The 266132-nt window shown below is 39.6% G+C and overlaps 1 protein-coding gene across 6 annotated transcripts; it reads left to right on the forward strand.

Annotated features, from left to right (window-relative positions):
• The first annotated feature begins 30920 nt into the window (after window positions 1-30920).
• Window positions 30921-229712, forward strand: SIPA1L1 (signal induced proliferation associated 1 like 1). 6 transcript variants are annotated; one of them, XM_065754732.1, is made up of 23 exons: window positions 30922-31038; window positions 71251-71342; window positions 112331-112407; window positions 155133-156953; window positions 161141-161271; window positions 161922-162110; window positions 167194-167368; window positions 182082-182185; window positions 183225-183382; window positions 186244-186820; window positions 187932-188206; window positions 191269-191547; window positions 199581-199730; window positions 204593-204717; window positions 207443-207561; window positions 209954-210393; window positions 215764-216000; window positions 217016-217181; window positions 220547-220790; window positions 223775-223921; window positions 226210-226324; window positions 226788-226895; window positions 227642-227722. In XM_065754732.1, exons 4-22 carry the CDS (start codon window positions 155456-155458, stop codon window positions 226879-226881), a joined length of 5223 nt encoding a protein of 1740 aa, XP_065610804.1. In that variant the 5' UTR covers window positions 30922-31038; window positions 71251-71342; window positions 112331-112407; window positions 155133-155455; the 3' UTR covers window positions 226882-226895; window positions 227642-227722. The 6 variants fall into 6 exon arrangements, with proteins under 6 accessions (XP_065610805.1, XP_065610804.1, XP_065610800.1 ...); XM_065754728.1 differs by having other exon boundaries at window positions 30926-31038; window positions 226788-226869; window positions 227642-229712; XM_065754731.1 differs by having other exon boundaries at window positions 30926-31038; window positions 220568-220790; window positions 226788-226869; window positions 227642-229712.
• Window positions 229713-266132: the final 36420 nt, after the last annotated feature.

Raw genomic sequence — 266132 nt, forward strand, 5'->3', positions numbered from 1 at the left:
GATTTTACAGAAGTATCTGAAACAACAAAACATACAGAAATGTCACTATAAAATTGCAGCAATTGTGTGGTGCTTTATTAGCTGGAAAGGAGGAGGCAGCAATTAAGACATGACCACAGTTCGTGTATTTTTTAAATATTGCTTGTTTGTGAAATACAGAATATATTGATTCTTCTTTCTGATTTAGATACAAAAGTTTACATTTTCCTCTTTTTCAGATAAATCTGCCCGAGATCACCATTTGATAACAATACATTTCATGACTGCCATTTATTTATTTATTTTTATTTATCTGATCTCGTTGGTATCATCGAAGGATTGATGTGACTTACAGCGTAGATCTCATATTAGGAATAAAATCTGAAGTTGTCTAACTTTCCCTTTACTCTTTTGAAATACTTCCAACAAATAATACTTTCAGAACTTCTCACATAGTTTGGATGCCAAAGTCATTCTGAAAGTCAGTGAGGTTCGAGATTTTAACTCACGCTGTAGATATGCTGTAAAGGCTTTAAGGTTGAAGCCTCTGTCCCTGCAGAGAATCTGGACAAGGTTCCTTTACCCTCCAGGTTCTGGGCTGATTTGAAGGACCAAGAGGTGGGAGAGAGGTCGCAGAGGGCTCCTGCCATCTTCAAATATGCTGATTGTTAAGTAAGTTTGGGAGGAGATGCCTGGATCCATTCTTACAGAGATGGCTTCTCTTGTTTAGATATGTCTGAAGATGCACAGTGCTTGGAGGTTTTCCTTAATGCCATGGCTCTGCAGGGGACTGCCTTGATGAGCCCCTTACCTTGTGTGCGCATTGCCAGGTTTGTCTGAATGTGGAGAAGAGTGAAGATAAAGCACAGTGGCTCAGAAAGCAAAGAACACAATGCTTCTCATTTTAAGAATCTGATAATTAAGCCATTAAAGATTGCCGGGGCTAGCAATACCATGTCTGCAGGGAGCTAATTACTAGTACAACTGGTGAAACACCATGACAACAATAACAGACATTTTATAGACAAGGAGCACTGACAAGCTCCTGCCCTGAAGCATGCAGCTGGAGGGCCCAGCCTGTACCCTCCCAAGTCAGTGGAATGTCTCCAGTGAACAACAGCAACTTGGGACCCACATTTCTGAACTCAAGGTGATTACTAAGGATTCATTAAACAATAATAAAATATACAGAGTAGAGAGGTGTGAGCTGGTGAGGATACAGTGCAGCCATACAGCCTATAAGGATGGCTGCTGTCTCACCAGCAGAGCACTGGGCCAGGGGCTTGCTCATTCACTCTTCCCTGTTTTTCATTTTGCTCTTTCATGGAGATCGTGGTGTTGTCTCTGAGTGTCTCCAAGGGAATCTGCTTTGGTGTTCTTTTTTTTTTCTTTCTCACCAATATCCCCAAAGGACTTCCACTTATTTCTACTCCTGTGCAGCAACAGCAGCAAAGAGGCTCTAATTTGTTTGCTGGAAGGATATTTTTGTGTCGAGAATGGCATGTCTCCCCCTGAGACCTTTCTAAGAGCCCCACCTTGCATAATTGCAGGATTTCAGCTGAGGTCCAGCTGCTGGCAGATCCCTTTCTATGCAGTAACTTAATAAAAACTGCATCTTCTCCTAACTATAAAGGCCTTGATTTTTAATTCATGTAATTTTCCCACTGAGAACAGAGACCAGTTAAAGCATCTTAAAAATCTATAACTGTGGTTATTTGTTGGGAAATAATTCAAAATTAATTTCTGCAAGGCAGAAGCTTAAAAGACATAAGGAAACCAGCAGTAAATCATCCAACTTCCTGACATCTGTCCCTTCTGGTGACAGTATCAATGGGCTCAGATAGCTGGGAGCTGCTGTGGTACCAGTCTCTGGTCCTGGCTGGAGATGTTATTTGAGGGCAGCATGTGAACCTGGCTGCTTTTAACATCCTGCTCCCCTTTGAACCTTCCCAGCAGTCCCAGTTATTACAGTCAGAGCGCTCTAACAAATAGCATTATTGTGTTCTTTGTATCTGTTGTAGTTTCCATGGAAATAAATAGGAGGCATTACTTTCAGACTGATCTATGTATTCCTCTTCCTGGTGGGACAGAAGCATCTGCATGGTATATGGTATATACTGGACCCTGTTTGAAATGAGGAATTTTCTGAGTCCTGGACCTCAGCCACCCTCTGCAGCTCCCTCCTTCTCCATGCCCCTCAGGGCACCACAAGAGATCCAGAGAAAGAAAGACACTGCAGTGCCTGGGACCTCAGCTGTGAGCTCCTGTTTATGGATGCCAGCTGGGAATCTGCTTCAAATCAATACCAACTTATTTTTTCCTCTAAAAATGATCCCCCAAAAAGGTAACAGCCAGAAGCAGAACTTGTGGCAGTCTCACTCTGCTGAAAACCTGTCCTGTAGGTCTCAGGAGGGAGGCTTAAAACTGCCAGACAGAAAGTTATTGCAAAAACCACACCTGGCCCACTCCAGTGGATTTTTCCACCAAAGAAAGGGATGTGTTGGCCTCGCAGCAGTAACTCAAGGCTCTGTGTCTGGCAGAGAGCTCTACGTTCAGCCTGCCCTGCCTTCCCTCTGCAATGAAGGCTGAGCTCCTCACAGGGTTTCCACAGCTGAAGTACGATGGGCATGGCCTGGCAACACTGCGAGGTGCTGGTGTGCTTGTGGTGTCACATAAGATGTGATACCCAGGTTTTACATATCAAGTGAATATAATGCCTCTGTTTTGCTTGCTGCATGCAAAGGATGGTTGGAGTTCCTCCTGGATGGGACTCTGCTTGGCAGCCTGTTAGGGACTGGTGAACACGGCAAACATGTAAGTGGTTGTTCACAGAGCGAATGTGCACTAGCATCATGAAACTCCTTTGGCTTTGGAGCATGGCATTTTTGCCTCATAAGGAAAGCAGGAATTATGTATTATTTGTTTCATTCTACAGTTGCATGTGTCTTGAAGCTACTATTTCACATTGCTGATAGACATCCATAAAAGATTGGTTGCAATCATTGCAGCAGGGCTATTTTTTGTAGAGCTCTTTGTTTTCCCATTGGCCAGGAAGGTTCAGTACTAACTATTTAACCTGTGTTTAATTGTCGAATCATTAAGGTTGAAAAAGACCTTCAAAGTCACATAGTTCAGCTGTCAGCCCATCACCATGCCCACTAACCACATCCCTTAGCAACACATCTGCAGGTTCCTTCAACACCTCCAGAAACAGTGACTCCACCATCCCCCTGGGCAGCCTGTTCCAGTGCCCAACCACTCTTTTGGAGAAGAATTTTTTCCTCATATCCAACCTGAACCTCCCCTGGTGCAGTCCAAGGCCATTCCCTCTTGTCCTATCACTGTTACCTGGGAGAAGGGGCTGACCCCAGCCTCCCTACAACTTCCTTTCAGGCAGTTGAAGAGAGCTCTTCTGAGCCTCCTCCAAGCTAAATGCTCCCAGTTCCCAATGCCTGTACTGTTTAATGTTTATACTCTTTCCATATGTAGATCTGTTTCTTTGTGTTTTTCACCCTCCTGTTTGTTAGCTGGCCAAATGCATTCCCATGCTTCTCTTAGACATTTATTAATATGTGTAAATATACTTCACACCTCTCCATCGTGCTCTTTTCTTGTCTTCTTTCTATAGTCGTCCAAAGTGACTGATGAAAGCTTGCATTATCACCTTATGAGATGTATGCAAGTCTTCTACTATCCACAGGGCTGTGAGAAACAGAGTGAACAGCTTCAGAAAATCACAGGCAGCTGAAGGAAGACAACCATACGAAAAAGAAATCACATGAAAGAGCATATAATTCAGGAAAAGACCATCAGTCATGTTGGAGCTTAAGACTGGAAATTAGCTTTCCAGTAAAAACAGTGGAGAGAATTAAATAGAAGTTGAAACTCAAAACCTCTGTTTTTTATAATTAAAATCAACTCTTCCTAGTTTCGAGCTTTTCAACCAGCACTTAATCAAAGGAAGAACCTTCTTGCATTCTCTCTTTTCTCATTCGAGTAGAGCACTACATGTTGACCACAAACTATTACTGTCACAGTGATTTACCTTTCTGGCATTAGTTATGGCCTTTGCATCCATTTCCAGCTCGCTGGGTGGTGAGTTTAGCCTTCCGGCATTGAGGGAACAGTCCAGTGAACATGAGCCTCGGTGGCAAATACAAACATTAAAGGCAAAAGAATTAGAGGCTTTGAAAAGGGAGAGGGATTCTCTACATTTAGTTTCTGGGTATGAGCATTTAGAATTCAAATAATCTAGTCTATCCATTCAACTCGGAGAGCAAGAACTACAGGTCTTATGCTCTACCCAAATAAAATGATGTTATTCTAGTGCTCACTAGTGCTTAAAAATGTTGTTGGTTAGCAAATCTGAAACAAAAGACCATTGCCTGTTTCTCTCTGATCCTCTACTTCCTTCCCAGGGCATGTAACCTTTATTTAGTAGATGCCCACAACTATTTTATTACCATCCCACAGTTGAGCAACAGCGATGTGGAAATGGTGTGGGCACCTCGATGCGCAGTGTAGGAGGGAAGCTGCAGAGCTAGCAGCCAGGATCAGCCCACCCCAGAGCCCCCTGTGCTGCCTGCAGCTGGCAGGCACTGCACAGCCGGATCTCCCATCCTGGCACCATTGTTGTGCTCCTGAGCCTGACCTTAATGTGAGCCCATTGATCCCTGCACTGTGCCAGCAGAGAGTTGTGCTCCAGTGGCTTGTGGGTGGCAGCACAGCCAAGAGCCTGCAGATTTGATTACAAATATCATCCACGTGGACAATTTCAGTTACTCGTGAACTCTACCATGACTGTATATTATTGAATCCATATTTCAAGAGCACTTTAATCTAGAGTTCTGTTCTGCTGGAGTGTGGGCAGTGCTCCTGTGTCCCATGTCCTCTGCTGGACTTTGCAATCCATCTACCCCTAGCTCATTCCTTTTCATTGCAGCCTCATCTTATTTGCCCCTAGCTTTTACTGTGTCATCACCTTTCTTTACCTTATCTCCATTTTGTTATCTGTTTTCAAAACCTTCAGATTCCTGATGACAGAGAATCTCCCAACTCATTCTCATACTGTAGCATAAAAATCCACATGGGGACTAAAAAATAAGGAACTTGTTGGATGAGAGCATTGTGTATGCTGCAGTATTTAGGTGTTGTCTTTGACCTTGAAAGATGCACTATATGTAATGTACAAGAAACAAGCAATTTGAAGGAAGGATATAGGTTTTTTAGTATGTTTAGTCAAAAATACTCTGCAGAATTAACTACTTCAGATGGTTAGAAAAGCTGACACAATTTAACATCTGTGGATTTTTTCCCCTGCATATTAACAGAGATAGCAGTGATTGGCCAGGCTAAGCCCAGCCATGTGCGTGTCAACTAAATGCAGAACAGTTGTTATCTCTTGATATTTGCTGAGGAGAGGCTTTCTGAATTACAACAAAAAGATGCTGACACAAATGTAGCATGCATGATAGCAAGTTCAAAGGATACGACATCATGTCCGTGTCCCATATGCAGGGACTTGCCACTGACTTGTTTTCTAATTTGGCAATTTGAATAACTAGTCTTTTCCTCCTTTTGGTAAAGAGCTCTGGGATCTCTGCTTCCTACCCATAAAGTGCATTATTGCAAAACAGTTCCCTTGATTGCCCTTTCCACAGGCAGATGTTGGCCTTTTACCAAAGGCATATTGTATTTGCATTGATCACACTGCTGCCTATATGACCTTGTCATTAGGAAAACATGAAACATAAAATATGAGTTACTTGGACTCCTTCTTCTAGCACTATTCATTATTTTATTTTCTGATCTCTGAGAGATATTGCAGAGCCAGCAGGAGGTCTGTTTGAGACCTGCTGACACTATGGAATTCGTGGTGCTTTAATTATCCAAATGATCTAAACAAAAGAAGTTAACAACTGAGTAGTGTGTGATTGATTTTTAGCTGCAAACTGCAAAACTAAATTTGGCAGCTGGAGCAGTGACATGAAACTCTGGTGGATGCTCATGCAGCCTCCTACCACCATCATCCTGGGCAGAATGTGAGGTTGGGCATGTTGGATATAAATGAGGCTGGAAGCATTCACAGAAGGTTGTTGCTGTATGCATGAACAACTTTTTTTTTTTTCCCTGTGGCTTTGTTGTAATGAACAATTCGGTCATTATGGTGGGCATCCTCATTTGTCCTCACACCAGCATTCTGCCAGTAATTGGGTTGCCTCTGGGACCAGGAAAGGAAGACCAATATATGATTATGGGAAGATCAGGATGGAGGGTAACCTGGAGAATGCATAGAGCCATAGACTAGGAGTAGCGATCAGAGTAGTCTATGAATAACATAACTCTGTGTCTGCCCTTCCCCAGGCACCCTCAGCATCCCTTTCTGGCCCTGAGATACTGGATTTTACCTACCTGACCACTTCTTCCATCTCCATCCTTTCCCCCTTCATTCTACTACCAGGACTGCTCTGGGAGCCAGGTCAGGGATGTTAGTTTATGTTTATAAGGGAACATAAGAACAAACATATTGATGCAGTTTAATAAAGCATTCTTTTCTTTGTGGAAAGCGTGTCGAAGGGAGCCAAACTGAGCTATGACTTGAGTGCCTGCAGTGATTTTCCTCAGACCTGGGATATGCAAAACATCCTCCCCAAAACCACAAGAAAGTGCCATAATACAGCACTTGCAACAGCACCAAGTGACAGGGGTTGATCGCAGGGCTTATTTGTGTATCTTTAGAACATAAAGAACACAATTGTCAAAGTCTGCTATGTTGCCAATACATGTGACTTTCAGCTCATCTTGCAGTATTGAGTATTTTCATTAGCCAGTATTGCTACAATTGACTTCTTAGGAGAAGCTCCACTTCCTGAAAATAGAAACTAATGGGCAGTCATGAAAACTGAATTAAAGGAGGAGATGGGAAAGAGGAGTCTAAAGTTGACTTGGCAAAGACAGTAAGTACTAGGAGCTAGGAAGACAGAGCCAATAAGAAGCCAAGATGTGGAGGTGGAGGTCACATTGCTTAGGGGAGGCAGCTAAGGGGTTGGCTGAGATGAGTAATGAAATTATACAAGGTACCCTGGGTGGGAAACTGGAAATTAGCCAGATTGTGGGGAGAAAGTGACCACAGGAGCACATGTAAGGTCAGTGGGGATTCTGGTTGAGGAGGTGAGGAGGAGGAACACAGAAAGTAAGGATAATCAGGAAAGAAGGGGTGGAGGGTGGAAGCAGGGCAGGGAACCAATTTTGTAAGGCATCACCTTCCTCAGAACCTGCATGGGAAAGTCAAGATTTCTGAGCATCTTCATTTCTCCGTACTTCAAGGATGATACTGCAGTCAGATTCTTCTTGGTCCAAGTGACAGAGATCGGCAAAGGGGAGTTTAATCTCCCAGATGATGTGTGTTCATTTGGTGCCACAACATGGAATTTCTGTTTTTATGATCTGGAAAATTATGCTACAATGCTGCAATCTCTCCATCCTCTCCCAGAAGATTTCAGTCAAGCCTTCCAATGCTGACAGTGCCAGGGTTAAGGCTGCTTGTACACACATGTTAAAAGACCACTGTTAATTTGATGATCGCACACCACTCCATGGGACCTTGCCTCACCCAGAGCACTGGATGGATGGTGTGCACTTAATGAGCAGCTGCTTGCTATTTTTTGCTTCGTTGTTCAGAGTGTGTCTCCGTGCTTTATTGACTGCATAGTATCCGCATTGAAGGCAATTACTTTCCTCATGAGTTTTTCTGTGCTGCTTATCACTATAGTAACTGCCTGCTTTACAAATACTAACTAATCTGTTCTCACTTCCCCTCCAAGAGAGCAGGCTCCTACCTGTGTTGGTGACTGAGCAGCTGAGGAATGAAGAGCGGGAATGAAGAGAAGTCACTGAGTTCAAGTGACCAGATGCAGCAGTACTACCCATCTCACAGCACCCGGGGATGTGCAACACCTGGCAAGCCCCAGCTCCAGCTCCTCCTGCCCTCACTTCTGCCCCGCCTCTTGTGAGTACAGAGCCCCAGGTCAGGCGCCTGCCAGACAGTGTGCACAGAACACCGACTGTCTCTGCAAAGCCTCACATCACCCACAGCATCTGTGCCCTGCCCTTGCATCCTGACACGCACCTGCCCCCAGCCATGCCACCAGCTGCTCCTGTGCCTCACAACCACAGAACAAGACAGTTAGGTATGCTTTAACATGTGATTACTCTACCTGCTTGCAGATCCATCTCTTTCCTCTTCTCAATTATGTGTTTTTTAACTATTATGTGTTAAGGCCTGGGACTGTCATTTTCTGTATGCTTGCAAAACACTCTACATATGCTCCAAAGGATTCAAAGAGACTGTAAGACAGGGAAATACCACCATGGGGGAAAAATAAAGTACAGGGCCTAACTTAAGTAAACAAAAAAGGAGAAAAATGTTACAGGGATTGCACAAGCAAACGGGCTACCCATGAGCAGGCAGCCCTGCTCCTGTGGCAGGATGGGCGTAGGAATGGGCTTCTTGGGTGCTGATGTGCACAAAGTGGAAATGATTTTGCACATACTTGTTGTGGAGGATGTAGATATATGTGATTCAATCGAAGCAATGTAGGAAGTCAATCAATCTTCTCACCTAATCAGTATAACAAAGGAAAAAATGTTTCCCTAAAATAGCAAGCAAATAATTCATGTGAGAGACAATGCCTCAAATTTTGCTGAGAGCCAGTAAGTTCCAATAAGCACCGATGTTTTCTCACTTAATTAGTCTCCTTAGGGAGCTACATTGCAGGTGTTTTTCATTATTTTCAGCAGAAGTTTAGCAATTTCTCTTCACGTTGCCTCCTCTCAGGACAAATCTCTGCTTTCCAGCTGGGGGATCGTTTTGTTTCTAAATCATTTCTCCCTTTATCTCTTCCACATCATTGAAGTGAAAGGCCCTTCCTCCTGTCTGATCCTCCGCACGCATCTTCCTGGAGTAGAAAAGGCAATTGTAGGCTGAGGAAGCGGTGCCGCTGCCTGAAACCTCATCTATTTGGATGCTTTCCACAAGGACAAAACAGCAAAGGATTTTTTTATTTTTTGATCAACAGTAATAGCACAGTCCTGGCCAGATGCAAGGCGAAATAGGAGTGTCCCGCCAGAAGGCTTGATGGAACTCCTGAAAGATTAGATTAAGCTGTTTTCAAGGGCTTATGTTTTAATTTAGAAAGTCAGACATTCACATGCCCAGCTGCCCCCTACTCATGCAATGTAAGGTGGGTTGGGTTACTTTATGTGTGCCAAAATGGGAGTGACCTATTTGCTACAGAAAATATTTGGGGATGTAGTTACGCAGAGCACAGTTGCAATTTTTCCATGGGGTGTGTGGAGCACGTTCAGCTTTGACTGCTGCTGTTACAGCCCTGCCCTCAGGGTAGGCCTCAGACACCCATTTTGTGCTACCGCTGTGCTACTTCCAGGATACCTGTGATTCAAATGCTTACAGCGAGAATCAGTGTAGAAAATGAATGGAAAGGAAGAGTTACAGAGTAAGGTATAAGAAATGAATGCCTTCTGTTGACATGGCTGAAGGTTAGGTGTCCCTGAGGATGCTACTCTGTACCATGTGTTTCCAGGCACTCAAGCACTCTCAAATAAGGGACCTCATGAAACTGTAGAGAGCTGCAAGAAGTCTCATGGTGAATGCAGTGCATGAGCATAACTGTGGCTCTTTTCCAGGCTGGGAAATTCTCTGAGATCTTTCCCAAGGCAGATGAAGATACTGCAAGGCTGTAGGCAGGTGCACGTGACACCAATACAATAGCTGCAGGCTCAGTGCTTGCAGTGTTAGCTTTCCTTCTCGGCAAGGACAAAGGAAGCAGCTCTGCTCAGTGAATTCCTCTGTGGCAGGAGGAAATAGCTACACTGCAAGGGCACTTTGCTTACATCCATGCTTTTGCAATCATGGCATGCATCCCTGTTGCAAAGAAAAAAATGGTAGGAAAGCTTAGAACGAGCCCTTCTTTGCCTACTGGGGAAGGTACTGGGCAGCCTCGGCCCCAAGGATAAAGGTACACCATTTATCACACCTACAGATAGAGACACAGATTGAAAGATATACACGAAACTGGTAAATACTTGATAGCTGATTTGTCCACGCTGTTACAATACATTTTCTAGGTTGTCTTATGTTATGGTAAAGGCAGTAGGAAAACCTGGGGTCTTTCTGTGGCATTGCTTGTGTATTACATGGGCAATTTGAAGGCTGAATACAATATAGGCAGTGTATGTATGATCACATGTGTATAGATTAAGGTTCATGGGTTCATGTATGCAGTAAATATATTAACTTAATTAGTAACAGAACAGCAAGATTCACTTTATTTAGTTATTTATTTATTTGAGATCTATTTTATGGGATTTATTCAGGACTGCAGCAACAGCCAGTCTACAGCAGCTAGCTTCCAGTGCAGCCAAATGAGTCATTTCCACCTACACTAACACATGTCAAAATGGCTCCTACTGTGTGTCTACCTAATGGAAATAAACAGAAAATAGTTATGTCTCAACTTCTGCAGCTTCTTCTACCTGAACATCTTACAGAATAGCACTGTAGGTGCACATCCCAGCTCTGGTGATAAGGTGTGTTATATACAGGAAGATATACCATTTCAGGTGGGGAAAGCAAGGCACAGTGTAGTTCATTTGCCTCATGTCTCATAGCAATCCTGCAAAGAGTAAAACCAGACACCCCTTGCTCCCATAGCAGTGTTGTCTGCCCACAGGACAGTAGTGCCAGGAAAACACAGAAATATATGTTTTTTTGCTTTATTTCCAGCTGGAAGTAGCACAGTGGAGGATTTTTCCCTTCTGTTGCTTAGCTACCCCATGACCTTTGGATAGTCTCCTCATGCTGGGAGCATGCGTTTCCCTGCAGCCGCAGGATGTGGATGTGCCTCAGACCTCCCCCTCAGGCAGGATTCCACCAGCTGCCCTGCCCACACCGTTTGTTTCTCTTCCATCCCACTGAAAGAAATCTTGTTATTTTGCCTCTGGCATGTATCAAACAGAGCTAGAAAGAACGTGGAAAAAGCCTTCAAGACCAACATATACTTTATTGATTCATTGTTTTACTTTACAACTTGTAGATGATGAAAGCTAGCCCACCAATTACTGTGAGTCTTCTCCAGACTTCCCCACAACTTGCAGATCAGTGGAGTTTCCTGATAAAAAACATCTTAAACTTGAATGGTTGAAACTAGGAACAAATAGGGACCTGAATGTGGCCATTTGAACAGGCTCAATTCATATCTCACTGCCACTAAAAACTGGCAAGAGGAGGATACTGGATGAACAGGAATAAAAGCTTTAATTGAGGCATTTGGCAGTGTAACTTTCAGTGGTATTGTGTAACTTTTGATGGTATTGTGGCATTTCACGCCACGACACCTACGGTTTGAGCCCTAAACCTACCCTTAGCATTGACTTATGAAACACAGGCAGTCAGAATAATCAGAGATGACTTTTCTTTAACCTATCAGCCTGGTCACTTTAGTTGGAATAAAAGCGTCCCTTTGTGTTCGCTTCTCTAAATATTTTGCCAATTACCCCTTTTGACAGAGGTGAAACTGACTGGAAGAGAAGATACGAAGGAAAAAGGAGAAACACTCCTTACTAGGCCACTCTGTAGCTTTTATTGAATTAGTTAATCATGGGGAATGAAATCAAATGGACTGCATAAAATCTGGTGTCTTGTGTTAGGGTTGTTACAGACAGTGTGAGGACAGTTTGCTCCCCTCCTCACAAGACCTAAAGCACCTGAGCATGGAGGTTCCTGCATTTGTCCTACAGTGAGCCAGCAGGGAAGCACTGAGAATAAGTCTTAAATTTAGCTCCCTGGGACTCTTCCAGGAAATGAATTCTCCTGACTGGGACCCTACATCTGTGGCCTTCTCTCAAGCAGCTGAGAAGAGGTCACTCATTTTCCCCATCTGCCACAGTGGGAGGATCCCTTCTTTTACATTAGTGCATGCCACTGAAGAGAGGGCTTTCCTGGAACAGTGGGCACCTGGAGGCAATTCTCATCCCAATTGTAAATCCTTACAACTCTGTCCTTGCTTCCAGGCTGCCAGTAGTTGTCACAAATAGCTCACTTGTGAGTGTCTGAGCTTTATTCACAGGAATTGGTACAAACAGCTGAGATCTTCAGATGGAAAGCACTGCAGAGCTGCAAGTTATTATATTTAATTTGCGGTGCTCTCAAGTCTCTGTTCTTTGAAGCCTAGAGGCATTCATTAACAATGTCCTCGAGTAATGCTGAGCTCTCAGTCAATCATAATAAAAATATCCTCAGGATGAAGGGAAAGAGTACTGTATTTTCTCTTTTGGGAGAATACACAAGAACTAGATGTGCACTCCTAGCACACACTTCTCTTCAGAAGAGGTCAGGTTGTTTATTTCTTCTGTTGTCAAAGTGACTTTACCAGAAATGTTAAAAGAACCTTGTGCTCCTGCTGATTGGGCTCTCAGGACATTTTCCTTCTTGTGAACGTGTGCACCCTGCCTCCTAGCAGGCAAGCCCACAGTCCAATGCGTAGGCATCCCTCCCTTCTTTAAAAGTTCAGCTCATGCTTAAATTCAGGATCCCATGCTAGCATCCTGCCTGCTGTTGGAAGAACCTCTGTTGAGGAAAGAACTGTCATAGCATGTTTGCAAATTCTCTTGTTATCACTCTTCTTTGCTTCTGTAAATGTTTCCAGCGCATTATTTCAACTACTGTAAACACAGAAAATCATAACTGAAACGTTCTGCTCAGGGAACAGTCCCAAGGACGCGTCAATGCTGCTGATCCTTTGAAGCTGCAGGGTCAGCGGGACCAGAACTCGGTGAGACGGGTGTGGGCACACTCCTGGGAAATGCAGCAGGCAGTGGGAGGCTCTGCGGGGCCGACCTCGGGCTCTGGCAGGCAGGGTTTGGCTGAAGTTATGCAGGGGGCCCAGTAAAGAGAGCAGCCAGTTTCTCATTGCTGTCTGATGATGGCTGCTGTTGTGTGCTCTCCCTGTAGCAGTCTCGAAAGGAAGGGCCTGTCTGTCTGTGGGGTTGGAAGAGGGTGTAAGATGGAGGCTCTGCTCCTTCTGCTCCATGTTTGCATTCTAATTTTCTCTTCCTTGTTTCATTTTTCTTAGTCTGCAATAAATCACACGGCCTGGAAGTACGTGTTTTTCCTTCAGCATTTGGAAGCTGTTTCTCTGGAGCCTTACCTTAGCATGGAACTGTGCAGAGCAGTATGAGTGTGAGTGTTATGGGCTATTAAATGTTCAGGGAATTATTCCTGGGGTTACAGGACACCTGCAGGCACGCTGTCCAAACAGACACTGAACTGGCAGCGTGTGTAACTGACCTTCCCAGGCAGCGGGGTGTTGAGCTTGGTGGGGGCCATTCTCCAGGGTAAGGGGAAGCCTGCAGCCCCACTCCCCTCACTGCCCCAGCACTGTGGACACCCTGCTTTAAATCTCAAGGTAGTTATTTCCATGGCATTACAGCTCCAGACTGACTGGGGCTCCGATTCCAGTGGCATTTTGTTGCATGCCTCTCTCAGTGCCCTGTGATGCCTGTGTCACGGGGTGGTTCACCGCAGCTGTGCAGGGATTAGCGAGAGGGTGGGTGCTTGGGACAGCTTTGGGGTGACCCACCAGGCTTTGTACCCAGTGCTCAGATGCCCGAGTAGGGAGTGATGTTCCTGAACAGTGCACACAGAGCCGATTCCTTCCCTGGTCTGTACCTTGCCTCAGAATGAGTAGTGAGGCTGGGGCATCTGAAACTTTCCGTGTTCTACAGCCAGTTCACACCAAGGCACCTGAGGCTGCAGTGGTGCTCGACCACAGCCCTGCTCTCCTTAGTGTTTCAGTTAGCCAGAGTGGGATTAGTGAGAATTAGGGGAAATAATCATCTGGGAGCAAGAGTCAGATCTTGGTCTGGCCACACTAGAAGATGGTTTCTGGATAACAAAATAATTGTTAAAATGGGAACAAGAAGAAATGTGATAAAAATAACATTAACATGATGCATATCCTCCTGCAAGGCAAGAAAAATGAGTGGGGGTGGGGGAACACACCCACAGGAGGAAGAACATACAGCTTGGAGATGAGAAGAAGGGAGATTGGAGTATAAAAGCGAAGCAAGTGCTAATAATCAAGAATAAAGAGCAAGAGAGCAAGGATTAATCCCTTAACAGTATGGAACTGAAGGCTGATACTTAGAGGGAAAGAGAAGCTAAGCAGAATTCAGCTTTTTAACCTCTGCAGGTAGGTAACTGGAGTCAGAGTTACAGTTGTATTTTCTGATATTTTTTTTCCTGAGGGTTCATAAATTTAAATAATAATAATTAAAAAAAAAAAAAACTACTCTGAAATCTTATGAAATGTTTTGTAAAGGCAATGATGCTTTTTACAGCCATCATAAAGCTTCCTCTATCTCTCTGATCCCAGCTGTTTTTTTAGAGGAATGGGCGGCCTCTGCCATCACACCAAGGTCACAGACACCACCAAAGCCTGCTTGCAAGGAGCACTGGTGACAGCCCAGCCCTGGAGGATCTAGGCATCTCCTCACCCTGTTCTCAGACTGGAGTTCTGCTCTCCCTGCTCATTTTGCTCAGGAGTCGTGGTTGAGTCAAACCCACCAGGAAGATCTGTATGAGTCACCACATCTCCAGTGAGTTACAGTCACAAGTGTTATATCCAATTTACAAATGAAAGAGCAAGAATTGCTTCTATTACTCTTCATTCTCTAAGGCCTGCAGCATTTCATTGCAGAGTGTTTGGGAAGAAAGGAGATAGGAACAGGTTGCCCAGAGAAGTCGTGGATGCCCTGTCCTTGGAGACAGTCAAGGTCAGGCTGGATGGGGCTCTGAGCAACACGATCTACCTGTAGGTGTTCATGCTCATTGGAGAGGAGTTGGGCTCGACAGCTTTTAAGGGTCTCTTCCAAATGAAACGATTCTCTTATTCTGTGAAAAGCAGCTTAATGATCATAGCAACTACTGGAGGGTCTGATCTTCCATGCTCATTATGGGCACAGTGCTTTGTGCTGTAAGGCTGGCCCCTTGCAATGGCAACAAATGCCCGATGAGACAGGCGTTTCCCATGGCTTTTCTAAAAAGTTGCATCTGTATCTATTGAATCTTTGGAGTGTTTGAAAATTGATGCTAAGCCAGCTTCCACAGCCTTTCCCAGCAACAACAAATTAAAGGAAGGCATGGTGCCATAATTTCCCATAGCTATGTATACTGTGTCACAAATAGAAAGCTGCCTTGTTATTCATACTCAACCAAATTATAAAATGTCTGAATCTCACACATTTTTTTACACGTAGGTTACCTTTTATGGCTACTCCTTTAAATAGCTATTTAAAGCAAGGCCATACTTTAAGATGAATGATGATCCCTCCACACTGTACTGGCAATTACTTCACCAATTCCTCTCCAAATGTGTAATATACCAACAAGTGAAGATTATATTCAGCCGTGAGATGAACTGAATGCGGCAAGGGAAGTAATTACTTTAGAATATCATTTTGCAGATATTGTGAAGTCTCTTTAAAATGAACATTATCAGGGCTGATGTAAGCACATCTGTTACCAACTTTGTCTAACTGCACAAAACCTGCTCAGTGACACCATTCACATTACACTGACATCTCTGCAATTTTGCCATTTGGTCATGAAGAGGTATCAGCGTGGCAATAAACATTTCCATTAAAAGGCAAAACTTAAAACTGTTTTTTGGGGGGCCCTGATAATTACTGTGGAAGAGAACAGAATAAAGAGAGTTAATATGCCTTAATAGAAAATGTCTGGATAGAAGAGACATCATTATAATTTGCTTGACTGGAAATCCAGTTTTAATAAGGGACTTGGTTTTGGCTATATTTCTTAGGAAAGATGGTATGCTAAGTTAATTGTTTCCACTAAATTAAAAGCTGACCAAGAGACTGTTTTTCTGTGAGAACAAAAGAACTTACACAAGAGATTCATGGAAAAATGTAATAAGGTAAGAGATCCTTTGTTGGCACATAGCTAGATGCAGTCATATAGAAATACTGATGTTAACAACTCGATTCTTAGTTTTCATTATTTCTATGGCATACATAGTAACAATGAATGGAATTTTGAGCCACATGAACGCATGATGTCACCATCTTATGCTTTAACAAATTGTGTAGTCTCTGCCATGGCTAGGACTCTACCCGACACAGAGATCCTTTGAGGAGTTTGGAGTTGCTGAGTGAGTTGCTCATGTGAGAATCTGAGGGAAGAACAGGTGCAACAGTTCTTCACCTGATTGCTACAGGAAGGGGCTTGAGTTATGAGGTATGTGTACCTGAAACCAGAGTGCTGGGCTTTTCCAGCCTCATATTCCTGTCTCGTTCTGTGCCTGCTGGTGAGAAGCTTGCCCTTCCTTTGTCTTTGTGGAGGAATGAGGCCATTACAGTCATGATGTTCTTCTGAGTACTTTCTTCTTGCTCCCCTGAGGGCTACCCATGGCTCACTTTGGTAGAGGAGGCTGCATGCCAAGGCTGCTGGTAAGCTTTATCTATGCTAGTCTGCAAAAATGAGTGCGTATTATAACTGGTAGCTATGGCACCTTGACCAAAACTGTAGAAACTCATACTTTTATTTCTGGAGAGGTCTAGATCAGCTGTTTTCTGTGTTGGTTCAACTGCCCTTACGTGTCTTCACTGTTCTATAAGAAAAGAAAACAAGTCTGGCCTGTAAGGTTGTTACCTGGGCTCTCCAGATTTCTGCAGTAAGTTCATTTTTAGATGATGCTACTTGCTGTCCTTCCTCTGTTTAAATGAATGTCACTGAAAAGTGTAACATTGGGACTCCTGATATTCTTAGAGAAAGTGTTTTTTTTTATTTTTTTTTAACAAAGAGACTATACAGTTACAGTTACACTCAAGTAACTGTTTAGGTGGTAGTATTTGTGCTGTAGTCCAAAGAACCTGAGCTCAGATTCCATGAGTCATCCATAATTTGCTGCATATTGAGGTATATCTTGCTTTTGGGCTTTGGGTTGAAATGTGAGCTTTCTAATATAAATAAGCTTGCAGAGATTAGCTTTATAACTCACAGGTCTTAGACTGTCACTGGCTTTGGATTACATCCAAGTGTGACATACTGTCGGGAAACAAATGCCTTTGAGACGGTATACCACCACCATAATGCTGACAGCCTTCTAAATGCCTACAGTAGTAGATTTGCTACCAAAACTAGGATTATATCCTGTCAAAATATGCACACCAGTAATTCACATTGCCTGCAGTGACACCACTCGGCTTTGCTTTGTTCTCCCAGTTCTTCCCCTTTGCTCTTTTCTTCAGCTCTGGTGCATGGAGCACCCATGGCACAGTCATTCCAGCAATGGGGAGAGGATAGGGCGGACCAGGGTCTATAAAAGCCTGCAGGTCCTTGGGTGGGCTGTTTTGAGGAAGTAAATCCCATAGTATAGAGCAGAATCTAGGAGGAGAGACCCATCCTGCTGCAGCCTCCTCCAAGTTATGAAGTTCTCCCCAGTTTCTGATCAGCTGCAAAGCAATAGCAATGGAGAGGTAAGGGAGAAATGGCCTGCCAACTTTCACCACCTGTGGAAAGTAAATGGATTCTGTCTGAAGGAGTTAATAGTGCTGAGGCAGAGCTAGTGGTATTGTGATGCCGTGCCTTGGCGTTGTTGCTGAGAAAGAATAAAATATTATTGCCTGCCATTACTTCTCAGTCCCTGGCAGACAACACTTAACATGTGACAGGAAAAAGACCAGTGATTCCAGCATGGAAAATCTCCAGGACCAATCTTTCCCATACAAGAAATAGAAATCCTAGTTTGAATGCCTGAGAGTATAGCTCCTGAAAAATATCTCTAGACATTACAAAGTCAAGAGACTGACAGAAAACATTCTTCTGTGTGTGAGACATGCTGTTTTCCACGTGGCAATGAGGCTCTCTGCTAACCAAGCACTGGGACATTTTGAGGTATAGCCACTGACACTGATCACAGAAATAAAATGGTGCTAAAGGAATAGATTCTCGTGCGTACATTCAGCCCTGGATTTTTTGGTTATTGCAGCTGCTATGGTTACCAGTCACGCGGCTGGCCACCTTCTGTAGTAGAAGCACAGAGATTGTGCTGTACATTGTGTGAAGAAGTCAGATAGACCGTGGGGGCGTGCAGTGGGTGTGAGCTTCCTACCCACTGCAGAAGAAGCTGGAATTAAAGTTCTTTGAAAGAAATAATTCTCAATGCCAATACTGCGTAAGTACTTGTAAAGCAACTATCTCTGACTTTTCTATTACTTCTTCTAAGAAAAAGAAGTAGCAAAACAGCTATCCACAACAACCAGTTACTCTTGAAACTAATAGGATGAGAGGTAATGGCCTCCAGTTGTGTTCAAGTTCAGGTTACGCATTAGGAAAAACTCCTAATGTTTTTAGAGTGGTTGGGTACTGGAGTGGGCTGCCCAGGGAGGTGGTGGAGTCACCGTCCCTGGAGGTGTTCAAGAAACTTGTGGATGTAGTACATAGGGACGTGGTTTATTGGGGAATATTGGTGACAGGTGGGTAGCTGGACAAGATGATCTTGGAGAACTTGAGCAACCTTAATGATTCCATGATTCTAATGCAAATTCATGTTGATGTTTTTGTCTTAGAGAAAGGATGGAGTGAATTTTTTCACAACTGTTGCACTCAGGGTGAAATTTGTAAATCTGTGCACTCCTGGCGTCTCTTAGGGCTCTTGCAAAGAGCTCAGGACCTCAGTTCCCCAATAACCCTGACTGTGATACTACACTGCAACTTCATCAGAGACAGAAGCTAGCACAAGTGTCTCTCTACCAGACAAGCAACAATTTCTTTCCTTCTCTTTCTCTCAGCCTCGTGGTTCCAAGGCTGCTGGAATATGTTCTTAACTCTTTATTGGCTTCTGTAATGAATAAACTGTGGACTCTGATCTGCTAACAAAGGTTTGCTGCTTCTCTGGGCAAGGATGCTGCAGTCTTCTAACTGACTGCAAACAGACAGGAAAGCCCATTTGGGATGAGATGGCATGGCCCACCAGCCCTGCAGAGGCAGGAGGTGCTCCCAGAGATATTTTTCCTGGCTCTTAGCTGGCAGCATAAAGTTGCTGATAGAAACTTGAATTTCTTCTTCTCGATGACATTGCAGCTATTTACAACATAGGCAATTTCCAGAGAGCTCAACATCCTGGCCTTTGTTGCCATGAACAAAAGGTGCTGACACTTGTGCAGCTTTGATTGAACTTCCACAAAAGCTGTCGCTTTGGATGAGGCCCGGCCTCTGACTTTGTTCTTTGTTTGTCAGGGATGCCTCTGCTTGTGGCTTTGCCTCTGGCTCATAGTATTTCTTTGGGCTTCTGTGGCCTCCATCCAAGTTTTACACCTGCCCTGACTTAAGTTCAACTGCTGGTGATGGCTTCTGTGAGCTCACTGCCGCCAGGAACTCCACAAGCCTTTCCAATTCCTTCTTGCATTTCCAATTCCTTTATTAGGGCATTAGCCGGGTTAAAATGTCTGTAGTTATTAGACTGCGTGACATTTAAGATGGCTAGCAGTACGGGCTTGAAATCTTCTGAAAGATTCTTTGCTTTCTTACCCTACAAAGGATTTTCGCTACGCATGTACACCCACAAAGGCATGATTATATTAGCACTTCTGCAGCTCCCTGATAATTAAGTTGGACCATGGAATCCTAAGCTATCCTTGCTAGCTTACAGAGACAGTGAGAGCCCTATATTCTAAAGAGGATAAAGGCGAAAGTGTAAAGTTACATCAATACAAATTTGCCAGAAAAATTACCTCAAATGTGGAGAGGGAAATGGTAATAAACCCAGAAGAATTTTTTTTTTTCATTTGTGGAATATTCTCATGCATTCATCTTGTCAGGTCCTTCCTTCCATGATGATGAGGAAAAATCCTTCTTAAAAATTTCATTCTTCAAGTTTATTTTCAAAAAGGCTGCTGGCAGGTTGTCACAGAAAGGGAAGATTATGATTAACTGAAATGTCATCAGCCTGTTCTTCTTCACAGAGGCGATATGAATGGGAATTAAGCAATGAACTTCTGCAAACAGATGATAGGAGAAGGAGCTGTAAGTAACAGGCTGATTTCTCAGTTAATGCAGGGCTTGGTTGAAGGTACAGGAGCACTGAGGTTCTCCTTTTCTCTACTTACACCTCATCAGCTCCTGTTATCAAAAAAGATAAATGTCTTGCTTGTCAAAAAGAAATCTCCAAGATCATATGGAAAGGGAAAGGTGAACTCCTTATTTAATCTAACATCTAGCATTTCTAAGCTTTGGGATTTAAGCTGATATTGCTGTGGTATATGTCCTGCTGATCCTTTTCCAGAGGTTGTGTGATTAAAGCATTGCAGTGGTACCTAAATGCTTCTTCCTTGTGGCACCAACAGAAAGCTGTTTAATTTTATCCTATTGGAAGCTGTACCTGATTGAATCAGGCATTATTTAATTTTCCTGTTGTTCTGTCAAGGGAAAGACAGCGCATGATGTGTTAGACTATTATGTTACACATTATAACTAGAGATGAGTTCAGGCCATGGAATTTGAATACAAATTTCAAATTCTCAGAACAGTGCAGAAGTCCATTTCCATTATGCTGATCTGGCTGTATGCCTGGTGTTTGAACTGCTGGGGTGCTCTAGGTGTGAAGTTCCAAGAGCGGGATGCCCTTCCTTGTTGGAGAAGATTCTAAATTTGTAGATGCTGCAGCAGAGGCAGTTGCCCCAGGGGCGTGATATGTGATAGGGAAACTCAGTCTCAATGTATGGCTCTGTAGATGGCATTCAGGGGAAGGAGGCAGTGGTGGATTTCTGTGAGGGCTGCCCATGGCCATCCTGCTGCTGCAGGGACAGAGCTGCTCACACAGCTCTCTTGATGGCTCTGTGCCCAAGGACACGCTGCACTTCTGTGTCAAGAATGTAATATTTCTTCCCTCCAGCTGCTAGTGCAGATTTTTTTCAAGACCACGAGTGGCACTGTAGGTGAGATGCAGGTCAGTGGTGACACGCAAAGGCAGATGAGAGAATTCTGCTCTAATTATTTGATATGAAACGTTACTAAGAGTATTCTATAATCAACTCTTATAATAATATTTTCAACCCTCACTGGATCGAAGTGCCAAGCTTCCATAAAAGGTCATTTTTTTCTCTGTTACTTGGGTTTTTTTCTTCTATGCTGCAGTAATTAGAATCTAAAGAAACACCAGGCTGAATAGGGGAATTGAAATCTTACAGTTTCTCACAATCACATATCTTAGTGCTTTGAATAAGCCAAATCAATTTGTGACAATGTTGTCTTTGTGATCTCCCCTAAATGCCTTCCCATCCTGCCACCAACCCTAGCGTAACTCTCTTCAAATATTTTCCTTTTTTTTTTGTCTGATAAGTAATTTTACATTCATCAGTGTTGCTTGCTAGTAATCAGAGCTGTTCCAGCAGCCAGCAGATGTTTAGAGACAGCGTCTGTCATCCCTAGTTAAACTGGGGAGGGTTTGATCCCAGGAGCTGTCCTAGCAAAATCAATGAGTCTGTCTGCTGTAAAAGCAGTGCTCCATGCTAGGATAGGTAGAATAGAACTGCGGAGGTTTCAGGGGAATTGTGAAGGTATAGAAAAAGAATTGGCACAAACTGGATTCACAACAGTAATTCACTCACTGGTACCAATGTGGGAAAGCATTTCAGATGTATCTTGGAATAAACTGAGATATTGGTAGCATTCATTCCTGCCTTCTTCCTTCAATGAGAGTAAAATTGGTTCTGGGAGAAGAGCTCTGGCGTCCTACTTCTGTTTTAGTTCTTGCAAAATGACAAAAGAGGGTATGCTGTAAAACAGCCTGCAGCAAGTCCGGGTGGGGAAGCTGTGGTAAACAGGGCTGTACCTTTGTAGAAGAATGCCAGGCTCGGACACTGCACTTCTATATCCCAGCTGATGGTGGGTTCTGTAACTGCATTCCCAGCAAGCTGGCAGCCAAACAACTTCATGCCTGTGGCTGAAGTCTGTAGCGTGCACCACATTGCAGAGTGCTGCTTGTGTGTGCTTCGGTTGTTGCTGAAATGTGCGATGCGGTGGGAGCTTTGAAAGTTGGCCTGCATAAATATGTGACGAGGGATTTTCACCCATCCTGATCATGCAGATTCAGCCAGCAGAGGAAATGAAATACTATCTCCTCCAGAGAACCTGCTGAGATCTATTCAGTGCTTTTAATATGTATAATACACTACACAGATGCCTGTTTCTACGGTTTTTAATAGCCTCCTGTGACCACCTTGCAGGAATGTGACGCCCACAGGAGGTTTTCTTTAGCTGAACAGGATTTCTGTTAATCCAACTTTATGTTGAAGTCTATCTCATTTGCTGAGGGCCTAATGTGACAAATATGCCAAGTGAATGCTCACTAAGTACACTTTACTGTCGCCAGGTTGTAATATACAGTTCCAAAAGTGTGTTTATTCAAGTTTACCATGTCTTTATTTGCTTGTTGACACCTATTGTAGTAGTAACCAGTCACCTGCAGGACCTGCTGCTCCCTTCTATAGATTTATTTTTCTGATTAGCTCATATAAAATTTCCCAATTCCACTGCTCCCTTTCCTACTTTCAAATAGTTTCTAGACCAGGCATCAGATGTACGTTATGAACATGACTCCCATAAAGACTGAGCTGTCCTTCCGCAGTGTTCTGGTAATGCCATTTATTCCCACTTTGCAGGCAGTCGAGACCACACAGGCATCTTTGTGTAACTGACAATCAGGGCCTGTAAACCATAGCATGAGATCCTCCTGGCTATGGCTGTGCTTTTAGGAGTATTGTAGCAGAAATAACATGAAACAAAACCAGCAGCTCTTGGCTCATCCTGTGTCACATAGCAGCTCCAGGCAGGAAAGCAGGATGCTGGGGAGACTGGATGTCGGCGCAATGGAAAAAGTGAGCTCAGTGGAGAGGAGGGGTGATCAGCATGAGGCTTCCTGGCAAGTGCCTGTAGTTGGCCATAGCTATGTTAAGGCCATCTCAGGAGGAGATTACAACAGTGCCAGTTTGCAGCAGTGGCAACAACTGCAGAAGTTTCATTTGGAAAAGAGGTTAACTCCTGCAAGTATGCCCCTCACCTAGGGTAAGCACTACGTGCCTTACCTTGTTCATAAGCTTGTCTAAAGAAAGCAGATTGCATGGGTGGCTGTTGCTTTATGTTTCTCTGCAGCAGCCCTCAAGATGAGCCTTTGCATTTTATCACCATGCCTTGACTTAACCCTGAGCACATGAGTTGCAGTGCTAAGATTAAAGCCTGGTGACTAATCACGATTGAAGTGAAGCATGTATATGTTCTCTAGAGAAAGAGATGCAAGAGAATACCTGGTAGAAAGCCATGAGACCTGATACTTGATTAGCCAACAGAGGCAGCTGCAGAGCAGTGGCTCTTCAGATAGCATTCCTGAAATCAAACAAGCAAAACCAAATGTCATGGTAGCTGCACGGCATGTTATCAGCAGACCATGAGGCCAATCCATACATGCACAACGATACTCCATATTTTTCAGATATGATTTTTCAAACTGCTAGACATAAAAGATGGTAACAGTCTCAAAAGGCAGTGATATTGGAGTGACTGGCAAGCAGTGCTGTAGGGTTGCTTATAATTTTTAACAGTACCCTGGTAGAATCAAGATTGGTTTCTTGCTAGGGTCAATAGCAAGGTTACTTCTATCATAAAGCCCTACCGTTTTACCTAGAAACCCTTTTACTGCCAAAAAGAAATTACTGTAAATGGTAAAGGTGTGCCAAGAGCCACAGAGCACTTTACAGACCTGAGGCTATTCCTGTCAGGTCTCAGATGAGTAGTGACTCCCTTTGAATTGAGCTGTGATGTGCATTAAGCTGTGACAGTGTGTGCATTTTGACACACACACACACACACAAAAAAAGGCCTAGATCAGTGTAGCCCCTTGCAAAACGAAGGGTTTAGCTGATAAAGAACTAGTATTATACAGTGTGAGGGAGGAAATTTGAGCCAAAGGCATTAGCGCAAATATTAAAGACAGCCTGAAGAGTTATGGGAAGATTAATAACCCCACAGAATACAGCACTACAGTTCTAAAGGTCTCACCTGAAAGATAACAGAAGGAACATTTCACTGTATGTGCCTCCATTAATTGTGTGTTTACGCTTTTAAAAGGGCAGCAGGGACCTATCTAAAGGCAGACAGAAGAGAATCCTCCGCTGGCGAACATCTTACTTCTAACCAAACGTGTTTCTCTGATGTTAGAACAGGAATCTGATTTCTATTAAACCAGCATAAGTCACAAAACCCTGTCAGTCAAATCTTATTCTGATGATGGATTTCAGTGAACAACTTTTGTCCCCCGTTTCTTAGAAGTAATGAAGAGAGATGAAAGTAACTACTGGAGGATTTGCCACAGGAAAAACCTGCAAAATTTTTGCACGTGCCTTTTCAGATACCATCCACCAACATGTTTTAGCGCTTGCAAAAATCTGTGCAGCATTATTTGTTCCTTACATAATTGTCATGTTTCATCAAGGTTTAAACCTATTAATAAAAGTGAATTTTCAAACAGTGAAGTCTACTCCCAGCAGAAAAATCAAATATTTTTTAGGCTGTGTCAGTGAGTAATGAAGAAGTCATGAAGACGTGAGATAAAGGGAAAGCAAACTAGAAAAGAAGGAAAGAAATGTTTGTACACGAAACTATTTTGGAAGTCCAGCCCCAGTAAAGGCCATTTCAGTATTTAGGCAAGAAATATCAGTTAGGAAAAATGCACTACTATTGTTACAACTATCCCATTCAGTTTGAAGGGCATTGCCAGTGACACCACCTACAAGAAACTTTAATCTGCTTAACTATTTTCTAATGACTACTGCAGGGCACCAACCAACCCAGAGAGTGGCCGCATATGGGATGTCTAGACATCTAACGCTTACCTCATTTTTACATGATGCTTACATTTCTATTGAGTCTAGAGATCGTAGGAGGCCAAAACATAGAAGTTACTAATCCTTTAGTGTTCCCTGTTTGTTTTGTGCAGGGGTTATGAATTGCTGCAGTGTTGAAGTAGTGACTTCAGGGGTTATCACCAGATGTCTCCTATTAATGAGTCATAGTTACTGCGATTCAACTAAGTTACATTTTGTTACAGAAAGTACATTAGCTCGACCACAAAATATCACAGAAAAACAATTAGTTCACTGCAAATTTAACTGAAATATCTGCCTACCAGGGCAAGAATGGAAGCCCTGCATGTATTCTGAGTACAGAAATCATCCATAAAAAGTAAAATTATGAAGAAAATAAAAAAACATTAAACTTCTAAGGAAAATGTCAAGACAGGAAGTCCCGCAATCCATGTGCATCATAAATAGATCAGCAGATCTATCTGTGTCATTAGATGACTGGAGGAACAGAGAAACTGGGAGAACTTACATTATTCTGCTATGTGACATTTGAAATTTTTGGTGGTTTTTTTTTTTTTTTAAACGAAAGCTAAACATCTGGAAAAGGAGGATGAGATTTTGTTAAACGTGAAACACTCGTGGAATTAGTGCTGGTAACATTGGGTACTTGAAGCCTTTCAACATGGAGGAAAACATCAAGCAAGCCTGGAGGAAGGGAGGAGCAGTGATGTCATTAGGGTGTCTCATTAAGACAGGCCGAGATTTTAATCCCAGGAGAAGTTTCAGAAAACTGAGAAAGAAACCTAAGGATTTATTCATCAGAAACTGGGACAGGGAATTCTACAGCTACAACAACCTGAAATACAAGTATGTTGGTTGTTCTAGACCAGAACTGCCAAGAATATCACAAACTCTCCCTCTCAGTTTTGACTGAAGGAAATATATACCTACATGTAAAGTAGCCTCATTAATTTCTGAATCGGTTCTGTAGGGCATTAGGTAGGATTTAAAACTTTTCTTGAATAAAAATTGTAGATAACTTTTTCTTCAGAGTCAAATGTTATTTAAACTAAAAATCAACTGTTTACCATTAAATTATATATATATATATATATATATATACACTGAAATACATAACTTCTCTGCTTTCACTGAAATGAAATGTGCATTTTGGCAGTTGGACTTAGGCTGGCAGGCTGGCATTCCGAGATGTAGTTCATTAGTCCCCTAGCAATTACGGAAGATTTTTTTCTTAATAATGTCTCCAGGCAATTTTTTTTTCTCAGCTTCCTCCCCCAGGTAATTACCAGAGGCCCCATTTCAGAAGCCTTTGTGTGTTTTTTCTGAGGTTCTAACATTGCTGGGATTTGATGGTCCTGAAATGATGTCAGTGCCTCCAACTCCCTAAGTCCCAGCATGGCCACATGCTGTGGCCACATCCAACTAAGGTTTACACAAATACTCTTGGGCTTCCATCTGTAAATAATTTCTATATGATTTTATAAGCTAATTTAAAAGACATTCAGCATTCAGTGAGCACTTGTACCAGCAAACCAGGCTGCCATACTTTAAAACCACACTGTATGATAGAAATTATTTTATTGATTCTGCTTGTGAAACTTCTGTGAGACTTGAATTTGCAAGACAGAAAACTCGACCTTTGAGAAGAATAGGTTTATTAAGCAGCAAGAGGATATCTCCAGAGAATATAGTTTTCAGGCCACAGGATACTTTCAGAGCCTCCATGATTCAGCAGACCTGGTGGAGCGCTGTGCTAGGCCAGCCCCTTCTGTTTTCCTTGCAGCAGCAAAAATCTATACTGGTGCACTTGTGTTACTGAAAATAATACATCGTACATATATGCTCATTGATTTATTTGAAATAATTCCTTAGTTTCTGCAGTTACTCTGGCTGTCGGTTAGTCGGAGGTAAGTGTTACTACAACGTAACGAGTTAATAAAAGCCTTGCAACATTCAGTTGTAACATTACAGCGTATTGGAGAGTTTTATGGTGAAGAAGTTCTGTGAAACAAGACGAAGGTACAATTCTCCCACTTTCATGTTTTTCATATGAAAGATAAACTGCAAAGGAGAAAAAAAATCCATCTTTCTTACAGAAAGACAGGCACTTATCCTTCAAGGTTTATTTCAGTTTCCTACTTGTTCTTAAAATCTAACTGCAGTTATAGGTTGAACTTCAGTTCAACTGAAGTTCTAATCTGCTCCTTTAACAGTGGAGATTTCTTTGGCAAAAATATCTGGAAGATGACTTCAAAACAACTGAAGCCTGTGGAGGCTCCTTGTTGCCTTGTTGCTTCAACGCCCTTGCAAGTGGGGCGTTCCAAATTGTGAAAAGATTTAGAAATCTCTTCCAGGAAAACATCTAAATCCTGCAATAAGATTTTCAGACCTTGTGAGGGCAGAGAGGCTGACTGGACCGTGATGATGCGAGGGTGGTGGCTGGAGGCAAAGTCACTCCTTTTATAGAGACTCTATGGCACAGATAGTAAGGGAGAAGAGATCCTGATTTTTTTCCCTATATCGTGTTGACAGAGTTGACATGAGATGGGAAGCCCTTTTCCCAACAGATAAGGTGGCATTCAAGCCTGAGTTGTACAGAACAATCTGGTGACTCATGGTAATGTAGGATGAACCATGTGTAGCTCCTATAATAACTGAAGCAGTTATACTAAAATAGAAGTATAACTACTTAGCATAACTGGCCTTATTGACTTCATGAACATGTTGACTTTTACAATATGCATAGTAACAATAGGAGAGGAAACTCTTTAGAAAAAAAAAAAAAAAAGAAAAAGGGAAAATAATTTCACATTTTAACCACATTCCAGAATCCTTGTGTCAGTTTTTGGATGTCAAGAATCACAACTTGTTTTTCCCTCTTCCTCCTGCTATATGAAAAACTCAGACAAACGACAGAATGACTAACACCCTTTGCTATGGAAAGAATGAAATTGAGCATTCAGAGTTGCCAAATGCAGAATAAGCAAACTGATATAACAATTTCCCTCTCTCTATCTATTATGGTGATCTCAGTTTGAGTTTCAACATCGGTAGAGAAATCCTCTGAGAGAACAGACTCCTAAACAGATAACATTTCTTTAAATGTCATATTAGAAGAAGCAACTTATTGTGCTGAAAAGCTGAAGCCACTGACACCACAATATTACCCTCCCTTGGAAACAGTACCATCTCCTTCTCTTAAGTAATAGGTTCTTCCACAACAGCTTTAGCCACGGAAGCCTGTGACTGCAATTTGTGATTCTAAGTGAGTTCTCGGAATACATCCCAGAACTCGATGATTGGCAGCTCTGTAAAAAAGTGAGAGCTAGCCCAACTATCCATCAAACAAATGAATGGCAAGTCATTTGGAATTTCTCCCAATGCTATTCAGTTTTCTGTGGAATTTAATTCTGTTGTGTGTAGGAGAGATGTCCCAAAGGTTAATAACTATGTCATTTTATATTTTGTTCAGAAAACTGGGAGCTAGAAAACCATATTTCAGACTAATTGCATATAAAGTAGTTTAGAAAATAGTCAACTTGAATTATGAAAATACAAAAATGAAATGTGTCTGAAAGCTTTCTGTTTTATATTTTCATCAGAATTAATCATTTGAGTTTGAGTGTTCTGCTTAAACTTCCTAGACATCGCTAGAGGTACTGTTTATTTGTTTTCCTCTGTTTTTAAATAAGTCAACTATTAAAATCCAAGATAAGACTACGAGATATTTCGTTCTTTAATTTTCAGACCTTGGAATCCTTTGCTAAAGGTAAATGCTTACTGCAAATACAAGGGAGAGGTCACTTTCATTTTGAGTTGTTGTCAGCAGAAAGGGAGCCGTTCTTTTCTGCCACAGTGGGCAGAAGTTGTGTGGGATAAAGGACTCTTGGGTTACATTTCTCTTGGGACCAGATGAATCTCCAGTGACGCCTCCCGCTTCCCAGGCACCTGCCTTCAGCATGCTGTTCTGAGCTGTTGTTGTTGGGAGTGTACTCCATCAGTTTTGCTGAAATTCTGCCATTTCCTAGAAAGAAAGAAAGGATTTGTGTGTGTGTGTGTTTGGGTGTGCCAGTGAAAGAGCATATCAGTCCTGAGATGCTGTTTGGACTGTTTCTGAGTATCTTCCAGAATGTGTTCTTCCAAATAGAGAAGAACAACCCTTGTAGCAAGAATCAAAGCACACTTCCTCATTTCAGCTGACGTCTTAAATAATGCAATCATTTTCGTAATAGAATGTCACATCCTTCTCTGGATATAAGCTGCTCTGGACATCTGTGAAGAGGAATGCCAACTTAGATATTGGATTTAAATGCAGTGTGCAAGTTTCAGCAGTGAAGAAGAATCCCACAGAAGCACAGAGAGATTGGTAGTCCCAAGGCAAAAGGGCAGCTGAGGCAGAAATGAGACATCATCTACTACCACTACTGTTCTCTGTTCCACCTTCTGTGCCTTTTTTTGAGTCTAACCTTAAATGAAACTTCTTAACTAGTGAGTTTGTGCTCCTTATGCTGAAGTTCAACAAACACTTTTATCCAGTGAAAAAATGGCACCACCAGTGAGAAAGGCAATCCAGCCTGCCTGCCCTTGTGGCCGCCTGTTCCTGTGTCTTGTCCTCTCTTGTACAAAGATAATTGTGAGGCCACACTGAAAACGGATCAGGAAGCTCATCTGGCTGAAAGCTGATGGTGTTTTTCCTGCTATGTTAGTTTCTAGCTGGATCAGTCCTCTGAGTCACTTCGCTGTAGAGTCATACAGACAGCTGTGAAGGACAAAGGTTGAGGCAGGAATATGCAAGCAGGGAGAAGAAGCAGGGTGTGAAGTGGACAGATCTGCTTCTTCCATTAGCAGTGCCTGTGTTTGCTGTCCTACAGTGTCTCTTAAGAAGCAGCCTTTCTGCAGGGCTAGGGGTTTGATTTGCAGAGGCGTTCACAGTTACAGGTGAATTCCTGGGGAGCTGTGCTTCCTTGAAATGAAGATGGCTAGCTATTTAATCTGGAAAATGAGGATAATAATATAATGTTACAGGAAAGGGGTAACGATGCATTCATTACTGGTAGTGAAATATTCAGTTCTGATGAATACTCTAGATTGACTTTGTTGGCAGTACATTCTCCACTCTTGTTAGTGGACAAGAGTATGCAAGAAAGGAAGGTGTGGAGCTGCATTCCGACTCCCCATGCTTCAGAGGATCTGTGGAGAAAGTTGTGTAGTCCTACAATTACAATTTATATTATAAAGTGTGTGTGTGTGTTCAAGGAATCTGAAATAATGGTATAAGCAGATGGCATTTGGCTTTTATTACTTCTGAGTGTTTGACTTTTCATCATTAATCTTTTAATGTATGGGAGGGGAGTTTTATGTTAAATACACTTTCCAAAAGCCCTTTGGAGTTCTTCTGGATTGTGTTTGCTGCTTCTGTTACTTTAAAATATTTGAATAGCATAATTTGATGACTGATGCTGCATCACATCAACAGAATACTGGAAACAGAAGAACACTCTCTTCACCAAAGTTCCTTTTGCATTACCTTCTTTTCAGGCAAAGAGAATCTCTAATTTTCCTGCTCTTTTCTTCCACTTTCTCCTAAGCCTGTAATATTATGGCTGTTTGAAACATAATGCTGAACTAGTGGGCTGTGGTCTAATGAGGTATGTCACTTTTTTCCAGGTAATGAATTAAAAGCAAAATGATATTTTATGTCCATCCAATTATATTTATTTATTTAATATTAGTTAAGGATATTAACTGCATTTTTACTCTTGAAAAGACTTCTTGATTCATATAGTTGACATCTGTGTGCAGTGGTGCCTCTATAAATGTAGTCTTGCTCTGTGTGTATGCATTTTGCAATTTCTTTTCTGAGGATTACATACGTACCTGCCTATGAACTAAGTGGTTCCCATTGATACTGTTTCTGGGCCTCTTTTTCCCTATTCCAGTGGCTTGGCAGTGTGAAATGTCAGAGAATGATGCAGATCAGTGCAAACTATGAGAAAGAGCCTACTGGCCGTGGAGGAGGACAGACAGGCTTAGCAGAAGGAAAATGAAATGGCATGTGTGCCCCCATGATCCCACAGACAGCTGGTAGGTCACAATTCCGGCCTGTCAGACTTGACACTGATCAATTAATTTTGTACTTCCGACTTACTGATCCCTTTGCACTGGCCTCTGTGCCCACTTTCACCCTCTTCCGTGCTGCTGCTTTGTTGCAAATGCTCATGCATCTTTTCCTTCTTTTCAAATCCTTTTTGCAGTAAACTCTTCAATATTTCTACTAAATAAAATGCACCACATTCAGAAACATTTCTTTAAAGTTGCATTTTTTTTTTCATGTTCTAACTGTTGTGTATTTCTCACCCCAAGTTTTAATGACATCAAATATTTTATGCCCAGACAGTATTTACTCATGCCAATTAAGTGGAACAGATTTAATTCAGGGTGAATTTTTGTAGGCTGCAGAAAGGGTTGCTTTAAAACCTTGGTCTCCTTCCTTTATAGTTCAGAGTTGACGGTACATGTTGCATGGAGCTGCAACTGGTGAAGTCAGTGAATGCTAATATCTACTTCTTGTCAGGAAAGGCCTGTTAATGAGTGAAAAAAAGAACACAGAAGTTACAGTTCACAAGATGCTGCAGTTGTGCCAAAGCTGGCCTCTTGTTCCTGCCCCCAGTGCCCCAAAGCAAAACTGTCCAATGCTATGACAGTGTAGTGGCTTATGTGCTCTGGATCAAAGAGATCATTCATATTAAAGAGAATTCTCTAAAAGCCCTAAGCCAGTAGTGCTAGAAAATACTCCAAAACCTTCCCTTTATACCCTGATTTCCTGAGATGAAGGATGAGAGTATGGACTTTTTCCGTATCCTGAAACTCACTGACCGGTCTCGGGCTCCTGTGAACAATCTACATGTGAATTACTTCATCTGTTTTTCTGGTGCATTGTATATCCAAGTTGTAATGCTTTCCTTCTTGGAAGAGTGTGCTGTATAAAATTTTCACATGTTCATTGTTCATCAATGAATAAATAATGCATTCTGTTTCAGGGTGGTTCGGATTCTTAGTCAAATTTTCCCCGTGCTTCCAGGAGCTCTGGCCAGCCCTAATCAGAAACAGTCCTAGTACTTACCCTTTCATAACACTAAGTCTTCAGAGAGCAACATAAATGTTAATTAATTTACTCTCACCTCACTCCTCTGAGGTAAATAACTGTATCATTTTCCCTTTCTGTTTAAATGAGAATATTAAAATAGAAACGTAGTGACTTGCCCAAGGTTACACAGCACATTAGTGGCAGAAAAAGGATTAGCATTCAGGAACTCTTAGGGCTTGTCTACACAGAGAAACTGAAACGACGACTGTGCATCATTCATTCAGCAATAGCCACTCAAGGAGAGGCTTATGTGTGTGTGCTCTATCAAAGGGGAAAGAGTTCTTTTATTCTAGAATTAGTTATGCACTATTGAAGTATGGGACTTATTTTGGAATAAAACTCTTCTTATTCCATAATAAATGCCCACCCACTGAACTGTTCTAGACTTGCCATTCTGACCATGTCCTTACGTAGGCAAGGACTAAACCGTAAATTCTTCATCCCTCTCTCCCCACAAAACCAACTTAGTTATTACTTAATTGCAAAGGCATAAAAATGTTTATGCTTCCTTGAAAAGAAAGAAAACAAGCTGTGGCTATCCTGAGGCCTGTGTGAGCATGCAGTGCTCCTGAGCATTGCTGCTCCCCTCGGTGCAGTGTCAGCACCGTGTGTGGGCAGAGCACAGTAAGGGGAGAATCTCAGCCAGGTCCCATTGCCTGCATCCCCATTGCGATGCCTGGCCCTGCTCAGTGCTGACCTCAGGCATGGGAATTGGGGAGAGCCTGTGGTGCCCAGGAACCAGCCCCAGCCTGTGCTGCAGCCAAGGGTGTGGGCCTCTGCCCGGGACGAAGCTCAAATGGCATTTGCTAGGCTGAGCCGTGGTGTCAGAGCCTCGCTCCCTGCCTGACCCCACTGAGTACCTCTTGCATCTTGGGACTGGGCACATCAGAAGCGTGTGCAGAGGGATCACAGAAAAGGATCTGGGAATGCACTAGCCCCACTAAGCAGCTTGGCAGACATTGCTTTGCTATCTGAATTATTCTAGTCGGGACAAATTCAGGAATCACACGAACTCCACGCTTCCTGATGCTGTAGTCACATCCAGCACTGCTGTATTTCTATACTTCAAGACTGAAAGCCAGTTTGTGCTTCCCTTGGGTTACCAGTAAGAAACATTTCTCTTAATTTCTGTAAAACGCACTTAGCCTTTCAGCTAGGCGACATACAAAAAATATATACTTAAATGCCTGAAGTGTTCCTGTTTGTCATTTTAGATTGCTAACGCTGAAATGTTCCTATCCATCATTCTAGACTGCTAACTCATTTTTTTTTTCTGTGCCAGAGCAGCACTGAGATCATTTCTTTCATCTAGAACATTCCTTCTACTTGGCAAGATGAGATAGGAAATGTTTTGGTGACCCTGTAACACCTGCTGGAGTCAAGACCTCAGGATGGAGAACCCATAAGAGAGTGATTGCTCTTTGGAAATTCACCCAGGTGTTTTTAGAGTAGCTCTCACTGGGGTATTTAAACATCAGTACTAAAGATCCATCAGGAACATCTTACGGTGCTCCTAAGTCATTTAGGTCGGTGCATAAATATCCATTGTCACTGTCCAAATCTTCCAGGAAAGTGGGTGTATGGTGGAAGTGGAGCAGCAGCGGGGCAGCTGCTCACTGCAGCTCCCTTGCTCCGGCAGCTATCACCGTGTTGCATGCTGCTGGAACTTCGCCAGCCCCAGTCTGAGATATTTTCTGGAGTGCCCTAATTTCAGAGGCAGCTCAGGGAAAGCTTCGGTTACATTAGTTAACTGAGATTGCTAATGTTGTCTCAAGACGAGGACAGCAATGACAGTCAGCATTGTCCAGGGAGAGTTTCCACAGCTCAATTTGTTAAGCATTTTGGCCATTTACAAACAGTTTCTGCAGAAGAGGAAAAGGGGTGATGTTGATGTAAGCTCCTTTTGTCACATCTATCCTCATCATTAACTTGTTCTCTACGGCTGATATCTAGAGAGAGAATTCAATTTAATTTGGCAGTAAAAGAGGTTGATGTAATGCTGTCTGCATAGCGCTGTGAGGTTCTGCCTTTGTGCCAGTCACCCTTCTCTCTATGTGTTTTCAAGAGGCTGGAATTTGACATAAGGACAAAAGTGATTAAAATTATATGAATAAATATAAGTGCGGGGGGTTCTGAGTGGAGATACGCTGAGGTGCACAGGGTATGCCCTGAGGGGCTCCTTCACCAAGCCTTACATGTATGGGTAACCGCGTGCAGACGGAGAGGGGAGACTCCGTGTCCCTCACCCCCCAGCCCGCTCCGGGCCACGAGGCAGGTGGCAGCCTCGGACAAAGCAAGGGCTTTCCCCTCCGGGGCCGACCCGCGGCACCTCCTCCCCCTGGCTCCCCGGGCTTCCAAGCAAGCGCCGGGGCCGGCAGATGGGCCCAGGGGAGCGGACCGTGCCCGGGGAGCGGCGGGGACGACGCGCGGCCGCCCGCTAGGCCCGGCGCTTGGCCGTTGCTATGGGAACGCGCGCGGGCCGCTCGCCCCCGCCCCGCCTCTCCGAAGCGCGGGCGGCGGGGCAGGCCCTCTCGCGAGAGCTGCGGCGGGCGGAGCGGAGAGGAGCGGGGAGGAGAGGAGAGGAGCGGAGCGGGCGGCGGGGTGAGCTCATCCCGGGCGCGGAGCGCAGCCTTGCAGCGCGGTGGGGCAGAGCCGCCGGCAGCCTCCGCGGCAACTTTCTTGGGTGAGTTGCGGGCGAGAGCGAGCGGCGGGCTCGGCGCCGACCCCCGCCCGCTGGAGCCGGGCGCGGAGCGAGGGGGCGGGCAGGGGGAGCAGCGCCCAGCCCCGGGGTCGGCTCGCGGCTGTGCTCCAGGGGAGGGCTCGCAGCCCGGCGGGAGACGAGGGGCGGCCGCGCTCCTCGGGGAGCCGTCCCTGGGCAGCACTCCCCCTGCGCGGGGTCTGCGCTCGGGAGCCGGCCGGTAACTAGTCCGCTCGGCGCTGCGAGTTCTACTTCTTTTTCTTTCTTTCTTTCTTTCTTTTTTCCCCCTCCTTCTTGTTCCCAATAGCCGGCCGGGCGCGGTGCGGCGTCGGCGCTGCTCGGTGCATGCAGCCCGGCGCTGGGAGGCGCGGCGGTGCGGGGCGCGTGGGAGCAGCCCGGGCCGCGCCGCGGGCAGAGGTGCGGGGGGTGGGAGCAGGGCTGCCCGCCTTGGCCGAGTTTCTCCGCTCTTCCCCCACGTTATCCTTCGTGCGGTCTCGTCCTGATGTTCCCGTGCTGTATTTAGAAATAACTGCCTTAAGCACGGCGGGGTCGCCGCGGTGCCGCCTCGGCTCGCTTAATGAACGCAGCCGCTCGCGTGTACGAAGCGGCGACGCGGAATGGGAACCGCTCAACTTAAGCGAAGATCTCCTTGTGTAACCTTGGCTACACCTCCGGCGCGTTTCGGCTGCGGGAGGCACGGCTTCGCCTGGAGAGGAATACTGACGTGGCCGTGAGGATAACGCCGCTGAGAGATTCGCTGTTTAAACCTTGCCGGTGTGTAATCCGTCAGCGGAGCCGTGCTCCGGAGCTGCACTCCGAGCGTGGGGCACCTGCACGCTGCAGCCCCGGCTGCTGCAGGGCCGCGGCTGCGGGGCCTCTCTGGCGGCTCCTCCAGACAGCAAACCTTCGCGGTGGGATTCTCATCTTCTTAAATGTATCAGTCCTCGCTAACTGTAGGAATTAAGCGTCAGCTTCCCTGAATCTAAGGCGTAAATCAGTGTTGTGGAAAGAAAAATAGGAAGAACGGCTTTATTTTTTTAATTTTTTTTTAACGCTCCCCATCCGTAATGTTGCTCAGTGGAAGCACTCACTGAGTAATACGCACCTGTATGTGCTCCAGTGCGGAGTTTGGCCTCTGTTTGCTCCCCAGAGTGGGAGAGCGGGAGGTGAAAGGAGTGAGGTGGGAGCTTTTGTGATGGCTGCAGTCACCGTGAGAGATCTGCGAGCTGTGCTTCGCTGCCACAGCCCTCGTGCCTCAGGCTGTAGGGTGTCACATTGGTTATTAATCCAGAAACATTGCGGGAACTGAGCAGTCATTCTTGTGAAAACACGCGTGTTCAGTTCAGGTGAAGCTGAAGTTTCATGCTTTATGTAAATGTGATGTCTCCCTTAGCAAAAATCAGTCTTATAGGTATCTGGAAACAGGAGGTTTTTTTTTTTCTCCTCCCCAATTTCAATAGGGTTTATTTATGTTCCGTTGATTAAAAACTGTGCACTTCGTTACTCTACGGTGTATGAAGAAAGTGTTAGTGATGCTAATAAAACGTTGGTACTTGTGGTAGGTGCCTTCTGCTCTCAATTGTGGTTCATTGAGCCTCTTGTGCCGTGGGGTCAGGGACAAGGTGGGACATCATCCACGGCTGCATGTGAGACTGCAAAGTGCCAGCTGGAGGGCCACAGGTGTAGGGGTAAGCAGTGGCACTGAACTGGGAAGATACAGCTGGGAATGTGTAATCCACCACCTATTTTTTCTGTGATCAAATGTGTTACTGTTGTTTCGCTCCTGTGTTCTAGGTTTGAAGAGTTTTTTTTTTTCCTTTGGTCAGAATTTCTATTTTTTTTTTTTTTGAGATGTGGATTAACTTCTGGATTGCTGTTGCTTTAAGTGTGTCTTCTGAGTGTTTTTTTTTCCTCCCTTCCAGCTTTCAAGGAGTTGTTTTATCATGCTTACAGCATTCTATTGCTGCCTCAGGAGCTTCTCGTTCTTTTGTGGCTCTTCTTGTCCTCTCAGTTTTGTAAATGTATCCCAAATGTATCCCTTAGATTTTCTATTTGAACTTCTTTTCCTCTGTCTGTTTTGTCCTACTGCACTTGTGTTGTTTCTCCCTTATCTGTAGTTTAACCCATTGCTGAGGAGGCTACTGCGGGCTGTGTGGTTTGTGCTGCTGGTTGGAAATTCTGGCTGCCTACAGAGCTGAGCAGGGGAGCTGCTGCTCTCGTCTGAATTTCAGCCACAACTTTGTTTCCCTAATGCTGACACTTTCAGAGTTCTACACTTCTTAATCCTGTGTGTTGGGAAATTGTTGGGATTTTTTTTATTCCTTGGCTTACTTAGCTTCATTCATTCCTCAGCAGCTCCTTTAATTAGGTCCATAAGGTGTGATTTCATTATCTAGTAGTAACTTTTTGCATCTTTGCTCGGTGAATTATTCATCTTCTAGGCTTTTGTTTTCTTCACTCTTGTAGGTTTTGTTGTTGTGATACAGGCTGAAGTTCCACCTCGGCTGATGTAAGGTTGCTTTCTGCCTTGCTCCTTGGTGGTGGGGTGGAATCAGTTTTACATCATCTCTAAAAAATTTTAATGCTTTTTTTTTTTTTTTGAGAGAGAGAATTCTGAAACCCTTTGGTTGAACTTCTCGTTAATAAGTTACATCAGAAATGTGGCACTGGTGAGTGCAGTCACTGATTTACACAGTGATCGGTGTATACAAATATATTGTAAAATGTGCTAGGTCAGGCCTTTAACCTGTGTGGCATGTAGAATTAATTGTGTTGAGTATCTTGCTGTGAGTTAGGGTGAAAAATGTTGTACTTTTCTGTGTTTTCTTTCCAGGAAAATGTGACTTCAACGCATCCCTCTAAACAGTAACTTCTGAGCAGCTTGAGCTTTGTGTTTCACTGAGTTTAGTGTTGGAAAGAGGTTGATGGAGTTGGGTGGCACTCTCAGTGGGATATTCTGGCTCTGTGACAGTTGAGGCTCTTTCTCTTTAGTGGAAAGCAATTGGTGCTGTCTGAGATGGGAGTTCTTACCAGCAGTGGAGGGAATGAATGCAAAACTGCAGAGAATGAGTGACAATAATGTTGTGGTTTTGACGAGTTCTGATTCTTGATCCTTAAGCAGCTGGAACTGTAGGATGAATGCTATCTGTAGCATTTTCAGTGTTGCTTAGAGAGTAGTGGTGCGCTCTGAACTTCAGGAAGCCCTCTAGGAGCTGCAGAGATGGTAAACTATTTCACTGTCTTTTGAATGTGAATCTGCAAATGAAATGGTCTTAGATGTCCATCTTCTAAGATGTAAAGTTAAGTTATGTCATTGTCTCAGTCTGTTTTAAGTCCCATGGCACTGCTTTGCTGCGTGGGTTGTTTGATTTAGGTTTGACCACATGCCTTTTATGTTAAGTGTGAAGCAAGAGGCTTTGTTTTCTTTATGGAAGCATGCTTTAAAAAACACGTCATTTGAATGTGGCAACATAACACTTTCCATTGTCCTGATAGCTGGTGAATTGTGCCCTCACAGGGTATTCTTCAGTGCTGTCTGTAAGCTCCTGGTATGGAAGTGGGTCCTGTCTTGCAATCCCATGTTTGATTAATGGGATCAGCATCGGTCAGCGTTATGGAAAAGTACAGTATTGAAGGAAGTGCTGCTACAGAGAATGATGGTTAATGCTTCGTCCTGAGAGACGCCTGGAGGTTCTTGTTGGTGTTTATACTTTTCTTTGCTCTCAGACTCCACTCTGTGGGAAGGCAGGAGCGCTTCCTTCGCAGGGATGTTTGTAACAGTGAAGTGTTTCTGAAAAGTGAATTTAGTTTAGAAGTTGTAAAAGTTTAAACAAACACTGGCAAACAGGATGCAGTTGTTCATAGAGTTGGATTGTTCATGGTTCCTCATGGTTTTCCCTCTGCTGCTCAAAAGCCTCCTGGTGGTGTTTATTCCTGTATTGTTGTTTACCTTTTGGGGTAACGCCTTTTTACCTTGACATACAGGTATTTCTAGCTGGTTGTTACTGCTGCTAGGAGACAGGTGTGTTGATGTTGAACTTGTACCGTTATCATAGCGAAATCATTTCATGTTAATCTGTAAACTGATGATGTTACAGCGGATTAAAAACCTCAGCTAGTCAGAATCAGCAGAGCACAATCTTATTCTGGGCTGCTGTACAGCACAGATCAGAAATTGAGCATAATTGAGAGAGAAACTACCTGTTGCCTGCTTGATAGACTCTGGCCACGTGTAGCATGCCTGGTCAGTGTGACTGGGCTGGCTTTGTTGCTTGCTTGCCTCTCTCCAGTGTATCTCTGTGGCTGGGGATGGTCCTGTGCTGCTGGTGCTGTGGGGTCCCCAAACTAAAACTTCCCTATGGCAGTGATCACAGCACCATTGGCTGCATCTGTCATCCTTCAACCTTTGAGTTCAAGTGGCAGGCTTATTGTGTGCTGAAGGGAATTGGGATTAACACAGAACTTTTTGAAATAGTGTCAGATAGTATTTGTGAAACGACTGCCGTGCTTGCAGAACTTTCTGCACAGCAGTTGTCTGTGCCAGCAGCTCTGATGTTTGCCTCGGGTATTGGTGGTGGCAATGCAAGTAGCTCTCTGTAAGGAGTTAAATGTTTTTAAACACCTGCTGTTGTTGGTTTGCCTAAGCATTCCATGGTCTCACGAACATTTGTGTTATTTCAGATTGTCCCAGGAGAAAAAAAAATAATGGAAATAACATTTTCATATTGCCTTTATTTGTCCTATTACAGCATACTAGTCTTAGTGCTTAAAATCATCTTGGCACTTTCCACAGTTGTATGAAGTGCAGGCCCAAAATGAGTGGACTTTTACAAGAGATCATAGTTTAGTTTTACAACTTATCTCCACATTTTAGTTCAAAGAATGGCTTTTTTTTTAGTTGTTTCTCCCACTTATTTCAGAAGTGGCACATTGATTGCTCAGTCTTATTAAAGTAACCACTGATTTGACATGGTGGAAGAGGCTCTTGATGAACGTGGTGGTGATAAGTCCCCAGCTCTAAACCATTAGTACGTCAGTAATTATAGCTAAGGCACAACTTGCCCAGTCTGCTAAACTGGGCAAATCAGATGGGATTTGTTGGTTTGGACCCTTACGGTTCTTAAAGGTTGGACCATATTTGGTGAACTTTGAGATGGAGTGTGTATTTTCTAGTTTAGCATCCTTCAGGAGAAATCTAGTTTATGCAGACCAAAACAACCATTAAAAAGCATGTATGTTCTGTAGGGACAGAGCCACGGATGCTGTGGGGCAGCCTGGCATGGCGCTGCACCCTGCTGGGGTCCCAAAGGCTGCTGGGTATTGCTGGCTGCAGCTGTGCTCGTGTGCACACAATTTAAACTGTCCTTAAAAATTAAGAACATCCTTTCAACTTTTTTTTTACTAATGTGAAGCAGTTTTATGTTGGTGTAGCTGGCCTATCTTGTTGAGCAACAGAGCTGCATTGGTGTGAGTTTATCTCAGTTTCCTCGTACTGGCTATCATGTTGCAAACTTGCACCTGGAAACCCAATTTCTTTTATCTGTGAGCACTCAAGAAAGGCAGCTTATTTATTTATTTTCCTGGCAGAAGGCAATGTAAGTGGAAACTTCTGCGTCTTCTACACTTGTCTTTTGGCAAGACTGTAGCACAGCTTTGCTCTAGCTGAAGAAATTTTGTGGCAAAAATGAGCCTTTCTTTGGTCACAGTATTCAAATGTCACGTAGCTTTGTCTATGCTTTGAGGGGTGATGGTGGAGGAAAAACTACAAACTTGAGTTGCAAGCTTAAACCTGTTGCTTTTTGCTGTTACACATAAGTCGTAAACAGTTCAGAGATAAGAACTGTAAAAGATCTTCTTGTAGACAGTGCTCTTCTTGTCACATCCTGAATTACTAATCTTATTATTTAGTACTATCAGAACTAAAATATTCCCAGCATAGTGCTGAATAATCTTATCTTTATGAATTATGTGTGATGCTGGCAATGAACTCCTAGCTTGCAAATGTGTTTAATGGCTTGTTGCATGAATCATCATAAAACCGTTCAGTCAACTCTGTGGTATTGATCCTACACCCTGAATGAAGAGTGCGACCTGATGCTTTCCCTCAGCTTTAGTTAAATCAAACCTTTAGAAGTGAGAAAAGAAAGGCTATACTTGTGTAAGAGCTACTTACTCAGTCTGTGCTTTCCTTGGATGTGTTTTTCTTTGCTCTTTCCCTTCCTTTGCAGTGGTTGAAGAAGGCTATGCTGACAGGAAGCCCATTGTCTCAACCTTCCACCTCCCGTGATGATTTCTGCAGCACCTTGCGTGGCAGTCATTGGCTTGTACTTGACTTAACTCAGAAAATTCCCATGGTGTCCCCAGTTTTGTATCACTTATGCTTTGCCATGCAGAAAGACTGTAAAGATGATTCTAGTTATGATACCTTTGGTAAATACAGACAAAAGGGGAATATGAGTATAATCTCAAAACATCCCATTTATGCTGAATTGAAGAGGCCTTTCTGGGATTTTGAGTTCTGTGGGTTCTTAGGGAATGTCTATGCAGTGAAATAAATGCCCCTTGATCCTCTGGAGATTTCTCCAGAGACACTTTCACTCTGCAATTACAACTGTATGAGAAGCTCCATGGAATAATTTTGGAGCATTGTGTTAATTCTTGACTTGCTGTACAGTTGTTGCTCTATGTAGGCACAGCTGGAAGATCTGCAGAACTCCCTCTGTTATGATGTATTAAGATTGTCAGGACTTCTGCTTAAAAGCTGTGTTGTAGTTAACCTTTACATTTAGCAAAAAATAACATTAAAAAAAAAATCAAGGTTAATTAATATTCTGAATAAAATTAGAAAATTGAGAAGTTGTTATTCTGACTCCAGACAACAGAATAGGGCAAGAATGTGCAAGAGTGTGCTCTGTGTTCCAGATTTAATCACTTGTATATATACTGTTGATGTAGTAAAGACTTTCAAATTTGTTGGTAATTTAAAGTACATCTCCAGTAAGACAAAGGTATGATAATAACCAGTAATTAAATCCTGCAAAGGGTGCTCATCACTGTTACTTTAACAGAAGTTAGTCATTATCTGCTGATTGCTGGCATCATTAAATCTCAGTTTCTTGCATGCAAGCATGCAAGTCAGAGCTTAAATATCTGAGGAGCTGAACTGTCATTTTTCTTTCCTGCTCAGTTGGTACTTGGGTTTTAAGTGTAATGACTTACCTCAAACTGCCTGCCAAGGGCAAGTGTGCTAATGTTGTAAACGTACTTTTTAGCAAGGAGATGAAATACATTTCTTCTGAAAATTTAGTGGTGATGGGGAAAAGTCAATTTTACTGAGAATGACTTACCAGTTGTGCAGAACTGGCCCAAGGAAAGAGTCATGTTCAAGGTAGATGTCAAAGTACCAGATGCCTAGAGATAAATGTCTGAAGTGCTAGGGGTGGAGACTTATGCTGTTCTTCATTTTGCTTGAAAACTTGTGCTTTATTTGTAAACTAACAGACAAACAAAACCAATCAAGCTATATATAGCATTTGCCAAATAGAATCATAGAATCATTTGGGTTGGAAGGGTCTCAAAGCTGGTCTAATTTCTAACCTCCCTGCTGCAGGTGCAGTTGCCACCTGCTGGATCAGGCTGCTCAGGGCCTTATCCAACCTTTTTGGCAGAATGATGAGCTTCCTTTAGGCTGGCATCAAAGCATCCAGAATAAGCACGGTAGATATCAGTGCCGAAAAAGAAAATTTTGGGATTGAGTTTGAATATTGAAGCTGAAACGGTGCAAACAGCGAAACATACCATTTTGTACTTTTTTTTCCCCATTCTCCTCTTTTGCCTGAGTGCTGTAATTTAGACAGGAAGGGCTCGAAGATTTTATGATTCTAACTTGAAATGAGAAAATAACTGAAGATCTATTCAGTGTAGCTCAGTATAGATGAAGCTAACTGCCTAAAATAGACTGTTTTCTTAAACGTGAGTGGTGCTTTCCTCCTGAATGACTAGCTTCCTTTACAGCATCTTTGGAAACCATGGCTAGGAGCTGCCTGGCAGCGCAGCAGCCAGGTGAAGTTTCCTGTGGGAGCCATTAGTAAACGCGTAAGCATATTGATCTAAGCACAGCTTAAGAGTTTTGATTCTTATTTAAAATATAGCCATGAATTAAATCCTTGCTGCTAGTGTCTCTAAGTACCTTAAGATAGCATAGGCAATGTACGTGATTGTGTGGTCTTTCACAGGCATTTTCTTTACTGAGGGAAAGAATGGGGCTTGTGGAATGGTGCTCCAGTATTTCAGTAGCACTTTACAGGTGGCAGTAAAAGCTTTTGGCTCTGCTGTAGTATGTGGGTGTTATGTGCTTGCAGCTGAAGTCATTTAATCCTAGCTTTTAATATTACTTTTGAAAGTGAAGTAATTTTGTGTGCAGTATAATGCAAAGTATCCTTTAATAGTGGTTGGTTTCTGTATTACAGTGTTCTCTAGCTGCCGATAAAGGAAGTTCAAAAACCTTTCAGTGGCGGAAGCCCAAAGCTATTTTGTCAGGTAGAAAAATCAGCTTTCTGAAGGTGGTGGGTTTGTTTCTTTTCAAATCTTGTGTTAGTGCTGAGTAACTGTTCTGTGTGCACTGCAAGCATTTCTCATTTTCAAGTGGTAACAGCAGTATCTAGTGTTTGCCATAAGCATTCTTGTAATACTTAGCCAGGATGCCAAAACCTCTTGAGATGTCTGGAAATGTCTGTTAGGTTCTTTGTTTGGGAACTGGTACCGTGGGTCAGCGAGGTGTTGTGCTCTGATATCTTTGTGCTCAAAGCTAGGAAGCAAAGGCGTGGGATACTACTGAAGTGCCACTGCTGTTCCTTTTATAACCACGGTAATTAGCACTGAATGTCATTAAGTGTGTGCTGTATTCATAAAGCTTCTTGTGTATAGTGCTCTCGCCATTGTCTTAATGAAGAGCTGTACTGAAAAGCTGTTCTACTCTTCCCTTGGAGTGAAGTTAGAAGGGCTTACAGGGTGACCCATGAGCTGTGGCTGTCCCTGGGGGCTGCAGCCAACTCTTGTGCACCTGGGGCCACGTGCCTGCCATCACACACACACAAAAGGGAGAGGCTGTTGTGACAGCAGTACATGACGTAAGTGTGCTCTCTCCTTGGGTCTTTTTGCTATCTTGTGAACGGTGAAAGTTGACCCAATCTGAAGATGGTGCACGGAGAAGGCAGAGGTGTGAAACAGGTGGTCTGATGCTTCCAGTTGAGCCAATATGGTCTGATCTTTTCTGTGTCTTCCTTCCTGCAAAGGAAGATGTGTGGGGGAAGGCTGCGTGAATTGCTCCTAGTAGTGGCAGAACTGATGAGTACTTCTGGGGTGGACCTTGATTTTCCTTTTCTTGTTCTGCCAGCACATGATGCGGTGTGGTTGCATGATAATTAAACTGCTCTGCATTAAGTGCACTCAACTTCAACTGTTTGTGGTAACTAATGAGATTGTGTTTTGATGTGACATTACTGCAGTCTCAGTGCCTCACGTTCATTCATTAGTTTACCTCAGTGACTTTGTGAAATAAGGAAATGCCCTTGAGCAAGTCATTTTAACATTGTGCATGAGAAAGCTGTACTAGTGTTCAGAACAGCAGTCGTCCTGAGCTTTACATTCCATCTCCCTGTGGAGGGATTTATCACAACTAGAGCTGTGCTGCATGTTTGTGAGCTATGTCTGAGCAGTCTGGTGGCTGTATCTGCACCCACCTGCAGCCCTGTTCCTGAGCCCCAAGGTCACTCAGCAAAAAACCCAGTTCTCTGTGTAGCAGTACCCAAGGCACCAGGTGTGTGCTTGAGCAAAGCTGTGCTGGGGAATGTGTTGACAGCATATTGATGTGGAGGGTTATAGATTAGTGCTCAAACCTGTGTCCTGTCCTTCTTTTATTTGTCATTTTAGTTTTAGCTCAGTGTGTCTGCATGGCATGATGCAGTGGTGCACTGAGCTTGTAGCTTGTGCCTGGCCAACATCTGCCCATATAGCAAAGCAATGTGCGTGAGCTCCCCAGCCTTTCTGCTCAGCAGTGCTTGCGGTGTGCTGATATGGCTGTGCTGGTGGTACTGTGGGCTCAAATGTCAGCGTAAGAGCTGCCATGCTGCAAGATAAAGCAGTACTTGGGTGAACTGGATTCTTATTCTCTGCTAGGTATCCCTGTCTCAGCAAGCCCTTAGACATCTTGGTCTGTATCAGTAGAATAAGAGAGAGATCATCTGTAAAATTGCAAGGAGAATAAAACAGATCGCATAACAAATAAGTGAAACAAAATGTGCAGAAACTGTCAAATCTAGTGCTGTTAGAAGTTGTATATAAAGCTACTTGCCCAAGGGCTTTCTGCTGCTGTGTCCGGCATCTGGAGTACCTCGTGTTGTTACTCCTTTGCTTTTCCATTCCAGCGGGTACATGGATAATGTCCTTCAGCTCTGAGCCAGCTGAAATATATCTGCACTTAGTGGCAGCACTGCTGAGGCTGCAGTGACTGTATCCTATGTATCTGTTAATGGATTTGTGGCATGGTTGCCCTCAAAGTTCCTGGTTTCCTATGGAAACCAGCTTGTGTGATCACACTGTGTGTGCCTGCCTGTTTGCTGCTCTCTAACTCCTCTTCCTTCTCCCCAGCCTCATCTGCTTTTAACTAATGTGATGGCTGTTGTTCTGACCCCTTCCTGCAGACATCACTGAAATTGCAGATACACCTGGAGCACAGCTGGCCCTGTAAGGCCATGCTGTTGAGGGGGAAAGGAGTCTCAGTGCTGGAGAAATTTATGCAATTTCGTGGGAGAAATGTGAACTGGGGCATCTGTGTTCTTAAATATCAGCTTCGGTTAAGTGTGGGAGAGATCTGAAGGTGCTACCAGGCAGGTGGTAGGGGACCCTGTCAGAAGAGGACATCCTGACATCGGGGAGAGGTTTGATCTTCTCTCATGGTACTTTTAAACACTGGACCGTAAGGCTGCAGGTAAAGCAGCATTTGTAATTATTTACTTTTACACTTTGAATCACTTGCAAGATAGGTCTGTGATATGAGGTCTATCCCTTTGTAGTGAAGGAAAGTAAATAAAATGAATTTTATGCCCATGTGAGAGAGAAATGTCTCTAATAAGCTTTGTGTTGGTTGACCTCAGAGCCTAGTGATAGAGACCTCATGTGAAGCAGTAATGTGGCCAGGCTCCTCCAACCCATCTCCCAGTTCTCAACTTCTTCCTCTGCATCTCAGCAGCTGCTCTGTGATGTACAGTCTGGGCTCAGTAGGTCCTGTCTCCCTCCCTGTCCCTACTCAGAACAGAGATCTTTGATTTCTGTTCCCTTAAAACACTGAGGAGGTACAGGTCGCATCACCTGTGGTGGATATTTGCAAGGCCTGATACTAGACCGTAAGGAGTCGTGAATCCCCTATGTGAGTAACCTGTTTTTTGTTTGCCCTGGTAACTTGGTTTTGTGGCTCAAGTGGCGGTAGTCTGACATAAAGTCTGAATCTTTGTCAGCTGGTCAGCACTGATAAGCACTACTGGGCCTGCTGTAACACGTAGCCCTTTCCTCTGGGTGGGAGAGGGGAGAAAAAGAGCAGAGACAGCTGTCTTATTTGGTTGGAACAGCATACCCAAGCTTATGGGGAGGTTGCAGAATTAACACTGGTTCGATGGTACTATGAGCAGGGCTTCGGGATTCCCAGTATTGGGTCAGAAATGCCATGGTCGTATCATGGAAAATATTGATCTTGTAAATTATTGTTTGCTTTAATTAAAGGGGAAAAAAAAAACCTATGAGGTACCAGCATGCCTTTTTTGTATTAGACATTATCTATTCAGATCATTACTATTTTGTACTGGATTAGCTATTAGGCATGTTCTTGCCACTTATATCAGTTTGGTATCGTATTCTGGAGCATCTGATATAATTTAATTGCATGCCTAAGTCTCATTTGATTTAAACTTGCCCTGGTCTGTGATGTGGTAGCGCAGATATTTGCTGTTGGGGGTGATGAAACAATCATTTCAGCATCTTCTGTGACTTTGAAATGAGTTTACAGCTGTTTGAAAAAGCTTACTTTACAATTTTGTTTTCAACTTTTTAGTAATTTAAAAATACAGTTTGTTTTATTCAGCATTTGAATGATGAAGGGATGTGTGCACTGTACAATCATTGCTGTCTAACATTGTGGAAGGATGCTTTCAGATGCAGCAAACACGAGTCTTCATCACATTTATCTTCATGTTGTTCATCATTTATTCTTAAAGTTATGCTAAAACCTATTCTAATTTTTTAAGAGGAAAAAATAATTTAGCCCCAGTGAAGCAGACTTTTTCTTGCATTCTCTTCAAACTTTTTGATAGATTTGTGCGTTGCCTTTTTTTTTTTCTAAGTCTGGAGAATGTTTAAAAATAATGGCTCCATTAGAGGAAAAGGTTTTAATGGGATCATAAATGTTCTGTTGGCTCTTTCTTATTAAATGTGGTTTAGAAATCTCCTTCTGAAGCCATTTACATATTCTTCAAAGTTCTCAGGAATTGACCTGATTCTACCACAAGCTGCTGTTTGTCTTTCAGGATGTGAATCGGCCTTATCTTCTAAAGTCTTCTGACCTTTCTTTAAATCACTTGGAAAAGGGAGAAATGTAATCTTCTAGGGTTGTGACTACGTGGAAGCTTTGTGGTGGTGCTTTGTTCTACTCAAAAATGTCACTCGACATCTGAAGATCATTTCTGACAGAAGGAGTTCACGAGCAGTGTTGTGGGTGCTGAATCCTGGGTCTGAAAGTGCTGGGAAGCGTTATAGCTGTTGTTGCAGTGGTGGGAAACAGCTGACAAAGCAGTTTGTGAAGTACTCAGTTTCAGATCAATTTGTATTTTTTTTTTTAGATTTCCAACTGTTAGGCCTTCCATTTAGATTTTCTATCGTGATATTATCAGCAAACTTTGGAAAAAAAAGGGATTTTTCACTCTGCTAGTATTTCCACAAGCTGAAGAGCCTTTCTTTGGTGAGATTGTGGGATTTTAATGGCTTCACTCCTATTTATGGTAGGACTGACTGGAGGTATCATGCACATGAGCTCAGTGCTGTACAAGAAGAGCTCAGTTCTGCAGGTGGATGAGTGTGCAGATCTGTGTGTTTATGGAGGTGGCTTCCCTGGCAGATACAATTACCCCTTGACTTTCAGGGGACCTAGTCACAGCATGCTGCTCTGGGCAGACTAATGGTGCCTGGGACATTGTCCAGCTGGGCTTTGAACATCTCCAAAGGTGGAAACTCTGTAGCATTTCAGCCTGACCTGTTTCAGCCTTCAGTTACCCTTGATGACGTTTTATTTTTGATGTTGGCAAGATGTTTCCGTTGTTCAGTGTGCTGCAGCTGTATTTCTGAATGCTGTTTGAGTGCAGCACCTGCCAGGAACCAAGGGAAAAGGTTCTCCAGGACGCTATTCAGAAATTGCCTTTCATTGTTTGATTTCACTTCAGTTTGTGAGTCATATCTCAGCAGCAAGCTGGAGCTATTCAATGAATTTCTCCATTAGTTCAAATTCACTTTTTAACCTGCTAGTCTGATGTGTTACGCCTTCTGGAAGCTTTCAAAGAATGCCATTTATGTTGGCAGTGTTCTGCTGGCCTGTGGGAACAGGTGGCATTATCCTTCTGCAGGTGTGCACAGAAATGTCCTGTCTGTGGAGGGTTGGCACACCTGTGCCTTCCACCCGAAACTTGCCACTGAGGGATTAGTTTTCATGCATGTCAGTCTGCTTTTTTTTTTTTTTTTTTCTTATAGAAATTGAGGAAAAAATTTTTTAAAATGCATGAGGAAAAATGTGTAGTGCAGCCTCTGTTAAGGCTCCTATCGTAGGCTGAACTGGGCTTCACCTGGGGACACTGATGTTGTGTGCCTTCTCGTTTTCTCTTCTCTTTACCATACTTCTAACGATAGCTAAAGCACAGCGCAGATTTACAGTGGAATTTTTGTGTGGTGGTCATTTTGTATCAAATTTGATTACATAGACACAGGTGGTTTGGGAAACCTTGCTCATTGCACATAAGCTGAGTATTCTGTAGATCTAATGTGGTAATTTTGGTGTCAGTGTTAGTTTCAATGTCTTGAGTAACTAGAAAGCAGTATTAAATATGGAGGTGAAAATTTTGTTGGATAAAGTGGAGCTGTAGGCTGCAGGGAGTCCCTGGAGACCAGCCAGTCCAACCCCACCTCTCAGAGCACAGCCTGTGTGAATCAGAGCCATACAGTGGGAGTACAGCCACAGTGAGTTTGGTGCAGTCCTTACTGTAACCTTCATGGAGGTTGGTATAAAAGCAAGGTGACCCACCCAAACCTTCTGCAGAGTATGAAACCCATGTGTCCCAGCTCCACCACGTTCATCATGTGCTTCATCCCCAGCCACTTCACATGCCCTTTGCTGAACTTGCTTTGCTGTGCACTCTGAGCCACCATTTTTGGAGTGCTGAATAAAAGTGAAAGTCACTTGTTGGGTTTAGGCAGCCCTGATGAGCACTGCGGGGCAAGTGCTGTTACTTAATCTTTCCTGTGGTTTGAGATGATGTGCTTTTCAAAAATTTCTATTTTCATCCCTAGGCGCATGAGAAACTTTTGATTGAATCATTTTTACCATATCACTGTTTCCAGAAAGCGTTATTTACCTTGTCTAGCTTGAAGGAGACTTTCTAATTTGTAGCCAAACTTGTTTCATGCAACTGCAGATTTAATCAATATATTTCACTGCTCTTTGAAGTTTTTTTTTCCTTCTAAATTGAACTGGGTGGTTGCAAATCATTTTAGTTATTCTACTGATGTATTTTACTCTGGTGTTGCATGTTATGTTGGTTTGTATTGTATTTCTTCAGCCCAGCCATCAAACAAACCATTGTGGTTGTCTGACTTTCAGTGGAAAAAGTAATTTTCTGCCCACTTTATTCTTAGCATCCTTGTATCAGCTTTCAATTTATAAATTAGCAGTTGCTCGATCTGTGTGCAAGGATGCACTTTGCACCATGTTTTAATGTGTCGCCATTACGATCAGTAAGACCCGTTCTAGAGTAAATGCTTATGGCAGAAACGTGAAAGCAGGCATTCTCAGAAATAGTGAATAAGGGCTGCTGTGGTGGTGGTGGGGAGCAGAGAAGAGACAGTGAGTGTATTTTTATCGAGGATGGGTCAGTCTTCCATGTGAAGCTGTGAGAAAAGGCGCTTTGTCCTTGCAGTAAGAGATGGTAAGAGATTACTAAGACACGTGTGACATCTTGCAGGCTGCTCCCAGTGTCTGCAGAGCAGAGCGTGGTGTGGTCGGAGCCATCGCAGTGTAGGGTCAAGCTCAGACCCTTAGTCCTGGGCTTGCTTCAGACCACTTGTGGTAAGGCTTTCAGTAATGTGACTTCGTTTTTTGCCAGTGACTAATGTCTCTTGTTAAACCTGCTGGGCCCCAGAACCCACTGCTTTTTGGCAGCTGCACTGCTTGTGCTTTGGGCTGGCTGGCTCCATTGCTGGCTTCATTTGTAAGGTTCTGCGCGGCGTTTTCAGGGCATGAGCACAAACCAGCTTGCAGCCTGTGCTTGTCACAGCAGTCTTGCCTTTCACCTCCTGGGAGAAGTTTTATCTGGGGTAATTATGTATAATTGAACTGCTCTTGCTATCTCGCTAATGTTACCTTTTTCTGTTAAATATTTCGGTCGACGCTGATGAGATAAAAGTGTAAACTGCCTCTATTTGATTAGTTTCATGCTTCTTAGATTATTTGGATGATTCTTTTCATCTGCGTTGAAGTTAAGTGTCTTATCATTTGAAATTTCAACTAGCTGTTGTTTCCTACCTCTGACCGTTTATTTTCTCTCCATGAAGGGCTTTTTTTTTTAATGAGCTTTTTCGGTACAGATTGCTTTTTGTGCATACTTATAACTTACTCTCTGTAATTACAAATGTGGACTTTTAAGTGATGATTTGTTCTTCTAGAGTGACTTGTATAAGTGTGCACTGTTGATGAGACCTCTGTTAAAGCTTTCTTCAGGCTTTTTTGAAAAATGCAGTGTGTCATCTTTATTTCCTTCGTTCATTTTCCTTCCAGTTTTACATGCAGAGTTTTTTTTTTTCCTTTGCTTTTTTAAATTCAGCTGAGGAAAAAGTTCATTCTGTGTGTTCCTTATTACAAACTTTTTCAAGTTTGGAAGTATTAAATGTTTCTTATAGAAGCTTTAGTGCTCAGGAGCTTCTAAACATTACTGGGTAGGCAAAGATTATCAGCTAGGATAAAAGTATGGCAGATGATGGTATCTTTTGCTTTTTTTAACGGGTTTTATTCCTGTTGTTCCAATTCCTAAGCTTACTGTTGAAACAGTAATAACAGTATTTGTAGTAGATATGGATCTACTAAAACTCACTAGACCTGCAGCAAGCAACTTGTTGATTTATATACCTGGTTCATTAACACCCCAGGAGAAAGCAATGCTGCATTTTTAGGATGGGGAGTCTTTGGGTTAATTTATATAGAACACATGACTCTTGCATGGGATTGCTTCTTGGTGAAAATCGGATGTCCTAGATCTTTAAATACCGAATGGTATTTGTATTTTCAGGGCTGAAGGATTGGAAATATGAACATTTTTATTTCCTTTCCTAATATTTTAATTTCTGCCTCGAGTTTCCTCTGTGTGAGCTACTTTATGTATGGCATTGCTAGTTAACACAGATAAGAGGCTGTTGGAAACTGCAATGTGGTAAACTTGAATCAGTTTTTCTTTCCTCACAATTCAGTGCAGTATTAAATAGTTTATTCAAACTGGATAATGTTAGTGAAAAAATATTTTATTGGATAGAAATGCGTGGTTTGTGTCCTTAGCCAGTCCTTGGACTGAGGAAGATTTGCAAGTGGGAATTGCTGTGAATGTGCTTCCTGCCGCTCTCCTCTAGGACAGCAGCCTGTGCTAGGTAAATATTGGCATGCTGTGGGACTGGAATATCCCAGGTAGTAACAGGGCTCATTTTGACTTTTGCTGAGAAGGCTGAATTTGGAACTCTCTTTGGCTGTTCTCGCATTTCAGTATGTATTCAATTCAGGTTTTTATGTGGAAACTAAATGTGCTGGAAAGCAACTGCAGGCAAGGAAAGTGCAGCTGTTTCTATAAAATTTCTAGAAAATTCTAAGAATTAATCTAGGAAATGTGAATTCATTTTAATTTTGAAATTCTACAATATCAAACAGCTAAAACTACCACCTGTACCGAAAAACCAAACTCTCCATAAATTAATAAATAAATAAACCATACATGCCCTATCCTCCTTCTCAAGAAAAGAGAAGTTTAATTCCATTTTGGAGAATTAAGACAGAATTAATGAAGCCATTGGCTGATGACCTCTGAAAGAGGGGAAGCATGGAATGGGCAGTAGGGATGTGCTGCTGCTGAGCCCCAGACCTGTACCAAGTTGTCTTTTGGTTGAGAGCCATTACTTAGGAAAAATGCTACCGAGAGCCATGCTGCTTTATAGGCTGACTTCATTGCTTGCTGCATCTCCTGAGGGGTAAACATTAACTCCAGCCCGCAAGAAGTTGAAGCAAGAACTGATGAGAATGTGTTCCACCTATAATCAATCACTCTTGCTTATTGTTACGCTGAGATGAGTGTTGTGGTGTTTTTGTTTTTGTGTGCTACGTTATGATAATGGTGTTCAGTTAAGTTATATGTAAGATGGATTTGTCTGTACACATTTGCTTGGACGTAAGCATTTCGCTTCAGGAATCCTACTGAATCACAGTCTGGTCATTTGAAAATTGAGAGGGAAGCTGTCTTAAAAAACACGTGAAGTAGCTCTGTGCATCTAGGTACATGAAAACTATTCCTGTACCACTACTGAGAGACTGTGGTAAAGGTTATCTTAAAAATAAGAGGAAAGTTGTTTAGGGAGCGAAGAAAAACGGAAGACCCATTGATGCTTTCTGTTAATAAACATCTGGATCCAGTAAATTCTTCAAGTGCCATTTAAGATACCATGAATCAGGTACATAGGTTGCTCTGAAATTAATGCCTCTGATTTATTTCCACCGAAACTACAATACACACAAAGAGCACAGTAACACCACTTAAGAGGGCAAATTCTCTACTGTAAAATACTGTTTTCCAGCATACTCACCATCATTACTTTGCATTTCTGTCAGCAATAGATGAGAGCCTGTATGCCTCACTCTTAAAAATTGGCACCAATGTAGATGACCCACTGCTTCACAGCTGCTGTGTTAGCGCTATTGCCAGGAAGACATTGACTATGCTATCCATCTTTCTTCAGTCCGGACAGATGGAAGTCAAAAGGCACCAAGTATGGACTATGCAGCCGCTGGGTGTGGTAGGAAAGTCCAGAAAAGATTGACAATACATTCTGCAATCTTCAGACTAGTATGGGTCCTGGTGTTCTTGTGTTGCAAGGGAAAGATTGTCTTTTTCTCTGACCTGATTCTGGAAGTTCCAGTCATGAGCTTTGTCAGCATCATGATGCATCAGTCTGAGTTGATGGTTTGTTGGGTTCCAGGAAATGCAGAAGGATCACCCCTTTTCTCTCCTAAAGGACATCACTTTGCATGCAAAAGGCTGGCTCCTGAACTTTTTAAGTGGGGAATTCACTTGTCACCACTCCATGGACTTTTGTTTTAACTCTGACTCCTAATGTTGACACCACGTCCTGTCACCAGTAATGATGTGCTCATCTTCGGCCTTGTATTGGTTCAGTAGACCCTGTTAAACTTGTATATGGTATACTTTTTGTTCCTGTGTAATCGTGGGGCCCACTTGTTGCAAACTGTGTGATATTGCCACCATTATTTCCAATGCACTGAAGCTGATGTTCATCTCTGTAGGCAGTTCTCTGGCTGTAATCTGCCAATTTGTGTGGATGAGCTGGTTGAAGGCACTCTTCATTTCATGGTGTGACAGCTGTGAATGCCTAGCTGGAGTGTTGCTTGTCTTTCAATTTGCTGTTGCCACTACTGAAACACACCAATCCCTGCCTGTGTTCTCACCCACTGTTTGGTCTCCATGAATGTTCAGCAAGTGTCAGTGAATGTCAGTAGGTGCAGTTTTTTTCTGTGTGCAGGAATTCAGTTGCGCATCTTTGCTTCGTATGCACTTCCACATCAGACACCCTTTTGTCAGAATGCCCCTCTGCTGCCATCTGTCACATGGCATCGAAACATAACGGAATAGTGGGGGGAAGGTTCAACCTCTACTGCCATCCCACCATCATCTGTCTTTGATGTCATGGGCCAATAGAATAGGAAGTATTGCTTTTGAAGCAGACACTGTAGTTCAGAACTGCTTTACTCTGCTTGTTCAACTGGCTGTTCCCGCTGTGGGATGCGAATGGGGGATGTGTTCAGCAGGCAAGTGTTCAAACTGATTGTTCAGCTAAAGGATGATCTTGCCAAAAGGGCTTTTTGTGTTCAGAACAAATTGCACAAATTGATTCCTTTTGTATACCTAAAGGAATATTGAAGCATACGGCGCATCCGTAATTGAACTTGCCGTGTAGTTATATTGACTTTCACAGTTCACTCTGTGATATGCAGACTGAATTGGTTATAACAGGCACGTCCAGCCTGCGGGCTGCACGCGGCCTGGCACAGCTCACAATGCCACTAAGAGTGGCAACCGCTTCCATTGAATCGGACTGCTGCATTACTTTCACAAAAGCGAGGTCACATATCCCACTAGTTTTATGTTTTTATCGTTTTCCTTCCTATGTATTTTAATAAAAAACAATAAGAATTAGAGTTGGTTTTGTTCTTAAATACACTAACTACAGTATATATTTTATGAGAGCAGCTCTGAAAGTAATGCCTCCTATTTTATGATGTGGGCCCACTATGTCAGAGACAGATGTTGGTGGAATGGTAGTTGAGACTGAACCTTTCTGGCAAAATGCCATTACATTTTGTTGATGTGTGAGAGATGGCAGCAGAGGGGCAGTCTTAGAACATGATATCTGACATGGAAGTGTGGATAAAGCAAAAGTGTCATTGAATTCCTCCATGTGGCACCCACTGGCATTAATTGATGCTTCCTGAATGATTGCGGAGACCAAGCACAGTGAGGGAGGGTGGTGTATTTCAGCAGTGGTGACAGCAGCTCATCTCTGCTCGTGCAGATTTCTGTGAGCGAAGCACACAGACTCTTGTTCATTGCTAGTGAAAACACATAGCTAAAGATAGTGACTGTTGAAAAAGCATGTTTTGTGGCTGAGAGTTTGCTTAAGCAAATAGCGCTATTGTGCTCTTTGTATCTATTATCATTTCTGTGGAAATAAATAGGAGACATTACTTTCAGAGCAGCCTTCATAGATGCAGCCCTGGCCAATTCATCTTCACTCAGTGCAGCCCAGGTGAGCCAACGATTTAGGTGAAAAACTGTCTTTGTGCTTTGCACCAGATTATAATCTCATCCCTGTCATAGTTAATAAGATTTTTCTAAACCTACAGTTGTATTGAGGAATTGATGAGCAGGGTAAGAGTTCATTGAACTTGCATAAACCTGGCTTGCATAAACGTTTTGGTACTGCAATAGAGAATGTATTGCTTCTGGTGTGCAAGTGGGAAGAACAGATGAAATTATGAAGGGTAAAAGCCAGCAAGCAAGTCTATCTGTTTCAACATTGGGTGAAATGTCATTGTTCTGAATGCTTCGGTCTATGTAGTGGTAGTGGGCAGACATGAAGAGCTTCCACAATACAGGCCTTTGGTGGCAGAATACTAAGTTTGTGGAGGGATTGTAGATTTATTTTCTGGCATCTGTTTGTTCTGAAATCTAAAAATATGAAGTGCCATACTGACTATGAAATCTGAAGCAGGGCATTTTTTAAAATTGGTTTTAGTCATGGCTATTAGCATAAAGTAGCTATGGGGAGTTGGTTTGGTTTCAAAATATCCTCAAAGGATTTTTATTTACACTTAAAAAGCTTTTTATCTTGTCAGGTATTGAAGTATTGGCTGATAAGTTTTGTGGCACTCAGGAAGAAGCTCACATTGGAAAAAAAAACTTGAAGAGAAGTCGGTTGAGAATGAAACCTCCTGTTTCTTTTGAAGATCAATTCCATGCAGTGCAGTTAGACCATGTCTGGATATTCTGTGCTTTTTCTCAGGATTTCTTTTGCTTTGTAGCTGTGGCTATTTCGCTGTAATAGTTTCTGACCTCCTATTGTGGAGGAGTATGTTGTTTATGGAACAGAAAGTAAAATGACTTCAAAAGACAAACAAACAAAACCAACCAACCAACCACAGAAAAACACCAAAAAAATTCATGGGGATTTGGAAGGGCCGTGATGGACAGGAATGATCATCTTATGGCAAAATTGATTCAGTACGGTAACTTTATTTAGACTTCAAAGCTCTTTCATTTCTATATAAAGAGACAGAACTTTTTCCATGCGATTCCAGACTGGATTTGGCTTAAATTTCATGGGTTCAGCTTAATACTTTTTGAACGGAAAGTTTTTCTATGCTTGACACAATGGCAAAAGTGTGCAGGTGCATTTCAGCACATTTCCTAGAAAGAGGATAGCTGGAGGAAGAAAGGGTTTTACATTTACAGTGGAATTCCAGATAGTCAACCATAGCTTAGGTCCTCTTTTCTTCCTAGTTCTTCAGAAGGCCCTGGTGTATTGAGTTCAGTCATTCTTCTCTAAAATGGCTTGCATTTTTTTAGTTAGAATTTATGTTGGCTTTGATAGAAGATTTTTTGGGGGGAATTTTTTGAGGTAGCTGTCGCCTAACCTAAACTACTCAGAACCTGCATGAATGTATTGCGTGAAGGAGGATCATTTTTCTGAATGGTAGTGAGCACATTTTGAATGCCCAAAGTAACAGAATGTGGCTTAGACAGAAATGTTTTTTTTATTTCTCTTGCTCTCCTTTGCAGTTTTGATTCAAAGCGATGTCTCCTGAAAGAATTTGTTTGAGAGCTGAGGAAAAGGACGGACGACTTGCACAGTGCTCTTCATGGTGCACTAGAGTCCCCTGTTTGTCAGACCTACACCTGTGTTATGACTGGTATTTGTCAGTGAAGGTGCCTGCTCCAGTAGCTTTGACTTTTCCCCCCTCTGCATTGAACCTGCCCCTCAGGTACATTGCTGCACCATGCAGCACTCAGCCTTCTGCCCTTACACATGCTTGCTCAACTGAGAAAGCAGCAGAGAGGAGAGGCTGCAAGATGGTTGCTCATCAAACCACATCCTAAAGGTGGTGTAGCAATTTGAGCTGTATGTTGCTGCCTCTTAGTTACCAGCTTTGCTGGTCTTTGCTTTGGAGAAGGGTGAATCAAGCTGAAAATGAGAAGTCACTTGCCTGAAAGCTGGTGTAGTCTTTATTTGTAAAACAAGCAGGATATAGGTTGTAACAAATACAACATTGCAAGTATAGTGAAGAAGCTGTCTCATATCCTGAGAGAATTTGCAACTACAATAGTCCTTCTGTAGTTTCTCTGTTGTGTTTTTTTTTTTTTTTTTTTTTTAATACTTGTCTGTGTACAAATGAGGGTGGTGGCTGAGGCTACTGTGGGTTGTTCTGGACTGAGATGAGAGAAACAAAGCCTTTCTTTACACAGTGTGCAGCTGTTGGATGGGAGTAATTATTTATGTTTTGAAATATATGTGAAATATTTGAAATCTATATGTGACCAATTCTTTGGTGCTTATTTTTCTTATTGTATATTTTATTTTTTTCCTCTGCTGGGGTACATCGCTCCTTTCATTTCTGAGTGCAGTTCTGAGAATAAAAAAGCCTCAAGAGCATCAGTGGTTTGATGTATTTGTTTTTTCTGTGTGTTCCTGTAACGAAGCCTACTGTTCTGCTTTTTGCTCTCATCTTTCAAAACTATATTACAATAGCACGGCCATCACTGCCAATCTGTGCAGAGCAGATTGTTTCTGTGAATGCATTCCAACAGGTGTGTTGTTTTTGTTTTTCTGCCATTTATTTTGCAATTCAGTACAAACGTAGTACTTTACATCTGTATGTCAGTCCAGTTTGAACAAGTTCTGCTCAAGTAGTGGTTGAGTTGTGGTTTTGATGGCATGACTGTTTGGCAGCTACGTCTGTAAATGCTTTGGTGCTTTCAGCACATAATATTTTAGGGGCAGTCACAGTGCAATTGCATAATCTTAAATTATGTGCTTTACAAATAAGAGATGATTATAAGGATTGAATGCAAGCATGGAGCAGCTGAAAATTTGATGCGTGAAAGAGAATCTAAGTTCTTGTCAGTGCATCATGCTTTTTTTTTTTAAGAAACAATTTATTGATGAGGGCATGTCTAGTTCAACCTAATGTGAATCTTATGATGCCAGAGGAGTGTGAGAGATTCATTTTTTTGTAGAATTTCCTTAATGGCAGTACATTGTTCAACACTGTGACACTTCACAGTTCCCCTGTCCCAAATAGTGGGATGGCTAGAAACTTTGATTTATTATAAGAAAGAATATTGAGGGGAAGTTCTAGTAGTGTTCAGTACATGTTTTACCATAAAAATGAATGAAACTTTTTTTAGAATCTGAGAGTTGTTTCGTTTCTGATTAATGAAAGCTGCTCTCTCTGTATCAGTTTTGGAAACTGTTCGGTTTAAGTCTTAGGTGCTGCTAAAGTGGAGGCTAACAGTTCTCCTTTTTCTCCTTTTGAGAAGAAAATGTAAGAATGAGTGTATTATCAGCAGTTCTTTTTAAAGTATTTTATTAGCTTTAGGACTGCTGGAGTTGGAGTTGACAGATTTGAAATTGTTGTATTAAAAACTGCCCATCTTCTGTGTATTTGTGCTATCACTGCTTGAATCTAAGTATAATTTTGGCCTCTATGTTGTCCAGTGGTTGCATTCATTATGTACGGGATGGGGGGGGGGAAGCTCTTAAATTTGTTTTTCAACACTGCTTATCTGTCTGGGATTTTTCCAATCCTTTTATGATGTAATATCATGGATAATTTTTTTCCCCACTTGTGCTCTTCACATTGTTTGTGCTTTTAGCTCTCTCTCTTTCTTATCCCTCCAGGGCCATGAGCTTCCAGTAACCTTTCAGTGCAGGAGAACTGCACTGCATCTCTGATCATTGGTCATGTTTTCTGTAGTTTTTCTGCCCGAGCAATCTGCGTAGAGTTACAAGGAGTAATCAATAAGAAATGTATAGGTCGTATGTGGTGGTTATTTCCATTTTGTTTTTCTTTCTAAAATACCTCAGTTTCTTCCCATGCCTTTTGATGGCGTGAAGCAGATCTATTTCAAGTCTTTTCTGGAAGGCTAAAGAATGTGAAGCCTATTATTATGACAATACGCTTCAGGTTTTCCAGTATGGATCCAAGCATGGACCCCGGAGTATTTGGTGTATCTTCCTTTTTTTTTTCTCTCCCCTGCTTACCATTTGAGAAAACTTATTGCTTCTGCTCATACCTCGCTTCATATTTGTTGTTTGGTTATAATTTGCAAGTAGTTTTTTCTCTCTCATTCTGTGGTTATTTGGTTTCTTTAAGACCATTTGATGAAGGATCCTGTGGAAAGCTTCTCCTGAAGCTCCCTGTGTGTTGCTGGGTATGGTGTATTGAATAGCTTACGTATGTTCATCATTTCCTTTTGCAAATCATAAGTGGTTGGACTTCTCTGTGAAAGTCTGAGTGCTTTGCTGTATATCTTCTTCCAAAGAAGTGATGTTCAGCTTTGAACAGGCAAGTAAAACAAGGTGAATAAATAAGGGTATCTTTAAGCAGAGCCAAAAGGCACACCTTGAAGTTGTGGCAATGGCATGAGATAACTCTGAATGCGTTTTAACCTGTTTGCATTATGCTGCCTTCAACCTGAGCTGCAGCACAGTAGAACTGGAAATATTTGAAAGACACACGTTCCCTGCCAGTTGCAAGGCAACCACACCCTGCCTTGGGTTTGCTACACCTATAAAGGTGCATTCTTAATATAGTGTAAACAGTTCCTCATGGTTACTGCGTAATAAGCTGGTTTAATGAAGCCTTTTAAAGGAATAAATACTGTAAAACTCAGCTTTACCTAACAGGTTCCTTTGTTTGAATGCTTCCAGCTGCTGAATAAAATCTGCAAATGCAGAGAAGCTGAAGCGTGCAAGGGGAGGAATGCTCAAAATACCTCTAGACTGTTTGCCTGTGGAAGTATTTCTCTGAGACTTCTAGAATACATTAAAAAGCCATCTCTGCTGGCTGAGCTCTGGGGTTTTAAATGCCAACTAGAATACTTGTGAAGCAGTGCATGAATGAAGTTGTTTCTGATAGCGTCTCCTGCATTGTCTGCTAATTCTTGAATGATATTCTGAAAAATTGCCTCATAATTCTAATGTAATTAGTGTTTCAAAGATGATAATGTTCTTTGTAAGTTCATTTTGCCTTTGTAACAGTAACTGCAAATACAGTATGAAGCACTGCAGTCCTTACTTCTAAGATAAGTCTGTTCTTCAATATTGCAGGAAAAAAATGAGTGCGAGAGTGAGTCGTGAGTACAAGATAAACCAAGCAAATCCACCAAACTTTCACAGTGGTACCCGTAAAGAGGAAAATCCTCTTTTTCTGACCTGTTCTTGGGCTTAAACTGTGGGAATATCAAGGACATTTATTGCTTTTTAATATGAAAGGTAATGGTATTTTTTTTTGTCAGTGACTGTTACATTGCTTCCTATCAGAGCATCTAGCCTTTTATTTCTGGGTGCTTATAGAGTTAGAACAATTCTTGATGGTGAAAATACACAAATGTTCTCTCAAGATATTCTCCTAAATAGCTATGGACCAGGAAACAACATAAGAACAGATCTGTAATATAGTAACAATAAACTGTGGACTGACAGTAAGGGACTGAAAATAATCTGTGAGTTAACTACTTTAACATGGAAGTTGCTTAGAGGCTGAACGGATTTGAAATCAAGGCCTACTTGTTGTATTTCAGTCTGCCACCTGCCCCTTCTGTAAAGAGCAGCACTATGTTCTACTGTTTCTTTCCTGGTGAAGTTGGGGAGGAGGTCCAAAGAGTTTGGTATGACTGATCTAGATTAAAAGTAATTAAATCTTTAGTTGCATAGTGGCTCTTTCCTGATCTTAAAACAAAACAAAACCAACAAAAAACACCCAAGCAAGAAACCAAAACAACCTACATGTAGTGCTTTGTTGTAATTAGGTTAATGTAAGTAGCTAATTACACTTCCATTACATTTCTACAGAGTTTTAAAACCAGAGAGGCAGGATTATCTTGGTACACTATGTTACTGTGTGTAATGAGGTGTAATAATAAAACAGTTCTGATTTTGAAACTGTGTTCAGGGTGATTTTTTTTTTCATGCATATGAAACTGAGCTAGTAAGGAAACTTTAGTAAGATTTTTGCAGATGAGGAAGGTGTTAATTGGATTTGGTGATAACAATGATTTGAAATTGGAGATGTCTCAGATTAGCAGACTTAAATCAGGAAAATAAACACAATGTGCATACAGTATTATAATACTGAATGAGATTGATCCTCACAAGGTTTATGATAGTGGCAAATGAAACTCTAGTTTTAACTTAAGTAAAATGTGCCCTTTTGGGGCTTTCTTCTACAAGTTGTGGTTGGTTCACGAGGTTGAAATATCGAGTACTGTACATTTAGAGGTTGTCAGAAGGTTTTTATTCTCTAGAAGAACATATTACATTCTAGGGATAGCTTGTAGAGTTCTGAAATTGATAGTTTGGTAAAGCAAAATGCCGTTTCTTTGTAAATTTTTGAAGTGGTTTTGTTATATAAAAAGCAGAAACATCTAAAAATCATAGAAATCAAAGCCTGCTAAATAGTATTCGAGAGGTAATCAGGAAGTGCTCTTTTAAATATTTGTAAGTCTTATCTATATTCTAAAGACTCCTGACTTAAGAAAAGCAGTATAGTATTCTCAGGTATCTTTTAATTTCTGGAAAGATTCCATTTTCAGATGGATTTAAAAAGGAAACTTTCTTAACCATGAACTGTGCAACGGTGATACATTCTTCCAAAGATTGTTTCTGTTACCTGAAGCTGGTTACAAACTAGGTTGAGATCAGTATGGGCAATGGGAATTCTGATTTTAATTATTTATTTTTTCAAATGTGGCTTTTCTAGGATTGATGAATTCATGTGAAACTTTAGAATGGGTACAAGTGACAGCTTCAGCAAGAGTGTTTTAGTTTCTGAGGGGAAATTTTCAGACATCTTTTAGGCTTGAGTATACAAACAGTTGAATGAGTGAGACTCATCGAGGTCATTTATATGTCTTGTGAAGCTCCATTCTTCCTTTCTAGAGGCTAATACCTTGCCTCTGAGCAGTTCTCCTTGCACTGTGAAATTTCTGCTTATGATTAAAAAAAAAAATCACCATCCCTGTTTTTTGAGAATAGCAGAACTAAAACTGGGCTCTTACCACCTTTTAGGTCCTCCTGTTGCTACAGCAGAATTTGCAGAAGAAATTCTTGAGTTCACAAAGGGTGCTTTATATATTGAGCAGGAGATGAGTGTATTTCCCAGAGGGGAAAACTTTTACATGGATACCAGTGGACTGTGTTCATTAGCCTTTGGTGCTAAATGTGATGCCAGACTTCTCCCAGGAGAGTTATGGAGACTGAGCAGTGCATGTTGTTGCTTCTTTTCCTGCTGAGGGCGTAATGCCATAAGACTGTGGGTAAACGGGAGCTGATCAGGATGGCTCAGTTCACTGCTGTGCTAAGCACAGGCCATGTAACAGAGTGGGAGGGAGATATTCTGGGATTGATTGTCATAAGTGCCATAAATGCCAAATGTCATAAATCTGACTTGATGTGGATCTCTTCAGTCTGGAGCTGTTGCTGGACTGTAATGAGCTCTCACCTTGTGTTTGTGTGTGGCAAACAACTTGTGGTGACCATGAATAAATGCTTGGAGCTTTTATTTGTTGCCATTGCTTTCAGCTGCCCACCTTTTCTCTGCAGGGAAGCACGTGGGTGGGACACTGCCCTGTAGCTTGCCACAGAATTTTTTTTTTTATTGGTGTGAAGAGAAGGTTTAGAAGGTCTTCTGGAACTGAAGAGCTTGATTCACATTCCTGTGGTAAGTTCCAGATTTCAGGGAGTCACCTTTTGAGGAAGCAGGAGACCAGAGACACCGCAGTGCTTTGGTTTGTATTACCGATCCCTGCTCTGCTCCTACCAGAAGTGTGTTAATCTGCAAATGATGAGCTGATCTGATAAAACTTGAAACACTTGCTATGTGTTTATAAGGGAAATGCATAAAAAATTAAAGTGAAGACTTCTACTGCTGTTCTGTTTTTCATGTCTTTATGAACCAATCTCTCTTTCTGCCCAAGAAACAATTCCTCATATGTTTCCAAAGTTAAAGGATAGACAAAGAGCCCTGAAAGCAGTAATTACTTGAAGGGATGTGAGAGACAAATATCTTGGACTAGAGTCTTTAATGTTCTTCTGTGTATATTCTCCATGAGTGGTTGTAGTATATTCTCTATTCTTTAGTGGTATTTTCCAGTTAAAACTGAAACGGGAGGCCCCTACGTGTTCTGTAAACTTGAGTTAGAAGACCTTTGAAGGCTTTGCTTACTCATCAAATGAAATGAGTATCCAGATGATGGGTTCTGATGCTTGGAGACATTTTCAGTCCTAGGCTTCACTTTGGGGCAATATTTCCCTGGCATCAGTCACTGTGTGGCACAGAGCTGCCTTGTGAGGAGCGCTGATGGCTTTGGAGCTCTGCAAAAAGCATATGCGGGCTGGCAGCATGGATGGCTGCATTTGGGTGGAATTTTTGATGCCAGAATTTAGCCACAAAAAGTGGAAGGGAAAAAAACAATGCTAAGCCTGTTATTTAGCACAAAAAATAGTAGATTAGTCTCTCAGTATAGAAATGCTGAAATATTATAAAAAGCAAGAGATTGCTCAGTGTTGTTTGGTATTTAAACACTTCAGCCTTTTTCAGAACACTTGGGAAAAACAATGTCACCCTCAAATTTCAGAAAAAAGTGCGTGAAACAAGGAGGGAAGTTTGGAAGTGAATATTGTCTGGTGAGTTGATGTGAAGTACTTTGGCTTTTGTCTTTAAAAGGAATCTTGGAAGTTACCAGGTGCTTTGCAGTTCAATGCCTGACCTGCTGCCTCCAGAGAGAATAATACCCAAATTCTTTTTTCTTCACCCAGAGTTCTGTGGTAGTTATGCATAGGCGCTCACAGTTTGTGAGCAGAAGGCATGGAGGGAGGGGCAAATTTCCTAAGTTACTGCACTAATGCAATAGGATTTCTAAGTTTCAAGACTGACGTGTTTTTTATTCAATAATTTATTTCCTAGCACATAGCTTTCTACTACAAAATCTCATTTCCCAAGTGGAAGTGCCTTATTCTGATGTCATGATCACAAAAATAATGTAGCGGAAATTTGGCAGCATGACCTAAAATGGAGTTTAAAACCTGTACCGAAAATGAGCTTTCGGTCTCTGTGGTAGTTTACAAAGCTGATACGTTCCAACCCTTCTCCAAGTGCACATAGTGTTGAGCAGACAGCTGAGGCAGTGTGTGCAGTTCAGTGGATGTCCTGTGTAGTTTAGCTGGGGTTTCAGCCAGAGGTAAAAGCAGATCCCATTGATGAGGGGAGGGTGTGTGGCGATTGCAACCCAATACTGTGCTCCTGCTGCGTGGCTTCTTGCTGCTGAATTACTCTGCATGCCTCTTGGTAATGCTATTAAAAGATTTGTTTCCTAGACAGAGAAACACATCAGTTATGTATCTGCACAGACGTTTTCTTTGACTTCATCGATTTGTTTATTTCTGTGCTTCTCACCCAAGCTGTATGGTGAGCCACCTTGGCTGCTTGCTCTGTACTGGTGTGGACGCAGCAGAATTGAGATCTGGTGGCTAAAAAGATAGTATCTTTTGGCAGCAAATGCAGTGTTGGATGGTCCTAATGAAGTTGTGAAATTTTGGTATTTTACTGCTTATGGTTTAAGAAAATGTTGCTTTTGACTATCTCTGTAATATACCCAACTATGTGAGAATTGAGCCTAATTAATACGACCTGGAGTCTTAGTAGAAAAGCTTCTAAACTGTAAATAACTCCCTTCCTTCCCTTTTCTCCTTTTAAAAGAAAAATAATCTGCACTGTTATCTGCAGTTTTGTTGCATTAACATCCTTTCTGTGCCTAATAATTATTTCCAGGAAGCAGAGAACTATGATAAGTTGGTGCATTTCTTTATTATTTAATAAAATTATAAGGCACCAAAGCATATATTGGCTGGTAAGGCTTGTGCAGTTAAAATAGAAAGAAGTTAAAAAGATTGGTTCTCATTTTGCAGTACTGACAAGTACAGCGTATCAGCATAAAAGCAATCCATGACTCATTCTGTATTTCTGAGTGCATTTCTTCCAGAAGTTGTGTGATAGAATTGTATCAAAATCTTATCTGTTTTGAGAGGCAGTCAGCTTTTTCTGCGTATTTGGATCATTATTTTCTTTATATTCCTGCATGGTATTTTGTTTTCCTTGTCTTACTTCCATAAAAGATGACCATATTACGCATTCACTAAACATCAGACATTGCTTTTTATAAAGTGCATTGTATAACTTGTTTGTTCCTGAACTTCCTTATGGAAAGGATGTCCTGTGTTTGTTTACATTTGTAGATTGCTGTACTGTCTCATAATTTTTGTGAATGCCATTGCATTTTATATGCTTATGCATGCACATCACGTAAACAATTTGATGATCAGCGAGTTATGATTGTTACTAGTGGAGATAGCTTGAAATGAGAACTGGACTAAAGCTAGAGGTGGGTGTGAAACGAAGTTAGCAAATACTGCTGAAAGAAGTAACATACCCAATTGGCAGGGTGTTCCCAGTGGGCAGGTGGTGTCTGCAGGGAGAAGCATAGCGTGCTTGAGAAGCTGCAAATGTGTGTGGGGGCTTGGGGAGGTGCAAGAGGTTACAACAGCAATGGCTGAGCAGCCTCCTGCCTTCCTGCTTGTACTTCAGAACAAAAATGTTGGATGACCAGGCCCTTCAGTTTCTTTTTCCGATTTGCAAAATCAGAATGAAGGTCTGCCCAAGTTTTATGACACTTCTCTGTCCTGCACTTGGAGATGAGTGGTTGTCGTGAAATCTTGTGATTCTGTGTTGGGAGGAGAATAAAGCATGAGTGCTGATAAAGGGATACTGATGTAACTTATGTGAAAGTTGAGCTTTCACTTTGGAAGAAGTGAGCATATGCAGAAAAATGTTAGTACGTGTTCATAGAAATGATGAATAATTATGAAGTGTTTCACGTTTTTTTTTCTAAAACTGTGTTTCTCAAACTGCTGAACATTGTTTGCCCAGCTCTTTAGATAACTGAATCTTGTAGTGTGCTATTCTGCATCAACTATCTGGCTGTGAAATATCAAAAACAGGGATGTTTCTAGATGAATATGATAAAAATAATTTTCCAAGGTGTGGACTTAAGTGTTACTGTGAAGATCACACAGATGCTCATGATTGGTTTATTGGACATGATGTACTCTATCCTGTTTGAAAAAGCATCAACAGTGAAGTACACTCTGACCCTGGCTTTGCACACACTGTTGCTTTAGGAATTCAGTTTTGGAAGTAGGGCTGTAGCATGTCATGCATCAGCAAAGACTGATGTGATTTTAGGCTGGTGTGGGGCAGATGAGGCTATGTGCAGTGCGATCTGCTTCATGCACTGGTAAGGAGCAGTAAGAAATGAAATCACTATACAGTATTTAAGCTTGTTCTGAGATGCTCTTGTTCATGAACTTTTCTTGCTTCCTTGGTTACTTCTTATGTTCTAGCCACCTTTTGATTAACTGAAATATTTTTAAGCTTTCAGTTGATATATTGCATCTTCAGCTGCAGTGCTAACATTTAATAGCTCAGACTTGGATAATGGTGTAACAAATGTTGTAATGTTTATTACAGGTTTTTGAAGTTTTATTAATGTGCTCACTCTCTTTGTCAGGTCACCATAAATAAAAGGGTGTTGCCTTTTAATTTTAAGTTTAATATCTAGTAAATTACTGCTAGGTATGCGGTTCTTCTTAAGGTATAAAACATTATAGAATGGTGAAAAGGAGAGTTTGTATATAGAAAGCTTTATTAGAGAGTACTTTCTGCCTCTCTTGAGAAATTTTTATGGAGATAGGGGGATGTTATGAAGTGGTTTACGGTGCTGGATACTTTCATTAGTGCTGTGCTACAGTTTTACCTTAGGTGTTTGTGCAGGTGAGATTTACGTCTGTACCTGTTGATGTATACCATTGCAGTATTTCTCAGACCCTCAAACAAAAGCACTGCATCAAGACAGACCAGTGGCCACTGGCTGTGGCCTGCTGCTCATCCCGCTGCTTATCCCCTCACCATCTTCAGCTGCAAGGGAATTGTGAGTGCTCTGTATCTAAGGTGCTGGTTTTGCTCCTTGTCTTGCTGATTTTGCCCTGAGAAAATTCAGTCTCACTTAGGAGATCCTTGGTTGTGAGAGAGTGCTTTGGGAACTGACCATGTACAAAACAGATCTTGCCTGAGATCTGAATTTGTATGGCAGGATTTGGTTTGTTTTTTCTCTCCTTTTCTGTCTCAAGTAGGTTCTCCTTTAAGTTCCTCCCTTAGTTATGCAGGGGACAGCAACAAGCAGGGTCAGGTAATCTTGCTGTATGCAGAGGTGGCAATAGATCTGCTCAGGAAGGCTGAAAAATGCCCGATTTTCAAGGTAAAACTTTTGTCTCTTGCTGTTCTTGCATTCAGTGATGCATTTGATATTTATTCATTTTATGTAGTGTTAATTGATAAATATTCATCAGAGTATTGTTGAATTGAAGCCTGCCTGGCTTTATGTTTTTAGCGGTATATTTTCATTCCTTCATGCTTTCAGGAGAGGGATGGACAATGAAATCTTCTCTTTAAAATGAAGTTAATATCCCTTTCAGCATTTTCAGCTTCTACAAATCGTGTGTATTCCTGGGTTCAAGAGCTTGTTTTAGCTGGACTGCTTTTAGGCACTGCTCTCTGCATGTAATTAAAGCGCTTTGAATATTGTGCTTTGGTCCTAGTACAAAGAAAGCCCTGCAGCTTGTTGTAAGAGTGGTTACTCCGCAGCCAGATCGGTCTTCTAAATAAAGTGGTGTAACTGCACTTAGCTCTGTGTTTGTGTAGTGAACAATTGTGGAGCTCTGAGGGAGACTGGGAGCATCCAGGTGAGTGCACTGCACTGGGATACAGACACCTGGGTTCTACTTGAGACAGGAGCAGTGTCTGGATCAGGTCCCTGTCTGCACATTCCTTTGTTTGCAGAGATGGAAGCGACTGTTTCTTTTATAAGGCCTAACTAGATGTTTGTGAAAAGCTTTGAGACGCTTTTGATTAACGACTGTATGCAGTATGTGATTATATCACACATAATAATAGTGGGTAGGAGGAGACAGACTGGCAGCGTAATTCTTGCAGCATTGTGAAAACTTCAGGCTTTGTTCTTTTTCAAACACTGTCTTTACATTTAAACAGGATTTTTCTCTACCACTTTCCCCTGGTCTTTATCTCCTCCAAATCAATTTTATAAAAAACCCCAACAACCAAGGAAGAAGCATTTTTCTATCTTAATAAAAAAAAGAAAGGGAATGAGCTGGGTGGGGGGGGGGGGGGGTGGGAGTGAAGGGCATCTGTCTGCAGTTTTGGCTAATTTAGCTGTATGATACTTGAATGATTACTGCTTCTGAATGATTTTTGCTTCTGTCAACATCAGAGTCACACTCTGCCCCTCTTAAGTTTGAGATTGAGTGGGTATTGGTTTTGAGCCTCAGAAACTGATTTTCCTAATTTTCTGCTCTTCATTTTGCATGGTAACCTTTTGATTGGAAATTTTTAGTCACAAGGTTGCTGCAGCCTGTATATAATGTGGGCCCAGGTTTTTGTGATGGAAAGGGAGCTCCTAAGCAGGTTTGTCCTTGGGGGCTCCTGTGGCAGCTGGGCTGGGGTTTGAGAGGGGGTGGGCTGCAGCAAAAGGGCCGCATGGAAGCATGGCAGCTTCTTGTGCAGGGATGTGGTTAGTTAAGGGTTGTCCAAACATGAAATTCTTCTGGATGTCCAGCAGCGCTTTTCAGAAAGCTTATGGCCCTGCAGGGGAGCCTGCAGTGCATTTCCTTTTACTGCTTCACTGAGATGTGCTGCTCTGCAAGGCTCACAGGCCCATTTCTGTGCAGGCAGGCAACGGGCCTGTGTGTACTCCAGTCTTGTTGCATCCGTTCTCCACAGTGTAGCTTTTATTTACAGTCATTTGATTTATAAACCAGGATCCCAGGAGGCGCAAGTAGCATGCTGGTGGCTGAAGCCAGTGGAAAGTTTGAGATTTCCTCACTCAGATACAGTGTAGCACGGCTTTTCTGGGCAAGAAGCCTGTCAGAGAAATCACACGTGGTTTGCCAGCAGGATGGACATGGCCAACGAGCATTTAACATAATCACCTCCCATCGTTTTCCTGAATGCATGAAAAATATGCTTTGTCTGAAGTGAAGTGCCTTCTGGTATTGTCTCTAAAGCTGCAGAAGCACTCTGTCACAGACAGGTTGGCAGAGGGAATTTGGGTAAGAGCTGACACCCTGTAATCTAAGGATGTGTTGTGGAAGCCAGTAGACAGTTGTAGATTATGTTTTGGCCACATGATTTGTTTTTTAAAAAGATCTAAATTATAGGATCGATATTATGTTCATGTATAGAAATAGATTTTGTTTCAGGACTTTTAGGTTTGCTTATTCTTGCTTTTGAGACTTTTAATCTCACTCAAAGTTGCTTAAAATTTAAATTTAGCATGCAAAAGAAGTTAAACTGGAAGCAATACCAGTATACTTTTTTTTCAGAGGATACAGCTCCATTTTATCTGTATCTGGCAATGCTTCTGCAGAGTTTTGTACTATGAGAAATAAGACATCTTTCCACTTGTATGATGTATATACATTTCAAAACACGGAATGTGGAATATCTATCTTAGTATGGAGAGTCAGAGTGGGAAAACAAGAATTTTCAAGTAACTGCAGAAAATAAGTGGCAGATGTTACAAAGGAGAGGAGAGTATGATGGAGGGGGGAGGTGAGTGAGGAATGTAAAGGTACGGCATGAACTGCTCTGAAGGAAGCTCGGTGTTCACGATCGTTTCCTTTTGGACTGTGACAATGTGGCAGCTGCAGCAGTTTTTGCTCTTGAATGAGCTCCAAGCCTGCCTTAAAACCTGTCCATTTTTGCAAGTAATAGTGTTCTGAGACCTGCTGTTTCTGCTGTGCTATAGTTCTTACTGCGAACATGTTTAACAGATTGAGGAAGGGTTATACACTTCTTTGAAATGTTGGTGAAAAAAGATTCCAGGTTCGCATTTTAACTCATAATACTTATTCTTCATTGCAGTAGAACATTGACTGCTTTTTCTTAACAATCAATACTTTCAGCTGTAATGAACTCAGTATTTGTGTGGGAGAACAGAAAAGCAGAGAACGCTCTGTTGTGAAAATATACAGGGTTTTCTGCAGTAAGGAAATTCTGGTCAGTGGCAGGGCAATATTTATAGTAATTACAGTAAATGAAAGATGTCCATTTCTGATGAAAGATTTGGTGGATGTGTTGGAATTGTTGTACACAGAGACCAATAGTAATTACGAACTCCTATTTCAAGTCATTGTACAGTTTCACTGATGTCGGAGTTTGGAGGCTGGTGGCCAAGAGATGACTGGAAGTTTATCACCAACCATTTTAATAGGTTGGTTTTCTACTTTTGTCCAGACTCTTCCTATTTTTTTAAACTACAACAATATTAATTTATGTGAAATTGAAACAATTAACCTATTCATTTACGTTGTAAGTTTTGGCTTCTTTTCTTTTCTTTGCTCTTCTTTTCTTGAATGCTGTACCATAAGTGTTGAGTTTCATTAATTAGCAGTCATTCTTGCTCAAATCCAGCAGATGTTACACTATGCTAAAAACAAGAATCAATTGATTTCTAATGGGATAACTCTAGGTTACACAGCAAAAGAAGGATGGACAGAGAATACACATGAAAATCATTCATGGTCTTACCAACCTTAAAGTAAATGCAACTTTGTAATATTTGCCCTTGTCCCCTTCATGACATTCAAAGTCAGCAATGTATTTGATAAAGTGGTAGGGGAAAATGTGCTGTGTGCATCAGTTGTTAATAAACACAACAGACTTCACTTTGGTTGCCAGTGATGTGTTGAGGCAACGTCTTAGCAAAGTAGCTTTTTCAAAATGAATTGTTTGCTACAAGCAAACAAAGAAGGATTAGTGTTTTCTCGGCAAGAAACCTTGGTGGCAGTTGTGTGGTCTTAGGCAGTGATTTTTCTTTTTGCTTCTCACCTGTAATCATTCTCACTTTTATGAAATTGAAAGGTAATGCTAGTATTATCTAAGAAGTTTTATTTTTTTTAAACTCAGAGTCCCGAGTGCTACTCTGTTGAAGTGTGTGTCAAAACAAGAACCTGTGATGCAACGGAGACTTGGAAATACTGCAGTTGAGCGCTTTGAAAGTAAGTCAAATATTTTCCAGTTTCAAAGATGACCTACTGAAAAAAAAAACAAAACAAAAAAACAAAACAAAAAACCAAGATAGATTGGCTTATGCAGTTTTAACTTTCTGCTTTGAAAACCACTGCTACTTGCTTTTTTATAGAATGTGTGGCTTTTCTTCTTTAATCTTACATGTCAGCATTGCATCTGTTGGTTCCCTTTTTATTTATGGATTTTGCAGGGTTAAACTGTAAGTGATACCAGAGAGTATATTATCTATGTTTCCTATATATTTTCTATTTTCTTGGAAGATTTTCTTGGAAGAAGATCTATTGAGGATTTTTAGTACTAGAAAGCAACAAATTCTTATGAAAGAATTTTAAAAGCCCTGTGTAATTACTTCTCAATACTCCATCTTTCTTTATTTTTCCCTTCTCACAACTCTAATTGGGTCCAACTGCACCGCACAAGCCAACTAAACCATTAGAAGGGTAACCCAGGAAGAGGCAAGGTGGAGGGGAAATAAGTTTATGGCTTATGTGAACTATATGGCTTGAATTAATCAAACTTAATTTGTTTAGGAGGAGTTAATGAGATTTAGCTTTTTAAATTTCATTCAATTTGGTTTTTGAAAGCCTTCTGCAGGAGAATAATGTAGCAAGACTGAGCGCTGAAGCCATTGCAAGGGGAGAGAATTGCAGTATATCATTACAAATGTTTGAAAACTTGTGTGTACTGTGACCCTTATTCGCATCACTTATGATCTGATACCTTAAATGTCTGAACATTGCTAAACCTTCTTAGTTTTGTTTGTATATATACACAATAAATTCATTCTCATATACATATATTGCCATAATTTTGATGAAATGCCACCAGGCTTAATGGCCCCATCACCAGAATAGTATTTTGCAGAACTCTGGAGCTGGCTGTGAAAACTGCATCACATCAGTATAACTATTAGAACATTTCCCAGTTACTCTGCCTGCTGTTTCATGTGCTGTCACTTGGCCAAATGCTTGCCATCTGTACTTTTTTTTTGTCTTATTTGCCAGGCAATAGAACCTTACAGAGGTTGTGTGTGGGAGATGGTGGTGGGGAAGTCTTTGTAGAAGTGAAATGGGTCTTTAAAAGTTCAAAGAAAAAATCTTTTTGTAAGCATAGGTTAATCTATAGTTTTCCCAGAGGGTATCCTGGCTTTCTCTAAAGTAAATGGAATTAGCTTGACAGTGTTTATAGGGATAGGCCCAAAATGATGAGTTATAGTTCTTTTTAAAGGTTATTTTCTGATGGTTATCTTTAAGGTATTGAAGGACATAGGTTTTCTTTTCCTTTTTTTTTCCTCCTACTCCTGCAGGAGTTTGTATATAAACATTAACAGTGTGGAGTAAGAAGATAAATAGGACAGCTGCTACTTACAGCAGAGGGAAAAATGTGCTTTGTAATTCCTGCTTAAAAATTAATTCTCTGGGATTTTTTACTAATTAATATAGTAAAGTAGTTTAGCCCTTGGGATAATTTTAGGGGGTTGTAAATACTCAGAGTATTTGGCTTAAAAGAGTGTTTTTCATGTATTTGCAGAACTAATTCTTTAAACGTTCTCCTGACAGTTAATCATTGTGAATGGTGGTCATAATCAATATTTTGCTTTTTAGAGCTACTCTGCTGTACCCTTATTTCTGGGGAGAAAGATAAAAATAGTTGGAATAATAGAAATGCACTGAGGAGATCTTGATGAGAAATTGTACGCTAGTAGTTTTTGGGAAATAATCTCTTTTTTTTTTTTAACTTTCTAAGGGAAAAACAACAAAAGAAAAAGTATTTCTAATTGGGTGGATCTTGAAAGAATAGCTTCCTTTTTTTCCTTGGAAATGGGTTCAAATTTTGAATACTACAACAGAGCTTAATTAGAGAATCTGTTGTAACCCTCTGGAGGTGAGATATTTGCATATACTAAAATATGTAGTGACATCTGTGTTACTGGGGAGTTTAGAAGGAGTTTGCTACTTGAGTGTGATGCTTTTCAACCAAGAAGCAGCACATCAGCTTTTAAATTATTTTCCCTTTCTTTTTTACTTCATATACGTGGAAACAATTGCTGTCACATTTAGGGAATTGTTGGATGGATTGAATGTACTGCAGTCCTTCTGGATATGTTCTTTTTTGGGGAAGTGTTAGCTTTGAAGAAGTTCACTGTCAGGCAGCATTAAGATGTGTGGTGTTAGCCCTCGTAATGGTCCTGGGTTGATCTTCCAGTTAACTTAAGGTGTCATCAGGAGACGTTAATGACTTCCATGTTAAAAGTATTTGTAGTTTTTTAGCCAGGGGTTGCCCTCAAAGGGAAATAGAGATCGGCAGAGGATGACTGTGTCCTGGAGCATGGTCCATGCAGATGGTGGTGCTTGAGAGCTTTTTTCTGTCTGCCTGCAGTACTTTACCTAATACTAAGACTTTTCTAGCTCAGATACATGCTACTAGGGAGGCAAAGGGTCTGGCTGTGGCTGCAGCCACTTGAATCAGCTGGAATGTGGAGATTTGAATGCTGCATACTGGAGGACAACTTGACACAGTTAGTGAAGATCAGAGAGAAAGAAGAAATCCAAACAGGGCATTGCACAATAGCAAATGTGCATCCTTAACTATATGACATCTTTCCCTCAGGCTGAGACAACGCAGTTTCAGTATTAATGGCCTAATGCTCATAGTACAGTGAGTAGTTTAGGTAATTATCTCAGGAGCTGCCTTTGTTTTTGCTGCATCTAATGAAGTAGGCTTTGTTCGTGGTTTAATTTGTTATGTGCTATGCTAATAGAAATATTTAAGTGCTTAATTCTTACTATATATGCTTGAAAATCACAATCAAGGGAAATTTTTATGTCCCTTGAGGAATGTTTTGATGCTTTTATTCCTGAAATCTAAGTACTGTTTTGGAATAAAATTTAACACTTCATGCTCCACCCTGTCCCCAAGTGTGATGTGTGCAGTCGGTAATTGTTCTGTAACTATTCAGATATAACTGTTTTTTTGTTTGTTTTTTAAATTTGCATGGTATGCAACCTCAAAGCATTAATTTATCATCTAACTGTCTAAAGACTTTCTAAAGACAAACTGCCTTTAGTCAGGTGGCAAAAGTCTCCATGGGATTTTTTAACTTACTTGGAGAGAGAATCATGATGTGTTGTAGTTGTGCGTGCCCACATTCTCCCTTCAAGAACTGACCAATTTAATTATATAACGAATTTCTTGCGTTTCATTGGCCCATTGAGGGAGATTTGGGCACTTAATTGTGAGTGGATGGATCTGAATAATGGACAAGCCTCTCTTGCAGAGGGACCTACAAGCTAAGCCGCTCAAAGTTGAAAGCAAATCTTTCCTCTTCTTTCTGAACTGACATCTGAAAGAAATGAGATTAGCTGAAACTTCAGCCCTGTTTCATGGATTTTGAAAATAGAATGAATGAATGAAATCCCTCCTTGAACCAGAGCTACATAAAAAGATTCTTCACAAGTAACACGTTATCCTTGCTCTTTCTATTCTGTGCACTAATGGTCAGTGTGAAGGTGGAAATGCTGAATGAAATGGCTGTTTAATGCATTTTTCTCTCATACCTATGGAAACAAGAATTTAGTGAAATTAATTTATCATATTTCATATAAGATATTCACTGTTTTCACTGATTCATTTGAAGTAGGAAACTAGCAGCATAAATGTTTAAAAGGAGAGCTTGCCTTATTAATTCAGCGCTCAGAGGAAGCAATATCACACTTTTTAAAGCATATTATAAACTTTTTCCTGTGAGTCTCTGCAAGTACTTTTAAAATAAATAAGTGCCCATCTTTCAGGCCAGAAATGTTTCACCTTCGAAGGTGAGAGAGGTAGTAGTCACACACTGCCAACTGATGATATGTGAAATGGAAGGTGAAACTTAGAGCTCCTGTTAGCTGGAAGCATCAATTATGCTATGAATTTGTGCTTTAGGTTGGCTATGTCATTCAGGAGGACCCCTGGTAGAGTGCTCTTTAGTTCTGCTTTCTAAAGAGCTGAGCTCCCCAGGCTATCTGCTGTGAAGAGGCACTAGAAATAAAAAGATATTCTGTGAGCTAATGTGTTGGGAATCACAGCTGGGGGAATGTTACTTCTTAGATTATCTCCAAAATCCCCTATGTACCTTCTCACTTCTGAAATGATTGTTCTTTTGAGGCCTTTATTATGTCAATCTTGACTCACTTCTAATCTTCCCTTCCCACTTAAAGAAATAACATTATAGTTATCCTTTTAGAATTCTTAGGAGTTGATATTCTTCAAAATCTCATGTGACTTCTTTGTTGCTCCCTCTTTAGAGGTCAAGATAATTATGCCTTCTTTGAAAACCTTACAGAACTGTCTCTGGATGTGTGCTGTTCTAGTGTATACACCTTTGATTCTGAGTGTAGGAGGGGAAAAAGATTAATATAAATGAATATGTATTCAGAGATATATAGATATAGACATTGGATTCATATGTATGAATATATATATTCATATATGTATATGAAATCAAAGCTTCTCATGAAGCATGCAGCTACTGAGATAGAGATATATTGGTACAGGCTTCATTCATGCAATAGTTGTTAGAGGCTAGATATTTATTGGTAAAAAAGAAAGGCCAGGTGCTTATAAAGATACAGCTTTATGTAATGATACAGCTTTTCTACGGCACCACTTGGACCTTCTCAGTAGCTCTACATTAGAATTAAAATTTTAACTGCTTGGAAGAAACTTAGGCAAGCTGGAACATGGATACTGTTTCTTCCTGTTTGTAGGAGCAGAGAAGCAAACTGGTTAGCTCTCTTCTGCTCTAAGGCCTAATGGTCTGCTAGCAGCTACATTGATCCAACCTAAGAGGAAGTACTGAAAGAACATCTTTTCTTTCAAGGATGACCTTCTCCCATGGATTTGCAGTTTAAATGCAACTTTGCATAGAAGAAAGCTGAAGTATACGTTCATAGTAAACGTGACACCTCAGAGCACAAACAGGTTTATTCATAGCTGTGTCTTGAAATAGTGTTAGGTTTGACATTCAAGGAAAGCACACACATTTAGCACACAACTTAAATACATAACTTACATTTCCATAATTTTGTTCTTTTTTTTTTTGCATGTTACAACATGCATGCTTCATTGATTAAAAAAATAATAATAAAGGTGAAATTAAATTAGAAATGGTTGCTTTTCTAATTAGCTATGATAACAATCAAGACTTGACCATGAAAGTGAGAGATCTTGGATCTAGATTTGTTTCTTGTCTGTTCATCTCTTGTCTAATGTTTTGTGTTAGTTAGTTCAGAACTAATACTTCCCTGGCCTCTCATGTACTGCTTCTGTCTAACAGAAAATATCTGTTAGCAATGTGATAAGTGTAAACTATGAAAATCCATTGTGAATATTATAAGAGTAGTAACTAATCATAATTGTCATAATTTTTGATGTGCTTTTAAAGCATTGACTGGCAATCTATTGGATGACATGTAGTTACATTAGAGTTTACTACTAGGCTGGCTAATACAGGGAAAGATATGGCTTGCTAGAAATATATTTCTGTTAGATGGGTATTGAAAACTCTTATGCCGGGTGATTTGAAGGGACCACTAGAGGTCGTGTGCTTCAGTGCCACTCATGAAGCTGGAAGAACTTTGAAGTTAGTCGAGGCTGCTCGTGGCCTTTTCTAGACGAGTGTCAGCTGTTTCTAGGATGAGTTCCTACAGGCTCTCCAGGCAGCCTGTGGTGTGTGTGCTAGGTGTTTCTGTGCTGCCCAGAGAACAAGCTGCTCTGTTTTCTTTTTGGCACTTGGTTTCTGTTTTAGTAATGAAGGCTTCTGAATTATTTATTTTGGAAGAACTGTCCACCAGGGTTCTCCAGTACATGTTTTTTTTTTTTTTTTTTTGAGACTCAGGTTTGAAAGACCTTGGTATCTGCTGTAGCTGTGGAGAAGGTAGCTATGACTAGAACTTCAGAGTTCATTGGTTTTCTCAATGCTGGAAACAGTCACAGCAGATGTTTTCTCTGTATTGCAATGAAAAGATGGAAAGACTTGACAGAATTTAAAGAAGTTGATTATCTTGGAATGAAACGTCAAAGTTAGGAATTATTTGTGCTTAGCACTTTTCCCGCTTGCTCTGAAGCACACTTTTCATTCTTTATGACCTCAAATTGTCCATACTCCTGATAAGATAAATGCAGTAGTTATGATACAAGACTTTAGGCTACCTGTTTGTTATTATTCATAGGCATGCCATTTTATTACTACTCTTCCCTCTGTTTGTTAACTAACACTTAACTCTTACCTTATTAAGAGATGTAACAGTCAGAACTAAGATTCCTGTCAGAAATACGTATCTAATTGTTCTCTTGAAGTTTCCTCAGCTTTGGTCTAAACGTACTTGCCTGGAAAGCAGCATTGTCCTAATGCCCTGCTGCTACTTCTTAAATGGCTGCTCCTATCATTTGGTAATCTAGAAGCTGCTGAGGGGCAGGAATGTCTGTTATTTAAACCAATAAACATAAACAAGAAAAACCTCTTTCTGTCTTGATTTTGTGGTAGTATGTTTCAATTTGCTTAAAAACCAAGTAGCACTTTAGCAACAGTAAGTTGCTATGTTTTTGTCCTGGATACTTATAAAAGGTATGAGAGCGTGTGTGGAAAATGATACCATTCTGGTTGTGAACTCCCAGCAACTGATTTTCCTCTTTGTGTCCTGGCAGAGAGGATCTGTTGAGATCAGTTTGGGTTATACTTATGCTTGAATGTTTCCTGTCCATCTTGGGTTGTCTGTTAGAATAAATTGCAGAATCCTGCTACTATCTGATAGGCATCCAAATGTGTGACTTGTACAACGATCAGGTTGAGACTGTCTCACCAAAAAGCCATTCCTAACATAATGGTTAGTCTCCTATCTGAATCTGTTCACATTGCCACATCCAGCACAAACACTGCAGCTCTTGCTCCTGTCCTCCATTGCAGCAGAGGGGAGCAGCAAAGCCTGCCCAGCTTTCAGAGCTGTCTAAATGCAACAGTGTCAGCTGTAATAGCCAGGATGAGTTCCAAGGGAGAGGAAGCTGCTAAGCTGGAGAACAATATTTAATTTGGCAGTAGATTTTATGTTGGTATTTCTAGGGAACTATTAGCCAGTATTATGGTGGGGGGTGGGTTAGAATCACAGCTCAGGAAATGCATGGAGCTTTGAAACGTAAGTAATAAGAAAACCAATCACCTCTGTGACCAGAGGTGGGTGTGCAGGCCTAGATTGAAAGCTTAGTCGCAAGATGAAAGAAGCCATCTGTCAATTACTGTGAAGTTTAATCATTCCTGTAAGTCACTTCTGGAGCCTGTTTTTAACAGGTGACTGAGCTAAAGCTCTGAAGAGTTCTGTTTAAAATACGTATTGCAAAAATATGTCTGTGATCTCAATTTTATTGTTTTCTAATTGCATGTTAAACTCGTAATACTAGGCATTGTGTTCCCATCTGTTAATGTAATTTTGTAGATAATAATTTTAAAGATTTTGGCTTGTAATTTAATCTTTAAATGTTATTTCATAACGTAGTATATTTGATACTTAGTGTTTTTCTGAAAAGCAGGAATTCTGATACTTAAAGTACCTCTTTCCCAGGTCCTTTCTGCCACTAACCTAATGTACCAATTCACAAACTGCCAATTCTGTCTTCTTTTCAGTGAGGTTCATACTGTCAAGGCTTCTCATAGTCTGCCTTCTTAGAGACAAATGTTCCACTGAAGCCAAAATGAGTAATGTTTTTTTTTTTTTTCCCAGTATGAAAATGCATTGGTTTCAGTGTGTTCTAATCTGCTTTTCAAATGAAATACACCTTACAATAAAAAAAGTTACTGCCTTGACTTTCCCACTTTGGTGTAAGTTTTTTCCTAGGAAATGTTCAGAAATCTTCAGGTTCTTAAGTGAAAATGAAAGCTACTGCAGATCAAAAGTTAAGGCCTTGTTTGAGGGGCTGCCTCATAATACAGTGTGCCCGTGTATCTCATGAAAAGCTGTGTTTGTACATTTGCATTTCCAATTGTTTTGTCTCCTTTTTATTAAGGAGTGGGCTCCATATTTGATCTACAGATGGTTCGTTTGGGGCTAGAGTTTGGTAATATTGTTCAAACGCTCAAAAATTTAGACACGTGGTTGGTTGGTAAATGGATCAGTTGTTGAGCTGACAGTTTTGTGAGGTCTTCGGTTCAAATAACTAATGCTGTATTGTGTTTAGGGATTTCAAGATCAAAATACAAAGTAACTCCTTTTTCTTTTGTTTCTTTGAACCCAATTAGTCCATATGCATTAGAAGCTGGTCTCACTGGAGCTCTTTTTGTAAATGAATTGTCACTTCTATGTGTTTCTTTTTTGGTGAAAGGCATACTTTGTTGCCTGTGAGTCTGTAGCCTCTGCTTTCTTCCTGCAGGTTCGTGTTCATATTCACCATTTTTTATGAAGAATATAACAGAGCAATAATAAAGATGGGAATAGGACTGTTTTGTAGGGGTTTCTTCAGAAGGATACAGAAATGCAGGTAGAAGGAAATCTGCACTAATACAGTAGAACAGTCCAAGTAATGTGGGAATGAGCAAAGCTAGGTCAGCTTTTAGGTCAGCCCCACTGAATGGAGGAGAGAAGGATGTCTCAGAACTGGGGACAAAATCCAAAGTGATACCAGAGTTAAAATAATCAGTAGTACTGATAATGAAAAGAATCTGAGGTTGATGGAGTTTTCAAGCTAAGTCTTTGGGGATATTGCTTTCCTAATCTGTCTGATTATTCCTGCTACCTGTGTTTTTGTAGTTAGTTAATTAGAATTCTTATGTAAAGCTAAGTATTTTGATCCAAAAGGACTTAGAAGGACCACAGCTGTCATCTTTTAACATGTTAAGATCTGCATTTTGAAAGGTACTTCTTTTCCTTTTAAAATGAGATTAAAATACTAGCATATAGACACTCGGTATCTACAAGTTGGGTTTATTTGTAAAACAGTTGTATTTATTCATCTCACACCTCTTTGCTTTTCCTCATCAACAGGAAGGGAGTTGGGAATGTGTGACAGTCTCAGAGAACAAGATAATTTCAGTGATCATTTGAGCATGCGATCTTGCTTATCTACCGTGAATAAGTTCTGTGCTGACTGACAGAGTATGACTTAAGTAGAATTCTGGCTAGTTGAAAATTGTGGCCAAAAATGATTAACATGAGGTCTGGTTTTGAGTTTGCCATACGTGTTCCACCATGTTACCAGAGGTAACTTTTCTCAGTACCGTTAGGAGGACTTATGTACCACTTATACGTCTCCTTCTCATATTCAAAGATGTTCTAAGAGTGTTGCTATTAAAAGCAATACTGCTCTCTCTGTTGCTTCATTTCTGTTCAACCACAACGATTTTGCTCTTGAATTTTAGATCAAAACTGCAGCCATAGGGAGTGCCAGGCTTGAGTGATGTGATGGACACACCCAGGGCGTATGCTCAGGGACTATCAGGTGTTTATAACTCCTACTCATGATGTTTCATTGCTTTATCTCAGAATAGAAGAATATCTCCTAATTCATCTGTTTTTACCCTTAGCTGCCTGAAAAGGGTATGGCAAAAATCTTCCAGAGATGCAACATATGGAATTATCAGGAGGGAATAAAAAGATCAACACCCTAGAAGTTTTAACTGCAGTGGGACTCAGCTGAATCTTATTTATACAGGGTGTGGTATAGCTGCCAGCTAGGAGAGGCAATGGCATGAGGGAGAGAGGTGCAGCTTGTGAGTACATGAGCCAAAGCAAACAGCCACTCAGGTGATCCTGGTGGGGCTTCATGAGTCCTTCTTATTCCACACCAGTGGACCTTTGCTTACTTGATTGTGCACCTGGGACTGGTAGCAGTTTGGTATTGCTGCAAATTACACCTTTTTGATAAAAGGTAACATTACTTAAGAGGCATGCAAACTTAAATAAGCAATAAAGTGTGCTGCTCGTTTGTTCTGGCATGGCTAGCAGAGTATTATACTAGAAATGTCTCCACTAGCTCTATCAGGAGAGACTTGGATCAGCGAGGAGATATTCCTTGCTCTGTTTGCCAGTTAATGGTTATTTTAAAAGAGCTCTTTTATATTGCCAAAATGAGATAGAAAGTTTCAGCCTTTCGTGAGAGATCTACTATTCTCCAGTGCTTTTTTTGCAGGGTAGTATTTTCTTAGGACTTCACTGTAGATTTTTCATTTTCCATTTGCTTATTTATTGGTCTTTTTCTCCAAGCCTCATATTTGTAAAGGAAAAGCTAGGCAGTATGCTTGAGATGATTTAAAAAACAAAAACAGCAATAAAGCAAAACAGAAACCAATGGGAAGTTAACCTGTCAGTCTATCTTATTTGAAAAGGGCACAGGCTTGAAGTTTCTCAGGCTGGTGTTTTAATGCTTTCCCTACCACCACCCGAATCAAAACTTCATTTGGACTTGCATCTCTTTATGCATAAGGTGTCACTTTTTAATGCTTTGTAGACATTGTAAAGGATCAGAGTATACTTTTATGAAACCTTGGATTTGTGACTCAATTCCCGCTTTATATAATTTAGATACCCTGCTTGGTACAGCAAAGAGCAACTCAAGACACTTCAGAATGTTTCTGACTTGTGGCTTAAAAGCTGTGAATATGGTTTTACAAAAATTTGAATCTCTTCCAGATGAAAGTGATAGACTTCAGCACATCTGTAGGTTCTTAACACCGAACATGTTTTTCTAATTTTTCCTTAACTCTTTGTGGCATAATTGCTATTTCATTGCTGGATAATGAAGTGAAATTAACAGTCTGCTACTGATTGTTTGCAAAAGATTGCAATGCTCTAAAAATTGTGTGGTGGGATAACTGAGATAGCTACTTCACAGCAGAAATAGAAAATCCTGAGAGCGGTGTATTACGTTTCTCCTACTTGGAAATGGACTGTGTTGAAAATGTATCTTTGAGTAAAAAGTTTGCATTCCTGGTCTAGGTTTCAAGTAATAAAATGCAAGGAAATAGAATGGCAGGTGTATTTTACACTCAGTGCATCTTAAAGATAATGTGTGTTGGTAAGCTCACTGATTTGAATCCTACTACAGCACATATTTATTCCTGAAGTCAACTTACTCAGTCTCTTAGTGAATACAGAACTGGGAAATCATGGGAATATTTTGTTTTATCTATAGCACACTGGTGCTGAGGAATGAGTGCTTGTGCATTCAGTGGTAGTGATAATACAGAAATAACATTGTACTACAGTTGTTGATAAGTATCCTCTTTTTATTCCCTGCACAACCCTGCACGTGTATTGTTGTTAATATGAAGTTACTAACTTTGTCACTGTGACTTTCCCTGACCTGCAAGTAACTTCTGTGCTGCATCTCTGGTGTTGCTTCTCATTAGATGGACTAAATTCCATTATATTAGTGCAATGCAAGTAATATTGGAGAAAAGAGAAAATATACCTTTATAGACTTATGATGAAAGTACCTGATTTCTATCTATAAAATAGCAACTCAATTTTTTTCTTTGAGTATGGGCTAATTTTCATGAGCAGAGTATTTAGATGTAGTTGCAAATTTCCAGTTCTCTATAAGGTTTTTCTTGTGTGCTTTTTCAAATTGCTCTGGGACTGACCCAGAGCAACAATACTTTTGTTTAACCAAAAGGAAAAAGAAAATGGTTTCTTTTAAAGTATTTCCCATTTTATACAGTTTAGCAGAAATTTCATTTTTCCAGAAGAGTCATCAGCAAAGTTTAACTAGAATTAAAAGTGTAGAATAGCTAGTGCTATGTAGTAGGGTGAGTGTAGTTGTTAAAGGTATTCCAGACGACATCCATGAGCAGTTTTGAAAAGCCAGGTTTTGATAGCTTTAAATCAATTATACCTTTTTTTTTCTTATTGTCTATTGAATTAGGTTTTTTTTTTTTTTATGGAGAGAGGTTGGGGTGTTTTGTACTTAGCACATGCTGACGTGTTCAAAACCCATTATGATAATTTTATGGTCATCTTTAATATTTAGTGTAAATGAGTCAAGCTTGTGCAAGGCAAACAGATGAACAGATTAATATTGCAGGAACATATTCCATTTTGGATGTTGTATATATGCTTTTTTTCACCTCCCTACTGGCTTAAAACTCACAGAGAAGTCTCTTTAAGTTCAGTTTTCCCTTGGAAAAACCGTCTACCCTGGGGATAATATTAGTTCCTGAATGTAGCAACATTTGTGAATGGTCCAGCTAACTTCAGAAAGAGAATGCCTGTTTTTCAGTCTGATATTTTGGTTATTGTTTGAGGGTTAAGCAGCACTGTTAACCTAAGATCATAGATGGGAAATGACTGGAATTTGTCTTGTTGCTGTAAGCCCAAGTTTGAAAACTTTTAACTCTGTGTTCTGTTCTGCATTTAAGACGTCAGTAGGATTACAAAGATCAGTGGCAAGCAAGTCTCTTTGGGCCACTCACTTCCCTCATTGCCAGGAGGGAAGATTCTGCACCTGAGATTATTTAGTTTTAATCTGACATAAGCTGAGTGTGCAGTTATTCAAGCCACTAAAGCCAAAATCCTACAGCAGCCTTTAATGTATATTCACACATGAAAGCTGTTTAATTGGTTTTGTTTCTTGTGTCAGGAATTAAGTGCAAAGTCTCCTGCCTTATCCCTTTCTGATTAGATCTGCAAATCCAATCTTTTATAAAGGCTACATTAAAAAAAAAACACAACAAAAAACAAAACCTGATTGCTGCTTTGGTTGCATCTTTTATGAATGCTTTGTTAAAAGCAGGAGGGCTTATCTTAGATTTAGTTTTCACACATGTAGCAAATATCTGTCCCTACTTACTTACGTTTCAACTTGCTCCAACATAACATGCTTTTTTCAGGCTTGTCCCTTTTTCTGTGAGCTACAAGCACCTCATATGGTGTCAGTATGTAGTGTACTACCACTGTGAGAAAAAGCAAAATGAGGCACCTTATTCAAAAGATCTTACGAATATCACAACATATAAATATTTAATCTCCAAACTGACATTCCCTATAAGTCTGGATCATTGTGTTTTTTCCTTGAACTTGGTTTACAAGCTTTTTCCTCTTTTTTTTTTTTTCAAAGTTAATTTCCAAAATCCTGCTTGGCTTTCTGTGCGTTAATTCCCATCAGTGGGTTGGGATTGATAGTGGTATGATCAGTGTGTGGTAGGCATATATCTTCAGAGGTGTTGATATCTATATTGTGCAACTAGAAATAATTTTGTTAAACACCTTCATTTCCTTGCTGCAGATGTGCACCTCATGCCACATGGGGTGGCATGCCGTGTAATGTGGGATTCTCGTTACACCAAATAAAGTATACGTCAAGCTGCAAGCAACTTTATTTTTTGATAATATACTGGAGTATCCCAATTATCTCTGCATTAGTAGAAACAATACTTCTGTTGACTTTCTTTATCCTAAGAGGCTTTAATATAGTCTTACTTTATAACTTCAGTTATTATAGACTTTCTAGACCTGACATCAGCCTATGCTGCTTGCTAAGTCTGCCGAATCCAGCATTTGCTGCTACAAATTTATTTTGCCTTCGTTCAACATTTTTTTCTGCTTAGCTTGTCAAGTAGAAGAGATGTGGAAAATCAGCTAGTGATGCTCTTTTTCTTTTTCTTTTTTTTTTTTTTTTGGGAGTCTGGGATTAGTAAAATTATCCATGTTTTGTTCTCAGCACAGCAAAAGGATACAGTTTTGAATAGCCATATTCTTTGGATTCCTGATTAAAGGTTAGCGTGACACAGTCAGCCTGACGCTGAAAAATCTTGTGCAATTTCAGTTTTTGCTGATACTTAGCCATTTTCCCTCCTGTGACAGAAATGCCTGTACTAGTGAACATGCTTGAATTGATCAGATTGCATGAGATTTCAGATAATTGCATTTTCCTTCTTTCCCTGCTGTGAAAGAGAAAATAGGCAGTGTAAGTGAGAGACTGCAGTGTCCTGCAGAGCCCTTGAAAACCAATCATTTATTATTGAATGTTTGTTTTATTCTGTAAGTATAAAGGAAAGCAGCATTCTGCTTCTTATTTGTACTTCAGTAAATTTAGTGAAACTAGAAAGAGGAATGAATTTAAGTCAGTGTAATGTAGACTTAGAAAAAAAATGGGAAGAAAGCTCCTTTTTATAAATAATTTCTTTGGATATGAGGAACTAGAATAAAGCAGAAAGAAACTTGCTTTTGTCTGTCGGGTGAACTGATAGGTGATGAACGCATAGTTTGTATTAAGAATGTGACCCAAGCTCTGAAGTGTTTTCAATCCTGTAGTCAAAGCTCTGCAAGCACGACCAAGTGTTGTCAATACTGCAGTTGTGCCTGGTGCCTCAGAGAATTCAGACTCCTGTCATGGTGGGAACCACAAGTGTTTGGAGCATCAGGAGAAGTAGCCTGAGATATCCTGTTTAGTTTGCTCCTTTCTTATTTGAGGATGTGTTAATGTTTTACTTTGCTGCATTCTATAGTCTGCAAATAGCTGCTTTCACCCTCTTTTCAGAGAGGCCACCTGAGACTCAAAGCTTTTGTCAAACCAACCTTTTTTAATCTTACTTTTCTTCATTTGAATTATTTTCTTTCTCTTCTGTTTCCTTTAAAATTGATAATTGTAGAAATGTTTATCATACGTAGCAGACTGCAGTTTAAACCATAGTAATAAATAAATGAATTTCCTAGGAAAATGAGTATGTAATGCATAGGAACACGCCCCTGGTTTTGGGATATACTGCTTTCCTATTCCAAATGATGACTCAACTAAGAAAACCACAAAGAGGGTGTCCTAACTGATGCTGTAGGCAAATGAATCCCTTCCAGTGGAAGTTCTCCTCCCTAAACGTTTGAAGGGGGAATCGTGTGGTTACCATGAATGACTCCGATAGCAGTGGCCACATGAACTGCAGCAGTGTAAATGAACTGTGAATTAAATGTCTAGTGCACCTGAAATGCAAACCAGTATTCACCACTTTCAGACTGGCAAGTCAGCATCTTGTGTGCATGCATGTATATATATAGATACGTATGTATGTGGGTTTAGAAAACCTGAAGCTGCTGCTTCTGTCTTGCTGTGAAGGCCAGACTTTCACCTAACAGCTTGCTGGGAGATTGCACTTGCATCTCTTTGTAAACTCATTGCAGTCTTTGCTGAAGTTCATCTGGTATTTTCTAGTGCTAGTATTTTCTAGCTCTGTGCAGGTCATTACTGCTAACTCCCTGAATTTGTTGTCCTTAACATGGAGCAAAAGAAATGCTGTTTCATTGTTCGGCACTGGATACGAAACATTTGGAAACAGATGTTGAAAGCATAAACAGCAAAATAGGAAAAACTTAAATTGGTGGACAATGCATCTGTTTTATATATGCTACAGTCTTTGCATATAAAATAATTCAGAGCGATAATAAAAGTTTTGTTATTCTTAAGTTTCTACCACAGTTGTAAGATTTTCAGTATTGTTAATGTCCTGTTTCTGCGTAGATGACTTTAAAATAGCTCTAGTCTTCATATGTCCCTAAGTGTTATTCCTGTGGAATCTGACAAATCTACTGGGATGAGATGCTCTGAACACCTAACCTTAGAATAAGGTAATACAAGAGTCTGAAGGGTATTTGCTGAGATGTACTGCATTTAGAGACAACTTATTCTTTGGTTAGCTAGTTTTCATGTAAGCCACATTTCCAGATTTCACAATTAAACTGTGTCTAGTTAAGAAATATAGGATTTTCTTCATCTGTGGAGTGTTTGTGGCGTTCTGACATGTCTTTTTTCCTTCTGAAACACCAATAATTCACTTGACTGAACGTATCGTATCCTCTTTTGATACATATGACAGTCAAGTGTTTTCAAATACGTGTCAGTTATCAGTGTAAGTAGTATTTCTTTCTGATGTAAGTGCTCTATTGAGTATACTTGCAGAAATGCTTTAAAATGCTTATTAAACTCAATCCTTTATTACTTTAACTTTGAAATAGGAAAACAATGCTTTATTGCCTTTTCTTAGTTTTGCTTTCTGCGGATCTGATTTTCTACATCTATTGTTTTCATTAGGTGCATAGATGAGGGTTGAACTGTCGTGTCTCTGTTTATTTTGATTTCTGGAACAAATTCTGGAATTCTGTTTCACTGATAAAGTGCCATCTGCTGCTTAGGTGGCCTTCCATATCTTTGTTACTGCAGCAAATGTGCTCCTAATTGCTTACATTTCAAGGTCTGAAGTCTTCCCATTAATTTGCTTTCCTTTGTATATTTGAGTAACTCTTTTGAAGATGTAGTTCTGTTGATAACTTGAGAGTTGGTGATGCTGTGGCGCTGGCACTAAGCGACTTGCTTGGAAACTTCATTTTCTGTCAAGAGCTCTGCATTGTCACATGGGAGCCTGCGTGTCACTTAACTGTTTCATCTTTTTGTTGTTGATGACATAAGTAACATGTTAAACTACTGAGAAGCAAATTGAAATTCATTGACATCGTATGTATTCCTTTCTGCCACCCCATACAGTATCAAGTCACTGCATACTATTATAAATTTATGACTTCTTCAGAACTCAGTTGTCATTTGATAAGATCTGCTTTTGTCTACAGGGAAATTACTGGTTTTTCAATCAGTAAGAATGATGTCTGGTGAGAAGTATGCTAGTTGTCCTTACTAGGTCACAGACAATTAAAAATTGTTATTACTTGTTTGATTTCCCTTGTTTTAAAAACATGAATTTGTTCTCTAGAGCAAAATATGTTTGATATTTATAGTTAGCATGCCTTGTACATGGGGAAATTATGCCTATAATCCAAGTGAATTCCCTTTTGAGATGATATCTATAGCAAGCTCTTAAAACTGGAAACATAATCTAAGTGGAACTGTAAAATACTTTGAGAGTCAGTGAACATATTGCCCGTGTAATTTCTTCATGACTTCATATATATGGCTAAAGGTTTTGGGGAAGCATGTTAATAAAATAATAGAATGAACAACAACAACAAAAAAAAGATTTTAAAGGGAAGTTTAATATCTTTTAAAAATGGGTCTTTAGTAGGCAGCTTTATGAGCAGTCACTTTGTGAATTGTCAGCTCAATATTAGTGATTCTCAGTTCATGTAAGATCAGGAAAAAAAAAAAGAAAATGGGGAAAAAAAGAAATCAGTTACATTCTCCCAAACCTAATGAATGCTTCCTTTTTAAAACTAGTTTTACCACCTCCTGAACTTTTAACTTCTAGTGTCTGTGTTAGTTGTGTTTAATGTGGGATCATAGTCTTCATCTGTGTTAGATATACTTTTATTAAGTTCTGGCTTAGTGACTGTTGGATGTTTTGGATTAGGCCCTGCTGTACATGTTGGGGTAATAGAAAAGGATCTTGTTTGAAAATCCTACTTTGATTTCCTTGATTAGGTGTTGTGGACCTAACTGAATAGGAACAGAAGCCTGAGGAAAATGACTTCTGGAGATGTAGGTGATTAATATTGTGCCTCCTGAACAATGTTAATTCAGCGTGAATGTACCTGAGTTATTGCAGAAAATTGTGCTTCTCTAACCTGTTGCACTTTCCCATCTACTCTTCTGTTTGCACTGGCACTCTGATAGCAATTCAGTTAACAATTGTTTTTCATTGATGTTATCCTACTACCAACTGACTCCTGGTCAGAAAGGGTTGAGAGAGTGGGAAAAGACAGGACTATATTCCTGTGCAGCTCCTGCTTGTTCCAGACAATAAAGTATGCATGGAATTACACTGGAACAGACAGTTTGACCCTGAAGGGCAAGCTAGGGTTTCCAGTATCACTTGGATGTTTGTTTCCAAGTGCTTTTTTAGGCAAGTGTATCCTTCAGGGCATTCAGACCTTAGTGTTTATTTTATTACTTTTTTTTAAGATGTCCCCTTTCCAGTAGTAAGTAATTGGAGAGCTGGCTGAGTTCAGCGACACAAAACAGAGTGAGATTCCATAGCAGTGACAATTAACTCACATTTATTTCAGTGTAATGCGCTGTGCAATGATGCAGGGACTGCCTTGGGGTGTGCCTGCTGGGGCTGTGCTGTGCCTGGTGAATGACTTTCACCCTCAACTTGTTGACCTCCTTTTTTCCTCTAAAATGAAAGAATTGTTCTTGTTTCATACAAGTGTAATAAAAAAGAATACTTGAAGATTTCAGTAAGGAAGCTGTATGTAAAATATGATTGTCCTGTGCTTCAGTGTTGAGCAATGCTTTCCGTAATTCATGCAAAACCAATAAGCTTATGTATTTTTTTTCTTCCTGTGGTTAGAGTAGTAAAGTTTATGCAAGTTAGACTGTGACCTAGTTAATGCATTTACCAAACTTACATATTGTCTTCAACAGAAAAAAGAATGTTTAATGAAAATAGCAATCTGAAGACAACTGGTAACCTGTAAACATTTCACTTTCAAACTCATAAGTCATTGGTGGATGTTTACTCTCAATACTGTTGAGACTTACTGAGAATTTTCAAATGTTGAAAGAGATCTAATTAAGATTGTATTTTGGAATTTAGAGCCAAATAGGAGTTAAAAGGCAGCTTTTTATATGTGAGTACAGAAGAACTGGTGTTTTCCAAATATTTTCTGATAGCACTACAGAAGGCATTACAAGTTCAGTACTTTGTTTACTAAGAGGCATTGTCATGTGTTGTTACTGTAGTGCCAGCATCTCTAACCTATTAAGCTGAGTCGATAAACATCCTTTATTGCTATAAACATCCTCTCGGCCATCTGCTAAGGCCGAAGAGTAAGGAGGGAGGAAGGTAGAACCTTTTACATGAAAGCTTCTTTTAAGGCATATATCCCATTATGTATTTATTCTGCAGAGAAACAGATGGTTTGAGAAATCAACTTAAAAGGATATAGCAGCAAAAAAACCCCAAAAAACAACAAATCAGCTTGTGACTTGTGCAGCATGGTATTTAAAAATATTAATTATAGTTAAAAATTGTTTGAAAGCTTCAGGTTATATTTCTCAAATTTAATGTTATATTTGTATACTTTTCTAGTCCACAACATTTTATAGGAAAAAACCCACCGGGTTTCAGGCAGATATAACAAGACATTTTGGCATTCTCACATTTCCTCCCCTTTATTTCCACGCAGGGCTTATGATGGGTGACAGCTAGCATTTTCTTCCTGAGTTGTGTGCTGGTGAGAGGCAGGTGCTTATCCAGGAGAGGCTGATGCTAGCAAGGTTTTTTACGTGTTGAGTCTTGACAGGAGGGAAAGAAGCCTTGTGCTTCACTGTACTATTCATGCTGGGCTCTCCCCAGATAGAGCAGGGCTGTTTTCTTAATGCTTCTGCTCTGTGCAACTGTGGTGGTTGAGACTCTGCTGATGGGGAAGCCCTTTTAGGTCAGTGAAATTCAAAGTGCTTTACTCTCTGAAAATGTCATACATATGCATATCTTTAGGCTTGAAGCTGTTCTCTTGTTAACAAAAACCTTCCCGTTTTCTCGTTGAATCAAAACTACAACATGTATTTATTCTATCCTGAAGACTGAAGTGGTATTTGAGATTGATCTCTATTCTGAACTTCAAATGCTTTTCAATGGAATATACCGGTGATGTCATATAATAATATGTCATATAACAACGTTGTGTGTACAGTTATATATCAAAATAGTTTGCTGCCTAGTTTTGAACACCTTTATGTTGTATAATGTATGGTATATAATTGCAGTAGAACCATTTCTGACCTGTCTAAAAAGTAGTTTAGCAGAGCAGTTTCACATGAATTATGAGACTATGTGCCTCAGGTCAGGGTACAATACATTAACAGAGTGCATCAGTCTGGGCTTACTTGATTTGTCTCCCATCTCTGAGATGTGAGGAATGCAGAAGCCCATCTTCAGTTCCTGTTACATCAGTCACCCTAAAAAGGGAAACCACAATATGTGGTAACAAGATCTGTGGCATTTCTTTCAAATGCTTCTGCTGAATCTCATAGACTAAGTCAAACTAAATCATAACCTGACTTCAGAGTGTGTTGATAAGTTTTGAGCTTGCTCATGCTTAATGAAATTATTAATATCTTAGTTGAAGTTCAGGTATTTTTTTTCCCCTCAAATTTGATGAATAGCTAGGTGGGGTAGAGAAATAGCTGTCTGGGATGACTACTTAAGCCCAGGGGATGAAATTTTTCATTTGTGTGTTTCAGAGCTCAGCCTCTGTCTTGGCAATTGCCTTTTCCAGCAGTGTTGGACTGGGTCTCTGTTTTCTTAGAAGAATTGAGAATGTTGCTTCCAGGAAGTTCAGGAGATGGTGGTGTGGCTGTAACAGCCTAGCATGAGTCCGTGGGAGGGTGCATTCCTTCTCTTCAGTGTTCTGCTCCTTTCTGCCTCCGGATGATGCTCTGTGCCCATTTGTAGTGGGCTGGGACCAGGAGTTGATACTGCTGAAAGCCAACACTTGCGAAGACAGAGACATCATGAGGGCTCCCCCACCAGCACAAGCATGCTTTCATAATGGGATTCAAGTGGTCCTGTGTGGGCCTAATAGGAGGTTTCAGAAATCACTTGCCACTTTTGTTATGTCTTTATTTTTTTTAATAAGCAGAATTTATTTAAGTTCTGCTTGTGCCCTGTGTTCCTGCTGTAAATTGTTTGAATTCCACATAATTCATTACTGATGTTTTCTTTCTCATGCTCTTCCTAATCCTGTCGTAAGATAACCGCTGTGCAGTTGTAATGGCACTGTCATGTTGTTAGATTAGACAAAATCCCTTAAGACCTGTCTTAACCTCTTCATGGATGTTGCCTGTGGAGATGAAGAATCATGTAATAGCCCTAAAAACTTTCAAAGTAGGTGTCAAAATACATGGAAAGAAAATCTGCTGTTAGATAATTCAGATGGCCACAGTGCAGCTGAGTGATTTTTTTCTGTGCAATATTTTCTTACTTCTTGAAGTTAAAACTCTCTGTTCTCAAGACAATGTGTTTGAAAGCTAATCTTAAAATTGTTTAAGAAATGTATTTAAAGCTTGAAGAGTTTCACAGTGGGTACAGACAAGCTTTTGTAGATAGGAATAATATGGACAGTATCTCAGAATGATAACTTGTTACCAGATCTGTTTGTTTTGTTCAGTGTAAGAGAGAAAACAGTTGTTTAAGGTTTGTACTGGTGTCTGTAGGTATTCAAAGATGAAGTGATACATGCAGTCCATAATTTCTACCTAATAGTGCTGCTTACTGGCTCTTCTGTTAGGATAGCTTAGTATGCTATGCAAATTTCAGTTTGATGAGTGGATAACCTTGCTGTTTTGTTGTTACTTCAGTTTTCTTCATAATTTCCCTTTATCAAAAAATTTCCTTACCTCGGTTTCCTCCATCATATTGCAGTTTCTTCAGAAACAAGGGTGTCTAGATTTTGATATGCTCATTTAAAATCATGACCTGTCGAGTAGTGTATCTTTCTGTGTATTCAATGCTGTTAGCTCTGAAGGGTTTCAAAGAGCAGCATTTGTGAGGGACCGAATCTGCTTTTTTAGCCCCCTTGTCAATAACAGTAGCAACCCCCTGGTCTGCCTTATCTCCATCCCTCGCTTGGGTTCAGTCTTAGATCTCTCAATGATCTACCTTCTGTCCATGGTGCTTTTAGAGTTGCTACATTCAGAGACAGGTTCTGTCTCAAGATGGTGCGTGCCATAGCACAGGGTCCGTTAACTGCTCCAGGTAAGTGCTTTGAAAAAGATCATTCTTTGGAAGTCTCTTCAGTCTTTATGAAATTTACTCCACAAATTAATTCAAAAATATAATCTGTTGGAAGTAGGTCTAATTTCTCAATGCAATATGTATGAGAAGAGCAGGAAAAGTACACATTTCTGAAAGACTGCTCCTATATGATTATTATCAGATGAATCCCATGTAGACCAGATTCTCAACTATAACCACTCAGTCTGGGAATGAATGATTCTGTAATGGTGATACCACCTTAAGAATAGTATATGAGTAATTACGTAGTACAAGGGCTGCTCTGAAAGTAAAGACTCCTATATTATTATACTGGAGAAAGTGTTATTGTGCTCTACATTATTAGTCCTAGATTCATGAAATACTTTATTACACTTCGCTTTTAGTTTTGATTTATTAAAACTAGTAAGCACAATATTCTGTAACTCTTTTCCCATTTTTTTTTTCTCATGGATGAATGAACACCGAGTTTTCAAAATGTTACATCTCATTTTGTTAATAAAACTGCTGCAACTTTGAGATGAATGAGAATCAATTTCAGAAGTTGCTTTCTGTTCAGATAAAAATCTAGCATTGGAGAAGCTTGGTATGAAGTTTGAGAGAAATTATATTAATATTGTACTTTATTGTGTGTAATTTTGTTAATATTCATGCAGATGCAAAAGAAGCTGGTTCTACTGCAACTCAAGTATTTTTTCATTTGAAAATGAATATAAAATGTGGTTTGTTTTTTCTTCACTCTCTGTATTGAGATGATTGTACTACATTGTGTTTTTGGCTCAGGCTCTTCATGGACTATAATTGTTTGACTCCTGTCAGGGAAATATTATTTTCATTAATGGGAAAATTTTGGAGCAGAAGAATAAAATTGCTTGTTTGAATTATATGGAGGTCTTACACATATGGTCAAATAGCTGGACTATGTCTGCTTTCAGTAAACTTTTTACAAAACTTTATGTAAGCCATAGTAATGCTGTCGAAGCAGGCCTACTTGTGCTTTTCTGATTTTTGAATTACACAACCAAAAGCACGACTGTGAAATTTTGTTTACAGAACAGTTTATCTTGAAATGCAGATAAATGAGCTATCTGCTGAGAAGAGTTCAAAATAGTTTGTAATTTTCCTGACAAAACAGGCAAGTAACCCTCTTTGATTTTTATCTTAATCTGTCGAAGAGGTAACTTTCTGCAAGGAAAAACTAATTTGTATAAAGGAGGTATTGGGTAGCAAAAAATAAGAGTGGCTACTTCTTTTGAAAAACATATGATGAAGTGGAGTCTGCATTTGTTGCTGGTTTTCTCCATTCCTACCTTGAGTATTTGCATTCCTTTACTTTAGAATGCTAACTGTTGTCACTGACAACTTCTTCTCACAATTATATTCTAAGAATACCTAGGTGTTCCAGTTCAATTGGTTCCATCACAAGAAAAAAGTACTAGCTCACAGATGAGAAGTTTTTCAAGCCAGTGCTACCTTCTACAGGTACTTACAAGAGTTACAGTTATATTAAAAGTAAACGAGAAGCCTTTCATTCACTGTTATGGTCATGTGCTGTATGGCTAGGAAAACCAGCTTCTGAAAGTGTAATGCATGGTGATTGTGAATAATCAGGATAGGTCATGGATTAAAGCAATAGAATAATGTGAAATGAGAAGAGACCTTTTCAAATAAAGTGAAAAAAGTAAATTTTGTTCTACAATCTGTTTTGAGAAAAACGTTAGGAATTACAGTAATTGACTCCTGTTGGCAGAGCAGCAAAGTAGTTAATGAATTAAATGCAATTTTACTAATTTTGATTGATACTGTATTCTTATGATGTTTAAACCTGTGTTAGACTATAAATATGTTATGTTGTTGTTATAAATATGTATATGATATGTTGGATTTCCTTTCTTGCTTTGGTGAAAGGAAGAAAGCAAAAACTACAGACAAAATGAGAGAACTCTGAACTATACCTTCCCAAGCATACCAACTTGGGGTTGATCTCTGTTCGCCTAAAGCATGGAAGGGGACAACTCAATTTCAGATCTTTTTCTGTGCTTCTGTTTTACAAAAAGTAAATTAGAGACTAAAAAGTTTTCACTTGCTCAGCTTTCTTTGTTGTCAGTATCACTCTAAAAAGTTTCCTAACATGTCTGAAAAGTGAAAGGTAAATATCCTCTGAATTTCAATGTTATTGGCTGTGGGGAGTCCTCTTGTAGTTTTCTTCATTCTTTAAAGACTTGGTCTCAGTGGAAATCTTTAGCACCTGAAGGTAAAAGACAGCCTTCCACATTACCTTGAACTGTTCTGTAGAATGCTAGGAGAAACTAAAACATCCTTTTACCTGAAAAATAAAATTATGGAAGAATACGAGATATCAGATTATTCTGGCAGTAAGCCTCAAAGCAAGTGTTCTTTAGCTTGACAAGCTAAGCATGAAAGGATATATCTCATCAGGATGCAAATTCAATGTGTATGATTCATTTGTTGTGTAATGTTGTCATGTGGTTGGGTTTTTTTGCTTTATCAGAATTGTGTATGTATTACTATGTAGAGAGACTTTACTAAGTGCCTGCATATTTCACTGTTAACAAGGATGGAGGGTCAAGGTGGCTGTAATTTCAAAGTTTAGTAGCGGTCTATATACCTTCTTTTACATCAGGTGACTCCAACATTCCCAAAATGACAGATTTTACTTATTTTTTTATACATCTCATTATTTTTGGACCTTTCTCCATTGCCTTATTTCTTCTTTCATAGTTGTTTTGGATTCTCTCTTTTTCCTGAGGTTCTAATGCTGATGATTCTTACACTGCCCATTGGTACTTCATTTCAGCATATGTTTCTTTCCCAGAAAAAAATGGTGCCTCAGTGATCTCAAAGAGAGACCATCTTCTGTTTTAAGAGTATTTGTAAGAGTTGAGCTTTGACTTCTAGATGCGCCCCTTTTGCTTGACGGGTAGATTTGTCCCAGTCAACTGGCATTGTGTTTCTTATGATGCTGAATTACCTTGTCCTTCTGATACATGTAGCCATTAGTGCTTAACTGTCACTTCGTTGAAAAGATGTATGTATAAAAGTGAAGTTTACTTTGTAGTACTGTTATTTATAATTTCCTGACATTCAGTATCTTTAATTGCAGCCTGTGTTTGGCTGGTGATGGAACTTTTAGGAGCACTTCTGTGTAGGTTTTCTGTCTTCCGGCAGTGTACTGTGGGTACAGGAATTCAGTCATCTGCTAGCTGCAGTACTTGGTAAATACAAACCTGAATATCCCAGGGAACTGGGTGCAGAACTAATGTGCCTTTTGACTGGAATCCCCACCCAGGGTTGCAAGCTGATGTCCAAAGTCCTCTGTTTTGATTACGCAGGGAAAGACAGACCTACTAAGAATATTTTTGTAGCTTTATGATGGCACAAGAATGTTTTGTGTAGTTCTTTGTTTGGAAATTAAAATCTTTCGGTGTTGCTTTCCTAAGAGAAATGAGAAGGACGTTTTCCACTTACACTTGTTCCATCTTCCTTTTGAAGTCTGAATTAATTAGCGGGCTTTTCAGGATCTCCCATTAAATTTTCTGGAGAGGAGAATGGACTCTCCAAGTGCTTAGGCAGTGGAGGAAGTGATTTTTAAGGTATCTGAGAAACATCTGGACTACTTGCATCTACTGTCAGAAGTTCTGAATACTGTTAGAATTAGCAGTGTTTGTTTCTGAAATTTAATTTTAGAGCTGAAACATTCTCTTTTTCCTTGTTTTCTGTGGTTTTTTTTTTAAGGCTTTAGATGTAATTTCAGTACATTCTAATGTTATTAATTACATAAGGCTTCTGGAGCTTTTAACTGCTATTATACAGGTGAATTGCTGCTCTGAGAACAGGGGTTGGCGGAAAGGAGGGGAAGCAAAGCTGTTCTTGTTTGGGCAGCAGGATTCTGAAACCAGGGAGGAGATGAAAACACAAGGATTCCTCGTTGCTTGTAGTGCTGGAATTGACATCTGGAGAGTAGAAAACAATCTTCTGAATGCTGTTCAAGTAACACGTTTTAATTCTTTCCAGGATGATGTAGAAAAATATCTTTTTTCAGTAGAACCAAATTCTTCCTTCCCTCCCCCTATGTACGCCTACACCAATGTTTTTTCAGCTCTGCAAGTGTGTTTTTTCTCACTTTCCCTCTGGAGTGTGGGCGGCCTTCCCAATCACAACTGAGCTTCGCAGGCAATCTTTTTTCTTTCTTAAACAAAAAAAAAAAAAAAAAAAAAAGTTGTCGTTACACAGCAGGTCTATAATTTAACACCAAAGAAAAAGAGAATTGAGAGCTCTGGTTTAGAAATATGATGCATCTCAGTAATGATTGAATGGAAGAAGAATTTCACTGTAAAGAAATCAGGGAAAATTTTTCTTGACCAGAAGGCCACCACTTGTGGAAATTTACTTACCTGCTGCTGAAAAGGATTGCCAAACTCAGAAATGCGATCACAGGCAGGCTTTAAACACTTTACTTGCATCATTAGACTGATCTGGAAATGAGCTTTTCTACTTCTGAATTAGAATGTGATTCTGCTTGCAAGAGACAGGCTTGGTTTGTTGGTCAATTGAAGTTTAAATGTAATTCTTCCTTGACAGTTATTTTTTAGAGTTCTGTTTGTAATTGAGATTAGAGTATAATTACTTCCACAAACCCTGATAGTGCTGCTTGGCCCTTTTTGAAGTCTTTTGGTCTACACTAACTTTCTTGGTACAAGTATTCAAACTTTACTCAGCTCTTGAAATACTGTTGAGAGGTTAACCATATGTGACTTAAATTCATTTCCTTTAGTAACCTGACATTTTGAAGATTGTTGTAGTAAAAGAACTAACAGTTCTACTATAGTTACATGTGCAGCTTAAGCTGGCTTTGCATCTGACAGCAGCCATCCTTGACTGCTTGGTCTGTGCTGTGCTGTCTCCACTTTACATCAGCGCAAGTGCTAACATGGCCTTGCAGTGAGCTGCTATTGTGGGAAATCAGGTTGGAGAAATGATCTAGGCCTTCTCCAGGCTCTTTATTTAGAATGAGGTTTTAATCCTTCTCTGACATGATTCACCAAGCGTCTCCACAGCACGAGTGTGGTGAGAGCTGAGGAGGATGACATTCAGTGGCAGTTTGTGCTCCAGCTGCTGTTTGTTCCTCCATGGAGTTCCTGGGACTGCAGCGTTGATCTCCATGGTTACATCTGCTCATCCAGTCTAAATATAGAGGGCTTCCAGCATCTACAGATGCAGTTTTTTTTGTAGCAATAGACAGAGGTTGAATGGTAAGGTTAATGCTGAAACAATACAGGCTTTATTGCAGGACAGTGTAAATAGGAAGGACAGGCCTGGAAACATTTCTTGCTGCTCTTAGAAGAGACTTCTTAGATGACTGCAGTTGGTAACTTAGATAAATTTGCTCCTGCTGTCCCTTGTGCTTGACATGTGTGATTAGCTTTGTGCTGAATAGTGAGGAAAAGTAGGCCACAGCACTCAGAAGTATCCTGGTTTTTTAGGTGTAACCAAATGTTTATTTAATCCCCAAATGTCTGGCAGAATGTGTTCCAGGAGAAAATCACTTGATTCAGAGAAAGGGTGATAGAAAGAGGTTGGAATTGTTACAGTGGGAAACTTCTCACCTAGGCATACTGAGAAGAAAGAATTTTAGCTGCAGAAACTAACTTATGTTCTTACAAATCTTCATTGTTCCTTCTGGCTTCCTTCAAGCTGAAGATATTTCCAAAATATCCCTTTAGCTTTTGGAAAAGATCTCACCTTTTGATTTCCCATTTGAATTTTGTTCCCATCTCTGTGGTCTTCCTGTTTCTGAGTCAATGGCAGTTTTTATTCGAGCTTTCCTTGCCCCTTCAAGGATTTGAACAGGTGAGAACACATGCTCTTACTCAGTGCTGATGGTCATCCTTTGCGGCAGTGCTCCTTGCTAGGCAGTCAGTGTTGGCTTTGCAACTGCTGGACAACATGCAGTGTTTAAAGCAATGTGGGAGGAGGGTGCCCTCTAGAAGAGGGGTTAATGGGGTAAGCTGCCTTCCTCTGATCGCCAGTCCATACCCAATCTACATTGATTGCTACATGAATGCACCTGCTCTGTCTGAGAGCTTTCTTCAGGGAGGAGATATAAGGGTACTGAGTGGCTGTTCCCTCCTCACTTCTTGCTAGGTGTTTGTAGGTGTGTTCCTGAAAGCAGGTTGGTCTCTGCTTGGGCAGTAACAGAATGCATGGTTTTGTCATGTTTTCAAAAGCACAACAGAACTTGTAGGTGGTTTCTTTCAATCTACCTGTGAAAATAAACTCATATTGTAAGGAAGAAAGGGATGATTATTCTGAATATGCCTGCTCGGTTCTTGGATCACAGGATAAAAGCCAGTCTTCACTATTCTTTCACTGAATCTATTATATTCTTCTAGAGAGTTAGTGAAAAGACAAAGATGATGTTGCAAGCATGAGAAACTACAGTTCTGTCCGTTCAGCTTTGCCACCTGCCTTGTATCTGGGCAAACCTTTCACAGGTGTGCAGTGACTCTGGTTCAAGAAGGCATAGCAGGAAGATAAGAAAATTGCAGTGCATGGTTTTGGTTTTTTGCCAAAGGCTGGGGGAGTGGTGGTAGTGATGGATTTGCAGTAGTAGTCAGGGGTGGATTAGCATTCAGACTGAGCAGCTTTCTCTTCTAACTCAACATGTTGCACAAGTTGTAGTGCTGCCTGGAGGGAGACAACCAGGATACTTGTTAGGGGCCATAGTGAGAAGAGCACTGAGGTCTGGATGTAGTTCAGTTGGAGCTGATTTGCAGCCAGATGCTGTAAGTCATTGTCAGAAGTGCTGGTAAAGCCCCCTCCTCTGGAAACATAATAATGATGTGTTTATTGACAAATGCTGAAGTTTACAGATGTGGGATATGCAAAGGAAGTCCAGATTTGGAAATGACAACCAGTGTAACAAATGTTGCTACTAAAGAAAAAATCCTGACTAGTAACCATCAGTGTGTGGTATGTTTAAAGAAACAAATAGATTTCTTATTTGAGAGAATTAGTTACACACCACTTTTATTCATTATTTGAAACTGTTTCTGGAGGTATTTTTAATATCTCTAAATTCCAGCTCCTAACAGCACTAGTTAGACAAAGTTTTATTTATAACTCAATCTATTTCACTAGCAACTTTTCTATGGTTTGTAAGCTCATAAGGCTTATGTTCCTGTAGACTGAGACTCATTTACTGAAATTGATTAACAAGTTAACCGTAACATCAAGTAACTTGTAGAAATTTGTTACAAGGAAGCTGAATTTTCCTTGTTTTGAATACCTTTGCATATCTATTTACAGTCTGCATTTAGACGCAAGACATTCAGTAGCTTTAAGTTAATTATTGTCTTCTGTAATAATTTTGTGCCGCAGTATTGCATTGATAACTACGTTTACTATCTGTAGATGGAAGAGAATTGGGAGATGCCTGGTATTTTTACCTTGTCTGATGTATAACACTGCAATAAATCAGTAGATGTTAGCGACGTATAGTTGAGAGATTATCTAATGTACTGGAAAACAATTGCAGTTGTACCCTTCAATTGAACAAAACTTGATAATGTTCTTAATAGCTAAATATGCCCTTATTAATAGGAAATATGTTCATCAGAAGTCGTACCTTTGTTTCACTGTTTGTGAGATTGAAATAAATTGTATTGTTTCAGTTAAATGTATGGAAGTGAACGATAAGAGAAAAGCCCAGGAATTTTTGACTACCTGTAAGGTGGCAAGGTTTTTCATGTTTAGATCACTGTTTTCTGTTTGTCAGGAATCGCGGTGTGGGTAGGGTTGGTGTGTCCAACTGCCCCAACCTTTGTTTCCAGCAGGAATACCCAGAGCGGGGTGCCCAGGGCCATGGCCATGTGTCTTCTGTACATCTCCAGGTTGGAGACTCCACAGCCTCTGTGCAGCCTGTGCCAGTGCTCTGTCTTCTGCACAGCACAAATACGTTCCTGGTATTCAGAGGGAACCTCTCATGCTCCACTTGTCCCCACTGCCTCTGTCCTGGGCACTACTGACAAGAGCCTGGCTCTGTTTTCTTTGCACCCTCTCTTCAAGGTATTAAAACACATTGATACCTAAATGACTGAAGATATGGTGGTATTGGTAGCAGTGATTCATTTTGGCACCTGTTGACTAGGCAGACTAGGAATGAGGATGCATATGCTGTGTCTGCAAACTTCCCAATTTCAAAATGGTTAGACACACCCGAGTTATCTTTGATCTAGCTAGCCTGAATTAAAGAAAGATTGTGTACATTTAATAGCGTGGATTTTAGCATAGCCTGTTTGAGACTGCCAGGGAGTCTTGGAACTTAATCTCTGCAGTCCTGTGCCCTGAAAAACGAATGTTTTTTGTAAAAGCTCTTACATTAGTGAATTCTGTAGCTTGAGTAGATGCAGTGAGCTGTAGCTGAATGAGGTACATGCACTATATGCTGTGCGTGAATTTTTCCTGGTTTAACAGGTGGAATGATGTATGCATTAGAACCAGTAAGTATTTATTTAGTACTGTGTATGATTATAAATTTACAGTGATTACCAAATGAGGTGTTTACTGTGATTGACATTTTGTGGGACTGACTGGTGAAGCATGAGCAGTATTTTGAGTTTCTGCAGGACTTTGCTTGCATGTTACAGGGGCTGCTCTGAAAGTAATACCTTCTATTTTATTACATTGGCCCATGACATCAAAGGTTAGTGATATGGCACGAAAAGTTGAACCTTCTCACCAGTATTCCATTACATTTTGTTGCCATGTGACAGGTGGCAGCAGAGGTGTGGTGTGATAAAATGGTGCCTGACATGGAAGTGTGTGTGAAACAAAAGCATGTCATTCAATTTGTCCATGTGGAAGAAATGGTGCCACTGACATTTGTCAACACTTGCTGAATGTTTATGGAGACCAAACAGTGGATGTACGCTCATTGAGGTGGTGGATGGTACATTTCAACAGGAAAATGCCTGGTTCCTTTGTGAAGTGTTTTGTAAACATAGGCAAGTGCTACTACTACAACTGCATTGACCATAAAATTTCCTGAATTCATCCTTGAAAACAAATATCCCAAGTTGAATTACAGGATTTATTTGGGAAGTATCCTGTTTCAATGAAAATGCTTCTGGGAATTTGGCAGTGAGCAGTCCTTAAAGGATTCTATCTCCCAAAAGCGAAAGAAGCCTTATTTTGAGCCTGCTAGATGAAAGATTAAGTTTCTTCCCTCCCTTGCTCGCTATGTTTTCCCTGCAGGCATTTTTAGTCTTTTCTTTCATTTTTTAGCATCATTCTTGAATTGCAAAAGGAAGAACTACTTGTAGATTCTTCGTGCCAAATAAACTAATGTAATTGCTTAGCTCCCTTTTTTTGATTCTTTTGTTTGTTAAAACACTAGCAGATTGCATAAGATTAGCCACAACTATGTGTTTTGACTTTTCTGTTATAGATGTGGTGGATTCAGGGAAGCTAATTAATAAATTGCAGTAACACACAAAGCTGTCACCTGTGAAGATCAGAGTTCATGCTTTCCACTTGAGATCAGAGAAGATCAGCTTGCTTTTCAGTCTAATTGCATTCGCTGCTTATGCATAATGCAAAACCACAACTTAACTCTGTTCCATGTGATGAAAGATAAAGACCAGTCTAAGACAATATGATATTAGCTTTTCAGATCCCATAGCATGAGTTAGGTGCATGTCTTTTTATGTATAAAACATAACATACACATACATAATGTGAATGATGCCATATAGCTTCAGCATAAGTAGCAGTGCAATTAATAAATAGCATTTCCTGTTAGTCTTAAATTGTTTTGATTTTTTTTAGCATGTTAGAATTTTTACTAATATGTTGTTAGACTAGAGTCACTAATTTATCTCGTTATTTCCATATTTTAAGGCTTTGTATTAAGATGAAGTTGTTTAATATATTGAAGCCATGCTATTTATTGAGCTGTTTTTTTATTAGCACTAATATTTATTTTTTTTTCAACATATATAAATAACCACATTTTTATTTTAGAACAAAGAAAGTTTATTTGCAGAAGTTGTGAATGATTTTCTAAGTTCAGGTTAGCTGAAAACTCAGCTTTGGTTTTGAATGTGGTATATTGGAAAATGTGACAGAACAATATTCTCCAAATTCTCAAAGTCAGGGTGACAAAGCCTCTTCGTGTTGTGGAATAGATTGGATAGTATAAAAGGTGATTTGGAATGTGGGGGGGAGGGGGAGGGAAGGGTAGTGTGATGCATTTACTGTTCTTATTTCTGAGAGTTTTGTACATGAGCCAGCCTTCCCAGATCTTATGAGGGTGGCCCTCTCAGCCATCCCATTACTGTCTTGTCATTTGTGAGGCTGAATCCCTGGACCAGTCAATGGCTCTTAGCTGTCCAGTATGACAGTCTGACCTTGGGGTGCAAGAACCACTGCTGTTCTTGCTTCTTCATGCTTCTGTGCAGTCAGTAATGTTTGTAAAGTCCACAGCCCATAGCTGCATTAAGTGTGTGTATAGGACATACAGGAAACATGATTGTTCATAGTATGAGGAAGCACTGAATAATCATTGTTTAAACTCAGATTTAACCTTCCTTTTTCTTCTTCTATTTTCTTTCCCTTTCTAGGTGGTGTTCTTCAGAATAACTTCCTCCTTAAATATCTATTCTATTCTTTTCTAGAACCCATGCTAAAGGTCTTTGCAGAAAAGTTGATGTTGAGAAGTGCCACACCCTTCCTTCTTCAGTGGAGGAAAAATAGTGATATAACATCTTCTCTTTGAAAACAATTGGCTACTGGGAGGAGGTTGTTTGGAAAGAGGATGAGCTGCAAAATAACTGGAGACTGTGTGTCTTCCCAGCTGGGATTAATTTGGAATCAAAAGTTTATAGCATTCTTTAAACGTTTACATGCTAGGCTATGAAGAAGTGAGAGGGGACAGACACACATTCCTTGCAAATCTTTGCTCCTTGCTTCTGTCCTTGACTATAAAAGGGAAGCAGGAATAGATATGGTAAGATTTGAGGGATGGGGAAAGGAAAAGAATAGAGAAAAGAGCAGGTAAAGGCAGTGGCTATTAAGTATCTTCACTGTGAAATTAAAATTTGGGCCCAATACTTCCTCTGGGATTGTTCTGCAAAGAAATCATGTCTTCATTGGTAAAGGCTAATCTGGGTTTTTCAGCTTTGCTTTTATTAAAATGACTTGGCTGTGGAGAGGAATGTTGATACTCATGACCAACTTAAAAGAGCAGGTTAAATATTTGGACAAGTTGGATTCGTTTTGTCATACATTAAAATCCTAGCAGTTGTCTTTCATCCAGAAATCACATTAGAGCTAGCTTATCTGCTTTTGGTTAAATCAAAGGTCCCTCTGGCCCAATGGTGCTGCCTCTGACAGAGCCTGGCAACAGATGTGTGTGGAGGAATATGGGAAATGTTTGTAGGCTTACTTTAGTGACTTTTGCCTCAGGATCTGAATCAGGACATTTTGTTGCCTTTCTCTTCCTCTTTATTTTTCTTTTATTTGGGCAGAACCACATTGCATTTGGTACTCAATGTGGAAATTCTGTGCAGTGCTACGACAGAGGACCAGTGTTCTCTTTGGAATAATTCACAGTGCTGTGTACAGGCATGTTTTGTTGTTGTTGCTTTGTTTGTTTGTTTTTCCCCAAAATTAGGGATGTTATCTTCTTTCAGTAGGCTGTGGAGATCTAGCACCTTTCTTTTCCCCTTTTTAGGGTAGAACTAATTCTTGAGGTGGGGATTTGTTTAGAATGATCCAGCTATAAGCCTTATACAGACTGCTGTGTATGCTGTTGCCTCTACTGCAAATACAGTTTAACATGATAAAAACTGAATTCTATTTTTGTACCTATGCAGTGATGATCCAGTTCTAAATTGGGTGGTGAAATGTTGGAATAGTACCTCTTGCTTCACAGTCGGATTGCCAGCATGTCTCAGGATCACACTAGTCATGACCTATGTGAATGTAGAACATTTCTTTTGTAATTTTTTTTCCCTCAGCTAGTCTGACTAGGCTGGGATTTTCATCTTGTTTAATCTGTGTTTGTTTGTTTTTAGACAACTTGTCTTTGTGGCTTATAGTATCAGTGTATTTTAGTGCAAGCGCATCAGACCTGGAATTTCAGCTTTAGCATTTGGAAAACAGTTTTTTGTCCAGTGAGTACTTCTGACAAGGAATTATGGAACTATATTTGAAATGTTTTTAGCAGTGAACACTATCAGAAATGGGAAACAGCTATGTCAGAATGTTTTGCTTTGTGGTAGAGGAACGTGCGTGGTGGTAAGTTTCTTCTTAGTTTTATTTTTGTACCAAACTGTAAAGTATGTTTAAAGCTTAGAGGGCACAGAGCAATTATGTTGTATCATGATATACTTCGTGTTTCAGAAGGTGGTGTTTTGGGAAGTCTTGTTCCTGGGCTGAACAGCTGGTGGACTTATTCACTGCCCTTTGCCCACCCCCCGCCTTTTTCTTCTCTGTACTAAGAAATAGCAGAATCTGCCTTCTTTTTGAAATAACAATGAAGCTATTGGAGATGATGTGCTCTTAAGTAAAGTTTAAGCTTGTTTGGTTAAGATGACATACTGTGCATTGTGAGGCTGAATCTGATGATTCTTTTTTGTTCCAAGTCTACTCTTCTTAATTCTTCGTTATCTTAAATAGAAAATATTTTCCACAGTGTACCCTTACTGGAAGGATTGAAAAGAGCAGCTATGCTGACTGGAAAAAAACAGTTACAGAGATCTGTTTTGAGGTGCCATTCAGAAGGCAGTGTGGAGAGGTGCGACATTTAGTGGAGATGGTATCTTTTTGGTATTGGTTGCAGTGTGATAGTTCAGAGATACTTGGTTGGTTGACATATTATTGTGCTGAGCAAAAATGCACTTACAGTGCACTTACTTTGTGTGTGTGTACATACTGTTTCTTAATAGAGACTACAGATTGTCAGATAATGGAGATATTAAGGGAGTATTTCAAAATTGATATTCCTTCACCATCTTACGATGTGCAGATCAGTGCTACTGATACCTGATGCTTTTTAAACAAAGGCAAGCATTTTACTTGTTATCTTTTGTTGTTAGATGATATGTTGAGGGTTTACATAGATCAAAAATGACCAAGAGTGTAAGGTAATATAATCAATATCTTATTAGTAGGACAGTGTTTCATGTTCTCAGCTAGAGTTAGTAACTATTAGTATGTTAGTTACTATTAGTAACTATCAGTATGTTCATTTTGTTAAGTCCGAGAGTCTTTATAATGTGTTCTAGTTTGTTACGCTTGTTATACTTGTAAGAGTATACAGTGTAATCATAGATTTGTAGCAAGTGGGAACAGAAAGGTACCTCAGCACAGTTTCTCTTCATAATAACAACAGGATCAGTATAAAACCTAATGCCTTTCAGACCAGTTATGTTTTGTATAAACCAGATGGTACTTTTCTTTATTTTGATAGATTCTCACTTAAAAATTCAGCAATAAACTTCTGTCTGTGAGAATAGGATCTAAATGTATAAGCACCTTTATTCATACAAAAAAAAAAAAAAAGAAGAAGAAGAAAATGTATGGAAAAGAAGCATAGGTGTCCATCCTCTCTACCCATCAAACCAAAAGCAAATCCCAAAAATACTAAGGAGTTTTGTTGATGTTATCAAGTTGCCTCTGCCTAACCTATTCAAGAATGAAATCCCTCACAGTGATGTAGGATTTCTTTTCTGGACTTCAAAAAATGTTTAGACAGCTGTTTATTCTCTAGTGTAATGTTTTATTTTATTTTAGTATCCTATGGATAAGAGGGCAGATTTTTTAGAATTTACCAAGTATATAGACCAAATCATTGTCTAAAAATGGGAATGCTAGACCAGGAGCCATGAGCTTTGAATTATATTGCAGACTTTGCAAGAAATTCTCTCTTAATCATCAGTCTCTCCATGTAAAGCAGTTTCTTGCCTTTTAAAGGCATTGAGACTTCATGGATTTTTCACACAGTGACCATGTATCTTTGCAGCTGTTGGTGGGGAAGACCTGTTGGTGAGTAAGGTTGGTGGTTCAGTACTAAAGAGCTTGCTGCTGTTTGTGCAGGCTTGCAAGATCACAAAACGTAGAAGGGGTATACTTTGAGAATTTTTTTCTGATGGAAAATCCTATGTAAGGAGAGCTCTATCTTCTCTAGGATTATGGTAACATTATTTCTATTCTGTGTTGTACATAGAGCTTGTATCCCTTCAGGGTTAGTGGTGTTGCCTTGCATGTGTCAATATTGGTAACTTGTTCAACTGTATTGTTGTAAGTGATGAGATTGTCTCTTGGCCTTCTCCATACGAAGAGTCTCAGGTTTCTCAGCCTTTCCTCATACGGGACTTGCTTCAGTCTCTTAATTGTCTTTGATGCCTTCTGCTGGACTCTTACTAGGAGATCCCTGTCTTTTTTTTTTTTTTTAAATGAGGAGCCCAGAACTGGACACAGTATTCTAAATGTGACCTCAGCAGAGCAGAAAGGAAGATAACCGTCCTTGACCTGCTGACCACACTACTCTTAATGCACTCCAGGATGCCATTGGCATTCTTGGCTATGAATATACACTGCTGGCTCATGGCCAACCTGTTGTCCACCCAGGACCCCTGATCCTTCTCTGCAGGGCTCTGTCAGCTGGTTAGCCTCTAACCTGTAGTGATACCTGTGGTTATTCCTTTCCAGGTGCAGGAATCTACACTGCACTCGTTGAACTCCATTAGGTTACATTCTGCCCAATTTTCCAGTCTGTCCAGGTCTTACTGAATGGCAGCACAGCCTGCTGGTGTGTCAGCCACTTGTGCCAGGTTTCTATCATCAGCAAACTTGCTGGACATGCAGTCTATCCCTTCATCCAGTTTTTTGATGAAGAAGTTGAATGAGACTGGACCCAGTACTGACCCTCTGGGAACACTGCTAATTACAGACCTCCAGCTATACTCTGTGCTGCTGATCACAGCCCTCTGAGCTCTGCCAGTCAGCAAGTTTTTTTTCTTTTTTTTCCTGTTAATGCAAATGTAAAGAAAAAAGTAATGTTAAGAGAATTAGTTTAAAAACAAACCGAAAACCACCATAGCCCTTATTCTACATACCGAATTAATAATTGGCATGTTTTTTTATTTTGTTTCTGCAAGTGGGTGTTAGTATGTAACTAAACCCACGTCATTCTGTCCACAATGTCAGATAAAAGAGTATTATTTATTTATTTATTTAGTCCAAATATGAGTGGTTACTTTCTTTACTTGTCTGGCAGTACTGGGAGTACTTTTCCTGGAACTGGGTTACTTCTTTCATTCCTCCAGGTGCAGGTCTGTTGGACCAAAAAGTCATGTACTAGTTTCACAGATAGTTTAGCTTAGTTCTGGGGATGTAATCAAAGTCTTTTTATGTCCTTCAGCAAATATTTTCACGTGATGTACAAGGAGTCTTGGGTTTTTGAATGGCTTTGTGTGGTGTTCCATCATTCTGATCTTTGAACTAGCAAGTATGCATGCTTTTAAAGAAAAACAAGAGTAGTGTCTGTTTCTACTAGGTGTTTTTTTCTTTAACTGTTGCAAGTGCTTGTTTGCTACTATGTGTTCATCTACCAAATCACAGAAGCTGATTTGTATATGTGAAAAATGAACTACTATTAAATTTCTACCAGTAAGGAATGTTGATGAAAGAAGTAGAAGTAAAACCTAAACAAGAGTTGCTTAAAGTCTGAATTCCATGAAGGGCTGAAAAGTAGTGTCATACTTTGGTATGTGCTGTTAACTCTTCCATTCTGATAGATGCTGTGACTATCTCTGTATTTAGGTAAATTCATGCCAGGTTTGACAAAGTGTAAGTTGGAATATTATTGCTGTTTCAAAGGGAACTTGAAAAATGAAATAGGAACTAGAATATGTAAGTGTGTATGGAGCTAAAATACATGTACATGCATGGACATCTGTATGTAAAATCCAAATCTTCATAGTGATGGTATGTATACAACATATGATGTATTCTGATACTTTTGAAGAAGGAAAAGAAAACCCTAACCTTCACATTGAGACCAGTTTTCAAATTGTGACTGCATGGAAAATCGCCAAATCTGGAAAAAGGAGTGCAGTTATCAGTGTTTGTGTATTGTAATTTTTTTGAAAGCTGCACTGTTTAATTCTAATTAAAGTATTTCAAGTTGTGTTTACAAGGTGACAAGGAGGAAGACAACTCTGCAGTTGGAAGGACTTCTATTTGAGGAGAGTAGGCAAAAAGCAAGAGAAATCAGTTTACATGTATTGTCACTTAAAACATTTCACAGAAATGAACTTAGTTTATAACTTAGTTGTTGCTTTTTTAATGGCCTTTATTTACTTTAAACACATCTTGGAAAACCAGATATGCATAACTATATATTAAGAAGATGAGTTTCTGTTTTCAGCTGCTGTCAGTTTGGTTTTAGTAACCTTAGAAACAGATTTTAAGATATGTTTCTGAGAATGCAAAAGAATTATCTCCATGGTATTTCATAGCTAGGACTATCATGTTGTGTAGACTTAAAGTGTTTCCTTTCACTTCTTGTGCGTCATAGTCTTTGTACCTTTCAGAATGATATCTTCCGGAGTGGAGCATTGTGTTTCTGATTCTTACTCAACCTGTGGTCCAGTACAGCTAATTTCTTCTCTGCTTTATTACTCTTTAGTTTGCTATTGCATTTTTTTTATTCTTTATCTCTTTTAGACCTATAGTGTTTTGTTTTGATTTCATCTGAATATACTGTATGTGGTTGGCTTTAGAGTCCGTGATTTAGCAGGCTCACCTTTAATTGCAAGTATCTACTGAAAACTCCTTGGTCCCCTGGTTTGGTGGCACTTAAAATATTATTTAAATACTGTTTGGGAACCCACATCATTAATGGAAATATTAAGTAAAAGTTGGTTCAGGACAAGCTTTAGCTGAGTCAACCTGAAATGCTTTAATGCTTTCTCTGTTTATTTATTTATTTTTAAACTAAGCCATGGTTTCAGTTCTCTGAAAGAAAATTAGCTAGCAGTGATGCTTACATGCAACAATTATTTCAGGTATGTGATCTACAGATGGTGTTGGATGCTATCAGAAGCATCACTTACATAAATCATACCTGCTGCTTCCCTGAGACATCTGCCCAGTCAGAAGTGAATATAATATTTTGTTTGACTGTAATTTCTTTAACTTAAATTGATTTCTCCCTTGCTTCCTTTCCTCCAGGGATACATCCAAATTTATCTTGAGCATCTGAGTTATGCTGTTTGTCCTATCACTCCTTAAATTCACTTTCTCCACTCTACTGTTGTTGAAAGAGGCGCATAATGTTCTGGAATCTCTCAAAGCAAATCAGTAATGCTATAGGAATGGTTCAGACTAGTTATTTATATACTGCAATATAGGTTATTATAAGTAAGTAGGTGGATTAAACTATTCAAGTTTTTGAATGTACTGGTAATTAAATAAGCTGGTAATGCAGTGCAGATTAAAAATGTAATTCAAATACTGTGGCAGAGCTACACATGCTGGAAGCTGAAACCATTGTGACTGGAAACTGTCCAGACATCTCTAATACCTCTTTTCATAAGTATTTGCTGTTTGGCAAGTTTCTTTTGTGAAATACTGAGTTAGAATTTGAGCATCCGTTAGTGGTCCTGCCAGTGATGTGACTCAGAGTGAAAACCCCTACTCTGAGAAGATACTATCTCTTTCTTACTTTATTCAGTTCTATGGAGTAGATCTAAGTTTAAGCAGTAAAATCAAGGCATTTAAGAGCAACGCAAAGCTAAATAAACAGATGTGGATTCAGCCTGGCTTAGTAGATTTTTTCCAAGTAAGTTTTCTGATAACTTCTATTTGAAGAATGAGCTTCTGTTTAATCTATCACGTCTGGGAAAGCACTCTAAGTGCAAAACAAGTAGAAAATAATTCCAAGTAGCTGAAGGTCTGAAAATGTAGTTGCTCAGCAGAGCTTAATATTAGTTTGCTTTTTCTAACCTGAATGAAAAATTTGAGGACATTTTCTAAAAATAAAAACTGCAAGACCTAACCCAGTAGAATTATGTTACTGACTGTAGGAAAACATTATGCTGCTGAGTGAAAGTTGATTTTCCTTTCCATCCACGCTCTTCTCCCCGTTGTCAATGGGAATTAATTTCAATCATGAGCAGCTGTTGAAATCTTGCTGCTCAAATGATAGTTATGGTTATTCTGTTTTCTTGAAAGTCTCAAGCAGACTTAAAAAGCAAAAACCTCTACTGGTAAAGCCATCACAGATTGAAGTGGAGTAGGTAGTGTGTATGGCTATTTTGCTGAGTGTAGCTAAGGAGTTATTTATTTCATGGAGAGCTGTGTTGCACCAGAGGTTTTGCATGCTTAAGGATAAAACTGTCCTACGCACCAGAAAGCTGTTCAAGGGGCTCTTGACCTGTTCTGATTGTAAGCCTTTTATTTCAGTGACTTTTAACTTGGACAGATGTTCACACATGATTTAGTTTATTGCTCTGACTGTTAAGTTTGCTGAAGAATGCATGCTTAGCTTCACTGCCTCATGATTTGCAAACATGGCTACACTTGGCACAAGGCAGTGGAGCACCTGAGCCTGCCCTGGTGTGGGGCTGCAGTGTCTGTGGGTCTTCCCCTCTAATCGCTTTTCTCAGAAATAGGCTGCTAGCTGCAGGTTTCAGCACTGAGCGTGCAAAGACAATCTGTTCGGTACACGTGGTGCTTTCTGTGCTGGCATCAGTGTGGTGTGGAGGGAGGAAACGCTTGTGATTCAAATACCAGAGGGCTGAAGAACAGAAAGAAGAGAAAAGATGCTTGGCTGGGAGACAGAAGGACAGGCCGCAGGGAGGAGAGAAAGAAAAGAATGTAAGAGCAGGGAACGGTTGAAAAGAAAGGAGGAAACAGGAGTGAGTGAAGAGAACAGAAAAGTGGGAGGAATGGATTCATGAGTGGCAGGCAGAAACAAGCAAATAGAAGTTCTGGGATTACCAAAGTGCATACAATTGTTAGGCTTTGAGAAGTCTGGTATTGCTTGTGCCACCCATGGAAGTACTGCTGTTTCATAGCACTGCTGATAGAAAAACCTGAGATTTTGTGACAGATGCTTTCAGAAGATCCTTTTTAAAGAATTTTGTTCTCAGACTCTTTGGCTACCTAGCTCTTGAGTTAGTTAACGCTGAACTAGAATATTTTATCTGTATATTTTGCTTAGTTCTGTCTCTATTTTACCAGCTGCTACATCTTTGAAGAGAGATTTCCTGTGCCCTTCCTCAGATGTCTGTGATACTACCAAGAGGAACTGTCTTTCTGTAAGTGGAACTCTTCTGTGAATAGCACATTCATAATATGAATTAATTGAAAACACTGATGGTAATGTACGTTTGCAGGGAAGTCTGAACAGAATCTAGTATGTAAAATAATTTGTCTTATGTTCTGATTGTCTTAACCTCAAATTATGTATGATTTTTCATGGTTCATAATTGAGAATAATGATAAATGCTCAGGGGAAACTTTTTTTTTTGGACGTTTGAAACACATAGTAAACTTCTATTCTTAGCTTAGACAGTAATAATAAAAGCAGTGCGTGTCTCTGTCAACATTGGTGAAAAATAAGTCTCTGGGGATTTCTGAATGTTTTATTTAATGATGAGAACAGTAAATCTGTCCTGAGTGGTGTCTGAGCGAACTGTCTTACATCAAAACATCATTAATTCATTTTTATACTTTACGGCAGTGTTTAGGGAATAAGTACTGGAATGAGAGCCAAAAGCTGCCTTCTAGATTGCAAGAATCATATTGTAGGGATTGTTGAGGGATTGATTTATATTTTTTGGTTTAGCAATTTTGAACAGGAGGAAGGGGGGGGGGGGGGGGGCTTGATCTTCTTACTTAGCTTGGTTTGTCATTTTAATCATGGTAGTACGCCCGTCAGACCCGTGCACGTATCTGGGAGCTTGAAGATGGGCACCCTGTGAGATCTTGATTTGCATTTATACCCCTTATTACTGTCAAATTGCAGAAGTAAGGATTTACTAAAATTGTAGAACTATTGTGCATTTGTTTCTTCGGAAATATTTTTTATGCTCTGGACTCTTTAACTTCAATTTAGTTGAGCCATGAGTTTTTTATATACATGTGTTGTATTTGGCACTTTTTCTTGAAACTTGGAAAGTGTACATGCATCCTTAAGGTCTTTAGGATAATAATGAGCTTCACTGAAAATCTCTGAATGTGAATTACAGCTGGTAGCTTTATATTACAGCTAAACAGTACTGTGGAAGATGGGTGTCTTGCTCAGGCTTCTCCTCTCCCTTGCTCTGGCACTTACCTAAGCTGATGGTTTTTGTTAGCAGATAGTTTTCTGCTGTTTGGAAAGCTGAATGTATTTATAATGTGAAGAAGTGAGCGTGTGCCTGGGAAACTGAGGAGTGGAGAAGGGGCAGGGAGAAGAATGAATTTCCTTTCTCTTGAGCCCTTACATTTTTTCTTTCTGGAAACCAGAGAAATGCATCTGCTGGATGCAGCAGGAGCTGAGTAGGGCCAACATTTGGAAACAAGGGTTTAGTTTAAGCATAACATGAACAACAGCTACTGATGGGAGCTGCAGGGATTGGGATGGAAAAGGCAGGGAGATGTGGAAGGCTGCTTGGCTCATGAAGTCAGAGTGGGGACTACATGGCTGTGTGACCCAGGTGACAGCTTCTCAGAGCAAGCCAGAAACAGCCCCATGGTTCCCCATCCCCTGCATGAGAGGAGCAGAAGGGAGGCAGTTTCAAGGGAGAGAGGCTTAGGAGCTGCTGTGGTGATCAGTCAGTTTGCAGAGTACTCAAACCAGGAAAACAAACGGACTGCTTGTACTAACTGTTCTCTGCTGAGAGGGAACAGTGCTGCTGTTATGAAAGCAAGTGTAGGAATCTAGTAGGCACGGCAGTGGTGCCAAAAAATAGCAGTTGTGAATGCTGTTACTTTTTACGTAACTCACATTTTAAAATTATCAGGGATTTTTTTTTTTTTTTTTTTTTTGCATACAGAATTAATGAAAAGTATGGATGGCTTATTTTGTGAGCCTTTCAATGCTAAAAACAGCAAATAATGAGATTGCTGGATCCTGTGACACAAACCATTGGCCCTTCTCTCCCCACTAGGAAAAAAAAAACCAAACAACCCACCCCTCTAATATCTCATACTTGTCATTAGTGTACAAAAAAAAGTCAAAGTCTTAGTTGTTATCTGATTGCTCATACTTAAAATAATTTCATAAATTAGAGCATCTAAGTGATGCTTTAGGTGAAAAACTACAAGAAGAGATTTGTGAAAAGGAACTTGACCTATAAAATACTTTAGCCTTTATGGTTTGATTTAAGTGAATCAAGGAAAACATTGGAGAGTTTGTTTTTTTTCTCACACCTACTTTGTGTGTTCTTTACTGATATCAAAACTGTATTTTGTTTTCATAAATTTAATAGTCTTACAAGCAATTTCATCTCATCATCCACTGTTAGTTTTCAAAATAATAATAATAAAAAGGCACTAGATTTTTTTTACAAGTTTGGACTCTGAGGAATGTGACAATGTCATGTAAGTAGGCTAGTTACTGGAGAAAAAGCCATACACAGTGCAAAATATGGAATAATGAAAGAATGGCTAAAAGCCTGTGCTGTCACCATTCAGTTTAAGATAACTGGAGACATAAGAAAATAAGAGAATTATTTGATGAATTAGCAGTGAACTTTGCTGCAACAATTTGAAGAGAAGCGAGGACAGCCAACAGCTTGTCAATTTGATGGATGGCCCCCAAAGTTTTCTTAAAAGGAAATCACTCAAATCTATCCCTTTCATAGGGTTTACCAGTGTGTCTGTTCTCAGCTTCTGGCCTGGGAACCATCAGTGGAATGTAAAGCCTGTCCATCATCTGTAAACTGAAGTATTTTCAATAACCATGCAATTTAGCAGTGGAAAAGGAATAATTAAATATCTTATAAAATGCTGAAGAAAACAGTTAAAAAACAGAAAACTTGGATGTCAGCGTAGAAACATCTTCCTGGTGATCCCCAGACTAGGCAGTGTGACAGTTATCTCCTGAACTTTTCATAAGTAAGGCTATCCTGGCATATAGTTTGTTATGAGCTGTTTCTAATTGCTGGTTTTGTCCCAGAATTTTTCTGGGGAAGAAAGGCATTAACATTTTGAAGTAGAAGAGTTTTTCATAAACAGAGTGACTGTAGCTTTGTGAACCTTGAAGTGCCAAGTGAAGACTTCTCTTTATGCTAAGGTAATGCACTGGTGAATGGAAGTTGCTTTGCATATGAAGATATGGGATTTTTTTTTTAATGTTAGATACCGATAGGAATTTGTAGATAATGATGCTTCTCAGTTACTGTTAACTGAGACATTAAATATTTGTTAAGGATACTTAAAATTGCTTTGTTTAAGAATTCGCAAACAGATGTGTCCCGTTGGGGATGTACTCATAGGTGCTGGAATCGCAAGTTTTTTGGTAACCAATAATACATGAATACTCTTCTGAAGCAACAACCAGTGAGAATCAGGGCTAAGGAGTTTATGCTGACAATATATATAATCTTTTCCCTCAATCTACTTTCAAATTCTATTTTGAAATTGTTCAGAAGCAGTGGAGTAGGTCTGCTTTACCTGCTCCTGATTTTTCAGTGCTTACACTGGCATATAGTACTTGGAGAAGTTGAGTACAATAGTGCTATATCAGTCCCACAAAGCAGGGTTCAGTAAGAGCATTTGTACTCTGGGTGCAAGTGATTCTTAGCAGCTGCATTTGAAGTTGTCAGAGAAAGTGACTACAGCTTCAGCTTTGTATTGTGACTGTCAGGCTCACTGTAACTTCAAGGGTAATTGGCTATAACCAAATACTGTTGATCTGTGGGCATCCTTTTTACCTTTTTTATCACTATAAAATATTTTCTTTATGAAGATCTGCTGGCTGCCAGAGTTTTTTAGGTGTAAGGTTTTACTGTAGCTTTTTAAATGTGTGTATGTTAAAAGTTAATGTTGCGGTTTGATGTTTGTTTGTTTTTCAGCAGGCAATTAAAAACTTTCTGCATAGAAGCAGTATTATCAGAAGGGCTCTTATACTGGAATTTGAAAAAAAACAACAAAAAACTTGAAGAAGGTAGCACCTAAAGTAGGAATTCACATACAGAAAATAAGTATTTCTTGGACAGATTAATGTATTTCAAGCTGTGCTCTCCATCTATAATCAGATTTGGGAATGCAGTTTTTCCACAGTGTACCTACACTTTTTTTGACCTGTGCTTAAAATACACAGGCAAAAGCTATACCTAAACATAAATCATTCTCTTATCTCACATGTGAGAATAAAATGTGATACCAAGTGTGCTGCCACTGAGGTAAGATATCTCAGTGGTGCATAGTGAGTCAACAGATCGCAAGTCCTTTTTTCCACATCTGTATGGGAAGAAAGGGAAGGAATGTTTTTTTTGAGTGGGAGGCTTCTTTCAGATTTTTCACTTCGTTTTAGGTCTAGTCAGTGTTTTACATTTGTTAATGGCAAAAAAATCAGTTCAAGAAATGGTTCTGATCTAATGAAGCCTTTATATCCTTGATCTTTTTCTTCTAGTCCAGAATATCATTGCAACAATTCTTTCCTTAAACTTTTTAACTAAGGAGAAGTAATTAAAAATGTGTAGTCATATTTTTTAGATAAAACACTTGGTGTATTCTTTCATGTCATTTGAATTCTATGGAGTTCCCCAAAAATGTTCTGAATACAAATATTTCCAGAACACCAGTGATTGCTTTTTGGTTCAGATAATTAAATGTAACGTAGTTGGTTAAGGAGACCATGAGAAGAAACATAGTGGGTCAGGCTGTGCATCCATCTACATTAGTGACCTTCTTCAGATCATCATGCTTGCTCAGCATCAGATGTTTAGGGAAGAATGTGAAGCATACAGTGATTGGACTTTACCCAGCAGGCTCTTGAATCAGTGGGAATATATGCTTTAATATATTTTGCTTTTGTTGATTCATGCAGCAAGAAACCTTTCTAGAGTCTAGTAATATTCTATTTTATGTGGCTTGTACAGATACTGTCATTGTTTTTGAAATGTTTATCTATTATTCGCTGTGCAACTGTAGTGTTCAAAGAAGAAGCAAATTATGATTTCCTATACCTCTTTTCCACGCTTTTCATGATTTTATAGGCTGCCTGTTTCTTATCAACTGTCTGCTTCAGAGCAAAGGGCTCTTAATCCCTGGCAGGCACTGAAAGAACTTCCTGCTTGTCTGTTCCTGCTTCCTTCACTGTCATAAATGCTCATACAGTTACACAAAGACACAGATTGAGGGAATGATGCAGCTAAAAAGTCCTTTTCCTCATCCCTATGTACTTCTAATGTTTCAGCTTTGCCAGCCTATCCCATTGTGTGGTGCATGGGCCTATGATGGCAGGAACAGGAATTAATAGATGGAGGACTCCTTAGGTATTGTGGGCTTCGGCTCTGTACTCTCTCTGAAAACTTTTTGGAAGTGTTCTCTTGCCCTGGTGTTAAATGAATGTTGCTTGCTTCATCATTCATTATACTCTTAAAAAACAAAACAAAAAACCCCACTAAAATGAAATATGCATAGTGGAATCATTTCAAAGCAGTAGACCAAACCATAAAGGTAAATTGATCTTGCACTGCAACTTTTTCTTTAGTGTTGACACTACTTTGGTCTGTTACCTATCAAACTGTCAACTTCTCATTAAATTTTAGGAATGCATCACCTCTGAGTCTTATCCAACTTGGTCCAATCTGGTGTATGGTTAATTGGTGTAATTTATTTGGAGAGGAAGGATAGCGACTGTGACTGCAGAAGTCTGACTTGTTTAGGAAAACTTGAAGGGGGATGGGAAGAGATGAATTCTTTTATTCAAAAGTCAGGTGGCTTATTTTGGGGAATCTTCTTGTGCTTATTATTTCCTTTTCCCATCTCTGTTGTTTTCCTGAGTTTTAGCAGGATGATAACCTCTTCAGATCACGCAGAAAATTACCTCTAACATTTATCTAAACATGTGGATTTCTTCTGCTTCTACAAATTTTACTGTATAGCTGGAGTAGCTGTGCTCCACCATCTCTACATAAAACAGATGCATTTACTAGCTTCATAATGTTTATGCTTCTGGAGTTAAGTCATCTTTGCATTCGGTGGAGTTTATAGAAGGCTGTTGTCTCAGTAGAGAGACGGGAAAATAGATCATGCAAAATCGTGAGGAACATTATTTCCAGTAAGTCTTGAATGCTTGATGGCTTTGAAACCTATTTAGCTATCTTTTTTCTTAATCTTGCTTTGCTTTCTTGAGACCTCAACTTTTTTTTTCCCTACCTGCTGATAAATAAAGGATCATAGGAATCAGTGTATTGGGTCAGACCGTCTGTTCTTTAATTAGGACTTATAACAGGTGCTTGGGATGATGATGCACAATAACCTACAATAGGCTGTTAGGATAATAATATGCTCCAGGGAATCTCTCCCTGGGATCCTTTTAGTTCAGCTTATGTTGTAAAGCTCGAAGACACTTGTATCTTTTCTAGGTCTTTATTTTTAAGTATTTTCTATTGCGATGGTATTTTATCTTTTATTCTCTCCTTTAATGTTAGCAAGCTTTACAGTCCTGTATCCCTCAGCAGTGAGTTCTCTGAGTTGACATGAAGAAGTACCTGTTTAGTAAATAGTGAACTCATCAACTTTTAGTTTAGTTGAATATCTTCTCTGACAGTATTCTGGGAAGGTAATTATCAATCTACCTTTCCTGTGCCATTTTCTTTGGAGAATAACTTGATTCTTGCTGCTTTCTCTGTGCATGCTGATACTTTTGTGCTTCTTGTTATTCTTGGTATCTCTCTCTGAAAAGCTTTCAGCTGTGCTGCAGTTACTGGCTAATTCAAATTTCCTACCATGCTTCAGTTGAGAAAAGACTGTTCTTGCCTATAAGAGAAAATTTATGCTGCTGAGGGTGTGTAATTTATAGAAAGTATTGTTAGTATTTTAGGATTTATTTGAGGAAGATACATTGTGTTGTAGTAGCTAAGGTGGCCTTGCAAGGGGGTGTTGTCTAGTACTGCTACAGTGCTATGGCAAAGTGAAGGGTTCTTAAGCTGTTTTCAAAGCTACTTTGAGAGTGCATGGCACAAAAGTAAAAGGTGGAGAGAGTTCCTTTTCAGGGCTAGGGGTGTGCCTGTGTTTCCTTTGGCAGTTCTAAATCCAGATCGAGATGTAACACTTTCCTACTGCAATGTGAGTGATATTTAAAGAACTGTGAACTGGGAAGCAAATGTTGTTTGCTGGTAAGTAGTACTAATGTTAGGATCTTAACAGCAGCTCCCGAACTAGGGGATGTGGGCACGGCACTGTGAAAAACTTATCGTGCTGGGCTTTATTTTTGTTAATGCTCAACTGAAATGAAATTTAGAGCAGTTGATGTAGAAACCAGTTGATTTGAAGATTATAATTTTAAATTCTGTTCAAAAAGGATCTGAAATTGTCTTGCTTTTTGCCTTTTTTTTTTTTTAATGGGGCTTTTTTTCTCTGCTGAGTACTGGTTGTGAAGTTCCACCCTCCTTATATCACCTATGTTTTTCTATATAGATTCTTAGAAAACTCAATAAAATTCAAGGTGAGTGTAAGTTAGTAGTCAAAGGAATCAATAGCTTTTGAGTGAATGGATGTGAAGGGAAAAAAGAAAATTATGGGAGATGAGAGATAGATTGATGTTGTATACGTTCATTGAAAAATTAGACGTTGAACCTTATCCTGACTAGCAAGGGAATGTAGTTCTTTTTCTGACCTGCTTATAAGCATTAAAGCCAGAAGCCTCTGTTGCATTGTGCTCGGGTTTCCAAGGAGATGTGAGATATTTCTGCAAAACTGAGAAATTGAGAAATTGTGGAAAAAGGCATTTTAAATTGCATGTCAAACCACAAAATGCAATGGCAGGGAAGTTTTGTAATATTAAGTATTTTAAGGGTAGAGCTTAGGTCCTATACAGCTGAAATACTTTTTCACCAGTGGTAATGATTAGCATTTAACTGAGAGCTATTTTAGTTTGATAAACAACATTCTTTTCATTTTTAACTGCTTGGAGAGAAGACTAAGCACCAAAGATAAATAGATTATATTTATCCCAACGTCTGGAAAAATTCTTTATTCAGAATTAAAAGCCTGAAAAATCATACTAAAAAAAAAATTAAGATGGCTGAAAAATGCAGGAGATTTAATTCTTGAAATAGTGTTTGGCTTGAGAGCATTGAATGAATAGGTATTACAGACAGAGCAGTGCAGGAATGTACTGTGTCTAGGACGCTAGAAGCTACTTAAGATTATACAGAGTGTTTAAGTCAACTTCTTGAACAAACTGGAAATTTTCAGTTGACAACAGTTTGTGTAGCATCCAACATTTTTGCAAGCAAGAGATAAGGCACAATGTAGTAACACACCTACTCAAATGCTGGCCTATGCTTTGGAGCTCTGGGTAGCTCCAGTAAGTCCAATAAAGCCAGAAGAGTAGACTAATTTTGCTGGTTATAAACACATGCCATGTTTTGTGAGGAAAACTTGCAAATTTAATAATCAAGAGATGGACTTCTTACTGCTGCCTTGACACTGGTCACGTTCTGGAATATTTTAGTTCAGTGTTGCAAAGATTTATGGTTCCACAGCAGACTTTTCAACACAAGGAAACACTGAGTAGCATCTGTGCTTACGTACGGCAAAGTATATACTTTGTGCTCTATGTCTTAAGATTTGTCATTGCTGTAGATTTGTTATGGTTCTCCTATGTTTATTTCTGTTTCATTTGTTAATTTAAATTGTCAACATTTCTGTATTTATGTTGTCACTAGGTAGGCTGATCAGCAGCTTTATCACTCTGGTTGAATTATTTCTGCATCTCATGTGTGGCTAGCAGGCTGAGCAGATAGGTAGGGCATGTAGCAAGCAATTTGGAAGAGTCTGTCCGAACCTCTGAAAATTCAGTAGGAATGGTACGTGGGAATTGCAAACACTGTCATTTGGAGTAGTAATCAAGCAGGAAGCCTGGGTTGCGGGAGAGACTTCTAGGTAGTATCAACGGGGATAAAAGATTTAACGAATGTGGGAAAAATTTTGGCTCCAGTCAAAACGTAAGCAAAGTGGTAAATCAGTCAACAAGGAACTATGTCTACTGGAGCTTGCTCTCCTCCAGTATTTCTTGCTTGGGGGAGACGAGCCAACATTGGCAGTGTTTTCTCTCCAGCTGCCCATAGTTCTGTTTTGTGTTTATTTGCTAACAAAGCAGGCAATAAAATAAAAGTTAGAGATGTATGGGTTAGTATTTAAGTATTTCTAGAATGCAAGAATCAAAAAATGCAAAGTGCCGTCTTAAACTTTCTTGGAAAAGCAAAGAGTCCTATACTTAAAATCTCTGTTCTGTAAAGTATTTTTTTTTTGCTGGCATGTCTTCATGAGGGCTGCATGCTGTTTATGATTTTAAGACTTCGGGTTTGTTTGTCTGACTGTTTTAGGAAGAAGCATTCCGCTGCGTTTACTTTGTCAAGTATCAAACCTTTATTTCATCCTGTCAACCAGCACATCTTTGGACACTGATATGAACAAGTAAAGAAGAAGAAAAAGTATTTTGCTTGTATTGCTGAAAATACTTATTATATTGTATTGGAAAGTTCTTGTTCAGGGGGGAAATAATTCAAAAGGCCATGAAATAAAATAACCATGTTAAAATACAGAAGTTCTGAATATTAGGAAATGGTTGAAGGATGAGTTACTGATGCAGGAAAAACATATTTACCAGTTGTATATGACTGCAGTTCTCACTTACACGTGCTGCTTTTTAAAGCATCCGGCCTCTGAGCTACAAAATAATGTTTTTACCTTTGCTTGATAGTAGAAAAATAGAAAACCTGTCTGTTTTCTCACAACTGTACTTCCTATTTCTGCTCATAGATTAGTTGATTTTGACTTTGAATATATATAAATGGTGAAAGTAGAGGAAATAATACAGGGTCCAAGTGGAGAGGAATATCTTTTTTCTGTTGGTGCTGGCACCTGGGTTACCTAGGGCGCAGTGAGCTCTGGTGCCTCAGTCAGCACTCCAACTGTGCCAGCTTCTTTTAGGACTTCCCTGAAGACAGCAAAGTGAAGATTTTCTTAATAAGCAAAGTTCCAGTGGAACTTCAAAGATGAGAGGAATTTCAAAAGGAAAATAAAACGTTCATCTGTCAGGAGAGATTCACTGGCTGCCATTCAGAACAGAAAGCTGCAGAATGCTTGTGGCCAGCTACATGAATATGAGCATGTTAAACTTTTCCACCCCCTCTTGTGCATAATAGAATACGCTTAAATCAAAATGGTCTAGGCAGGTCATGGTTGGTTACTGCCCACTTTGTATTTAAAACTTTTTAGATTTTTTTCTAAAAATTAGTTTTGTTCTGATGTATGAACTTAAGTTTTTACATTGACAAGTAGTCTTTTCTGTTGTCTCCCATATAAAACTGTCATCAAGTTTCTTTAGAAATATGGTTTTGCTGCTGTGAACATTTAGTTTATTAAAACTGGGGACATTTAGTTTATTAACATGTGGGAATGGCCCTTCTGAAATCTAATTTTCTCGAGTAATTTTATCCTTGGTGGCTAGTGAGCAGGGTATCTCACATCACACAGATCTTGTCCAAGGGAGGTGTTTTGTTGTTAAGTCAAAAGGACTTCTGTCTGCATTAGATTTGGCAATGAAAATAGTAATCATCTTTTTTTGCTTTAGAAATCAGTATGCTGAACTGGGTAGAGATTTTGCAGGAAGAAGTGGCCATGTAAGGAATTAATTTATGATTTATATAATATGTATTAAAGTTGTCTTATCAGTGCAGCAGCTTTTACAGATTTGTCTTTTGCATGTGATGTTTGGAAGATTTCCATTATCATTTGTTAGAGAAAAGTGGATTGCAGTGTTAATCTCTAGGTGACAGTGCACTGCTGCTGCTCTTGACAAAGGGCAGGTGCCAGCAAACCCTGTGTAGTGTGTTGCTGTCCCATAGGAGATCTGAGCCATCTCTGTTGCTACTTGTCTCTTCCGTGGCTGTGACAATCACTCTTCTGAACATCGAGTGCTGCCTGTGTGGTAGTGTGCCCTGAGCATGCCCATCCCATGGCTTGCCTTGCCTCACACCTGCACGCATATGTGCACATATGCCCTCTGTGGACAGCAGTTCATCTCTGAAAGTTTTGGGAAATGCAACAGAGAACTAAAAGTAAACGCTTAATCTCTTAGCTCTGGTGGGTTGTTTTGCATACCCATGTGCAGCAGAGCAGGACTGAGGGGTACCTGTAAATGATGGTATCATCTACATGGCATCTGGAGGGGCCTTTGAAGGCTGCAGGCTTAACGCTTTTTCCATGTCTTTGCTGCCAAGGATACAAAGTAATCTCTACACAAGCTTTCATCTTGGATTTTAGCTGAGAGATGAGGGCAGAGCTCTGCTCCCAGCTAACTGGTTGCTGGAGTTTGCACAATATCATTCTCTTCGGGTCTTGCTTCCAGCAGCATCCTGAAGTTGTGCTGTGCAGCGCATGTTCTGTGTTGGACACTTCTGCTCATTTTCTCTCCCCCACCCCCACACAGCTGCTGCCAGTGTGGAGTTGGATCAGGAGTCAGCTTCAGTTAGTCTTAATGAAGCCATCCATTAAATGCATGCTTCAAATCCAGACCAGTCTGTCTGCTCTTCACTACAGGAATTTGGCTCAGCCAGGAAGGATTGCTGGCACTGCTGCACAGCAAGGCACTGCGACACCCAGAGCTGCTCTGAGTTGGTCAAGCTGTGCTTATTTTGCAGAGCCTTAAAATACCATGGGGAGTATACGTGTATATATACGTGAGGTCTTTAAGGTTGGCCTTTACTAGATATTGGTTTTGAAAAGAAAATACCAATTATTGATAAGAAGGAACATACCTGCCTGTACCAAAACATGTTATATGAAGTAATAGGTTGCCATAGTACAACGTAAATTGAATATGCAATGATGTGGGTTAATGTGTGTAAAGCTACTGGTAAAACAGCATTGCTTTCTTAATTAAGGGACATTTTCCCTTGGAGATCTTAAAGGTGCAGCTGTCTCACTGCAGTCACTCCACCTGCCTTTTCTCCTTGCCAACTTCCTTGAGGCTATTCATTACTGTGCTGTTAAGGAGTCACCTTTATGGCGCTCCATGCATAGCATTACCTGTAGTGTTTGAATTATCATTCAGTGAAATGAGAACCTTGCAGAAGCTTTTGTAACTAATTAAATGCCATCCTCCTGGGAGCCGACCTCCGTAAGCAGGAACAGCAGAAGCACAGTGCCAACGCTGAGCCCCTGAGAGGCTGAAGTGTTTCCCCAGCTGCTGTTTCTGCCTGGGCTGACAACTTGTAGCCATTTTATCACTCACATTTACATGGCAGAGCTCTAAGCAGAAATCTCAGGGTGCAGTGCTGCTTAATGTATAATAAATAATATTTGCCTTCTTTAAAAGGCTAAATGAAATGTGCATTCTGTGCTTTTAACAGGAGTCTCTATAAACATTTTGTACAGCTTCAAAACCCATCTAATCTTTAATGGGTTGTTAAGAGATCTGATTAATAAAATGTATTTTCTTACTAATGCCATCACCAGCAGACTTAAGAAAAAATACTGTGGCTAAAATTTGTTAAACAATTTCCTAATGGAGCTTGTGTTGAGAATAAAACAAAAGTGCTCTAGAAGGACAGTCTTGGACGGTTTGAGGAGGCCAAAGAAAATTTGTTAGTGATGCCAAATCTGGAAGGTGACTGTATGCAGATTTTGGTGGGAATCAGGGAGCCCTGCACTGCTCGTTCTAGTTGTCTGCTTCCTGGGAAGTTAATCTGATGCTTATGACTTCTTACAGCTGCTTGTCCTGCAAGAGCTAATTTTAGCTGCTTTATGGTATACAACAGGCATGTCACATTAATCTTTTTTTTTTTAATTTTTTATATTTATGGCAGAATTAGGGAAGCATTTCACTGAATGTTAACTAATTCTCTGAATCAAATCCTTCAACAAAATATTACAGAACAGAAGTGAAGTTTCATTCTCATTTTTTTTCCTTGTCTATTTAGTTTTCAACGATGTCCTGTTTGCCATCAGTCCTGCATTCAGTACAGTGTCTTTCAGTTGCTAATATGAATAGACAGTGTATAAGACGTCTCCATGCCTCTGCATCTATTCCTTCCTATACTTGAAGAGAAGCATTAAGATCTGTGTCTTCCGTGAAGCTTTGAAAAAGTGACTGAGACTATTGCTCCTCTGTGGGGAAATGATGTTTTCATCTGCTTTTAGCTCAGTGTTGTGCTGCTGCAAGGATTGCTCACTGTTATCCCTGTGGGTTTCTCTGGTGAAAGTGTGTTTGTAGGACAGCTCCACAAACTTTTAAGTGAATCTTAACGGTATTGCTGAGAGCATGTTTCAGGACCCTTTAGAAGATGCAGCATGCTTCATCCACAAGCTTTCACTATTTGAAACCATAGATTCAAACAAACAAAATGCCCTTCTACCATGTGGGTAATGTCTATAAATGAACGCACATGTAGTGTCACAGTGTTAAGGAGATCAGTTCCACCAGATGCTCAGCTGTCTCCTACCCTCCAGCTGCTACCCTCCTTCCCTACACTTTGCACCCAAATTGCGTGAAAGGTATTTATGACAGTAGGGAAGGTGGAGTTAGGTGCTTTTGAGGCATCTTGGCCTAAAATAATTAGATATTTCTTGTTGGACTCTTCAGAGTAGTTTAATCTGAGTGCCTTTTGAAACTTCACTGTAATATTAAAAGAAGAGCAGTTCTTACAATCGAGAACTCCATCCACTTCTTTTGATCTACCACGTAATTTCTTCTGGCATATCTTCTTATAGAGTGTTTGTTTTTTCTTTTTTAACGTGGTAACTCTTAGCATCGGTACTTTGTGCTATAAAGGCCTTCATAATTCACTTAGCTCCTATCTGTTACTTGTTTTCTTCCACTGTCGATGAATCTGTTAATTCCTCTTGAAAACTTCATCAGGCAAAAATATGCCCAAAGCAAACTTCTTGATGTAGGAATTTTAATCTGTTCTGGGTATTGGATCTTTGAGACGTACAAGAGGATATAGAGCATGGTAGAGATTGTGTTTTCTATAGGGACTAACTACTTTTCATATCTCAGCTGGAAACTCCATTGTGAGTGTTCTTTACATGCCTCAATTTGGCCTGTTTTTGTGTCTCAAGTTTCGGGATCTTCTGTGTCAAGGATTTGTTGTAGTTTTATTTTTTAATCTGGAATTCCAGTAATGAGAAACTTCTGATTCCTCTGGTTCTGGCAGTCTTTTCTTCTCTCCCTTTGTTCCATCTACTTCTCTCCTCAGGACTTTATTTTTGCAGAGTAGAAGTGGTTATAGCTTCTGATAGCTCACCGGATGACAGCATCATTCCACAATGCTGGCTTAAAGCATCCATCTAATTCTGTTTACTTTCTGGTTGGACTGAAGCTTTTGCCTCAGGACTGTAAGATTAATGAGTCGAGCCCTTCTTAGTTTAGAAGGATGACTTCAGGTTTGCAGAAGCTCATTGACTCTTCCTTTGTTATTTGAAGAAATTTCCTTTCCCTCAAGTGTATCAGAGAGTATTTCACTTTATCTCTCTAGGACTTCTCTCTCATCTTGATATTCACTAAGCCAATGTAGGCAGGTCAGTTATGCAACTACTATTTTATTAACACAGCACTAGAAAATCTATTTGTTGATCTTACAGCACGTGACATGTTGATTTTTTTGGGAACATATGTTTAATTCATCATTATAGATAATAAACCTTGCAATGATTCATGAACAGAAATTTAATAACATGCCTAGATGAGATTTCTTTGTCACAGGAGATCAGTTTGTTATGTAATACAGCAATTCATTCATTTCCATCTTCAAGGTTTTGCTCTTTTTTTTTTTTTTGTAGAAGTCTGCCATTACCTCTTTTGCTAGGGAAGAAAATCAACTAGGTTATTCTATAGGTTTGAATTTTTTTTGTCGTCGCTGACTGAAGTTCTTATGACTGTTTTTAAATAAGTAAATAAATACTGAGTTATTTCAACTTTTATATTTTTGACAGAAGAACAGAAATTCTTGCTGTGTGAATTTTCAGTGCTAATATTTGACAAATGAGTGTGGCTGAACATCATGACTTTTCCTAGCTTGAATTGCATTAGATAATAGACAGTGCTGGAGATACTTGAGAGTTTCAGCTCAAGTGACCACTAGCGATTTTATTATGTACTTTTTCCTAGTCAACTTCTTTGTACACCTTTGTTAAATGTTCTGTGTATCTTTTTGTGATGTCTTCGGAGCTGTGTTGGTTTCTAGATTGCTTAATAGGATGAAACAGGGTTCACGAAGTCTAGTGATGTTTCAGTTTTCAGCTCAACTCCAGTGGTTTGTGGAAAACTGTATGGTGTGGTTCAGAGTGTAAATAGCCTAATTATTTTATTTTATTTTATTTTATTTTATTTTATTTTATTTTATTTTATTTTATTTTATTTTATTTTATTTTATTTTATTTTATTTTTTAATTTTTAATTTTTTTTTGCTGATGGTTGTTTGTATCCAGAAGTTGGTAATTGTGATATAAAGGTTTTATCACTTATCTTTTTGAATATGGTCTTTGCTATAAATGCTTTGTTGACGATACAAATGAAATAAAGATCTTGTTTGAGAAGTGATTAAATAAAAACTGCCATTATTTTGCAAATTGAAGGGGTAACAGTGAACTGTTTATCTGTAGTGTGGAACTTCACTGACTGAGAATGGACAGTCAGGCTGAAGTCTTCCATTATAGAAGTGACGGGCAGAAGCTATTTTATTGCTCGGTATCATGTTTTTTGTGTATTTGTATACATTTTCTCTTCAGAGCTCTGAGAATCACCTTAGTCCTTTGGAAATAATTGCATTGTAAGATTGTGCCTTTGGGGAGCCTGGGTCAGCTTTTTTCAGAACAAATTGACATTACCAAATAACAATCTAATTGATTGAGTTAGATCTTTAGTAGTCAAGTGGGCATTGCTTAATCTACTCAGTGTGATTTCATACGTATTTAGTTGCCTGGACCACCAAACAAGTGGGTGACAAGTTGTACACTCCATCCTATACTTAATGCACCTTTTCAAATATAGCTGGGGTAAATAAATAAATCAATTTAAATAAAGAAAAAATTAGCAAGTCTAAATGGCTTTTCTGAACTCTGCCTCATTTGTGGGTTTTAACAAGGTTTGACACAAATGTTGACAATAAGTAGAAATATATCAGTGGTCAAAGAATACATCTGGTTTTATGGTAGGTGCAGTGATTGTAATCTTATGAACCCCAGTGATGGAGTATCTGATGCTTCCTTTCTTCAGTTTTGGGTCCAGTATCATAGTATCTTTGCTGAAAGCTTGACCTCCTAGTTGAAAATATTTATGAACCTCGCTCGCAGTAACTTGTTATTGCCCGTTGCTGAGTTGTCATTTTCCTCAGTTATCCTCTAGCAAAATAAACTGTGGTATAAAGAATGCAGGGTGGGAATGTATTTATAATCTCAGTGAGTTTTGCAAAACTGCTGTTCTTTGGAATTTGTACATTTTGTTCAAGATTTGAGTCAAATGTTCTGCCATAGAGATGCAAATTTTACATTTTCACTGTAGTCACTGTGAAGAGAGGAGAAAAGGGCAAATCTAGTGGTTGCATGAATGGTCAAGAGAAAATTCCCTTTGGTAATGTCAGATTATTAATTAAAAACTTCTTTCAATGTCTTGAAGGATAAACTCTTCTATATACAAAATGTTTTAAAAATTCGGAGAATTTTTTTATGTGTCACCATCAGGCTAGATGAAGCCCTGAAGTACACTGTTGATGCTGGTGAACTTTGGCTTTACTGCAGTTTTGTGCATTATGTAAAGTGAGACCTTAGATTAGCTTTCTATTAATAGTTGTCTCTTACTCTTGTGTTTCAAGGTTGTATTTGCCATTAGCATTTTTCTGTCTGAGTTCCAATTACTGAAGTATCTTGAGGGTCACGATTAGATACATTATGTATTTTTTTGCCTTAAATATACTTTCTGAGGCACACCTTAACCACAGCATACAATACTACAGTATTTTGGAAAAAACTGACTGTGTTAGTTGTGATGGCTGTGTGGTCAGATCATTTAATGACAGTAAGAAAAGTGCAAGTTTCAATTATGTTGAAACTGTCCTAAGATCCTGAATAGGTTGGATGACAGAATATGCTGGAAATAGTGAACCAAATATTTATATTTCTTACTGATGAATTTTATCACTGGTTTGGTAAAGGTGAAGCAGTTATTACAGGATTTTGTAGATGACACTACTGATTTGGCATCACAGTTTTTGCAAAACTAGTTAACGTGGCTTGTTATAATTTTGTTTGAGAGTCTTCACTGTAACTGCTTAATTACTGTCTGTTAAGTATTTCAGCTGAGTTCAAATACGCCAGGAAAGTTCTGGCAAAAATGATCCAGTGACTTCCAAGAATGAACTTCTTTGTGTGTGTGTTTAAAATATAAATTGTTCTTTGAACCTAGACTGTAATTGAAAAAAGCTGTAAGGATTGTGACTTTTTTCCCCATTACCTTAAGTGATTTCCCCCCCCCCAGCAATACGGTAGTCCTTGAAAACCTTCAAGAATTGTCTGCATTTACCCAGAGAGACTTTCAAGAGTTGAAACAGTACAGCAGCAGATGTAGGAACTCTCTCCAGTTCCTACTATTTGATTGACCATTCTGTGAACCTGATTTCCCCTCTGCAGGAAATTGAGCAACTTTCCTCTTGTGTAGCTATGGAGATATGTTTACTAATATTTGTCTAATAAAAGTGTTTCTGAATTTTGCTTTAGAGATAGAAAACTTAAATTCTGATATTTCTTTTATGTGTGTGTATGTGTAAATAAATAAATAAATAAATATATATATATGACATTCTCTCAGCCCCAGTAAACACTTGGAATGATTCTGGATTGTCTAAAACAAATATTTGTGGTGACATTATTTAATTCCATAAGTTCTTGTCCCGTTCCAGAACTTTTGATAAATCAAAAAAATCTCACTGACTCTTAGTCTCAATTCTTAGAAAAAAAACCCTCTTGCTTTGCTTTGTGTTTTCTTTACTAGATTTTCTGCTTGAACTACAAGAAAAACTCCCCAAATCTCTTGGAAACAGGAACTCACAGGGTGGAAGAAAGCTTTTGCCTTGTCCCTCTTCCCTTTATAGTATCCTACAAGAGAGTAGTTCCTGCCTTATTACAGATATGCTAAGCTCTTGCAGTGCTGTTCAGCTTTGGGCTACAGAGAAACTGCGTACTCTTGGGAGTCTCTTAAAGGATACCTTCATTTGGGAGTTTAAGGGTTTCATTGTATGGTTGATTTGAGCAACTCCGAATCTTGGAGTCAAATTTTGCTTTGACTTTGCTTTGATGTCTTTGTGAGCATTTTGAAAACATTTACTTACATCTCCAAGGTTTTGTGATGCTTAAAGCAATATTTCCCTACATTCATTTGAATGTACAATGGAGGAAAATGTAGATATCTGTAGAACTTATAGGAGGATTTATGCTATTATAACCCCTTTGTTTTTTCTCAGATACCTTTTCTGAGTTACCATAACAACGTAAAGTAATTGTTAAATGCATACTGAGGGTTGTTTTTTTTTTTTTGGTTGTTTCTTTGCTGCTCATGTTTGTAGAATAAAACCTCCTCAGTCATGTAGAAGCAACATGATAATTTGTTAATGGTTTTTATTCTGGGACTAAAATGTTGAACTGCTAAACATGAAGATGTATTTAGGAGTAGCACCTTGTTTCTTTATATTGTGAACTTAACCCATGATGTAGTGCATACCAATGTGTAAATCCCTACTGAAGCCAAACAAACGAAAAAAAGGTGAACACGTGAGGTACTGTCTGTTGTCAGTCCTTGAAAATAGTACAGTTGTAAAGTATCTGAAATGCTTCTGGGTTTTATGTAGCATCGTGACATATTGCAGCTTGCATACTTAGCTCATTGAGTGTGCTTTTCAGCAGTAAGAAATACTGGTCAAAAAAAACAGGCAGAAAAGTGAAGTAGTAGAATTCCAAATTTACTCTGACTTCCTGTGTGTGTTATCTGCTTGTGTTTTTTTTAGTGTGCTAGGCTAGAAATTGTAAATAATAAACACTATGTGTTTGCTGATGAGCAAACATTTGTGTTTATGTACTGAACTCTGTCTCTGGCACTGGCTTCTGAAAGTGAGGGAAGCACAAATATTTACCAAACTTAACAGTAGTTAAAACAATCCATGACTTGATTGAGCAGAGTAGAATATGGTGACAGGAAGTGCATCTGTTCTTCTTTGCTTGACTTTATAGTGGATAGGAAGCCCTGTATTGGCTTAACTTAAAACTCCAGAAAGGATGTCACTTTCAAATTTAAGCAAAAATGCAGAGATATTTCTGCGTGAAACAAAGTAACTGTGGCACTTCAATTTGTGGTGGGTGCTGAGGCTTAGGAGCTGACATTTCAGCAGCAGAGTGATGTCTTCTTAGCGATGATGAGTACAGGCTGAGTCATGTAATCCTCAGCTTCAAAAATGAAAATTAATCTGCTGTATGTCGATTTTTTCATTGCTGCCAACCCACTCTAAAAATTCAGTTGTACTGTATTTGCCAGTGCAACTGCAACAGTATGGGCTGGATTTTCTGTTTTTGTTTGTTGTTTGGCTTTTGTTTCTCTTTCTCTCAAAAATTGTTTCTAGCAACTTGCCGCCACTTTGCATCTAAACAATCAGAGTGTCACTTTTTCTCCGAGTTACTGTCTCTGCCAGTCCTCTATGATGTTCCTCTTACAGAGCTTGATGGATGTCTAAAGCCAGCTCATCAGAGTCTAAGTGAACATTTTCTCTTTGAGGTTAAACAGCAACATGAAGATTGTTTTAATCTATTGATTCTGACTTTTATTCAAAATTTAAGCAAATATGGTTCGTTCAACATGTAGTTCAATGGTTTGCTTTTCTATGCAAAATAGGAACTGGGGCCACCTTTTTGGGTGGTTATATAATACAATGAATGGAATTTCTTGGCACGTACCAGCAGTATTTTCACGAGGCAGAATCAGATTATCTGGAATCAATACAACCCTTAGAACCAACGAATGATTTTTCATGTGTGCTAAATAATCATGTGGGAACCATTCAGTGCGAACAAGCTGGTAATATTTTTTTTCCACACGATTCTGGAAAGAAATTAGTGGTAACAGACTTGACATTTGCCAGTTTGGTCTTAAATTACTTCTTCCTCTCTGCTTAAATATAGTTTGTTCCAATGGAGATTACACAGCTATTCTATAAAGTATCTTTTAGTGGAGATATAAATGCTAGCCTTGCAGATTGCTTAAGTCATATTGTTTCTCTATTGTTCTGGTTTGTTCCTTTTTTTTTTTCCTTCTGCCTTTTTAATGGAAAGGATTTGAAGAGGAAAATCGTACATGGAATGTAGCTTTAAAATTTCAGTCCCATAGTTTACATGAGAACTGTGTGTGGTCAGTGGCATAGTTTGAACTGAAGTTGCCTCAGTGATGATGTTAATCAAGGCTGAAGAGATCAATAAACATCTTGCTGCCAAAATACATTAGCATCATACAAATGCAGTTTATTTGGTTGTTCTTGCCTAAGTATGAATACTGAGTTATTTATTTATAACTTAATTGTTGCTGTGGGATTGAAACCTACATAGAATTAATAATTTCTATTGTGATATGTTTGTCTTACGGCTTTCCTCTAATGAAAGAACCTCTCTCCATGATGCATTAACATTAAACCTTAATATCTTGGTTTTGATATCTTTTGAACAATTTTATATGTAATAAACATTTACATTGGAAATATAAAATCATTGCTAACTGTGAGGTGAAATGTAAGGAAGTAGAGGAAATGTGGCTTGAAAAATAACATTTTTTTTTAAACAGGCAATGATTATTAAATCACCAAGAGGTATTGTAGCATGAGGAATGTTCCTTCAGACTGTTTGATGAATGTCACGTCTTGGGGCTAAAATGCTGTGGCATCTTGCATTTAGCCTATACATCAGCTGTAGGAGGTGAACAAGCAGCATAACTGAGCCTGAGCTGGCAGAGGCTTGAAGCCCTATGAACCCTATTTCTGATGCCAGCTGACTCCTGTAGCTGAGTGTCAGCTTCAGTTACTGATGAGTGGGATGGGCTGTGCTACAGAGTGCTCTGCCATCCCAGTGAGGAGCAGGCACTGTCTCTGGGCACAGTAGTGGGGAACAGGTCTCTGAAGAGAGCTGAAGGTGAGTTTGCAGTGTGCATCAGTGTGTAAGTGAGCTTCTGCTTCACTGCAGCTGAGCATCCTCTGGAGCTTCTAGTGGCAGGTAGGCCTCAATGCTATTTTAGTGTTTCTTACCACTGGCTCTCTGAAGATGTATACAGAGATGTGAGAAAGGCAGGATAATCGTGAATTCCCAAATGCATATTTCCGTTTCATAGAACAAGTGTTTTAAAAAAGACCTTAATTTTCACATGACTTAGACGTGATCTACATCTGAGGAAACTTTTCATGATCTGTGCTGTTACCAGTTTAGATCAGCAGAGTCCTGGTGGCACTGAAATAATCCAGGATTGATTACAATTTTTTCTTCTTGTCCTTTGAACCCCCAAAACTTCAGTACCTGCTGCTGAATTATTCTCCACTACAACTCTATTGTTATTACTACTTGCTAGGATACAGGTTGTAGATCATTTTATCAGAATAAATAAAAAATAATCCTGCAAGCCACCGTTTTAAGCAGCCATCTAAATCTCTAGATTAAATGCTCTGAAGTAAAGCCTGGACATCAGCTTGCCACAATGTTGGTTAATAACACTTTCTTTCAAATGGTGCATCTCTCAGGCAGCTCACTGAAGATGCTAATCTGCTTTATTTTTAGCCAACCATTAGTCTCTCATGGAGGGAGTGTGGGAGTAATTGTCAAAGCTGGTAAAGGACTGCTATTAAACCGAATTGCAGTAGCAGGTGTTGGGTGGGATCTCCTTCACTTCTATCAATTAGGAACTGGTGGCCTCACATTTAAAGGCATGTGAAAAGCTACTCTGTCATGAGAACATTTCCTAAGCTTCCTTTTGGTGGTGTTAGTTCATCTAATTCTGACAGGTATTCCTTTCTAAGTTGTTGCTCTATGTCAGTGTACATAAATGTGTACCTTGTAAATCCTTTCCCTACTCTTCCACTTCACCTCTGAGAGAATTTTGAATAGATGTGCATTAAGCGTGCTTTTGTGACCAGGCTGTCCACCTTTCAGTCCTCTTTTTTTTTTTTTTCCTTCTTCATTTTTCTTAGTTTTGGTAGCAGGACAAAATTATCAGGACTGAGCAAATTTTTGTAAAAACTGGTGGTGAGGATGGGGAGACAAGTCCAAAAGCTCTCCAAGAAACAGTTGGGCAAAAGCTAGGCCTGTCCTGAAATGGCCACATAAGCTTAGCCAAGAAAGCTGCATCTACAGACTTGGTAAAAGCTGTAGTGTTTAGTGTTGAAGGAGGGCTGTATGGACATTTGAACCTGGGAAAGGGGAATGTGAGGCCTGTACAAACACATTGGGCCTGTTGACTGTGACAACTGTTGGTAATGTGAATTGGGTCTGTGGGGAGTAAATGACAGTTTGGGTTCCTTCCATCCTGCAAGTCTGCTTCGTATCAGCATGCATTGTTTCTTTGTCCATCTTCCTCTTCAGCCTACTTTACTCTTCTGAAGCCAGTGATGTTTTAGGAATTTATTCCTTCAACTAGTGTGGAAATTGAATTCTATAGCTCTCTTAAACCTGTCATTTTGTAACTCCTCAGTTATCTTTGCTTTATCATTGTTAGAATAAAAAAAAAAGTGTAAGAAATTAAATATGGGAGGGGGAACACGATGTAAAGCAGAATACAGGCTACTTTCTTGTCTACTTATTCCTAGACCAGTAGTTTACCTAAACCGCTACTGCTTCTTTGGGTGGTAAATCTCAACCAATTATATTTGACAAGACACTGGTAACTTCATCAGTTCCTTTTTTCCCACCTTCTCAGAAGAGCTTGATGCACCTGGGGATCTTCAGAAAGTCTGTAGTAGTACCAGAAAACAACTCAAACCAATACAGTAATAAGTAATAATATTCTTATATGGGTACAGAGCTGAGAAATCAGACTGGAGATGGCTATATGGTGATCGAGCTCTTTCCTGCTCTCAAACAGATCCTAACTGGCTCAACTTCTGTAAATTCCAAGCAAGTAGTTGTTACTGCATAGTAAACATTTGTTGAATAGTTGGTTTGCGGAGTCTCCTTTAGGACCTTGCAAATTATGAAATTCTAAGTTCTTAGGTTGTGAGTACTTGTACAAACAATTCATTTCAGTGAAGAATGGAAATATAGATGGAATCTTTTTTTCTGTCTGACTGTCAGAGCTATGGATGTTGGGTACAAATGTGGTTGATAAAGCTGTTAGTGTGTTGTTAATTCAGGTATTAATTGGATGACAGCCCCCGCGTCTGTCTGTCTACTTACGTTTTGTGAGTTTTCTGCAGTTCTAATGGTGTATAGGACCTCTACTTGAATCTCTTAAATATGTGTAGCAAATTATTTCTCAATTACTAAGCCATGACAAATAATACACTCCTTCAAAAGGTAGAAGAAAAAATATTTTCATGATGTTGCTCTTCTGTTTTGTTGGTATTTCCTTCTTACTACACAGTCTTCATCCTTATAGCCGTAAGTATATAAACTACAGCTTTAAGAGCTTTCTTGTCTCCTATTTCATATAGTGAATATGCAATGATGAAATCATGGTACAGAAGCACTAAAAGTGAACCTAAGAATAAAGATGGTGTTGTACATTGTAGCTATGCCCTCACTGATGTAATACGATTTCAGTATGATTTTTATTAAGTTATAATAATACAGTAAGGTAGTTTGTTTGTTGAAGCAAGTTATAGGTTGTTTTTGAATCTTGTCAGATTAGTCAAGTAATAAGTGACTATACAAAGATGAGCATTTACTGCAGTATTTCAAAATACCTGGTTTCACAGCATGAGGAAGGTACCTTATTGAAGTCCTTTAGAGGATTTTTTATGAGGTTATGGAAAACCAGTGTTTTCTGTTTTCATTTCTAGTGTGTTCTGCTGCTGTATTTAGTAGGATAAAAAAGGAAAAAAGTAATTTGGAAGTAATAGAGGAGGAGGTTACATTTGGAATTAATTGCTCCATCTTGCATCAAATACATGGTTGTTGTGTTTCTATTTTGAATTTTGGCTTGATAAATGAATCAGAATAGCTCTGCAGTCTGTAGCAAAAAAGCTCTGATATATTTCTATATGCTTTCTTGAGAAAGAGCATGGCAGGAATACTGGTTATTGTGCAGCTCATCAGAGTCACTGACTAAAGTTTCCATCACAGCTTCACTAGAAATCCCCCAAGGTATTCTCGATTTATTAATGCTGTGTGCACACTTCAATATGGTAATTGTATTTCTAGGGCTTGGTTATTTTTTCTTCTACTGGGGATTATACCTAGCTCCATCAAATATTTCATGGATTTATTGATCAGCTTTGGCTTTTGATTTTGGAGGGAAAAAAAAGTATGTTGTGGCTTTGAGGTAATGGGAAATCTACTGAAATGTATGTTGAATGCACTGATATGTTTGTTTCTTAGATGGATAATGAACATGTGAATCATTTCAAACTAGATTTTGTCAGTGTTTGATTTATTTTCTTCCTATTTCTAAATTAGAAGTTTTCTAAAGGGACATTTAAATTTTAAAGATAAATCCATACATTTTACCTAATTATTTAATCAGGGAAGCAATGCACGGTATGCTACATACCACAGTAGTGTGTACTCTGTCCAAAATCGTGTTCTGTTCTTAGCACAAGCTCCTTAGTTGTGAATATTTTTTTGCTTAAAGAATGTGATACTTATCGCCCTACTGCTGTGGCACAGCATTATGTGCTGTTTGGATTGGATGTGTACAAAGTGATTATTTCAGGTACTTACTTGACTTAAATCTTATTTTGGCTAGAGAAAAAGTAAAATACAAACAGAAAAACTCAATAACAACAAAAAAACCTTAATAGAACACCTGTAATCTTCATCCTAGTTGCGCTCTTGAAATATAAAAGTGGAAATACTTAAAGTCTGAATTTTATTCGAGTTCTACCAGTAGGGCTAATAATAATGCAAAAAAGTACAGTGGATATGATTTGAAAATAAGTCAATCCAGTTTTGCTTTGGAGTTCTTAACCCATTGATTCCTACTCATTTGCCATGATTATCTGCTCTCAGTAAAGACATTCCTGGTTATTGACTGTACGTGATAGATAAGGTTGCAGAAAAGGGTTGTCAAATCACAATGCAGTTATGACTACAACCAGAAAAAAAGAAAATCTTTGCATGTTTTTCTTCCTCTTACCCAAATTAAGGCTTTCAAAACCATTTGTAGGAACTGTGTTTTGTTGTAGAGCTAGCCAGTTTAGTGTTCATAATCCTTTGGAGTCTTTGGAAATAAAATACTTAAATAATTTCTGAAAACTCGTAAGAGTTCAGAGGAGTTTTTTCAATAGTTTCTACTGCATGTGAATTAATTTTAACTGAGAAATGTTGTAGATATTGTTTATACATATCCTGGTTTAAACAGTGATATGGGTGATGATAGTTATTGACATCTCTAGCTAACGCAGAAAAATGTTGTACAGTTTTCTTTTTTACCAACCTCCTTATTTTTTATCCTCCACTCTTGTTTTGTGACAAAATTTCACTATGTGCCAACATTTCAAGATAACTGTTTCTTCTCTGTATGCCCCAAAGCCTTCCCTCTGCTCATTTTCTCCTCTGCTGATTAACTATTGATCATTAGCTGCAGGAATTATGTGCTAATACTACCTCTCAGCTGGAAGTTAGGCTGTTGAACTAAAATAATATTTGTTAGGATCAATATTGTAGAGATACAGCACTAACTGCTGTCACTTCTCATCAGTCAGCATCTTTTCAAGCTACTCACTGAATTGTTACACCCTTTATATATTACTAAAAACTCAAAAAACATTGTAGTAATTTATCACTCACTAATTCTGTATTTTTCAAAAAACATGAATGTAATTTTTTGGGCTTATTTATATAGGAGTGATGATAAAAGTGATGATAAGTTTGCATGGTGTTTTAATATCTTTTTAGCTGCTGAGCTGATACATAGCTGATTCAATCAGTAGGAGAAAAAAAAAAAACGAAAAGGGAAAATCATGGCCTCTTCTATTTAGAAACTTAATTTTTGTGCCAGATTCGAAAATAGCAAATTTATCTTTCTGAATGTACTCACACTGCTTCACTGTTTGAATTGATTGACAGATTTGAAATGCAATAGGGGAAAGCAGATCTAATTGCAAAATTCAAAACTGTAGTAATCTTGCTTTTCAGAGGCTTTTGTTTACTTTCTCTCACAGTAGGTGTTTAGACAATATCGTACTCATTTATATGCCCATATGGTAAATATTTGTGTGCATGCTTTAATAGTCCTCTGCTGAGATAGAGTATCCTGTTCGCAGTCCCTCTTAAGGAATACTCTTACCTTCCTGAAAAAAGACTTTTTTTGAGTCTGTACTGGGACCAAAAATAGTTTTCAGAGGTCTCAGATGTAACCAACCTCAGTAAGATCTAATTCTCAAGGTAGTAATATTGTCACATTTAGTTCATCAACTGGAAAATGTTAGAGATGTGTAGGGTTTTCCTTGGTGTAAAATAGAGTTGGAAGTGCAGGGTAACATAATGGTTCTGTATGAGTAGATATATGATGCTAGTTCTTAAACAGTGTGGTTTGAAAAATGTAAAAAAGTTGAAAAAAGTATGTCTGTTCTTTGCACACTGTTCATATTGTCCATTTGTAGTAAGCCAGCATCTGTGGTCTTCTCTAAATTACTGAAACAGGACTGTGATATAGTAACACTGCACAGATTCATAACATCTAGGTTATGCAGATTTTTCTCTTTAAGATAGGTGCTGTTGATCATATGGCTTGTTATGTAACAATTTGCAACTGGAAATCAAAGCTTTCATTTATTTTTTTAAAGGAAGTTTTCTATTAATCTCGCAGCTGTGATGAGTGGATAAGTAAAAAAGTTATTGTGCTTTTTGTCTTCCTGGCATGTCCTTTTTGTTCTTTGTTTATTTTCTTATTATTCAGATCCTCTTAGATTAAGTAATCTTGTACCTTTCCACTCTTACTTTTGGCTTTTTGTCTTCCTGTTATCTTTCAGGGCTTTGTCAAAAGGTCTTCTGCTGGAAAACAGCAGGCAAAGAGTGCCATTCATAATAGCTGATGCTGCTCCACTGAGTATAGTTGCTGTGGACTTTGTGTATAATTAATGAGGAGATATTCCAAGTCTCTTTTAGTGGGCAATTCAGAGATTATCCAAGATAGATGCTCATTTTTAAAATAAGGGAAAGACAGATGAGGCTTTCAGAGAAAAAGCTTTTTATTAGACTGCTGCTGTGATAAGGAGAAATAGTAATAGATATATTCCTCTTACTGTGATTGCATACATTTGCAGATTGCAAAAAAAAAAAAAAAAGCCGTACATAGACAGCCTTGCCAGTAGGTGACATCTGAGCAATAGTTCTTAAATGAGTGTTTTGAAATCAGATTAGTTCTGAAATTAAATTAGTTTCCAGAAGCTGCAGTAGTCTGTATCTCCCAAAGCCTGCTGTTGGCATCTTTTCCTAATACATTTGTTTTCTTCCTTTTTTTTTTTCCTACCAAATCCCTTCGTTAGGGTAGCATGTTGACTTGGGAGAATAATTTGTAAGACAGTTAGCACTATTGAAGTTTGTAATTCAAACTTAGACATAGCAAATGTAGCAGTCCTTAAGGGTTTTGCTTACTACTTTTTATCTGACGTGGCAACATAAGTAGCATGTACTGCTTTCTGCTGTTTTCTCATTATAATAATACTTGATAGCTTAATAAATCTTAGGTATGAACAGAACAATAGCAGTTCTGAAACAGCCAACTGAAGTCTTTCTGTGTGGAGCTGGAAAGACGGGAACAACGTGTATGCTTCTTAAATACCACTTGTGGTGTGTTTTCCTAGTCCTAGAAGTCTGAGTGAAGATCTTCAACTGCTTCGTGAACTATCTGCTCAGGAGTTTTGTTAATAACATTACTTGGGAGAAGATATTTTCATTGTAAGCTCTTTTTAAGTACTTGTATGATCTTAGAAATGTGTGCTCACCAGACAGTTTTAAAACTGTGTTTGTATTTTGAGCCATCTCACCACTTGGAAATCAATTTTTTGCCTCATTGAATTTGGTAAAGGATGACTGAATGGTTAGGATGAAAGACAAAGTGTTAAAAAAAGAATAAAAAAGCACAAAACAACAGAGCAGATCTTTATATATATTTTTTTTCTTTTAGATGTTACAGCTTTTTTCTGCATATGACCTTTTCCAAGTTGGTGCATCTGCTCTAATCACATTGCTGTACTCATGGCAGCCTTGAGGATTAAAGAAGGTTTAGTGAGGGCTGCAACCCAAAGTGAACTGACAAGAACTGATTCCCAATCCTCCCCCTTCTTCCTCTCTGCCTTTTTCCCCTCCCTCCAAAAGATACATGCCTTTAAGTCAGCTTAGCTACACTGGCATCTTTGTGTAGAATTCTAGAGACTTAAGTTTCTGTAGGTATTGAAAAGGATTTCCTTCACTGACAGAATAAATCATGTTTTAAGAGCTCTGATTTCCCTGTCTGCTTGGTTTCTGTGTGTTGGAAATCTTCCTTTTCACCAGGCTTATGGCAGTGCAGGAGTAAATTTGGTCTCACGCCACAGGAGGCGTTTTCATGTTTCAAATTAGATTCCAAGGCTGTAGCTCGGTGCTCTTACTAATGGAGCAGCAGTAACAGGAAAGTTCTTCCACATATGCAGAAACAGAAATGCAGAACTCTGCTGCTATTTTTATCTCTCAGATCTCTTGAAGCATTGGTTTGTGTGTGGTGTTCAACATTTGGCTGTATTCCAGCCCCTCACACGAGTTATGTTCTGCCAAAGGGTGCTCGTCAAAATGGGCTGCTGCTGTCTTAACCAAGGGAAAATTTTGCTTTTTGGTGAATTCTTAATACGGCTAACATTACTTGAGTTACTCAATCAGCTACTAAAATGGTTATGATAGTTTCAAGACAAACATTCATAGACATGCATTTTTCTTATAGACTGTCACCAGGGAAAAACTGCTGTAGAGTTCTGTTCCCCTGCAGATGAGCTCATTTCAACATTGGTGGTATCATGGTGCAAAGCTTCCTTGATGCAAGGAAGTGTAAAACCATTTCCTCTTTATAGGGTGAAATCAAGATCTGTTATGCTTTGAAATGTAGTAAGCAGATTATAGCAGGTGAATGAGGGGCCTGGTACATCTTCCTTACCAGGAAGGGCTGAGAAGAGAAGGCTGAGAGGGGGATCTTATCAATGCTTATAGTTACCTAATGAGTAGAGGTCAAGAGGATGGAGCTCTTTTCAGTTGTGTATAGTGACAGGACAAGGGGCAATTGGCACAGACTGGAGCCCAGGAAATTCCATATGAGCATGAGAAAATAATTCTTTACTGTGAGGGTTCAGAGCATGGAAACAGGCTGCCCAGAGAGGTTGTGGGGTTTCTTCTGGAGATATTCAGAACCCTCCTGGCCTCCTTTCTGTACGACCTGCTGTTGGGGATCTGCTTTAGCTGGGGGTTGGACTGGAGAATTTCCAGAGGTCCTTTCCAACCCCTACAGTTTTGTGTATTTGTGTGATTATCATACAATAGCTATCCTGTTATAAATTATCCTAAGTACTTGTGATGCTACACAATTGCTGACATTATCAAGTAGTTTTCAGATACTGATTTGCATAATAGGGAATGTGATATTGATAAAATTCCAGTTTGGTAGTGGTACAAGAATATATAAATACCTGATATAAGCATGGGTGCTTAAGAAAATGGAACCCTGTGAGCTGAAGACATATTTTGCTTCCGTGTCCTGCAAATCCTATTGAGGCCTTCTGATAGAGAACAGAGATGTCTCCAGCTGGTGCTTAGGAGTTTCGCTAAGCCTTCAGGATCATCTTTCCATGGAGGCACTGTGGGTTGCAGTGCAGCTGTAGCCAGCACAGGGACAAACCACAGCCTTTGTGCTAATGGTTAGTTCATGCTGATGACTGTACTTAACGTTGGCAGTGGAAGTTCTACAAAGTCACGTAATGCTGGTGGAAATCACAGAATCACAGGATTGTAGGTGTTGTGGGGATTGTTGTAGGATAGTAGGGACCTCTAGAGATTGAGTCCAACCCCCTGCCAAAGCAGCTCCCTAGCCCAGGTTGCACAGGTAGGTGTCCAGGTGGGTCTTGAACAACTCCAGAGAAGGAGACTCCACCACCTCTCTGTGCAGCTGTGCCAGTGCTCCGTCACTGCACTGTGAAGAAGTTCCCACACACATTTGTGTAGAACTTCCTATGCTTCAGTTTGTGGCCATTTCCCCTCGTCCTATTGCCATACACTGCTGAGAAGAGTCCAGCCTCATCCCTTTGCCTCCGGCTCCTTAGATATTTATAGATGTGGATGAGGTTCCCTTTGAGTCTTCGTTTTTTCAAGGGTAAACAGACCCACGTCTCTCAGTCTTTCCTCATAAGGGAGGTGTTAAAGGCCCTTTATCATCTTTGTAGTCCTCTGCTGGGCTCTTTTGAGGAGATCCCTGCCTTTTTTGTACTGACGCCTTCCTCATGAGAACTTTTCAAGGGTAGAAACTGGTGCAAGTCTTCTGTTTTCAGTTTTCAGAAGGGGTTAAGAAACATTCTTACTGAACTGTTATCAGTATGATTTTATATAATGAACCATAATCAGAAATAGTATGCAAGGCTGATTAAGGCTGTTGATGCAGTGAAACAGGAATACACCCACACATGTACTTTCTGTAGGTAATTTGCTTTTGAAGGTTTAGTGTTGGAATCTGAATGATTTCAGATCTGTTTTCATTTTATAAAATGTTTTGCATGCATGTAAACCAGGAGCAGATGTAGATACTTCCTTTTACTGACCATAGCTGTAAAAATAAAGCCACATAACACAAAATGTCTTTAGCATGGTATTTGTTAAGTTTTTAATGTGAAAAAACTCAAGTTGATGTTCTGGACTGTGTTTGGGATTCAGTTTTGGAGAGAGTTTTCTCCCAGAGATCATTATCAATTTACAGGAAAGAGAAAAGCTTCTAAACAAAAATTTTGCTTGATCTAGAAGGGTGATTAGTAGAAAAAATGGGGTAGTGAAACCTGAGGTGCATCTGCATGGACAGGTGGGCTGGTCAGACGGACATGAACTTGCTTATACTTGAAGATAAATAGCAACTGCCAACCATCCACCTAAATTTGCCTTTTATGTTTAAAGATGTCTGGGTGAAGTGCCAGTACTGCTGGCATATGTGCACTGGTAATAGACTGATTCTTATTTAAATTGCAGAATGTGTTTTTTTAGGTGTCACTGCCACCTTGCTTGCTCTTTTCAGTTTGTAGCCTGCTTTGCCAGATTGGCTGTCTGGATTCGTGACCAGAATTGTTTATGCTGCTTCTCACTGTCATTGCACTTGGCTTTAGGTAGCTTTACACAATGGCTTTTGCACAAAATCTCACAATCAGTCTTCAGTAATTGATACATATGTCCAGCTAGATATTGTTTTCCCTGTGTAGTTACAGGAGATAACTTTGAGCCTGTTGTAGGTGATTCATGTAGGTATTACAGAAAATTCAGTGCTGCCTATTTGGATGTTTTCAATTGTTTTAACTTATACTACAAAATAAAGCAACAAGAAAGAGCCGTGTGTTTGTGGGAACAAATTAAAGGCTGGCATCTCCCTGTAAAGTAATTGTAGAGATACCTGCGCAGGAGAATATTTCTGGTTAATGAAAAACCCTGAATTTTCCTTTTAGAAAGAGTTCTTACTCTATTTAAGTCTTCTGAAGTCCAGCCTGAACACCTACTCCTAGTGCAGTGCTCACAATAAATGAATCAACCAAAAAATTGTTATCTAACTTTATTACTTTCTGGGCCTTCAATGTTGCAGTCACGCATTATGTAGATTTCTGACAAGTAATGGCATATTTTGAAAGGGTTTCTGTTTCCTCTTTCAGCTTTGTTTTATTCTCCTTTCTTAAGACTTCCAAATTTTGGTGTAGAATAAATATTTGATACACCTTATGTTTATCTTGTGTTCTGTGAATGTTCACCTGTGCAAAAAGTGAGTGCAATTAACACTGTGCAGTGCTTGTACTCTGTTCCTAGGTAGTTTTTTTAGAGCTGCTGACTAATTATCTTTTTTTTGCATTTTACATTGGAAGTTTCATACAGCCCCCACAGTTTTTAAGTTTTACTACCAGACCCCTTGTGTTCAGAAATTCATTTCGTTTGTTTACATATCATCCATATTTTTCATATAGATTTACATACCCCCAAATTCTGTATATATTTGCTTAAAATAATGTTTCTTTTTTATTGTGGTTTTAAAGAATGTTGGAAGCATCCATGAGAAAATCAACTAACAAATCTCCATAGTGCTGTGTGGAGGTTGAGCTGTTTATTCCTCTATAACCTAAAGATGCTATTTTGGAAAATAAATGTGTAACGCGTGAGGTTGTCAAAGAACAAAAAGCTCTTTACTATTTCTGAGGAAAGATCCATATACTGAATTATCCCCTGGGGTCTCTGATGTCATACTTGTTTATGTTATATAAGAGTTAGAAGCCTAACGCTTTTTCTGGATTTATGGTGCCTCATAAGTTCAGATATGTACAGCATGCATGACCAATTTTAGCCTAAGATGATTTTCCTTTTTGGTCTGTGGGATGATCCCCTTGGTTAGCTCTAAATGGAACCAAACATAGCAAATAAATAAATGTATTCCTCTAACAAAGATCCCAGGACTGTTGCTTTAGGAGCAGCCATTGTATTGGAGGAATAAGGGGATGGCACAAGCACCAGACCAAGAGTATGAAGCGACTTTCTGAATTACTCACCATGCCATCTATATGAAGAATGTTATTTCTTGAGTTAATAGCTTTTACTTTCTATGCAAGCAGCAAGTAGGTTTCAGCAAACATAAACATGGTTTCAGAAAGAAGACTGCATGCCCTGATCACTTTGCTTCTTTGGAGTGGAGTGTATCAGAGTAATCTGTACCAAAAAATATGGAGTACGGTAATCCAGCAGCAGCAGTAAAGTATTTGCTGGTGGTGGTGACTGTGATTTAGAGTCCTTTTGAAATTAAAACCTAGCTAATTTGGCAGCCTGATTGTGTTCCCATGAAAGGATGAGAATACTGCTTGTAAAAAGGATAATGTCATTGCAATAAGTGATTGCAGGCAGAGTATGAAGCTGAAGTTAAGTTTGAAGAGAAGTATGAAATGAACAGAGAACATGAGAAAGTGAAGAGCTGGTGGAAGCTATGCTTGCTTTTACATAAAATCTGTTTCGTCTTTGTTTTCCTTTTTATCTTAGAAGATTATCTTAGAAGATTAGTATCTAAACAAGAAAACAGGGAATAATTTTTCTCAAACCTACTTTATTATTGAGGATTTTTTGTATTTATTCTATGCATTTAGTGAAACTCATTACTCTGATACACAAGTCTTCTTTTGGGGGCTCATAAGTATGGTATTATCCATCTCGTCATTGGAAAAAGAAAATGCACATAGTTGAAAATGATATTACTGAGTTTTGTAATGATTTTTGTTGGTTTTGTTTTTAAAAAAAAAATGAGTTGGAAGACTGTGAAGTTTCAGCTGAGTTCATTTAAAACTTACCAGTTGTCCAAAAATGATTTAAAAAAAAACAACAAAAGAAATCCTTTCTGAAACAGTGTTAATTTTTTTGCTTATAAGTTTGCATCTTCCATCAATTTTAAGTGAATTTTGAAGAAATTTTTAATTTTCTTCATGTTGAAGGCTTGACTTTATGCAGCAACTGCTTGAACCAGTGTGGTGTTCTTCTTGCTGAACAGCTGGGGGGTTACATGCTTACATATCTGCTCAAACATGTGAACTGTTAAAAAGATCTGCCTGCTGCTCTTTGTAATCCCTGTATTTCCTTATAGTCTGATCTATCATTTTTGATATTGGTATTTTTAAGCTGTCTTTATCTGACCAAATCTTGAATAATGTTAATACGTAACGTGATTCTGCTGTAGAGTCTGCCCCAGGGTAGTAGGTCCTGTGAGTCAATATTACCTGCAGAAACAGAGTGAGAACAGAGAGAACAAATAGAGTGAAATTTTAGTGATGTTTGCTTTAAACGTGAATTTACCTTTAATTGTGCAGTAGTACTGTTAAAAGGACTGCAGGTCCATTAGGAAGGACCATGGGAGTGGCTGGAGTGCCAGCAGCTGGCCTTGGAGCAATGTGACTGTGAGCCAAGGAGACCTGTGGGATTGTTTGGGAGAAATATGGTCACATCCGGGTAGTAAGGGGTGTTGGCACTGCAGGAAATTGAGAATGCTTCATATGGCAATCTGAAGGTGTGCGGTTGGAGAGCAAAATCTGTGTAGATGATTTGAACAGAGATAAGAAATCACCCATGATATCAGAGAGGAGGAATGAGGAGTGACAGGAGATGTACATGTGGGATAAGGCACTGTGTTCAGACATACATCCTGATGTGGGAAGATCATTGGAGAAGAGTACGTAAGCACTCCTATTAGCATAAAGGAGGAAAGAGTGGTAACAAGTTGATTTTGGAGAAGGATGAAAACCCTGTCTTCTTCCCTCATAGCTACAACAAACATGGGGTGGAGAAGCCTTTTTCTTTTGAATAGTATTCTTGTTTCTCTATTGTTCATGTCTTCCTTTCTTTGTAGAATGCAAAAGTCAGAGTAGCGTTTTATATTTAGAGTTAGCTAAGAAAAGTGGAGCTTCTTAAAGTAAGGTAACGTGATAGTCATAAGAGATGTCGTTTTTTGACCTTATCATTAGAAACAAGCAAGCTAAAAAACTCAACAAACTGCTAAAATAGTGGTTTATGAAAAATGTTCTCAAAAACATGAATGCTTATAAAACAGTGTTGAAGCAGTGTTGCACAAAAATGTATTGTATGTGGGCATAGAGATTTGGAGAGTTCCTTCATAAAAGCTAAAAATGCTAGTTAAAGTGAGGGAAATATTCAAAAGTTGCTTATTATGAACAACTCCAGAAGTGGAAATATTGGTTTTCTAACAGTGTTATGACAAGGCTTTTGTTCAGTCAGGAATAGCAATTGAATTCCTCAACTTTAACTCTGCCTGGCTCAAGCAAAATGCCACAGACTGTGACTTCCCTGTTGTTAGCCTGCATTTCTTGACAAGAGTTACACCTGCATCTGGAGTTGAGAAGTATTACATTCCCATGTTTGCAAGCTCTGATACTGAAGTCTTAATAAAGTGAGGTTCTGATGCTTGCAGTTGCAGTTTCTAGGGCTTTGAGGTAGGACAATCTCAGAGTCTCTAAAGAAGTGTGGAGGCAGGGGTCAGAAAGAAGAAAAAGGTCTTTAATTTTGAGGTGAAAGGCTGATGGCCTTATGCTTATGAATATAGGTTTGGACACAGCAGCCAGGCTCAGGAGTGAACCTGTTGTGTCTTGAGGAAGCTGCAGAGTGCAAGATTAACAGGTTGTCAGCCCACATGACAGGCTGAGGTGCATAACCAGGAGTCACTTAACAGTGATGTAGTAGGAAGTAAAACACTGGAGTTTCTTAGTAGTTCTTTCATTACAGTGAAAAAGACTCAGTTGTCACATTTTGAGCTTGACTCTGTCACACAGGCAGTTAGACTAGATACCCTCTGGAGTTCTCTCCCAATGTAAATGAGCATGTGATCCTCAGCAGACAGCCTGTGTACCCGCAAGCCAAAGCTTTCAGTGGGAATAACACTGGGTTGAACGCAGACTCGAATGAGTCAGTAAATGAATGTGATACTAAATAGTGTCAAATTTTATTTCCATTCCACAGCCTTCTCTTGCCTGATCTTAGCACATTTAAGTCTTGCCTTTTATGTTCCAGTTCTTGAGTTACACAGCTTCCTCATCACTTTGCAGTAATAATTCCACTGCTCCTCAGTTCTGCTATCCAATGCTGCAGCAGCCCCTTGAAGTCAGGAGCAGTAGTTGCAGGAGTGACTTCTTCAGGAACGTGTGGTAATGTGAAACACTGTCAGAACAGTTATTACAGCAGCTGTTGGAAATGAAGCCTCTTAATTTTAGGTAAAATTTAACTTTCATTTTTGAAAAGTTGCTTTTGTTTCTCCCTTAAGCACATGACTTGATAATCAACCTATAGAGAAGCAGCCCTCTCTGGAGGCTTGTGAGCTTGAGGACTTCAAATGAGGATAGCAGAAGAGCTTGCAATTCTTTTGCCAGATTGTGAGTTTAAGGAGAAGCAATTGCAGTGGTAGTTTAAAGGAATACAAAGATGTTGAGGAAAATAAACCTGTAAACACTAGCAAAGGAATAATAGTTATTATAACAATAATGATTTATATATATATATATATATATATATATATATATATATTGTTGCATGTATTAATATAAGCAATTACTAAGGTAATAGATAGACTATGTCTAGCAACTGGCACAGAAAAGTTTAGATGTAATGGTTGCCCAGCAAGACCCATGCAAGCAAGTAGCAGCCCCTTTTCTTTTGGGATTTGCTTCTTTGGAACTATTACCAAGGGATGCAGTGTATCAACAAGAAGAAACTGAAAGAGAAACATAGATGAGAAACATCTCTTTAAAAAAGAAAGTGTGTGTTGGGCACAGAAGTGTTAATGGAGTTCTCCTTTGAATTTACGTTCTTAAGAGGTGGTTATCTGGGAGCTAGAATATTTTGCTATCATGTTTTGGCCCTGGTTTAGAGTTACTTCCTAGAGAGCAAGCAGTAGTGTCAAAAATAAACTTGCTGCTAACTATCTCTTTCCAGGAGCAGACTACAATGTAGACTTGTCAGTATCTTTTTTTTTTCCCCCCTCACATAAACTAGTTACTAGTAATGAGACTGCATTTATTTCATTATGTGAGTGATGCTGGTACCAAAATGGAACATCAGTGTTGAAGAAGGAACTACCATGTGCCATGTTTTCTCTCCCTCCTTTCTTTATTAAAAGGACATTTTAAAGGATGTGCTTCAGCAAGTTACTTGTATGCATAAGTATCTTAATGTTATTTTCTTGATTAATGGTCACACAATCAATGTGAAAATAGAGGACATAATTCTGGCTTGAGATATTGTAGTGTTTACTGAGCAAAAGGTGCTGAAATGTACACAACTGCAGCTTCCTGCATTCCTATGCCAGTCTCAACTTGGTAGCTTTTTGTACATCTCATTTACCATCCTATTCAGTCATGAGCACTTTACTACTGACTGAGAGTGAACTACTGTGAGTGACTTCGTCATCTCTTGCAGAGAGCCAGACTGGCTCTGGGCTGACCACTGGTTTATGAGCGTAACCCAAAATCTGAGCTAGTGAACGTTGCTGAGTGCTACAGCATTTTTAGCTCCACCTCCAGCTGTTTCACAGTATGGCAGAGCAAGCAGAAGGCTTCCTGCAAGTCTGCGAAAACTGACAGTAGAGCTTATTTAGTAACTTCAAATGAACTCCTGTTACATCTTAAAATCAATGTAACCTTTTGTAGTTCATATATGTTAGTTTGAACTACTCAGCAAAGAACGGGGCTAAGAATAGAGCCGTGTTGAGCTTAGCAGATCAATTCAGGTGATCCTTCTGCATATAGCAACAGATGGCACTCGACCTCCTGAGACTAGAGATTTTCTTCCTAAGGTCAGTGTACAATGAAACACTCAGGAAAAGAAGGCAGAAGTGTAGATCTGGTTACGTGTAGATCAATGTCAAATCTTTCAGATAACATAAGTGTCAGGCTGGGGGGGTTACGTTGTTTTCGAGGGGAATGAAAATTTAGGGGGATCTGTCTTTCATTTTGTGCAAATCTAAACAAATGTCAAAAATTCATTTAACCCCAAGCCAGCAACTCCTCCAAGTACGACAAAAATAAGTGATAAGCTTAATAAAATGCCAAACACTGATTTTCAAATAACTTTACAACTGATAACATCTTCTGAAACTCAAGCATTTTAACTTCCCTTCAGTTATGATAATGAAGGTAGTCCTGGAAGAAAGGGATCAGGTTAATTATAGGCAATCACATAAAGCCAAGTGTTTCTTAAGATTAAATTGAATTTTTCTCTTGAGAAATTCATTTTATGAAATTAGATGTTATTTTGTACATATAATAGCTTAATTGACTGATAAATTAATATTTTCCTCCAGGATTTGATCTGAGATACAGTTCAAACAAAAACGGGTGACACAAATAGAAAAGGCTTTCACATATAAAATAGTTTTTGATCTTCTCATTTATTTTTTGGATTTCAGATGTGCTGCTAGTTTTAAGCTTTTATGGCAATGCTAATTCTTTTTCCAGTGAAAGTTAACGAGTTACCACCAGGAACTTGTCTGTTATACAGTTCCCTAGGCTGGCTAAATTTCAGTATGCTCTGTGGAATAAAGATGATTTCATTTACATTTTTAAAAGCTGCTTGCTGCAAAATGCTATTCTAGGCTCTTCATCCTACACTTTTCAGCTTTTTAGAATATCTCTGAAAGTGCTACATTAACCATCATCATATTTGACTCTTTTGATATTTGGGGATGAGGGAAAGAGTTGATTGAGAGAGAAGGGTCATGGAGGTTTGGCAAAAGTGAAACTTTCCAGAGTTTGGAAAGTGATGCCCTCATTGCCAAATTTTTTAAATTACAAAGTGACGCTTTTTAATGAAGGCTGATAATGAAATATGAAGTCTTTCCTCTGGAACATTATGAGTCATAAATATTTCAGTGCCCACAAATCAATCTCTGTCACTATTAGAGTATTAGCATCTTTGATCTGACAGTCCTAAATCCCAGTAGGTAAGTTACCGTGAAATCTCTTCAAGTGAGTCTTGGTTCTGGGTAAAGTTGCTATTTGCTTTGTAAGGGAAAAGAACATGATCCCACTTAAACTAAATCTAGGAAATGATGATAGAAAGTCTCTGAATTGATGCATCAGGCTTAATCTCTGTTTTTCCATTGATCTTAAAAAGTACATTTTGGATTATCTTATTTTGCTGCCCGTATCCAAGATAGAGACTGATTAGAGTGCCATGTTTTGTGTTTGTGCTTTTACTATTATGAGCTTATTTAAACCATTTAAATTTAAACCATATTTCTTAATCAAGTGCTTATATTTGCTTCTTTTAATTCAAAGGCCTCTGGATGAAATCTTACAGTTAGGTCATATTCATTTTCCTGATGACTAAGTGTGAAGAATAGCAAATCAAGATCTCTTGACATATCTGCCTTTTAAAAATGATGTAGGATGGAAAATCTCTCTTGGCATTCATCTCCAAACTCTTTAATTTTGATCAGAACATGTTGTTTGTACTGCTAGAACCCCAGTTTCGGAGGAAGGAGCAATCTACTGAAAGAGGTAGAAACAGAAAGAATGAAACCAGATTTCTTTGCAACTCATTGTGATTTGAAAATAGGAGAAACAGAATGTTTTGTATCTAGTATGTACTGACTGCACTTAGTCCTAAAGATTTGAGACCTGTTGGAGACTTGTTTTGAACAGGTCCCAGGCCTGCTCTGTTACATGCAATCTGATAAGCAGATTGCTGGTTTTCCTAGTTGTTCTCTTGATGGCTTTTTAATTGCTATGATCAGTACTAAATTTTAGTGTGCCTCTTTCTGTAAGTTTTTTTTTCCTGTGTTTTTCATTTGTCTTCTAATATGTAGCTGCTCATCTGTGTGTTTTGTTAGCTCCCTCACTACGTTCAGATGAATTGGAGAGGCCTTTCTTTTCCTGATTATGTTAGCTTGTCCTCATCATAGTCTATTTGAATAGATGTATAGCTTGTATCTTGAATTATATATATTTTTTGCATGTCAAGTAGTATTAAGTATTGTTACCTTAAACAATTACTGCTGTCATTTGTAGAAAGTAGGTATCGTACTGCCTATCTTGCAGCTGTAACTAATCGCAGTTGACAACATATTTTGTGATCTATTAAAACTTACTTAGCAGTTCTGTGACTGTGTATTTAACTTCTTGCAGTTTCCAGTGCATAATACCATCTAGTAGTTGGTAACTTGTGGTCATTTAAATAAAACTTGATTCACACTTTATTGCTATCCTATTTTGACGGTAATGAATATGAGAAAACAAAGTACAGATTGCTGTTATTGTTTTCTATTAGATTTATTATGCAGTCTATCTTGGATCTACGCTTCCTGAGTTTTTAATATTATCATGGATGATGGTCTTGCTTTATTTTGCTTGGAGCTAGTTAGATCTTCTAGTTTATGCTGTTAGGTCTCAAGACACCAGAAACAAGAAACTCTAGTGAAACAAGCAACAGGCAGGTAGTTACGGTCTCCAAAAACTCATTTTAGGTGATTTAATTAATATAGACAAGGCATTCAATTCTTCAGTGTACCATGAACTATGTCCTTAATCATTTCTTACGCCACATGTATTCCAGCTGCTATAGCATATGAAGTAGGGCAATTGCAAAAAAACAATGAGGAAAATGGAACTGCAGGTCACCAGAGAGACACCTTCAGTGCTGACTCAGGAACAGAGAAAGTGCTTTGTTTGGAAAATGTGCTGTCTGGTCATGTAACTAATGAAGGTAACATATATGCACCAGGTCAAGAATAAGCTCCCAGAATGCTTATTATGTGTGCAGTATGTATTTATGTATATAGATTGTATTATATGCATGCCCTTAATTGTTTAGAGTAGTTGTCCCTGTGGGGTTGGGTGGGTGGATGGAATGGACTTGCACAGAAACTAGTAGCATTTTCAATGTTTTTATGGTTAACACCAAGCTTGGGAATTTATAGAGCTATGCATGAACTTCTGCCCTTGAGTTAATGAGAAACTTGTACTAGTGGGTTATCAGTGAGGACCAGCACTTGGGGGGAGGGGGAGGGAATGTATACTTTGCTTTCATAGATATTGATGATAGAAGAGGAATGGTGAAGGAAGGAAGGTTTGCATTTAGTTACAGGCTGTGGAGAGGAGTGTATGGCAGAAGACAGTTGTTGCTTGTTCAGGACACCACCATCAGTTTGATTCTTCCTTGTAGCTCAACCTTCTTCCTCTCCTGAGTTTTCATTCTAGTTTTCTTGAATTATCCCTGTAAAACAAGTCTATATATCTCTTTACAAAAGGCTATACAGTGCATAGAATTTATTGCATAAATGTTTTGCTACAGCATAGGCAGAACGCTCAGTTGTGTACAGGTGCACAGTATTTTTTTCTTTTGTTGCTCTGATTTGTACATGAAATTTCGTCAGCTTCGTTGCTTCTCAAAGTGAACTGTGTTTGAAATTTGTCAGACATTTAAAACTTGTATAGTTTCAAATTAAGGAATTTTGCAACAGCTACATGTGTAGACAGCCTTTCTAAAGATATTCTAATTATTGAGATGGAACTAAAAAACAACTACTATTGTTTCATAGTTCCTGCAACAGAACTAAATGGTGGGTAACTGCTTGTGTACAATGCAGTCAACTTTCATTTTTAAATATTTCTCACGTGCTCAGTTTTATATAAGTAGCAACTATTATTTCAAATCAGTGAAGTTAATGGCTAGTGAAGTTAAAACATGCTGCTTTTGGAAGAAGAAAGTGCCCTGGCTTGGTATTTTCGAAGTAGTATACAATTTTGTGAAGAGACTGAAGGAAGCACTGGTTTCCCTGGAACCATCAGGAAGCCTTGATTTGTAGACAATACTGTACTGTCAGTGTGCTGCTGGTTCAGCAGCATCTCTGCATACATGATTGGCAAATATTTAAAAGGCCACATTTTGTGTAATTGGTTCAGCCTTTGAAAATTATTAACTTCTTTGTGCTAAAGGATGAGAACAGCAATGCAAGATTTTATCGTGACAATCTCATGCTTTTGTCTTCTACCAACAAGGGCATATTTGTGGTTGTTTTTTTATGTGTGTGTTGGTTTTTTTTTTTTAGCTCCTCAAAGGATGGTATAATGCTTTGTAATCACTTTGGTACTGATGAGGTATGGGAAAACATTTAAGTTCCATAGTCTTTGTAAAGCTGGATTAGACAGGAGCTGTGGCAGATGGTATTTTGTTAGCTGGGGAAATAAAGGAAGCTTTTTGTATCACAAGTTATTTAAAAGTATGTGTTTCTGTTTAGCTTTAGTTTTTATATGCATTGTGAAATTTGGGAGGGGGAATACATACTTTATGGAATATTCAGCTAATTTGCAAATAAGGCTGTCTTAATACATAGAGTTAAGTGTTATTCTTTCTATTGTTGCTTTCTCATCTGTTTGCTAATTAGCTTCCTTCCTTTTTTGTTATCATATGATGGTTATTTATATTAATAGAAAAGTTGAATAGGCATTGTTAATACCTCATTGCAACCAAGGATATAGAACTTGCAAATGGTCATTTTGTTTATAAACCTTTAAAAAATTTTTGGCTTTCTGATCTGGCTCATCTGCCGATTCTACAGGAAATGGATGTTGCATGCGTCCATCAGCTGCGGAAATAAGCTTTCTACTTGTGTTTTGTGTAACTGTCCACTAACTTAACAAAAATAAATATATATATATCGCTAGTCAGTTAATAATGCAAACTTTGTATTTAAGCATGGAATTCACATGAAAGTTTGGGTTTCTTTCAAAATCAACAATATTTCGAAAACTTTACCACTGTGTAACACAACTCTGCATTTCTGAGATGAAGGTCAATGAGATTTAAAAACATGCCTGTTGGAAATATTAACTTTGTGTAATGATTGTTCTGATAGAAAAGTTGCATTTAAAATGATTAATGTTTTTATCTCCTTTTTTCTCTGTTCTAGGCTTAAAGGAAGCATAAATGATTGGATTACTGCTCTGACGTTTTGGAGCACAAGGGATATTAAAGCGACTTGAATGTATTGGAACATGGCTACTTCTTAAGATGCAAAAGTTACAAGAAGTTACAACTTTTCAAAACTTACTGAGTATCTGCATTTTCTAGATATTTTGCATTTAACTGTATCCTTAAATGTCCATGTTTAAGATCTCATGCAACCATTTTATGTTTTGGAGACTATTCTCCAAAAGAAAACTGTGCATTTAAGAAGCCGAAATGACTGTATTTTCTTTTGGAACTTACTGAGGTTGAACATACTGAAAGATCATGACCAGCTTGAAGCGGTCCCAGACTGAAAGGGCTGTGGCCACTGGTGTGTCAGTTGGAACAGATGGCGCCTCAAAAGTCCACTCAGATGACTTCTACATGAGGCGCTTTAGGTCACAGAATGGCAGCTTAGGATCTGCAGTCATGGCTCCAGTTGGACCTCCTCGCAATGAAAGTTCCCATCATGTTACCTCTACTCCTGGAGTCCCCAAAATGGGGGTTAGGGCAAGAATTGCTGATTGGCCCCCAAGGAAGGAGAACATCAAGGAAACAAGCAGGTCTAGCCAAGATATTGAAACTGCCAGTTGTCTTGACAGCATGTCTTCTAAAAGCAGTCCTGGGAGTCAGGGAAGCTCTGTTAACCTGAATGCTAGTGATTCTGTCATGTTAAAGAGTATCCAGAACACACTTAAAAGCAAGACCAGACAATCTGAGAATCTAGACTCCAGGTTTCTTACACCTGATGGTTATCCCAGTTCCCCAAGGAAAGCTCTTCGCAGAATAAGACAGCGTAGCAACAGTGACATTACCATAAGTGAGCTTGATGTGGATAGTTTTGATGAATGTATTTCACCCACGTTTAAATCTGGACCATCCCTGCATAGAGAGTATGGCAGCACATCTTCAATAGATAAGCAGGGAACTTCAGGGGAAAGTTTTTTTGACTTACTAAAGGGCTATAAAGATGAAAAGTCTGATCAGAGAAGCCCAGGCACAAGTAAGCTCAGTGAACTCCTGATTGCCAGCGGAAGCAAGGGTTCAGGTTTCTCTCTGGATGTGATTGATGGACCTATTACGCAAAGGGAGAACCTGAGACTCTTTAAGGAAAGGGAGAAGCCACTCAAGAGACGCTCAAAATCAGAAACAGGAGATTCATCCATTTTTCGTAAGCTGCGTAATGCCAAAGGTGAAGGTGAGCTTGGGAAGTCTTCAGATCTTGAAGATAACAGGTCAGAAGATAGTGTCAAGCCTTGGACTTGTCCGAAGTGTTTTGCTCATTACGATGTACAGAGTATTTTATTTGATTTAAATGAAGCAGCGATCAACAGGCATAATGTTATTAAAAGAAGGAACACAACAACAGGAGCATCTGCTGCTGCTGTAGCATCGCTTGTCTCTGGACCCTTATCTCATTCTGCAAGTTTCAATTCTCCAATGGGCAGCACTGAAGATCTGAATTCAAAAGGAAGTCTCAATATGGATCAGGGGGATGATAAAAGCAATGAACTTGTGATGAGCTGTCCTTATTTTCGTAATGAAATTGGTGGGGAAGGGGAGAGGAAGATAAGCCTTTCCAAATCTAATTCAGGTTCCTTCAGTGGATGCGAAAGTGCCTCGTTTGAGTCAACTCTGAGTTCTCATTGTACAAATGCTGGAGTGGCAGTTCTAGAAGTTCCCAAGGAGAATTTGATTTTGCATCTAGACAGAGTGAAAAGATACATTGTTGAACATGTAGACCTTGGTGCATATTATTACCGAAAATTTTTCTACCAGAAAGGTAAGTAGATTTTGTTTTTTCTGGTGTTAATAACAATGTGCAATCTGTTAATGATAACAGTGTGTTAGCCAACGTATAAAGTTAGGCTGACGTATAAGAGTAATACTTGCATTAAGTATATATATTATGTACATGCACACATATATAAAATCAAAGTGTATATACATTATATTTATACGCACACACACAGCTGTATATCTATAAATAATCACTTGTTAAGAAACACACTGGTAAAATGTTTCAGTCAGAACTTGCTTTGTCTAATAGAATTTGTCTGAAAATATAGAATATGGTTATTTTGTTGTGTGATTTTGTTGAAACCAGGAAATATTATTTCCCCTGGATGAAGGGAGGAAAAAAAAATCGGATCAAAACTTCCATTCCATTGGAATGAGCAAGACCCAAACATGATCCAGATACCTCCTCACCAAAATGATTCTGGCACTGAGATGCAGATCATACTCTATTTTGCTCTTGAAAAAAATGAAAAGTAAAAATATTGCAGGCAAAATTCTCTTGAATTAAAAAAAAATAATAATAATTCTGCCTGCGGGGCTGTTTGCCTTGCTACTGCATCTTGTGATAGACAGAGTAGGTTTAATGAGTGACCTGACAAATACTTGTTCCTTAGGTACTAGTGTCCAGGATTGGGTTTCATTTGCTTAATGAAGGCAGCTCTGAAGAGCTTGTTTCCTGCAGATTAAAGCAACAGGAATGCCTAGTTAAAATAAGTGGATGGTCATTCCAGAGAAACTTCAGCTCATTAACTGTGGATTACAGCTAATGATCTCATCTCCAATTTTTCCCTTGCCTCCTAGTGTATGTCTGTCTCTTGTCTCTTCCTTCCTGCATTGTCCCTTGTTTGGGTGGCTCTTGTCATGTCTTTTCCTTCTGTAGTCTTTTAGGGCTGGGAGACAGACATGGTAAATGGTTTTTGAGAGTGCTGGTCCACATCGTTTGGAGAGAAAAGAATGCTGAAAAATACTGATTACTTGTAAGCCAGATGCACAGTATAGGATGAAGTATGTTTGGAGGGGAGAGTCTGAGATTAGAGAGCTCTGTCTGTAGTTCCCTGCTCATCTGCCCTCTCCGACACAACCTGATTCCTCGCTACTCTGGGCAGCGTTTTGCAGTCAGCAGCAAATGGTGCAGCCTTGTGTGACCTGATTAGCAGTGTTTCAGAACTAAAAATAAGGCTTTATTCTTACCCCTTCCTCATATCAGTCCTCTTGTTCTCTGAAAATGTAGTAGAACAGTTCAAGCTACTTACCAAGCAGAAATCTTGCCGTTACAATAAATTCTTCGATGTACTGCAGTTCTGGTGAGTCAAATCAGTTTCTTTACAATCAGAAATACCAGAAGCCAGTGCTAGGTGAGCATGGGCAGCAAACAGTAAGGCAGGAAGGGGGCACAGGCAGGGGTCACAGCACTGAGCCCATAACAGTTTATTAGTTTATCTCCTCCCAGAGGGAAACCACACCCTCATGCTAGTCTCTTGGCATCCACCATTGTATTTTCATTTATTTCTAGTAGTTACTAACGTGAATTAGATAAACAGAGCATAATCTAGTCCTAAGGGTAGATGTGAGAGGTAACCAGGTAATAGCATCAATATGCGTATATGTCGGGGCTAAGTAGAAAGGAGGAGTTGTAACTTTTATTTTCTAGTATTAAATTTTCTTTTGTTTTATGGCTTAAAGAAATTTTAAAATTACTTTTACCTGGATTTTAAAATGACCGTGCTTGTGTTTGTTTACAGAATATGGGCCAGAGAAATTTCTTTTACAAGAAATTTTGTTGTAATGGCTTCTGTAAAAAGACATTGTTTAGATGTGTTGTTAGATACACCAAAACCTCGCAGATATAAAACACCCAAAACAGGGTTTTTTTTTTTTAACTACTATTCTTCCCCCAGAGGTACAATTGTGATCAAACTTCAAGTAGTGTACGAGGAACAAAAAATCAAGTAAAATCAAGTTGTAATAGACAGTTTTGTGTAATGTGGAACAAGTGATGATGCAGAAATTTTTTATATGAAGAGGAGGTTACATCTTTCTTATGAATATCACCTACAGTGATCAAAGGTGGCTTGGGTAGGATCTGTTAGTCAAGGCAGCAGGCCCTTTTAATCTTTTGTCTTAAAAAAAAAAAAAAAAAAAAAAGTTACTGAATGGAAGTAGCTTCACAGATACCTTGAAACCAAAATGGACTGTAATTAAGTAAGATGCTTATGGTGATGCAGCTGGAATCTATAATTATGTGGAAGGAACAGGTTCTTCTTTACAGGTATTGTTACTTGAATGGTAATTACAAAACAAACTCTAGCATAATTTTTGGACTCGTTAGTAGGTATTAACAACTTAACTGGCAAGTTAAAGCATCCCAGGGTGGAAAAAATGAGAAGAAAAATGTAGGATGTTGATAAGATGTCTTGGATTTTTAAACGGGAGACTGTCTGTGGCATCTATAGGGCTTCTATCAATGGAGCAACGTCAAGATTTAATAAGACTTATGTATATGTTTTAACTTATTCAGTTTCCTCATTTACTACTAATTCAGTTGCTCAAGACTTATGACAATATTTACAGGTTATTCTAAAAGGTAGAAGAAGACTGTTGAATGTTAATTACCTCTGTGCAGGGTATTGGCGTTTAAGGACTTATAGAGGTGTTTGGTGGAAACCACACTTGCTTTCTTTAGGGTCTTGCATGCTCTGAAATCTTTAAATGGAAAACACTGACAAAAGACAGGGTGATGGTATAGAGACCCTCAGGTGAATGGCCAGCCCCTCTTTGTGAAAATAAAGGAGAAATTCTAGGGCATGTGTGGTTTCACAAGGAAAGAGAACCTACTTGAAAAGTATGGTATCTCTTGGAGAAAAGTATAACAATAATCAGTATGGATAACATAAAAATATTAAAAAATACTCTGATTTTTAAGATAGTAACTGATTTATGCTTTGGAAAATTACTGCCATTCATTGGGAAATAATGTGTTTTGGTATCTATTTTTAGTATCTTTACAGATGCAGTTCTTGATGGTGATATTCAAATATTTTGTACTTTATCCCTGCAGAACAACTCATATCAGAATGCTGTAAAAGTTGTAATTCATTTTAGTTTCTTTATGAATATTCTTTATGAATAACCAATAATTTATGTATGGTGGTATGGAGAGTATGTTTAGATTTCCTTTCTTGTTATTATTCCAGGGAATTTCACATTTCTTCTTTCAAGTGCTGAAATTTCAGATTGCACTGGATTTCCATTTTTGTGCTTGTATAAATTCATTCATATATGCAGGCATGCAGCATATGGAATGGGATGATGTAGGACTTTTTTCTTGCAAAATGCTCGACTATTTTTTGACATTCTCTCAAATTTTTGGGTATTGTATTTTTAAATTCAGTTGTTACTTGAAAAATGTGCAGCTTCATTTATAAGTTGCTGAATTCATGGTGATGTATCTCCATCACCAGACAGGATACGTAGGTTTGACTTTACATGTTTATAATTAAATAAATGCAAAGCATGCATCAAAAATCCACTACTCAGTGAGCAATTTCTCCAACCCTGTGTTCTACTCTCTGCCACCACCCCAGCTATGCTGGTTTTAGACTCAACACTTTAAATTTACTCTGAATTGCTCAGCACTTAGCTGTTAAATAGTTGTTATTCTTTTTTGCCTGTATTCATTTTGATTTTAAGCAAGACTTCAACTTCTTGCTTCTTCAGTTTTTCACCTTTTCAGTAACTTGTAAGACTATTTTTTGCTTCTTTCTGATATAGAAGTAATTTAAATCTTTTGGGTACAACTGTCTAGTGCTCACATTTTTAATATCGAGTCATGAGTTTCTCACTGTGCTGTGTTTGGCTCCCTTGTTTTTTGTATTTTATGGAGGAAAATTTAGCTCAATGTGAATGACATGGATTTGACTTGAAAAGCTAACATAAATAAGATATGTATCCTATTTTACTTAAATTTGTGAAAATGCAACGCTGAATTTCAGCCTTCTCGTATAAATGGAGCTCATTAGGGAACTGAAGGAGAAGAACAAAATCCTGGTACCAGAACTGACTCTAGTGCAACTGGCAGTTTGTTGCCAGTATGATAACTCAACATGAAAATACAATTGGAAAGTAAGACTGACTTTTATCTGTTTCATTTGTTTGCTGTTAATATGCAAGAACACTGGAACTATTTTGGGGCAGATGAGAACCTTGGTCCAGTAGCTGTGAGTATAAGAAGAGAAAAACCAGAGGAAATAAAAGAAAATGGACCTCAGTACAACTACCGGATCATTTTCAGAACCAGTGAGGTAAGCAGTTCAGGAACGATGTGAAAAGAAACTGGAAGGGAACAGTCTAAATCAAATGGTGTGTGGATGTGGAGTTTTTTGCTTTTCCATGGGGATACATTTCTGTCTCCTCTTTGTGTACAATGCAGGAATTTCCTAATGAAGGGTATACCACAGCTTGCATTGCAAAGAATACAGACAAGTGTATCAGCGAATTAGTAATTCTCTAACATCCAGAAAAAAACTGTGAAGGTTATTTTGGTTAGAGTTTAAGTAAGTTACTGGAGCTATACTAGCTACAAACAAGCAAAGAGTAGGAAAATTATTTCCTCCAATTTCCAGTGGCAGTGGTTAGACCTGAGAAGCATACTTTTATACTTAGAAATGTTTCACTGGAAACATTACTCCTAATGTTTTCAGAGTGTTCCTTTTTTTCTGAGATAAAATCTGTAACAAATTTTGAATTATTTCAAATGTTCTAAGTACTGTTAGTTATCAGGATGAGTGGCATTTTGCATGTCGGTGTCTGTTCCATGCAACATGAAGTACCCAATGTCCTCAGACTCCATCGAGAATCATAGAAAAGTGTATTTTGCTCCAATGCTCTTGTTAATGAGCTTTGATTCTGTGCATAATTCAACATGCAAGCTATTTTTGTTCTCTGTGCTTAGCTGATGACATTAAGAGGCTCTGTGCTGGAAGATGCTATTCCTTCAACTGCAAAGCACTGCACAGCCAGAGGACTTCCCCTAAAAGAAGTGCTTGAGTATGTGGTTCCTGAACTGAATATTCATTGCCTAAGGCTGGCATTCAACACTCCTAAAGTCACAGAACAGCTTATGAAGTTGGATGAACAAGGGGTAAGTGCAAAGTTGTCGATTGTCTTAAACTTTCAGATTACTGACAGAACTGCAAAACTACTATAATTTTAAGAGATTTGAATCAGTTTAGTAAAATGCCTCTTTTATACTGAAGTTTTTCTATGGGGAGAGTTGTGTGTATTTTTCCCCCTAGTTTTGCAGAATATTTGGATTTATTGAAATCATGCTCACTGTGGGAAGTAATCTAACATTTTATATTAATGTTATGGCAGTTGTCCATTTTAATTTACTTTAAAAGAGATTAAGTGATGGTTTTTCAAAGATGGAGCAGGGAGTTGTTTTCCACTGGCATTGTTATTGTAATGAAAATAGAAATCTCCAAAGTCACTGAATGATTTGCTGCAATATACTAATGTTGTATTTGGCACGACAATTACATTAGTGTGCTGCCTACGGGTGTTTTTTGCCTTTCTGAAACAAATTACATGACAAAATATTCTAAACATCTTCATGCAGATGATTTTTGTTTGGGTGGTAGACCTCTTTTCTTGTTAAAAATGGAACCAAGATTTATTAACTATATAGCTCAGACTTAGCAAAATGGAAGTCAGTGTGTAAAATGAATTTTATTATTAAAAATCATGACAGTGATGTCACAGTTGGTGTCTGTCTTCTGGTCTTTTTTTGGTGCTTACAATCAGCCTTTTCTGCCCAAATTTAAAATCTGTTACTATTTCTTCTTGCTGTCAGTCTGACATTGAAATATAGCCACTATAAAATAGGAAAAGGTTGAATTATCTGCACCACAAGGAGGAGAGTGTGGCTATTCTAAAAAATATTGGTGACTATCATAATTATTTGGTCAGTGGCTCTGTACAAAATAGAGAATCCTCAAATAAACACCTACCAGAAGGAAAACTTAAGCTAAACTTTCTGCCCTCCAGTTAGTTTCATATGCTCATTTATTTCAGAAAGAGCATGCTGTGATGTACTGAGGAAAGGGATGGCTGCTTTGCATCCTGGATTAGTGACTCCTTGAGAGGATGATGAGATGAGCCAACAAGTGTCTTAGGATTAAGCCAAGTTTACCACAAAGTCTGCTAAAAAATAAAAATAATTTTTAGGAATACCCAATATAACTTCCTGCTTTCACATGATCAGAACCTAATAGGTTTGAGGCATTTTTCCATAGATAATTAGAGCAGTGTTTTAAAAAAGCGTATTTAATGTTACTGATTTATTCCTTGAGCCTAAATCAGATCTGCTTTTTATCCAGAATCAAGTTTGTTAGGCAATTTGAACCAGGGATCTCTCTATCTCTTCCCGAAGTTTCCTTTTTCAGCAGTGGAAACAAGGATGAAATTTAATCCAAGGTGGTTCCAGAAACGATCTGCTGGATTCTAAGATAAGAACCTTACAGAAATGCCAGTCAAGAACCTCAAATTTAAACAATATTGATTGAAAGTTTTCTTAAGAGGAAGAAAAGAAATTCTATTAAATACCTAATTAGGAAAGCACTTTAGCAGAATTACTTCAGAAAGTTATGAAAGTTGAAGGCGAAAATATCCTTACTTCAAAAAATATCCTACAAGTCCATAACAACTTACAGTATGTTGTAGGATGGGGTAGATTTTAATTTTTTTCTACTGCATAAGCATTTGGAAATCATTAAGGGTAGTTGATAGTTAAAAATGTACTTTGTAAATCAAAGTATGTTTCTGTTTTTGTAGTAATGAAGCAGTTTGACACTTCCAACAGAAAAAAAGATAAGCACACTCTGTACTAATTAGAAGCTGCATTTTTATCAGTTCCAAGCTAAAACACAAATTTGGGGAACAGCTGCTCCACTAATTAGGTACACAGAATGTTTATCACTTTTTTCACTTTGTGTGTCACAGTGTTTCATTACTACATGAACAGGTGCCTGTTTGATGTAGCAAGCAGGAAGTTTTGTTAAGAGTTAAGACTACAAGGTGACCCTAGCCTGACTTAGCTAGTTTCACCCTATACCCCCTCACTTGAGACAAATTTGTGTGCTTTAATAAAACTTATTTGACAGTTTTGATTAAGCTAGGCTATCTTTTTTTAATATTTGAGAGATTTTAAAGCAGTTATTAGTTTTCATGTTTATGAATTTGCACTTATTTACATTAATCTTCTTTCAGTTTCTAGATTTTTCTTCTGATATTTTTCACTGCTACATCTTAAGAGTCATTTTGGTGTGAGATTCTTTTTTTGCAAAGGTTTTTGTATGCAGTAATTAAATAATCTGTTGGTCTTGTTTATGGTAAACTAAACAGATTGTACTTTTCAAGTTTCTGCTTGCAGCATATTTTCTCTGAATTTTGTATATTTTTAATGGGGGTGAGTTCTGTCTCTACTAATCTTTCAGTATCTTAAGAAAGTAGGTATCTGAACTGAGTATGATGTCTAGTATCAGAATGGAGATATTCTTCTTGCCCCAATTTTGGTACTGGTGTTTCACGTCAAGTTCCATGTCCCTTATTCCCGTCAGATTGTTAAAGTCAGTGTACATCTGACTGTTCTTTATGTACAGCCCACATGGCTCTCACCTAGCTGTTCTTTCTATTGGTGTTATTAAAACGTATTCGTTTGAATGGTTCTATATAAAGATGCAATCCGATCATTCTTTATGGCAGTGGTACCTTCCTGACTTGACTAATTACCATCTACTAATTTTCTTGAATGTGTAGTTCATACTAACTTCTTGTTTATGTCCAAATATTATTTCAAAATTTGAATATCAGGACAGTTACTGATTTATTCCAGTAGGATTTTATGGAAATACTGTGCTACGTCACTTAGCTTTTAATATAATTCTGTATTTATATTATAAAATTGCTGACTGGTTAAATCTGAGATGTGCTAGGTGAATACTGAAATTGCACTTCTCCCTCATATTTATATATGTAAATGCTTCCAGATTATTAAAATGAAGCTGCTTCTCTCAAAGCTTTACCACACTGCAATTCTTCCTTCAACTCCTTCTTTCTTTCTTATTTTGAGCTATACTCTTAAAGACCCTAGATTTAGAATAAGTTGTAGTAAGGGGGCTGAGTGTCATTCTTCCAGTAGATGTTTATTTTTCTATAGCAGCTTGCATTGTCCTTAGGAATTTTGTTTTTGTTTTAAGTTCAGCAAATTTAAGAAGGAATTTTACATTTTCAGCATGGTCCTTAATTCCTCATGGTGACATTTTCAAAGGCACAAAGGGCAGCTACTTCATTGCTTCTGGAAATTGAGGATCCGTTTTGTGTTTATTCCCTGGGAAATATTTTCTTTATCTAAAATTTAAAGTTCAGTAGCATATATGTACTTGGTGAGAATGGTTTTCTTTGTCCTAATTTGTTTGAGTGAAATTTCTAGAAACTTTCACTTAGCAGAACAGCTAAGGCATTGTGGTTCCAAGAAGCACCTTCTCCCATTGTATTTCTCCTCGGAGAAGACAGAGAACTTGCATCTGAACAATGAGTGTTCCTGAATAGTCTGTCAGGGGCTCTGCTGGTGTACTGAAAGTATAGTTGTTATTTTGGGAGTTGGCCTGTAAATATTCTATCTATAAGTAATAGATGGATAAGTAATAAGTAACAGATATTTAATAAGTAATAGATCAGCTATACTCATGTTTTACAACAAAAGAAATTAGACATATTTAGAAGATAAATTTTAAGTAGTTACTATGTCAGAGGATAAAACAAAGAAGATTTTGTAGGGGCCCCAGAACTGACTTGTTACATGTGCTTGATTTCTCCAGCAGTAGTAACTAAGCCTTTAGCTTTCTTCTTTCCCCTACTTGTGTTTTTTACTTCTAATATTTTGTCACCATTCATCTTAGGTAGTAAAAGTATTGCACTTTTTAGAAATGTTACATTTTAAATTGTGTTTCATTTAGAGAAAGAACAGAACCGGTTCTGAGGGTTTTTAAAATATCCCACTGTAAAAATAATAAGTTAAAATTAATGAATTTTATTTGGTTTGAGTTTGTCCACATCACCTCAGCAAGTTCCAAAATGTTGTCTCATGAACTATTACAGGAGGTTTTGGAGCAAATCACAGTATATTCAGATAACTTTGCTTTCAGTGGCTCTACAAATACCTGTTTGCATTTCATAGTAAACTACAGCACGCACCTTTAAACCTCTTGATGGTTTTCTTAACTGTTTTTCAGATTTTGTTCTGACAGGTATACTTAATGGTTTTTTGAAATGCAACCTTTAAAAAAATGTGAATGTAAGAGAATAAATTATTTACTTTTATTACATGCACAAACTCTAAAACTCTTTTGCTGTCAGCCAGTCAGATTTCCTGCATGTGAAATCACTTACAGAGATGTCAGTAAGTGGCTGCTATTGCTGTTTTCTTTCCATCTCTGACTTTTTCTGTAGTCCAGACGTAAAAGATGCAGGTATGGCTCCTTTTACGTATGCATTAGTTTGGAATCAGTGGGAACAGTATGTGTCAAAGGATTAAAATTGCAATTGGTTTAAAAAATGGGTTACTTTCACATGGGTAGTTTCTGCTTTGTTATTGTCAATGAATGCAATTTACTCTTTAAACATAAGCTTAGTAGTTGAATGCAGTAATAAGTGAATAATTTCTCTTTTCTTTAAAAAAGTGAAAATCTGAGAGACTGTTATTTTATTGCTGGTTACAGAAATGAGTGAGTGTTGTGCCCTACCTTTCTTTATGGGAGGTTTAGCATAGAATAATATGCTACAATATTAGCAATAACTAATAACTAACAATAACTACAGTACCAGCCAGAGAGGGGGATTCAAGTTTCTGATGTTTTTCAGCTGATACTGTTGAGTCATATGGATCAGTGTAAGATATGCACCATTTGCTAGCTACAGTGTCTTCTTCCAGAAAATAAGGAACATCAATGTTTGTTTCACTTTGGAAAGCAATTCTACCTCTTCGTATTAAATATGCTGTCATCAAGCAATTATGCTGAAAATCAATGAAAGCTTTTGGAAATCAGACTGTTCATTTTTCTTTCTTAATTAAGGGTTTAATAAAAAACAATCTGAAGTGGATTCAGTAAATAAGTGATTATATCACTTGTCAGACGTACAAAATTTTTGTCTTTCTCTCTTTGTAGTTGAGTTACCAACTCAAGGTGGGTATCATGTACTGCAAAGCTGGGCAAAGCACAGAAGAGGAAATGTACAATAATGAATCAGCAGGTCCAGCCTTTGAAGAGTTTCTACAGCTCTTGGGAGAACGAGTTCGGCTCAAAGGATTTGAGAAGTACCGTGCTCAGTTGGATACAAAGAGTAAGGTGTCTTTTTTCTCTTAGGTGAACAAAGTACATAATGTAGTAACTAATCAATTTTTTTCACAGAATTGTTAAAAATAGCCTCTTTACAATGGCCAAAAAAGTTGTTCAATATTGAAAGTGAAAGCAGAGCAAGTATGTACTTTGACTCAAACACATATGCTCTTGATAATTATTGGACTTGTATACTAATTTGGTATGAAATTACCACTAAGTCTTCAACAAGAAACCAGTAGACTGTGGAACTGTTATCTGCACTGTAAGCCCATCATTACTGTATTGTGTCATGAATAATCAAAGGAGTTGGTATGTCATGAATTTCTTGGATGATATGCTAATGAACTGTTTCAAAAAGTTTTGGGAGCCCAAATAATTTTGCCTTGACAAGTTGATCTATTGCTTTTATGCTATGTCTGTTGCATGTAATTTCTCCTCTGAGCTATTTTTCTGCTATCAGATGTATTTTTGCCTCTATGATTTTAGTTTAGATTTATAGAAATTAGACTATTTTTGACAGCTATAGTATCAACTTTAACCATAAAACATTACACAAAATAAAAATGCAGTTGAAAGATGATTTTAGGTGACAGAAACTATAAAAGAAATATTCAGGATTTATTTTAGTAGAATTTATCAGCTACTGCTAGTTGATTCAATTTGTTAATCTGTGTAAAGATACTTGAGAAAGTTTTCTTCAAATATTCAAACTAACCAATTTCTACTGAAATTTTTCACTATCTTATTCAAAGAAGTTTAAGGGGATGAGTCCCAATAGCAGAAAAGCATTCATCAGCTCCAGTGCATCAAAAACTGCTTTTGCTGTGATTCTTTCATCACAAATCCAGTAACTTGCCCTGCTTTAATCCAGTGTTTTACCTTGTTGTCATGGTTTTATGATTTTTGGTACTGGTATTCCACATCATACCATCATGTAGTGCATTTAGAGTTAAAGAGTTAATGCTCCAGCTCCGTGGATCATCGATAGTTCCAGGTATACCTGTCTCAGAAGAGAAGAAGAACTCCATTCCCCAGAGGACTTTGCGATGCTTTGCGTTCTTACGTGTTTACGCTCAGAGGGAAAGATAAAAACTGTCTGCGGTCACGGGACACGCTCTCTTTCCTTTGGGATCGACTCAGCAGTGGGTGCTCGCTGCCGTCCGCCTTCAGCGTTAGCGTAAGGCCTTCGGTTTATCGGACACTCTCTCTTGCTCATTTTATTTGATTTATTAGCTTTAATTCCAATTATATTGTATTATATTGTGTTATTTTGCTTTCCGATATCTTATTTAGTAAATTAGCTTTCCTCCTCAGATCGTTGCCGCTGTTTTGTTCCTAGGCCCATCTCCCTTTTCCCTTTTCCCTTTCCCCCTTCCCCTTTCCTGGGGCGTGGGTCCGTGGGTCCCCCGCACCAATCGTCACGGAACCGGGCCGAACCTGCCCGTAAACCGTTGACATTTTTGGCGCCCAACGTGGGGCAAAACCAGCTGCCTTAGCCGAGCAGAGACATACTTTTAGAGTGAATCTCTGTCTCTCGTTAGCAGGCTTATCTGTACTGCAGGTGCTGTACAGCAAAACACGACCTTGAAGTCTGGGCGTACTGCCAGTTGTCCTGGGATATTTGTAAACTTTTTGGGTACTGCCAGCTAGTTTTAGAAAAGAAAAAAAAATGCTTTCTCTTTTTAAACTGGTCTTAAAGGGACTGCATTTCATCGGTTTTTCCCTTGTAATGCTCAGAACGTACTGGGACTTAATTAAGTTTGCCAGTCTGATCCATGGAGCTTGGTCTCTGTATGATAAACTAAAAACACTGATGGAAATACCTACCTGGCTTTTGTATATGATGTGGCATTCAGCTCCAGAGGGAGTAACTCCAGATGAAGTTGCTAACTCTATGGAACTTGTGATTTTTAAACAGACTCCTGGCCACTCCTTTGAATTCATTATGCGTTTTCTGAACGCCCATCCAATGCTTGTTATGATTGTGGTGTCAGTCTCCCTGAATATACTTTTACTCAGTATTTGTATTTATAATATTTTGAGAAAACCCTCTCCAGAGCCAGAGAATACTGACTGGCAGGGAGTTTGGAGGGACTTAGGAGAGACTTTAGAGAAATGGGCATCACCAGTGTCATGGAACTTTTCTCCTGAACACCTGCAAGATCCTGAGAACTTAAGCAGATATTTGAGACAGGGATGTTGCGGCTCAAACAGATCTGAGGAGGCCCAAATTATTTGGGGTCTGGCTTATGCTTACCGGGCCCTATTCAATACTATCCCAGAGAGGCATAGAGTTTCTGAAATAGAGCGAGAGAGTCTCCGAGCCGAAAGGGACAGTCTCCTGATCCAGAAAGAGAGTCTTTTAACTGACAATCAGACTCTCCAGTCCAATCTAGATGCTCTCCAGGCTGAGAGAGACATTCTCCAGACTGAGAAAGATGCCCTCCAGTCTCAACAAGAAGCTCTCCAATCCAAGCGAGACGCCCTCCAGATCGAGAAAGACACCCTCCAGTCTCAACAAGAAGTCCTCCAGGCCGAGAGAGACGCGCTCCAGATTGAGAGAGACGCCCTCCAGACCGAGAAAAACGCCCTCCAGACTGAGAAAGATTCCCTCCAGTCTCAACAAGGAGCCCTCCAGACTGAGAGAGACGCCCTCCAATCTGAGAGAGACACCCTCCAGACAGAGAGAGACACCCTCCAATCTGAGAGAGACACCCTCCAGTCTCAACAACAAGCTCTTCAATCCAACATGGACACCCTCCAGACCGAGCGAGACAACCTCCGGTTTCAACGAGATGCTTTCCAATCCAATATGGATGCTTTTCGGTCCCAGCGAGATGCCCTCCAATCTGAATTAGACACCCTCCAATCTGACCAAAAACACCTCAAAGCTGAGTATCTTTCCTGCCAAGGTACATTATTCCATTACGAAAATGAACTGACCCATGTTCGGGCTCAACAAGACAAACTCCAAGGTGAACTAAATTCCCTCATAGCTCAGCGAGATGAACTTCGAGCCGAGCTAGAGAGAATGATCATTAATACTAAACAATATGATCAACCACAGGTGATACCAGAATCGATGTCAGTTGCCCCTGTTAGAGGACGGAAAATGAAAAAAGTCTCAACTCCCTTAGAAGAGAAGAAAGAGGAGGAGCTGAGAGTGGAAGAAGCAGACTCTGAAAGAGAAGAAGAGAAAGTAGAGGAACCAGACACTGCAAGAGAAGAGGAGAAAGGAGGTCCAGAGGAGTGGTTCAGAACTCTAGATTTTCCAGTAGGAGGGCTGAGTCACCCAACAAGATCACGGTCACCAACGCCTAGAAGGGCAATGAGCCCTGATAGAGTAGGAGATGGAGATGAAAGAGAAATTGTTACTGATGTTACTCGACCTCTGAAAATGAATGAAATTCGAAGTTTGAGAAAAGACTTTACACGCCACGCAAGTGAACCTATTGTCACCTGGTTACTACGCTGTTGGGACAGTGGGGCCAACAGTGTGTGGCTAGATGGTAACGAAGCTCGCCAATTGGGTAGCATTGCCAGGGACTCTGCCATTGATAGAGGCATTAGTACATGCCACAACAGACCCTTCACTCTCTGGAAGCGGATGCTGATAGCCGTGAAAGAAAAATATCCCTTCAGAGATGATCTGTTGCCTGAGAAAAAGAAATGGTCTGATATGGAAAAGGGCATACATTATTTGAGAGAATATGCTGTAGTGGAAATGTTACATGACCCTGCATTCATTCATGATGAACCAAACCAAGAGCATGACCCTGAGAGAATCAGATGTACACCAATTATGTGGCGTATATTCACGAGGACTGCACCAGACAAGTATGCCAGTACATTAGCAGCAATGTATGGCAGAAGACAAAGAAGACCCATTATAAATGACCTGATTAACAAACTTCAAGACATTGAGTTACATTTAACCCCTCTACGAGCTTATGTTTCAGCCTTGGTAAAGGTAACTGAAAGACTGGACAGACTAGAGAGCAATCAAGAAGATATAATGGACGAACTGACTACTGTGCTTGATTCTGACGAAACTGATAGATTTGATGGGAACCAGGATTCCCAAAACAGTAACGTCTCAGCTATCAAAAGAGGACGTTCTCCTGCTCGAGGAAGTGACAAGAGTAAGACTATGTCACGTATTGCCTTGTGGCGCTACCTACGTGACCAGGGGGAAGATATGAAGAAGTGGCATAAAAAACCCACATCTGCACTTCAGGCACGGGTAAAAGAGTTACGAAACAGATCAACCATCAGGGTGAACTTCTCCAAGAAGGTGACTGCTCCAGTGACTGCCGGACATGGCAGTAGCCGTAAAAATAACAGAGGTAACAAATAGAGGGGCCCTGCCCCCAGCCAGGGGGGGGAAAGGGATAATAGAGTGTATTGGACTGTGTGGATTCGATGGCCTGGCACATCAGAACCACAGAAATATAAGGCCCTGGTGGACACTGGTGCACAGTGCACTCTAATGCCCTCGAGTCACCAAGGGACAGACTTAATCTATATTTCTGGGGTGACTGGGGGTTCCCAAGAGTTAACCATGTTGGAGGCTGAAATAAGCCTCACTGGTAAAGACTGGCAAAAACATTCTATTGTGACTGGCCCAGGGGCTCCATGTATACTTGGTATTGATTACCTCAAAAGGGGATATTTTAAGGATCCCAAAGGGTATCGATGGGCCTTTGGAATAGCTGCTGTGGACGCAGACAGCGTTAAGCAGCTGTCTGCTTTGCCTGGCCTATCAGAAGATCCGTCTGTTGTGGGGTTGCTCCAAGTGGAGGAGCAACAGGTACCGATTGCTACAAAAACGGTGCACAGACGGCAGTACCGAACCAACAGGGATTCCTTGCCTCCCCATTCATAATTTGATTCGTCAGCTAGAGAGCCAGGGAGTGATCAGCAAAACTCACTCACCTTTTAACAGCCCCATATGGCCGGTGCGTAAAGCCAGTGGAGAATGGAGGCTGACGGTAGATTACCGTGGCCTGAATGAAGTCACACCCCCACTGAGTGCTGCTGTGCCAGACATGCTACAACTCCAGTACGAACTGGAGTCAAAAGCAGCCAAGTGGTATGCCACCATTGACATTGCTAATGCCTTCTTCTCAATTCCATTGGCCACAGAATGCAGGCCACAGTTTGCTTTCACCTGGAGGGGTGTTCAATACACCTGGAACCGTTTGCCCCAGGGGTGGAAGCACAGCCCAACCATTTGTCATGGATTGGTCCAAACTGCATTGGAACAGGGCAGTGCTCCTGAGCACTTACAATACATTGATGATATCATTGTGTGGGGCAATACAGCAGGAGAAGTTTTTGAGAAAGGAGAGAGAATAATCCAGATCCTTCTGCAAGCTGGCTTTGCTATCAAGCGAAGCAAAGTGAAAGGGCCTGCACAGGAAATTCAGTTCCTAGGTATAAAGTGGCAAGATGGACGTCGTCACATCCCTACAGATGTGATTAACAAAATCGCTGCCATGTCTCCACCCACTAGTAAGACGGAGACCCAAGCTTTTTTGGGTGTAGTGGGCTTTTGGAGAATGCATGTTCCAAACTACAGTCTCATTGTGAGCCCTCTCTATCGGGTGACGCGGAAGAAGAATGATTTTGTGTGGGGCCCTGAGCAGCAGCAGGCTTTTGAGCAAATTAAGCAGGAGATAGCCCGTGCCGTGGCCCTGGGGCCAGTACGGACGGGACAGGATGTAAAGAACATCCTCTACACTGCTGCTGGAAAGGAAGGTCCCACTTGGAGTTTGTGGCAAAGAGCTCCTGGAGAGACCCGAGGCCGACCCCTTGGATTCTGGAGTCGGGCATACAGGGGGTCTGAGGAGCGCTACACTCCAACTGAGAAGGAGATCTTAGCCGCGTACGAGGGGGTTCGAGCTGCTTCCGAAGTAATCGGTACTGAAACGCAGCTCCTTCTGGCACCTCGATTGCCAGTGCTGAACTGGATGTTCAAGGGAAAGGTTCCCTCTACCCATCATGCTACTGATGCCACTTGGAGCAAGTGGATTGCGCTGATTACACAGCGAGCTCGGATGGGGAACCTCAGTCATCCAGGAATCCTAGAAGTGATCATGGACTGGCCTGAGGGTAAAAAGTTTGGAACAACACCAGCAGAGGAGGTATCACGTGCCAAAGAGGCCCCACCATATAATGAACTACCAGACAATGAAAAGAGATATGCCCTGTTCACAGATGGATCCTGTCGCATTGTGGGTAAGCACCGCAGATGGAAATCTGCTGTGTGGAGCCCCACACGACGAGTTGCTGAGGCCACTGAAGGAAAAGGAGAATCAAGTCAACTTGCAGAGGTAAAGGCTGTCCAGCTGGCCTTAGATATTGCTGAACGAGAGAGGTGGCCAGTGCTTTATCTTTACACTGACTCATGGATGGTGGCAAATGCTTTATGGGGGTGGTTACAGCAATGGGAACAAAATGGTTGGCAACGGAGGGGTAAACCTATTTGGGCTGCTGAACTGTGGAGAGACATTGCTGCCCGAATAAAGAATATGGTTGTAAACGTGCGGCATGTAGATGCTCATGTTCCTAAGAGCCGGGCAACTGAGGAACAACAAAATAACCATCAGGTAGATCGAGCTGCCAAAGTTAAGGTGGCTCAAGCAGACTTGGACTGGCAACACAAGAGCGAATTATTTTTAGCTCGATGGGCCCATGAGACCTCTGGCCATCAAGGAAGAGATGCAACATATAAATGGGCTAGAGACCGAGGGGTGGACTTAACTATGGATGCTATTGCACAGGTTATCCATGACTGTGATACATGCGCCACAATTAAACAAGCTAAGAGAATGAAACCTCTTTGGGGGGAAGGGCGATGGCAAAAGTATAAATATGGGGAGGCGTGGCAGGTTGATTATATCACCTTGACACGATCTCGCAGTGGTAAGCGTTATGTGCTCACCATGGTGGAAGCAACCACTGGGTGGCTTGAAACATATGCAGTACCCCATGCTACCGCCCGAAACACCATCTTAGGGCTCGAGAAACAAGTCCTATGGCGACATGGCACTCCAGAGAGAATTGAGTCCGATAATGGGACTCATTTCAAAAATTCTCTTGTAAATACTTGGGCCAAAGATCATGGCATTGAATGGATTTATCATATCCCCTATCACGCACCAGCTTCTGGTAAAATTGAAAGGTACAATGGGTTGTTAAAAACCACGTTGAAAGCAATGGGTGGCGGAACTTTTAAGCACTGGGAGAAGCATTTGGCAGAAGCCACCTGGTTGGTCAACACTCGAGGATCCATCAATCGCGATGGTCCTGCCCAATCCAGATCTCTACCTACTGTAGAGGGAGATAAGGTCCCTGTAGTACATGTAAAGAACATGTTGGGAAAAGCAATTTGGGTCCTTCCAGCTTCTGGAAAGGGTAAACCTCTCTGTGGAACTGTTTTTGCTCAGGGACCTGGGTCCACTTGGTGGGTGATGCAGAAGAATGGGGATGTTCAATGTGTACCACAAGGGAATTTGATGTTGGGCGAGTGCAGTCATTAATTCCATGTATATACATATATACATTGTGTGTATTTAATGCATGTCAATCATAGTTCTTCTATACATATATATCAAACATGATGTAGTGATGTGGAATAAGGGGTGGAATGTCATGGTTTTATGATTTTTGGTACTGGTATTCCACATCATACCATCATGTAGTGCATTTAAAGAGTTAATGCTCCAGCTCCGTGGATCATCGATAGTTCCAGGTATACCTGTCTCAGAAGAGAAGAAGAACTCCATTCCCCAGAGGACTTTGCGATGCTTTGCGTTCTTACGTGTTTACGCTCAGAGGGAAAGATAAAAACTGTCTGCGGTCACGGGACATGCTCTCTTTCCTTTGGGATCGACTCAGCAGTGGGTGCTCGCTGCCGTCCGCCTTCAGCGTTAGCGTAAGGCCTTCGGTTTATCGGACACTCTCTCTTGCTCATTTTATTTGATTTATTAGCTTTAATTCCAATTATATTGTATTATATTGTGTTATTTTGCTTTCCGATATCTTATTTAGTAAATTAGCTTTCCTCCTCAGATCGTTGCCGCTGTTTTGTTCCTAGGCCCATCTCCCTTTTCCCTTTTCCCTTTCCCCCTTCCCCTTTCCTGGGGCGTGGGTCCGTGGGTCCCCCGCACCAATCGTCACGGAACCGGGCCGAACCTGCCCGTAAACCGTTGACACTTGTATATTTGGTGCTTGCAAGGAACCTGTTGGCATCCCCTCATTATATTTTTGATTAGCCTAAGCATCACTACTCTGAGGGTTAGAAAGCTTGTCATGCTTTTAAATTTATTTAATATCTGTTCCTCATGTTTACCATTGGGCCAAATTAGTCTTTTAGTTGCAATACTAATTTCAATAACAATTAGTTCCCCTTGTTGCATTTTCTTTCTTGAGTGCATTTAGATATTGCAGTTGTCTCCTCTGCGCTTTACTGATGTTAACCCTAATAGCCAAGTTGTTTTTATTGATTCGGGAGATGTGGATTTCTCTACTTCCCCTATGCACAGTATTACCTGGTAATTTCCTTTTGCACTTATCTTGGTTTGAATACAATCTCATTAATTTTAGTGACTATAACAACATATACTATTCCAAATGTGGTCCAGACAGTTTCTTTAACGTTTTCTTTCCTTTACTGGAGATGCATCATATTCTAAGGTTGTTTCCTTTTTTGCAACTCTGAAGTGTTTTTGCATAAAAATAAGCCATGTCAAAAATCAAGGGTACAGAAAGTCAAAAATATTATTCCTGATTTCATATGTTCTGGCTTTATATTTACTTAATGTATCTACTAGAAGTAAATATAAAAATAGTGTCTTCCCGTTCCTTTGGTTTAGTTATTGTAAGACATCTGAAGGAAAATTTTGGACTGTTACCAGCTTCTTTAGTGACAGTCCACACATTGGTTTCTAGCACATGTAAATGCAATGTGATGAGGAGTTGATTCATCTGATCAGATGGACTATGAAAGCTGCAACTGTCATACGTACTTGTTTGAAATTTTCTCTTAAGCAGCAGAATTTTCCAGCAATGTTTTAAGATCTTCTTTGTTCCTTCTTGCTTGGGGAAAGAATTGACTGAAATGCTCCTAGTTTTAAGACTCATTCTCTTGTAGTAAAACTTTCCAGTGTACCCTACCTGCTCAGAAAATGCAAAAAGCTCACTATGTGTGATAGGAAAGGAAGGAGATAAGAGAGTGAACTTTTCCTTTCGTGAAGTACTTCCTAAATTTTGTTTGAGTCCATGTCTGCTAGTTTTCATGTGCAGAAACTCATCAGCTGGAACTTTGTAAATTGTTTGAAATCTGTAGGGTTGTCTGCAGCATCGCTGAAAAAGAAATGTGAGGAACTGCGCAACCTACATGAGTTCTTAACATGCATGTTTTGATAGCAGCAAATATAAACAGTGAACCAAACAAACTTCTGTGATTGATTTTAATTGAGCTATTTTTCCTTTCTGCCAATATGAAAAAAAAAAAAGGATTAGAAATGGGGGAAGATAAATGTTTTTGAGGTCACAGCACTAAGCTCTTAGGGATAGCTTCATTCAGGAGCCATTATTGTGTATTCTGTATAGACACAGACTATTAAGAAGAAATATCAATTTAGATGAAGGTCTCCAGCCTTTACTAAATATTTAGTGAAGTAAATTTGGGGCTGCTATAATTGAGTGATTATTTAACTTGATCCAGCATTAAATAGCAGCAGTGTAGGGAGGAAGGAAGCACAATGCTGGGAATAGCTGCCCAGTGATGGAAGAAACAATGGAAAATTTTCTTTGTCTATAGTACTTGCTAAATGGCAGTCTCAGAAACCTGTCTCCTTGAGACGGGTACAGAAAGCCATGTGAGAAATACTGAACAGCCTGAGGACATCAATATGAATTGAGTGGGAATGTAATTAAAATCAGGTTTATCCTGGAGTTTCGATGGGAGTATTATTCGTTGATATTTTATTAGGAGCTGAAGTTCCTGGTGTAACAGAAGTAGCTGTTCTGGGAGCCCCTGCTGGTTCACAGTAGTATAGCTAGGTCTTTGCTATCTCCTATCCTGCTTATCATGAGGTGGCCAGAGCCTCACGCAGGTGCAGTCCTGAGGACTTGCACGTGGCTGGGCAGCTGTTGCATGTTGAGAAGCACATCTCTGCTGCTACCATCCACAAAGTTCTGAATTCTCAGCTGAGGAAGAGGTGAAAGGTTGCTTCCTGTTTCTATGTAAGATTATTGATAGGCAAAATGTTTAAGTCCAGAGGTGGCCTTCAGGTCAGAATTCAGAATCTCACACATGGGAAATAGGTGAACAGCAGAGTGCATGCAGGCAGTGATGTTTGATAGCTGCCCTGAGTAACTAAGCTGTCCTTTCTGCACTTGTCCTCACGTGGAAAGCCCGTGGAGCAGAGGTTATGGTTTTGCCATTACTTACGTGTATAGGATTTTGTTGAATTTCCTGTGGTGTACAGAGGCCCGCAGCATGGGAAGCTAGCTACTCTCTCTTCCATTTCCGTGCTCTTATGCTCATGAAGGCCACCTTCATGAAATATTTCTTGTGCTACCACCGTGTATACTTCTAATTATTCAGGACATTTTCTTGAATAAAATTTCTGTTTCATGACAGCACAGCTGAATGTAAAGATGCTCTTATAAACTGATGATGGTTCAACTTGCAAGAAAGGTCAGAGCCATGCAAGCTGCTTTGCTACATTCTGTGCTTTCACAATACTTAGAGACCTAGAAAAAGCAGGTGCATGATGCAAGATAGTATGGAGGACTTCCTCAGCTTGGAGAGATGCTGATTTCTATATCCACTCTGGAAAAATTCACAAAACTTTGTATTTTATGCAAATCAGGAAAAGTTGCTATAATAAAAGACAATTTCAGAACAGTCGTTCTTGGAACATTTTAGAATGATGGGCCTAATTGGTAAGTATCTGTAACAGTGCCAAATTTTAAAAGAAGGAATCTTCATCCTGTTAACGGAAAGGCTATTTAAGTATGTTGGCTCCTTTAAGAGTTTTAGCTTTGGATCTCCGCCAGTGCAACGGTAGAAAAGAACTGCTACTTTTAAAGTTTTGTTTGTGTGTTTCTAGCACTACTGCAGGGGGAGAAGTCTATCTTCTGACAGCCTGCAGTCTTTGGGTAGGAAATAGAGCTTGAAAATGTCATCTCTCCCACAGTTGCTAGGAAGTTCATAGGCATCACTTTACTGTGGTGTTCTTTACTTTAATCTTTGAAATTATAACTTCAGCCATTTGGCTTAGTTTTCCAATCGGAACACATGCATTATTTCCCTCACCCTCACTCAGTCTTACTTCTCAGTATTTTTAAGTAGTAAATTAAAGCAGTTGGGTGATGCTGGGCCTGGTAACCTGAGCTGTTGTTTAGCTGTGTCATGGTGCTTGTGGTGAAGGGAACAAAGGAGATAATGTAAGTTGTAAGAGTTCATGAAAAATCCACTTGATGAGATTATCGTCTTAGCTTAGCTGATAATGGTAGGTTTTTGTATTAGATGTTCATATTCCATGAATTCCTGCTTAAGACATTGGAAGAATATTAAAACAGCATAGAATATATTAAATAGATGAAAAGTGTAGGGAACGGATGGGCTTCAAACTGGTGTTTAAATCAGGTTTTCTAAATGAACATGAATGTTTCTAATGAAATAAACAGATTACCATGCACTTCTTTGCAGCAATTTGAAAGGGGTATTCACCGGGAGACATATGGTAAAAATAAAGGAAATATAATAATAGTAAAATAATCAAACATTCCTAGTTTTTTTTTAAAGTCAAAAAAGGTTGGGAGGGAAAGGAGGAAGAGGAGAAATTTGAATGTCTGTGTTTGGGTTACACATAGACAGACGTTTGTATGTTACAAAATAAAGGATTCTCTTCTGTCCTCAGAAATAGTATCTGAAAGCAACATGGCTGTTACAGAAGTTGGACGTGAATGCTCAATGTTATCCATGTGTGTAACTGAAAGGCAGGCAGGTCTGACAGGTGCTGACGATGGGGCCAGTAACTAGAAGGAATTAGGAATAAGTCAGGATGTCTTGACAGCAAATGTAAATGGGAGCAATATGAAGCTCTGAAACATTTAGTTCTTGTGTTTCTCAATTGTGTGCGCTGCTGTGGTTTGTAGTAATGACTGTTCTTTCTCCTGCCTGGTTGGTATCATTTATTTTTTGTTTACCTATGATTCTTTGCAATGTGTTTTTCTTCTAAATACTGAGTTGTTTGGTGTATTTTTGGTTTTTTTTTACTCTTACTACTTTTATAATTTTTTTTTAGTGTACAGTTTTAAAAAGATGCTGTAGGAGCATGCTTCTGTAAGTTTCTGCTCGAGTGTATCAGTAATGATTTTGAACACTGTTGAAAAAGTCATCTAAATGGGAACCTGTTAAGATAGTCCTTGTGGAGATAACAAAAAAAAAATCAAAAACATTGGAAATACAGATAAATAGGATAGACTTTTAAGATGAATAATGGTGAAAGGAAAAAGTCTGCAGCTATGTAAGAATGCCCAGTACTTGGACGAGACTGAGAGTGTAACATCCATGGATATACCATGAACAGATGACATGAAAGCATGTCCCCAGTGTAAAAAAAAGTTACTTATGAATTTGTTAGGATCCTCAGCCCTCTGTTACATACAGGGGAATTAAAGGCAATTGCAGCGTTGGCGGACAGTTCCCATTTTGGAATGATGGATTCTGTTCCAATACCCAATCCTGGATTTTGTTGCAATAGCAGTGATTTCATTTCAAGAAAATATACATAATTATTTTATTGTGCTTCAGTAGAAATATTCTGGGCTTGTAAGAAAGAAGAAATATAAAGGGTGAAGAAGATACACAGATCTGTATTGAATATAGACTTCTGTTTGTACTGGATTGAATAGGAGGGATTTAAGCTGTGGAGTTCTTGCTAATAACTTAATGATTCCTCTTGGAATCATTAAGTTATTAGTACTGTATTTTACTGAATTTACAGAGCCAATACTGTTGTGAGATTTCTGTGTGCTTTGAGGTGCATAGGACAACAAAGAACCCTTTTTTGCCTGCTGCAAACTCCATTTGTAAAAGCTGGAAGTTTGGCTTAAACACATAGTTGTTGTTCTGGAGTATTATTTTTATAACAATGGGCCTGAGTGCCCCCATTCTTCCACATTCTCTCTTCTATTTCTGTTGGCTATATCAGAGATTATGTACAAAATGCATACTTAAGGAAGGAAAAACAGAGTGAATAAGGAAGAACATTGATGTTTGGGTGACTTTCAAGTGCATCTGCCTCCTTCAGCAGGCACTGTAATGATCAAGCAGATAATGCAAGCAGCTGCAGACTGAGGAATGTGGAAATCTCCATCCACATATAATTATTTTTGTGACTTATTTCTGGATTCCTTCTATTTCTTCTATAACTTTAAAATAGTGAGAGAGTATCTTTCTGTAATATACCAGCATTATAACATCATTGTTGTGGGCTTTTTCCATCGTTAGCTTATAAGCATGCAAAAATTCTATTTTTGACTGCTCTTTTCCATTAAGTACCGCTTTTAGTGAAGGCTTTTTCTGTCTCATTACAGTAAATACAGATTCCTGATATTTAAGTTTAAAAGAACCCATTTTTTTCTTATTCATGTTATGCGTTGTATGTCCGTCCCAATTTAGTTACTCATGATGTCACAGCACCTGTCTGCCTACCTTCTGAAGTCCTTTCCACGTTCTGTACCACTCAGTTTCATTCTGATTAGCTTGAGATGCTAGGTGGTTTCCAAAAATGATTGTCTTGTTACTCAACTGTAATTTCTAGAATATCAGTGAACTTATTGCATACCCTTTCCAAAAAAAGGATCCCTCCACATACCAAAATGTATTTTTATTTCCATCTACTTTGAAAGTTGTCTGTTGGTTTATTCTGGATGCTTGTTGCTCTGCAGAAGTACTTTTCAGTTTCTGGAGGAGTTAGCAACAGAGTTGGCTTCTAACCTCACCTTCCAGCCCCCTCTAAAAATGATAATTTTTAGGAGAGGTTGCCTCAATAGAACAAACAAACAACAACCACCACCAAATAAATACAATTATTTTTGAAGTGAAGCTCCAAAAGGTACAAAAGCAGCACCTGAATAATGAACAAGTGGCTTTCTATCCATGCAGATCCCAGTGGTCTACTGTATAAAGCCAGAATGCCTCCCTTATTTTAAAACAAAGTAGGAAAGTTTTACTTAACTATATCATATGTAAACTAATGCATTTTCTGTGAGGAATACATTTCTTCTCCCCTATTACATTACTCTGTCTTAGTAGCTGGTACTGATATGCACATGTTAATAGTGTGTTTCTGTAGGCCAATACCCACCTATATTTACATATATATTTACATATGTTTCATCTCCATGTTTGTCATATTTCATGCTTAAATAGACTCTTTTCAGGATGTTCTGGTAAAAAAATCTCTATTCCTAGCAAACTTATTGCTGACAAAAGTATGCGTTATGTGACCTATCTGTGTCAGTTTGCTTAGACAGGTGAACAAATTCTGGATAAATTTTTATTGCCTTCATGTAAACTAGGATTGAGGAGGAATAGGAATTCTTGTCTTGTATGATTTTGTTTGACAGCAATGAAAATTTTGAACTTGTTTTTTTAATAATGTTATTTTCTCTTTCTTTAACTGAAGCTGATTCAACAGGTACTCACTCTCTATATACAACATACAAGGACTATGAGATCATGTTCCATGTTTCTACTATGTTGCCGTATACTCCAAACAACAAACAGCAGGTGAGGTAGACTGTGTGACTGTTTACTATTAATTTTTCCTATCTCAAAAGTAGGTGAAGTAATGGATAATTATGGCAAATGCTATTTGTTACTAGCAAAGAAAACAATCAGAAGTGAAACTGACCATCTGTGTCAGAAAGATGAGCAAGGCAGGTGATTGTAGGTACACTGTAGATCTCTGTAGATAGTTTTCACCATAGGACTGTTTTCTATCTCATAATGCATTATTTAGTAAAAAGAAAAATATTTGTTTCAATGTCAGTAGTGCACTTGTATTACATGTCTGCAAACATGACAGTTTTCAGCTTTGTTCAACAAGGTCAATCATACTTTGATTCAGCAAACAGTAATTTGTGTGGAATCAGAGGTTACAAATGGGGAATCTAGAACACTGTGCAGCTGCTTTAAAGAAGATGCAAGACAAATTCATTTTCTTTTATTTTTATATTTTTTAATATACTGAAGAACTTTGTAGGCTGAGCTGTTTTTTTACTTCAAAGTTCCTCATCTTTAGAAAGAGAAGGAAACTAAACAATTAGGTTATTGATGAAAAACAGCCAAAAAAAAGAAGTGCTTTAGTAGTCTTAGATTTATTGGAAGTCTATCAGATAATTATTATAGACTATCTTAGCAACAATGATAATGGTTTTTACTTGAAATTGAACTTATCTCTGGCTTGCAAAAATGTGCAAAACGGGAAATGTTTCCCAGCTTCCATGTAGTGCTGATTGATGACTCCTATTACATATTAGCAACTGTTTGTTATTGATTTTCTCATTTCCATTTAACTTAAAATTTTCTCTAACAAGACTTTACTATTGATTATATGGTCAAATGAACTGTTAAGAAAATGCCTGTTTCTGAAAATTATTAGACAAATAACTAACATTGTGCTCCTTATATATGTCATCAACCATTTTGATTTTCAGCTTGAAATATAGAATTGAACACAAGTAATAGAAAAAAAAATCGTAATACTTTAAAAACTATAAGAAAACTTTTAACGTGTGTGTTTTCTTGATTATTTTTTTTTTTTTAGCTTCTGAGAAAGCGACATATTGGAAATGATATTGTGACAATAGTTTTCCAGGAGCCTGGAGCACAACCATTCAGCCCAAAGAACATTCGATCTCACTTCCAGCACGTCTTTGTCATTGTGAGAGTGCACGGTCCCTGTACTGACAGTGTTTGTTACAGGTAATTATCACTGGTTTCACTGCAAACATGGAATTGAGTGCAAGGACAGATGTAATTCCTCTTTTGTATTCTCAGTATGAAAATGGGAGGAAGGATTGAGATTTTTGGATATGTAAATTTAGAACATTATTTCTTGAAAAGTACGTAGGCACACATAAGTATCTAAAGGAGCCACGTTCACTGAGGAGATGGATGTACTCACTTTTGCTCACTCTCTTGTCAAGCATTCAGGAATGATTTTAAAATTCTGTCCTCATTTTTCTTCTCTTCATAACAATATTTGAGAAGATTTTTTCCTATTTACAAATTTACTTTTTGTTCAGGTAATTTAGGCATCTAAGTATGCACATTCATGCCCTTTTTGAAATGCATGGACTGAGAAAAATATGAATAAACCTTCAAAAAGCAGCTAACATCTTGGAAATATTTTATCTGAAGTATCTCTAGCTCTTTATTAGTTTCTCTCCAAAAATACTATTTCAGAGCATTATGCAGCAAAAAAAGTAGAGAGAAAATGCTGATTGATAGTGCCATATAACAAGGGACTGCAAAATGAGACCCCTACTTTTAGTGTAAATATTTTAACCAAATTAAATGTAGAAATAATGCCTTTGACTTGCTTTTTTTTTAAGATCAGTCAAACTTCTTACTTTTCTTACGTTTTGAACTCTTGCTGTATTTTTATTTAAAAATATTAATTTATCTCTGCAATTTTTTAAAAAATTTAAAATATGAATGTCAGAGCAGTGGATTTAAAGTAATTGTCTTGAAATGAGATAGCCTTAAAATTTACTTGTTTTTACTGAAGTAGAAATGTGTCACTTCAGTCTATGCTTACGTAGAGGAAGAGCTAAGGCAGCTGAGTGCAATGTCTCTGAGATCATATATTCATGTTTTTCACATAACTGTGGTGAGGTTTGACGGTTTTTCCCTCCTCACAAGCTTGTGGTAATGTTTGTTCATGCAGCGGTACTGGAAACAATGCTGAATTTTGTACGTGCATTAAACTTTTTTGGAGTAGACATGTTAATGTCGATACTTGTTGTAAGGCAGGTTGATGACTGTATATAACTGGGTGGACTTTTTATCTTCAGATTATTTCCCAACCCTTTATACTAAAAGTCTACAAATTGTGAACCGCTTCAGCTGGAATGTTTGAAAGGTTGCCTGGGTTTGAATTTTGCTTATAGCTCTCATTTTCAGTTGTACTTCTAAAGACAAACTGCTACTTGGTTTATGTAGATGCAACTTGTTTTTAATTTTTTAGACATTTCAGCTCTTATTTTGTCAGAAACTGATTTTGAAAGAAATGAAAAGTAGGAAGTCCTAGGAAATCCACAAGGACTACGAATACATTTTCCATCTGAATTAGTGTATTTACAGAGACAGATCTGCTTTTGCTAGCTGTTTTAAATAGTGTGACTCATGATTTCATATTTTTTCATTATGTAAAACATGGTAAAGATTTATACTCTTTACACTATGAAAAATTTAAATATCTCAGGATTCTATGTCTAGCCTAAAGGCTTTCACATCTTTTTTTTTTTTCAAGTGTTTGCAACTGAAAAGGCTAGAATCTTACTGATTACTAGTAGTGAATGAAATTGAGATCTAAAACATTACTGCTTCAGACCTGGATTTTTAGGGGAGGAGAGAAGAAGTGGGGAAAAAATAAGAGTGTCAGTATTGATTTTAGAATAGCCCAGGTGTTAAGGGCCAATTTTGTGATTTTCTTCATGCATGTTGACTTTCAGGCTTGTGCACAAATGAGACTGACATATAAGATGGATACTGCTAGTTCATTATATGTTCTATGTACTGTCTTTAATAAAGACTAAAGTCCTTTCAACTTTTTTTTTATCTTCTTCTCTTGGTACAAACACTTTGTTTAAATTTGTAGAATTCTGTTATGAAAAGTTTTTCTAGGAAAATTTTCAGAGTGTGACTTCTTTTCAGTGGATTATTGGGAACACTTTCATTGGTTCCTAATTCCAGACTAAACAGGAAACCATGTAGCATAAAATTGTACTGGAATTTACATGAAGAACTGCATAAAAGGAATAAAATTAAGCACTGTCTTTACCAGTGATTCTCCCTTGCACTAAAGATAAAGGATATTTCAGAAGCCTGGTTTCTCTGTCAGAATAACTCACTTGAGGATTTCAATAAATATGTTTAAGGAGTCAGGTTAGAATAAAGTGTAAAACTAGTAACAGCCAACCTTCCAAGTGAACCATCATATACATTTCTAGTGCATTTCCAGATGTTTATTTTCTTTATAAAAAACTCCATTACCGTGATATTTTGGCCAAAATTGGTTAACACTTTTTCTTATCTAATTCTAGACGTGCTAAATTGAGTTAGAACTATTAGAGTGGTAGTTGTTACAAAGTTTTGCTGCGCAGTTGATGATTTCTACTTAGGACAGACTGCTGACTGAATGAGCCTTTCAGCAATTCAATTGGTAAAATTATAGGCTACAGTAGTAGAATATGTCAAAAATTTGTTTGTTATAATGAAAAGGAACAAGAATCAGAACTACAATACCAGACTGATTATTTTATCCCTCCCCCCAAGAAAGTGCAGGATTCTGCATTTGGAGTTTGCTTTATGCTGTGATACAGAGGATGGCTGAAAACATTCCTAGATGGAGAAATACTTGGCCTTCTGCTCATATAAGAAGGGAGACATGGTCTGCACGCTGGCAAGATTAAAATGAAAATATAAGCTTATTACTGGGAAAAGAAAAAAACATGGAGGGGTTATGGAAAAAGGGAAATATACTTAATGTATTCAAAAGATGCTGAATTCACTACTGTCGAACTCTCTGCAGAAGCATCTTATTTTCATATTTCTTTTAGTGTTGCTGTGACAAGATCCAGAGATGTACCATCCTTTGGACCACCTATTCCAAAAGGCGTCACATTTCCTAAATCAAACGTGTTCAGGGACTTCTTACTAGCCAAAGTCATCAATGCAGAGAATGCTGCTCATAAATCAGAAAAGTTTCGTGCAATGGCCACCAGGACCCGTCAAGAATACTTGAAAGACTTGGCAGAGAAGAATGTTACCAACACACCTATTGACCCTTCTGGCAAATTCCCCTTCATCTCACTTGCTTCAAAAAAGAAAGAGAAGTCCAAGCCTTATCCAGGAGCAGAGATCTATAGTTCTGGTGCTATTGTATGGAGTGTCCATGCAAAAGACTACAGCAAGGGTATGGAAATAGACTGTCTCCTAGGCATCTCTAACGAGTTTGTAGTCCTCATTGAACAGGACACAAAAAGTGTGGTGTTTAATTGCTCCTGTCGAGATGTGATAGGTTGGACTTCAACTGACACAAATATAAAAATATTCTATGAGAGAGGTGAATGTGTTTCTTTGGAGAGCTTCATCAGCAACATTGATGACATCAAAGAGATCGTCAAAAGGCTGGAGGTTAGAATGTGTTTTCTTGTTTGCTTCCTCTTTGCTGTCTCATCTTACTGCATCACCAAGGCTTCAGTTGCATCAGTGCTTAGGATGCCTGAAGCCATCCTAGTTGCTAGTTGTTAAATTTATAAAGACTTTCCTGCTTTTGTCTCAAGATTCTCTATTGATCTGATGTTGAATTGTTTTATCAATCAACATAAATTGGCTGTCAATTGTCTCCATATTTAAAAAAGGGGAAAAAAAAAGGAAAAAAATGAAAAACAGGATCTTCAGATGCATGAATTGATCCTGCACAAAAGATACTGAATGTCACCTTTTTTCTTTTGTATGCTTTTCCTTATTTTCTCCAGTTTATGAACTTGTTGAATCTTGTTTCAAATGAAATTAATATCTTTGTCTTATTAAGTTGCTAGCAGGGTGCAGCCCTAATTCATATTGCAAGTTTAAGATATTCACTCAATATGATACGATAAAATAAAAATGCAGTGAATCATAGTTATCTTTCTATAAAACATCTATGTTCATTTTTTATCTAATTAAGTCCTGAAAGAATGTGTTATATTTTGCTATCTTTCCTGTAATTTCACAGCTGTAGTTAAATGATGACCAGGAAAAAGGGAAAAATGTGTCCTGTTAAATTACTCTTGACCGTATTCATGTTTATGGTAGACAGACAAGTTGGCATGGATTACAGTTTACTGTGTCTAATAGCTTATGCCACTACATTATTATTCTGTTTGAAAATAATCTTACACTTTACTGAAACAGCTGGAAATGTACAGGTTGTCTAGTTACCAAATTGTATAAGATAAAATAGAGACACTTGTCTAAATCCATTTTGTTATCTGTTGAGTGTAGCTGTATTTTTTTCTAAAATTCCTGTGGTTTCGGTAAAAACTTCAAGGCAAAACATGGATTATTGAGCTCTACTAAAAATGCCAGTTTGAGTAATGAGGTTGTTTCACTTAATTGTGTGTATCCAGGACTTGGATACGTATTTTCCCTTATCGTGGCCTGCTGTTGTCCTTGAGATTGGTTGATTGTACAAAAATTATTTTACATTTATGAACACTGAAGTTATATGAATAATCATTAGATTTCCTATTTCAACCCACAGCTTGTGACTAAGGGATGTGAAACAGTGGAGATGACTCTGCGTAGGAATGGTCTGGGTCAGCTTGGCTTCCATGTAAACTATGAAGGCATTGTGGCAGACGTTGAGCCCTATGGGTACGCATGGCAGGCAGGACTGCGACAGGGTAGCAGGCTGGTGGAAATCTGTAAGGTGGCTGTAGCCACTCTGAGCCATGAGCAGATGATTGATCTTCTGAGAACATCGGTGACAGTGAAGGTTGTCATTGTCCCTCCATATGAGGACTGCACACCACGCAGGTATTGTGTAATAGCAACCTTTAGTCAGAAGTTATATTTTGATTTGGAGGATGGTGGAGGTGGGAGAAATGCTGGAGATTGTGTTAACCTTCAGAAACCACTGCATGGTTATAGAACAGCATCCGGAGTTGAAAGGTGAAAGAAAAACTAACGAAGAATTTTCACATTCTGGGCCCCACAAAGTATCTATTGTACGCTGCCACTTAATTATTTGTCAAAATAAGTGTGTGTATCCTTTAAGTTATACATGGAAATCAAACAACATATAGAGAACTGTGCCTGTATATGCATCAAAAATAATTGTACGTTTCGTTCCTTGCTTTCGCATTTGTTGATAGTTTGTAGTGCCTCTGGATGTGTTCTTGAAAGCTGTGAACAAACATTTTGTTTTCTCCTTTAATGAATAAGTTGGGCACTAGAATCTTTCAAATCTATGGATCTAAGCATAGAAATTCCTCCAAATTGCAGTTCTTTTTTTTTACTCCATAGAAGATCTTGTTGCATCTCTCTCACTTCCAATCCTTTTTAAGCTTGCGGCTTGTATTAACTCTATTGTTCTTACAGGTTTTAAATGTAGTTTGATCAGAAATAAGTATTAACGCATGCTTTTTTCCTAGATTTCTGTGTTTTCTCTATTTTTCCAGAATTCTTACTGCCTAAAGTTTTTTTTTGTCATTTTTACTTGTCCCCTTGAACTCATCGATTGTCCGTAGTGTTAAGTTGCATTCCTAGCATCTTGTATTAAATTCTCATAAATGTTATACGATTAAAATAGAATAATCTTTAATAGACGAAATTTGCCCTGTGGCTAGCTCAAGATTTATATTAAGATTTACCAAGAAGGAGAAGTACAGTTACAAAGGATCAATATGTTCCTTGCAGTCACAGACTAGGTTTTGCACTGCTGTGTTCTACTCAGTATTTTCATAGGGATAGATCTTACTTCTTTTTATAGTTAGCAACATTGGAGCTGAACTTAAATGTACATTTATTACATTAATTCGAAAATATTCTTTAAGCAAAAACTTCATATTTACATAAAAGCTAGAAGAATCCATATTTGTTTTTTACTGTGAGCCATTCTAAACCCTGTTGTAACTGGTAGCAAACAGGAAAGAAATTTTATTTGTCCCCTAGTTGTCAGTGGAAAATTGAATACGTCAGGGATTAAAATGCACAGTGGCATAAGGTCACCCATGAGGTATTTGGAAAGCTTTTGTGTAGTATTTAGTAGCCCAAGCAAATGGAATGTTCAGCTGCAATCATAGCATAAGGATTAGAGCAGAAAAATCTGTGTGGAAAGCGCAGATCCTATTATTTCTGAACTAAATTAAGTGTAGCCAGAAGCAGGCTTAGCATTTGTGTATCCATATGCACATCAGGAAAAGAAATTACTGCACTTTTAGAAATACTGTTCTCAGCAGCTGTGGGTTTTCTTATTTTGTAGTGAATGAATGCACACAGTAGATTACCTAATTATAAAATTTTTAAAAGGAATTGTTTATCCTGCTTGCTTTATCCAAAATCATTAAGGTTTAGAAACTGTATTGAATTGGTGACTAACCTACATAGATTGCTGAAGATTTGACTTTAATCTTTGTGCAAAGCATTATCTCTTTGGTAATCAATTTTCCAAAACTTGTGCCCTTCCACTGGATCCTCTGATGGGCACTTAGTATTTCTACTACAGTAGTTTATACAGACTATAGCTAAAATGAAGATTGGTGTAGTACATTCATGTGGAAAGCAATTCCTGTCCTAATAAATTGATTGACATAACGTTGGAGGAAGAGCAGGGATATAGTTAGATGAGATGATTTGCCAGCAGTCACATTTGCAAGGTTGGTAGCAAATTAAAAACAAAAACAAAAAACAAGCAAAACAAAACAAAAAAGCAAACTAAAAAAAAGCCCACACGCATATCCAGATTCCTCGATCCTCACAGATTAACACGTTTCACGTAGGCAAACCTTATTAAAGTTATATCTCATTTAAAGATAGTCATTAGAACATTGCCAATGAAATCATTTAATGGATTGTTGGCTGGCCTGGAAGTTGATGACACAGCAACAAGAGGGAGTTGTGTTCTTCCTTCTCTAACTGTAGAAATGTCTACAAAATAGAAGAGGGATAGTTAGATAGTGAATTGACTTCGAAAAATGAATTTCCTGATCATCTGCATTTGCCTGACAGTGTTTCACATCACACAGACTGATTTCCTTTCAGGTGAAGATGAACTTCATGTGCTTCAGAAGCACGCCTTTTGCCTTCCAAATGCTAAGTTAATTTTGTAGGTCAAGGCTAGAGTTAGACCAAAGTAATATGTGTATATTGTGGACAGCAAGTCTTCAGAAACAGCTGTTTCACTCCATTTATCCCTACTGGGTAACCATTTTGTTTTATCTTGAACTGGGAAGAGATGCAGCTAGTTTTTAACATTAATGGCGTAGTCACTTAGAGGAGGAGTTAATAGTAGAAAGTTTTGCACTGATTGTTTACAGAGCATGACATTCTTTTCTTCTGCTCAGGATAATGATCTGAGTAGGTCAACAACTAAACACAGTAAATATTTCAGGCAAATTAACTTATGTATATTTCTCAAAACTATCCTTACCAGAGCTGAAGGTCACATTTACCTTCCGAATCACTCTGACGTATTTCTTAATGTGTATACAGAAGTTTACCCTGTATCTTACATGAACTATTTTGGTTTGTGTCCTGTCTTAGCCCAGTTTTTATGCTGCCCTGTTCATGTTTATCCTCAGGAAGCTGGGGATATCTTCTGTTTTGGCATCTATGATTATTAGCTGGTGTTTTATCTTTTTCTAAGATAACTTTCTTCCTGTTTTTTTTGTGCTTCTGTAGCACAGTAATCAAATGAATAGTAGCAAAGCTTTTAAAATACATGTTTATTAAAAAATATATTGCATTTTCTCTTTCGTTTAATTGACTCTGCTTCTGTCTTCAAAATTTTATCCTTGTAGACAGAATATATTTATTTTGCTTTTTAGAACAATGTTTTTGTAACAACGTTTTGCTTTATTGTCCTTTTTCTTTACCAGAAGTTGTTCAGAAAACTACCGTATGCCAGTGATGGAATACAAAGTGAATGAGGGAATGTCATATGAATTCAAATTTCCCTTCAGAAATAATAACAAATGGCAGCGAAATGCAAACAAAGGACAGGGATCTCATGTGGCTCAGGTACCATCTCAAGTTCAAAGTCCAGTGCCATCTAGGATTGGCTCAGGGAAAGGAGAAGGGAAAATGCCACCCCCAGAACGAGCAGCCAACATCCCCCGAAGCATCTCTAGTGATGGACGCCCATTGGAGAGCAGGAGGTGTGTATCTTCTTTGCAAATTGCTTTTTATTGCTGTTCAGAATTTTGTCTGGGAAAAAGCAGAACAGATTTATCTTTTACTCTGATCTTTAATTAGTCATAAGTCAATATGAATATGAATGAAACATTAGCAAAAAGAAAATATTTGCTTGGCTTGACTAACCAGAAAATAAATGTGCTACTGGATGGGCAAGATGTTTCACTGCATTGAGGGATATTCCTGTATTTCTGTTTAGCTTTTGAGTGACATCAGAGTTTTAGATCTAATTTTTCTTGAACCTCTGCTATTTAATGAAGTAAATTAAATTTCATAGCTTGTTTATAGTCTTGGTGGAATGATCTAAAGCTCCTGAGGTAGAAATAGCATTTAACAGTGTTGAGTAAGGAAATCCTGACCTGTACAGAAGGCAGATTTATTGACTGGGACACTTTCAGACTTTTTAGACTGGAGAACAGATTGTTTTAAGTTAGCATTTCTGTAGAGCATGGAAGTTTTTGTTTGCTTTTTAAAAAAGGAAGCAATTATTAAGAAAGGTATCAGGCATAACCTGTCACAATTTCAAATGAACTATCATTGTTTTGCTTATCTGTACAAATCTGTTGCGTCTCTGCATTTGGGAAGAGATTTGTTGAGGGAAATAAGCTCATAGCTCATGTTTTGTAGAATTCCTTAAGAAAAATCACATGGAAGTTGCATGAAGTAGAAAATTTAGAGATGTAATGAAAGAAGGTCAAGCATTTTTTCAAATCCAGAAGATCTGAGGATAATTAAAAAAAATACATTAGTTGATACAACCAAGACCAGAAAACTGCCAAGGTGAAATCACTTGAAGCTTGTGTAGGCCACAAATTAACAAGTGGTACTGGTTGGTAAAGATTTCATTTACTTGCTTTGTTTTTCATTAGCTGTTGTCATACTTCTGCATTTAAACAGATTAGATGGTGTGTCTGATACTTCCCTTGTAGCTTTCTGTAAGCTCAGTTGATGTGTGCTTAGAACTTGAATCGTCAGTAAATTGGCAACTCTGAAGTTATTGATAATACATATTTTATGCCTATATGTTGTGGTGTGTGTGTGTGTGTATGGTGTGTGAGTATATATATGTAAGTATTGTTGTTTTCTTTAGATGATAAGGTTATTTGTGAGGAAGACTGCAAAAGCCAGGGAAACACCAGACTTAGTTCTCTCTCTCATGGTATGTTTGGACCAAGATAAAAATTGCATGGCTTCATGCCATATCTGCCTGTTGAAGTTGGAGACAGAATGGGTGATAAGTTTGAAGGAAAAGGGGAAGGTCTGGCTGGTTTTTATTTTATTTATTTATCTATGGGGTGTGGTGTTTGTCTTTTTTTGTCTGTTTTTTTTTCCCCGTATGTCCAATGCTGTAGAATCTCACTCTGTAATTATGGGAGGCATAGTAATACCTGGGCAAAGTTTCAGGGAGTGGCAGAATATCAGATACAGCTGAACTGCTGTTTTTTCCAGAAGCTTCTGACTCTTCATGGTACTAATAGGAGAGTTTTGAGAGGTGTGGTATTATTAACTGTGCTTTTCTTGCACATAAAAATCCACATGGACAACACAACACACGTAAAGCATCCAAGATTTATCCACTCACTGGACGCTTTTAGAAGGGAAGCTCTGGCCTGACAAATGCTTTGCAAAGGGAAGATTACGTTTCCATATACTTTGTATTCGTTTCCAAAAAGTGAAACTTAAACTTTCCATTTCCTTCATTTTTAAAAGCTTGTAACTGCTGGTTTGTTTTTTTCTTTTTTTTTTTTTCCCTCTCCAGACATTCTTTTAGGGTTGTTTTTTTTTTTTCATTTTTTATTTCAATGTGTTATATTGGATTTTTTTCATCCTGAATCATATATTGCCAAAGGAGCTTTTTGTTTGGCGGGGCCTTTTTTGGGATGCCCAAAAAATATATTTTATCTGTCTGCTCTAAACATGTTAATCTTGACTGGATCAAGTTTAAATATAACAGCAGCTGCATGAGGTTAATGCGTTGCCAGTTAAAGTGAAGAAATACACTGTTATGTCATTTTAAAGGAATATGGAGTAGGGAGGAAAAAAAACCAGTGAGATTACTTCAATAAGATTACTCCATTTGTCATTTTCTGCACAAGAAAAGTATTGTATTTTAGGAAGCTCAGATATTTCCATTGTTATTGTGTGAGATTTCTACAGTGAACCAAGATGAGATTTTCATAGCCCTCTCAATAACGTATCCTTTTTTTATGTTCCCATTGGCAGTGATCTCTAGTCCTGCTCAGAGTAGGGCTGGCTCATTTTCCATTCTCCCCAGTCCATTAATGCTTTACTAGTGAGAGTCAAAGCTGAAGTTGTCATCAGCCTAACAGGAAGTAATTTTGTTTTCATATAGAACACCTTATCATTCTATTGGTTTTAACTTTCTTTTGTTAGCCATCTGTTGAGAACACGGGAGAGAGTCAGAGGAGTGTTACAGGTCCTTACTATGGCTCATTAGCGAAGTTGTGCAGATTGCCTGTATTTCCTTACCACCATTCAAGCTTCACTTTCCAAAGGAAGGTTCTGCCTAATTGTCAGTGGCCTGGAAATTTACCTGTGAGGATCAATATCATTAAGCAATTTCAGAAATCAAGTATAGCTACGGTCTAGATATCACTAGCTATTATTTCTGTTTCTTCAGTGCCAAGCCCCATGTAAGCCTTGCTGATGTTTGACTGATTTTAATGCTCAGGTTTTTGAAACTGAAGGTGATGTATATCATGCCTTGCTCCTGCCACTGACAGCAGATTCTTTGTTTTTTGTCTGCAGTGCAGTGATGGTGATGACCAGTTTCATCCATGCTAAGAAACAGATAGTGGTTTAGCTTGTAATCTGTGGTTAAAGGGCATGGCAACCTAAAAGCACATAGTGAGTAGATCCTTGTAGCTCCTTGAACTTTGAATGTCAGGTGATTTTTGGAGCAAGAACTCAACGGTCTCAGGAGGTAAATGCTGTTGTTCAAAGCAGGGTAGAATTTGTAAGGATTAAATAGAAGCACTATAGTATTTCTGATTTACCAGGCCTTACATGATGAAAGCTTAACTCTTTTTTAATTACCTGCTAGAGATATTTGACTAATGATCACTTTATACAGCTACACATAGATACTGAATGAAACGAATATAGATTTTTTCCAATTATTTTTGTTACAGCTCATTTAACTATTTATAATAAAAATTGCATTATCAGTCCCTCAAACAGGTGGATTTCAGTTTTGTATAATATAAACCACTTGGCATCACTAAGAACCTGCTACTGTAGGTGCTTGACAATCCCTGATGGGGAATGTGGGTAAATGCCTAACCAGCAGAGTACTTTTTGACTTTATTTATTTTATTATATTTATTGAATTGTCTCCATGCACGCAACTCATTAGCATAGGCTTAAGTTCTCTCTATTCTCACTGTGTCCTGCATACGTGAATGTAGTCATGATTGATGTGCATGTTTGGAGGAAAAATAATCAAAAACTTCATATATCTTAATATAAATATATAATGTTACTATAATATTTAGATTGAAAAATGTGATAATTTAAATGCAAGAAATTCCTTTCATGTTAATTAGTCCACATGGGACACTGTGCATTCTGTAGCCCAGCATAAATATCAGATTGAGACATGAAGGAAAGCAGCCATGATCCACATATATGAAGGCTACTCCAAAAGTAGTGAGACTTGTGTGTACCTCATAATGTGGTTAAGTGCTGTACTGGATGAAAGCTTAAGTCTGACTCAGAAATACATGACTGCAGTCAGTATTTCAAACCAAATAAATAACTGAATTATGCATGACTGCAGTCAAGCAATGTCCATGGAATTCCACAATAGAGAAATATTAGAATAGTATTCATTAAGAGTTGTTAAATTCCGACTGAGGACCTTGGAGTGCAGTTTAGCCCTGAAACTTCATCTTTCTTCAAACAGTACTTGTCTGTAATCGGTGGCAGTAACTGTGTAATAGTGTATAGGCTAATGCCTGCAGAGAGATTCTAGTTTAAATGATTTCTATATCATAATAATTTGCTGTTGACTAACTTGTATCAGTGGTGGGGTTTTTTTTCATAATACAAACAAGCAGCCTCTGTACTCATCTTGCTACCTGTTGAATGAATGTTTTCTAGCATATGCATTTCCTGCCTCATATGGTTTAGCAATTTCAGGTTTTCTCAACATCCTTCAAATTAAAATATAGGATAATGCATTTTCTAGTGACACTGGGATCTAGAAGTAGATATAGCAGTGAAAAAGCAGAGTTTGTTATAATTATTATCTCTTCAGCCAAACTCACATTCCAAAAATTTCTGAGAAGTGCCTCATGATCTGTGATTGAGGGTTGGTCTCTTGTTTGACAATGGCCATTAGCAGGGACCAGTGAAAAGCATAAAAATTAATGTACTGTTGGAATATCTGTAAATAAAGATGTCTTTCTACCAGATCCAGCAATCTCCTGGTTAACTGTAGTTAAGGACTTCCAGAGTTGGGTGCATCTGTACTGTAGTTTAATAGATACGGGTGGTATCTGGGTTTCTTTATAGCTTACAGGTCTCCTATCCACACTTTTGTTGAGAGGAACGGTGAATAATCTTTTTGCTTGCTTAATCTAACATAACTCACATTTGGGCAGGAAAAAAGACAGAAATGATTAAAAAACCCCTAACAAAATAATACCTAAAGCCTGTTCAGTTTTTCTTTGTACAGAAGCTATTCTGTACCTCCAGTCACTTTCTTGCCTCCCTTCATATCTTTCCTGGTTGTATTACATCTTTTCTGAAATATGATAATCAAATTGTGGAAAAATATTCATGAAGGGTACATGGTGTGGTTTTAGAAGGTGCAACATGATGGCATAATTGTATTTTCTGTTTTATCTATCCCTTTCCAGACCTGCAGGTGTTTTTTCTTTTTTTTTTCTTTTTTCCCTTCCTAAATAATTTGTTTTCCTTTTTAACCTGAGAGCAGTCAGTCAGTGTTTTCAGAGAAATGTTGTATGCTTCAGTACAATCAGGATTGTAAAATCCAGTTCTTGGAAAGTAATCATTGCAGAATTAAGATTTTCTGTACGATTTTATTCAAACTCTTTATGTAACCATACTTTTTGATAGTTTCTTTGGTTAAATTATAAGCATTCCTTTTAATAGAACATCTGCCTCGTTTACTTCACACAGTTGAAGTGAAATTGAAGTGAAGCTCATTAAAAAAACAGCTATTTAATATTTTTCCTCTTCATTACTCCATCCTTTATTTACTGGATGGTATTCAAATCTCACTGTAAAGATGCAATTATTAATTCCCCACTCAGCATTACAGTGGTGCCCTTTACTATAGTTTCTGAATGCTTCACGGGTATTAATTAAACTTAATTTTGAAAACTCTTGTCTGAAAATAGATGTCTTTGGACCTCTTCAGATTAAGAACAAAGGTAGAGAGAGAAATTATGTTCTAATCATTTCTTACGTCCTATTTTGAGCGTTTCAAATTTGGAAGTGTGCCCAGCATTGTTAATATTTTATGTATTCAAATTACAGCTTCAAATTAAAGCTTCAGCTGCCTTGGTAAGTTCTCGGCACAGAAGTAAATCAGGCCTCAGAATCAAATAAGGCCTTTGGGAAACTTGCAATTAGTGGCAATGAATGAAAAATTGTCTTTAACAAATACACCAGTGATCATACTGGAATGCTGTAACAACTGTAAGATAAGAATTCAGTTTGTAAAGTCAGCATGGAAGTGCCTCAAATATAAAGCCAACCTTTCTCTTCTGTCAGCCTGCGCCTCCTGTGTGCCTGAGCTGTGCAGTTCTTGTAGCGGTTGTCCAAGGACAAAATACAACTGTATGACTGAGAGGGGACCGGGGTGTGATCTTATAATTAAAGAGTGACTTAGGCCACAGGCACAAAGTGTGCTAGGCTAACATTTTTTCTGTGATGTATGTATTACATATGTATGCAAGCTGAAGACTTGAGAAAATTACAGCAAAAGGCATGGAAATTTAATTATTTAAGAGCAAGGTGTCTTTGTCATACTAAACAAATACACGCCCTTCCCAGTCATTGTTTCCACAAAAGATTATTTTCTTCCTATACATGGCAAGACTCAACCAGTCCTTTCAGGATGCAGTAGATCTCTTAGAGCTAAATCAAGCGTGGTATAATCCCAATTCAATTGACTGTAATATAATTGTATCTTCTTAATGCAATGGGTGCTTGGCCTACTTTTAAATTCAGTTATGGCACTCATGCACTTAGCCATTTTGGAGTTTCTTCTCAAATGTGTATTTTGAAATAGAGAATGGCCTTTTTCAGTTTGCTTTAATTATTGATGGTAAACAAGCAAAACACCCTTTTTGTCATGGGAAGTGATTTTCATCAATAGCTTTCAAATCAGTTTAAAAAGTCAATTTGAACTAATTTACTCTCAAGTTCTTTTGTCTTATTTGCTTGTTTCATATAAAATGGAAGTATTTCTCTATTTATGTTTGTTAGCACTAAGTTTACAGGTAAAATGTAGTTCTACTTTAAATAAATTGGATGCCCTTCCTAATTGGCTGTTCTTGGCACTATTCAGATCACATTTATAATGATTTTGTTTGCCCTCGAGGTCTTTCAACTTTGTAAATGAGTTATAACTGTGTCATGGAGTTATGAAATTTTGACGTTCCTTCTGAACATTGCTGTCGCTTCTGGGTAAGGCACAGGAGGTAAAGAAAAGGCACAGCTGAATCTGAAGTGAAAATGTAAGCATTTATCATCAGAAAAATAATTTTACAGAGATTACTGAAGTAAAGGGTTTCCTTGCCATTGATATTAAATTGTGTGTGCTTATATAGAGTTGTGAATGCTACTGAAAGCAGATATTTTTGTTGTCCAGACTTTTTTCTTTTTCTTTTTATGAAGAGTGCCCCTGGGAAAATGAACTGCTTGGCTCACTGCTCCCCAAATTTGCAATTTTTGAACTGTTTACTTTACAATCAGGTATTGCTGAAATGTTGCTTGATAAATGTGAAATGAAGTAAATTTCAGTCAACTATGAGGAAATTAATGAGTTTGAAGTTGTACTTGTGATGGTCAGGAGTTGAATAATGTGTAAGTTGCAGGGTTGTTTTTTTTTCTGAAGTTAGAATGAGTAAATACTTGCATTCTTAGTAAAATTTCTTGTTCATGGATGGCATAATTCAGTCATCTTAGCTTGCTAGAGAAGTGCTGAATGATTTAAGTCATCACTGAGTGGAACAAAAAGCATAGAAGCAGCACTGAATTCAGTTGGGATTTGGGGAACAAAATGCACAAAGCAGAAAATGATCTAGAAAAGATTTCAACTGCAGAACAGGATTTACAAGTAAACCATTATAAGCACCCCAAATGCATTTTAGCCATTTTATTTGCTGCATTGTTTTTCCAGCAGAAGACTTCCTATAACTCAGGTCTGTACTTTCAGTGAACTCTAATATTTTATATGAGAATGTTAAATTAAGGGGAATTTAAAGATATTTATAAATAATATTGCATTTTTAGACAATGAACATGAATGTGAACAAGTTTGACAGCATAGATGTGTAAGCTCAACGCTGAGTCTGCATAGGCAACTATAAATTCCAGGCAAGAGTTTGTTCTGAAAAGTAGAAATAGATCATTCTGGTGTCTGGGTAAGGAATGTCATGCTTCATTATTCCTTACAATCAATCTGTAAAAGCAAATCAAGACTTTAGAAAATGTGATGCCTTCTTAGTGTGTGCTGGGATTTCCTTCCCCACACCCACTTGCCTGTCTTCATTTGCTCCTCTACGCCCACCTTTTGTTAGCTGATTTTCCTCAGTTTCCACAGGGAATAGGTTAACAGAGGGAGCATGTCTATTCTTTCAGCTGACATTCTTTCTGCTGCCTCTTCCTGATGCCATGTTCTTCACTGCTCTGACAGTTCACATTAGATAGTCCATCATGCTTTGCATTATGCTACTGCTGTTTGAATTGCTGATGTGACCGATTCCTTTGCTCTGAACAGGTTGTCTCCTGGTTCTGATGTCTACGTGACGGTTTCGTCCATTGCACTAGCAAGGTCACAACAGTGTCGCAATTCTCCAAGCAACTTATCAACCTCAAGTGAGACAGGCTCTGCCGGGAGCACATACAGACAAAAATCTATGCCGGAAGGGTAGGCACTAGACTTTTTTCATATTCTTTTTTAGGCAGTCTTTTGTCTCTGTTCAATTTGTTGTAATGTATGTTAAACTAAAGGAGTGCTTACACAGGCTCCTGCCAACTGTTCTTTAAACGCATTAAAACATGTTTGCACTCAGATATAATTGTCGTGCTTGTCGGAAGTCAGATTTTAAAATTCCTTGCTTCTGTCTTTTCCCTTTGTGCCTTAAACCTCTCTCCGTCATCCCAATCCACAACAGAGCTCAGGTTGAAAGCTCATAAATGGCCATATTTATCTCTCTAAAAATCTAAATTAAAGGTACTGGTCTTCTCATGTTGCAGTCTACTTCCTTTCTCAGATTTAGTTTCTAAAAGAAAGTAAATAATAGGTTTAGGGCTTTGCAGGCTATGCTAATAGTTAAACCAGTATAGTGGTGACTCCAACTAAGACTTCAAATGTGTAGACACAAAGGCACTAAATAATATGTAGCTAGATTTTTTTCTATGTATTCATAGTTGCCTTATTTTAAAGCACTTTCATCCAACTTTCCGGAACTCTCCAAACTCTGAAGTGATTCAGTGTTAAAGTAAGGGGCAATTTTAGAGGAAGAAATTAAATCTGTATCATTTTCAGAGAACACTAAAAGAAGCAATAAATCAAGCTTCTCTGAGTAGGGAAAAGAAGTAATTGGTAGAAAGAGAGCTATCTTTTTTATTCCAAATTACTTCCTGTTGAGAAGTAAAAGGACAAAACTGCTGATAGTTCACACTGTAAAGCTTTCTTGTCTAGTCTTGAGTACACTGCATGTCATTGTATGAAATTAATTCTATTTGCATCTTTTATGAAGTAGGAGATCTTTTTATCCATCTAAAAAAAATCCCATCACTACCAAGATTAAATATAATTTCTGGGAACTGCTTAGCACAAGCTACTTTTTTATTTTTATTTTTATTTTTATAAGCACTTCTATAATCATTTGCCTGTTTAAGTGGCTGTAAAGGAACAATGCCCAGTATCAGCCCAGAGAATGCTTTTCAGGGCATGTATTTGACCAAGTGTTGCTTATTGCTCTAGAGCACTGAAGGGTTATCCTCCCAAGAATTCTTCTAGCTTGGTTTTAGTTTTTCAGAGGAAGCCATCTCTTCTCCATTGCACACTTTCATGAAGGCCTCTATTTGTGAGGCTATTACTGTTCAAGTGATTATTTAAGTTCATGCTAAGGTTCTACTGACATTAGGAAATTTGCTGAAAACTCATTAATCTTTAAGCAAATTAAGCAAGTGAAAACATGTACAGAGCTCTGCAACTCAAAAGGATGCCTTAATCTTTTTTCTATACTGCATACTTCTGTCTCATTCATGCCATCAGCACTTGTGTTGTCTTTAATTGTGAAGAGCAGCTTGTACTCTCAGTATTGTCACTTTCCAACTATATCGTTCGCTCTAAGAATTGTTGCTGATCCATAGACCATTGCAACCATAACTGCTTGATTGGGAAGGGATTTTCACACACTGGGTTTTTATTTTCAGTTGGCCTCATAGCACACCAGCACCATTCCCCAGCCCTTTTCCATCTTTCGAGTTAACTATAAATATATGTTCACTGCAGCATCTCTGAGCATTTTCTATGTTCAGCAAGGATATGCATCCTGGAAACCTTACATACACAATTTGTTCATTTTTCAAGTTTTAATTTAGTCCAAGTGAACAACAGTGCAATGGAATAATGCAAGAAATACTTACTACATGAACTTTGTTACTTTGAAAAAATCATTTTTCAAACTCCAGTGGTGTGACTTGTCAATTATATTCTTAAAGGAATGCACTTTGCATCTCATACTGTCTTTGTACACATGGATTATATTTACTGAAGACTTCCCAAATGCTATCTACCAGATGAAAGCATGAAAAATATCATTAAGAATGAAACTTCCTTTGCCTCAGTAAACAGAGGAGCATTTGTAAAATTGCTAAGAAATTCATGACAATTCCTTGTGCATCTTCTGTTGAAATGCACGTGAGAGATCAGATTTCAGGCAACCCTGCAGAGATATCTGCTATACCAGGTAGAGCTGGTCAGAGCCTAACCTGTACATATAGTTAAATAATAGAGGAGAGATAGTAACATTTCACTGATGAGGTGTCAGAGTAAATACTTGGCTGAAGAGGCACAATGGTCTGAAGGTATTCTTCCTTACATGAAGCTCCAGTGTGCTCTAGGGTATGCCAGTCCCTGTGATTTCCAAGTGCAAGATATCTCATCTGCAGAATCTGTGTGTATGTTTCTTTTTCCATGTGAGATATGACTGATTTTGAACAGTTTGTGAAATGTAGAATGACTGGAAATGTGGGTGTGAATCCAACCTCTGTCAGACGTAAATAAGAGCAGTAATTGCTGCCTTTTCTAGATTATTGGTTCATATCCTGACTTACACAGGGATATGAACCAAAACTTCATTGCCTTCGGGAACATCCATGTGGGTCTTGATGTATGTATGTTTATTTCATATACCCATCCTGAGTTTACTTGAAGGTATGTACATGTCATAAATGATAGCAGAATGTAATAAAAATACTGAAATAATGAGTTTCTTCTGAAGAGTGTATATTAAAAATCCGTATTTAAGCAATTTTCCTGTTCATTTAGTCTACCTTGATTTCTACTTAGTATTTGAATTCCTTGCCACACATTTAGGGGCTATATATTTAAGCAGGATAGGATATAGCACTGCGTGCGCTTATTTCCACTTTTAAACAGCTCACTTCATGTCTTTGCATTTTTATTTACTCATTTATTAACGTATATTGCTTTTCAAGTAGCAGTGGTGGTTTTAATGAAATAAAATTAGCAATGCAATTTCTCTTTATCTCTTGAAATAATAGCACATCATAGAGTATGCCAAATGAAAAAATAACAGTGTTCATTTATACACTAATGTGTAGGGTTTAGGTAAGAAAACAATGTATAGAAAGTAAAATATGGATGCACAGCAACTTGGTCAAACAAAAATTCTTGGATATGGGGCTTTTTCTTTTACATACTTACGTCTAGTGACTTCATAATGAAAACACTGTCCACAAAATACTTCACAAGGCTTAAAAGCTTGGAAGAGCTTTAGCTGAGATCAGTGTTTAAAGAATGTCAGCTGTTAAAGTATTGTCTTTTGGCTTTTTATGCATTTATTTAATTGCTATTGAATTCATCATATTTGGTTTAGGTATTTAATTAAGTGAACTTCTAACTGTAGTGTATGTGGAACTTGGATGAGTAAGGTAAAGCTTTACCCACATAGTGCAATTTCAATTTAAAGTGTTTGTATTCAGAGAGCAGGTGTCCAGATGTTCTCCACCTTATTTTTTTTTCAATAAATCATGTACAAACTATGCCAGGAGAGATGAAAAAGGATCATGTTTGGCTAAAAAATGGAAGACCCGAGTTCAAATTTTGATATTTTGAAGCTGTGCTGGATGTACATACGTATTCCAGCAGCTTATCTTTAAAAGTAGGAGCATGATTATGTTGTTCTAGATTACATAGTCTTTCTCTGATGAGTTTGTTGAAGTTAGAGAGTTGGAGAAGTTTCAAATGAGATCACCACATTGACTTAGTTCTGATGATTTGGCAGACATCATTTTTGTATTAGAGGTCATGCATGCAGGCAGTCTGTAGCTACCAGTGTGAGTAGAAATTGATTTGGGATGTTTTGATTTCTGTTTTAGGCTCTGACAGCTAGAGATATTACTTGATATACAGAATACACTGGTTGGAATTCTTTTGGGTGTTATGTTCTGCACGTACAGTTGTTTTTAATTCCTCTGGACTATGTATGATTTAAAAAGTAAAAAAAGAGGAAAGTATTATTCTTGAAGAATTCTTAATGACTGACCTGCTAATTCAAAACCCACCTATACAATACAAAATTATAGCTGTAGTTACAGACTTCGCATATAATGCATGTATACTTCGGTCTCTCCTTTTGATATGAGATTGTTCTCCTTGAGCTTACTTTTACCTTTCAAAAATCCATCTGACTAATCTAACAGGATATTCAAGTTTCATCTAACCCGCTTTTATTTTGCTTTGCATGCTTTCTTCCACAGCAATAGGTATATGTCTCCTTGCTTTCTTGCTACTAGATTTAGTTTTCGCTAGTCAACTCAAGCTACTTAATGATCCAAAAACTTATTATATGAGAACTCTTATCTCCCAGGTTTTCGGAGTCCTTAACCAATAGTCAGCTTTGTAATATCTTATGTAAAATACTTTGCAGTATAATATTGCCCCAGATAAATCTGTTTTCTTTAAATCTGTGTGTGTATCACTCAGGTGTGGCCGTAATAGTCTTTTGCTTAGAACCAAATAAAATGGCATAATTGCCCTAATGAACTTCTGATACTAATTTGTACTAGATCCAAGGTAGCAATTTCTAATTTAAGGGGATCCATCCTTGAAATCCACTCCCAATAAACGTACCTCATTCCTCTATGTGGCTTTTATCCAAACTTTCATGTTTTACTTGTGGTCAATTTCTTGGTAATAATTTAAATGCCTTGTCACCTGTCTGTGTAAACAAAAGTTTATAATGTTATTTCTGGATGGTTTGACTTTAGTTTTGACTTGTATGTACTGTGTAACAAAACGTTATTTATGAAAAATGCTCAATAAAATAATGTATAATGTTTATCTTATGCAATAAATGTAATAAGTAGGTCCTGAGCACTGCCACAAAAATTAAATGGAGGAGGAATCATGTTATGTGTTTCTGTGGCCTACAGTTTCACACTGGCTTCTTAAAAGTGCTCTTTTTTTCCTGTATATGAGATCTATGCATATTTAAAATCACTATCTGCTTTGTTTTTGGGGTGTTACAACAGGTTTGGAATAAGCCGTAGATCCCCTGCTTCCATTGACAGGCAGAGCACGCAATCAGATACGGGTGGTAGCGGCAAATCCACACCCAGCTGGCAAAGAAGTGAGGATAGTATTGCTGACCAGATGGGTAGGTAATTAATTCTTTACAATGAGCAAGTGATGCTAACCACAAGGTGACTTTTGCAATACTTCTCTTTGTGCAGAGGGAGAACTGTCTTAAGGACTGTGTCTTTGAAAGTTTAACCTTGTTCATCAGGATGAATAATTAGATCTTGAGCATAGACAAGCTTCTATAGTCTGTGTCCTTGAGACCTGTGAATATCACCTGAGGAAGAGCTCATTTCAGTTCTGCAGTTGGATGTGGGACTAAATCTACCTTAATGCTTTTACCTTGAAACACTATGTCCCTTTAGAAGCGGTTGGGTAGGCGCACTTATTAATTTGCCTTGCTGTTGAGGACTTGGTTGACCTCGCCTGCTCTCCCGTGTGACTTAACTTAGTTTAATTTTTGCTTAGTTTGTCTAAAGTGCTTGTGATGCTCCCTTTCAAATGGTGCTATATAAATGCAAATTGATTGTTTGATCATTGAAGCTATAAAAATACCACGTACAAAATGGAAAAAAAATGCAATTAAAGTTTAAATAGTAAAGTAAATCTATAGCTTGGTAATCGCCTTCCACCGGTGTATACATTTTCATTGCACTTGGCAATTAAACTGTCAATTGAGGGAATGTATTAGCTCTATGAAGCAGCTGGGTACGGAGGATTTGCATTGTTAAGCCTTCATTTGGAGTTTCTGCACATAGACCTTTTCCCTACAGCTATGACTTAGCTTGAATGGATACCAATGAGGTTGACACTAGTGGAATTGTTGTGCTATCTTCAAAAAGCATTGATCCGACATGATGAGTATGGTCAAAATTGCTAGGATCCTAACTTTTTTGTTGCCATAGGTTAAACAGTTTCATATTCTTTTCCATCGTCATATATATGGGTCATTGTGCTGCATCGCAGCTCTTTATCTGTTTTATGTAAACCAAGTTGTGTTGAAAACAGAATAAAGTTCAGTAAATTTAGTAGGAGCTTGGTAAGGGAAATGTAATCTTCAGGTTCTGGAGATGTACTTTGTTCGCATACCTTCACAACATCACCGAACTGTTCCTTATTATTGAAACCATCTGTCAGTCCCCTCCCTCACAACTCCCCCAGTACTACTTCTCACTAAAAAGCTGTGATTACACCGATCTGCAGTTCTCATTTTGACAGAACAGTTTTTAATCGCATATGTTTTGATACTGTTGTGATGGTAACGACACATGTAAAGCCGATTTTTTCCTCAGCATTACTTTTGCAGACCAACAGTTGTGTGTTGATGCTGGCACCAAGAAGAGCTGCCAGCAAGATCTGTTCTAAAATGTCAGGAGTCACCATATTAGCAAAATAAATAAATAAGGCCAGAAAGAACAGGAAAAATCATGTGGTAGATGAGATGGCTCTGACATTTGGCACAGACTGAGAAACGTGTGCTGACATATAATCCCTGTATTTTTATATCTTGTGGATTGTCCTGCGTTCATAGAGTGCCAGTTTGAAACTGCATCTCTGACTGCAGACTTTATTGCTAGTCTGAATCGAGGTGAAAGTTTGGTTTAATGCTAAATATTTCTACTTGGGGTAATCTGTATTGGGGTAAATAGGGCATTAGTTGCAGTGAATTCACACTTGCTCCTTCCTACCCACTCTTAGCTACAGAAAATCTGTGTTCTTTGTGCACCATTGCTGCTTCTTACTACTTACCAGAGAAAATCAAGTTACTTTTTTTAAATAGTAATTTTAAAAGCTAGTTATGCTGCACATCAAGATGAACAAACCATAGCTGTATTGCAGAAATCTTTAAAGAACTGCTAATAACAGTGGCTGTTGTTAAACATGCTCTTTTAAAATGTGATATTTCTAGAAACGCAAAGTATTGCATAAGCACAAGACTAGAATATGATCTGTATAGAAAGTTAAAAAGTTTATTTTGAATTACTGTTACTGGGCTCTGAGAAAGCACTTAGGGCTTAAAGGGTCGTCTGAACATCTTCTAGACCTCCATAGTTATCTTCTAGGGGAAAAAAATAAAGCTTAATTGGCAAAGGCCACTTCTGAGAATATCTATGTAAGCTGAATAGTTTGATTTCTGTCGATTTATTCCAAGGTTAAGTAAATATTTGATTCTTTGTGTTTATCTATGCAGTATCCACATTCACAGCCATCAGTTTTTACAGGAATATTGTGATTTCAACAGATTTTGCTATTTCTGCAACTAGAAAATATTTATTAGCTCACCTTAACTTTGACAGGAGATGTACTGCAGTTCTGCTGGAGAAAAATGTGTGAACTTAAGCAGTCACTGTAGACTTCTATTATTGTCCTGCCTTGCATAGAATAATGCCATGAAGGGAAATGCAATCTTCAGAATTTTTTCAATCTTTTTCTCAGGCAACACGCTTCATGATGTGCAATGCCAATATACTGTGAATATGAATATTGTCATGTTCTAATATTCTGATATATTGCTGTTCTACAAAGAGGGCATGACACTGCTCAGGTTGTTTTAATGAAAGCCAAGTTTTTGCATTTTATATGAAGTCTTGTTGGTTTATGCCAGGCAAAAATAGGCCCTCAGTTTTTCACCTGCGCTTTGTCTCATGTATGGTTTTTATCTGGAGTGAATTTCATCTTTGATATTCAAAGCCTTTGGCTAATGGTAGCAGTGAGAAAAACTGCAGTGTAAAATCAGAGTCCACGTTTTCTTATTTCTTGCACTGCATACGCTTTTCAGTACACTGTTATATGCTGTATTACAGAACCAACATGTCATCTCCCAGCAGTGTCAAAAGTACTGCCATCCTTCAGAGAGAGTCCCAGCGGAAGACTGATGAGACAGGATCCTGTGGTTCACTTGTCTCCAAATAAGCAGGGTCATGTAAGTTATCCTAAAAAAGAAGTTATTTAATATTTTGCTCATTTTAAGCTCTTCATACCAAATGTATTGTTCAGAACTATATTTAGAGTGTCAGTTAAAGACAGATGGATGGAAAAGAAAAAAAATCTTCAAACTCTGTTGCTATTAAACTTTGGAGGAAGTGATAGAGCAGATGTTACTTCCTAAACCTTACAGAAGCTATGCAGGGCATACTAAAATATTTATTAGTTAATAAAGTTTTGTTGACAGATGAAGTGCACTTTCTTGTCTGTTATCTTGTGATAAAGAGAGGGTTTATGGGAGTTTACAAAGCTATTCCTAGGCTTCTCATGGGAGACATGAAGTTGACGAATAGATTGTGCATTGCAAGACTCAGAAAGCTGATGCAAAACTAAGAAAGCTGCTTCTTTGAAACAGACTTAGGAGTCTTGCTTTTTTTTCCCCACTTCTCTTCTGTAACTATTAATTCATTTCCATAACCAATTTTGCACTCTGTTGAAAGAGTTCTTTTGAAAGGTCCAGTAGAATATGGCTGACAAGTCTCTTATTTATATTTACTTTCTAAATGGCAAATTCTACCTTTCTGTTTCAATAGTTAAACGTGCACTTGTTTTTGGAGACTCATTTCCTGATTTATACACAGAACAACAGATTAACTGCAGTAATATTCATGAATTAGTAATTTCTTGAAAATTATTTAAGTCACTAGTACCAAAGAAAGAAAATACTTTTTAATCTGCTATTCATTATGCCTGTTGACTTGGATGATCATCTTTATGATCAGCTAAAATATGGAGTTGTGCTGACTGATTACATGAAAGTATGAGTTGCATTTATTTAGGTCTTTCATTAGTTCTTGTTATTTGCTCCTGCTTACCAGCATTCTTATTTGAATGCAATTTGCAGTGTTTCTTTTAGGTTATTAATTCAGAACAACATGCCTTCATTATTATTAAACAAACAAAACACCTGTCTTCATATTCTTATGAGTTTTTATATTTAGACGGACTTGTTTTCCGTGTGATGCATTTGACCATATAATAATGTGATACCTACCTCATTAGCTTGTGTGCAAAATGTAACACTGGAATTACTAATGCTTGCACTCTTCTCATTTAGTCTTGTTATTGTAAATCTTTATTATGTAGACAGATGGATGAAGGGAGTGATACAGTTACTAATGAAGAGCAGTAAAATTAATTGGAGATAACTAGATCAACTTAATATTCCTCCTGTTTTTCTATCAGTTCATGATGTAGTATTATAAGCAATGTGGATACTGAGATTTCCTCCTTCGGGTATCATTTCATTCTCCATTTTCCCTATTTTTCCAGTGAGAGCAGAAGCAGTATCTAATCTTTGATATTTGATCTTTCCATTACTGTTTGGTAAAATTCTGCGAGTAGGCAAAATAGAAAGGGTGGATCTAAGTGTCTTTTCTGTCCCTTTTGTTATTTCTGGGCTATCTTGTCACCAAACAAGTCCATTTCATAATGAAAAACAAGTTTTTCAGTTCTGGTTATTCAGATGGTCAGAACTTAGATATGTTCTTTGAATGGAAAATAAAATTAAGAAATTGAGAGGGATAAAAATACTTGAAAGGTGAGCTACTAAGCGGAGATGAGTATAGCAAGAAATTCTTTCTGTAATGGGATATTCCACAGATGCCCACTATGGAATTGAAGGCATTCACTTGCTTTGTAACAGCTGGCTGTAACCAAGGACAGAACACACAACCCAGCCAGAAACTGCTGTGCCCAGATGGGACAATTTCAAAGCATTGCATGAAAGCTTCTTTTCTTGCAATTCTGCCTTTTGGAAAACAACTTACGAATAGTTAAAAGGCATTTCAATAGTCCTTGGCAAAGAAGGATCCTGCTTAGGAGGAAATAGACCTATATACTGCAAAGGAGTTTGAAGAACAGTGGTTGTTTTTCCCTGCCTTAGCCTTTTGTTGTGTAATTGTATTGTTGAAATAATGTGTTTTCTGTGGATTGGTTATGTATCATGTTCTAAAACATTAGACTCTTAAAATTAGAATAGTTTTAATTCTAATAGTTAGAAAACAAGCCCAAGTCTATATAACTCTGTCAGTTTCATTGGTTGGGCCTGAGTAGAATTATACTTGGAAAGAAAATGATGTATTTTGTTATGAAATTACAAATAATTCTGGTTTTCCCTGTGAGAGTCTTATGTGCTTCAAGAACAGAGCACACTCATTGTGTTAGAATGAATTTTTAGAGTTAGACTCCTGATTGTATCTATCCACTACCTTAAGGTAGAGGAATTTCTACTGTGCAGTGAGAACTTTAACTGTTCACTTCTTCCATTGCTGTCATTCTGAAATAAACCTATATGTTTGGGATTTTTTTTATTGTCGTTTCTTCTGTAGTCTGACAGCCACTACTCCAGCCATTCCAGCAGCAATACTCTCTCCAGCAATGCCTCCAGTGCTCACAGTGATGAGAAATGGTATGACAGCGGAGAGCGTACTGAATCAGAGCTGAACAGCTACAATTATCTTCAGGGGACTTCAGCTGATAGTGGCATAGATACCACTTCCTACGGACCTAGCCATGGTAGCACTGCCTCTCTGGGAGCAGCAACATCTCCCCGAACAGGGCTAACGAAGGAAAAAGTGACACCACTCTGGCACAGCTCCAGTGAAGTGGTCTCCATTGCAGACAGGACATTAGAAAAGGAGAGCCACATTGAGCGAAAGGCTGAGTCTTCACTGAGTCTGGATATTCACACCAAGAGTCAACCAGCCTCCAATCCTCTAACAAGGGAGAACAGCGCTTATAGTCTCAGTGATGCTGTCTCACATACAAGGTAATTTTCACTTCTCATGAGATTGACGCCTCCACATTCATTTTCCCATTCTCATTCTCTAGCCTGACAAAACTGAGAAGCAGTTGTTTTAGTTGAGACTTCTATTTGACCAGTCTATTGACCAGTGCTTTGAGAGATCTTACTGTGCAGAATGCTTATAAATCGAGGTAATTTTTAGTCTTTGTGTCTGCTGCTTCATCTAATGCAAAGAAAAGTCTTTGACAACATATTCCATACTATTGCTATTAAACAAGACAGATGAGTGCCTGATGTGTTTGTAAGGAATATTTTGCAAGAACTGCATTTGGTATATAAATTAGATCAGTCCCTTTAAGTAATCACTATTATGAATTTCTATTTTAATCTTGCAAGTATGACTTCAAATGTCTTCTACTTTTTAAAATTTTTTGTTTATTTATTTTTTACAAATCTTTTTGTTTAGAATTCTGCATGTAGTCATTATGGTCAATATTGAGAGCAAGTTGCTTGGGAGTTCTGGCATAGAGACTTTTAATCTTATTCTGAAGCAAGCTGCATGTATGACACATTACTGTCACATTCCCTCTTTCCATCACTTTTGCAAATTGTAAAATCGAATATACCAAGTACAGGTATAAAGTGCTCAAACAATTTAGATGGATGATACCCACTTTACAAGTTCATTTGAGCTGCTAGAAGCAGACAATATTTTATACCATTTTTCTAAACCATTTCCAAAAAATACTCAGTGTGCGTTTTGAAAAATACTTGCTGTTGTACTACCAAAAAGGAAGAAATATCTTTTTTTAGAAAGGTGTATGATCATAAAAATCTGTTGCTTTTACAGAGACTGGCTATTGCATTTTTATTCTTAAAGATGGAAGCCTGAAGCATTATTTTCTATTTGTTTTGAGAAAGATTACATTTAGGCAGGGGTAGATGTTTATCAGGCAGTTTGATGGTTCCTCATATAATAGCTGCAAATGGAGGTTGTCATAGAGACTGCAGTGTGATGAACTGTCTCCATGTACTTTGTCATGGTGATTCTTTCTAGTTATCTATTAATGGCGGTCCCACTCTGGTTTTCTGTCTCTTTTTGGTTGACTATTTTCGGCAAGTAAAGCTCATGTTATTCCATCCATGTCTTTGAGACTGGTGTTCCCAATAGCTACACGTGCATGAAGGACTTGAGCAAATCTTTAAAAACCACTATGGAAAGCAAGTGACTTAAACTTTATGTGACCTTACCACTTGTCCTTCTCTTGGAAGTAAAAATCTGTGGTGGTTATCTACGGTGTTATAACTTTTATTTTAAGACATGCATGTTTATATGTATTTCCTTTTGATGTTTGTGACAGTTTATCAAATGCCCTGCAGTACTTGTCTGAACGTAACTAGCAGTAGCATTACGTATCTCTTCACTCTTCCAGCTCCTACCTTTATCTTCTGGTTGATTTAGTTTAATCTAATTGGTATTCTGTAATGACACTGAAATGGTCTTCTACATATTTTTTTCAGGCTAAATAAAATGGCATTTCTTGTTCATTTAAACATCAGCAGCTCTTCACAAAGAAGAGTGGTTGAGGCAATTTGTAGAGTATGTGGGATGTGATACCTGTGCTGCAAGCACTGCATCCATATTGTTTATTCTAGTGGAGACAAGGACAGACTGACATGAAGATGAGAAAATATGTTTGATGCCTCACAATATTAAAAAAATAAATAAAAGGCTCTGTGTGGACTGACCAGCTTCTGTTTTTTTTCTCATGCTGTACTCAGTTGATGGTTACACACTGAACACCAGTGCTAATCTGAGGAGACCCTGGGCCTGTGTGTTAGCTGGCTGACCTGGGAGGATGGGCAGCAAGGGCATGGCAAAGAGCAGGCAGGAGGTTTGTTAACCTGGCACTTCTAAATGTGGCCACTGCTGCCTGCTTCAAGGAGAAGGAGAGTGAAGGATGATCCTGCAAAAGCTTCTTTTAGTGAAAAAAGAACAGCTTAATTGTTGTGTCTCTCTGTCAGTTTCTAAATTATCCTTTGCTGCTTCTCACCCTTTACCTTTTACCTCGTTCATGACAGAACACCTGTGACATCTTTAGAGTTGGGCTTCTGAGCAAAAAGAAAAGGAATGTGGCCCTGAAAAGAACTCAGTGACAAAAGAAAAGAAAATAGCCACAAATTAGAGTGTTTGTGTCTATAGAAGACAGGAGCAACAATTAGTATTATGATCATTTGGTGGTGCGTAGAAGAACTTGTACCTGAGAATTGGCGGCAAAATGTAAATTATAGTGATTAACTTCTACAGCAGAGCTTTTGGCTAGGTTTTTACTTCTCCACCCCCATTCTCAAACTCCTTCCTGATGATTGTGCAGATTTCTCATAGCATCCCAGGAGAACTGCATTATGTAGGCCAGTAATTATACAGAATCATTATAGCTGAATGTCATTAAATGAAGCCATATGTGCTGATGGCATTAATTCCTTAGGAAAAAATAAATAAATCAAACTTTCATTTCCACCTAAACTGTGTGGTTTCTTACGTTCCTTTTAGCAAAACTAAAACTGTGGATATTTCTAATCCAATATATTTTAATTTCAGTATTTTTAATGCACTTAGTCTAAAATGATTTAAAAAAAATTACTTGTATGAAAGACTCAACTGACATACTTGCAGATTGTCATGCAGTATCTGAAATTTTCCTTAATTTAATCCTTCCTGTATCTGTACTCCAGCTGGGAAGTGAGGGACCACCAGTGTCAAAAGGCTCTCCTCTCTGTCCTGGGACCAATTCCTTCCAGATCTAAGCAAGCTGGTCCAGGTGTCTGTTACAGTATTCATCCTTCCTGCTGTCAAGTGCTATATAACTCATCTTCACTACCACAGAGCTTCAGCTCCAATTTATTCTAGGATTAATCCAAAGACTTTCCAAAAATGCTCACAGCTAACAAGTGTTATCTCTTTCTGTCAGTAAGCTATTGACTTGCTTTTGTTTACACGTAGGAAGAAAACTTCAGGCATTTCCACAGTTCTGCGTATAGTTCCCGAAGTTGTATATCCTCCCAACATATCATATTATAAAACCACAACTCAAAATATTCAACTTACTCTAAAGAAAAGTATATTAAAGACTATATGCTAATCTTCTTGCTAATCTGCCAGACTACTCTTAGCATGTATTATACATGACACATATAATAAATATTTAAACAAAAGTGTTCAGAGGATACTGTATTTATATACAGTATGATATATAAATATATATAATTATTGAATGTATGTACATATATTTTAGATACACATTTAATGGAACATATTGTACTTCATTGTTTGCCTTCTTTGCATAGTAACATTAAGGGTCAACACTGACAGCTTATTATCAATTTTTATCAAGATTTTTTCTTTTTTCTCACAAATAGCACTTCCTTGAGATTGACCCAATAGGATTACAGTATTCTGAAGCACAATCAGATCTTTCTTTTCCTACACAGGGGCAAAACAGTTCTCAATTCTTGACTGTCTTTAGAAGAGGAGAAGCATTAAAAACAAAAAAATAAAAACACCTTTGTTCTTTAAAGATGTAAATCTTCCACAAATCTTGATGTTTCAATTTTGCAGTGGTGATGCCTCACAGATGGGCTGTTTTGTTCAGCATATGTAGGAGTTCTCTTTTTAGTACTGAAAACAGAAAAGAGAAGAGATGAAGAGAAATTTTCTGCCTCTCTCTCTAGCTTTTTTCCCCTGTTTTCCTTGCTATAAATTGATTACTTACATGTTTTATAATTAAAGGCTGCTATGACCTGCAGCAACCAAATATATGGTTGATGGACAGAAATATCTCTTCCTTTGCTTTCCAAATCTGCTATTTTTTGTAAAGGTCTTTCAGAGATACAGATGAGGGAAAAAATGAAAGTAAAACAAATTCTGCTTTTTTATCATCTTATTTGTGTACATATGAGGAAATACATCTCCCCTGTACCGTGACTGCACTATCATCCTCGTGTACATTAGGTGGGAGTGTGTGCTTCAGCAGGCAGTGCTGTTTGAGGAGGGAAGCCTGCCATCACCCCTTGCTGAATCCACAGTACTTAGCTGTTGGTACTTTGCTTCAGCCATCTGAAAGTGAAAGATATAGCTGAAGGGTGACTTCAGATGCCATCTGTTGTCAGTAGAGAGTGGAAAATCTAGAAAGCATAATTCTCCCTGGCTGAGGCACCTAATTGAAGGTGAGGAGAATCATCTGCAAGGGTATTTCCCTCTATATTGGCTACAGCAGGAGCCAGACAGTTGGCATGGACTAGATAACTTATTTCTGTAAGGCTGAATGCAAGTGAGATTATTTTTTCAAAGTGGCAACAGAAATTAAATTTCAAATATTTTCTCTGTTTCATTAACAGACAGAGACATGAGAATGGATTGTTTTATCATGATATGAAAACAGCACTGAAGTATCTTCTGTTAAGCTAAGAATGAGGAAATTGCTTGGTGACTTTATTCAGCCTCCCAGATAACATTTTATTTCTCAGTCAGAAACTGTTCTTTACCAGAGGGCCATCTGTTTCAAACTCCTTCCTTGCAGTGTTGGATACAGGGATGAAAATATGACTAAGTTGTGGGGAGAACTGATGGAAAATTGGTTTCTATGTACTTAATGCTATTTCAGTACTAAGGCTGTATATGAAGCTTTGCTCTATCACTAGAAATGCCTGACCTTATAAGGTTGTTGAAGTAAATATTGTCTGTGCAAATTGCATGAGGTTTTAATATCATCATAACTGAAGAATAGCTCCTATTTAAAGCCCCCCACCATCATCACCTTCTTCCAGAGATAAGTTGCAGTTAGTCACCTTGACTCTTTTGGCTAGACAAACTGTGGCATATGCCAACTTAGCAATTTTACTAATTTTTTTTTGTTTGACTTTTTGATTTTTTGCAAACAGTAACTGCTTTTCAGGCAAAATCCAGGAAGCCCTCTTTTGAAAGATATATTGCTTTCTACTGTGGCATGTTACGGATTCTCAAAGGGTGTCATTCCCTGTTGCTTAACTTTCTTCACAATACCCTTTGTTCCACAGCAAGGAATTCCAGCGAGAAGTTGCACTTGGGTTCTTGTTTCAAATTCAATTACAATCTCATCTATTACTTTACAGCAGATAATCACGGTGAACCTTAGGTTTCCTATTTATAAAGTGGGGAGAGGAGAGGGTAGATATGTTGTGTCCTTAGAAGGTAGCAAAATTTTTCATGACTGTATGAAATATTTGCAATAAAACATGGGTAGAAGACTGAACTGGTTTTGATTCTTTACTAAAAATCAATAAATGCAACATCATATTTTCTTTACAAATGTATATATGCACATGAGGCAAATTTTGTCTTTGTTTCTCTTTTAGTACCATGAGCTCACGACACTCTGCCAGCCCGGTTGTCTTCACCAGTGCCAGAAGCTCACCTAAAGAAGAGCTTCATTCTGCTACTTCTCCCCAGCTTGCACCTTCTTTCTCCTCCTCTTCCTCTTCATCTGGTCCTAGGACTTTCTACCCTCGCCAGGGTGCTACTAGCAAGTATTTGATTGGATGGAAAAAGCCTGAAGGGACGATAAATTCAGTGGGGTTTATGGATACAAGAAAGTAAGAATGATTTTTAATTCTTTTACTATTGGCTTTAGTTGTGAAGAAGCATAAAAATCTGACATTTTTCTGTATAAGAAAGTTCAAGGCTATCTAATACAACGCTGATTCTACAGTAGAACTTAGTCTCATAATGAGTTCTGCAGCTGGGTTTAAATATTTGATAGTTAGCTAATCTTATTCCCTGATAACATGCTTCTAAAAAATATTTTTTGCATCACAGTATGGATTTCACTTCAATTAAAGCTTATCTTTCCTTGGGCCTTCTTAAAGGAGACTCAAAATGTTATTTCAGCAAATATTAAAAATCTTCTTAAGGTAGAGGCTGAGTTCTTTCTTAAGCCTCTCTCTCATGTAGTAGTGCTGCGCACAGTATGTATCAAATCTGTTGCTCTCTGTGTTGGCTTGTCTAGGTTGCTCCCAGCATCCTATCTAACTGGCTTAAAGCAGTGTTACAATATTCAGCCAAGTCTTTTGGAATAGAAACAGAGGAACAACTTTCTAGTGAAAATACTGTTCCTTTAAATTTAACATGACTTTGAAAACAAGTGATTTGGAAAGCCCATTTCAAAATAATTTGTTTATCCTTTCTTGACTTTTACTGAGTCAACACAGGATTCCAAGATGATGCCAGTAACTCACTATCATAAGGAGATGGTAGAACTTTGTGAAACCTGCAGTAAAAAGAGAGAGATAAAAGTTTAAAGGAACTTTCTTTATGTTGCTCTTGTGCTGATTTAAGAAATGTATTCTTTTTAATTTTGTACGGAATATGGATTATTTTAGCACATTCAGTCTATGTTACAGTAACTTCAATGTATGTTGGTAATTGATTGCTTCAACAGGTATTCATTAAGATGAGGCTGTGCTGTATTAGGGAATCTCCTTTCCTCTTTCGTGCCCCCTTCCTTTGCTATTTCTTCTAAAATTTTGAGGATGCTATAATTCTTGTTTCATTCATGCCTCCTGCCCCAGGGCTTTGAGACCTGAATGTGTCTGTTCCATTTCATTTAAGACGTCACCAGAGTGATGGCAATGAAATGGCCCACCCTCGGCTGCGTGCATCAGCAAGAGATCTACGAGCATCACCAAAACGAGCTTCGAAGTCCACAGTTGAAGAAGACCTGAAGAAATTGATAGATCTTGATAGTCCAACACCTGAATCCCAAAAGAATTTTAAGGTATGTTGGAGAGTTTGGCTATCTGTTGTCACGGCTGAGCAAAATCTGAGAATACCTTAAGAGGAATGCGCACATCCTATTTTGTTCCAAGTCATAGTTCTGTTGACATGAAACAGAAATGCGTAAAGCTGTACTTCAGAGAACATTCATCTCTGCCCAGGCAGTGATACAAAAAAGATGTCACCGTTTGGAAATGGAAGGCTGAGAAGCTCAATCTCCAGAACATCTGTGTAGAACGTGCTCAGTGCTTTCAAAGCAGCAGAAAGTGCAGTGTTCATTTTTCCAGTGCTTACTCAGTACTTTACATTATTGCCTCTGAGTTTCTCAGATAGGATTTCTCCCATTCTCAGCCATAATAAGAAAATGAAATACAAGATGTTGTCTGAATTATCATTGACAGAAAACCATCTGTTTGTCACAGACACTTGCTAGAGGAAAACATTTAGGGAATAGTTGCATTCTTCCAGTCACTGCAATATTATTACAACTGTGTGCTTAATTGCAAAGAACATTTAGGACTGCTGGCACGTGAGAAATCTTGTAATGTTGTCTTGTGCATTTGAATTGCTCTTCTATGATTGCAGCACTAAACTGTGACGTGTTGACAGTATTGGAACTCCTTGCAATATGTGTGCTTTCCCACTTCTCTAATCCTGTTCCTTAAGAAGGACCAAGAATGCTCCCTAAACTTAAACAAATATTTATACAGAATAGTGGCAAACATTTCCTGAGGTGTTTGGTATTTGTGTATAACCATAAAGTGTATATATTAATTTTAAGAAGCCATCATTTTGAAGAGAACGTGTTGATTTCTTTATTTTCCATATATGTACAGTTGGTGCATCTCAGCTCAATTGCCACATACTCCAGATGGCTTCCACAGCAACTGTGCAGAAGAGAGAGCTTGCAACTTCTTTCTCTTCTTGCAAAAGCCCAAAGTGGCTGACATAAACTTCTAAGTTCTAGGTTCCATATATGTATTATTTCAGATGTTACATTTGGGGTGGGATAGGTGAAGTCAAGGTAAGATATCTTTCTCTTAGATTTGTGATAGTTCTAAGTGTTGAGTGAGCCATGGGCAAGCACAAGCATGACCTGTTAATCATTTTTGAGCACGGGGATTGTCATCATTGTCATTCCAAGAAATTCCATTCTGTTCAAAGAGGTGACCTGAGGACTATAAAAAAGTGTGTGCACTCAAGTGTGTGCATTCCAAAGTTTGTTATTTTTCTGCTTTGGGTTTAGTGAATCCATTCTTACCTTAATTTTAATTTCTGCATGTTAACTGAGGTTATGCTTTTGATAAATTTCAGCAAATTGCCAGCACTGTCGCCAACAATAAATTGGTTTTAAAAGCAGCTGCATTTTAAAAGTAACTGTCGTTTCTGCCCACTGCAGGATTTATATTTCATCTTACAAAAAAAATAGTTGCTCTGACTACATGAAAAAATGTTGACAGTTGGGGGTGGGGGGAAAAAAGAAGAAAAAAAGAAAAAAGAAAAACCATGATATGCCTCTCATGTGTTCACTGCACAAACACTAAAAACCTCCATCCTTTCTGCTGACTGCTTTCTGTTCTAGTAAAATTTATTCTAGGCTATGCTTTTGGGTAGTTTTACTATCTACCCAGTCTTCTTCATCTCCTTAGCTATCCCTAATGGAATGTGTCTTCTCGGATAAGTCACCCTTCTTTTTCCCCTCTCCAAGACAAATCCTAACCTTGTTACCTGTTTTCTGACTCCTTCAGTTGTTTATACCTTTGCAAACTTTTAATCTTAAGGTCCAGAATCAATTGGTGGTTCCAGCTCCTAATTCTCTGGTGGAGTTTGAATTCCTTAGCACTGTGTGAATAGGACCCTCAAGTACAGTGTTTGACATAACAGCTCTTTTTGCCACTTTAGAGCAAATGCTGGGAGTTTTTAGCAGATCATAATGTGAACCTGCTGATTGAGCTTTTAAATTTCAGATGAAAAAAGCAGCTTGATCCTCAGCATAATGCAGTGACAGCTGTGTACCAGAAAGTTGTTGTTCTTGTAGCATTAACTGTATATATAAGGTTCTTAATGTTGTGGCAATGAGTTCTGTCCTAAAGGAGGCAATGTGGATGGGAGAAGTTAACAAAGCTGGCATGGGATGTGACTTCTCTTTCCTTCCTTGTCTTTCACAATAACAAGTTTTTGAAAGTAATCTTACTTATCTCTGATCCTTAATTCACGAAAAACAAAAGCTGCACCAGGTTTCCCATATTAAAATTTAGAATGTTTTGACCAAAAAAAAAATCTGGCAGATTGTCTTTCAATGTACAGTACCAATAGTCCTTTCTCCGTGTTCTTCTCCCACCTTGTACTGTGGGTTTTTGATCACAGGAATAGAGTACCGTCTGTTTAACATTTTTTCCCTATTTCAGAGGAGAGAACTGTTTTTCTGTGCAGATGAGTAATGCTTTATAATGCTTAATCACACTTTCCAGAAACTGAATTCTTTCCTGTCTTGTTCAAACGTGTTTACAGAGCAGATGAGGGCGGCAAGGTCGTTTTCTCAGGTTGCCATCTCTCCATGAAAGCCTTTGGACCAAATTTCAGCCAAACCATAAAAAATGTTGTGTCTCAGAGGTGGTTATACTGCCACAGGTTTCATGAACGTTTGTGGCTGGTAGAGTAGAAAACTGGTGCCTGGGCTGGTGGGAATGGTATGCATTGTTTGAAAGCAGCTCACTGGTGCTGGCCAGTGAGCATGTAGCTCCAGACTAACCACAGTATTGCTTCCTTATGTGCCAAGCTTGGAGGAAGCTGGGATTATGAAGGGAGTGAGACACAAGTTTTCTCACTCGTGGGACAACTCATTTAATTTTCTTTCAAGTAATTCTAAAGAACTGAAGTGGTAGTGTTGTTCCTAGTTGTTCAGTAAAATAAGACTTTTAATTAGTTGGTGTTTGTTGGTGCTCTGTGTGCAGAAAAGCAGCCTCCCCAGGTACGAGGAGAGCTCTGTTTTATGCAGCATTTGGTTTGTTTCTGTAAACATAATCTCTGCTACGTGAGAGCTCTAGAATTCGTGAGGGAGGCTGAGATTCACTCCTTAGTCAAAGCTGGAAGAGTACTTAAAAGCAGTATTGTAAGACGGACTGAGAAAGACCTAGTTTGTTATCTAGTTACAATCTCCCTCAAAGCAGATTCCTTTAATTCATTTTCCCCATCCACTCTGGGGAAAAATAAGTGTGTATATATATATGTGTATGTATATGCTAACATTTGCTTTCTCATTAAACTAAAAAGTTTTAAGAAATCACTTCAGCATACACTTCAAAAGTTTCTGTATTGATCTTTTAATTTCTTTTTATTTCTTTTTTTTTTTTTATGAATGTATAGTCACACACTCTGTCCTGTCAGTCTCCCTTTCCCAGCACTCCTACTACAAGGCGTGCCTTGCAAAGGACTTTGTCAGATGAGAGTATTTACAGTGGTCAGAGAGACCACTTCTTTGCCTCGCGGGCCTCACTCTTGGACCAAGCCATGCCAAATGATGTCCTGTTCACCAGCACGTACCCTTCTCTCCCAAAATCGCTGCCGTTACGGAGACCATCATATACTTTGGGAATGAAATCACTACATGGTAAGTGTTTCTGATTTTCCCATTTTCAAAGGAATCCATCCTAATTATCTTAAGGAAACTTGTTTGTTATGTCCATTAGTATTTCTGTCTTGATTTTGCCGAAAGGAAGAGTCAAGTCACCTGCCTGAAAATATAAAATAGATATGGACTTTTTTTTCCTCACTTCCGTGGCTATGAGGTTGCATGACTGACTGGTCATGTAAGTTACCTTGTGGAAGGAGCACAATAAATGCCTCATCAGCTGTAAACTTTCACCATTTTCTTCAGTCTCTTCAGTATGAGTTAGACCAAATGGTAAATAACATATGCCTGATTATCTACCAGTGGTAACTTTGGGAATCAGTTACTTTAGCGTGGGATTGTGGGAAGAAAGTACTGTTAGAGAAGTAATGGTATGAAAGCAGATAGATGTACTACTATACTAAAAACAGCTTTTATTACGCCAACTATTTTTCAGTTCTCTCTTGTCTATTCATTTTACAGGACTTGAGTTACTTAACTTTGTTCACATCAGCAGCTCTACAAGGGAGAGTTACTTGTCAAACTGTTGTCAAGAAGGCACTCAGTTTCCCCATTAGTCTGCTGAAAAGTCCTGATAAGATTTTATGATAAGCTGTGTTGTTGTATGTGAATTTCTCAGCTATTGAGAAAGGGAAATTCACAGATTCCTGCTTTATCTTATAGCTAAATGTGTACTAAGAGATTTTGCAGTACTTTTTAAAGGACTTTTCTGATGTATTCATGTTTTAGTGTTTTGATGCAAGACTGCTGATAAATTCAACACATTACAGTAGGCACTAAGCACTGTCTGTACTGAGATACTTAGGATTATATTTTATGGTGAAGGCTGCTGAAGAAGTCTATTTTATATACCTGTCATCTGTCTGTGGTCACCAGGCGTCACATTTTGGTGTTGAACCTGACGTTTTCTTGAGTTGTTGTTTCTGTACAACATGCTAGGGACCCAAGCTCTCTTCAGTTCTTTTGATATGTGCTAAAACAATTTTGTGGACTTGGTTACATGCATAACTGACTGATGGACTTAGCTTCTGAGGTTTTGGGGTCAAAAGATTAATGATGCCATCTGAGTAGAAGAGGAAGGCAGCATGTGGACTCTTTTCATTCAGATGCCTGTATTTTCTAAACTGAAAAACCTTCTCTCACTGTCATATTCTTGTTCACAGCAAAATGGTTACTCCTTCTAGCACATAATCTTTATACATTTCCCGACAAAATAAGATTTGCATTTTCTGTAAAATGTAGGTCTGTGTGATAAAAGCCTGGCTGCTTGAGTGACTCGTGAATTGTCTTCCCTTCCCCCTCCCTACTTGCCTTCTCTCGGAGGAGGATTAAGTAGAACTGGATATTTAATACCTCAAGTATTTGTTGGCTTTGAGTTATTCAGAGTTCTTTTTAATTCAAAGATGTCAATAACAAAGAACTGCCACTTCAGAGCACGTTCATCTGGTTTGAAGAGGGGAAAACTTAGAGCTAAAAATAGTTTTATTTATTCATCTGTCTTAATTAACAACCAGATGATGTTTTTGAAACAATTTTTCAAATGGTTAGTTCTTTTACTTCTAATTCTGTACATCTTTTTACTAGTTGTAAATGTTTCTATGTTAAGAACTTAGCAAATAATTGCCCTCTTCTGGGGAGTCAATACAGAAATCTTCAGTGTTAGCACTGAGCTAACCTTATGAAAAGTATACACAAAAAAAAATCCAAAGTTTTTGAGCGAAGAGCAACTGCAGTGTTACATTTCTGGTCATTGTTTCCCAGGCAGCAATGTTACTTAAAGCAGTAAGAAAGTTCTTGAAGTTATTGAAATGACACAGTTATTAGAATGTTTAAAAAAAGAAAAAGACAAAAATAAGCAACACAACTAATGGTGTTTGTCTTCTGGTGGGTGTGTGCCCTGCACACTGGGCTGTCTTCCTGTTCACAATGCCCAGATTAACCTTGCCTTAGTCCATATTGATTTTTTAGCATACCCTTCATCTCTGCAACTTTCTTTTGTGTGCCTAGTCCATCTTCTCACTGTTATGTTCTCTACGTCTCCTATTACTGCTTCAAATTTATCACAACTTCCCTTATGTTTCACCAAGCACAGGGCATAAGGAAACAGGTTGTTGCTGCTTTTGAGCTTACACGTGTGCTAACTGACTAGGCATTGCATGCTTATTGATTCACTGGCCAGCAAATAGAAATATAATAGGTACTTGCTTTTCAACAGTTTGCTTTTTCTCTTACTAGTGCCAGTAATTGTAAATATTTCACTTTTCTAGACAACAGATTACACAAAAATTACAGGAACTTTATTTCTTTGTATCCTTTTTCAAGCTTACCAATTTTGTTTGGTTCTTTCTCTCATAGCAGGCCATATACCAACTCATAGATGAGCTTGGGTATTTTTTAGAGTTTTCTTGTTCTGAGATATTTTGGTTTGCCCAAGTCTGCTCCTACTGATTTACAATATTGTAAATAGAAAGTGAAAAAGGAAAACCACAATCTTGTTCTGTTTAGAGAAGTAGTTGGGTACCAGAGAGTAGAGGAACCACCGCAAGCTGCAGAGCCCTCCAGAGTTCCTCCAACTTGTGCAAAGGCGGGAATCATTGGGTAGAAGAGTACTGCCCCATCCCAGTACTGGGAGGAGACAGAGGTTGACTTTTTAAGTGGTGAACTGCAAAGATTTAGGCAGATCCAGAAGGAACTTGATGCTCTGGTGAGAGGCACTATCTCAGAAAGTGTAACGCGTTCTTTCTAGTTAACTGTGGTTGTTGATCAAATGTTCTGCTGATTTGCTTAGATCCACAAATTCTCTCTCCCCCCCCCTCACCCCTCCAAAATGAAAAAGAGATACTGTAGTATTAGGAAAGGAGCTCAGTTTTGGTTTCATTTATTTTAGTTAAGATTTTTTTAATTATTATTATTTTTATTATTTTAATTGAGCTTACCATTTACTCTGAATTACTTTACTCTAGGAGAGTTTTCTGCCTCAGACAGCTCTCTCACGGATATCCAGGAGCAAAGACGGCAGCCCATGCCAGACCCAGGTCTTATGCCATTGCCTGACTCTGCTTCTGATCTGGACTGGTCAAACCTGGTAGATGCTGCCAAAGCCTTTGAAGGTAAATTTTCAGAATATAATACTTAGAAAGCTGATCCTTCTGCATGCTTCATAAAGAACTGTTGTGTGGGGGTTTTATTTGTGTTTTTTTCTTTTTTTTTTTGTGAGGGGGAGGGGTTTGACCCTTAACTTCGTCGTTTTATTAGTGTGTGCCTTAATCTCTTTTAAAACAGCAACTCAAATCTTAACAGTCTATGAAGTACATGTAAAGTGGCATTTCTTCATGCTGAATTCCTTTTGTGCTACAGTTCAGCCAAATATCTGTGAAACTGGCTGTTTTTCATGTCATGTAAAGCAAAGTTGAGTCAAAGAGCAGAGGGGAAAAAACATGAATGCACTGAATGATAATTCGCTTATTGCAGGAGCAAGAAGTTTCTGTAGTGCAGCTGAAGTGCACTTCCCAAAGTAATTTGGGAAATGTGCTTTGTTGGCATGTAGTTTTCTGTTGCCCTTCTGTATACCTCTGCATACTCCAAATACATAGACTTGCACATAAGTGTCATTTCATCCTATAGCACTTTCCATCTTCTTGACACTTAGTAAAGCAAAGAGAACTGTAAGCTGTCTAGATGTATTTGAATTTAAAATGAAGTACTCTTCTGCCCGAAGGGAGTTTGTCTTACAATTGTAATCTGGTGGAAAGTTCTTCTAGGTGTATTAAACAGAAGCACTTCTTGCTAAACTCTGCACAGATGCTGACCCACCTTCATGGGGGTGTTTTCACTAATCTTGAATCTTTGGAACATTACTCTGCATGGCTAAAGAAAACTATAGAGTAACTTGTTGTTTTTTGTCTCTTCTGTGGTAGTAGTCAGACACACCATTAAGTTAGTGCATGCATAAGTTAGCATTCAAGACATCATTTGTGGTCTTCTCTGTTGCTGTGTTCACAACATAGGGATGAAGCTCAGGTTTTACTACATTGCACTGTGGTCAGCAGTTTCTTTTCAAAGCGTCCCGTTTCTTTATTTCTCCTTAGATTTCACTGTCCTCATCAATCTGAATTCCTATTTTCTGTAGACATCAGAGTCGGTTACATTGCTCTTTAGAAGTGTGAGCAAAATCAGTGTGGGGAAGGTAACAGACAGACACTCGAAGAGCTGGGGTAATGTGTTTGCTGGAAACCTTATCTCACCACTGTAAAAACATTTTCAAGATTTGACGTGGAGAAAGAGCAGCTATCTGTTGTCCATATAATCTTACTCCATAGTCTCTGCTAGGTGCCAGCAGGGAATGACAAGCACTAACCAGCCCTGGGTGCTCTCTTCTATGCGGCTGATGTCTTCAACACAAGCCCCTGGAGTTGTAGTTAGTGTGATACCTGCAACCTGCTGGAACAAAATCTGCTTGGATTCCTGTGACCCTTTTGTGAAAGGAAAAGAGAAAGGAGCAGGAATCATTCCATCGAGTAGTAGTGCCTGTTTGTATTAGCCTTGGTGAAAGCACATAAAAAAAATTCGCCAAGTGGAGAAAAAATATTTTTCTGTTTCCAGTGAGAGATCAGCAGCTGGTGAGGGAGAGAGGTATTAATTTATTAGGCTAAAAAGTGTTCACATTTCTGTTTGTGCTAGGAAACTCCAGGGGCAGGGGTAGTCACTGACTGCAGTCACACCACGTAGGAGTGATTTAGAGAGGTGTTAAAACGTTGTGAGGGAGCAGTTATGGGACAAAAATATATACAGATACAAGGCAGGAAAGCGATTTCACGTTTCAGTCTGAAAAGATTTTATAATAAGCCATGAGGAAAAAGTCCTGGTTCTGAAAAGTGACACTGGACTTTTTATTTTCCACGTTTAAGATATGCAGAGCTTGCCTTTCTTGAAGATCTTTTGTGGAGTATGGGAAGTTAGATACTGGTATTGAATTACTGGGCAGTGTCATGGAGATGTACCCAGGAGGTTCTCCACAGTGCTTGTTGCTCCAGCTTGATTTCTTGCTTATACTGGAATTGTCCCTATATGGATGCTGCACGTGCTACTGGGGCGTATGCTTGACACTCTGTAGCATCTCCCTTTCATGAGCACTTGTTAGCCTGATGGTGGTGCATGATCTACGTGAGCAGGAAGAACGCTACTGGTTCTAGGACACATTTATTGAATCCGGTGCAGTAGAAGAGCTGGTACAAACACTAGCCAGGCCAGTTTGCTTCTCCCAAATTGATACTGGTACTGTAGTCTTGAGTCAGACTTCTTGAATTGCCTTAGGTCTTGCAGTGTAGCTATTGCATGGAGCTTGAACAAATCATCATTACTGGTGCCAATGTTGTGTTCTGTATGTCTGTCTTTTCAGTTCAGCGAGCTTCATTCTTTGCTGTTGCGGATGAAAACCACAGGCCTGTGAGTGCTGCCTCCAGTGCTGATCAGGCTGAGGACCAGCTTACTGCACAGATAAAGCCTTATACAGGGTAAGCAAGTATACCACATAAGCAAGTGTCCTCAGTTACAAACTGAGGGAAAGACTAAAAATGCCTTTGTCTGGAAGCTGTTTCTAGCCTTTGTGGAACTCTTTATAAGTTCTCATGATGCTGGAAAGCAAAAACAGAATTGGAAGTACAACTGAACCTTTGTGCAGGTTCCTTCTTGTCTGAGGTCTGTGTGTGAGGCTGTCAAATTTCAAGGCAGAAGTAGAGATAAACTATGTGATGGCATGGCAGCACTTAATCACTCAGGGTTAAGTTTGTTCTCCTAGATAATGTGCTGCACGTGTTCCATGCACAGTGTTAGGTACTTTTTGTTGGTTTTGTTAACTCATAGCACACCTGAGTGCACACTTGCACAGAGCAACTTGGTATGCAAAGGGCTGTTATATACCCTGTGTGAAGATGATAAAATCTGTGAACACTTACTCTTGTTTCCTACTTCCAACAGTAAAGAATCTCCTCCAACTCTCGCCTCTAAAGTGGACCAACTTGAAGGTTTGCTGAAGATGCTGCAAGAGGATTTAAGGAAGGTACATTTTTGAACTACAGAAAATCCGTAAGGCATACATTTGGTTCTGATAGGTGATACTAACTACTCTGTAATTCTGCTTTGCCGTGCCTGAGCCTGTGACACTCTTACCCTTCTGTGAGAAAATGACATTTCCTTACTACTTTCCTTAGGTTGTGCTTCCAATTATGCAAGATGAGGGTGCTGTGCCTAAGCTGTAGGCATCTGACTCTGCTTAAATTAGGAGAGTGATTCTGAGTATCTACACTCCTAATTCAGGTGGCTGTTAGTCCGTGTAAATATATACTGCTGTGTAAACATATTCTGCTGATGCTGAAAAGTGAACCTTTCATCAAACCGTATAATTCTTCTATTGTGAAAACTTTCAGTGTTGTGTTACTGCCTGCGTGGTCCAAGGAAGTTTTGCTGTGGTTGAGTGAAAAGCCTTTTAGCTAGGAAAGTTTGCAGAAATGTGTCCTATCTTTTATTTAATTAACCATTGGTAGTTCTTTATTTTGTTCATAAAGAACAGGGCATGACTGAATTTATTTCACCACTTGGAGAGCCGGGCACAGCCCTCTGTTATTTGAATTTGTTAATAGAGAAACCCTACAGTTAAGCAGAAAGGAATGAAACATAACAAATCTGCCTTAAGTATAAAACCATCTATTACTGCGCATAAAAATCTTTATGCAGCGTGAGACTCGTGCTCACTGAGTTTCTTGCCACTGTATGTAGATAGGAAGCATGATCCAGAATGATCACTAAGGTCTGTGTTTTTCTTCATGCCCAAGGAAAAAGAGGACAAGGCCAATCTTCAGGCTGAAGTGCAACATTTGCGGGAAGACAACTTGCGGTTACAGGAGGAATCCCAGAATGCAACTGAGAAGCTGAAAAAATTCACCGAGTGGGTTTTCAACACAATTGATATGAACTGAGGGCAGCATATGGGGAAGGAAACTATCTGTAATGAATACTATTCCTGGGACTTAAGCTTTAATGCCACCTTACTCATGACATGTGAAAGTATAGTCAGAGCACTTCCCCGTCCTCCATCCTCCAATAACCCTTTTTTGCATCTCTGCGCGCACTCTGAACAATTGCAGATCAACAATCAATGTCTGCCTTTTGTAGAAAAACAAAGTAAATAATTTTAAAGAGGTAAAATAAAAGTTTAACTGCTAAAATGTGAATGTCTATTTTTTGCACATTGTTTCTTTATCTGTTGCGTACCAAGCGATTTGGAGGCTGGATCAGGCTTGCTGCTCCATCTGCCTCTGGTTCCATTATCTCTTTTCTCTCTGTTTCAGGTAATCTGCTTTTCCTTGCAGCTTTGGCAAATATTATGACATCTAGAAAATTAGAAAGAAATGTTTATTTTACTGCTTTTCTTACATTGTTTTCCGAAGTATGCCACAGACAAGGGGATGTAATGCAATGTTTTCGGTGTCTCCTTAGCAATTTGTGCTTGATTGCTAGTGCTACCTTCCCATACAGAGTGAGTGTCTGTAGTGTAGGTACAGTACAACCAGCATCACGACATCTGGAGAGAGAGAGACCTGAGCCGTGGGTGAGGCATATTATCACACATCCATCGCACTAGCGTTTCTGGTAGCCTTTGTTTCCTGTGGAAGCAACGGCTGCGGGTTACTTTACGAACAACAAAACGAGGCATGCTGCAGTTCATATTGTCAGGCAGGCTCAGATACCAAGCACTGCTGCTGTACCGCTTAAGGATCGTCCCCAACCCTTCCAGGGGAGTCTGTTACTGTCGTATGGGCAGTAGACTTAGGCTGAAGTTGTAAAGAGATTAAGATTTCCTCCACACGCCCCAAAACATTTCCATGAAAATCCACATAAGCCATCTCGGTGCACCAGCCCTCCTGTTTCACTTCTCATGGTCTTCTCAAATCACTGCAGATTTGAGAAACGTCTGCTAAGCTTTTGTTCAGTGACATGGGAGGTCTTTAAGTCCTTTGTGACCACGAGCAGAGGAATATATAGAGAAATTAGAGAAGTATATTTTTCCAAAGTACTGGGATAGGATCGGAGCTCTGAAATCCCCAACTCCCAGTGAAGCTGTCTAGCATGAGACTTCCCAAACTGCCTCGTGTCAGGAAAATTAATTTCATGTTCTTTGAAGGAACAGCCAGCTTGCCACAACATATTACCTCTCCAGAAAGTACCTTTTAGGTGTAGGTGCTGCAGTCTGCATGAGCACTGAGCTGTGCAGTGTGCTGAGAAACCTTTTCTGTTCCCTTCTGACTACGCAGTCCCTATGTTAACAAATACTGCCTTGCATAATGTGCAGCAAATTTGGAGTAAACTACAAGAACAACCCTCCCTCCCCTTTACCACATTCTCAGATGGGATAAAATCATTGGGCGTAGGCTTGTCACAGAAACTTCCACGCTCTTTTCAAATCCCCTTTTCACACTCTTTAATCTTGCTCCACACAAGTGCACACTACACTCCAACCTCAAACTTCATTTGTGATGCTAATCCCCATGGAGTTCTTCTCTAATGTTTTGTGATGGAAATGGATCTCTTTGGAACTATTTCTGGAGTGCTTTTGTAAAGGTTTAGAATGTCTTGGGTTTTTTAATGACTTGTATGAAGGAGATTTATATAATGCCTGATATAATTTGTAAATGGGAAATATTGCTAACATCTCTGAGCATCCTGAGGTCTTGCTTTTATTCTCTTTTATTTTTAAGTTTGGGTTTTATTTTATTTCAAAAAATATTTTGGGACTTGGGGCAGACTATTTATTAGAGTTTTGCAACAGAGTTCTTCTTGTATGATGCCACTGAAGGCTACTTGTAAAATTCTGACAATAAAACTCATTTTAAAGGCTCTTCTAAACCATTTTCTTCTGATTTTGTTGGGTTTGTTGTTTGAAACTTTCCAGAGTACTCATTTCTTCCTGCTTCCTTCTCATACTTCTTAACTGATTGCTTGGGGTTGGAGGGGCTTTGTTCTCTGATTTTTCCTTTTTGTCCCCTGGAAGGCTGTTACTTGGTATGTACATGCACACTTTGTCTGCTGATATTTTGCTTATGTTACTGCACAAATTCTTTCCCTATTTGCCTTTATATGGTTATTTTGTTACCTGTAGCAGTTCCCTGATCTTCACCAGGCAAATAGAGGATGGGCAGGGTCTGGGTTTTTATTTGTCATTTATTCCTTCTCGAGATTCCAGTTTTTATTTGGAAATGGAAGCCAGTTTAGGTCAAGCCACCGTGGCACACCCACCTGGGCTCGCTTGGCTTTCAGCGTCCCAGAGCCAAATCTGTAAGCACTGGACATCAGGCCTAGGGAGGGTCGGATGTTCCATTTGTTTTGTTTTCCAGATCTTATTCTTTGACCCGGGGAATTATCTTGAATGTGTTTTTAACAGATGTTTTCCAACCCTGTGGATGAACATCCTGCACAACCAAAAATGTGGAGCTGGCTTCCTGCAGGTGGAAGAGCTGCCCTGCCTGCAGCCGTAAGTAATGTGCGCTGGCAGTTCCCACACTTCACCTTGCAGGGTAGATGGGGTTGGGCATGCTCTGACTTGCAGTAATCTGCAGCCAGGGGCAGCTGCTGCCTGGGCAGGGGGATGTGGGAGGAGTGTGGAGCAGGGCCTGCCCTCTTCTTCTGCCCTCGAGGAGATGGGTAGTGCTCAATGAGCAGTGAAAGCAGGGGTGGGTATGGGGTCAGGGGGTGTAGGGTGAGGTGAGGGGCATGGGGACTGAGAGGGGAGGATGGTGGAAGGACACTGGGTGGCCAACTGTGGGTGTAGGGGTGGTATGCTGTGGGATGAAACGTGGTGTGTCGAGGCTTTGCTCCCCCAGAAGTGTGGTTACTGTTTCACACTGTGCTTTCTGCAAAAAGCTGTGGTGTGTTCCAGGCCTGCTGAATAGGTATTGTGAGTGCCTTTTTTTCCCCTGCTTTTCCCTTGGTGGGAAAGGGCCCAGCAAATATTCCCCATGAAACCAGGCACAGTGTGGGGGCTGGTTTGTTTTTACAAAAACCTTTACATAATCCTTCTCTCATCTCCCAGTGGTTAACAAATCCTCCTCCGAGGTGTTCTGCTGTCTCCTAGCAGACGCCCCAGTACAGTGTCAACCCCTGTATGAGCAACTCGCTGCTGCAAGACAGCAGGGAACAGGGGCGGAGGCTGTTTACAGCTCACATGGCATCCAAAATTGGGGATTTTAAGGGGGGATGCTGTCTGTCCTCCACTGCTGCCCCTGTAGCAGGGCTTTGCTGAGGTGGTTCCTAATGGGCAGGAACAAGGTGAGGAGGTTGCAAAGGTCCCTCACCTCTAAGCTGTGGTGAGGAAATCCTTGCTGTGCTGCTGGTGAGGAGAAGATGGTGAGGAAAAGAGGTAGAGATTGAAATATTTACTTCAGAGCTCTTCAGCAACAGCTACTTTCCCTTGCAGGGCTTTTCAGCTTTGGCTAGAAGGAAGGCTAAAGAGTGTCAAGGCCAATCTGCATCTTCTTTGCATCTTATACCCCAAGCTGAGTTTGCTGAATAGGAGCTGGGAGCTCAGCTGATAACTCAGTTGTTCAGGAGGAGCAGGCTGTGCCATGTATGCCCAGAGAGCTGTGTGCCAGAGATAACATGCAGCAGAAGCAGGTGCTCACCTGGCACTTCAGCCCTTGTGGGTTTTGGCTGCACCTGCAGAGCTCAGCACAGCGTCCCGCGCTTCCACCCTGCCCACACTGCTGCAGCACCACGCAGATAGAGGCCTGGGGATGCTCCAGTTCATTTCCTTCCTGATTGTAACAGTGAAGTAACATAGATACAGGTGGAGCCATCTTTAACATTCTTGGCAGAGTGTCTTCAACATTCCGTTTAAGAGGTTGCATTTTTCAAGATGATAAGTGATGTTTTTTCCCCAGCAAGTGCCTCACGTTGGTAGGCCACTCTGCCACCCCAGCCAGAGTTCTCCTAGTGCTTCTGACGTTCTTACATCAGAAAATGCTGCGTGTTTCTTTTCTTCTCTAAGTGGATGAATTTACACTCCTGATGTCAACTTGCACAGAAACTTAGTACAACCAGAGAGCACATTATGATTTTTTTTCAGTTAAAAAGAATGACATCAAGTGGCCAATATTTTTTAAGAACTTATTTCTAAAACTAGAAGGGTATTACTTTCCTCTGGTTAACAATAGATCCAGGACCCCATAACTTCTGAGCATGCTAAATATTGTATTTATTTTAACCTAGAATAGAAAAGGAAGAGAAGGACAGCCTTTCCTCTTCAGTTTCCCATTGGTATCCTAGCTTTACCTGGAGCTAATGACTGCATTACACTAATTGGAAAACCAAAATAAAGAGAATACATTCTGCACTCATTCGAGAAGCACCTCTTGCCGAGAAACTGCAGTCTTCAGCAGACTCCAATTCCAGGTGCTGAGTTGGTAGTTACTCCTTATCTGGGGACCATGCTGGCTCAGGGGATGGCTGGGATTTGATGAGACTGAAGTCATCCCGGCTCCATATTCAGCACGGGGTGTCCAGGACAAAATACGGAAACAGAGCATGGCTATTTCCCTGGAATTAGCAATTTGGGTTAGGGACTTCCTCTTCTTTGAGGTCATGATTACTTACATTAGTCCTCTGTGGATTTTCCTCTGTTAATTTGTGTTATGTTTCAGAACTCACATAAACTTCCAGCATCTGTCCCAGGGAGGCCCTGCAGCTAACCCTCCATTAGCTTCTTTCAAATTTCTACCTGCTGTTTCCATCTGACTCTCCTCAGCTTAACCACTCCTTAATTCCTGTCTTCTCACCATGATGTTAAATATCCTTATTGTACCATCCTTCAGTTGTTTCTCTTCCAGCCTGGTCCACGTCTTCCTCTTCCTATGTAAGCACTTTCAGATCTTTCCTATTGCTCTTCTCTGAGCCCTTTACATTCTGCTCGGTCCTTTTGCAGACAGCAAAACCAAAAGTGCACACAATATTTGGGATGCAGATGCACTGTCATGTTGTCCTAACATTCTCCATTCTGTTCTCCATTCCTTCCAAAAGTGTTCCTGACACTTCATTTTCTGCTACCAAACATAAACTGAGCTGACCTTATTCAAGAGCCCATCTTGACGCAATGAGGTCAGAGATGCTTTTCCCATGTCCACTATTTTGAGTTTCTAGGTTGCAGGTTATCTACTCTTTTCTCACCTTGTCACTCTGTAGCATATGGTTGTTCTGCAGCTCTCCACAGATATCCCTTGTGGTTTTACTCAGTATATCCTCGTGCCACCATAAGGTTTCTCACTTCTACTACCCACTCTTTTTCCAGGTAATTTACCAAATCCACTGGGCATCACAGCCTCCAGCACTCATTCTTTTCAGACTGCCGTGGTGACCTCCCTCCATTGTGAAATCTTGCGGCTTGTTTCCACCTTTTATTCCCTATTATTTAACCATTCATCATAAATATAACCATATTTAACCATTCCTTATCACGTGAGAGCTTATTTTTCTAGAAGACCTTTAGGGCAGAGCTTGACTCAAGGCCCTTTGACAGGATCAGCAGATGGTTGGAGGCAGTGAGTTTGTCTTGTCTGCACACTTGATGGCTGCTTCACTGACCTCTGACTGAGCTCCCAGATAGAAGACAGCCGGGGAGGTGGAAAAGGAGCATACAGAAGGAAGTGCTGCTATTACCTCCCTTCTGCCATACAGCCCAGTGTACAGAGTTAGTGTGGGGTGCTGAAAGGCTGCTTCCTTGTCTCCTTTATTCAAGATGATTTGGAATTGCATCTCCCAGGAAAGCACACAAGGTTACTAGTTGGATCTGTTTTCTCACAGCTTTTCTTGATAGAGCTCTTCATGTATTGATTTAGGGATGGGAAATCCTAACCTAGTGACTGCCATTCAGGTTCCTTTTAGCCATTCCTGTTTCAGTGACTATTTGGTTCCTTCTCTTCAGTTCCCCTACACCTGAGCTCCTATGACAGGGAAAGGCATAGGCCTTGCAAACCTGCACACCACATGTCCAACTGGGAAGCCTGAAGGAGAGTCCCCAGGGGAGGACTGCTAAATCCTCCACTGCTCTTGAAGGAGAAATCAGAAATCCTAATGAAGGTAAACAGGGTGGGAGAAATGGCTGGTTTGGGGCACTCACAGCTGTCATGGGGGGAAAAACCTACAAGTATAGTGCAATGTGCTGGGAGCCATCAGTTAACAGCATTCACAGAATTCAGCCTTTCAGCATCTAAAGGGGGGGAGCTACAGGAAAGAAGGGGACAGGCTCTTTAATAGGGTCTGTGGTGGTAGAACAACAGGAAATGGCTTCAAGCTCAAAGAGAGTAGATTTAGCTTTGACATACAAAAGGAAAGAGTCTTCTACAGTGAGGATGGTGAGGCACTGGATCAGGCTGTCCAGTGATGTGGTTGATGCCCTGTCTCTGGAGACTTTCAAGCCCAGGCTGTATCAGGCCCTGGGCAACCTGTGCATGTCCCTGTTCATCACAGGGAGTTGGACTATGTGACCTTTAAAAGTCCCTTCCAACACTAATGATCCTATGATTCTAATTGACCTCGTGGTATCTGGGCCCCCAGGCAGTCTCCAGCCCCACTTCAGGCTGAAAGAAGAGGTCAGTGGCCCAGTCAGCTCCTCAGAGCACCTCCCTTTCCCAGGCAGATGTTACAGGCATGTTGTGGGTGTCAATAATCCCTTGACCCAGCTCGATCCCGGTGTGGTATGGACAGCTTCTCTGGCAGACAGGGAAAGTGGGGGTGAATGCTGCAGCTGATGGGGAAAAAGGAGGTAACTGAAACCAGGCAGATGCTGGAGGATTATAATGAAACCAAATGGAAGTTGATGAGCAGGGAACTATTTTCCTTTATTGGGCTTGCAGCAGTGGCATAGAAGGGGAGAACATGCTTTTGCTACCAGTCAGAGACTGTGTGCATCTCTGTGTGCTGTGGGATTTTCCTCCAGCTGGAGCGTGGCGAGCTGGCACTCTGCTTGCTCCTCCGTGCTTCTGCCCTTAGCACCTTGCGGATGGGAATTAATCACAGGTCTCTCTGGGTGAAGCAAAGCGCTTGCACGCATCCTACAGAGGCTAATCTTGCTATGTTCCCCAAGGGCAGACCAAGCCTGATAAGATCTTTTCTGTATCTGATGTCTGTGATAAAGATAGGAACCCTTAGTAGGGTATTAGCTGACACAGGGATACTCTAATGTACTTTGTAACTCGCTTTTTATTCATGAGGCCTGACAGCTATTTCCAAAACGTGTTTCAGGACTGTCTGCTCTCCTTGGAGAGTTTTCTTCTTGCAGTGTCAGGTACTTTGCTACCAAAAGACAATGATAAAAATGTTTGTGCGTGGCAACTTTGTGTTTTGAAGATGACAGAAGGAGCAGTAAGATGTTGCTGAGACAGCCAGGAACTGGGCTTCAGTTTTCTCTTACTCCTTTTGGTTCAGATAATAATTTGGGCCTCATCACTTCTCCTGTCAGTGCTGCAGCTTCTTCGGAGGTACTCAGAGCCTTTGGAAGCCGCCTGATCTGAGCAGCTTTGGATGAAGCCACAAGGCTCGTTCTGCAGAACTCCTTCCCTCACTGCTCTGGTTCTGTGGAGGGTCTGCTTGTGGCTGGGAAGGACCTTCAGCAGTAGGGAGGCTTCTGATCCTGAAGCTAAAAGATCTTCTCTGAACTGAGGATGTTCTGGCTCATGCTGGATAGGGTTTTGGCAGCTTGCACGGCTGTCAGATGACAACACTGTGTGCCTTCAGTGGCAGACAGAAGCTGGGAGAAGCAGAGCAGATTGCAGCAGCCAGGAGGTAGCCTGATGCAGGAGGCAGTGGGAGGCTCAGGCATGGCTGACAACGCAGCTTCCATAGAGATGGAGGGGGAGGTGGGTAGGAACCATGACAATCCTGACCTCGTCTTTAGCACGTTTTTCCACACTGGGAGGATGAAGAGAGAAATGCCTGACATTTTCCCTGCCATTTCTGCATATGTAAGGTTTAGGAGGTGCTAGAGATGTTGCTAGATGATGCATTCCTGTAAGTGCTTGTCCTGAATTAGAGAGGTGGCAGCAGGCACTCCAGGTCAGCAAAAGGGTGCCATGTGCTCTCTGTTCCCATGGCAGCTCAGTTAGGACTTCTAGCCCAACTCTGCTGGATCACAATAAATCAGTCTAGGTTCTCTCTATGTAAGCCATATAGCTGGCAAAAGTAAGGTTGCTGTCTCACTGTTGTTGCTCTTAAGTGGGAACTGTGCTCTAAAACAGGCTACTTCTACTGTCAGCTTCTAAAGATGGCATGGATAGATGAATTTCTGCAGGGCTCCCTGCTCTGCTTGTAGCCCTGAGAGCATCACTCGGAAGTGGCTGCATCAAAAAAGCTGCGTGTGTGTGGATGGCCCAAACTCTAGAGCCAGTATCTATTGTGTTGATCTCAGCCTTGCTCTTGTCATCCTGCATCTGAAACACCCCAGTTTCTAGATAGTGTAAAATTACAGGAAATGTAGCAATTTACCCTTAGATGCCTTTTTACAGCCAGGAGGGCTGGGAATAGCATTAAACCAAAAGAAGGGAGATTTAGGGTGGATATTAAGAGGAAATTCTTTACTCAGAGCTCAGTGAGGCTCTGGCACAGCTGCCCAGAGAGCTGTGGGTGATGCATCCCTGCGGGCGCTCAAGGCCGGGCTGAAGCTGGTGAGAGGCAGCTCAGCCCACGGCACGGAGGGGAACGGGTTGCGAGGACCCTCCGAGATCAACCGAAGGCGCAGCCACGCCGTAGCCAGCTCTCACCTCGTGGTGGCATCGTTGCACAGCGGCAGGGGACGCAGGCAGCTTCCTCCAGCGACGCGTTCCGGGCTCCCTCTGGCGGGGACTGCCGCTCCCTGCACGGACCGAGGGGTCACACCATCACTTCCATGTCAGATGCCATTTCAGTATCAGACCGTCCCTCTGCTGCCATCTGTTACACAGCAACAAAATGCAATGGAATGTTGGCGAGAAGACTCAACCTCTACTGCTATGCCTCCAATATTCACCTCTGGCATCATGGGCCAAAGTCATAAAATAGGAGGTATTACTTTTGGAGCAGCCCCTCTCAAGTGGCCGCTCTGCTAATTCCCTTCTGCTTCTCCTCCCACCTTTTTGTGGTTGTAAAGTGTTTTAGCTGTGTAGTTTGCTTGTCAAAGTCCATTTTGCTCCCGCTGTGCTGAATCAAGGCAGCAGTCAGCAGAGCTCCCTCCCAGCAGGTGGCATCGGCTGCCAAGTGATAAGAGCTGCGCAGTTCCTGCTTGTTACGTCCGCTGTTGCAGGCTAATGGATGTGGCTGCTAAACCCAAAGCAGCAGCTAATGCAGAACAGGTCCCAGTGTGCCCTGCAGTTTCTTGGGACGGAGCTTTTAGTTGTTTGGATGGGTGTTAGATGGCACGGGGGTCAGTTTAACCTTTAAGCGCCGTTTGTAAAATTGCTGCTCCCAGTGTTCATCAGCTGGAAGAAATCTGCTTACTGCTTTTTGATGCTTTCAGTGAAGCTATGCAAGCATGAAAATAGCACAGGAATGTTCCCAAAGTGAAATGCGCATTGTTGGTGCACAAAGCTTGGTTTGCTTGTAGGATTTACAAAACAAAGGTCTTACTGCCATCAGGATGCTCTCTCCTAAGTCAGTGGTCAGCTCAGCTCTGATGGTGGGAACAGAGTTGGCAGTCCCATAGGACACACTGGGTAGTGAGACAGGGCATCAGGAGGAGGTGCATCCTCTGTAGGCCTGCACTCCAACACACCTTCTGAGAGGCAGCCTGCTCTTCCTCCTGGATTTGTCCTTCTCTGTCATTATCGACTCCTTTCTGCTCTCTTCCTACAGCAGACTTCTGGGCTGAAGTTCTCTGCTGTGCCCAGCTGGGGAACCTGAAAAAGAAAGAGCTGCCTGATATGTAGGGAAAAAAAATTGCTCTTTCAGCTTTGAGAAATAGTCTATTACTACAATTTCCACAGGGCAAGTAGAGTAAACCAAGATGCAGGATTTGGTCATGGGGCTGTGTGTGACATGCTCTAGTCATCCCAGCAACAAGCAGCAAGTGTCAGAGACAACGCTGCATGTGCTGCTGCTGGGCACTCACCCTTATCTGCTTTGTGTGCAGCTCTCTTTTTTCTCTTAGAGCCAAACATGGATTGGCAAAGCTTAGAGATTTGCCCAGAGAGGTGGTGGGTGCCCCATCTCTGGAGACACTGAAGGTCAGGCTGGAGGGGCTGTGAGCACCTGATGTAGCTGTGGGTGTCCCTGTTCATTGCAGGGGAGTTGTGCTAGATGACCTTTAAGGGTCCCTTCTAACTCAAATCATTCTACACTACCACCAAAAGCAGATTCCACTTGTACCTTTAAAACAAAGGTGGGTAAGCACTGACCAGCTGAGCCATTGCCTCCTCTCACTCCTCTTCCTCACAGAGCTCTCAGCATCTGAAGCCAGGATGCAAGGGCTGTTGATCCCACATGTAATTTGTAGTCAGCACTGGGAAAGGTTATGAAATAGAGAATGAAATAAGGAGCAAGTGTCAACCGTTGCCCTCCAACTCTCCTCCTGCGGGTTTCAGTGCGTTTCTGCTACTGCTGCCCACTTGGGGGAGCCGTTCCCCACTCATTGCTGCTCCGGCTGCCGGCCGGCAAACGTCTCTGCATAAAACCGAGGTGGGAATGGCAGCCTCCTCGGGGAGCTGGGAGAGAAGGGGCTCTTTCAGGGCCTCGGAGCTCCTTCGGCTCTGTCGCTGAAATCAAGCAAGCAAACACAAGCCCCCAAGTCTTCTTAAGTGTAAGCACCCCAGCAGCAGCTGCTCCTGTGATGTGGCCCTGGGGCAGAGCAGTGTTCTGCAGCCAGATGAGAACGAACAAGTCCAAAATGTATTCCATCCACAGCAGGGGAAGAAAGACACCCCCCACATACCTCCTGCCACAAGCAACAGCATCTGAAGGATGCTCAGAGGTTTTCCAATCACTTTTCTCCCCTGGAGAAGAGCCCAAGAGGAGGAGGGAATGTTGCTGCAATCGCCACCAGCCCACAGGGAAAGTGTCCTGCAGAGAAACACAAGAGCATGGCTTGGCATCCCTGTGGCCCACAGAGCACTGCAGGATCAGTGCTTAGGAAATTAAAGACATGCTTCTTCCCTTTGTTTGGATAGAGCTGTGCTTCTGTTATGTCTAGATCTCAAGGAGCAGTCCCCCTTTCTCCCACACCTTTCAGGTCGCAGAAGGGATGACAGCCTTTTGTGGAGGAAAGCGGTACCATTTTACCTCTGTTCTCAGTGCAAGTGGAAGGCCCTGGAACCTACACCCTTAACTGGGCACTTCTGTATTGTGGCACATTGTGAGTTTCATAGTTTCCCCGAGCAGAGAAGTAAGAGAAAGATATAAATCATGAGCAGTCTTTTCAGGAGTGAATAAACTAGTTACTCAGCAGCAGGATAGCAGATGCACTCATGGACAACAGCTTCTAGCTGAGGGAGGCAGTGTGCTGGTGGGGAAGGAGATGGAGTAAGAGGCAGCTGTGGGCCTGGCTGCCCAGCACATGGAGACAGGTGGTGTTGTGGGGGCAGCTGAGCAGAGGGGGCATAACTTAGAGACAGGCTCACTTTATGGACCCATGGCAACCAACATCACCTGTGCAGAGGGAAAGCAGAGCTCCTGCATGTCACTGAATGATCTTCTGATGGATGAGCACATTTTCATTGCTGCAGAACACCTGTGTGTCTAGGCCTTCCTTCATTGCTTGCTCAAGACATCTGGCCTCTTGCTGAGTGCTCCTGGCACAGGTGAGGGAGGACAGCTTGTTAACGGTCTTTTGCTGTCGGATTTCTTTCAGTGGCTCCTTCCCTGAAGAGCTTCTAATGAGACTGACCTTTATTAGCTAATTAGGCTCACTAGGATGACACAATCCCATTTAGTGTTTTGTGGTTTTGTTTTTTTTCTTTTTTTGCAGCATTCCAGATTTGGGTCTCACCATTAGGCAGGCTGGGAGGGGGTTGTCTCCACGCACAGAGCAGAGCCCACTGCAGCTCCCTGCACTGCTGCCAAGTGAGCACATGCACTGTGGTGGCACTGACTTCATTCAACATTTTAAACTGTTTAACTGAGCAACATCGTAACCTTTTTGCCTTGCGTATATGGTGAGGGTAACTGTTTTCTGCATGAGAAGGATGTCTCATAACAATCATCATTATCAGGAAAGTTTTCTAATAAAGAAAAACTGTTAAAAAAGGAAATTGCAGTAACATAAGAAAAAGTTAACAAATTACTGTATAGTAAGTGCCTCTGCTGTAGCATACACATTAAGTGAATCTTAAGGCGTAACTCTCCAGCATCCCAGATTTTCTTTTCAAAAGCAAGCTGTGTTTCATTAGCACTTTTTTATTTATTGTTACACTAATCGGTGTAATTTCTACGCTGCCTCAGTCTCTGCTGTTACCGCATGTTCTGCAGGCTAGGCACAGTGCTGCCCTGTCAGCCTGCCCTCCCCAAATTCAACCAGGATTTTTCATGGAATAGAAGCTGTTATGGATGCCTGCCCAGTAATTTCCTTGCTTAGCAGCTCAGCTTTTTGGAAAGGCAATGAAGGCCTTGTGTTTAAGGAGAGGGCTGAAAACATCACAAGGCCGACAGTAAATGCAGACCTATTTTTGACAAAATCCAACAAGTGTAGAATCCACACAGATGTCCAAAAAACCCTTGGCAGAGTTCTCATCCCTAAAATGGAGGAGAGAACCACAGTACTTTCCAGAGCCCACAGCTAAGGCAGGGCTGATCTGTAGCAAGCAGCTTCAGAGCACACACTGATGGCTACAGGAGGGAACTGTTCCACCTGTGCATGCCCCCCAGGAAAGGGGAGGGCTGGATTAATGTCCAGGCATTGTGACCCTGTGACCAAATCCCTTTGCTGGGAGTGAGATGACCTGCTCTGAATTTAAACCAACTCAGAGGTATGCACTTATTATTTACTGTCCTTCTTGGTACTTCACAGAAAAAGGGCAGATTGCCTATAGTTTAATGAGTGACCTGAGAGTCCTTTTCCTGTATGGTCAAATAAGTGGATGGGAAAGGATGCTTCCTAAAAATACAGAGACAACAGCATAGACCATCTATCAAAATTTACATTCTATGCTTGTTGTAATTCAAACTGACTGTAGCAGCACACAAAGTCATTGCCCAAGGACTACGCTATGGTGAAATTAAATCATGTTTTCATGGTCTTTTTGTAACAAGCACTCTGCTGTGGCTGCAGTAGATGTGGGATAATCCTGAGCTACACTTTGTCACTACTCCTTACACAGCCCATGTTGCTGCTGCTTGTGACCAAAATCTTAAAGCTTGTTCTTGTATATAGTCACTCAGCCCACTTGTTAGTGAAGATACCAGAAGGCAGATGGACCTGCTATTCACCACGCTTCACGAGCACAGCAAATCTTATTACTAGGAAGTATTCTGTTGTCACTGAGCTCACTTGAGCAATGTTGGCACTCCTGATTTATTACATGTAAACTCGATTGTCTATAGCATTGTCCCCTGGACTTTGCTGCTTCAGTGAAGCTCCCTGTAGGAAGAGAAGGATGATGTCCAATGAAGCTGTATTATTAGTGGGTGTAGAACCCTTCATTACCAATGGAAAATTCTCTGTGTATATCCTCTGTGACTTGCCATTGCCACATTATTGCTAAATACTGATTGGGTATGGAGGAGGTGGAGTGGAGAACTGGGTTAGAGGACACTTGTTAGAATTTACAGCACTTCTGTTGGAACTTGTGCTGTTACTGCAGTAACTCCCACTTCAATATATGTGTAGATCACAGCAGATTTCTGAGGTGATAGCCTTTATTCTTGCTCCCTTCCTCGTTGTTCTTTCACAAAGTCTGTTAGCACCAAGCCCCAAAATAGGTAGAACTTTTGACTGCAGGGAGTCAGCAGCTGTTCCCTGTAGACAGAGCAAAACATCACGTGAAGCCCTCTGAGTACAGAGCCTAGGCACAATGCAAACTGTGCTCTGCAGAGATCTTGAACTTCACAGGGGAATTCCTCTTTCCAACCTCCGTTTTATTCTACTTTACTTTGTATAATCATTCCCCTCCTTTTTGCCCTAGTTTACTTCGAATGAGTGAATGAGTGCTATTGATTTTGCTGTGATCCTAAATACTTAGGCTTGGTTAGTTAGTTTCACTTAGTACTTCAGCTTAGTATGTTCGCTACATTTTTTAATTTTAAATTGTTCCGTATTTTATCTGACAACTAAGTAGCAATATTGCAAGGATGTTTATGAAGGGCTGGAGGAGGGGACAGTACCAGAGGTCCTACACCAAACAATTACAGATCAGTGTTTGTCCCCTGCATTGATAAAAGCCACAGAATGCTCCAGGTTGAGTGGAAAAGAGGGCACTTTCCCTTTCTTAACAGACCTCACCTGTCTCTGCAACTGTCAGCTGGTGAGAAGATGACGCAGACAGTCCTGTAAAGGAAATCTGGCCATAAAAATGGAGGGAGTTTGATGTGTCAGTGGTGGCAGTGCAACTGGAAGATGGGCAGCACTCCGGGGATAGGTTAGAACAGAGACACTCTCTCCTGCCAGACCTATGAAGGGGCATTAAAATCCACTCTCTATCCCATTTGCCACCACCTGCTGGGATAACGCAGAAACAAAGGCTGTGAATCAATTTAATTAGGGCACTAATGCTTAATAAAAGAGCAATGCAGAATAAGTGATCTCTAGATCACTGACTAGGAGAGCTCACAGGTATTTCCTGAATGAGAAAAGGGTGGCTGGAGCTTTCTTCCACCTGTATGGTACCTAACCTCAGTTGAGGTCCCAAACTTAGATCGTCTTCTCCCAGCAAACTGGGAGCAAGCCTTGTGCTCCTCCCTGCGCTGGCAGTAGCGGTAGCAGATCTCAGCCACAAGGAGTGGGTTCGGCAGGGATCTGAGACTGCCAGGGGGCTGCTCCGAGGCTCATCTGCAGAGAGGTCTCCTCACGCTGCTCAGGATGTGGCTGCAGTGTAGGATTGCTGTTGTACCTACCTCTTTGGGCAGGTGGCCCAATACCTCTTCCTTTTTATCTGCTGCCCAGGGAAATCTGGCTGTTGATGTGGAGTTCACTTCTAGTTCATCTGGTATTGTCTCACCCTCAGGCAGTGGCTCCTTCTATCTGCAGTTAACTTCAGAGAGGACCCCAGCAGTTTCTGATCAGCACTTTAAGGAGTCCTGTGCTTGCCTGCGTGCAAAAGGTATATTTTGTGGTGAATAATTAGTGAACGCTTTCCAGCAAAACAGTAGGTCGCAGTCTGGATAGACAGACAAGGCTGCCAATGCCTTTGCTGTCTTGTAGCATTAATTTGTTGTGATGCCAACTTTCTGGGATAGGTTTCACTTGCTTTAATTTAATCACATAGAGAGAAGTTTGCACTCAAGAAAAGGCTGCTTCAGCCTACAGATTTCAGAAACAAATTGGAATATCTACATGACAATGGGTAACGCTGAAATTTATGAATGTTGACTTCACATCACTTCACATCACCTTTTCCACTACTATATGTTCAGACCTGATTTCTTCTCTTGCAGTAGCAAAGTTTGTTTCCTCACTATACTGCAAATTCTACAAATAACCAAACTGCTTGTAAAGCACCAAGACCAAAACAAGGAAGTGAGAAATAGTTAAAAAGAAACTGTTAAGAGTAAATAATGTAAGATCTATCAGTTTTTCTTCTGTGACAAGGCAGTGGTAGCAGGTATTATCTGCCCTGGTTTTGTGCCTTATGTGTTGTTGTGGGAGTTTGTGGCACACTGAAACACTTTAAAAGCGTGGAATAAAATTGTTGAGAAATATCTTCAATATAGTTGATATTTTGTGGGACAGGAAGATGTATTATGTAACTTATCTGGATTCCTTCCATCTGTACATTCTGTGAATTTACTATCCTCTAAAAAGCTTAATGGTTTTTGTTGATAGAAAGTTCCAGGAATCAAGTTCTCAAGCAGACTTCTGATGCAGTTGTCTTCTGTGCTAGCGGGGTGGTGAAGGAAAAAACTAAAAACAAAGCTCAAAACCCTTGAAAGGAGGCAGAGTTCCTTAGCAACCTGGTCACTGATCAAAGCTCATCATGGTCCAGGACCTGAGCAGAAAACAAGGTAAGAAAGTGCAGTTTAAAGGCTTACCACCTGAAAAATGGCTTGTGTTCCAGTTAGAATGAGACACCATCCATGTTACCTTGCAGTCTACAAGTAGACATCATGAGAAATGCTTACTTCAGATATTGCTTTGTGTACATTTGACAAGTGATGAAAACTATTTTCAGGGATCAAGAATTACTTAAAATAGTTATAAAAGCAGTATTGCTTCTTGTCTTGCTCTAGTCTTCCTTCTTATTCCTCTGGCTCACTTAGTCCTTTGTAGTCTCTGTGCTGGTGACAGCCATTCCTGTCTTCTGATGTTACCAATGATTGCACAATTTAATGTGCTCATGCCATGAAGTATAAAAAAGCCACTTTACAAATCCAACTCACTCATCTCCTTTTGCTCTTTGTATGCATGTACCTACATAGATGTGTCTATATATACATATATTCACGTGCATATATGTGTATTTGCCCTCTCCAAGGGCTATTGTCAATGGCAGCTGCAGAAGTTCCCCACTTTTTCAGCTTGAACTTCTCATAGGTTAGTAAGTCTTGGCTGTCTTTGATCCTTGTGTTGATGGAAAAGCCACCAGCTTTGCTGCCAAACAAACCTGTTTGTATCACACTGATATTTAAACAAGGGTTAAAAAATAAAAATAATGGAAGAAGTCCTAGTTTTCACTGGTCAGGATAAATGTATTCTGGTTAAAATGACATGGGAATGGTTGGTGAAATACATGCTGTTTTATCAGAAGAAAAACAAATCCTTGCAGCAAGGGACAGATGTGAGGAGAAGGAAGCAGGAGGAAAGCATGCATTTTTATTCTCTATAATCTGGGACCTTATAAAGAAGGACAATATTTTTCTTACTATTGTTAAACGCTGGCAGATAGTGACTTCAATACTTTAATTAACTGCTGAAAGTTCCTTCCATAATTAGGAAAAATATCTTCACCAAGAGAGCTTGGAATAGGCTGCCCATGGAAGTAGCTGAGTCACCATCCTTGGAGGTATTTAGATGATAAATAGATGTGGTGCTTAGGGACACAGTTTATTGGGATACATGGCAGCACTGGTTTAATAGTATAACTTTATGACCTTGGAGGTCTTTTCACACCTACATAGTCTTGCGATTTACAGTTTGAGTTGTGTAGGGATTTTGTTTTCTCTGCTTAGTGCCCAGATTGAAATGCCAGACAGAGATCAGCCACTGTGAGTCCAAGCTGTCCGCAGTTCTGAGGGGCAGAAGCTTTGTCCTGCAAGCCACCATCTTCAATTGGTGCCTGTGCTGCAGAGCTGTGAGGTTTCTCATCTTGCCAATGCCATTTGTATAGCTGGTGGATATGTTCTGCCTCCAGACAAGCTCATCCCTGGGGTGAAATTCAGTTACAACAATGTATATTGGGTGAGTTCTGCACAAACTCTAAAAATAGTTAACAAGGAGCTACAATAAAAGGCTCTGTTATACAGAAATTACGTCTGCAAGAAATGTGAGCTGCCAGAGGGAGAAGAATACTTTCTTAAGTGAAACATAACTACAGCCTTTTCCCAAAAAGACTTTGAAAACTTCTTATTAAGTTGCTGTGGCTAGAGCTTTCTGTTCCAAGAGCTGGAGCGTGCCCTAGGGTGGGTACGATGCAGCTGTCCCCAGACACAAGGAGGAGACACGTGCAGCTGCTCCATCGATGGAGGACCAGGGTCTGCCTTTAGGGAGTGCAGAGGGAAAGTTGCACTATGTGGATACACATGCTGGGAGAATAGCACCTGATGTTTACTTGATTTTAACTCCATTTTGAGTATTGGAAGCAATATATACAAGATTTTGCAATGTGCTGGGAAAACCTTTGAGATTTTTTTTGGCCACAATTGAAAATATTATTCAGTGATGCTTATTTATAGCTCTGTAAGCGTAAAACCACAGACTTGCCTGTTTTTAGATAGTAATGACCTGTGTGCTGACCTGTAATCCACTCATCTTTAACACTTACCTACACCCTGCCTTCTCATCCAGCTCTCAGAGGGCTATATGGATGTTCTGCCTGTCTGAACAAATCCAGAGGTGCTGCTTGCTTCTTTTTGTTGAAGAAATCATCATTTTCTCCAAATGTAATTTCTTAACCCTGCTATCTTTTTTTTCTGCTTTTCATTCCACTGAGATGTTTTCAGGTTTGACTCAGTTTGGTAGCACAGTAAGTTAGATGTAATCTTACACAGCTGATAACCTTTCTTCATCTAAAGCACAGTTAAATTGTAGGTTTCAAAGTTCTTGGTGGTGGAGTGCTAATAATAAGAGTTTTAGGTTACTGGACAGCAAAGCATACTCATTTTCTCCCTGTGGTCTGGTACCAGCATCTAGTTTCTGAACACATCAAGATGCTGGAATTCCATTTTCTGGCAAGTTTTGGTGTCTTAAAAGGTATTTTGAGGGAACCTTGACAAATCGCACTCAAAATGCACGTTACTGGAATAAAGCTGGTAAAATCATTTGGCTTTAAAAAAATTAAATTCTTAGAAATTATGGGAATAGCTAACAGAATGCTGTACACTGCTCTGTATGCAAAGGTTTCATCAAGATTTACCCAGAATAACCATTGCAGCCTGGTAGCTGCCACATCTTCACAGAGAACCCTTCCAAAATTTGCAATGAGGTGCTATAGCATGTAAACTGTTGCGTATTCTAAATACATGGAAATTATCAGGGAATATAAATATATATATGATATAATCAATGGAATTCCAGTGTCTTCCTGTGTTTAGATTGTAAGGTTTTTTTTCATTTTCATTCCTTTGTTATGATGGAAGGGATGTATTTCAGGTGAATGAGGAATAGATTTTGTACCCTTCAAAAATCTCTTCTGTTAGTTTCAGCATCTTGGTGAAAGATGTTTAAGTTAATGGTGCAGATAACACGACCTATAGCTGAATTGGCTTTACAGGATAAGTAGAAGGAAAAAGTGACAGGAGCATGTATTTCCAGTGCCATGCTATTTCACTTGAAATACACAGCAATAGGTGGTTTGTTGCATATAGATGTTTTTGGTTTTTTTCACAGTTAATGCATATGTACTGAGTGGCACTTTGATCTTTTTTGTTCTTGGATTGGTGCCATTGCTTGAACTCAATACACAGATGCCTTAAATCTTTTTTGTCATGTAATCTGTGCATTTGCTCAAGCCTATGGAAAACAGGATTTAAGCAAATACCTACACAGAATTTTCCACTTGCTGAGGATGGAGGTTATATTATGCACTTATTCTGAAGATAAATGTCAGCAGAACATGAAAAATTATGGAGAAGCAGGTAGTAAACCTTCTTCCATTAAACATCTCCTGTCTGGCCATTCAGTTACCATCTCCAGTGCAACACACCACGCAGCTGGAGTGTGTGATCTACATACAGCCTTCAGGATTGATGTGATTTCTCCACATGCTTTTAGCTCCATGGTTCAGCCACCAAACAAACCATCTCTGCCAGAAGGTTGGTGCTTTTTCCGGAAACTCTCCAGAAACACATCTCCCTTTGGCCAGCAAACAGCTGTATTTTATTGTGTGGGCAGAGTGTTGCTACATGTCCAGGAACTTCCCTTCTGGGCTGCTCAATACTGTACGAAATTCAACTCCTCAGATTTTGCTCTTTCATTTAGAATTTAAATCTAAAGCTCCCATTTACAACTGCATTGTCTTCTCAGGAATGTGAGGTCTACATTTTTCATTCCCAAGTCCTGTTACATATCCAACTCAATCAAAATTCTTTACTGTCATCTGAAAACACACGTCTTTTATGATTTGTTATATATCTTTAATTCTGACTGTATCCAATGAAGGCAAGCAAGAGAATATGCCAAATTTCCATTATTTGGTATTTTCTGAATTATTAATTATAAAATTTTAGGTAGGAGAAGGCTGAGCTTGTACAACACAGAACAACAATGGGAACATCAGGCGCCATCAAGTGTACTGGCTAAAACCAGTGAGTCAGGAACAAGAACTGTGACAGCAGTTGTCCAGTAGAGAAACAGATGAATAAATATAATAATTCTCCTGAAATTCAGACTAAACCAGGCTTCCCTTTCTAAGTGTGTGGTAGTCATGCATGCAAACCTTGTCCAACATTTCATCATGCTACAGTGCCTATGGGGAACACTTCTGGTTTGCCACATGTTATTTCACCTTAATGTTGTGAGTACCCTCTGTCCCATAGGCAGCCCTGAGGGTGAAGCCAGGTCATATGTCTGAGGCTCTTAGTGAATGTACTGTTGGGAGATAAACATGCTGCTCTTCAGCTCTTCTGTAAGGGGTTCCCCTGGAGGGGGTGATGGCATGATGGCAGCCCTTCATCTGGAGGGAGTGATGGAGACAGACCTGCTTCTTTGGGGTCAGTAATTACCAGAGGATGCGTGGTGACATCATGGCAGTCTCATTGCACCTGGTGCCTTTTTTGCTGATCTGTCTTCCTGGAGCTTCCAGGGGTATTTAATGTAACTACAATGCCTAATATGACAGAGATGGTGCAATTGCTCCTATTACTAATGCACATATGTTATTAAATTCTGAGAGCTAGTTTGCTGCTTTGCAGGCTTCTTACCATCTGAGGGGGAAAAATAGGATTCCCAAGCAAAACTCTTCTGGTAAGTTGTGCAGAGAACTTAACTTCGGTGGTTCTGTTCTTAGGTGCTCTGTTGCCCAGTGAAATGGACAGCTTGGGTAAAGGGAGGTTAAGTGCCCCATGAGAGCTACAAAAGCTGTCATGCAGAGATAGAGACTCCCTAAGGTGGTCAGCAGCAAATGCTAGGAAAGGAGCAGGAGACGCGTGCTTGATTTTGAATGATGGGACACCTCCTGTAATTCAAGCTGCTTATCCAAGGCATTGTGTGCTTGTCAGGTCCTGTCTGTATCTGTAATATTCACTTGGTCAGTGAAATCCTCCTCCTGCAAGCTTTAGGTGAGGGATTTGAACTGCCAGAAGTGACACAAACACACCACAACCAGCTCTTCTGAGATAATTTGACTGCCTTTATCCCTGATTCAGTTCATACCATCCCATCATCCCCTGCCTGCAGCTTTGGTCTGTGCTAGCTCTGGGTCATAGAAATTCCTACAGGGTTGTAGTTAGCACATATATCTGCTGAAAGAGGAATGCCTTATTTGTGAATCCCTGTAGTACTGAAATATTGAGTTATTCAGCACTGTCAGTATATTTGGACAGGCCCAGAGGCAGAAACATAGGCAAGCAGAGAGCATTTCTGATGGGATCTCGAGCGTCATGGGGATTTAACCAGCACCGAAATTAGGCAGCAGCTGAAAAGGGAGCTCTGAGGATTTGCATTCTGAATGAAGGAAAAATCTCTCTGTAGATTTAGCCTGTATAACTATGCAGGATGGGAGACAATGGTGAGCCAGCATTATATGGTATTAATTATCTGAGAAAAGTGAAGCATGAAATTCCCCACACTCGTCTTCAGTCTGTTAGAGTTCTTGTTCAACAGCAAAAGACTGTTTAACTTAGAAATGCATGCGACAAAGGCCTCAAAGATGCTCTGTGGGTTGCATTTCTCCCTTGGACTTCGGAGACCTGACTGATGGCAATGAATGGTACTTCCCATCACGACCTTCTGTCTCTCTGGGTCTGAATACAAGACAAGTACTATACACTGACACACATAAATCTGCTACAAATTGATTCCACTGAGCAGAAACATAGCTGTTTTCTTTAGCGCCAGTTTCCTTCAATGTAATTGTTATTGAACTGGGAGCTTTTCAGGCACTGAAAGAATTTAAGGGTTAATAAAAAGCTGAGTATGAAAGTCTGGACTCCTGCAAATGATGAATATTTAACATAATGAAAATAATAGGTTTTGGAAGATGGTTAACAAACAAACAATCAGAAACCCCACAACAAAAAAGCAAAACTCTTATGTGCAAGACTCATTTTTATGATACAGTCCTTGAGTTCTCTGGCTACCTGGTGTCCAGCTGATCTGTTTCACGAACCAGATTTTTAGAGAGGAACTACTTCTGTTAATGTAGTCCTATCTAAGTGTTAGTACTGGGAACCTAAAAACAGGAGGGCCCACCTTCATGTTTAAAATTAGATTTTTCTCCTGCACTTTTCCCAGCAGGGGTAAGGGTGCCAGCAATGATGGAAACTGAGCCAGCAGGTCTCACTGCCCACACTGACAGCAGCACCATAATAGGCTGATACTAACAGGGACCAGCAACTCTTTTTTATACAGATGTGTATAGTCTCCATTTTAATCCTTAAAGGTGAGCTTTCTGTGAATGAGTATTTTCACCTCATTGTTACCACTATGTCATGGTTATATGTCATCATACATCTTCGAAGTTAAGATATCAAGTTGTTCCTTGGTGCTATTCTTCCGGTTTTGTTTTTGTTTTGCTGTTGCAAGGCATCAGAGGTCACTGTGCTCAGGTGGTTACCTCTGGATGTTGTGCTGCTTGCAGGTGCTCTTCTAACATGAAATTTAAGAACTCTAGGACAACAAATACAAATCCAGGAAACTACAGGCCAGTCAGCCTCACCTCTGTCCCTGGAAAGGTGATGGAACAGTTTGTTCTGGATGCTGTCTCCAGTCAGTTGGAAGAGAAGAGAGTTATCAGGAGAGGTCAGCATGGGTTCACCCGGTGGAGGTTGTGCTCAACCAATCTGGTGGCCTTCTATGATGTCATTACTGGCTGGGTGGATGGAGAAAGAGCAGTGGATGTAGTCTGATTTTGGCAAGGCATTTGACACTGTCTCCCACAGCATTGTTATAATGAAGTTAAGGAAGTGTGGAATAGATGAGTGGAAAGTGAGATGGGTTGAGAACTGGCTGACTGGCAGAGCTCAGAGAGTTGTTATTGTTGGCACAAAGTCCAATTGGAGGCCCGTACTTATTGGTGTTCCTCAGGGGTTGGTACTGGGTCCAATTCTGTTCAACATCTTCATGAATGGCATTGATGAGGGGATAGAGTAAACCCTCAACAAGTTTGCTGATGATATAAAGCTGGGAGGAATGGCTGACACACCAGAAGGCTGTGCTGCCATTCAGTGAGACCTGGACAGGCTAGAGAGCTGGGCAGAAAGGAACCAGATGAGGTTTAACAAGAGCAAGTGTGGAGTCTTGCATCTAGGGAGGAATAGGCACATGCACTGGTACAGGCTGGGGGGTGATCTGCTGGAGAGGAGCTCTGAGGAGAGGGACCTGGGTGTCCTGGGGGATGACAGGCTGGCTGTGAGTCAGCAGTATGTCCTGGTGGCCAAGAAGGCCAAAGGTATCTTGGGGGTGCATTAAAAAGAACGTGGCCAGCAGGTCAAGGGCAGTGATCCTCCCCCTCTACTCTGCACTGATCAGGCCTCAACTGGAATGCTGTGTCCAGTTCTGGGCTGCACAGAAACCCAAACTTTTGGGATTTGGTTTCCTAGGGAAAATGAATTATGGTATCTTTCCACCTATGTCTATCAACAGTTGGAGAGTAGGATTAATTTTTTTGAAAACCAGTGTTACTACTGTACATTTTGCAGAAATTTAGTTCAAAAGCATTACAAATAAAGACATGAAAAATACTCTGTGCTATTCTCTTGGCTCCAGGAGCTACAGTATTAATTAATAATGATGAATCTCTTCAAGTCATGAATAAACACCCAGTCCCCACTATCAATTCTTACAATGAATTTTCAAACTATCCATTCAATATTAACTAAATGTAACTACAGAAAAATAAAGGAGAAACATTTATTTGCTTATATTCCCTCAGCTATGAAGACATTTTTCTGTGTTACTTCAAAGATTTCCTTTCAAATTCACCTGATCTAAAAGGTAGAGTTTCTCCTGACTATGCAAGTCAGCAGAGAAAGTGGATGTATTTTATCAAATTCAGCTGTACTTTTCCTACCAAAGCATGTTCAAAAGCCAACAGATCTATTTTTGTGATTTACTGCAGTCCGTTCTGCTGCTGTTCCATTGAAGGAAGCTATTTTTGTAATTATTCAGTAGCAAATATATCAATGTAGTTAGTGGTGAAAAAGTTCCAGACATCTCTGTGATGAAGGTTGTTAAGTGGATCCAGAAGAAAATTGTTTCTCTGTAAAAGGCAATGAGCTGGTGTGAGAAAGGCCTGCATAAAACTCTGAAGTAGCACCACAAAAAAGGAAGGGCTCTACTATGAAGCAAGACAAAGATTGTCTTTTGCAGATGTTGAGGCATTTACTTCTAAGTTATTTAGGGTTGCATTGATCAACATTGCTTTTATTATCAGACATCTTGAAATGAAAAGGATCTCAAAGTGCTACACAGATGCTTATACCTACCTCACAGAATCACATATTGGTAGGGACTGGACCTCTAGAGATCATCAAGTCCAACCCCCTGCCAAAGCAGCTCCCTAGCCCAGGTTGCACAGGTAGGTGTCCAGGTGGGTCTTGAACGTCTCCAGAGAAGGAGAATCCACCACCTCTCTGTGCAGCTGTGCCACTGCTCCGTCACTGCACTGGGAAGAAGTTCCCATGCACATTTGTATGGAACTTCCTATGCTTCACTTTGTGGCCATTTCTCCTTGTCCTATCACCACACACTGCTGAGAGGAGTCCAGCCTCATCCCTTTGCCTCCTGCTCCTTAGATATTTATAGATGTGGATCAGATCCCCTTAGAGTCTTCTTTTTTCAAGGCTGAACAGACCCAGGTCCTCTCAGTCTTTCCTCATAAGGCAGGTGTTCCATGTCCTTTATCATCTTCGTAGCCATCTGCTAGACTCTTCTGAGGAGATCCCTGTCTTTTTTTTGTACTGGGGAGCCCACAACTAGACACAGCACTCCAGTTGAGGCCTGACCAATGCAGAGTAGAGGGGAAGATCACCGCCCTTGACCTGCTGACCATGCTCTTTTTAATGCACCCCAAGATACCATTGGCCTTCTTGGCCACCAGGGTACACTGCTGGCTCATGGCCAGCCTGTCATCCTCCAGGACACTCAGATCCCTCTCCTCAAACCTCAAAGGAGAAACAATCAGGTCAAGACTGAAAGAAGTCTCAGAATATCCCTTCTGGTTGCTTCATATATTTTAGAAAAAATTGCTTCTCATCAGATTAAGTTGTGACCATTAGAGGAGAACCCAGCCTTTATCCTCCTGGCTGGTCCATGAGTCCACTTCCCTCATTTGCTGAGTCCCCACATCCCTCAGGAAAGGATGGCAGCTGTATCTGTAGTAGTCTCAAGCCCAAGGGCATGCTACCAGTTGTCAGGGTTCTTAGCATGTAAGAAGCCTTCCTTCTTGGGCTGTTAAAGAACTGGAGAACTGGGGAGAAAATGTGGTTGGGTTCACCTTTTTAGGAGTTCACTTTCTTAATCCTTTGGGTGCTTTTGTGGTGAAGAAGATTATGGTTACAACTTGCCCTTCTCCAGACAATACATGCAATGAGTTCAAAATCTCAAGCCTTTAAACTTGATCTAGCATAGCTGTTCCCATTATCTTCATTCTAAAGGAAGATATTGAGCTGTTTGGGGTTAGAGCAGTTGACTCAGTGGCCTGGGAGGAGGGTTTGATGAATGGGATCTGCAGTGCTCCAGGCATTCCAGTGGCTGAGGATGTCCAAGTACTCCAGAGCCCATAAGCCTGCCAGAGCTTCTTGTGGGGGGACCACAGCATAGGACATTGCACTAGGAATGCTGATAATGGCCCTACTGGGGCTGTGGCCTTGGGTGAGATGAACTGGGTGCAGAGGTATGGCTGGGACACGCTTGCAGCACTGGATGGCAGTGTTACACAAGTTCAACCAGGCTTTCTTCCTTTCAGGTCTGAGAATATGGACAAAACATGTCATGCCTGTGACTGGAAGTGTGCATTTTTCAGAAGAGGCATCTGTAAGTACTGTTGTGATGTATTTATTGCTCTTCTGCACAGATTTCCTTCTCCCTCCCCCTTCTTTTTTTCCCCCTGGTGACTTTCCCATGCTTTCGTCCCTCCCAATCTCTTTTTCTAAGTGAGTACTGGAGTATTTCCCATGCCTCCTCTGCGCTGACTAGGCACTGCAAATGTTGCAGAGCTAATCAGCAAGCTTTGCCACTGCAAAGCAATATATAAATACTCAACAACTATAAAACTAGTGAGAACAGTCTCTCCTCTTTCTCCCAGTTTTCTTAGCTTTAGGCACAAAGGACTGTGAGGAGGAGTGTGCATTGGCACCAATCCGGTGTACATGCATTCAGCAATAAGCCTGCCAGGATCGAATATACTGCAAGGAAAATATGGAATTTGTACAGCTGACAGATCACTCCTCTTATGGAGTTTGCCTGTTGCTGGTAGTGGAACAGAGCAGTGGTTCCAGGGAGGATACAAAGCCGAGCTGCGCGTGTGTAATGCCAGCACAAACACATGAGATCACACTCTTCCTCCAGAGACGTGTGCCACGTATCTTTGGCAGCGAGCTGTGAAGTCGGAAAAGCAGTTGTGAATACGTACTGCTATGGGTTTGTTCCACCCACTTGGATCCTGAGCTGGGAATTTATCTCTTGCTTTTCATCTCATTTCTCAGTGTAATACCAGGGTCACGCTTTAATACAGCAAATATAATTAGAGTGTGGTTACACAGTGTGACTCCATTTCATGATACCTGTAATTACCATCTACCTATAGCTAGGAGGTTCATTAATTTGGTGAACAAACTGCTTATTATCAGTCTACTTTCTGAGTTAGTATCTCACATTTTAATTGCAATGATACTTTTTGCACATACATCTAAAGGCTTCCTGTGTGACTGTCATTTGTGTCACACTATGCTTGGGATTGACTTCAGTCTGTTTACAAACATATGGTATTTGTTTGCACAGCAGTAGTATGTTAGGTCAATTCAAAAAGGTAAATCAGTATTCACATGAGTAACTCATACCTGTGATTCCTATAGGATATATCCCTGTCGTGCTGAAACATGCAGGAGTTTAGGTAGTGCTGGCTCTTGTTTTCATTCATCTCCCTGTTCTATGTGCACAGCCACAGAGGTGAACCAGAGCTGCCTACATTACAGGTGTCTGGTAGGGCTTGCAGAGCATGGTAGGTCCTTGAGATCAGGAGAAAACTCGTGGGGGGCATAGCTGATCTCTTTGCAGCCCCTTCCACATGGCTGTGGGTATCCTGCTGCATTCAGCAGGGCTTCCACTCAGGTATTATAGCTTCACATTCCCAATGCTGACATTAGTTTGCTTTATTTATTTTTTTAATATAAAGTCTCTGCACATTAGAAAAAAATGCCACTTAGTTTATATGTCTTTGTGGGTCTGGGACTGTAGAATTCTCAGAGAAACTTGGAGTAGGCAAGCACTCACAGCTCTTCAAAATCCATTTGTAACTCAGCCCCTACTTCTGCTGGAAATTAGTACCCTGTGTTCACTCTCAGGGCTACAGGAGCAGGGGACACAAACCACTTTGCCTGTCTGCCAGAGGCCCGGGCTGCAGCCTGGCCCTTGGCTCGGTGAGGATGAGTGCAGGAGCAGTGCTTGCATGGGGCAGAGGAAGGATCAGTGCTGGGAGAGGTGCCCCAGCCAGCTACTAATCCATCTTTGTACGGGTACAACAATTAGGATAATTATAACTCTTTGAGTAAGAGGCTGCTTGTGTGCCTTTGCTGTTTATATGTATCCAGAAGGAAATTGCAGAGAAGTGCCTGCCAAGTGTATCCCTAGAAATATTTTTGAAACTGTCATCCACAGGCTTTGAATACCCAAGGCTGTTTAATCTCTCGCCCACTCTCTTTCTGTCTCTGAGCCCCCACCTCCCACTCTCTGGCCTGATTTTTGTAAGGAGGAGAATTTAGAATTTTATTGGAGTGTAAAGATTTAGGCAGTTTTGTTTGAGAACAGAGTTCGAAGGCATCACAACTAGGCAGACCCCATGTGTGGACAGAGCAGCACAGGCTTAGGGCAGAGCACAGGAAGCAGTGTGGTGCTCAGGTGTTGGGACACCCTGGGGACACTTCCAGTCCCTAGGACAAGTGTCTGGTATGCCTCTCATCTGGTCCTTTTCATAGGACTGAGAGAGAAAGAAAAAAGCTTGGGTGCAGGGAGTTGGCATAGAGAGGGAAATCTGCTACCACTGAAATGGGACTTGCCATCACGAGGGGTACTGCTCTTGGAGCACCACATCACTTTTAGAGTGACCTTTCAGAAGTGTCCCATTGCATCAGTCCTGTTTGGTCCTGCCACTAGTCCCATTGGCTTTTGGATATCCAGGACAGAGAGGCAGATGGATTTTTGCAATGAGTGTGCTTTGTCTCTAACCATCTTCTCTACTTATGATTTGTGTTCCAGTGGCTGTTATGAGTAACCTGTGAAAAGGAAATTGAGAAGGAAACCTCCAGAGAGATGTGTAATGAAACAGAGTATTGTTCATGGCACAAACTTACCTAAAAATCAGTTGAAACTGTACAAACGGATCTCTATACATCCCTCTCCTGCAGTGTGTGGATGAACCTCTGTTGTTACCAAGAATAGAGAACTTGAAGTAATCCAAAACTCCTTACATTCAACCACAACTGGAACAACTGCAGACAGCAGTGCTAAACTGTCAAACCATATTATAGAAAAACTAAAGAAGATACTTCACCTTGGTAAGCAAAGGTAGGACATTTCTCAAGTATCTTTCTGACTTCACTTTTAAAAAACAAAACAAACCAGCCCTATGTGTACTCTTTCTTGCACATTTCCATCTCTTATTCAGGACTGACACTCTGGGATTTAGTGAGTTTTCCTGTGTTTTCTGTAATCCAGTGTTCAAATTGTTATTGTCAATAATTTGGATTCCTGGAGTTAGCAGGAGCCCCAGACACAGAGGCAGAATTGCTGTGCTTTAGGCATCTATGGAGTTTGAAGCGTGTGGTGGGCAGTTAAAAGTATGATCCATCTGCCCTTGGGATTCATGGGGATTCTTTCACTCAATAAAGAGGATGTGCCAAGTCAGACTGAACAGGAATGAAAACTTCTTAAAAAAGAGGTTGGTTCAGTCATCCTTTCTTCTAATTTGGTTATTTTAAATACTTCAGCAAAGAATCGGATAATTTGTTATTCTTTCTTGATTATTTCATCTATTTTTTGTGTTTTCTTACAAAACTGTTCACCTGTTGGCAACTTCTAAGCTTCTAGGTGAATCTAACGGCTGCAGGTCTTGCAGGGGTTCTTAATTGGTTACAACTCATAAAGAGTAAAAAAAAAAAAAAGGAAATCAAGTTAATGGTCTTCCTGAGGAAGTGATTAATTTGCTTTCACGAGTGGATATATAAACACTAATTATATTCTGAAAGGTTTCAGCCATTAAAACCACATTAGAAAGCATACATTGGGCTTTCTTCCTTACCTTCCCACACATGTGGGCTGAGAATTTCCCTGATCTTCATATCCTAGTTCCTGTTTTCTTTTCAGGTTGTGTCTGGCCTGGTTCTGGCTTGTTCACTGAGGACACACTCTCTATTTAAAAGAGAGGTTAAGCTAGCTGGGGACCATTTGTGTTTCATGGTGATCTATCAAGGGCTGTTTTCTGGAGGTGTGAGCTAAGGCTTCCCTGCTGCAGCCCTGACCACAGGTGACAGCTGAGGGCAAATACACTTTCCAGAATACAGGTTTTTATGTCTTTGGACAAATCAAAATTAGTAGCTACCAATGGTAACAATTGTCAGCACTTGTGTTTTCCTTGACAATGAAGTGAAAATCAAACAAACCAATCCCTGCAAGTTCTGATACATTTGTATTGAGCAAGATTAAAAACAAACAAAATAAAAACAAATAAACAAAAAAAGATGGTTATTTGCCATTGGGGTTATGTGCCCTACACCGGAAGAAGGTGGTGCAATCAAGACAGGCAGCAGTGTTTGTGTCCTCACTCAACTATCACACACTGCTCCAGCCAAGTGCCACAGTGATCTCTCAGATGATGCTGTGCCTCTTCTGGCCTTGGGGACCATCTCTGCTGTAGTTGAGCATGAGAACACAGCTCAAAGTTTTCTGAAGTGCTAAAGCTGTGCTGAGTCCAGAGCAAGGAGACCAGAGGCAGACACACAGCATGTCTGCAGGATGTGGGAGCAGGATAAGGCAGCTTCTGCACACTCCTGTAGGAAACCTGAACCTTGGGAAAAGATTGTCCAGCCTTAAAGGTACTAGTGCTCTCTCCGAGATACATCATCATAGGATGAGTAGAACAGTAGGATGTGGTTTTTTTTCAGCTTTTTAGCTCTTTTCATAATGATAAGAAACACTCAGAGACATAACTCATTGTAAAGTCTAAAAGAGGTTATGTTTAATTAATCCCTGAATAAATCCAAATGAAAGATAACTGGGTCTGTCCCTGCAAGCAATACAAGATGTTAAAAAATGATTCTATGTTTCTCATGGCTTTTTATTTACCAATTTAATCAGAGTGATTGGGAGGGCCTTGACTGAAAAAAAAAAAAAGATAGTGTTTTCCCCAGACACTGAGGTGTTGCAGAAGTATTCCTGTCCATCATGAAAGCAAACTGAGAAGTGTTATAAAAATTTATTTACCCACAAGTCTGACTTGGCATGGAACATTAGGGCTTCATCCTATGTTATAGCTTTTTATGGCATTGCTAACTGGAATGCTCACATATTTACACCAAGTACAATAGGAGACAAGAAATCACTGGTCTCAAATAACTGGGCAGTCCCAGTTGTGTTCTTTAGGGTAGTTAATAAGTACAAACAGTGCAGTGACAGATGAGGACTTCCACCTCCATCTCAAATAAACATCTTTGAGTTGAGCCAAAATGAAAGTGCCCAAATACCGTATTTGCATTTCAGTTATCTCTTACTGAGTTGTGCTTTGTGGTATATAAGATAACATCCACCATGGTTCAGAGAAAGCCTTCCTGCATCGCAGGTCTTGGAGTCCTCTCCACATTCCCATTTCTGGTTTACCAGTAGATAAAAGTGCATCTCTGGTATGCTGGAGAGACAGAATGAGAAAAGGATCTTTGCTACCCTTTTTTTTCTGTTCTTATTACAGAAAAGTAGTCTTTGAGATTTTCTTCAGTTAGACTCCCACATCTGTAATAACATGTCATCTCCAATTATAATCCATATATTTTTCCATCCAAACTGAAGGGAGAGAAAGTGTTGGTAGGAGGACATGATGTATGGACTTGCTTATATCCTGAAAAGGGTTATGAACTGTGAGGGTTTAGATTATATTCTGAGAAAACAAGAGTTTTGGATTTATCTGTGTATATTCTGGAAATACTCATGCTGTGTCATCTCCCTGTTTGCAGCTGTGCAGTCAGACCACCAGAGACTTCAGGGAGTGAGTGATCAAATTTGTCCATATTGCTGTAGAGAGGCTCAGTGAACTCACTGGCACCACTTGGGACAGACCAGATCGCTGTGCTAAGTGTGCCAGACTCATGAGTGAGAGCCCATTTCCAGACACAGCCTGTTAAAATGCAGGGTGAGAGCTATTCACCTTTTTAGCAAACGCTTGTTATACCAGTCCCTAGCCTTAGTCAGTTTATTTCTGATAATATAACTGCTTAACAAGAAGTTCCCACTCTCCATTTTTATCTCCTGTATGCACTCTAGTAGTGTTTCTTGTTCAGTGATCCCAGAGCTAATGATGGCACCAACTGAAAGAGGAATAAGGAGGACTATTGTGTACAGCTGAACACCACAGACAAAAGGTAGAAACGAGTGTAGGAGGGATATGACGTCTGTGTTTACAAACTGTATTTATGTATTCCATACTTATGACCTATAGTTCCTTTGTGAATGATATATTCTGAATTGGGAATACCAATTCTGTAAAACTAGATCCAAATCTATTTGGGAACACTATATTAAGTTCTGGGCAGTAGTGAAGAGGAGGGTGTAAGAGCACCTGGTGCCAGACTCAAGACATGTGCTGCTCTGTTCCTCTAACACTAGCAGAGTTAGCAGCTTTCTTGTAAGCAAATGCCAGTCTCCCCATTATTTTTTTCCAGAGAAATGCAGAATTCTATATTGATGCTGTGGAAGAACATACATGGAGGACATTTGTGCCACAGTCACAGAAATAAAGAGAATACGAGTGTAGCTTGAAAAACTGAGCTCTCTATGTAAACACAGGTTTACATAGAGAGTTACATTTCTTACAGTAGGGACGTTGCAATTTTCTTCTTAATAGTGAGGCTGGGCAAAAGGCAAGGAGCTGATAGGCAGCGTGTATAGATTTTCTGAATCTGCAGCACTTGTTAAAATTTAAGGCAGAAGCATTGAAGGAAAAGCACATGAAGACACTGAGTAAAACCTGATATGCACTGGGGATTTTTTGAAGAAGGGCAGTATTTACATGCATGGTAAGAACCAGATGGCAAGACTCTTCTGAAAAGATGATTTTATTCTCTTATTTTGCTGGCTCTGGGAATTTTTTCAGCAGCTGCTGTGGAAGTATTCTCTGTGCAAATGAAGTTGTGGGATTGAGAATGGGCAGACTAAGGTGACAAGACATTCTCATGGATGCTATTACCCCAGATAGCATTTTTCCCTGAGAATCTTATTCTGTCTTGGACCAAAATGCTTACAACATAGAGATGTGTCCAGCTGCTATATTAAAAAAAAAAAAAAAAAGATCATTTCCAGCTAATTGAAACCCCCTGAGAAGGTAGACTGTTAAACTGTTGCTGAAGTTTTCTGCTGAGATTAAAATATCTGCATAGGAAATTTTAGTAGCATGGTGCATATATGGCCCTTGTAGCCTCCAAAGAGTCGTACATTACGCGTATAAGGATGTTGCAATTGTTGGTTATTTTTGCATTTTTCTTTTGTGTTTGCCATTGTCATTTTCACAACAGTCCTTTAAAAATATGCAAAAGGGTTGGTCATTAAACCTAAGAAAGAAGCATTAAGCCCCACAGATTACATGTGCCACGGTCCACCCTGGTCTTTCTCTCTTGGTTCCTGATCAGGTTTAGGAAGCAATTCTGAAGGTTTATATTTGAGCAGTAGAAAATCCCTCTGATTGGAGTCAGCTATATGAACTGGTTGTCTTGGCTCTCATCCCCAGCAGATAACACAGATCATCAAATCTGTATCCAGTGATATAATTGCCCTGCGATGGCTACAAAGGAAATCTAGGATGATGTCCTAAAGGAGGACCTAACTTCTGACCTGGCACAGATCATAAGGTCAATTAGTACAGTTCTCTTACCTCTGTCTGTGCACCATCCCCATCAGGCAGCACTGTCCTTCAGTAAGAATGAACAAAGTATTTTTAGCTTTGTTTGGAATTAATTTCTGATAATCTAAATTACTGTGAAATTGACTGGAAGATTAATGTTCAAACTGGTCCAGCAAAGACCAAACAAGTGCAGCTGCTTTTATGAAGATGCCTTCCAGGGAGGAGTCAAGGCTGGGTTTTGTCATGGAGCACAGGATTAAAAGCTGTAAGTCAAAACAGAAAACTATTTAAAAGAACTAAAAATAGAAGACTAGAAACGTGGGCAGAGGCTTATATGTGGAGTCTAGAAGGTAAGGAAGAGATAAATATGCAGAAGTAATGCTTTGCATCTAAACTAAGCTAAAATCAAACAGCTTCTGAAATAGGCAGCCTTGAACCCCTGTCCCAGCTGCAAAGGAGTCTTTATTTGTTGGCTTTGTTTTCTGTTAGATTTCCTAGCCAAATCAACCTCTCCTATTGCCACTAGATCCAGTGGATGGAAGTGTGGCCAGGAGCTGGCTGAGGGGAGCACATTCTGGTAGCAGGTGTCTGTTAGATCATTGTAACACAGAATTCTGCTGCAGCCCCAGGGGGTTGGAGGGCTAGTCTGGCTGTCCTGTGTGCTATGTCCATGGGGGTGGCACAGGGTGAGCCTGCAGATGTGGACAGGACAGAAACAATTCAGTTCTGTCTTCACAGAAAGCATCAGAGCTGTGAAGCAAAATGAAAGTGTGAGGTCTAATGAAGAACAGAAATGTGGCTGTCATTTCAAGATGACTTCTGATTTCCCATCTAGGCTGGCTCTCCAAAGTTATTTGCTCAGAAATGCATTTTACTTAAAACTACACAGATTGAAAAGTCTGTGTGTCAGCTGTGCAGGGTCAAGGAAAATCTAACCTATTAGAGAAGGAGAAATACAAGAATTAGTGTTGTGTTTTTCCGATTATTCAAAAAAGTGAATAGTTGAGCATCACAAAATGGGAGAATTTCTTTCATGTTCTGAAAGGATGAGGAGGACCACCTCATTATAACAGATCAAAAAGAGCTATGTTTTTTTAGCATGTGTGGGTAGATTATAGCTCACAGCCACATGAGTTGATCTGTGGGCCTTTTCTAAATATGTTTTAACTGTCATAGAGGTACTATTCCTTAGCACAATGTAGGGTTCAGAGGAGCAAAAAAAACCTCTTCTGTAGAAGTTCTCTAAGCCACTGTCAATGTCAATGTGAAAAGTTTACTCAGACTGAGGCGTCCAATGGAGTATTGAGGACTTTCTATATATTTCAACATCTACACTTTCCTCTGTTTCATTGCCATTAGCTGCTGAGCTAAAATCTGAGAAACCTTTTTAGTAGGAAGGAAGAAGAAAGATTAGCAGTATCCTAAGAGCGACTACCTCTTGGGAATGCTAATAAGTGTGCACCTCAAGATATTTCCCATAATGAAGTATTCTAATGAAATAAAGAATTTGTTTCACTTCTGCTCAACTCTGTTAGAAGTCTGAATCCCATCAATACATATTAGTAAAAGAATTTCCTGCCCCTTCCCACCCTGCTCAAAGGAAAAAAAAAAGCATAACGAGTTATAAACAACTAGCTTGCAGAAGATAAACTGTGAACTTATAAATGTTCATACCAAAAACCTGGTGTGGAGTTGTATTAACAGACCTTAGTCAAATGGATATTTCATTGTCAAAATGTAAAGCTGAGTTGTATGAGTTCCACAGAGGATTGCTCTAAGTCTGGCAGTATTCATTAAACTAATTAATGAGCTGAATGATGACGCAGAGACAATTGTTATTAAATTTGCAGATAATTTCAAGCAGCAAGAGTCTGCAAAGATGTTAGAAGCAAGGATCAAAATTCAGTGAACTTGATAAATTGCAGATATGATCTAGAAAATGTGGGTAGCATTCAAGATGAAGAAGAGCTACATTTAGATAGGAACAAGGAACTTCAGAAATGCAGGACAGCAAAGAACAGTCTTCAAAGCAGATCTCTGGTAAAAGATCTAGCAGGATCATATAGCACAAATAGAACTGCGGTCAATAATGCTGGGCTAGTGGAAAAAAACCCCACAATCCTGCACTGTCTGCATGGGCACAGACTACACGGTATGAATAAGTTTCCCAGGAATAGACTAATCAGAAAGGAGAGACATGGAAAATAAACACAAGCTGGAAGGAAAAAGAACCAATGCTGTCCAATCCGATGCTTAAAGAAGGTGAAAGTCTGCCTCAAAGAGACCAAGGATAATCTGCTATCTATTATCCATGATAAAAGACAAGAAATAGTAGGTTTCAATTTTAACAAGAGAGATTCATCTTCAGTATCAGGATAAAAGCAGATAGTGTTCCCCTAAATACAGGAATAAATTTCCTGCAGTGTCTGTGGAAACATCCATCATTTAATGTCTTTAAGGTCTTGTCAGGAGTAACGTTGGGCACAGCTGATCCTACCCAAGGCAGTGGGACAGACTATGTGATTTCAGTCCACCTCTGTGCTACAGTTTGATAACAAGCAGAAAAAAACCCCAACCCACTGAGTAATTTACATGTTTAGTTAAAATTAACTACCCTAATCTGAATATGCATCACTGCAGTCAGCTTCTGGGGAATTTAGCCTTCAGTCGCTAAGAATGTAAGCAGGAGCAAGTTGAAAATTTCAGAATTCATAACTTGTCAAAATTTGGGCAGATTTTCACAGAACAGCACATCCTCATTACCCAGGCCCTTCTCCCTGGTACATTTTTAATGATAGCCTCTAAACATTGGACTATTCAGTTAAAAGAATATATTAAACATAGGAAAAAGCCTTTTTTTTCCCCTCCAGGTCCCATTGGAGGGAGTCAAACAGCTTTTTTTTTTTTTTCTGAAACATTAAAAAAAATAAAAGATGAAAAACTAAAAGCTGGCCTCGTGCTGATCCATAAAATGAAACATTTCAGCTGTAGTTTGATTAGAATATCAGCAATCTGAACACATAGTGCAGAACATTAAAAAAAAGCAAAAAACAAATAACACAGAACTTCAGTTAATGGCAGAATTTTGACCATGCCAACCACGGTTATTTTCCTGCTGGAGGATTTCAGGGCTTATTGTTTTTCTATTATTTACAGTGCCTTCTGAGATCCTGACGTGACATACACTTAAAGATTCGTGGTGGTGTTCACAGTAAAGCACAGATTTGGACCAGTTTCTTGGATAATGGCAAAAAAAAACCCCACATTTTTAAAAATAAATCTTACGTATTATTTTGCTTTAGCTTTGTGCAAATGTATCGTTTTCATGTTCTTGTTTAACATAGCTGAACAGTTCAAAATGGTTTTAACTGAAAAGGCTCTATCAATCTATCTCTTCATTCTTTAAGGTTAGCAGGCTTATTGAAGTAAGGAGTGCGTTTCAGAGAGTTGCTGGTGCAGCTCTCCTGGCCAAAGAGGTGGAAGACGAAAGCTGGAGCTGAGCCTTGGATCCACTTCATGTTTCACACTTCTGAGATCTGCAAAACATCTTGAGACACCTGGCTATGCAGGCAAGGGGGGTTCACAAAGCTAAGGAAGGGTAACTGCAGCCGTGAGGCAAATCTCCTTCACATCTCTGTGTATTCAGCAGGGAGAAAAGAGTTCTTTTTGGTGCAGCACTGTACATCAGAGCTTGGAGCTCCAACTTTCCTTACCCACTCACTCTCTCTGGAAGAAGTGAACTTCCTCAGCTAATATCTGGGTTTTTTGGGGGTACTTCTGCCTTCAATTGTTTTCATGAGTGCTGCACATGTGATCCCCGCTTTGACTACTCGTTCAAATTGTAGAAATGTTTGACCCCTCAGACTTCACTGATTTCAACAGAAAAACAAACAGAAACAAAATAACTAACTGAATATTCACCAAAAGTGGGCGTCAAGTTTTAAACTGCCCTGTTCAAAACAGAAAACACGCTGTGGTGTCCAACTGCATAACAGCCAAAGAGGGAAAAGTGGTGCCACATGGTTTAAATATACCATCAACACCCTGTAAAATGTTTATTGCTATTAGAGAATAGATTTTATATGTAAAAATATGTGAGTAGACACAAAATGAACATATGTAAGTACATGGACATGCATTTCAGTACTTGAGATGTGTTGGTGGGTACTATAAATCACACAAGTACAAGAAAGAAACATATCTTATGGTGATGTTTTCAATTTCTTCCATATGTTAAATGCTTTTCAGAAGCAGGAGATTATACAGTTTCTGCTTTGACAAATGTGCAGTTTAATAAGATGCAGATAAATAGTGGTGAGAGGGACATGGCGAACAAGCAGCGTGATCAGGGCTGTGACAGGCACATACTGCATCTTGCTAGTTGCAAGCATTTTTATAAACACATTTCATGCCTTCCTCCACACTTCAGGCTTCTCGTTCCCACTGCACACCAGCTCTCATCACAGCTTATGTAATTAATCATGATAAAACCTATTTCAAACAGAAACACTCCACAGGAAACTCCTGCAGTATACAGAAGAAAATAGCAAAGGATTCTGTGATTTACTCAAAGCAACTATTCCTTATGCACCCTTTCCAGTCCAGTAGGAATGGTCAATCTGGAGAAAGCCTAGATTTCATGGGAATTCGCTAATTTCTGCCATTTAGTGCAGTGAGCTTTCATAATATTTTGTTGATACTTAAAGTGGCAGAAGTGGAGACTCTGGTCTGGGAAATCTTGGCAAGTTCTGATCAGGTTGATGGAGTATGAGCACGAGGGCAGTCCCCTTCAGAAACAGTGACAGCTGTCAAAGAACTGATCTCATGGTGATCAGAAAGAAGTGTTGGAGAGATCTTAGCAGAATCCTAGCCATTAGAGATAGAAAAACTTAAAGTCCTCTCTAAAGACATGCTGTTAAGGCAAAAAAGATGATTGCTAATCTCACTTGACCAGGAATCTGATTTGTTCAGATATGTGATTTCCAAGCCAGGAGTGAAAAGGAGGCCTCTGTTTTGCTTGAGCAAGAATTAG

The sequence above is a fragment of the Cyrtonyx montezumae genome, unplaced genomic scaffold, assembly GCF_038088225.1.
Source record: "Cyrtonyx montezumae isolate F1298 unplaced genomic scaffold, pur_monq_1.0 scaffold_10, whole genome shotgun sequence".
In the NCBI taxonomy this organism is placed as follows: Eukaryota; Metazoa; Chordata; class Aves; order Galliformes; family Odontophoridae; genus Cyrtonyx; species Cyrtonyx montezumae.

Excerpts from the sequence above, each read along its gene's own strand:
- SIPA1L1 (XM_065754728.1), top strand. The coding sequence starts at position 155,456 with ATGACCAGCTTGAAGCGGTCCCAGACTGAAAGGGCTGTGGCCACTGGT. Across the intron at positions 191,548-199,580 it reads CGCCCATTGGAGAGCAGGAG|GTTGTCTCCTGGTTCTGATG; the intron begins GTGTGTATCTTC and ends TGCTCTGAACAG. Across the intron at positions 216,001-217,015 it reads GGGTTTATGGATACAAGAAA|ACGTCACCAGAGTGATGGCA; the intron begins GTAAGAATGATT and ends ATTTCATTTAAG.